Source organism: Perca fluviatilis, chromosome 16 (assembly GCF_010015445.1).
Source record: "Perca fluviatilis chromosome 16, GENO_Pfluv_1.0, whole genome shotgun sequence".
In the NCBI taxonomy this organism is placed as follows: Eukaryota; Metazoa; Chordata; class Actinopteri; order Perciformes; family Percidae; genus Perca; species Perca fluviatilis.
Window position 1 is genome coordinate 22158335 of NC_053127.1, and position 235224 is coordinate 22393558.

At 39.5% G+C, this 235224-nt stretch overlaps 5 protein-coding genes across 14 annotated transcripts; 3 read left to right on the top strand and 2 right to left on the bottom strand.

The window, feature by feature from the left end:
* Nucleotides 1–28384: 28384 nt before the first annotated feature.
* LOC120544203 (GDNF family receptor alpha-4-like) lies at nucleotides 28385–51073 on the bottom strand. 2 transcript variants are annotated; one of them, XM_039777818.1, is made up of 9 exons: nucleotides 50591–51073; nucleotides 39665–39931; nucleotides 39491–39583; nucleotides 39015–39384; nucleotides 36917–37026; nucleotides 35825–35959; nucleotides 33319–33455; nucleotides 31920–31976; nucleotides 28385–30891 (listed from the first exon to the last, which is right to left on the bottom strand). In XM_039777818.1, the coding sequence occupies exons 1-9, from the start codon at nucleotides 50643–50645 to the stop codon at nucleotides 30691–30693; spliced, it is 1425 nt and encodes a 474-aa protein (XP_039633752.1). In that variant the 5' UTR covers nucleotides 50646–51073; the 3' UTR covers nucleotides 28385–30690. The 2 variants fall into 2 exon arrangements, with proteins under 2 accessions (XP_039633752.1, XP_039633753.1); XM_039777819.1 differs by lacking the exon at nucleotides 31920–31976 and having other exon boundaries at nucleotides 50591–51072.
* Nucleotides 51074–54522: 3449 nt separating this feature from the next.
* On the top strand, nucleotides 54523–56954 carry si:dkey-251i10.1 (uncharacterized protein LOC100038774 homolog). Its single transcript, XM_039777822.1, has 4 exons — nucleotides 54523–54736; nucleotides 55576–56062; nucleotides 56169–56309; nucleotides 56520–56954. The coding sequence occupies exons 1-4, from the start codon at nucleotides 54626–54628 to the stop codon at nucleotides 56675–56677; spliced, it is 897 nt and encodes a 298-aa protein (XP_039633756.1). The 5' UTR covers nucleotides 54523–54625; the 3' UTR covers nucleotides 56678–56954.
* Nucleotides 56955–59725: 2771 nt separating this feature from the next.
* zbtb20 (zinc finger and BTB domain containing 20) lies at nucleotides 59726–92044 on the bottom strand. Of its 2 annotated transcripts, XM_039777821.1 has the most exons (5): nucleotides 91817–92044; nucleotides 76119–76263; nucleotides 73252–74781; nucleotides 71034–71488; nucleotides 59726–66549 (listed from the first exon to the last, which is right to left on the bottom strand). In XM_039777821.1, the coding sequence occupies exons 3-5, from the start codon at nucleotides 74759–74761 to the stop codon at nucleotides 66532–66534; spliced, it is 1983 nt and encodes a 660-aa protein (XP_039633755.1). In that variant the 5' UTR covers nucleotides 74762–74781; nucleotides 76119–76263; nucleotides 91817–92044; the 3' UTR covers nucleotides 59726–66531. The 2 variants fall into 2 exon arrangements, with proteins under 2 accessions (XP_039633755.1, XP_039633754.1); XM_039777820.1 differs by having other exon boundaries at nucleotides 59726–71488.
* A 14631-nt stretch (nucleotides 92045–106675) lies between these two features.
* On the top strand, nucleotides 106676–174991 carry LOC120544364 (disks large homolog 4). 8 transcript variants are annotated; one of them, XM_039778042.1, is made up of 22 exons: nucleotides 106676–106776; nucleotides 139339–139500; nucleotides 148274–148330; nucleotides 157594–157647; nucleotides 158484–158534; nucleotides 158696–158820; nucleotides 161003–161172; nucleotides 161320–161456; nucleotides 162346–162490; nucleotides 163002–163137; nucleotides 163305–163461; nucleotides 163575–163677; nucleotides 164392–164506; nucleotides 168219–168410; nucleotides 168548–168590; nucleotides 168683–168713; nucleotides 169200–169247; nucleotides 169360–169461; nucleotides 169652–169824; nucleotides 170171–170283; nucleotides 170378–170469; nucleotides 171367–174991. In XM_039778042.1, exons 1-22 carry the CDS (start codon nucleotides 106747–106749, stop codon nucleotides 171471–171473), a joined length of 2343 nt encoding a protein of 780 aa, XP_039633976.1. In that variant the 5' UTR covers nucleotides 106676–106746; the 3' UTR covers nucleotides 171474–174991. The 8 variants fall into 8 exon arrangements, with proteins under 8 accessions (XP_039633976.1, XP_039633970.1, XP_039633971.1 ...); XM_039778036.1 differs by lacking the exon at nucleotides 106676–106776 and adding an exon at nucleotides 118175–118488; XM_039778037.1 differs by lacking the exon at nucleotides 106676–106776 and adding an exon at nucleotides 118176–118488 and having other exon boundaries at nucleotides 168219–168395.
* A 7870-nt stretch (nucleotides 174992–182861) lies between these two features.
* ephb4a (eph receptor B4a) lies at nucleotides 182862–222869 on the top strand. Its single transcript, XM_039777803.1, has 17 exons — nucleotides 182862–183832; nucleotides 204900–204970; nucleotides 207299–207580; nucleotides 208935–209325; nucleotides 212175–212327; nucleotides 214069–214404; nucleotides 214499–214623; nucleotides 215343–215508; nucleotides 215814–215913; nucleotides 217211–217275; nucleotides 217435–217548; nucleotides 217922–218169; nucleotides 218281–218496; nucleotides 219973–220122; nucleotides 220532–220725; nucleotides 221188–221346; nucleotides 221651–222869. Exons 1-17 carry the CDS (start codon nucleotides 183754–183756, stop codon nucleotides 221757–221759), a joined length of 2958 nt encoding a protein of 985 aa, XP_039633737.1. The 5' UTR covers nucleotides 182862–183753; the 3' UTR covers nucleotides 221760–222869.
* The last annotated feature ends 12355 nt before the right edge of the window (nucleotides 222870–235224 follow it).

A 235224-nucleotide genomic window follows, 5' to 3' on the forward strand; every position in this document is an offset into this window, starting at 1 on the left:
TCATCAGCAATAAATAGGGTCCCTGCACTGCAGGAGTTATGGTGCACGGATGAATTTAGACATATAATAAGCCAATAAAACTGTAATTATCAACAGATGTAATTCAGGTCAGAAATGGCAGCACAGGGTGGGGATGGGCTAGATGGATTGCCGCACCCAAGGCTATGTAAATACATTATTTAATATTTTAAGATTCATGGCTTTTTACACGAACTCTAACATCAATTTTCTTTCCTCAATAAAAACCAGAAGATATATCACAAAATTATAACAGGACTACATGTTCTCTCCACCAAATGGTGCAATGCTCTCAGGTAATTAATAAAAAGGATCAAGAATGTATATTTCTATTACACCTTTTTCCTGCTCGTCTACTACTGTAAGTGAGCTCATTTATCATGGGATGGTCCTAAAAGTTAATAGACAAAATGTTTAATCAGTAATAGAAAACAAAGTGTTTCTTGGCCACTTCTGGAACAGAGCTGGATTATGATGACGGCATCCAAGATCAATGTAAATGTAACGCACCAACCAACGTCATAACAGGTTATTTGGAACTCCTAAACATCTTTGACAAAGTGCATACACAGTTTTCAGACCGTCCTTTTTCTAGATGCCATGAACTGTAGAAATCAACCCTGAGGTTGCTACTATGACCTCTTAACCTCACTGACCTCCCAGCTGGCCAGTCAGTACAAACTCACACTGTGGAGTCAAATATTGTTTAAACTCACAAAACTCTATTTTAAATGCTGGTGGAGATCCCAAAATTGTGTATGAAATGATGCACGAGACATGTAGAACATTTCTATTTGAAGTAACTGTGCAGCCACAAAAACACGTGGTTTGAATTTTTCATTCGGTGTAAACATCATAGAGCTTCAATGAAGAGCTGGAACAAGCTGCTACAAAATATATATGCCATTGACCATGAATTAATAATAACTTTTGACCAGTTGGATACAGCAGAAACAAGTTGTGAACATAACACTGATATATCATCACTTTTTAAGGTTACGGAGCAACATTATCAATTCTTTAGAGTGTCTGGCCACCTGATGATTGTAAGACCACTAATCACTCTCTTTCAGCTCCATTTTTGGTCTCTACCAACTCCTGAGGGAAATATCTGGCTCTTTAGCTGCTAAATGATCCACTATGTTCCCCAGATAGTTGCTAACTGTGTCTGTCTACTGTTAGTGTTCAGTGGGCTTTTAGATTTCTGTTTTCTGTCGGGTGGGGGTTTCTGCAAACGACGTTATGAAAGCGGTGGGATTGAACCAAAACAGCAAAAGAAGCAACTAGACAGCTAAACAATGAGCTGAAACTTGCTATAAGGCTCAGTTAAGCCAAGGGGAGCTGCAGATTTGGGGATTTAACTGTTCAGGTATAAAATAAACTCTGGCAAAGTATTTAAAACCTGAAGAACTAATCTGTACCAGAGCTTGAAATGACCCCTCCAGAACAAACAATTTTTCATGATGACAGGTGAACAGAAATACCCTTTAAATTTAAAGGTGAGGTTATTTGCGTCATGGTTATGCACTGCTAGTGCCACATCTCCGTATACTGTTTTGTTCACCTCACTGGAAACTCACACAGAGTCCATTCTCCCTCCCTGAACAGTTCATTTCCATTGTTGCAACCAATGTTTACATCCTGCTGGAAGCCACTGTTTTCTTTTGTGAGCTGGCTCAGCTCCTCTCCTCAATGGAAAGTTCCCACGCTAAGGGCTGTTATCATGTTTGGTAACATTAACCACACCAATCTGCCTTTTGAGCTCCCTAACAACAAGACATTCCGCATGGGGACAAAACAAAACACTCGAGCAGAGTTTCATGTCAAACACTGATGCTTACCGCCTGCTCCCACAGGCTCTGCTGGTTGTCTGATGTCATTCTGCTCCTCTCAGGGAGTGTTTAAGTGTGCAAACTGGGTTATGTTCCCTGCAGCTTGGGACACTTTTGATGAACTTGCTGACATGAAGACATCACACAGTACATCGCTGTGTGTGAAGATATGTGCACCACTGCAACCGCTGACAGGGAACTGCTCTTTTTTGAGATCAAGGTCCAGAAGAAGCAGCATGTTGGAGACCTCATCAACGAGAGCCGAAAAATCACTGCATTCCCATTATTGCCACTGTTTTATCCCTCCGATTCAGACGAAACACTTTTAAACACGCTTTTAAAAGCAGAGAAAGCTATATTAATTTGGAAACCAAAAAAACAACATTCCTTCCTCTGTCTCTTTTTCTGTCTACTCTTTGTTTCTCGCTCTCAAATACACACAGTGGCCTTGAAACAAAATTAATTAAAAACTGAGCAGAATAATTAAAAACTAATGTTAATAAGGACAAAAGAATCACTTTGATGACTTGACAGCTGATTAAAAAAAAGGCTCACTACTTTGTGTTTTTTATTTTCTGAAAGAGTTTGATCTCTTGCATATCAAGTTAAATTTTAATTTAGAGTGACATTATTTTTATATATACTAGGCAAATCTAAGTCTGGCTACGTTCCTCATAATTATGAGGTTTTACATATTTGAAAGGGTATCGGCTGAGATACTTTACCTTGAGACAGGGGAAGTATCTCTTCTCCTGTTATCTATTTTCTGTGGTTTCTGTGTGCTTTTGTTAATCACGCACAATTGACAGCATGTGACTAAGCTTTTGTTTTAAACTCTGATTTAATTATTTTTATTAATGACTTACAGACTATGATGGTGTGCAGAGAGAGAAGTGAAAAATGAATGGTAATAAAATTGCAGCTGTCGTTCAAAATGAGTGGCCCAAAGAAAATATTAAAAGCACAGAAAAAACATAATTTGCAAATGATTCTGTTACGTATATATATGTATATATATCTATATATATCTATATATATGGATATATATAGCTTCAGAGTCTGATGAATTTCCTTCATACCATCACAATGTCCAGAACCGATTAAACATTGACTCACTAGAAGAACATAAAGAGCTTCTTCCCATTTTCCCCCAATGGAAAACAAAGAACTAATTGATATAAAACTTCTGTGTGACAAAATGTCCAAATCCCTGGATGAGTCACTTAGCCCCATATATTGCTTACAGTAAGTGTGAGTGCATATTGTGTCCTGACTTTTACATTGGAACATGATAAGCCATTGAAAATGTGCCTTTTTGGAACAGGGGATTGCTTGGCCTTTGGTATTGCTGCTTGTAGAATTCTTCAAAATCAAATTGTACCCCAAAATTACTTACAGAAGGACCCCAAACCACTTCATATGCAACTCCACTGTATAGCCTACTACTGACTTACAGTGTAGGCTACTTCTACATCAGAGGAAGACATTGTACTACTATATTTACCTGACAGAGAACGCTGCAGATTCAGAATGTAATCACAAAATATCACAACGAAAATGTGGAGTAACGTAAATTAGCGTCATGGACTCATGGCAGTGTGCTACCCATCCGGGCCGTTATGAGAGCTACTCAGCACATATATGCGTTCATCAACAACCAGAACCGGGAGAGAGAGAGAGAGAAAAAAAAAAAAAAAAAAAAAAAAAAAAAAAACGAAAAAAAAAAAAAAAAAAGAGTAGTTGTCTCGTGTTGTCTGATCGTTAACGAATTTAACATTTCAGCAGAGGTGCTCATTTCCATACAGGGTAAGTGGCTTGACGGTTAACAGTGAAGTATGGATTTGATTTGCGGGGGTATTTTGGCGACAGTAATGTTATTAGTGTTGTAAGTTAGCAGTAGACTTAATTAACCTGACCCAGGGTGAGTCTGATGAAAACTGATGTGTCTCCCCGGTTCAGATCTGAGATTTTCTCGCATTGCACAGCGCTGTGATGGAATAATCTCCGAGATTATGTTGTGTTCTGCCAGCTCACAGCAATTTAATACAATAGCAGGAAAAGAGTCCGACTCGCTGTTGTAAAGCGTTCTGCATGTGGCGTCTGCGTGTGATGTGCAGGTTACCTTCCCCCCAAACACAGACACACATATACAGATACGTCTCGCTTTTTTAGATAGATAGCCTGCCTATAAGTGGCATCACGCTCTGTCTGCCAGAGTTGCCAAACTTGTTGTCTGTAGCTGGTTGTGCTTTGCATGTGTGGGATTCTGAAACGTCCTTAAATTTGGGAATTGTCATTTGTTTATTCAAAGTCAAAGACAGTCTAAAGTAGTGTTTGCAAATTTGTGTGGGTCTGAGGTGTATGTCACATTTTAGCTGCCAAAGCTCTGCTGCTCTCTGTCTCTGGTCCTCAGCATGATAGGGGGAGTGGCCAGCAGCTACAGCGGCAAAAGCCAATGTATGCTTCTTTTACCTATATATTTAATGACATCTTTTGCATTTCTAATCCAAACAACGTCAAACTTGCTACTCGTGCTCGTAGCAAGACACCTGTCAAGTTTGAAATCCCCGGATTAAGACATTCCTGCAATTTATAGATAGATGATGTATTCTTGAATAACATCTAAGGCTTTACATGCGCACACACACACACACACACACACACACACACACACACACACACACACACACACACACACACACACACACACACACACACACACACACACACACACACACACACACAGAGGGATAGAAGACAATCAATTAATTTTTAATGTGTCAACACTGAGAAGTGAGTGTGCATTTTATAGTGTTGTGACAATTCATGTTTTGGTTTAACAATCTAGCAAAAAAGAAAACACATGAATATGCACAGCAGTGCCTCAGATTACAAATGCACACACACACACACACACACACACACACACACAAACACTTGCTAACAGGGTCAAAATATTGCAACATACATGATGCAACAGTGATGTGATTACAGCGTCTTTCTGATGATATATATATACAACACCCTTCATTTATCTTTAAATCATTGAACCATACTCACTGTAACTGCCTCACAAAACTTTTAACATGTAATGTAATTATGATTTAATTACGTTTTTCAGCTTTAGGATGACTTGAAGTGTGATATTGCTAATAATTCAAGCAGATTCTTATTATATTCTCTTGTACTCAAAGACAAATAATACTCAGACAGGTCTCTGATGGCTTTACAAGAGGACGTGTTTGGTCCGTTCATGCTTCAGTGATGCTGAATCTTTAGAAGCCTGTCGAGAGAGGCAGAGGCCTCTATGGTCAATTACTGTAATGTGGCACCACTCTGAATGTCAAAAAATTTAAATCTAAAATGTAATATCCCAGTTTCTATTTCAGTCTTGTCTGCAGCCAAAGGTACTCTAAAGGACAACTCTTGAGTCAGCTCTTGATTAAATAGATCTATGGATCAATTTTTCATCCTGAAAACCCTTTTTTAAATGACTCACGGAAATTACTGCAGAGTTTGCCAAAGGTCTCCTCTCTCCTGTGTCTTCCCTTACTCTGACTCTGCCTCTTTTGCTTTCCCTTTGCTTGCATCACTCACATCTGCTTTTGTGAAGTGAATTAGTAAAAGACTGCACTAATAAAAGATCGGCGAGCCAGAGCTGACTGATTGAATTAATAAGCAACATAATCATAGCTGATCTGTAAAGTTATCTACAAGCCCAAGCAATAGAGCACTGAGTGTAGCACACTTGAGAGCGTCTGCCTGGCTGTCACATCTTCACATCACATCTGCTGTCAATCCCATCTTCTCCTAATTGCTTGAGATGGAGGGTTGCAACTTGTCCTAAACACCTGACAGTTCCAATGCTTCCTACTCTCCCATCAAATAAAATTGCCTTTCTTCCACTACATGATACCCCAATGATCACTCCCTGGATCATGTCCCACTCCAACATCCCCTATTACTGTAAAAGAAAATACACAGGAAAAAGAAACAACATAACAACATGCTATTTTTCTTATTGTGCTTCTTACTGAGAAACAAATAATTGTTGTCCAACGTTCAAATACACTGTCCATTAAAAACAAAAGATCTCTGACAAAGAATCGCCAAAATCCACAGCCGACACGTCTCTACCACTGTCTTTCGCCTACACAGAAATACCGTTAAACACCAACATGGCCGTCATGCCAGTGGACACACACTCCTCATGGCAATTAACAATTCTACACACTCATTAATGCTCGCACCCTTAGCTGTACCTCAGGCTGTGGCCGTGTTATTAATTTCCATGTACTGCAGAGGTATCTGTATTTATTTATCCATAAAATTCCTGTAAATAATTGGTGTTTGTGGTGGAGCGCAGCAGTGTGAAAGAGTTACTGATACCCAGTCTATTAACTTGTTGACACTTTGGGGTCGGCCTGACTCTGGGCTAATGTGGAGTGTGACCGAGCAGAACCATCTTCATTATCCCGGCGTAATGTTTCATCGCTTCAGGCTTGTGCACTGATGGCCACCCGCCCACTTCTCTGCTTCAACCTCCCTTCTTCTATTGCGTGGTGTCTCTATCTTCTGTAAATGGAATGGCTGCTCACCATCCAGCATTTTTTCTAAACATTTTTTTCCACTGATTTCTAGTTTATTTCACCCTCCGTCCATCCATCTCCTTCTTCTACTTCTATCTTTCTCTGCAGTGTCAGAGCTTTATTGCATCATCTTTCTTTGGTGTGCTTGCACTCATATTTCCTCCTCTCATTTTGCTTTGCCTTGAGATGTTGCCATCTGTCTGTACTTGCTGGCCTGACTGCTCTTGTATTATTTGTACATCCTCACAATTTCGTTGGGCCAAATTACAGTTGCTCTCTGTAATTTTCTTTTTTCTCAGACTTCTTTCCTCTCTGTAGCACATTGAGATTTTTCAACAAGCCCAGGTTTTTAAGTTTAGTTTAGTTTATTAGTTTATTTGTCAGGGACCATGCACAGTTCAAGCCCTGTACCAGAGTTAGCTGGTAACAGAATTTACAGAATTTATCAGACCCGGGCCATCATTGTGTCTCTTGATACCTGAAAGAATTTTTGATTGACTGCTGCTTGAAATATTATATTTTTAATTACAACTATGTGAGAAAAGCAGTGTTGTAAAATTCAAAATTGCATGCTATGCTTTTAAGTAGTAATGAAATGTCAGTAAGTCACACAGTATGGAAGCATGAGAAAAAAGAAATTACCTTATCTTTCATAAGATTAATTGACACAGATGTGAGGAAGAGATAGAAGAAGAAGAAGAAGAAGAAGAAGAAGAAGAAGAAGAAGAAGAAGAAGAAGAAGAAGAAGAAATCAACCAGGTGCAAACTATTGATTTAAATCCAAAACATGACCTTTGTAACAAATCCTCCCAAATTCTCTCCCCCACGTCCTCACTCCCTACTCCACACAATGTGTAACAAGGCATAAAAGCTGCATCCTGAACTTGGAGAACTCAATTGTGAAAGAAAAATGAAATGGATGTTTAAAACTTCCTTTCTGGAAGCTATGTAAGTATTAACATAACATTATCTGTTGGAAAAAAGTGAACAGGGAAAGCGTTGTTATTGTATAAATTCATCCATTCATTAATGGTAGTATGTAAGTATGTTTTTGGTGTATAGAAATTACAAATCTAAACGTTTTTTGTTGTTCGTTGTTCGACATGACGTCACAGCCAAACTGGACAGGCTCTGGTCATACCAAACATCCTACTATGTCGTTTTGCAGACGTTTACAGGTTTAAAGACCCTGACAATCTATCTCTCATAGCATTAATGACTAAAGCAAAGCAACAGTCAAAGTTAAAGTTTGAGAAAGTTGGCCAAAATGGGTCTTCAGGGTCTTTAAAATCACTATGGTGTTCAGTCCTCTGCTGCCTTGAAGTATGAAGTATGGTCTAAAAACAGCTGGAGAGTTTGCATCAACACATCCCCCCACTGGGCTGCACATTCCCTGAGCTCCCAGCCAGTGAGTGTGACCTGATGAAGACCATCCTCGTCTTCTCTGCTGAAATTGGACGTCCAGTCTCCCTTGAGGTCAATCATGTTGACCCTGCTGAAGAAGTTCAGCTGGATGACACAGAGTGTCCGAGTGACCTCTGTCTGAGGTGTCCTCTTGTAATGATGACAAAAAGAAAAAAACTGACCAAAATGTAACAATTAAGACAGACTGAGCAAAATGTAAAAGCATTGATGGTCAAAGGTCACAAAGAGATAAATGAATTGTATTCCTCCAAAACTACTGGCATGATAAATGCAGAGCTTTTTTAAATTTATTTTCATTGGTGTCTTGATTAATGTGTGTTTAAACCACTCTGAAATATTAGTTCTTCCAGCCTTCAAAATTTGTGTATTATTGTGCTAGCAAATATGTTATGTGTATGTGTGTTGTGTGTACATCAATTGATAACTAACAAGCCTGAATGTGCAAAAATAGAGGTAATTTTGGGAATATTGTGTATCAATAAACTAAAAGTTTAAAAGTGATGGTGCAGGTGTGAACGGATTCCTGGTAGATGAACTGCTGTTATTGCTGCTGTTTTGACATAATTTTATTTTTATTTCCCGAAGTGGTCACAGTATAATTGTTCCAACCCTCAGTCAAAATAAATCTCCACATCTTAATGAGTTCCTCTTAGTGTGAAATAGACTGAAAACAACATCCCCCGGACTAGACCACGGCACCTACGGAGACTCCTGATGTTATCTAATCATTCTCTGTCACAATCCATGTGTTAAGGCTGTTTAAAAGCGAGGATGTTCTCTGTTCTGTCAAAGCTTGTTTACAGGTATACGTACAAGCCACCCCTATGTTACCCTGGCAATAATCACTTGCTCTTGGTTCTGCATCATGATCCTCAATGTTGTGATTGGCTGAAATGCCACAAAGGTCTAATGCATTTCTTTGACATGATTGCACTGTTGATGTGTTTGCTACTAGAGCTGTCATGGACATGTTAGCAATGAAGCCACAATGAGAGTAATGTCTGCATTATTTCAGAATGATTTATGCTCAACCAAAACATTTCTGTTGTTTTTGTCTGTGGCAAGACATCCTTAATGTTAAGATTGTGGTGCCCATTTGACCTTTACATACACGGCGTCTCATCAGAGAAGATGACGCTCGTATGCTTTAACTTTCCACCTTGAACCTCTGTAGTATTTGAACCTTTTTAATTTCAGGTTTATGACTGGTCTATGTGCTATGAATCCTTTTGCACAGGCCCCGTAGCAAATCAAAACCTCTTTTTTTGCTTAGCTGTCATGCACACAAATTCCCAACAGCACATCCTTATTAGCCCCGAGTCTAAAGCACACCAAAGTCAACTGACAGGCCCTCCAGACCCTGCAAGAGAAATTCTTAAGAAGTGTTTCATTCTGTCTGTCAGACACATGTGGATCTGAGCTGATGACTTTGCATTTTATGTCTGAGTCTTTCTCCTCCCACCTCGGAGTCTGTGTTCAGGGTGTAATAATTTCAGTGGAGGTGGGAGTCAGCTGCGTGTATACTGTAGCAGCTGCAATAATTTTGACCCAAGCAAGGACAAACTTGATCTGAACTGAAGATCAAACACAACATTTTCCCAGAGTGACTTTCATAACATCTCATCATCAGTACGTGTCCTAAACTTGTCCCCAGAAACTAGAACCGGATTTCAGTTTTTTAAGGCAAGTGATAAGCCACTAAGGTGCATGGATTTGTTTTTTGTATACCTCAGGGTGTAGTGAACTGATGTTGCTGTCAATGGATAAACTTTTAAAGAATGAAATAGCTCTTTTAAAGGCTGAAACCTCAAGCTGTGAGATGTAACTGAAATTATGAACTACAGCAAATATCTGCAGAGTTGTTGTGGGAAATTTTGTAGAAGTTTGCTGTTCATTTTTAAATATTAAATTTGAGCATAGGCCCCTTGAGATGTCCCATCATGTTATAAATGGGGGAAGACACCTGAAAGGTCAGCTGGAGTGCTGTGGGAAAAGATACAAAACGATACTAATTGAATGCATAAAATAGACATGTTGATAATTGGTAATGTTGATATCAGTGCCTTCTCTCTGTTTTCAACTGACTTGGTATTGTCACCCATCACAGTTGATATTTATGTGATCACTTATATACACTGGCATTCTAGTATTCTAGACATATTTTGTCATTTGTTTCTATTATTGTTTTGCTAAACTGTAGACTTTTAGAGATTTGAAAGTGAGACTTGACTTCGACTTGAAGACTCAGAGACTTGTCTTACTTGTCTGAGACTTGAAGGCAAAAACATATGAGACAGCACAGTAATATAATGTCTCAATAATATAGTGCTTTGGAATGCTGAAATGCAGCATTCCAAAACCTGTCTTGAGACTTGACATAGACTTGTTCCAGACTCTTGTGGATACATTAATATGTTCTTAAACTTATGTGAATCTTCTTATCAAAGAAAATATGAAGCTCTCTGTAGGTCTTCCTCCCGCTGCGAGCGCTTGCAGATGAGCTTGCACTGGCTCTGTGGCTGTGACAGAGCCGACGGATTATTCAATAGTGTAATGAATGAGGTGTCAGAAACATTCAGCTCCGCTGTTGGGCAGAATGATTTCTCTCTGTCTACCTCTTCCTAGCTATATACGTTGCTCTTATTGATTATGATGAGGCTTTCTCCTCTCTAGTTATTACAATATTGATCTCAGACAGATGCAAAAGAACAGAGCGAATAGAGGAGTGAGAAACTAAGAGCAGAGGCAGTGAGAAGAATCAATGGGTTGGGACCACAAATGAGCACACTAAGCTGAGTTTGGTATTGCTGTAAGAGAGGTAGACAGTTTAAGTATACTTTTTAAAAGGTCTTTATTATGGGAGGTGACGCACCAGGAGGGATACTGCAAGTGTAATTTGAAGAGAAGAAGAAATGTTTTTCCGTTTGCATCCTCTGAATCCTTTTCACAAGACTAGCTTTTTCCAGTCCAGTTCTAAAATGTTTCTGGTGCTGTCTTTGATTTTTTGATTTCATGTTTAGAAGTTATGCTCTGTGTTAAAGTTTAACTGAATTTTTAAATTCTACTCACTTTTTGTCTAAGGAAGTATAAACTGTAATAACAATGCTGCTATTGTGCATATTTTCTCATTTTTCAAAAGAAGAACAACCTTTTTTGGACATATTTGTGGAAATTGCATCTAAGCTTCAGCCCTCTGAGTTAAATATTTTCATGGCAGCAGGTGACTGACATTTGAGTTGCTATAGAAGATGTGAACTGCTGTGGTGCACTACAAGCATGTCACAGACCTGTAGAGCCTACGAATGTTTAAGCGACTTTTCCAACCTTTCTCCACAAGCACACATAGCAGTGGTTATTAGTAATTTAAGACATCAGTTCCTTTACAGCATTCAATGCTATTCATTTTGCTTTCCACTCGGAAAGTGGAAGCCAGTCAGCTTAGCTAATGTTAGCACTGATTCCCATTAGACATACTTTTTGTTGATGTTCTTTCGACACCTGCTGAGTTATTGGCACACTGTAAACCCAGATTTAGTTGTAATTAAAGATTTTAGTGGTCACTACTTATTCTTTCATGTTTTGTAAAAAAACAAATCACCCAATGGCCTCTGGGCAGTGAGGAAATGTTGGGATATATTTTCACAGGTTGGAAATCAGTGACTCTGTCTCCTGTGAGAAACTCTCCATGCTTCACAGTATATTGGACAATTTCAATGTTTCATGTTGATTGATGTCCTTACTGTTATTTTGGAATACATGTATTGAATACATTATTCTTAAAATCATGCTGACACAAAGAAAAAAACTATATTTATATATAAATTATTTCTCTATTATTGATAAGTAGCCTATTTTTTATATTTGAAATGTTTCTTTGCATGTTTAACTGTATATGCTGATTTTAGACATGTCTCCAGAAAAAATTTGTTATGTTTGCTAATGATTATTAGTAATGACTACTAATGTATACTTGATTTGTCTACTGCATCAACTTACCGCTCTGTGTTAACACAACTTGACCTGTTACGTTTCACCTTGTGTAAAAACTTAAGCGGTTTAAGGCAACGGGTTTCCACACAAATTTCTAGTCACGTCAACTAATTTGGGATAACAGTGCAGCTTCCACAAGGTGTTGTGTTCATCTCCCATTACACAAAAGAGAACTTTGTCCATAGATCTGTCTGTACATTACAGTATTTTGAAAAACACGGCTGAGTTTTAGTACTATCATATTTGCACAATAGTTGTTCTCAAGTAAGACTTCACTCTGACCAAACCTCACTTTAGTCTTGTGTTTAATTTAACTAGACTTTACGTCTGTACTTTACTGAGGTCGTCCTGGCTGTCTCCCTTCACTTTGTCTCTAAACACAAACTCTATAGTCAGAAAGTCTGGGGAGGATTGCATCCCCTCAGTTCATTTATGTGTCTGTTTGCTTCCTCCTTAGAGCTAAGTAAAGCAGAAAGACAGTCTCCCTCCAAACTCAGCCTCCCCTGGTGTGCGACCTCAATTACAGAGGCAAAGAGATTACGGGTCAGAATTAATACCACTCTTAATCTGTACACTCTCCTCTCCAACTCCCTCTATCTGCTCTCACCCACCGTCATAGTGTCTTGATTCAATGTCAGTTTCATTTAATGAACAGAAGATAGGTTGACCACTTGTCTCTTTCTATCACACGTGCACAGACACCCACTTTCTTCACCTCTTCATTTTCATGACACATCACTGATGGTTGTCTGTCCTTCAGTCTCTCAAACACTGTCTGCAGATGTTGTTGTCTGTCCACATTTAAAAACATTATCCTGCAACTTTTAGTGAGTCAACTGAACTGAACTGATCAAACTTTTGCTGTGACTTGCTTGTTATTTGTACCCATAAAAGGTATCCCTGTGCTACAACTATAATAAATACCATCAGTAACCCCACACACTGCCACCAATACATTCTTTACACACTCTTAGATGCATATCAAATAGTTTAATATTCTAACATAACTGTTACCACTGCCATTACATTTGATTTCTTGTCTTGTCTTAATCAACAGTTTTATTTTCATATAAGTTATTACTTCTGCCAAGATTTGTTTTGTCATCTCGAGTGTTAGTCTTAGACTTAGACTTGGACTTAGACTTCTCTTTATTGATCCCTTTAGGATGACTCACGCAAGGAAATTAGATTTCCAGCAGCAGATTTTAGCATCTTACAAAAACACTCTTTAAATAGAAAAAGATAGAAAAAATACAGTATAACAATAACAATAAACTTTTAGCTAAATATTTTTACAAAAATAAACAAACAGTAAAACAACAATGAACTACAGATAAATAAAGATAGATATATAGATATATAGGACTGTGTATGGTATTGTGTTATTATACAGTTAATAAATAAATTACATTTAGCATAAATTAGCAGTTAAGAGCAGTTAGAGTGTCCAGGTATGTATGTGAGTAGATTATTAATAATTTATTGCAGTGTTCTGTTCTCTGTTCTGTCCTCTTTACCCTATTTCCTCCTCCCCCCGAGTGAGGAGTTGTACAGTATGATGGCATGAGGGACAAAGGAGTTCTTGAGTCTGTTGGTCCTACACTTGGGAAGGAGCAGCCTTCCACTGAACAGGCTCCTCTGGTTGCTGATGACAGTGTGCAGGGGGTGGCTGGCATTGTCAGTAATGTCCAGCAGTTTGTCCAGTGTCCTCCTCTCTGCCACCGTCACCAGTGAGTCCAGCTTCATGCCGACCACAGAGCCGGCCCGCCTGATCTGTTTATCCAGTCTGGAGGTGTCCTTCTTGGATATGCTGCCCCCCCAGCACACCACAGTGTAGAAGAGGACGCTGGTAACCACAGATTGGTAAAACATCAACAGCAGTTTGCTGCAGATGTTGAAAGACACAGTCTTGTCAGCTGTCATCCAAGGGAATAAGCTATTGACTGCCATTCGTCAACCATCATGTGCAAATTTGCTTATGAATGACATCATCACATTTATGCACATACAAAATAAGAATTTACAATAAAAGAGACGAAATCACTTAACTTGATGCCAGGTTGATAAAGATGGGGACACGTTTTATTAAAGTTCATTAAAGAAAGTTTCTTTGTTTTTGCTATTGCATTGCCTTGTCATGTCGTTTCCTGATTTAGCACCACACATTCTTTGCTTTATGTGTAGGTAAACCCCCCGAAATTCTGTGCAAGGTTCCTCTGACTACTTGAACTACTTTACCTACACTCAGCCACATGCAAAATCAACTTTTTGTGTTTCTAGTCAGTACATGGGTCAACTTCAAAACTGATACACAGACAACTTAAAAGTCTACAAATATGGCTTGTACAGCAAATTACAATATTAAAAATGAGTAAATATATTAATATTAGTAAATACAAATGCCTAACACAGACATATTAACATTGCCTGGGGTTGTTTCAGAGTGTTGCTGCAGCAAGACTGTGAACGTGTTCATGCAAGTTGGAGGAAATTAATGTTAGTTTTGTCTTTTAAATTATTACTGTAGGAGCTCAATAAAGTGGAAATTCAATGGTGCAGGGGTTGAGAGACATTAGTTCACTGATAATTCAAATGATAATTTCCTGGTATTAAAGCTGAGGTCCTTGTACACCGTTCTCTTGTCATCAACATGAAAGTGTCTCTTGTTATACTTCAGGCTATTCCATATAGATGGCTGGATGTTATGGATAGTGCAGCAAAACGTCTGTTGGAGTGCGTTTGTGCATTTGTGTTAGTGTCTGTGTTTATGATCAGGAGGGTGGAGGGTTGAGAGGGAGGAGAGTAAGAGAGAAGAAGGGGAAAAAAACCCACATCTCTTCAAGAAAGGAGGATTTACAGCTTTAAAGCCCACGGCGATATCTTTACCTCTGAGAGATCCCATCTCTCCTTCTCCCTCACTCCATTCTTATATCCCTTCATCCCCCCATAATTCTCCACATTCCCAAACATTTCGCTGTGTTCTCTCCAGCCTATCTCTCTCAGCAGAGACGACCAGAGATGAATCCATTAAGTTGCATAATTTACCCGCAAAGCAAAAGCCTCGGCCATTGTGCATGTTTCAATGAAGAGGAAGTGCTTTTGTGTAAACCTCACCCTACCAGTCTGTAGGCTTTTAAGGTCTGACCACTGTGTACCCAAAGGGCTAAAGAATCAGCTGACCTGAGATGACTTTTAATGCTATCAAGTAAAAAAAACACACATGAAAATGCATTTAAGCTCCAACATGTATCTTTCTGGTAAGATTTTCTAATGGGTGTCTTGGTAAGTGTCTTTGGTTAAAGATTTGCAGTATAATATTGTGGATCTGTGGGTTCATGTGCAAATATATTTGGAAGACATAGGGCTGTCATGTGTGCTGTGACATCATCAGAGACACACCCTGGGTGGCATTTATAATGTCATAACAGTCATATTTTGTGTGCATGTGAAGGTTATGTAGCAGTGTGTTTGTGCGTATGTCCATTTATATGTGTGCATGTTTCAGTTGTATGAATATGAGCACTTTACATTTGAGGTGAAATACAACCAAGAGAGAGTCGACTATTTTAAAAGCGACTAAGAGTTTACAGCCATGCTAATGACACTGTAAGGCTGTAATCAGGTGCAGCAGTGCTTTAAGCTAAATGCTCATATCAGCTGCTGACAAACTCAACAACAACAATGCTAACATGTTTAGCAGGTAAAGTGTTCACCATGTTCACCATCTTGTTAGTGTGTTAGTATGCTAATATTTCCTAAAAGTAAGTACAGCTGAGGCTGATGGGAATGTCATTAGTTATGTATTTGGTCATAAACCAAATTTCTGAACAAATTAAAATGTTGTGATCCCACCAAAAAGACATGACAAGTCAAGAGAGAAAATCAACAACAAAAGCATAGAAATACAGATAAGCTAAAGTTATTAACAGGAAGACTAAAATACAGCTGAAAATTCAAGAGATCAACAAAGTCCATGGGGCCATGAATACATACAAAATGTCATGGCAATACATCCAATAGTTGTTGAGACATTTCAGACTGTACCAAGGTGGTGGACCAACAGACAATCAGATTTACAGACAGATTTTGCCATGGTGAGAGCCACTGCACTAGCTAAACACAATCAAAGGAGACACTGACAAGGTTTATTTAAGTAGGTCATAAAGTTATATTAACCCTTAATATTAATATTAATGGTGCTTGGGTCTGTGGGACCAGTTTTCAATGTTTGCTAAAAGAACAATTATGCTATTTATTATTTCTTCTAACTCAAACTCACTGGCCTTGGCTCATTTTCTGTGAAGAACATAAAAAATAACTTATTTTCAATGACTACAACCCCCCCCCCTTCACGTAACTATTACATATGAGGTGTTCGGGTCTACAGGACCCGAGTGTAATTTTTGTAATATCATAATTGTAGGTGCTATGAAACTTAACTGTGTCCTCCACCTAACTGGGCCTGCTGTGTGTGTGTGTGTGTGTGTGTGTGTGTGTGTGTGTGTGTGTGTGTGTGTGTGTGTGTGTGTGTGTGTGTGTGTGTGTCTATGTGTCTTTGCGTCTCTGTGTGTCTGTGCATCTGTATGTGTGCGTGTCTGAGTGTAGGTGTCTGTGTGCGGGAATGATGTCTTTCTGCACCTGCTATTCCCACACAAAGTTTTTACATTTTACATTAGTTTTACATTTCAAGCACTTTCACCTGTTCTGATTAAGTTCTAAGAAATAAGCACCAATAATGATCAAAAATCTTGTTTCTGTTGTTTTACCTTTTTTATAATTGAATTTCCTTGTTTTCTCACAAAAAACGTAAATGATCATATGATCATAAATGTGATCACACAGGGGTAAATGGCAAATACGAACCATAAATGATGTATATATCATTGATCATTGAGCTAAAGTATTTTTACACAAATTATTATGGCTGTATTGATTTAAAAGCCTAATAAAGTGGTGTGTCCACCAGACCCGGGAATATTGGCTGTGTAACAAAAATATGAACAACATACAAGGATTAAATATAATCGTTTCAATAAATTTTTTGGACAGTCGTTACAGCGGCTTTGCAGAGTTTTATTTTATTAATGTATCCAAAAGCAGTGTGGTCACACATCAGAAATGAAAATATATAATGTACTCATTTTGGAGTTTCTTAGCCAACAGGTGTTTACAAGGCAGTGAAAATAAATTCAAGATCAAAACATGTTCATATACATATTCAGAGCAGGTTTTCAAGTATCTAATGAAAGTGGCTAATTGATTTTATAACTTGCAGAGATGGCAACAGTGCAGAATACAAACATTTGAGTGTAATATTCTGTTGGCCTAAAAGATTACTGGCTGAAGCTCCTTATTCATCGTTAGTAGTTCAGCTTCTGATTTGAACTGTTTATGACATTGTGGCTTCAAGCAATATTCAGTTGTGACTAACATTGACATAACTTTGGTATTGAAAGGGAATATGAAAGTGGAATAGTTTGCAATGCCAATCAAAGTTGTAAATTAGTGAACCTATTATATACCACCCAACACTTTTTGTTAATTGTGAGGACATTAAATTGACTTTTATTCATTCCATGAAGGTGTACCCTAACCTGAACCAGAACTGCTACTTGCCTTCTTGCCAAAAAATAAGAATTACATTCCTATAATGTTGTCGGACTCATGACGGATAGTTGTTTTTTTTAAGTATAAAAATCAATGCAGATATATATTGTTTTATTCCATGCATTCTTCTTTCTTGTCAATACTTGTCTACATTTCCCACAATGCACCTTGACCACCGTCAGTTCGGTTGTAGATTTGGGCGTTTTGTGTAGCAGTTAATGTAGCCTCAAGCTGCTAACCTCAAGCAGATCTGAAGAGCGGGCTAAAGAGGTCTGGCAAGCTCACTTCTTTCTAACTCAACACCCCAACATTTATTTCATTTCAAACTTGTCTTCAGCTCAATTGGCAACCTCTGGGTCTGAAAAGTGAAGCCAATGAGGAAGGCCCGTTACCTGGCCAACAGGGGGAGATTTCACTGGTTGCAAGAACAAGTCAATGAGAAAATGATCCTACTTCTCACTTGATTAATTACTAATAATAATATCATAATGAGTTTATGGTTCAGCCCAAACAGAAGCTGACTAAAGTGACATCACTTGAGGCAGTTTATGAGACTTTATACAACATTTTCACATTTGCAGTAGTATTCCCAAAGACCTGTGACTTTGATGTGTAAAATTGTTGCACTTCTACCTTAACCATCATGTCCTCAGATGGGAGTTGAGTCCTCACAATGTGACAGGGTGAAGAAGCTTTTGTCCCCATAATGAAATTAATACATGAAACACACACACACACTGCTTCAAATCAGCCCCCTCTGCTTTTGATTTATTAAGGCCTGTCATATAAAGTTGTTCATAGATTGTAGAATGTTGAAAACCCGACATGTATGCTGAATATTTTTGTGTCTAAACACGCTGAGTTTCATTGGATGAAATTGTAAACAAGGCTTCTATTCTGGTCACATTCTGTATGCTGCAAACAAATTGAGTTTTCTGATTCAGGAGCAAATCATGTTTTTTTAATTTTATTTGTGGCTCAACAGAGTGGTTGCTGCCACTTTTATGCCAGCACTTCATTATGGCTATGTTTTATATTCCTAGGCCACCTCTCTGGCTTCAGCACTGTGCATCCTGGAGCATGAAGGTTTAACAGTGCAAAGCTCTCACTCATCACCTTTTATGCTTACGCTGACAGGCCTGCCCTGTCCACTGGCAGACTTATTCATTGGCAGTGTTTTATCATTAAGGCCTTTCTTGTTCTCGAGACATACATCAAACACTTCATCTTCATTTTCCTCCTGCTCCTACCTCACACTTTCTATCTCCCCTCTCTTCAAGCGAACACATTATGCCTGTACATTGTTGTGGAGTATGCAGTTTGGCGGAAGATGAGATATAATGATATACAGTCGCTAGGAACTAAATACAAATGCAATCATGGCAAAGAATAACCATTACTGTTTAAATATTACATAAAAATTGTCATTCTTTTTTCTTTTTCTTTTTTTTTATCAGCACACATGCAAAATCAAGCTCGAGAGACTCATCAATATATTTTGAAGCACATTATTGCTTCTCCTAATAAGGTTGTGATAGTTATTCAGTGGACGCAGGGCTTCACCCCCCCACCGCCTTCTCTCTCCGGAGTATCACTGCTGCCAGCCTCTCTGGGCCTCTTCTCTCCATCTGTTGCCTCGTGTCTCTCACTATGTTCTCTCTCACGGAAACATTTCCTCCAACACCCCATCAACCAACACTCCCTCCAAAATCCCTCTCCTTCCTGCGAATGTGCTAGCTTGGCATTCATTTCACCTTGTCCTTTTTCCTCCCTCTTGTTAGTTCCTTAAAGGTCTGTGTGCAATTGCTTCTCACTTTTGCAAAAAAAAAGTGTCTGCAGTTTTCCCACAATCTCCCATGCGCCAATTTTTTTCAGTCTTTGTGTTTGATAGAGTATGTGGGAATTGCTTCCTCTCATCATTGTGTTCCTCCTTTAGGTGGCTTTACTTATTCAACTAGCAGCTGTGTTTTGGTAGAGACTCATCTCCCCCTCGCTGTCTTTCTCTCCCCCTCTGTGTTATATCCTGGGCTTCCTATACTCTTTCTATCATATCTGCATCCAAACATTTCCATGTAGTTACGTGAAATGGTAAATATTACTGTAAAGCTTGGATTACTTTTCTTCTGGTCTTCAACGATCTTATTTGCACTAGTTTTACAATGTGCTAAATGGAAATGAGCGATTATTGAGAGTACAAGCTCTTACTTACAACATGTTATGCTTCCCTTTACTGAAAGAGTGGTGCAATGAGGATACATCCCATAATAAAGCAAATGGTTACAAAATGTAGCTGTTTGACCTTTTACACATGTCTCAAAACAGGCTCAGTGCAGCCAAACACTATGAACAAGCCTCACTGAGATAACACACACTGTCACTCAGAACACACTGAGAGTAAAAACACTAGCATCAAACACCAATATAGAAAACTTTTCATCTTTACAGTTTGAACAATTTGAGTGACTTCACACTACTCAATAGTTTCTTAAAAGAAAAGATATAGATTTTATAATATACTAATTTTACATAAGGTAAACAAGAAGGAATGAAAAGCAGCAGTTTGCTTCAATATAGTATGTAGTCTCTAGTCTTTTATGGAATTACTGGGAAAAAAAACTAAAGGTACATAACAGTAACAAAGAATAGTGTGACTACTGTAATCCTGCCTCTCTCCAGCATCATGTGGCAAATTTTCTTCATCACATTGGATGTCTGCATCATCTCTAAATACAAATTAATGTAGTGTTTCCATTGCTTTCACCTCCATGATTTTCTGAAAAACAGTAAGAACGCAGTTTTACTATTGTAAAGATATAGTGTTTTTCACTTTTTTTATAGCTGTGTACATAACCTCAGACATCTTACCTGGACATATTGGTATCTTTGCTTTTACCTGTTTCTCTCAAACGGTACAGTGTATAATTGTTTCATTCTTATTTGTTGTTTGTATACAAAAAAAGGCTTTCTGAGCTTTCTCTGTATAAATACCGTACATGTTCACTAACTAGTCTAAAACAAGACACCTGCTTAGGCTTTCAGCTAAAATTGCAATCAGCAGTGTTTGATAGGCACCAGACTGAAATCCATTTTGTTTTGAATGTGTGGTTAACAGTTTTGACAGCAGTGTGTTAGCATTTGAACAAAGTGCTGTAAATCTACAGTGTTGTGCACGTTGTGGTTAAAGTCATGGGATAAGTGTGTAGAGTTTAGAAAACTGTGTTCAAGCAATGAGAAACGAACTAGAGTTTGGTCCACATGAACTCCTGCTGTTCAGACTGTAGTTCGAGTTTTGCACGTGACTCCAGTTGTGCCCACTGTCGTTTAGCAATCAAAAAAAAACTGTAAATGTGGTTTCCAGCATAATTCATTATCTATGATCAGTCCCAAAAAATGGATTTCAGGCACTCTTTCAATTGCAACATCACACTTTTGAAAACTTTAGAAGTTTCAATTTTTTTTTCCTTTGTGTTGTTAGTTCAAGATATCTTCTTCAACATGAAATGCTACTGTATTACTGTAATTGCAAACTGTTTATGCAACTCTAGTGCAGCAAGAGCTCTACGTTTACATAAAATATGCAATAATATTGTTACTGTATTTATTTGTTGTAAAGCCTTTAGTTTTAAAGTAGCTGAATGGTTGATCAATTGGAAAGCATTTTATACTTCACACACAAAATAAACAACAAAGGCGAATAAAGGGGCCCTGTGTGAATGAACTGGTTATTCAGGTTTGTGTGTGTGTGTTGTGTGTGTGTGTGTGTGTGTGTGTGTGTGTGTGTCAGGGGGTTGGAGGCCACTTCTCTTAATTATAGTGGGCCTGACAAGGACACAACTGAATAATGACGCATCATCCCTCATCAAAATCAGAGTAGTTGTGTCTGAAATGTCACCTAAGATATCAGGTTTGATAGATGTGTTGTGGACATATTTGGTCCACACATAGTCCGTTTCTCATTAAAAGGAATGCTCCACTGTTTTTACACCATTATCTCTGTGTTTGTAATAGTCGAGGTAATGATAATGGTAAGTATGTCAAATGTTCCTGTACTGCGGTGGTGACCAATGCAGAGCAGGTCTATAGTTCATACATACCTGTACATGCTGAAAAAGTGGGCGTACAATTCTAAAAGGACCTGTATTATCTTCTATTTATGTCAACCTGTGCACCTACAGTGTAAAGACAAAAACTACCACTCAGCTTAAATGTGGACAGAAAAAAATTTAAAGTATCAAGAAAGATCCAATACTTCTACAGCCAAATATGTAAGTGTGATAGTGTGGTCTCTTGTGATAAAGAGGAGCAAACTCAGCACAGGGGAAACTAATTGTAAATTTTAAAACAATTATTATAATCAAATGTAAGTTTTACTGCAGGCTCACTCAGTATATATATATTAAGTTTCTAACCTAGGAGGCCTAAATAGATTTTCTTCATTGCAGAAGCCCAGAAAGAGTTTAGGGAGATCATAAAGTGCAACCTTAAATGCTAAACAGCAGATTCAGAACTTAAAGCCTTCCTTGTGTGGCTTTGTATTGGCAAGGGAGATAAACCTATCCAAACTAATTGAAAAGTTTAAGTGTACGAAGGTAAAACCTAAAATTAATCTGACAGCATTAAAGTCTAAGGATTTAATAGCCAGAGCTGCAGGACTGTTTCAGCAGGATGCAAATGAAACCGGAGAGACACAGCCAATGGGCACAGTCAGAGCCCAGACATGATGGGATATTGTAGGGCAGGTGCAACATGGGCCACAGGGCCATCAGGGAAAAGAAATGCTTTTGGAACAAATAGAGGAGGAGGCAGCGAGGCTTGTCAAATGAAACTCTTAGGCAAAGCAGGGTCAGAGGCTAAACTGTGAGGACATGAAGAAATTCAGCTGGATGGAGCGGTGGAGAATGATGCGTCTGGATAAAACCAAACCTGTTCTCAGGTCAGTCTTTCTGTATACCTATTACAATATCTTCCAATGTCTCATGAAAGCACTCAAAACACTTCATTTAATTCATGTGTTCATGATCAGCTACCATCTTCAAATCTGCTCATAGTAATTGTAATAGCCCCTCATCCTCTTCTTCTTTCCTATAGAGAGATATCAAAACACCCCTGGATCCTTTGCTAAAGCCTTCCACACAAAGCCGCCAACTTCATGCTGACATCACTGAAAACTATCCAGTACAGCACAGATTCAATGACCCATGTCATTGCAGCTATAGCCTATATGGTCAATAAAATCAGATTGGCCCTCAGGTTATAAATGTACTATTATCACAAAGTCCGATTTATGACATGGTCACATAATCATTCCATGGTAGATGAACACAATGTTCACATAAATTTGTGTCGACAAAACAAGATCTGCATTCCAGAGTTCTCAGGAAAACTCATTTCACAAATCGTGTTGACTTTAGCAGCCGTGTATTGCAGCCTGGCAGACTTATAGTTGCAACATTGTCATACTGGATATTTGGCACTATAGGGCAGTGTTTATATTCATAGCAACTATAGTGAGGGTTACACCTGCCCATGTGGAACAAACTGTGTAAATTGTTACTTTTTCAAACATTTAGGCCATCAGCAGTCTGCGGTGCATTAAATGAAGCATTGTAATTGTAAGCATTTGCATATGTTTGTGTTGTGTTGTGTGCATAGAAAGATGAGGTCTACAGTATGGCATCTTTGCAAACAGTGGCAATTGGAGAGGCAGCGTTTGATAAATAAATATCAGAGTCCAAGAGTCAGAGACATAAATGACATCTCTATAATCAACACTTGCAGTTAGGATGCTAATTAAGCATATATTTAAAATGCATCAAATAAACTGCAAACTGCTAAGACACACCTGGATATAATGTTGTTTTCCCAATGTCATTTTTTAGAAAACAACAACAAAAGCCAAATTGTAAAAACCAAAAACGTTTTATTGGGAGTTGTGTGCTGGACTATAAAAAGTTGACTACTACTTTTTGTCGAAATTGTTGTTTTTACACTTTGTTTTTTTTGTGTGGATTAAATTTGATCTTTAAAGATACTGCTAAGCAGACGTTACCTTTGTAAAAGCCAGGCTAGCTGTTTTGCAGTTTTCAGTCTTTGTGCTAAGCTAAGCTAATCATAACCACCATGTTGAACTGTTCCTTTAATGTATTAGGTTTATGTGATGTTACCTGCACAGGTCAATACAATGGATCTTTTTTTTTTTTTTTTTTTTTATCTATCTACACAAAAACATAGCAATCAGTAAAATATCTGTAGAAGTGCAGAGATGGTCATTGGCTGGGAACATGAACGAAATGTCATGTTCCTTTTTGTGAGTGAATTGTGGGGAGGGGTAAATGCTGGGAGATTATTAAGAAGTCCAAAAATGTCCATCTAAGACATAAGAAAACATGCCAACATATTATAAAAAGGAACAGCAATATACATCTTCAACCTGTCTGATTTAGAAATCTAAATAGCAAAAGTTAGCCATGAACAAGTTAAAGTGGGAGGTAAGAGACATGTCTTGATAGGTGGATTACAAGCGCAATGACATTTGAGCTCCAAAACACAAACACACACATGTTGAGATTCTAGTGATTCCATTCTTTCTCGCAATGCTTACTGTTACCCACACTGATTATCATTTCATCCCTGACCTCAACCCTTTAACCCTTAACCTAATCATTCTTGTCACGTAAAACCAAGTCTGAGCCCTAAAATAATGATTTGGATGGAGTAAATTCCCGCTGGACCAACAACGTAATGTGCACCACACAGACGGAGCCTCATGCAATATTCAAAAGGGAAACATTGAGACTGACATACTTTTGTTCCCTCTGTTGCACCAGACTTTATTTTTGTGCCAGTGCCAAACAACAAACAATATTTAATTGAGCTCATCAGCCTGATATCATCACACAACAAAAGCCTTAGATTGATGATTTGGACATTACATGGCTGCCATATCAGGCCTGTTCCACCGCTGCCTCTGAGGCTTCCTTCCTTCCTTCACTGGTGTAATAAGATAAAGTGCTCTGTAACAACTCAGTCAGTGAGAATTGGGAGAGGCGTGGATAATGAAAAGAAAAGACGAGATGAACACATTTTGTTGACAGAGATGAGGACGACCTAATGGAAAATACAGCTGAAACATTATACTGGTAGAACACTAACTACGGACACTTTCTTGTTGTTACATATAAGGTGAAAGTAGATCTGGCCCTGCAGTAAGTAGCAAATAAATCCCTTTTCAAAACACAAAATTGTAACAATACAAGGTTGTTTTGCTTCAATTCCAATTTTATTTTTCATTTTACTGCAGTGTTTAAAATGCTTTATTTAATGTAATTTCTAAACAATAGAGAAGCAGAACCATGGCAGTACAAATCCTTGTCATATGTCATATTTCTATGGAGGTTCATATTCCCACTCAATTTGACTCACAGTAAATACTTCAAATTACTTTGAAAGTATAAGGTAACACATGAATTATCATGAATTCACACATGACTTCATGAATCAAAAAGCATGAATTCATTCATGTAATGAACTCTCAGTTATGCACTAGGATTAATAGTATCTCATGCATGACTTAGTGTAAGAACAATAAGTTAATTAATGCATCGATTAAGGTGTTTCAATCATCATGATTTTTTTATTAATTGATGATGTCTTCTTCATTGGTAAATCTGTAGTTAAAGTGACAGGCTAACATACTGAATTGTAGTGTTGTACTTGTAATCATGATTAACCAAACATTACTTCTTCATTACTTCATCATGTTTGTGGCCCTTCAAATAAACTGCTGACCTGGTCCATCTTTACCTTTGACAAATAAGATATGATTTTATAAGGCACCATCAAAACAGAGGCCGCAAAACACAACAAAAGTCAGCTGTTGCCCTCAGGCCACTATCACAACATGCACCTCAATGTAAAAGCAATGCAGTACCCCTGTGGCAAAGATCCCTCTGAAGACTAAAAGTCTGATGTTGAGTTGCAGCACATTATGGTAACAGAAAATGGCCTCAATTCCCTGAAGAAGACAAAGTCCTGTCGAAACATTGGTGGTCTTTCCTCACAACAGAAAATGTCCAACATGCTCTATCACAATTCAAAACATTAAAAAATACTAGCACTGTTCACATCAAAAACTGAGCTGAAATGAGGTTCTTTTAACAATAAATCCAGCGCTGATTAGTTTACCCTTTCTGGTTCGAGGTGTACTAATCAGTGAAATCATCCACTGTTGTGTTTTTTGATAATGAAAGCCCACAGACACTTGACCAGGTGAGGGCACATTGTCCCTGCTTTACTATTATAACTCATTTTAATTTTCCACATTCATGTTTGAAATCTTCTGTTCAGTGTTAGTTGAAAAAGATTTTCTCATTCCAATTAATGAACAAAAATTGTAGGCCTACTCTTAGGTCAGTCTCTATTTGGTGAATGAAAAACAATCTCATTAGTCTGCATTGTCTAAGAATGAGTCCATTTATTTACAATACTGGTACCAGGAAACAGACCCCACACAACAGTGGTGGCATGGAGTTTGCTTCAAGAAACAATCGTTCCATTTTCAATTATACCCAAGAAACAAGGTCACGGATGTGTGCGCCTCTTCTTAGTTATCCAGTCCAAACAACACAATGCCTGACTCAACCCTGCCCCTAGAAACTGAGACGTACAACGTCTTATAACCTTTGTGATTGGAAAGGTCCAGCCTCCTGGGTGCAAACTGTAGCAGGAGGATAACATGGTGTAGGCAACACCGATTGTTTTCGTTTTTCTCGCTACTGACAGCACCCCAAATTTACAAACAACAGAGCTACGTGTTGAAATCGACCAGAATTCTCCTTTAAGACTTGTGCTTTTGTTAATTTTTTATATGAATCTTGTTTATGTTTACTCAGTGACACATGCCTGTGTATCTGTGTGGTGACAAGTTCTTGGGAAAACACAAGAACAGCACACAACGTTAGAAACTAGAGAGAAACTAATTGGGTGATCTGATTAGACTGTGGAGTTTCTTGCTGCACAAATTATAATATTAATAAGAAAACCTAATTTATCTTTGTGGTTTAAGATTCTGAGTTCATGCCTGAGTTCATATTAATACATAACATGTAATATATGGAGCCAAGTACTGTATGTTGACATAGGATTATCTTCAAATGAGTGCACTGATTTAATTAATTATTAGTCACATTACCATAACTGCTTATCTTTTATGAGGACGGTGCTGGGATATTAGGCAGCACAAGAGCCTCCTGGGGCGGCACAGTGGCTCAGTTGTGATTACTGTCTCGTCACGGAAAGAAGGTCCTGAGTTTGAACCCAAACAGAGCTTTACTGTGAGTGCAGTCGCTGTTCTCTCCTGTGTTTGCTCCTGTTTTCCTCACACATCAAAATGAAAATGGTCAGCCAGTCGTAGGCTACTGCTGGTGTTGCCCTTAAAGGATCATATCAGTGTGTTTGTAAGTTTTTGCCAAACATTTTTTGTGTACTCAATTTCAAAAGGATGCAATATGGTTTCTAGACTTTTTTTTAATGTTTTTTTTGTTTTATTATACAGCTTTTGGTTTCCATTCATTTCACTGAAGTTTAAAATTTAATTTGCACGTTTGTGAATCCGCATTAATTACAATAATTTAACTTTAACAAACTGCAGCCAGAAATAATGACTGTCACAGCAGGGATGGAAACATGTGTCACTGTAAACAAAGCTCAAAATGCTCAGATATGTCAACTCAGCACAGAGTCAAAAAAAAGTCTAAAATTAGACTGAAGGGCGCCTACTAATTGGCTTCATGGTTTTATGGAGAGAAGCTAACTGTCTGTCCCACACCTGAATGCATTATCTGTTGGAAAAATGCAGCAAAGTTGCTCAATAAGTTCCAAATACATCTTAAAACAAAGCAAATTAATACCTTAAGCTATGAAGGGGTGCTGTGGTTTAAGAAAGTTGGGAACCACTGCCATAAAGCTACACTGTTAGCATGAATATCAATCAGCTCTGAAAACGTGTGCAATAACACATAACAGTGTGCATCAAGTCAATAGGCCTTTTTTCACAGAAGACATTTTGACATGTCACTGTAAAATCAAAGGTGTAAATAATAAACTTCATTTTCATTTTCCCTGGTGTTCATTTTCACACAGAGAAGTAAATGGAAAACAAAGATTCCTGGAATTATAGAACAAGCTCTTCCTGACAGCAGCTATAGCACCATTGTTTGCAAAATGTTATATTGGAATTTTAAGTTACGGTTAGTAGTAAACTAGCTAAAACATGCAAACCACGGATGTGGTTCTTTTAAGCTTTGGCCTCAGAACTTCGTCCCACTGCTACTGGATAAATAAAATGCAGAAGATAATTTTCCTCAGGGGGATTAATAAAGCATAACTTTACTTTGTAGACAGTTCGCTGAATTGCGACATTAAAAACAAAGGCCCAGTGCTCTCATGCTGTATTTTTTTTTATAATTAAAGTGCAGGCTGAAGCCAGTTTCAAATAGCCTCTTTTTTTTCCTCTCAAAATCGTTCCACTGTAGCTTGTTCCTGCCACACTGCTGTCATGTTGGATGTAGAAGCCCAAAGACCCTGTAATCACCTACATCAATCAGAAGTAAAATATAAACATGAGAGTCCTGGCTCTGTCCAAAGGGGCTGTGAGCCAAGGAAAACCACTGACTTCACTTATTTACAGCTTTTTGACCATTCAGTTTTTAATGAAAGCAAATGAAACTCCAAATAGTATCGAAGCTGTATATTTCGGCATGTATTTAAAAATTCGACAACGGTGTTCAATTCCCCAATTTGCACTAAATTGGACATTTAACTTGTCTGCAACACTTCCAATCCAATCAGGAGTTATCAGCCTTTTCTTGTACCACTTAAAAAGAAAGAAAAAAAAATCAGTCACATCAGTCATTCAAAGGCACATTTTTTCTGTCAGACGTGGAAATTTCCAATGTGACTTTTATTAAATCGGCACACTGTTCCGCTATGTCACAAAATTACAGTTATAACACATTACAGTCAGAATTATTTGGCATGTTTGATATGTCTTTAAAAGAAAGTTAGCATGTAAAACATAGCACTCTCAAATGAATTTTCAAGATACAATCTAAAACGCTCTAATTTCAGAAATATTCACATATCTTCTAAAAGACTTATGATTTATGGATGAATAAGCTTCTTTTTTTAAACTCGTTAAATCATCAAAAAAATCTATCTATATTTAATGCAAATGTTTACTTTACATAGTTTACAAATATAAACAAACCTACCGAAAGTGAAAATACATGTAAACTCACATTCAGTCATTAAGGCCAGAGCACACTGGATGCAATTATTGACACTGGATGCTGTTCATTTGATGCTTTATGAATAAGCAGCATCACAGACACTGCACTGTGACGGGTTATGTTTATTTAGCATGTTTATCTATCAACACGTTTGGTTCATATATGTGGATAACAGCTGGTTGTCCAGCCAGACTTGTCCAAATATGTAATTTTTTTGTACCCGCTAAGCTTGCAGTCACACTTCAGTGCTTTGTTAACTGGCCTTTTCCTCATCAACTTCTTAGATTCCTGTAGCCAAACTCTAAAAAACCCCAGCATGATGTCATTTCGCCCCAAGGTGAGTAACAACCACTGCAGGTCTACTAACCTTACAGTCCTTTTTTTACTTCTAAAAATCAAACCCAAGTTTGAAGTAGTCATGGACCTGCATTTGCAAAAGCATGGCTTATAGGCTTCCAGTGCGTGTTCTGCCTTTATGTCTGTTCATTAAAAGTCTTTATGTCAATTAATCATCATGTAAACAAGTCCAGTAGTGGGGGCAAAAGGTGGTGGCATCATACTGCCTCCTCAAGTGATATTCAAACACCCAAAAATGATTTTTTGATCATGATTTTTTTTATATGTCTTTGGAAATTTTCCATTTTATATATAACAATGATTTGATGGTATTTTGTTATTAGAGACAACATAAGACAATATAAGATATTTTCCTTGCAGAACTCAGACAGGTTGTTTCTTGCAAATTCATCCTCAAATTAGACAAGTTTATCCCTCTACATGAACTTCACTATACTTCTCTTTACCTACCCCCCTGCAGCTGTGTAATTTCATAAGAAAATGAGCCATAAGAGAAAAAAATCATTAACATCAGCAAAAGCTATTTCAGGCAGAGAGAATGGCTCAATGTGCTGCTCAATGATCGGAGCAGCCAGCAGGCTTTACAGCATCCTGTGTCCATCCCTTTCTTCGCATCTCACTCTCATAACATATACAGCAAATGATGGGCATGGAGGACTAAAAACACACCTCCTGAGGATAAGAAAAAAGTGAGAGGGTATGACAGCAGTAAATTGGTTATTTCCTCCCGTGAGCCTTACTCTAGACTTTCTCTGCATGCTGAGCAATTTGAATTGTGCTGTAATTGCTCATGTTGCTTTTCTCATTCCTACAATAGAATTTGATCTCATTACTTTTGCCTATGGTTGAATTCTCAGTCACTCACCCTGGTAGGAATAATACCAAGTGGGGTGTTAACAAAAGAAGCAGAGCAGAGCGACTGTTGCACTCAGATTTTTGGCGCACAAAGTAAGAAGAAGGCAAAAGATCTCTCATTCATAATGTATGTGACAACACATTTGGTTTGTGTCTTATCACTTTTTTAAGCAATTGTTAAAAGTTTTTCCTTCTTCAATGGTACAAAGCAGTTTAAGTGTGGTGCAGTTTCTTATTAGCTTGTTGTAAAGTGGATTATCTTACTCAACCATATGAAGCAGGGAGAGGAAAAGCCAAAGGGGCCAACAGAGAAACGGATGTGACATGAGTCATGAAATAGAAATCAAAAGCCGTGCTCCAGCCTGGTTGCAGTGGAGTAGACTGGTTATGGTGTGTATAGTGGATGTGGCCTTGGGCAATGTGCTTCTTGTTAAAAGAGGGGATGTACTTTGAGTTTGAAGCACGCTCAAGATAGAGTATTTGCCCAGACAGCATTTTCTAAATTCACCCATGCACTCATATAGCTGCTCACGTTGTTCCCTGCATTTCATAGGAGAGGACTAGAGCAAAGACATGGCAAATACTGCGGGACTACTGATATCATTTAACTCTTGAGGAGGCAGTGATAGGAGAAAAATAATTATAAAATAAAGTCTTAAGTTTTAAAAATGAAAAAAAGAAGGAAATTGGGCATTTATTCCAAAGAATGCGAAGAATGAGATGGAAGCTTCAGTATCTCCAACACTCCCAGTCCAGGATGAGCGTAGGCAGCAGCAGTAATGTTAACACGGGTACTGCTCGGCTAGCTGCTCCGCGTTTACTTCCTCGAGCCCCCGATTCAATGTTAGAGTCCTTCTCAGAATACGGTGGGATGATGTTGAATTCCTCGCTTTTTTCCTCCGCCTGCTCCTCTTCCTCGCTGTCCTCCATCTGTAAAAGCAGGGGAAAGAGTGATTCCTCCAATTAACAGAAGTGGTGGAGCATGGAGGGAAGAGAAAGTTCACATATGCAGAATTTAAAACTGCAAAAGAAAATATCCTAAAGCTGCAGCCAAAACAACCAGGAAGCTATTATGTTAAGAGTTTGAACAATACCGTGGTTCAACTGACAAAAGAAAGCTATATGTTACAGTTTTACATTTTCACATTGTGTCAGAAAAGGGCTGATTCAAGTAACTAAATCAGTAACTTCTCTGTGTCGGCAAATTGAAGTATATGTTCAAAAGAGATCACTGGGCTGTCTAAATCACAGACTTAATCTAAAGATATAAGACACCCATAACACACCCAAAGTTAATCTGTGTTGTATTTTATTCACATGTTTGCATCATTTAAAAGTGAATTAATAGACCCAACTAGACAAACAAACAGGCCTCCTGGTGTGTGAATGTAAGAGATGGTAATATTAATGCTAGTGCAGCAAGATGATATGTACTTACATGTATTATATAGGCTACTATCTTACAGTAAGCCTGATTTGGAGGCATCAATACAAATCCTCATGGGTAAGAAAACAGTAACCATGTATTGGCAGAAATCTAGATCTACATCAACACTTAAAGCTATTTGATGATAAATTGGCTAATCTGTCCACCAAAATAAGTGTCTGAGGTTTGCTGCTGACAGAACATAGTATGAAGACATTTCCAGTGTGCATCAAACAGGAGTAGCCCTTTGCCATCTGATTTGGTGTAGTCCAAATATACAAATTGTGGTTTGAAAAATGCAAAATTTTTTCAAATGTAAAAATCATGAACATGAGAACCAAACTACACACTTGTAGCAAGCTAACCTCCCTCCAAAACATGACATTATACCCAAAATATGACATTGTGCCCATAGTATAATAATATAAATGCAAAAATAACCTCTAGTTAAAGACATTGAAATCACATTTAAGGACCCTTTCAATATAAATTGCTTTACATTTTTGTATTACAATTCTATTGTTTAAGTTACCCTCAAAGTCTTTATTGTGTGAGTCTGCCGTCCAGAAAAAGACTTCCACCAACTCAACTTGGAAAAAGACAACACATGTTCATCATCATCATCAACTCATAAAACAACAAGGTCAACCCCAGTCACTTGTTCACACAGCCAGTAGCGGTCAGCCAGCACTAAACATGCTAGCAGGTTAGCTCACTCAGAGGTACATGTAGGCTAAATCCATCATTAACTAAAATCTTGTTTTTCAGCTTGCTGCAGTGATGTAGAAGTGTACTCCAGGGTGCGTCACTTGTGACATCACTGTTGGGTGTGGTAACAGCCTAGGTACAACAGAGCGCACTTGTGATCATACATAACCACAACTATCAGTGAAGCTGGATGTGGTCAGAGGTGCAACACAATTTAAACTGTAGGGAGGACGGTGACACATTGGTTTCTACTAAGTCTGACAATAAGTTACTCTTCAAGTTTAAAATTCAGCTGTTTTGTCTAAAATTACTTAAAATAGCAAATTTCTATGTCAACATTAAATAAAATATTTTACAAAATTTAAATTTATATAGTGTTTCCTTCTTTCCCTGGCATCTCACTGTTGAAGGGTTTAACAGTCCACATATTCTTCCCACTAACTGCTTCTAGACAGCCCTCAATACAGCGAAGCCTCCACTTGAACACAGACAGAGAGGATTGTGTGAGGGTGTACAAGCTGAAAACAGACAGACCTTCATTCTGATTTTTGTTTTTTTCCCAAACTTTATTCAACTGGCACTGCCATCACAACTAGAGGAGAGCACTTGTTGTTCCTCCTTTCTGTTACTGCTTTAGCATAGTAAACCATTTTTCAGAATCTATTTAAAAATGTGTTCGTTGGCAATTGAGTTTGAGGTTTTTCTCAAATCAAATGTTAAGCTTATTAAGGTCATGGAAAACTGTTTTATTACAGGAGACATTCACTTTGTTGCTGGCATTAGAATGCATCATCACAATTTCAGTGCTACATCTAAATTAGGAAACCCAAATGCATCATCTTTACATAAACTGTATATCTGTATGTGTAATATGCAGTCCACCAGCGGCAGGGTTCCAGTGCTGTAAGGCATTGTGGGACAGGATAGGAGGAATAAGGAGGATTACATTTGTGAGAAAATGGGGAGTATGGAGCAGATGAGTGTGCATACATGAATATTAACAGCAAGGGTTGAGACTAATACTGCAAAGACCTATGGCTAATCCTCAGCCACAGTGAGAGGTAGAGGTAAAGGAGGGAGCTGCTGGGCCCAACTCACTGCTACAGTCCCTGGTGATACTTTGGTGTTACCACCTGATATATAGTCGACTATTTTAATTCAGCTTGTAGCAAGTGTTGAACACTAGCATATGGTAAGACAGTGAAGAAGTAGAGAGTGCTTACACTGTTGAATTCAGGGAGAGTGTTAACACTGACGTGGACCCTCTCCTGGAAGACGTGCGGGGAGGGCTGAGAAGCTGGCATGGGAGTGTTTTCCACAGGAGGAGGTGCGGAGATTCCCATGGAGCTGATGGCATTGCCTGAAACACAATCAGCAGGGGCCTTCTTCATTAGCTTCACATCTTTATTCATCCTTGTAGCATCACCAAAATATTATCAGTGACATTTAAAAGCATAGTTAAAGCCACCAACCCTGTAAATACTGTGCACGATCGGGCAAAATACATTTGAATTTGTTGATTAAACCACATTATAGTGGCATAGCTCTTGGGAGGGCATTATTGGTAGGTCGGTCCACCGATTCCTATTGGCTCCCCCCACACATAAATGTATACAACATGTAATCATCACTCTTCTAGACTTTCCAAATGTTACTGGTGCAAATGGATCAAATTCTGATAATAAAATGAGTAATTTAGGTGGGTTTGTGATGATCAGAAAAAAATCATTCACCACATTACAGCCACTTTTTTGCAGATGGTTGTGTATGGGAAATTTCAATTAAAACAACCTGACTGTCCTCTGACCCTTAGGGCCCTATTTTAACGATCTGAAACGCAAGTATCAAACGTGAAACGCAAGTAGCTTTGTGGGCGGATCTCGGGCGCTGTTGCTATTATACCGGCGGGATAAATGAGTCTTGCGCCCAACGCAAATCTAAAATGGGTTGGTCTGAAGTAGCTAGTTGTGGTTTGGGCGTAACGTGAAAATAACCAATCAGAGCGTCATCTCACATTCCCTTTAAGAGCAGGCGCGCTTGTTCCATGGCGGATTGCTATTATGACGGCGGATTTGCCTAGCGCACGCCTTCGGGAGCTGTCTGGGATGCGGCAAAGTAATAAATGCCCGTCTTGGCCGGGTGGCGATGTTGCTGCGGCCTCTCGGGCGTATCACCTCAAGTCTGGAGAGGATTGCTGCAGCCATGCAGCGTGGGCCTCCAAACGCACCACCTGCTCCTGTTGTGCCTCTTCCTCCTCCCCCACTCCATCTCCGTCCACCCGCTCCACCAGGAGCGCATCGAGTGTCCAATCCCACTGTAGTTCAACATCACATCTCTCTCTCACACAAGTCCTCTAATATTTCCTCATACATTCCTCAACACATCCATGATTCATGGAAATGTTGTGTAAAACATAACAAGCCACAAAGAATGCTGCAACTTTTTGAGGACTGTACTGTAAAGTGCCTCTTGATCTATCCAAACACCTGAAGTGCATTTTCAGTAATATTTTTCTTTTTCACGCTACATAATGGCCAAGCATGCGCCCCTAAAATAGCATCTGAATAACGCGCCACTGACTTTAGACCAGGTTTTTCCTGGTCAGTGGCGTAATTGTTTTCTAAAACTGCAAAATAGCATCAGGGAACTTTTGCGCCGGAACACGCCTCCTCTTTTCGCTGAACTGCCCCCGGGAGCGCAAATACATTCCCTAATTTACCGACGTGCGTCTGTGGAGGGAAAAGTCCGCTGTGCGTCAGGTTCAAAATAGGAAAAATACATGCGTCGGTGTACAAAGGCAATTGCGCTGAGTGCAAGATAGGGCCCTTAGTCTTTTAGTGTTACACAGTGCATATCAATTGTTGTACAGTTGCACAGTAAAAGTGTTACTTTTATACTCAAACCGTGCTTCTTGAGGAGGATATTTTGAATCTCTTTCCAGGCCTGCTGGTTTGGAAACAATTCAACAAGAAGCCCCTTTATGTTTATCACATTTGAAGAAAGGATTCATTGACTCCACAGAACTTGGAAATGGCATTCACATTTGGCAGCCAACCAGACACAAGGGAGAATCTCTCACCATTTACTAATTTATAAGAAAACATTACAGTTCAATGGTTCGGCCTTTCAATCATCAATTACGAACCACCTCATCTGAATTCTGCATTAATGCACATTATAAAATGCTCTAGTGTGAGCAGCATCTCAAGATCAATTTAGTTTATACTCAGATTTGACAGCTAAAAGGTAACGTTTCCTCTGTCATTATCTTGACACAGAAATAACTGATAGTTATTGTATATGAGTTAAGTTTGGAAACATTTGTCACTCAAATAACACATGGTCCCATGCAGCTTCTATCCTGGAAGCTGCACATATTTTATGCAGGAAACTCTGAGCTTTAACTCATTAATTATTATCACTTAAGTCTTTGTGACTCACCATGGACATATATAGTATATTGCACTGCATGCCTTAACCTAATGACATTTCACTCACGCAGACATATATTGTTGCTGAACAAGTGCAGGATGCGCTGACAGCCCTGCCATTCGTTCACTCAAATAACACATGGTCCCATGCAGCTTCTATCCTGGAAGCTGCACATATTTTATGCAGGAAACTCTGAGCTTTAACTCATTAATTATTATCACTTAAGTCTTTGTGACTCACCATGGACATATATAGTATATTGCACTGCATGCCTTAACCTAATGACATTTCACTCACGCAGACATATATTGTTGCTGAACAAGTGCAGGATGCGCTGACAGCCCTGCCATTCGTTCCCACTGCCGTCACATGTGCACCACTGGGACACTTCTGTGCTGCTGTTGCTCACATAGTTGGGAGTCATGATGGTGCCTTGGTATAGAAAGAGGACATACAGTTATAGAGGTCTACATATATATATATATATATATATATATATATATATATATATATATATATATATATATATATATATATATATATATATATATATATAACATTACAGGTGCAACTTTAAAAACTTTTTACGAAATATTTTCCTGAGGCAAAATAATTTAATTTCCAGCACACACCTCCATGGAAGGTAAGATGCAGTTTAACAACAAAATTGGTGCCCTGAGGACCCGGTGTCACCAGTTTTCCAGCTCTAGGTATTGATAATTGCAGGTACACAAAATTACTTTTTGAAAAATACTGTGTGGGAAACAGAAGGAAATAATATTGCCTGGATCATTTTTGTAGAGCTGCTAGAAATGCAATTTTTAAATCAAGTTTTTGAAAGTGATGCAGCAGCTTTTTGCAGTTTACCATTTATGAACCTCTGTAGAGAAAAATAATAATTATATGCAACACAACTCTAAATGTGATGGCAATTTTTGTTTAAATAAACACTTTTAGGCAACACTTCTGTAGCTTTTTTGCAATCTTCTGCAGATGGACTCACAGCAACACACGTACATCAAGCATGCTCAAATGATTGAGGATAGCTGTGAGAGTCTGTTATTTATCTAACTTTAGGGTCAAGCATTATCATATCACAGTCAGAGACACGTGATATGAAGTCTGATTAGTACAGAGAACGGAGATGCTTTTAACGTTACACATTTGGCATCATACGTGAGTCACTCTGAGTCCAGGGGTTACATAAATAATAAGAAATGGTCAATACATCAATGTGTCTATTACAGTCAAATATCACTGAGACACCTAGTGATTTTTTTCCAATAACAAGTTCTTTGAGCAGCTCTCTGTCTTATTTTATCTGAACAATTCCCTCTTTTTCTTTCAGCCTCTTCTAGCTATCTATCTATTTCTTTTCCTCCTTCTCACCTATAAGTCCAGCGTAGGCCTTCAGGCACATGGCTCTGCTGTCTCTCATACAGCCAGAGGCAGACAGAGGGGAGGGCTGGCAGTTGTGTTGGAAATCAGCGAACCGAGATCTGAAAAGCGCGCACACACACACACACACACACACACACACACACACACACACACAAAGAGAAACTGTTTTTATCCGTCAGCACAGAGAAACAGAGTATGCATTTTAAAGTAATTTGAAAATTTAATTTTGGGATTCAGGGTCGATTGCACTGCATTGTACACCTATAGTCACACATTGTTTGCAACCATTGGTATTCAGGGTGAGGATAATGTCCACAGTCCTGACAGTGACAGCTAATCTCAGAGGTTTACAATCTATAGATTTTACAACTAGATGAAGTTCAGTATTAAACATGCACACAGTCCAAGACATTTTGTCATTTGTAGCAGATCTATAATACTGTATACCTTGAGCTAAAACTGAAGATGCTGTATGAATGTGATGAGTGTTTCTCTGCATTTTCCATGCTTTCCGCAAGAAACACGTCAGCTGCTGTTAATGCTCCTCTCTCTTCTTGTTATAAAGCTGTCACTAATACTACAGAGGGGGATTTTACATGACCTTCTCAGTATTTTTTCTCTTATCATTAATAACCTCTGTAACATTTACACAGACTAGACTGGTATTAATGAAAGAAAGTCCCATAAAGTAATGACTAAAATTAGCCTCACCAAAGCAGTTATAATTATACTGATGGGCAGGGGCGTAGACATACAATTCTGGGCAACTAAACGCAAACCGCCCCCCAATCGATATTTCATGTCTGAAAACCAAATATTTTTTTAGATCTTTTGGGCCCCAATAAATGTCACCTGCTTATTTTCCACTCCCACCAGTGAGGAAAGGATAAATAAATTCAAAATAAAAATGTATTGCATTATTTTTTTAGACTGATATTCTTGAGCTGAGAACCAAGTAAATGCCAGAATTGATGTAAGTCATAGACTAATACATGACTTCTTGACCGAGTCTGTTTTGAGGACATCTTGGATTGTATCATCGTCAGAAGGCCATCCCAATGCCATCCCGCTTGTTAGCAAAATGACCAAAATGCATGCCTCTTGTTAAACTGCCATCCCCTCTTCCCATCCCCTAGTAGCAAAGAGAGTGAGAGAGAGTGTAGGGGCAGAGGGGTTGTTTAGAGAAGTCTGACTGGCTAATTTGTCCTTTATCTGACTGAAGTCTGTAAAATTTAGAATCTATGGCCCTGAACATGGCTCTGAAATATTAGTAGCCTAAAAAAAAAAAAAAAATACATGGCGCTGTCCGTGGTGCTGAAGTAGCAGACAAATTTGTAATTGCAACTTTTTCTCTGAGTCACGTCCTTCTGTCAGTTTCACCTTGGATCTATAATATTCTCTAAACTATCTATAATATTCTCTAAACTATATAGCTAGGGGGTATTAAAAAATACAGAACCAAAAAAGTCGTTCATGGAGAGGTCCGTCCCCCTTGTTAATTAACAAATCGTCTACTGATCTTCGTGTTTACATGGCCACTTTCCACAGGCAAAAATAAGCGGTGTTCTGAGGCCTGGAGGCCTAACAAACCTTCCTCATAAAACATTTGCAAAGGTTATTTTCTAATGCTAAAGCTAATTTATTTATATAACTTTGGTGGTACCAGTTTCTTATATGTGGGAATTTTCTTGTCTTATTTTACAGTAACTGAATATCTTTGGAGTTAGGACAGATAAAAACTATTCTCAAACGTCACTTTGGCCGTCATTTTATGATCTTGTTTAGAACAATTAATTAAGAAAATAATCAAATGGTTAATCAATACAAAGAATGTAAATAATAGTTGCATCCCTACGTGGGATACAAATAAAATGGGGGCCCACTCATCAAAACACTCCCTAATAGTGCAACTATGCCATTTTTGCAGACAATGTACTAGAGTCATTCTTTGTGGTACATTTTCTGCTCCTTTATACTTTGGTGCATTGTGGAATCTGCATTTCTTCTCTTCTGTGTGGTTCCATGCTGAAACCCTTAATAAGGGCACTTAATGTACTGCATTATTACACCAAAACAACCATCTTACCTACACAGCTCGTCTTTGGAGCAGTAGTTTTGAAGGCTGAGGCAGTTGGGCTTGCCCAATCTTTCCTCCCCTTTCCCATTCTCCTCATAGGAACATGACGGGACAATGGTTTTCCTCCGGCGCTCCCCACACAGAGTGTCAGAGCACGGACAGAAGAGCAGAGCGAAGCTGTACTCCTCTGGCACGCGCTCCAGGAAACGCCGCAGGGCTTTGTGGCATTTCTGTCGGTTACAGCTGTTGTCAGAGACTGCTGCACGCTTGGTGCAGGCTACAACATATTCTGACCGCAGGGAGCCACATTTCTCATACAGGCCACAGTCCTGCGCTGCCTTGAGACACTGGTTTTGGCCGTCCACAGAAAGAGAGGAAGCTGGAGGTCATCAGGAAGAAAACAGTAAAGTATATCAGGAAATAAAAATCATTACAAACAGCGATTTGGGTGCCAAACCTTTAATTATTTATGAAAAGAGCAGTACCTGCCATGATGGAGGCCATACGTGACATCTCAATGTTTCTCACCAGATTTAACTCCAGTTCTTTATATGGAGACACTTCATACTCATCATATGCTGAAACAACAGTGAAGTGTATTATCACACGGATTATGGAGCTGAGAATTCAAACACACAGATACTAATGCTTAAACCCACCTGCAAATCTCACAGTCCAATAGACCCTGAGGCAGTGTTCCTCTCTGCGAGAGCCACGCTGACACTTGCAAACTTGAAGGGGGCGGTAATGCTGCAAGGCGTTTTGGGCCTCCAGGCACTCCAAGCGGGCATCTGGGCCGAGGGGCGACACAGCCTCCTCAGCCGCACAGTACTCCAGCAGTCTATAGAGCACCATGCAGGACTGCTCCTGGATGCAGCCCTGCTCCGCCACCAGACAGTCTAAGGATGCAGATACTGGCACAGTACCTGGAGGAGAGGTTGATATTGTCAGTGGTCGCCAACATTACCACCAATATGTGCAATGTTGTATTGTGAAAAGCAGATCAGTTTATGGTCCCATTTATCCAGTTGTCCTTAAGCTAAATAGGCAGTTATTAAGACAACAGAGTGAGGTGAGTGCACTCCATAGACCCTGCACTGCACAATAGGTTACTTTAATATCTAACAAGGAGGATTACATTGAAAGCACACAAGTATAATATAGTAGCAACACAAGTGTTCCACAAAGAAACACAGGAGTCTCTTGGATAATTTAATTTAACGCTATTGAGTTATGTTATGGTTATAATTATTTCATAATTGTTTCTTCATCTTCTCGATGGGACACCTAGTTGACGCCTAATGTTTTATGCATACAGTCTTACAGTAAACTGTTGCCTTTTTATTAAAACTCCATATATTTTTAGCACAGTGTCTCAATGTTTGTTCTGATGCAAGCTATGTGTCCATCCAAGCTTTTGGAAATGCTCCAGCTGCCAGTCACCTCACATTGTGGTACTTTGAGTTAGCCTCTTCTTTCTTATCTCACGCCACAATGCTCCTAAATCAGTGAGCTCAACATTTAGAGACATTTTATGACTCTATGGTGCCTTCCTGTCAAGTTTCAAATCTGCCCACCTTATCCTGCTCCCTGAACTGCAATGTCCTAATACTAGGGCTCTGCATCATTTAAAGAATTAGGATACCAGTACCAATACCAATACCCTGAAGGTGATACCGATACCAACAGTATCAGTAGTACATCATTTGATACCTTTTTTTCTACTTCATTTGACATCATGGAAAAGTAGTAAACATACATTCATCAATCTAAAAACCTGCGATATGCTGTTGAAAATCAGTGTCAGAGACAGGTCCACATGGATGTATTGTACAAAAGCAATGCTGTTATTATTGTAAAAGGACACATGAACAGCTGGGGGCCAAACCTTTTGCAGCAGGGTGCTGCTTCACTTGAAACACACTTTTCACCGATGTCAGAAACTGTCTACACATGTAATGCTAAAGACAAAACCAATTCATTCAGCACAGTGCTTCCAATTTTGCTTTCAGACAGAGACTACATCTGGAAATAACATTTAGTCAGGGACTCAACTCAAATGTCCACTATGAGGATGTTTCCCTCCTGAAGTTCCCTCAGACAAATATATATATATGTATTTAAAAGAATTCATCTCATTGTATTATACAAGTGTTGTTGAGTAAAAATGCATTTCATATCACAAAACATATTTACTCTAAAACAAATACATTATTCAGTAGAATAACAGCCATGTTGGCACACAGTGATTAAGCATTAAGAGTGTGTTGATTGGCAGTGTTCTGTACAGAATGACTGAATGGGAAAAACTACAAATCATTTCATAATACTGATTGTTGCACCATGAGACACACAATGCAGAAAGGCCAGAGGCAGCCTGAGAGAGACAAGAGAAAATAAAGAAAGCCCTCTTCATAAAAATGCATTCTGATGAAGCATTTCAGGAAATTAATTTTCTCAAATGTGACACGTAATTGTCCCCGCAAATTACACTTTATACACAGCGATTCTAGAAAAGGAAAAATAGCTTGGGTAGGCAATATGCATAAATAGCTTTATCTTGCTAATTTTCTATATCCTGTCACTTTTTAACTGCACAAAAGGAATTGACTAAGACATTTAAGAATATGTTGTGAAACTAGAAATGAATGGAGGAATGTTTGAACTTTCCTGTTAACAAATATCTGTACCTATTTTAACCTCATATGGACTTATGCTTTGGTACATTAACATATACATCACACACACACACACACACACACACACACACACACACACACACACACACACACACACACACACACACACACACACACACACACACACACAGCATTGTGTTAGATCGGTGACACACTTCAATTAAGCGCCTGCTGACTGGCAGTGGTTGCAATCCAATTCTGCTGCTGCATGTTTTGCAATCTCAGGCTCCACATGAGGTCCATGTCTCACTTTGGCATGAGACATATCATAAACAGAGGCTCTGCTTCATCGCCACTGCAGGAAACCTGCCAAGGCTACTGCAGTGACTCCACGGGAAGAGGTGGGGAAGAAAACCCTACACACAGGGCAATGAGTCATACTCACAGTCACAGATCTCCAAGGTATGTAAAAGTGACGATTACCTGCCTATCTATGTTCAATGATACCTTGATAAATATACTCAAGTATTAAATTCTGCTATGTTTAGCTGCAATTTAAACAAGCTTCACGTAATCTCCTTTGGGCAGTGCATAGCTTATTCATTATTCCTTCTTAGTGTTTGCTCCCTCTGGCTTACCATTGATAAAGAGAGACTATCAGCAATTTTAAGAGTTTCTAAGAGCACACACACACACACACACACACACACACACACACACACACACACACACACACACACACACACACACACACACACACACACACAGATAACAAAAACCTTTATGAAGTACAGAAAAGCTCTGTTAATTTTTCAGGTCATAATTATTTTAATAACTTATGACAAAGAAGCAGTGTGCTCACATAATGCCGTTGGAGAAGGAAATTACTAAAGGAAAAGTCTGGGTTAAGGGAATTGTTGGTCCGAGCATGGAGTGTGTGTGTTTTAAAGAAAAAAGAAAAGGAGAGAAAATCTAGATGAATTACTGTGATATGTGAGCCATAATACACCCTATTGATTTCTCACTGGGGTGATTAATAGAATTTGTGAGGCAAAGCTGATGAAGGTTAATGCCATAAATGACAAAACCACAGACCACGCACACCGACATTCACGAGGAGTGAACTGGTTTGGCAAAATTTCTCTTCCGTCCTTTCAAACGAGTGGGATGGGTAGCAGAGCATCCAGATTGTTTAGCAGTAATTTGACTTGAGAGGAGACCATGGCAGGAGAGTGTGACTCCGATGTGAAATGTGTTCACAGGGATCGTGACAGAAGGGACATCTTGGCAGGAATTCGTGGGCTCGAGGAAGAAACGGTAACAAGGCGACAAGATAGAGCGAGACTGGAGAAACACTTGTTACTACTTGCACTCATTTATCTGACCTGCAGTCAAACCAGTAGGATTCCTAAAGTAGACTGCATATAAATTACTGTGTTTCCATGCACAATAATGTTACACAGAAAGGTGGTCTAAAGTGGAATGTGCTTTAGTTTTACTTGTTCCAGCCTCCCTTTAGTCCAACAAAACAAGCAGTTTCAAGATAGTATTTGGAAATTGTGATGGCCATTTGACATTTTACAGCCCTAAATTCAACTGTGTTTTTATACCTGGAATTACAATTGTTGAACTTAATTGAACCCTATTGGGTTCATAAGTAGCAGATTATTTTAAGCATGTGACTCCATGAACATGAGATACAGCGTTTGCATACCAGCATATTTGAGCTTTAATAGATATAATTATATCCTGGTTGGTGTACAGTAAATGTATGTAAATATTTGAATAGCCCCAATATACTGTGCAGTTAATGGAGTCATAATGTGAAAGTTAATTGACCTTGCGAGACCACACTGGAAAGCATTGGACCATATAAATGGGAGTGAGTAAGATGCAGGACAATAGAGCACGTTTGTGAGTCAAAACAATGGTTTTCCTGCCAAAATGTCTATTTTAATTTGGATTTAAGCTACTACATTCTAAATACATATATTTATTATAAATTGGACAGAGCACATGGCAAATGAAAGGGGGGTCTTTGTAGACATTTGCAACAGCAAGTAGTAGCTAGATTAGGTCCAAGTCTAAACATATTAAATAAATAAATAATAAAGACAAAAATTAAAAAGCCTTCATTTTACACAGTAAGGTTTGATTAAAAACTCAGCACCATCTTGTCCCATTAGCTTTTTTCAAGGATCTTTGCACTGTGTCAATCCGGTGACATTCGTGCGCAGAAGCAAGAGTGATGCATTTTACGTCACCGCTGAGAAAGGACAACAGCAATTACAGGCACTGCCCTGGGCAACCTCAGTCGAGCAGTACTTTGAAAATAAAAAAAACAGGATAAATTCTGTTTCATTTATAAAAACAAACTTATTCCTCTTCTTTACGTGCTGTTTCAGGATAGATGACATTTTCTTCAGAAGTGTTCAGCATTGTAGCAAATTTTCACGTGAACAAAAAAACCTACACAGCAGCGATTTATTGTAATTAAAAAAAAACTTCCAAATACCTCAGCTGTCAAACAATATGCCAAAATAGAGACCCAATGAGTAGGAATTTGCTAAAAAACTATGTATAGACTCATACAAAAATAATCCTTCTCAATCATCACTCATAACCCACTAGAAGAGTGTGGCAGTGTCTGTATCTGCCTGTATTTTGTCTTTTCACTTTGCTGTATGCAGGACATTTCTGGGTGTTTCTCTGCCCTTTGCTCTGCCCCTACCTCTTCGTCCCCGGGGATCTGTTTTGCCCAGGCTGAATTGCTGTCAATTCTCCTATCCAGAGACAAATACTATGCCCATTAGCTAGCTAGACTGAAAATCGCTTAACTCGCTGTCTAGTGTCATTGAGCCGGGGGGGAGGGGGCGGGGCAACTTTTAATGTTGTGTTTACAAACCGCAACGGACCAATCCTACTCACTCTGCCTTTACTCATTGCAATTGACCAAATTAACGTGCTCTCCCTTGTCATAAAAACTTGTATTTCACTTAAATGTTTCCAATTTTTCTGGGTGTAATGACCCCTGAGCCCATATTTTTCTCACATATATTTTTACTGAACTTCTTCCCTTGTTAATCTCAATTTTTGCAACTTTCCTTCCTCCTCAATCCCTACATGATGCTGCACCTAGTGTCTCCCACGTCTTTCTTCACATCAGGACTTCACCCTTGCCAGGAATATCATGTCACGCCTAAGTAAAGAGCATACATACTGTACAGTCTCACTCAAACCAGCACAGTAGAAATGCATCTTCTGTACAAAGTCCACTTCAAAGAACAACTTCATTTCAAAACCATGTCTTCACAAAAAGCTGCAATTTCATTTAATCGCACAACACCAGCTGTTTCCAAAAAGTTGTAGATGTACCAAAATAACAAACCCTAATCCCCAAATTGCCCCAAACTGCTTTGCATGTACAGGCAAATTACACCTTTGTTAAATCCTCAATTTGTGTAAGCTAACAAGATGGAATCTTTGTGTGACTGGAGTGTTGAAAACTGCACATCAGTTTCACTTGCTTTAATCGTTTTTTATGCACACACCCCGCAGAGACAACTCCAGCGCTGGAGTTACTTGCAGTGCTATGCAGCCTACAACAAGATACACACTTGCAGTGAGAAATAAGCTACTCAAGGTGTGACACAGTAGAGATAGAAACAGTTTTACCAAAAGGGAATAATTCTGATCAAATAACACGCAGGTTGTAAGCAGAGCAGGTTGTGATGAATGAGAGCTGCAAAAAAAAAAGATTATAAAAGGGCTTGATTATGCCTGTCAGGCATCAGTGTAGGTGTTTCCAACATGTAGCATGTGGTCCGAGCATCCAAAAGTGACAACTCATCTAGTGCGTACAAGAATCATCATTTCGTGTTCTGGAGCAACTGTTGCCCAGTGTATCCAGGGCATGGATGAGACCTCGCTTAATGAGCTGCGCTGCTGGATTGTGCAGCCACATCACGCAGGCAACATCTCTCCTCTGTACTCCAGGTAAAATACATACTTGCATCAGGTGCCGCATCAGCCAGTCAGGGTGTGTGGAGCTGTGTGAATATTTCAGGCTTCTGCCTCCTGCTACATGGTGCCGCTTACATTATGATGTGCCAAATATTTCTTGGCCAGCGACACACATATTGATTTCATCGGGTTGTAGGTTTTTGCAGGTGCCATCATGCGTGTGCATAAGTGATAATCAAATTGCAGAGCACACACCAACAAATTAAGTATTACAGGTAATCCAACACATCCTCATACCTAAACGATATTATAAGTTGAAAGACTACCAAAACAACACATACGGCTGTTCTATTTATTTACGCACAGTGGCGCTTTAATCATGTGACCATAAGCATGTGACCGTTCTATTTAAGGTAACATGTGCAATTTTAAACATGTTGAAAATGTTGTGAAATGGACTGTTTTTATATAGCGCTTTTCTAGTCTTAACGACTACTCAAAGCGCTTTAACATAGTACAGGAACCATTCACCATTCACACACATTCATACACTGTGGCCGAGGCTGCCGTACAAGGTGCCACCTGCTCATCAGCTAAACATTCACACACATTTACACTCTGATGGCGCAACATCGGGGGCAACTTGGGGTTCAGTGTCTTGCCCAAGGACACTTCGGTATGGAACCGCAGGCCCAGGGATCGAACCACCAACCTTCCGATTGGCAGGCGACCTCTCTACCACTTAAACACAGCCGCCCCATTCCGAAATGGAACTAGTTAAGTTTAGGCAACACAAATACTTTGGATTAGTAAAATATCAGGGATTGGCTTAAAATGAGTCGCGTAAAACTACTAAAAGAAGTATGTAACATGACATCACAGACGTCATAGCATCACAGACTAAGATTCGCAAAACTTTAGTTAATTTCAAAATGACAGTTGACTTTTGGTTGGTTGGAGATGAACTCTGGTCTCCTGAGTGAAAGTCCTGTGTTTTTTTGACACAACCACAACCCCAACCATCCTCCTTTGGCATTCTTATACTGTACTTTGTAATTAGTACAGCTGCGAGAGGTAGCAGCCTAACAAGAAACATAGTTATGGGTCGTTATAAGCTGCTTGCATTATTGACCCATACGGTCGTTTTCTGGGTTAGGGCCGGCTGGGTAATGACACATAAATTGTACAAATTAACATTCATGAATGTGACAGTGAATTGAATAAAAATCAGGTGTCATTCAGAAACCTATATTTGTATCTGTTAAAGTTATTCTTAATTTTGATTTAACTGATTTTCTTTAAAGCTTTAGTACGTAACTTTTTGATATTAATAAACGTCCGTTACATTCAAGCCATTGCCAAATAAGTTGCTACACTGCTCCACAAAACTTTCTCTGCATTTTTTTTTTCCAGCTACGTCCTGCTGCATCCTGCTACGTCCTGCTATGCTCTGCTGTGCCATGTTACATCCTGTAACTCCCTGCAGTGCCCTGCTATGCCATGAATTACTACGACTACTATTTCTGGTCACTGTTCCAATGACAATTTTCTGTAACCTATTGTAACATACAATAAAGTATTATCTTATCTTATCTTTATTGTGACTATTATTGCCACTGTTCATCACACCCCCAACCGGCACCGTCCGACACCGCCTACCAAGAGCCTGGGTCTGTCCATGGTTTCTCCCTAAAAGGAGGTTTTTCTCACCACCCGAGGTTTCTCCCTAAAAGAAAGTTTTTCCTCGCCACTAAATGCACTAAATGCTTGCTCTTGCGGGGAATTACTGGAATTGTTGGGTCTTTGTAAATTATCGAGTGTGACCTACACTATCTGTAAAGTCTCTTGAGATAACTCTTGTTATGATTTGATACTATAAATAAAATTGAATTGAGTATCGCTATGTTCAGAAGATTGTGTCGTCCGGTGACTTTTCCGTGCAGAAACTCAAGTGACGATAATTACCTCTTCTGAAGAGTCCATCATGTGCGCGATCACGTAAAGCTTGTATCATGTGGACGCGCCGACAGTGTTGTTGTCATTACTTAGAATTCCTCATGGGGGCAACAGAAACTACGCACTATGACTTTAGAGTAAAAAAAATGCATATTCAGAAAGTGTATTTTATGTTTGTATTTAAGTAATGTCCAATGGGCATGTTGCCAATTTAATCTTCATGTGCAGTCATCCTAAACAAAACTGAATTACAGGCACAGAGTGCATAAAGACAATGCCTCAGCAGAAAGAGAGAAAAAAAGACCACGGCACAGTAAGAAAGATTAAGAAGCCAAGGACTGGATAAACCTGTGTGTATGAGGGAGCTCAACCCCCAACACAGTGTGTACATCAAATAGTCAAACCCTGAACAGAAACAGCTCGAGCATGTGGATATTAGTCCACCTCAGACCTGTGTAACTTAACACAGCCGGAAAATGAGCTCAAATAAATGTATGACAACTGTGTTACGGCTCAATCACGTCCACTAAATGAAGAACCAAAATAGAAGCACTCAATCACCAGTTGCAGTCCGTACTGGGATTTACAATAATCCACAGAGGCCTTGCAGCAAAGGGTCAATGTCGAGTTAAATGTCATTCAACAATAGCTGGCTTTCCATTGATTTATCTGATGAAGTTACTGCACGGCAACATTCAAAGTGATCTCATGCATTATTTGTGAGATGTCTAGCCATTCCACTGCTATTCATTTTGGAAAAGACACGGATGAATGCAATAATGCATGCAAACAATAAACATAACCGGTAGAGAACAAATGATATGTCATTTGAGTATTAGGTCAAATCAGTGACACATAACAGGGGATACAACAGTTTATAAATTATAAAATGTGTTTTCAACACACACAATTTAGTTGCAAAGTATGATGTCATGAAGCAGATATGGGGCTGTTTTTGTTCATAGGGGAGTGAACAAATCAGGTTTGCACCTGTTCTCTTCTTTCATTTTGGATGTTTCAATCTTGTAAAGACACATTTATGATAGCATTGGTTAGCGTCAATGGTGACTGACAATTTGGGGAGGCTGTTTTCTACCTCTAAAGTTCCCACTGCCATTGTTTAGGTCACAGGGTTGCACAAGGCCAGATACAGTATATTACAAGGCAAAAATAACATGTATGTATGAAATGTAATACAGTTCAGAGGCACTATTTATACAATATTTATACAATACCTATAGACCTAGACAGGGGAAGTCCATTAGACTGACCAAAACTGCCAGCTCTTCAACACGTTTATCCAAAAAGTCAAGGGGGTTCTGCACTGATTTCACCTTTCTTTAATGATGTCAATTAACAAAATTTTAATCCAATAATTTATGTTGCAATCAGGTATAATGGTAGAATTCAACATCAAGACAGTGTGTCTAATTTGTATCTGTAATGACTCATCTCGATTAAGTAGCGTTTGAAAATAACTGCTTCTCTTGGTGTGATTCCAACTAAGTGCCTGGCAGGTGGGTTTGACACACTGGATGATAAACTGGGTGCCTTTGAGGTGTGACATTCACAAGAAAGCATTCATCATTTTATGATACTAATCTCTAATGGCGAGCCTCACCTTACATTATCTGAATTTTCCTGGATGCAGTGAAGCCTGCACCAATAATCCTAACAATTACTGTATTTGCATTGTATTTCTGCAGTGAAGAGTACAGGGGGGAGCTATGTTTCATATTTCATACAGTCTTTGTTAACAATGGCTCAGGATGACCTGTAGACAACCACATTCAATTAAAGAAAATGATTTTCTGATCCTGCTTGACCACTGAAGAACACTTATGATCAAAAATGACACAAATCAATATCAATAACCACAAATCAACAAGCTTTGTGTTCATGGGGGATTTCTTCTCCAGCCACAGTCAAATGATTGACTTTAATAATTATAACTCATTTTGTAGAAGCCTGTGTGTGTGTGTGTGTGTGTGTGTGTGTGTGTGTGTGTGTGTGTGTGTGTGTGTGTGTGCGTGTGGGTGTGTGTGTGTGTGTGTGTGTGTGTGTGTGTGTGTGTGTGTGTGTGTGTGTGTGTGTGTGTGATCACAACAGATTTGATCACCAGCGAAGACAAAGACTTGTAAGTCAATGGCACTACTGGTCCATTATGTTGCTGCCATGAAGTTATGCATTTTTGCTTTCACATGTAACCCTTCATCCTATTAATGTCTAATGCACAACTTATGTAAAATGTTAAATATTTACAGATGTGGTAGCCCAAATGCTTTCAGAACATCATTTAGTTTAACAATTCATGTGTGATATTTCCATGATCTGAGACAGTATAATCAATATTTGGGAAGATGAACAGCTTTTTTTTGGAACGAGTCCAAGGCAGAAATAACAGACCTGACAGCCTACCATGATGTCATCCAGATGTAAAAATCTAAGGCTGCTACTGAATGGGACACTGATTTTTATGGACTTCTTTTGAGGGTCATCTCGAAAGTTTAATTCAAACCTGGAATATTAAATCTGTCTTGTGCTTAATAATCTCTTTTTTGCTTTTTAAATAATGAGCCAGTTGTCCTCTATCAGATCACACCTACATGAGCTAAACTATGTGCAAATATTAACAAAATTTGTAAAAAATTTACAAAAAGTTATTGCTTTATGATTGAGTTATTATCAGAGTCTGCGGAGTCAAAATAACACCGGAACATCATCATCGGCAATATAAACTAAAATACAGTGTCCTCGTGTGGATTCTGGGATGGAGGCTTCGATGCAATCTGTAATTGTTGCTATATTCATCAGAAATTTGCATTGGGAAAAAAAACTGGAATACATGCGAGCGTTATTGTTCAAGTTCTGGTTACTGGAAGACAAGACATCCTGCAAAAAGGAATATACACTTTGCCCTACTCTATCAGATTAAACAGATTACAGTAAATTCAAAGGTGGCTGATATATTCTACATCTAAAACAGAGAAAGCAGCTGTTAGAAATTATAAATAGGCTACTGCTTACCATGAGAGAAGACACTGAGCAGAAGTCCAATGAGCATCATCCTGTCCGGGGACATTGGAGAGGTAGGGACAGGGGAAACTCGCACCCGGCTCGCTGCAGCTCAGTTACCCGTCTCCTGACACATCCAGCCTGCTCCTCCTCTGCTGCTGCTGCTGCTGCTGCTGCTGCTGCGCCCGCACAAACTGAGGCAGATCAGATGGGCAACTGAACAAAGTTGGCTAAACTGAACCGTGCACGAAACTGGAGCGATTCAAGTTCTCGCGATTTGTGTTGTCCCATTTATTTTTTTCCGATCCCAGTTATTTTACTCTCTAGTGGACGCACATTTCAAAAAACATTCATCCAAAAAGTTTCTCTGCATCCGATCAGCAGTTAGTTCCAGTCAGACTACAGTCTCCAAGCGCGAGTTGTGTCATTCGGACTTGCGTCGCAGCTCCACAGTTGTCCAGCCAGAGTTGAGACCAGTGCGCTTAGACTTTAGACTGCATGGCGCATTTCTGTTAAAGGCGCAATGTGATTGGCTCCTGGAAATACTGAATATGCTCATGGGGTGTTAAAATGTTTCCTGTGGGAGAACAGCTGGACTGTTTCAGCTATTAGTCCATGCATCAACATGATGGACAACACACGGCGTAGACTATAGACTGCATTAAAAAGTCAATACTTTTAGGATGGTATAGTCTATTTGTAGCATAGCAACATCATTACCATTCACTAATCCACTTAATTAACCAAACTGTTTTGTTTTATTGTGTTCTAATGGTTTTCAAGGCTGATCAAATATCTTTGGATGGACAGTAATGTCTTTGACCTTCACACTGAACTACAATAATGCGTTTTGTAACACCAAGCGGCATTTTGAGCTGAAGAAGCAGAGCAAGTCCTCTGTTTCCATTTGGACCTTTTGGACCATGTTTCTGGTTATAACTATTGCTTTGTATTTTTCCCTCACATGTGCCTATATTTGTCTGTTGAGGTGAGTTTAAATGTTACATTAAATATGTTCCCTCCTCTGCATTGAGACCAATCTGCAGCTTCACAGCCTTTTCCATTCATATCAGTTTACAGCAGGCTGGGACTGTGAAATCTTTACTTGTCTCACTGCAGCAGCTGACCTGTGGGGAAAGGGTTAGTTCAGAGGGGATGACATGCAGTGAGGAATATTAAAAGCTGTCATACTCACCTGTAACACTGAGGTATCCTTTCTTTTTCGTTTTTTTATCCAAACAAATTGTACAGTTTATGTCCATATATATGTAGCCTACAGATCCTAGGGTAAAGGCTTCCATTCTATATATTGCTCCCTCTTATAGGATGTAAACACAAAACTAAATTTGGGAGTTTGATCACACAGCAGCTGCCATGTTTGCTTTTGTCTTCTGAAGGTTTTGGTTAAGAAACATATCTGATTTCAGATTGGATCTACTTTTTATAAAAGTCACTCAACACTGAATTTTCACTTCAAGGTAATTTATAGATGTTTTGTTTGAAAAAAAATAATTACCCAATTTACAAAAAAAATACTACACTCAAATTATGATTACATAAAACCTAACTCTGCCTCTCACTAAAAGAAAACAAGCAATTTTGTGCAAAAAGAGCATGCCATTGACCTGTTGTCCTCACTGTAATTAAAAGGCAGCAGAGGGATTAGCGGATTAATTTACACCTCCTGTTCAACTGGATGCTCAATTGGCAGTAAGAAATACAAGTGGATAGTGACTGCCATTAAAATGCACATCTAACTAAATGAGAACAACAAAGCAATGAGCTTAATCAACCTTGTCAAAAGTTATCAACCGTAACCATGGCAGCACAAGAAGACCTTTCACTGCATTCAGACTAAACAAACTGCTAACTAAAACAAAATATTGCAGAATGAGTGAGTGAATGATATTTTACAACTTGTTTCCCAGTGTGTTTTCAGTTAAATCAGGTTTCATTCACTGTTATCTTGGCCTTCTCTCACTTTAGCTTCATGGTCTGTGGCAGGCATCACAGCAGCTCCTCCATGTGGTCAACCAATTGCATTAGGTAAGACATACAGGTTCCTGTAAGTTATACAGACTCCAATGATGTAAGTATTGGCTTATTACTGTGAGATATAAAGGTGTTTACTGTACAGTCAGTCGGTGTTTTAATCAGAACAGTCGTATCTGAGTTTTGTATGGTCAATAATAAGCTTTAAATGAGGCCCGGAATTGTTTTCTGAAACTGCAAAATAGCAACAGGGAACTTTTGCGCCGGAACACGCCTCCTCTTTTCGCTGAACCGCCCCCGGGAGCGCAAATACATTCCCTAATTTACCGACGTGCGTCTGTGGAGGGAAAAGTCCGCTGTGCGGCAGGTTCAAAATAGGAAAAATACATGCGTCGGTGTACAAAGGCAATTGCGCTGAGTGCAAGATAGGTCCCCTTGAGTGCAACAGGAAGTCAGCAATGTGTCAAGCTTCATCTGTCTTTCACATACTTTTTTTAGATAGATAGATAGATAGATAGATGTCAGAAATACCATTCTCTTTTAAAAAGTCACAATTTGGCACTTAAAAACATTCTATCAACACATTTTTTAAATTAAATTCAGTTGATGTTACAACATGTTTTAAGATTTCTTTGTAAGCTTATTTGTAACGTTTGTCCCATTTCATGCAGTCTCTTGCCTCCCTCTAGTGGACAACTATGATCATGCCAAAACTGGATGAATTATACTTTTATGTGTGCAGCACTTCGCCATATGAATTACAGTAACACAAATTAGCAAGCCAAAATAGTTTACCTGTCAATACTTAATAGGCTAGGTTCAGTAGTGGAATAAGTATATAGATTTCTTTTTTTTTTTTATTGGCAATTCTACAATGTAAAAAAACAAAACAACTTATAACAAATAAACGTATTGCATTGCAAGTATAAAGTGCAAAAGTATTAGAATGAAAATATAGACCATTTCACAGCTGTAAACATAAACATTCTAAAAAGTTTTCTGTTGCAGTGTATGTGAATGACATCATATGACAGGAAGTTACCAAAGGTCCAGGCTAATACCCTTCTTGTATACTGTCTATGCTAATGCCTAGCAATGGAATTCCATTGAAAAGGTCGATAGCCTACTTGAAAGTAAGTAGGCTATTCATTGTGCTGAATGGCCCATTTCAGAATCATATACTGTAGGCCTACATGTAGCCTACATGATATCACTAATTATAATTAGTGTTCATCACTTTAATGTTGCAGCTAAAGATGGGACTAATTGTATTTGCTTTATACACTGCTGTGTATCTTAACGTATAATAATATATCATAATTTATTAGTTGAGTTATATTTTGCATTATTAATCTGAATCAAAGCAGCCTACCTAGTAGCTTGGCTAAAGTTGTCCAATATGTAGTGGAGTGAAAAGTACATAATACAGAATAGGCTACTTGAGCAGGCCTAAATGAAGTAAGCTACACCTCACTGTAAAGCAACCATATTGTATTATTACATTTTTCTAACAGTCGTCACATTCACTGAAGGTTGTTTTAATATTAGGTAATATGTTGTTAGTAATCATGGTATATTATGTCTCAGTTAAGTCCTTGACAGCTCTGTAAGAACCTCTGTGACTTTGCTCCAGCATTCAGAGCACTTAAATGTCAGGGCCAAGCCGCTGTCTTCACTTGTCTAGGGCGTGACAGTAAGTAGGAAGCCAAATAAGAACAAGTCCACGCAGTAACTAATATGGGTTTCTGTCTAAATTTAGTTACTTCACGTGTATTTTGTAGTATTAGGATTTACTCGCCAAGGGCACAGAAATGTACGCAAAGTGACGACATCACTATATATGCAGTTCTATTGGCGGAGAGCCGCGTGACTTGAGGGATTGGCCAATATCCTCAAATCACACTTCTCGTATTGTATCGCGATCAATTGTGTTACATAAATCCGCAACGCTTCTTCGCAATCGGCCATTTCGTCTGTGCAGGCCATCAGTCGTAGAGGGCAGTGGGTTATATCGATTGTACTGTTATCTGAAAGGCACACCAAGAACATCGCACCATGAATGAGACAGCTATTTCTTTTGCCAAGGACTTCTTGGCCGGTGGCATCTCCGCTGCTATCTCCAAAACAGCCGTCGCCCCAATCGAGAGAGTGAAGCTTCTCCTTCAGGTAAAAACTGTCTTCCGGAAGGCTCACTAACGTTAGCCGGCTAGCATGTGTGATCTTGCTAACCGCAAAGTTAACCACTTACCTCCGCCGTTTGTATTCTTGTGTTCACAGGCTCAGAGTTGTACATTGCACAGTAGCATGTGATAATATAGAATAAATGAAAGTCTTGATGGTAGTAAGTTAAAGGATTTAAGGTCATCGTGGGGTGGGAATGACCTACACGAGCCTAGCTAGTTGCTAACGTTAGCGCCTCACATTAACCTTAGCCGGCGTAACGTTAAGCTAACAAAGGACAAACGATTGTAGTGATATTGGGACATTGTGTACAAATACACTGCAACACCTCAGATTTATTTGAAACTCCACTATTTCATAAGGAATTAAATCAAGACAACATGCCGGTTGTATTTGAGCTTTGATTGACAATGAAATCTTTCTGGTGGCTAATGTATCCTAATGATGAGCGAGATGGCTGCACTGAGGCCCGTCGGCAGTCATTCACCGTTGGGTCAACAAGCTTTAACGTTACCTCCTTTTCTGTTAAACCTGCACTGCGACATTGTTTCTTAACCTTACCATACTGACCCACGATGTCTTTCTTTATTATGTTAATGTTGAAAGAGGTTTCTTTCACAAAAAAAAATCCCTGTAACGTAAATCATTTGATTGCTAGTCCCATACTGCTGTTGCAATGGGACTTACGTACAGGCTTTGCAGCAACTTTTACAGGTTTAACATGCAACAAGGTCACAACAAGGAGACCTTGTGATTGACAATGTTTAACAGTGAATTAGCTTCCCTATTTTAAACTGCTCTTTCTTTCTATTTCATTATTCCAGGTCCAGCATGCCAGTAAGCAGATCACCGCGGATAAGCAGTACAAGGGTATCATGGACTGTGTTGTCCGTATCCCCAAGGAGCAGGGGTTCCTTTCCTTCTGGAGAGGTAACCTTGCCAATGTCATCAGATATTTCCCCACCCAGGCCCTCAACTTCGCCTTCAAGGACAAGTACAAGAAGGTCTTCCTTGATGGTGTTGACAAGCGCACCCAGTTCTGGAGGTACTTCGCCGGTAACCTGGCCTCTGGTGGCGCCGCCGGAGCCACCTCTCTCTGCTTCGTGTACCCCCTTGACTTCGCCCGTACTCGCCTGGCTGCTGATGTGGGAAAGGCTGGAGCCGGTAGAGAGTTCAATGGTCTGGGAGACTGCCTGGCTAAGATCTTTAAGTCTGATGGCTTGAAAGGTCTGTACCAGGGCTTCAATGTGTCCGTGCAGGGAATCATCATCTACAGGGCTGCATACTTCGGCATCTATGACACAGCAAAGGGTACGTCGATTTTACATTAACATACACTTGCAGACCACCCTCCTCAGTGGTTCATCTTTTAGATCTGACTTTTTTTCTTTTTCTTTCTTCCTTCCTGTGTTAACAGGTATGCTTCCAGACCCAAAGAACACCCATATATTGGTGAGCTGGATGATTGCACAGACTGTGACAGCTGTTGCTGGCCTGACCTCATACCCCTTCGACACTGTCCGTAGACGTATGATGATGCAGTCTGGTCGCAAAGGAGGTGAGTTTATTGTATTAATGGAAACCTTTGCAGTCGTATTCGCATATTCCGCTGTAACAACATAAATGTTGTGTATAGTTGCTTGAATACATGGTTATGGACTAAAGGCACCTTGGAAATGGAACTGAAATATTTTTGTATGATTGTCTGTATAACTAGTTTACTTCTACCCGCATTATTTAACATCTGCTCTTTTCTTACCTTCCTCAGCTGACATCATGTACAGCGGGACCATTGACTGCTGGCGTAAGATTGCACGCGATGAGGGTGGCAAGGCTTTCTTCAAGGGAGCCTGGTCCAATGTGCTCAGAGGCATGGGTGGCGCCTTTGTGCTGGTGTTGTATGATGAGCTGAAGAAAGTCATGTAATTTGTCATATTGTCACATCACTGTCCAATTTGGCTAAATGTAATAACTCTCCATTTCTATGGACTCTGCATTCTGCCTTATTTATGGGAACAAAATAGTGTCTCACCCCTAGCTGTGGGTGAAGGCTGTACATTGTGCATCTTTATGATTTTAAACGTTCCACACCCTCTTTACCAATGTCATTCCTGTTAAAGAAATCTGATACCTCCTCCTGTCATTCACTAGGTTTGTATGGTCCCAACTTGAAGAATAAATTTATTCTGGGGAACAATCTAAACCATTGATGTCAACTGTCTTCACTGTACACTGCATCACTGGATAACGCAATGCACGAAGTGGATTACACCCAACTGCTATATTTACTTGCGCTTATCCCTTCCTGAGCCTTCCTGGTTAACCATGGTCACTGCTGGGATTGTAGAGTAGAACACCTGAGCCTTGGCTCCTTTTTTGAAAGGGGCTTGACAGGCTCCTGATAGTAAGCAGCAGACGGTGCATGCTTAATTTAGCTTATGCTTGTCTTGCAGTGATAAAAGTTACTGACCTATTGAGAATTTGGGTGTTTCTACAATACCTTTTCACATCTACATTTAAATGAGTGCATTGTTAGTTACTAATCACAAACAGCAGGGAAATATAGACGAGCTCTTGGGAGAGAATCATTAAATTATTTTAATGAAATGTAGGAATATTATAAAAATGCGACATGTTGCATTCACACGTCAGAACGTGAATATTTTCAAAATTATCTTGTTTTAATGGAAGAAGTGGGCTTGAAAGATTGAAATGTACCAGGCAGTGCAGAATGACTACAATGCGTCTATGTGCTGTGCCCTCCTTTTTTTTTACTAGTCGTATCTGCAGCCAGTGATTGTACGATCCTAACAAAATGAAAGACTTGTACCTAGTACTTTATTTTTAAAATGGGAACACCGCAGGTGCATATCTGTCTACAGGCCTTGTACACAAATTTGTAGTGCAGAGAAGGAAAATGACATTTATTTCTTACAATGTCAAATGAAGGAGAAGACTGTCAGCAAAACAATTTAGATGTGATACCACACATGCGGAAGTTGCAAGGTATGCGCCATGGTTTCAATCTTCTACTTGGCCTGAGAAATTAAAGACTGACAGCAGGGGGCGCCTGTGGCAAACTAGTGTGACCCTTCCGCCTTCCCGTATCCTCTGCGCATGCTCGTGTTGCCCAAGAAGGAGTGTCCTATGGGAGTGTCTACAGCTGATGCATGTCATCAGGATAGTGTGACGGAAATATTTAATACGGCGAGAGCGCGTGCCAAGTTTATGAAGGTAAACTCAGTACCATCACCTGTGCAGTATAATGCTATACTGTATACTGCTGTCTTTAAGAATGATAGTTTAGAGATGTTGATACATTATAGGGTGTTGGTGTATTGCATTAGTCTGTATTTTTAGTTATGTGCTGTTTGTCCCCCATCATGTACAAAATAGCACAACCTTACAAAATAGGCCTAATATATCATCACAATATAAAGAGAATAGTCATGTGCATTAATAAATAAGCAAACGCTAGTCTTCTTATTCAAATGTCTTTATTTGTGTCTCAAACTTAGTTGATTTGTGTGTCACAGATATTACTCAAAGAGCACATGTTTTTAACCAGTATGGCCACAATTAATGACCAGACACAAAGACAGTGAAGTTCACAAATACAAAATGTAGCTAGGCTACTATATTTTAAAATCATTGTTAATTAGATTGCCACTGTATTTGTCATTTATGTTGACAGTGTGATTTTAGCCCCAATATTTAAACTTGAAAGCTAAGAAAAATGAAATGAATTATCAGGGGATAAAAAGCCATCTTTTTCCTCAGACAAGCACATTCTGAATTCATAAATATTTATAATTTATTCCACCAAATAAATCTTTCAAACCTATTTTTTAATACAACCTGATTCCCGAATACAATACATCTGTATGTGTGTCCCGTCCCCCTTTTTGTTCTCTGATGATTTTACTAGATTACAACCGAAGTATTAGAAGCCATAACTGTGTAACATTAACACAAACAATTTAATATTTAAAATGGACGATGCAAAGTAGGCTACTCAGTCTGACCGTACGACTGAAGGATATTCATTTATTCTCAATCGTATGCCACTATTACCTTTAATAGTTTATCAGAAAATTCAGTTAGACTTCACTGCATAATGAATTTTAGTTTAGTTTTTGTTTTCATTCTCATTTTATCTCTTTGTCATGGTGGTGATTATTTTTATATTTTTTGTAGGAGTAACAGTAGACCTACAGCTAAACACTCAGTGGTTGGTTAATCTTGCTGCACACACTCCCAATCAGTAAAGTAAAGAGTATCAGTAAAAACTAACATTGCATTGTGGTAGATAAGACACAGTCTACATGCAGTAGGCTAATCAGAGTGTAAACATAATTTATGGGGCTATACGTACACCTTTATTGTGTGTGCAGCAGCTCAGAGGTTAACACAGAAACCTCACAGCAGGACAAACCCAGGCTTTGGTTCCTGGAATATATTTTCTGTGCAGAGTTTACACGTTGGCTGCATCAGTTTCCTCCCACGATCCAAACACTTGTGATTCAAGTGGACTGCACTCTTGAATTGCCTGTAGGTGTGAAGTGAAGTGTGACTGGAATTGTTCAGTAATCATTGTTAGATTTGTAATGGACTGGCAGCTTGTCCAGGGTGTTTCCTGCCTTCTGCCCAGTGCATTCTGGGATACAATCCAGCACGTTGTTGTCACTTCCAACTGTATTTGGAATCAACACACCACAAGGCTAATATTATCTATGTGTGGGCTTAATTTTAGCCAATACAGCTTCAAGAATAACATCTATCTATCTATCTATCTATCTATCTAATCTGTTTTTATGGATTCAGTTTTTAGCTTTTAGTTTTGGGCAGTGCAGTTGTGTGAAATCCTTTTACCTTTTTAAAGACAAAAGGTTACTTTTTGTATCAATTTCTGGGCAGTATATTCGTGACGAAACCATCAGGAGAAAGAACAGAAAAATAAAACAGCAACAAGACTTTCTGTGAAGTACAGGAAAGTACTAGTTTTTATTCCTTCATAATCAAACTTCACAAACAGCTTGAACTTGTACAATACCTCAGAGAGTGAAAATTACAAAAAAAGTGCTGGTAACATTTACAAAAATCATCCTTACTTAGCAACAATCAGTTTATTCTTCCACACTTTTTTTAGTCTTTTGTATTAAGGCTTAATACTTCTGTATAAAGTATATGCAAGATAAGTCTTCACAGTTTTTCGAAAAAAGTCACAATATTATGTAACATAATGAAGCTTTTACGGCTATTTTCTTTATAATAACAAATACACATCACTGGTAAATATATGTGAAATACAGGGCTTATTGTAAAATGGCAAGTAATGATACTGTTTGCTGAGATAAATTGATTCCACACACTGTTATAGGAAAGTTTTGACATACCATTGCTATAACTGAAGGAGGAGGAAAAGAAAATGATAAGCATAAACACTTGGGAGATCGCCTCCAAACTTTGGCACATCCCATGAAACAAGTTCACAAAATATGAGATTTATTTTTGAAATCATACATATGGAAGAATAGCTAAACTGGCATAAAGTGAAAACATGCTGTGTAGTAAGGTGCTAAATCAGAGATATTACAGTGCCAGCCTTTTTTTCCCCACATGGACTGACATGAATAAGGTGCATTTGTAAGACTCAAAGCATGTAGGCCTTTCTTAGATGTCGACAAAATATGTAATAAATACAAGTTTTCAAAAACAACCTAAATTAATTTGACCAATAGTCTTGAGGCGACCCCATATACTCATGCATTCCCATGGATTCAGAGAAATGAATATCTCTACTGCAGTTGTGTAACTCTCTAACTGTGGCATGTGAAAGTAAAAGCTGTATTGTATTCATGGTATGTTTTTTTTTTTCCATTTTTTTTTTTAAACCTTTTTATTTTTTTTAACTTTTGAAACTGTGACAAACTTGATGAGTAAGGAGATGGAAATGAAAACTGAATGCGAAACTAAGCCAAGATATATTCACAAGATCCTCTAAGCTGCACTGGTTTACAGGTCAACAGATGAGAGCTCTAGCCCTAGTCTTACCAATTTCACCCTCATGCATACTGTACGGTTAAAGTGACGCAACAAGCTTGCTTAAATAGTCTACATCACAAAAGCAATTTGGTTTTAGTGCAAACACAATTGGCTGGCTTCAGCTTCTCAATAATAACAAGCTCACCAAGGTTACAAGAAGGCACATACTTATGCTTCCTCTAACACGCAACATATTTAGACAAACCGCAACATCTTTCAACAACACCACAAAGCGGTGAAAACAGGAAAGCTACTACATCCAGATAAAATGGTGAAGTTTTGCTGTTTGTGAATTATTAAAAAATTTACACTTATCCATCAACAAAATAATGACGTTAAGGTCAATAATTACTGCTGTTGTGAATGACCTCGTTGAAAAAGGATGAAGTATGATACATTTTGGTGGACACAGATTCTCTACATACGTAGCCAATGATGCTGTGTTTACTCTAATGAGTATTATTATTTCACTTTAAAGCATTGTTTTTCGTAAAATCCCAGAAAAAAGCTCTCAAAGTGACCAAATATGCAGAGAGTGTTTTTTAAGTGAAAGGTGTGCACGACATTGGACAGTTGGGTTTAACTTTTGGTATTTGTGTTTATCTTCAAATGTGTTATTGGCTGTGTGATGAAGACAATCGACATTTGACTCATGGGACATGATTCCTTCCTCATACATCCCGTCTCTCACTTTCAGAGCTGCTTGATTTGTCCAAAACAATTACAGGAGGAAACAACAGCTTTAATGCCCCTCAAATCTCGACACTAATACTCGGGGTACTGCTGGGTAAAAAAACCTGCTTGGAACAACATTATGTAGATGTGCATTTAAAAAAAGCGACCGATTTCTGTACCTTTGAATACAAAAACAAATCAAAACTTACTTGTCAAATATCACCATTTACTCAGCATGGGTGAAACAAATATGGTTCAGAAATGTGTTGAGTGAATTATATTGCTTTTGATAGAAGAAGACCAAAATAAGTCTAGTGCAAATCTCTTTTCTGGTTTGAGAAGTGGTGGTCGGGTTAATGAGACTCAACTGTCATATCTGCTCTACCATAACAAGAGCAAACCAAGTGATTCTGATGACTGGATAGCTGTCAAGTGGTATCCCTTTATGACTTTTCTGAATGTTTAAGAGAGCACTCTATCTTTTTCAGAAAATAAAAAATAAAAATCTGTCACCAGTGGATGCCGTGCAGCAATTTGGAAGGAAAACCCTAATAAATATTTCCTCTCATATATAACCCATCACTTAATGAATGCAATTAACCAGCACAAAGGAAATGTTATAACTTCTTACATCTAAATGACTCCTATTTTGAACGGGAGGATGTTAGTCACCCTCCCCTGTACAGCTGGGAGGATGTGCTTGTCTGTCAGCTCGCATCTGTGCTAACGGGTGTTGTCTGTGCAGTTATGTCTGTCAAATACATCTCTCAACTTGGAAATGTTGGAAAACTCACTCCAGTCCAGTGTTTGACAAATCATATTATAAAAATGTCCTTGCACATACATTAAAAAACAAACAAACTTTATCCCCTCTTTCAAAACAGCAGTCAATACATTTCAAACAAGCTTGTTTCATAACAATAATAATAAAATACAAACCAACTTGGAGCATAAATTATCAAAAACAAACTGAAAACACATTACTGCAGCATATATTTCAGGGTTGCTTAGTTGTGATGTTAACTACCTTTACTACAACAGCTCCACTTCTGCCAAGTTCATGACTACTGTATATAGGAGAAGTATATTTTTAGGGAAATAATAAAACATCAAGCTAATGTAGGCAAAAGAAAGCCTAACAAAATATACACATATTTATAAGCACATCTCATAGTTCAACTCAAGTGCATGTTTACAAAAAGCATCTACATACAAGATATGGCAGCAAAAAGCCTGAAAGCCAGATGGAAAGAACCTAAGCTGCTTTTATTAGGGCACATGTCATTTCTGATTTGTAATGCCAATATTTGAGAAATTCTGTCTTCGCCCAGGTACAAAACATCGCCAAAATTACAGTAATTAAATTTCCTATTTTTAACACACAGGATGGAAAATATACAGCAGATTCACCTTGAATTAGACCTTACAGTAATAAAATATCGTCAAATTTAGCCAAATGATTTACATTCCGCTCACAGATGATGTGTTGTTATTACAAAAATATATGTAATCACTTTCATAAATATTTGGACCATGTTGTGATATTTAAATTTGTGTTACAGTTTGGTTTTTAATTTATTTTCATCATGTAGTGATGGCTGGCTATGGTGCTCTTTTTCAGTGAACATGAAAGACTTTGACTTGAATTGCTGAGACTGACGGTATTATTCTGTTTCTTTTTTTTGGCTTAATAAACAACCTATAAATATGTGCAAACTTAACATCTTGGTCCATCTCAAGTATAAATGGCTAAATGTGCTCAAAGTCACAATGTCAGATTAGTATTTTAGGGACAGCCTTGAAATATTAGACGGTGCCAATATTTGAAGAAAACCGCTATCACAAAACTATTTCGATATAATCCAATGTGAAGGTGAACAGGTCTACACTGATTTGCTAAATGTGTGTATAGAAGACAATGATTATTATGTTTCGACAGAGGAACGATGTAAAATTTACAATCTTATACATGCGATAGTTTACATCACAGCTAGTGTGGCAGATTCATTTTTATGTTTTGTTGCATTTCTTATAAAAAAAAAAATCTCTATTTTGGTCTACAATAGGCAAATGAACACAACCACAAAACTATAAACAACTGATCAAGTGACAAAAACATAGATGCATTTTCACAAGCACCCAGCAATGAGAAGAAAAACAAAGAAAAAACAAAACAACTGTAGCAATCTAACCCAATTATATAGGAACCCCACACACATAGAAAATAAATGTTAATTTCTCCATAAAACTTAAATTATCTGAACCCTTCTTTGGTTTATAAAAACAAACATTGTCTAGTACAGGTTTTTATTTTTTCATTTGACTTCTAATGATTAGCATGGCCCCGCTTTACAAATGACCACTACCAGCCTCCTTTAGGTACAATACATTACAGTGCTAAAAGTTTGAATCTAAGTCTGCATGTCCATTATGGCAGACTATGTGCTGGCTGAGACAGTGACCAACATCTTATTTTTTTATTTTTTTTATTTTATATCTCTGCACTGTAAAAGGGAGACCTACATAGAGAAACAGAGTGATAACATAGTGCACGTTTTCTATAGAACCGGCCCACACAAGCATTTCCTGTGCTCAAAATTTGAATTAACAGCAAGATGGGTTTAAAAAAAAAAAAAAAGATCTATTTGTGGGAAATATACATTTTACTAAACTTTGATGTAATGGGCACTGCTTGTTACTACATGACCAAATATCCAACACATCTGTAAAACCATTTAGTGCTGGAAATCCTCCTTAATGTTAAAAAATGACTGCCAGACTAGGAGTTGGAATGTTCTGGACTTGAACAGGAATGCATGTTTTCAGTTAACACACTTTAAAACAAATTGTCTCGTCGAGCTGGACTAAGCCAAAAAGAAAAAAGGAGCGAGTGAGACACAAAGAGGCTCAATGTTTAGTCTTTAGTGGCTAAATCATGCCTAAGTCTCCTCATCATTGCGATAAAAGAAAGATACAGAAAGCCTGTTATCGAGGGACACTCAAAATATAGCTTGTGCTCCATCAAACAACAAGGTATTCCCCTACAGGAAAAAGGCTGTGTAGACAGGACTGCATGCTTCATTTGGACTGATGGATGGTAGTTACCTGATGATGATTTTTATTAAAAACTTCAGGGTAGTGTAATAACTGCATTTTCGGAGAAAGCGTCATAGTGAATATAATGTAGATGTTGTTATAGCTTAGTTGAGCTGTGTCATACTTTAAGATCTGAACAGCTGCTTCACTGTATGTGTGTGACTAAAAAAAAGAAAATCAAAACAGAATCTGGATGTTTTGACACTAAAATCAGAGTTTCTGTGCGTCATAGTGCGACGGTTGGATGACAGGGACTAGCTAGATCACATTGCCTATATTATTAATGTTTGATTTTAAAATGAAATGTCTATGAAACTAAGCCTTGAAAATGTGTATTTGTCAATCATAGCTGTTTTCTCCTATTTTACTTGAAAACTATGTATTATGGAGGATTTAAAGATTCAAAATAAAGGCAATCTCTTGCTTTTGGTGTGATGCATGTTTTGTTGTAATATAATATGTTTATGTTGTAGATTTTGCAGAAAGTTCTAATTCTAAGAAAAAATGATTATTTTTTAGTTTTGTCTGCTTGGATCTCACATCTATTTAACAATAGCAGTTTAATTTTAAAAAAGTGTCTTTTTCTCTCCTAAATTTGGCACAGTAACTAGGCTGGAGAAGGTTACAGAGAAAACTGTGGTAATTAGTCCACAGGGGACATAATAATAAGCCATCCCAAAACCTTTTATCTTGCAGCCACTCAGTCCTGAAATTTGATTTATGGTTTCTATTCGACTACATTTTCTTTTAGGGATGTTTTCATGTTGCTAAACCAACCACTTAAAGACATTCAAATGCTGTGTGTGTGTTGCCAAAACTTCCAATTTGTAATCTCATTTAGCCTCCAAGTACTGTGGTTATAAATATCTAAATGACCAGTTTCTTTTTTTCCACGTTGCTTGTTGCTTGCCCTTTACAATTTCAAGCTGCATGTAAACAACACGGCTGTCAGATAAAACTTTATCGATCGTTGAGGGGAAATTGGGCATTGGCTTGCATGTGGAAGAGCCTGACATCAAGGTCAAAGGACACAAAGTGTACGTGTCAGTTCTTACAGACTGCAAACCATTGTGTCGTTGTGTCTAGGAGGTAACTACTGCCATGCTTATAGATGTTATTATAGTCTGAACAATGGTAATTTTTTACCAACACAATTAAAAAAATCCAAATATTCTTGATTCAGATTCTGTGTGGCTCCCTCTGCTGTTCACAAAGTGCCACTGCCTTTTCCCCCACACAAACATACAGTACAGTATATGGATTGCTTGCAAATGGCAAAAAATTGCATTTGTAAAATGCCAAACAGCAATGAGAGAGAGCAACATGAAAGAAAAGAAGAAAAAAGATCATTTAATTTTAAGATTACATAAATATGTTTCAGGTATCATCTGAACCTGCTCAACCTATTTGTATATTTCATTTAAAAGCATGGATATTTGATTGCATTTTATATCTTTGAATCCTCCAAACTGTATAAACGTAAGGTAAAAAATAAAACTTGCAGATGTAGCTTTTACTGTATATGAATAGAACATTTAATGTATTTTAAAGGGTTCTCTTATAGGGTGTACTCACAACCACCAGGTCTTAGCAGTAATAGTATAAATAGTATTTTTTTAATAGACCATTGTGTATATACTGTATCTGTGCAATGTAGGAGAGAAAAACTATGAATATTCTGTATAGTTGCTGTATGTACTGAGGCACTTGATAGGCATATTCCCTATATCCCACAAGGTACTGTATACTCTAGCTGCAATTATGTCTTTATTAAACTATCTGAAAATGTATGCTTCATCTGTGTGATGTGAGATGGTGATACGTAAATATATATATTTGTAAGAAGTTATCTATTTCACTCTGTACTGTAGAAGGCCCAAAAAAGAAAAATGCAGTTAAGTAATATCTGAATGTTTCCATGTGTTTTCTGTATTCTACTCTTAACTTTGTGACTTTGTTCAAGCTTAAATAAAAAAATCGGACTTAAAAATGTGTGGAGACAAACAGGAAGACAGACGCATGCTTATCAGAATAAAATGAACCTGTTCCTTACTCAACATGACCCTCACCATTACTATCTTCCATTTCCTTGTTTTCATCTCAATGCAAAGCATATACGCATATATAGTACACTGTGAAATATGACTCAATAACTGACTATCCTTAATCCAGTTGCGTGAAGCTATGTATGTATAAACAACAACACTATGATCACCATAAAATAAGCAGGAGGAAGTGTGAAATAAAGAAGTATAACGATGAATTAAACATACTGCAAGAAGGACAACAATGTACTGTAGACCCTGTGTCTCTACACTAGATAAACAAAACATGAACAGTAATATATTTGAAACACAATACAAACAGCTGCAGGCTCAAGGCTATTATCTACTTTTCAAAATGTTTTGTTCTGGAAAATATGCAAACACTTTGCAAACATAAAGTTTAGACTTTTTTTAACTAACAACTAGAAGCACGATTGAGATAAGGACTTATTTTCTGGATAATGTTGCAACTTTTCAACCATTTTTAACCAACATTTTTGCAACACTGAGAAAAGAGAATTAATCACCACCACGAGTAGCTGAAGCAGTATAAGGAATATATAACTATGGACAGTGAAGAGCCTGTGATGCTAATGCAACAGGGGAGGAGCGTTATGACACACTGGAGAGAAGGTCCTTCCCCTTCCAAGCCTGGTCTGCTATCAATCAAACACCTTATGATACAACAAGTCAACTGACGATTGGACGAGTTATTAGCCCTCATCCGGATAACGTTGAGATTGGCTACTTTTGTTATTCCAAAAAAAAAAAAATAGAGAAACAATTGATAGTGTAATTCTGAAATCAAATATTTCAAAAACCAACATCGAGCTACTTAACCTACTATTTAGACCAATGATACCACAAAGCTGGTTGTACTCATCTAGCTACAGTCAATAGTGCATTTGATATATGTGTTTACACAAAATATGTAAAAAATTTAGGTGCCATGAAGGAATGCTAGATTACTGAATACATACATTACACTGAAACAATTCAATTCATGTCTCTGCCTTTGCTTTCTAAGAAGTGATGATGTTAGTTTGGCAGTGTTTAACTTGGTACTGAACAGACAACAAACACCAACATCATGGGCTGTGTGCCATACGTGTGGCAGTACTGTTGGAAAGAGATCTCGGCAGTTGCTTACATATTCTATTTAGTGCATTGTCTGTTAAGGCATGAGATTACCCTCCACTTGCTGTGTAGAGACAAATATAGCACTAGCATGCAGCAATATTGCCATCCTGGCGACAACAGCTACAAACAGGAACCATTCAATTTAGGCTTATATGCACACCATAGGAGACAGGCCCAATCAAATGTTAAGTAATGTGCTACTTTTACTGAGGACTAACCTCACGCTTTTTCACTGTATTTCTTATGTGTGGTCAATATTCTTTTTTGGTGAGGAGAAATGAATACAGAATCTATTCAGGTCTCACATGATCATCACTTGCCTCCACAGGGTTCAGAAATCTAGAAGCAATTTTATGAAATTTCAAAATTATGGATATAACTTCTCCAAACGGGTACGATGAAGTACATCAGAGCTTGACCTAGGCTTTTGTCAAATCTTAAAACAAAGGTTACAGGTGCCATATTAGCCCAAAAGGTTTGGAGAGCTGCTTCTCATAGTACCTGTGCTGCATATTGCAAAGGAAGCCCTACAGTTCAGATATTCCACTTATTAACAGTTTGATTAGGCTATATACCACACAGACACTCACAGACATACAAACACTAAGGAAGGGACACGACTGTGTACAACTGACGGACAGATATCAAAGAAGCTGCATTCCATTACCTCCCACACCTTTAAACCCACAGAAAGTAGTTCTAGGACACACATATCATTTATGTTACACACACACACATTATAAATGTATTATTATTAATAATATAATAATCGTTATTATTATTACCTCTGCCAACGGAGTTGGACGGGAGTTGTGTTTATTATTACTGTTTCACTGTTAATGTTGTTTGGCTTGGATGTTCTCAGAGAATTTTTTTTGTCTGTTTCTAAAGAAATGCAATTGATTTACTGTTATAGGGAACTAACTCCATTAAAGAATGATTTCAAAAAGGTTAAAACATAGATGAGCACACGTAATGGTACATATTTAAATAAAAATAAATGCTTGCATTAACACGGCACAAGGATATACTGTAGGTAACTGCAAGCGATAACAAAAGCCAAGAACCGCTGAATTACTTAATGAATAAATTGAAACAAAGGTATTCTATTACATGTGAACTCTACAACCAAATGTTAGATTTAAACAAAAAAAGATCCTCTTTTCTAAAACTATAATATCTCTGTTAACAGTAGTGCACTTATTGGTTTAAGCAGTGCAACATATATGCAAGAAAATAATGCAGTCCACTTATCAAGATTTAAAAAAATGTTTTTTTTTTTCCTTTGAAATTGAATAAAAGAAAATTATAGAAGTTCATTTAAGGAAAATGATTAAATATTAAGCACAGGCATTTTAAGAAAATGTGCAAAGTAGCACTTTTTTTTTAACTACAGCAGGTCTTTTTAAGACCACTGTATGCAGTTAGTCATTCTTTTAACAACACAACTACTAGAGTGTTTGCTCACATAAATGAGCAAATCCTTCAGATTTGCAGTTGCAGGCAGTTGCATTTGTGTGTGTGTGTGTGTGTGTCCTATTTTGATTAAAAAGCAATACAAAACAATTCAAATATCAGAAATGAGCCTTACGTGATGTGATGCATGGTTGACAACTTGCACACACTAGTTTCCAAATCTATTCTGTACATGCTGTGTCTAGGTTTTTAGAAAAATCAGGAATGTATACTATTGTCTAGAGAGTCCATCTGCAACTTGTGGTATATCACGAAACAGTGTGAATTTAATGGAGCTACTTGTTTTCCTTTGAGACTGTATTTCCTTTCAAAACGTTGCATGTCATTTGAGCCTTCAGGGAGAGCATTTAGAGTAATGCATTTTGCTCCCACTTGCTAAAATAGCTTTGCAATAGTAATGACCAGGTTATACAGTGGTTCTAGGATCAGGATGGCATTTAGTTCCGATTGATTTAAATTAAATCCCTCCCTCTTTAACACTGTTCCAATCAACAACAAGCCTAAACCCCCCTAATATTATAATTCGAATTACAACCATGTTGGCTACTCAATAACAATAGTTAAAGTGACAACTTTGATCTACATCCCATAACAGTCAGGTGCAAGTTGAGGAGCAGCAATTATGAAGGAGAGAGTTTAGTCGCATATGCCAGCCTGCCATAACTGTGAATGTGAAAGGCTAAAAAAAAACATCAGCAAAAGAATCTTTCTTTTTTTCTCATGTTTTGAAATGGAAGAGGTCTACTAGCCTTAACAGTCTTTAGGGATATTAGTGGCAGTGTATGCAAATGAGTTAAACTCCAAACTTCAGAAAAAAAGAAACATATTTTTGCTCAAATACTGTCTCATCAACACACCCTAGTTTAGTAAATGTAATCTTAACCATCAAAATGCATGGACAACAATTACAAAACATGAAATATTTGTCCCTGTCACCACCGACAAGAAGTTACACTTCAGTTAAATGATTGAAATTGGTACCTTGACAACAGCTGCATTATAATCCCTTAATACCATAGCAATAAAATAAAACCCAGTGTCAAATTAACTACTCTCCTTTTTTATTTTACATAAGAAGGCAATCTTGTGACCATCAGTATTTTAGAGGGAATATGTAGCCCAACCCCAGATGATTTTTTTTAGTTTTTGTTGTTGTAAATTATACCACAGTAAGCTTGGACATCTATAATTTCCAAACTGGTCAGTATGGGTTCACAACTGCCATGATTTATGTTTCATGGCAATGTACACACACACACACACACACACACACACACACACACACACACACACACACACACACACACACACACACACACACACACACACACACACACACAGGGACAAACAGACACATGCAAATAAACAAACGCTCAAACATATATGCACATGTATATTCATTCGGACATATCTACACTAAAGGTGTGTTTGTGTGTATATGATTCTTTCGCAGGCCTTTCGGTAGTGTTCAACACATAAATCAGTATTTTAGGAAAGCATACATTTAGAGGCCTGTAGTTAGGATCCATCCAGTAGATCAATATCAAACTACTAAGCCTTAAGGCCACCATCTTTTTTTTCTTTTAGAATAACAGAAAAAAAAAAAAATTCTTTTGGGAAACTTAATGTGCCAGTGTCTATACTCATTACTCTTCATACCTCAAAATAAGAAAAGGAAAATCTAGTGCCATTTTATTTGTCATTCTTTTTGAAAGAAGTTTATCTATTAGTACTTATCCATCGGAGACATGCATTCGCATGTGGTCATTGAAGTGCTCCATTTGGTCGAACTTGGCAGGGCAGACGGAGCACACGTAGGTGGTCCCTTCTTGGCAGCTCGCTTCTGCAGCTACACCCACTCCTGTTCCAACCCCAACCCCTACTCCAGCACCTCCACTCACTGGCATGGCGAGGGCCACCACTCCAGCTCCAGGCTCAGGGACAGCCATAGGCATGGGAATGGAGACTGGGCCCGGGGTACCTGCGCTCCCCGACAGCCCTGTGCCTGTGCTGTGCAGGGCCATGTGCCTCTCCAGCAGGGTCTTGTGTGAGAACTTCTTCTTGCAGATGTAGCACTCATAGGACTTCTCTCCACGGTGCAGCCGCATGTGGACATTGAGAGAGCTCTTCTGGGTGAAACGCTTGTTGCAGATGCTGCACTGGTAGGCCCGCACCCCTGTGTGTGTCACCATGTGTTTGATTAAGTAATCCTTCAGGGAGAACGAGCGCCAGCAGATGCTGCACTGATGAGGCTTCTCACCTGGATGTACATGCAAGACAAAAGCATTTAGGGGAAAAAATAAGAGACACATTTTTAGGATTAGGTTTTCAAATAATGAATAACAACATTTGAAGCCTGAAGCCACAGTGTCACTTTTCCAGTACAGGAACATACCTCAGGCTGGAATTATTTAAACCTATTAGTATTGTTATAATGCTGGTTCTATGTGCTGTATGCTGCAAGTTTAAGAGAAAGTACTTCCTATAGTGTAGCTCTGATGCAGTTATGGCAACATATATGCATTGATATTGATAGTTTATGAAAAGTAAAAGTGCTTTACAGACACAGAAAGGTAGAGCTACGAGGAATAATTTGAAAAACACAATAATGTTAATTCCCATACAATCACAAACCAAATAATTTATGCATCTATTTGGTATTTTTGTCAGTTTGTTAAGACAGAAGCTAATTTTACATGATTGTGTCTGCTGACATTATTGGCTGTAAAATATTAACATATTAATAATTACGTAAAACTAACAGGTAGATAAAGAGACTGACAACAGTGCGAATTGCAGTCGAAGTGCAATTTAATGAAGTCCTGTCTATTTACTGTTTGCTGCTGCACTGAGTGAATTAATGTGTAGCTACCTGTTTTGATTTAATGAGGCCAATAATTTATTCTTTTACTTTATCACTTTTGTTTCTTCTTTTTCGCAACCTGCTCAGATCAGTGACAGATCGGAAGCATGGAGCGAGCACACATATAACAGGTATATTTACTGTCTTTGCTATTTTTATATTATATTTGTAATACAATGAGTCATACATTTGAAAGCTGTCTCTTAAGTCTCCTTTTTTGATTTCCGCCACATTACCTCTGCTGTACATGTGTATCATGTATTGGTGTGTCCATCGTCTATTATTGATATTTACGATTGTATTGTTAGCAATTCCATTTATTGTTGTTGTTCGGCGTTTGTAATATATTACTTGTCCTATTGTCTTGATTATTATTTATTTACTGACATATAACTACAATTCTTGCTTATTTTATAATTAAAGTTGCTGCTATATATGATATAAGTTGCTGGTACAACAATACAATATTATGCTAAATCATACTGACATCCTGTTCGTTTTTGAATAATTTTTTTTAGCAAAGGTAATCAGTCATTGATTGTCATGAGACATTAAGATTTTGTCTCATGGGATTGATCGATCAGCTACTTTCCTTCTCAATATGTCATCAATCTAATTGTGTGAGTAAAACTGGGACATTTGGTTTGAAGTAGCAGTCACAGGTGGTTCTGGACACGCAATGGATTCTAATGAATATGAATGGCTATTTGAGTAGGCAATTTTTATGAGATCATCTAATTATATGATATCTAATTCTTTCTGTGATGATGATTTCTACAGTTTATGATTGATAAGCCTTCCAGTGCTAGAGGAAAGCAGTGCACAGTGTAATGATGTACTGCATGAGCAGTCTTTTGGCACTGTAAGTCAGATACAAATGATAACAAATGATACTAGTCAACTGTGACCTAATGACTTTTTTTTGAGGCTGTGTTTTATACTTTTCAAGTATAAAAACACAGCTAACATACTGATGCTATACACTATATGTTTTATGGACTAATATTCACTGTTTTACAGTAAGTATTCATTTTGTCACTTTCTCAGTGTGAACAAACCTCAAACTCCTGCCTACATTTACTATATAGAAATTACAACGATTTAACAAAGCTTACTAGCATTAAAGACATATTTACTACAAATAAGAAAATTTGACTTACCAGTATGGACAAACATGTGTTTGACGTAGTTCTGTTTAGCAGTAAAGGTTTTACTGCAGAGAGTGCATTCGTAGGGCTTCTTTTCCCCCGGACCAATTCCTCCTACAACCTGCTGCTGCTGAGCTGGCGCTTGCTGTACCGACATGGGGTTCGGGAATGATGGCATAGCAGGGGGCGGCACAGCCACAAATTGTGGTTGCTGCTGGCCAGGAAGGTAAAGGAAATTCTTGTTGTCTCTAACCGGCTGTGTAGGAAAGAGTGTGGGCAGGAAGGTGCTTCCAGCAGTGCCCATCACTTGGGAATTGCTGGTCACGGTGAGCGGCATCCTCAGATTGCTGGTGTGTGATTCTACCTGGCGCATGTAGTGCGTGGCACTTGGCAGGGCCTGGGACATGACTGAGTTTGGCAGGGGCTGCATCATGCTACTGTCACTAGTGCTGTGGGATGTGTCCCCGTCGTCTGTGTCTTGCACTTGCTCTGGGGACGAGTCATTGACCTCTATATGCACTGGACCTCCTTCACCGGGATGACCGTCCCCGCCCCCGTCTCGGCTAAAGCTCGTCAGGTACGGATGCTGCTCCATAGCATCTGGCTCAGTACTGATGGAGGAGCTCACCCCTGAGTCAAAACTTTCAACCTTGGATTCACTCTCCACACCCTCAGTATGGTCAGTGTCATCTTGGCAGTCCAAATTATCGTAGCAGCTGTACTCATCTTCGGCCTCCTGCTTTATGTGCATCCCTCCTGTTTGTATGCGTACCGGTCGGGGTTGCTTGCGGCAGTGGGTGGACTCTGCTGTGGAGATGAAGCGGTCGACCTGCTGAGATCTCTCCTGGATGCGGTTCATCCAGGGCGGATCTTGAGATTGCTGGTCCTTCTGAGTGCTGAGAGTCGGATCGCAATTTATCGACATAGGGTTAATGTACAGGGGACGCTCGCGGGTGCCGTTCTGCAGAGTGAGGCCAGGGTATGAGTACAGTGATGTGTATGCACGGTCCATGCTTTGTGATGTTGCTTGCATATAACCTGACTCTGCGTCGCTGCTGGGCCCAGAGGTGCCAGACTCTGGCGTGCCACGGGGCGTTTCCTGACCAGAGTCTCCTGGTATAACAGGGAACCCCCCCGGCCCAGCCAGGCCCACATTCTGGGACACGATGCGGGTACACTCATCAATGACGGTCTTGATCTGTAGGATGCTGGCAGCAGTTAGGATCTGCAGGGCCTCTGACTGAGATACCCGCAGAATCCCACTGTACATAAAGTCAATCAGCTTTTGGATGGATTGCACTGAGACCACAGAAGGGATCTCAATGTCGCTGTAGCCCAAGAGCAGCTTGTCCTGAAAGAAGGGGCTTCCAGCAGCCAGCACGCACCGGTGAGCTCGCAGCATACTTCCATGGATCCGAACAGTCACGTCACAGAAGTGCCCACGGTTGCGTTGCTCATTGAGGGTCTCAAGTACAGAATTGCTGAAGTTGTGGAGATTGATGTTATGAATGCGCTCGGTCATCCCCTTGCAACTGATGTCACCTGCAAGCAGGAAGCAACACACCTGACTTAAAAAAAACTCTTGACACACACAATCACAACATTATTCAACTGGATTAAATACACCCATATACCTAAAATATTTTGTTTTACAAAAACAAACTTTTTTTTCTCAACAATATATTTACATTGTTGGTTTACAGTATTAGTGATATATTAGGAGTAATACAACTGTGTAATTGAATAATTAAATATACACTATGTAATAGTATATTTACGGGCAAATGCATCACAAAAAAAAGCTCTCTTGCATGCAAGGAGATTTTTGGCTGTATGTCAGAAAACACAACCGTGTCACTGTACTACAATCAATTAAATATATGATAAGTAATATTGATTCTTGTTATAAAAGGATATAAGATTTAAAACGATAATAAAGATATGGTAATTCTAATATTTGTTTTTCTCAGTCCAGTCTCATAAATTTAGGATGAGAATCAAATCATTTCAAAATTTGTCTCTTGAATGGTGGTTTCAAAATTCCACATTGAAGAGGTGAAGGACAATTAAAATGGTTCCCATCTAATTATTACAAGTTTCTCTCTCTATGTGTATTCCTGAAATTCCTCCAGCCACCGTTAGGTGGTGCACTGGGCTTAGATGACAACAGGCCTCTTTTGTTAGCCATGTGTTCACTGTGATGGCGCTTCCTAACTATCCTAGGAATACACTAGATGTGACCTGGGTGATCAGTGTGTAAGATAACCCAAGATGATTTTCTCCCCAGTTAGATGTGAAAAGAATTGAAAATCTAAATCTAAATTAGAGAAGTAGTAAGTGTAAGAATTATGCAAATTGTGGGTTTCCATAATTTTTGTAGAATTAATTTATTTAGCATATAAAAATGTGTGAGTATAACTTAATTAAAGTGGTTGACCTTATTTAAATAATTATTAAACACAGCCCTTTTCTTCAACCCAAGATAAATGTCCTCATTTAAACTTGGAAACTGTACAAATCCATGTAAAAAATGTTATAGGTAATTCATTTACACTGTGTTTGTCAAGGAATATATTTATGAAAACATATTGGTGATGGAATGTCAGAATCAAAACATAACTTAACTACTGTATATAATGAATAAAAACCTGAACATGTGGAGAAATGGTTTATATTTTGGAATGCAGTTATACACTGAATAGAAATAAACTGAACAGTGGTACTAACAATAAAACCATATTTGATAGTAACAGACTAAAATTGAGCTAAAAGGTACAGCAGAAGCAGTGCAATAGTGTTAGCATAAAGTATTAATGCTCTTTTCCAGCTAAGTTACACGTAAAGGGAAAAAATTAAAACTGAAGCAGTCCAGTACTCACAGTTAGATGACGTTTATTTCCGAAGATGCTTGTGTGGCTGGTGATGAAGTGCAGGTCAAGCTTCAGTTTGCTGGTGGAGATGGCTGATCAGAGGCCAGGTGCTAGGCAAGGCTGTCAGTCCTCTCTGTCCAAATCATGTGTTGCTCTGCCACAGTGTTTGGAGGGGGAGAGAAAAGACAAAGACAAATCTTAATGCCACATACTGCCTCGTCGATATTGCCACTCCCTTAATGAACCGGGAGCCACAGTAACACAAATGTCTTCCACCGACACACTGCAACAGATGTGTGAAGAGTTTTTAAAACAAGACGAATGGACGTTCCTGTGTGCACATGACCACCAATTACAAATCAAAGGTTAAAAATAATATTGGTATTAGAGCCAGTTCTTCTCTCAGCAGTTATCTGAGCCGCAGAGCAACAAAACCACACCCTTACAAAGAAAAAGATCTAAATTCATTTATTTTTTACCCAGGTTAAATATTTCAGAAAAGGTCTCAGTCACAGATAGATGTGTGTGTGTGTGTGTGTGTGTGTGTGTGTGTACACTTTTTCATTTTAAAATCCAAAAAATTAAACAAAACAATGTCCAATACAGACATAGAGCAGATGTTAGAAGTTGTAATGATAGAAAACAAGTCACACATTAGGTAAAAAGACAAGGCATTCATTGAAAAACACAAGACAGGCATTCAACAACATTAAGCATGTGATAAGCAAACCGACCACATTAAAGCCACATATAATGGTATCATTTAAGGTCATACAGGCTGAAATAAAAATGCATTGAACCAGTGGAAAATGCCTTTACAATGTATCTCTTATGTGTCCCATACTGGTCGAAGTACCTTCAAATATCTCAACCAACAAAGCTTTAATCCGGAAATTACTCCACGTGTTGGGATGTGAATATTTATCATTCCATTACTGGAGTTTGGATCGGGATTGCAAGTGTAATCTGACACTCTTAAATATTTTTTTGTAAAAGGAGTAAAAAACGTTTCATAGCTTTCACACTGGCTACAACACAAACATCAAGAGCTCTCTGTGAAATGGCAGTAACATGTTATGGAGATTTTCTGGCCTCTCCAGTGATGTAGGACTGTAGGACTCAATATACAAACACAGAAGCACAGAGAACATAGAGATGGTTAAAGTGATATATTGCAAAAGTTTATGTAATTAATTGCAGTGAGTTACAGAGAAAAAGTATCAAGGTCTCATCAGTAACTCCCACAGAGAAGTTTTTGCACATTGATTTTATACTGTCACAGAACAAAAGAAATCCTTTCTGATTGGAATACAGCCAAAAACAAATCTCCCCTTATCCTATGGGAAATAGTCTCTCTACAATACTCTATTATCATTGGACAAAAGTCCTCAAGCAACACTCCTCTGTGTCCCATAAGAAAAAAGTATTTTCCACCACTGGTGACCTTGACATATACATTAGTTTACACATACATGGTGTTTCTGTGAGTATTTTTGAACACGATGCATACATAAAAATGTTCAAATTATTAACAAAAGTCAAAGAATCATAATTCCTTTAACAAACAACACTGTGTTGCTAAATTAACAGAATGAGGCTTGGAATTGACCACACCTGCACGTTAATGCTGACACTCATTATTCTTTTACAAATCCCAAGTACTTTCAAAGAACACACCTCCCGCTTTGAGACACTGAGGTGAAATCTACAGATGAAAATTATGTGATTTTAAGCAAGTGACCTCTGTGTTTTTTTCACAGAGGTGTCAAGGTAACTGATATATTAGATCTCCAAAATGGTCAATTAAGATGATTATTTTTTCTATAGTTTAGTACGGAGAAGCAGAATATCCGGGAGAAAACCAAAGTTGAGGGGATAAAGTGTAAAAACTAAAATAGCTATGTGCACAGCTGACAGTGAGACATGTTCTTTTTTTCTTGAAATGTCCTTGTCAACTAACAAATCTGATGATTAGATATAGACAAGTAATAGCGTGTTTAGCAGCAGAGGGTGATCACTCGATACTAAGACGAATCATTCTTTGGCACTAAAACACACACACACACACACACACACACACACAAACACACACACACACACACACACACAGTTAGTTCTTCCGTCTTAGTCAGGACAGAAAATATATTTTACAGTGAAATCCTTAACCCCTAAATCTAAAATTAAACTACTAACTTTAGCTGTGAACTTAACTCTAACTGTATCCTTTGGCCCTTTTATCATAGACCTGACCTCAATAAAAGTCAGAACCCCAAACATGAGCCTTTTTCTAATACCTAACATACAAACTAGATCTAAACAAAATCATAAACCCAACTGCAGGTGTAACCCTTGCACTAAAAAATTGGCTCATATATCACGTTTAAGCCTACTCTTTACAGTATTGCACACAAACATGAGCCAAAATGCTAGAATCCATAGCAGTGGCAAATAATTGACCTTTTTTTTTTTTCAGCAGCGGATAGCTTGAGATGTAACTGGTGTATTCTGGTGCCATGGGCCTTTTTTGTGTGCCTACTGTTAGACAATGCAAATACATATATGTTCACTATCTGGCTTCCCTCACCCATCCAGACATGTAAATCCACCTGCCTAAGGGGTAAAGTGAGGTGAATGCTGGCAACAAAGGAGCAGGCCAAGGGAAGCAGGCTTCAGTTGCCCAGACTGCCACTCACAACAGTGATTCCATTTTAGCCGTGACACAGTGGGTGAGCAGCAGCCAGCGCCTACCTGCAGTGAATTCTAATCAGCCCAGGGGTCTGTCTCCCTCCCTCCCCTCCCTCCCTCCTGTACCCTGCCTTGGACTAAAGGGGCTGATGATCCTTCAAAATTAATTAGATCCTTGTAGGAGGCAGCCATTTTCTTTCACTTCCTAACGCTCCACCAAAAAAAAAATTTTTTGAATTCAACAAAATTTGGGGTGTGTCTTTTCCCTCCTCATATTGATCCCTTTCTCTGTGTGCCTGCCTCTACCTGTTTCCTGTTTCATCACGTTGAAACTCACTCGTCGTCTTTTCTTCCGTCTGTCTCTCCGTCTGTGCCCCCTCCTCTTCCTCCCTCCCTCCCTCCTTACGAACCTTCCCCAACACCCTCCGCCCCTGCCTCTCCATGCTCCCAGCTCTGTGTCTGCCTCTGTGGAGTTTGCTGTCAATAAATCCCCAGAGGTCAGTTTGTCTGCTGGAAATCAGACACAATGCTTCAGACCGCCAATGCAATGCATGCTCTGCTGCTGCCGCCACAACAAAGACTGAGGAGGGGTGGAGGGTGGGGAAGAGGGGGGCAAAAAAAAAAAAAAAAAAAAAAAAAAAAAAAAGAAGACAGGGAAACGAGGGGTGCAACTTCACCAGCCAGACTCCAGGTTAATCAGCTGCCTGTATAAGGTGACAAGCTCATGAAATACGCTGCATCGAATTGGACATTAGTTAATCAAAGGGGTGGTGGTGGTGGTGGGGGGGAAGGAGGGGGGGTAAAATGGTGAGGATGGGGGATGGGATTTGAGAACAGACATAAGAGGCATGCTTATGAAAGGAGCAGTATCAGCCATGTGAATAATATACATCCTGAATATGCAAATACTGCTTACAACACACACTACAAGCATATATTCAAGGCTCTTGATACATTTAAATCAGGAGACAAAAGGGCCAGGGGCATTGTGAAAAGCTCATGTCCATGCATGTGCATACAGCACTTCCATGAATCTGATGCAGATCAAGAGTGTTTTTGTGTTACACCTGATTAATAGTAATTTATGAGTTTGTTTGAAATCTCTGCTGCTTAACCATCGCTGTCCAACATTGTAATTATTAATTTCAATCATCCATTTAGCCCAAGTGCATTAGCATATACACTACTAGAAATCATGCTTTAATAGTGTGGTCCGGATACGTGATCTAATGTAATTTAGTACACAATGTAAATGTGTGGCGAGTACGCTGGGACATTTTAAGCAATAATCAAGTGATGAAGTGTTAATCTGACAAGTGATAATTTCAAGGTGTGTTCAATAAAGACACCGCACGTTAATTTCACTCCTCTGACAAAACAATTTACAGCGGCAACTCACTGTAATCAGTCAACATCTCAGACTTTTCTGAAAAATAAATTAAATTAAACCTCAGCTAATTGTGTCTTGGTTCCCTTTGATCGGCACAATTAAAAAATATTCTTTTAGGTGACTGAATATTCATCTCGGCCCTTGGACACATTGGATTCAATCTGACTCATTTAGCTCGCTTTGTCTCATATAACATTCAAATGTTTCGTCTATAACGTGTGAAGCAATTAAGAGGTAAGGTAATTCATGCACCTAAATCACACACACTTCAGGAGACACAGCAGAAAACACCTCACAGTCTCAAAATGTAATTGATTTGCCTTTATAGCAGTCACTGAAAACCATCAACAAGCACGTAGGCTGTTGACAAGTTGAGCCAAGATTTTGAAACATTTTTTTTGTTCCTTCCTTCTCCCTTAACTGAAATTGTATGGTGCAACATAACATCACCACCAATGTCTAAATGTCTGATGATGATTATGAATTACATATAAACCCGGTTGTCCTAACAATTTCGACATGAATGTCTTCCTGTACTTTGAACTGGCTCTTCACCTACAACACAGACCAGTGACTCTTCCTTCACAACTTCAGTTTTGATTTCAAGCTCACCGCCAGGGACAGTTTAAAAATATGCATTAATTCTCTGGTTTTTTTCCTGTTGCAAATGCTCTCTTACTTGGTCAAAGCATTGTGAACTAATTACAGAGTGCCAGTGTAATGTTATGGCCACTGCTCAATCGAGATTGCTTGAATAACTTTATTATGTTCATTCACTTCTGTGCATCATACACTAACTGGAACTGTTGGGAACTCTTTATAGTCCCCATACATATTATCTAACTGTTCATGTTTAGTTCCACTGCCACTAAAATGTCTCAAATAGCACAGCAGATCAATGTGATAACACATTCAGTCCAACTGAAAGCCAATGAAATGTGACAGGATGTGCGGCTTTCAAATAAATTCCTCAAGCAAACAAATAACACACACTACAATACCATTACACAAGTAAAGAACAGTTTAAATATATTTTTGACAGGACAGCTTGTTCAACTTCGTCATTTTCTGTCAAAAACACACCCACCACCACCCGTTATCCATAGCAGATCCTTTGTCTATTTACAGATGGGAGGATAATCTACTTCTAATCTACTTTTTTCAGGCACACAAACGTTCAAATTAGTGCTATCAGTAAATGTTCCACAATGTATTTTATGAAGTTTCCAAAAAGAGCATAGAGGACAAAAAAAGATAAACAGCCAATGTTGGCTTATGGCCATTCAAATTATAAAGACAGTATCTCACTTTGGTGCTTAAAGGGACACTCTCAAGATAACTTTTTTTCTGTTATAATACGTGCTATCATGTATGTATGCTCTTTGTGAAAGCAAATTCCCCTAGGGGCAATAAATGTTTCATTTATAACTGGCAATTGGCTGGGGTTTTGTTAATGAGCATTTGACCAAGAAGAACCATCTGACTACTCATATGATAGTCTCCAAAACACCTCTAACCCCAGAAGCAGATAATGCTAAATTCAAGAGTTATCATTTAGGCACAAGTGTCCACAGCAACTGCCTCTCTACAGCTACTACACATGTCGAGGACATTTTGCCTCTCCAAAAAAGCACCTCGCGGGCCATTGAGAGATCTTCATGAACCTACAAAGATGCTTATACAGGACTTTTCTATCCATTACTTGTGTATCATGATGAAGGGCAGTTAGGGAATTCTGTTTGGCAAGAGATATCAACTCATATGTTTGTGTTCATATGTGTCTATTTATGCCTGGATGGTAAATACTGTAAGCAAGCAAAACCTCAACAAGCAAACTGTGTAGAATAGAGGGGCTGAAGCACCTTTATATCGCCGAGAGAAACAAAGTGTCTCCTGACTTTATGTCCTTGGGAGATAAAGCATGACAAAGATGCTTTGTGCTGAATTATGAGAGGATTGTGTGAGACCTCTGCTAACAAGCATATACTGTGGAGTGCAGCACAGCCTGGGGATACATTTAGGTTAAGTACATACAATGTTTTTCACTAAAAAGACAAAACAGAATTAACACACTCACTATTTAAAAGAAGTTCAGGAAACAGAAAAATAAATGGTGTTCACACAAGCCTGGGTTTCATAAACAAAACTTATAGGATTGTAGTATATATATATATATATATATATATATATATATATATATATATTATATGTGTGTGTGTGTGTGTGTGTGTGCTAAGTGAATTATGAAAAGGTTATTACGACATTATAGCAGTATATAGGTGATGATAATTTGATAATAGGAGTCAATGCATGAGGTGAGTGAACCTGTAATTGAATAAGATTGTCAGTGAAGAAAAATCTGAAGAAACCACCAACTACTTCATTATTTCCTCATTTGTGAATGTGATTGTGATCAGCCTCAGAACTTCTGTACCATGTTTTTCACCAGCAGTGGCACGAGGGTGCACGAGCCAGTGCCGAGGTGGTCCCGCACAAAGCTGAATGCACGAGGGTGCTTTAAGCAGTTCAGCACAACCCTGCACTTTCTGTTAGCTGGTCTGTGCTTCAACGGTCAGCGAGCTAGCCTCTCTCCCAGAATCTAGCAAGCTCAATACTTTTAAAAGGGTTCACCAGCCTAACAAAATGATGTGCTACAAAACTGATAACATGCTGCTTGTTAACTATGCAGAAGTAAATTAAACTTTGCAAAATGTTTTATGATGTAACATACTTCTTCAGCCTGTAGCTACAGCAACAACAATCCACATGCCATCAGGCTGAGATAATAGTGAGTCATTATTCAGGTAAACTAACGATACCTTCAGCATACTGTTTCTTCAACTACAGATTTTGCTCATTACGTGAACATATAAAATCCAGATGACTCAATAACGATATTCTGTGTTTAATTTGAGCCTTATGGATGTTAGCACTTTTTAGTGTATTTATAGTTTGGCAAGCTTAGTGTCGTAAATACAGATTATATATGTCTTGTCAGCTCATTTGACATATGACCCATCTAAAAGTGTAAATGCTGACACACTGAAACACAGTCGACCAAATGAGTGCCCTATACACACTTTAACCAAGGGCTAGGACCTCTGGTCCAGTGGGCTGCAGGCTGGCTGAGCAATACAAGTTAGATAAACTGACTCAAACATACAGCAGCGGAGTTTGAAATTAACAAAGGCTGGCACAAAGGTAAGGTTTTTTTGTTAGTCCAACGGAGGGGAGAGAAACTATCCATAAAATACTGTTTTGCAAGACAACCCTGTTAACCAAGCCAACCAAGAAATGAGAGAAAGGTAGAAAACTGAAGATTTCACCCCTTTTAGTGTCGTATCAGTGACATTCTAGTAAAGACAAAGTTAAAAAGAAGAAATGTGAGCTGATTGAAATGTTTCCAATAAACAATGTAGCACACTGAACGGCTTCATGAAAAAAGGGTTTCAATAAGAACATAAGGTCAGTAATATATAGAGAGTATCAGCTAACGTAGGGCATTTATAACAGGTAGAGTCATTTTGCAAAGCTACTTACTATATCCAAAGAATACTGTAAGACACACACTGTTACTCAGTAACTACATATTTGGAGAAAACTATACATGTCCTACCTCAACAACAGCCCTAAAATCTGATGACAAGAAGTGAACACATAAAGTTACAATAATGTTTGTAAAATCCAACTTATGACACTTCTTATGAGTTTCATATGAGCCACATTTATCATCAATGAATTAGATGTGTGTAACACTTGCATCAGAAACAAACAAAAAAAAACAGTAAAATGGTGTGTCGAAGTTTGAGCAATATTTTCCTTATTTAAGGCTGTGCTTTGTGATGGTTATGTAAAATTCTGTAGTAAATTAGTTTTGCAGACAGGTTTTCTTGTGTGACAACCTACTTTTATTTCCCACTGATGGGAAAAAAAACAATGGTGCAGTGTGGTTTTACCAGTTCTATAGCATGCTATAAGTTGTTAACCCCACACATTAACATTGATCATATCATACCTTTCTCTGTTGCAAAGACATATACAGTGTTTTGAAAGTGATGCCTCTTGGGCTGAGTATTCGTCTACTACTTGGTCTTTTCAGCCATTTTTACACTTCCCACAATCCATTATGATTTAATGTTGGTGTAATTGAGGTTGTCGTCTCTGATCTGTTATACGTAGAGAAAGCAGGGTCACTACACAGTCAACTCACAGCACAAAGCAGAGAGATCCCATGACCACCCATCAGCTCCGTTTATGATAATCATCGGGCCTTTTGGCCTCGCTAATGCACATGAATTGCTGGTCAGTGTGGTCTGTTTGAATGTAGCAGAATTATTATCTTAGATTGTAACAATCTATAGCCCCTAACCCCTAGAGTGTAACCTAAGCTCAGCAGCTGTTTCTGGTAGCATTACTACCAAAACCATGCCACAGGCTGTGCTACTTCTAAGTAATTTATGGAGGAAGGTTGAGATTTTTCATTTCGTTTTACGTTAATTAAATCTAAAAGTACACCTTCAATGACTAACTCCTGTTACTTTTGTGAGTGTGTTAGCCCCTGACATGCCCAGGGTGTTGCCCTGCCTTCCTCTCAATGCATGTTGGGATATGGGAAATGACCCTGAACACAACAAAAAATGAAATATTTAGTGAATGAATGAACGTCGAGATACAAGCAAACAGCAGAGCCTACTGCAGTCAAAGGCCAAAGACATTTTTCCTAAATTGCATTCATGTTGGTTGATCTATTCATAGAAATAATTAATAGAAAAATAAGCTTAATGTTAGTTTGCATAGCAACTGCCACAAAGAATGTTATTCAAAGTGCCAAGACTGCCACAACTGACAACTATTACATTGGTGCACTAACCACTTAACATCTCCTAAAGCCTGACACATGGACTGCATCTGTGCTGAAAATGTAATACAGGTGTTATGAACTAGAGCTGATGTTACCAGGATAATCTGAATAACTTTTAATGGCAATGTCAGTATTGTTAAACAAGCAACTTTGATACAACTAAAAGATTTTGCGTTGTTGAACAGGTTACACATGATCTTCCTTCGTCACGTGGACCAACTGTAGTAAATCACCGGCAACAGTCTGAGAACAAAAAACATTCTTTTTTCTACAATGAGCTTTTGGTCAAATTAATAATGATTACCAGCTTGATGAAGGGAGTCTATTTTGAAATCTGTCTTAATTAAGGTCATTTTCAGAGCAATAAACAATGTAGACAGTATCAGAGCAGATATTCCTTTTATTTTCATGATAAAAATGAATATTTAAAAGGAATATTCTTGGTTAAAGAATTTACTTCAAAAGAAAGAATGTCTGTCTAACAGTGATTTCTTGTAGCTGTACAGAACAAATAATAATAACTTAGTCAATAAAAAATTAAATACAATTTTAGATTATGTCGAAATACTTCCAGCAATGTTCATTTTGTGATAAAACCCCAACACAAATACTATTGTGTAAATAATTCCCCCTAAGTTTACCCACTGCACAGTGCATACCGATGTACCTTGAGTGAGACTGTGCACAATCTTAACATTTTGGCTGCTGTGAGTGCTGTTTACTGGCACAAGGCTTAAAAAGCCTTCCTGAAGCCAAGATAGAAGCAGAGAAAACACAGCACTCGTTCTATGTAAAATAGGTTAAAAAGTTACTGAAGACTCAGTTACTTTTTTATTTTCTTAAACCGTCTTACTGTAAGATACTTCCCCCTTCAACTAGGCAGTGATCTCACCATGACTTGTAGAAAACCATATGGGTAGCAGGGTGAACTGAGGACACACATGCACCTTGGCAAACATACAACTTCAATATTAGAATCCAGGATACATTTTTCACATCAGTTGAATGCCTGGGCCTATGTGTGTGTGTGTGTGTGTGTGTGTGTGTGTGTGTGTGTGTGTGTGTGTGTGTGTGTGTGTGTGTGTGTGTGTGTGTGTGTGTGTGTGTGTGTGTTTGTGTGTGTGAGTTTAAAGAGAGGGAATACAAATTAAGTTTAAATGCCTGTCATGCCAAAAAAAGCGGTATATAGGATTCAAAAATGCATTATTACAAGACATTGCGTACATCTAAAAAAAACAACTTCTGGTTCAAGTTGTTACATGATATTTGGATGATACAGCACAGTTCCTAAAACAGATGACTTTTAATGAAAAGCTTTAAAACCAGCACTGCAAATATAAAGAAACATGAATCAATAGTCTGTTAGCAATTTCAGCAAAGGTATTGGAAACACATGGCCACACCGACAACTGGATTGTGTTTGTACCTCATGTAATTTACAGTACAACATTTTATAATAATTATACTGTACAAGAGTCTATTAATTCTGGTGCTGTACCACATTTATGTGAGAACAATAACGTAAGACACAGCAGGCTTATCCTGGGCCAAGTGTGTGTTGAACTGTTCCATGTGGGATGTTCATTTTTATATATATATATATATATATATATATATTGTAAATATTAAACAGTCACTCTTAAACAGTGTTGCATTTGCTATCTTTGCTATCTAAGCTATCATAGAACAAAGGACTGTGTTTCTTAAGACTTTATAAAGTTTTAGAACCGAACAAAAGCTTCCTGACAACAGCATTCATAAATACTTATTCAGTCTCAATGTGTGCTTTCATTACACATTCCTGTGATACTTGCAGGGAGGGGAGATTCCAAAACAAAAGTCCTTTGAAAACTGAAAAACATGCCTTAAAGTGTTTGGTTTGTCAGTTTTCTGCATGTTGTGAAAGTCATCAGGTTTTGAGTAAAATTCCATTATATAAAAGTAATTTCCGTGACCAGTCTTTTATATTCTTTCTGCCAATTTACCTAATTTACTTAAGGGGAGTATTTGAAAAAATCCTGCTCAATGGATTGACAAATTCAGCAAGTTTACAAAAATGTGACATACAGCTGTCATGAAAGTCTTCTTTAAGGATTACGGAAGTATAATATATAGCTGACCGGTTGCCAAATCAGAACATTTAGTTTATTCCAAAATGTTTTTATCCTGGCAAAAATGATCACCATTTTATTTTTTCATTTTTGTGTTAGAGCTGGGAGGAAATCACCATAACTCATCTGAACAGCATTTCTGTGTTGCATAATGCAGCTGAAGGGGAAATTCTGTCCGTAATTACAAAGGCAACTTGTACGGATTCTCAATAGGTTTTGCAATTGTGTTGGTATTTCCAAGAATGAAAATTATAATATAATGTGAAGAGAAGCATGTTATGTGTGAAAAAAAGGTGCTTTATGGGTAGAAGGATCCAAGCCAGTTCGCCAGGAGGCAGCTAGCCTGCCAATAATTTCTCGTTTGCAAAAATCCATGCATGCTAACAATCCACCAAGGTAGAGCTAGCTAGTAGTCACTAATTAGATTATATTTTACTATGTTCAAGAGATACGAGGGAAATTAATAGGCATAACATGTTTAATACAAAATAACAGTTCTCTGAAGCTTTAGAGGTATCTCAGTTTTTGTTAAGGTTGCCATGGTAACTGGGGACTCAAATTATGAAACACTACAGTTGCTGTAAAACAGCAGTCTTTGCAATAAACATCAGGTGAGAAACTTCATGCGTTCTTCCTAAAAAAACAAAAACAAATCTTTAAGTATTAAGTCTACTAAAGGCTTAAAGGTTATTCTGTAGTTAAGTATAAGACTTAACATTTCCTTAAAGATGTGCACCTGAAAACAGTCTCAGTTGGCAATCACATCAAAGATTAGTTTTGCTCCATGGGGGAATATTCTTCTAACGAGAATTATACAGGAACAAAAAGGAGGGAAAAGGATAAACACTGTCTGAGACAAAAAGGCCAAGCTGTTAAGAAGCACTGTGACATTCTGGATGCAACCCACAAAGTGGCTCGTTATATCGATGGATCTCTACTGCATTCCCAAAATGGCTGCCAAATATGTTCAACTGGGGTAGACAAAGTGCCAGGATGGACTCAAGTGCATATTTCTTTTTTACGTCTTTTGGTATACTATGAAATACTAAATACCCTACTTAGAAGTATGAATTACAATTTTAATTTGACTTCATCTGTAAAAATCCACCGGTGCTGCATGCAAGAATGTATTTATTTATTTTATTTATTATTTTATTATTATATGCCAGTGTATGCTTACATTTGCAACCAAATTTACACAATTTGTATGATACATAAAATATTATAATAGATTTTAAAATACAATTTACTTAACAATATACATGCCAAATGAACAGTGGATTAAGGTGAATTCCACTCATGATCAATATTACATGCTCTCTCCCACCTCTCCCGTCCTTTCCACTACATACTGTCCAATAAACCACCAAAGCGTAAACATCTTTTCAAGAGAATTGCATTGAAACAACATAATGAACTTATCTTTTTAAATTTAAGTATGTGGGTTATGGGCCACCAGGATTAAAAGCCTGGTGAAGGAATAACCAGAAATGTGGCGTTGCGGAGGCTTCAGAGAGATGTCTCTATGTTGCCTATTTGGGCAACAGTGCCTTTGCTGCGCTTAAAAATATTTGGACTACTGTCCTGCCATCTGTGTGCATGAACAGCACAAAATGATTGATTTTTTTGTTATGTCTTTTCCAAAGAAGCACTCATTACATTAGTACAGCATGGTTTACTTACATATTTTCACTTAAGTAAATCCAAATAATCAGGTGGGAGAAATGTGCAAAAAAAAAAAACACATTTTAAAATTGAATACTGCGGACACATTATGCAATTTTGTTGGTCAATAGTAAATGGCTAAATGTGAAGAGAGGGTGACAAGCTAAAGAGGACGAGTGAAAGATGGTGAAGCCAAAAGAAAATTGGGATTGATTGCTGAGTGTGGATTTACTGAACACCCCATCCCGCCCCCCCCCCTTGCCTTTAACTGGGGAGGTCTACAGTTTATATGCTGGGTCTCCTTCATATAATAATGAATTTTTTGGTCTGCAGACATGCTCTTAAATATTCATTAGTCATGGGTGGGTTTTAGCCGTGACACAGAAAGCTGGCGAATGGCAATGGCTCTAACACAGTGAATATTAATGTACATGTGGAATATATACATATAAATACTCATTAGTGACATAACTGAGATAAAACTAGGCACCTGATACTCTGGACAACAAACACTCTCAAGGCACACAATGGCTGTCTCTCTCTCAGCAGCTACTGTACACCTATGTGCTGATAAAACGAGAGTTTTTAACATCAAGTCCTGGTGAGAGCTCACTCACACATAAGACAAGTACCCTCCAATTCATCAAACAATAAAATGTCCAAAAATACACATATTAAGTTTATTTGGAGTTTCTTTTCAGATGAAGGGTATTCCATCCAGTGTACGTTCATGTGACAATACAATTTCTACTTTAGTCACCCACATGCAGCCTGTCAATCAATGTGCTCCAATTAATAGGACAGATTTATAATCATGCCCAGCTGAAATCTCACATCAAAGTGAAATGTTTGATTCCTGCTATGCACTGGGCTGCACGCTCAGCTCTGTGTTCTCCAAATGTGTCCATTCAGAAAACAAACGATCCAGTGCAGCCATCAATTACATAACCAAGCCTATAGGATTGCAGCCCATTTACGTTGTGGAAACATATTCTGAATGAAGGCGGGGAGAGGAAGTAATCACAACAAAAGTGAGAAGGGATATGAACGCACAATTATGTGGTAAAAACATACACTCACGCACACAGGTGTGCTCTCTCTCTCACAACACCACACACACACACACACACACACACACACACACACACACACACACACACACACACACACACACACACACACATAACCAGAGCTGGAGCCGCGCTGCGCTCTCATGCAGCCTCCCCTGTGTCAAACCCGGGACCGGCCATCTCGTTTGGATACTTGCGTCCTCTCACGTAAAGAGCTACAGTGACCACAACAGAACCAACCTGACATTATTAATGTGTTCATGCAAAGCTCTATACCTGCGCACAACTTCTGGGCTATAGGCAAGCCTGTGCCGATTAATCAGACACAGAACGTGCTGTAGGTTATCAGAAACCATCAGTGGCGCTTATAAAAGAAACAAGAACATGCTCTATTACTCTCTTTCTCTGACAAAGCCAAGCGCTTTGGGACAACATCTGTTTGCCACACACACGCACGCTCTCTGTCCCTTTCGCAGTCACACACACAGACGCGCACGGATAGAATGATGCCCAAAAGAACAGGACTGACTCTGATTGACTGACAATGTTGCTCCGGCTCAACTCCCCATGGCCCTTTCTGTGAATTTTGGGCAGTCGTTGCTCCATTTATTTTTTATTGCGCCAACCCAACATATAACCTATATATTATATATAGCCTTTTTAACTTTATTCAAGAGGCGAAGTGTCTCGATACTGCTATCTAATAAGCAAGAGCAAAGGAATCACGAGTTGCCCATTAATATTTTGCAACAAAATGTCTCAAAAGGCACGCAGGAAGCGTCTCTTGCAACTTTAATTACACCAGAGCATGGCCCCATATCTAGGCCACCCTTTGCCAAAACATCCTCACGTCGCAAACATTTCACAAACTGTAGGCTATAAGAATAAAAGCGGTTTGCGACAATTCAAGAGATCATTCATTTTGGAGAAACATGAGACCAAAAATCCAGACCATAGTCCCACTGGATCTAGTTGTGATTTATCTCAGAAACTGAACCTGCAGTATTGTTTTACCTTCAGACACAATATTAGCCAGCATTCCCTCCGCATATCTTAATGTAACCTCATCTCATAAATGCCACGCCGTATCGATATTAATTCATAAAAAATGTAGGCTAGACATCTGTCTGAGTATAAGCGCTGTATGAGTCGCTGCTATAATGATGTAGCCTATTTTAGACATCGAAACCTTTCCGGCAAGTTCAACAAACTGAAATGTATTTTAGAAATAGATTTCAAGTGAGAGTATGGTACAGTGGTTCATTGAAATAAAGAAATGCATTTCCTCCGATTGAAATAGCCTGACTGACCTAAAAGCCAAATGCGCACGTCGGCTGCTACAGTTGTTCCGGGCTCACAGTTTGTAAAATGTGAACAAGCAGTCTGCGAGCAACGCTGAGGCTTTCGCTGATTGAGAGAAACAGACCTGTGAACACAGTTTGCCCAGAGTGTTGTTCTCAAGTGTCCCCTGCCCGACTCACGGGCAAATCCGAAAGTAAAGGGCTAAAGGTTATGGGGCATGTTGAGAATAATGACAGATGAGGAAACTTGCGTCATGCCAGGGCAGCGCGTTTTTGTAGTCGAATATAAATGGACAACAAAACCCCAAGCAGCCAAAACTGAGCCCCGTAACATGAGGCACTCGTTTCATTTCATTACGTACGCTGCCGTCACATTTATTGAATGCCTGAGATCCTCTAAAGAATGAAGTTTCCGATATGTAGAGCTTAAATATTTGGTTGGTAAAGCCAGCCACAACTACATGGAAGTCCGTGGTAGGCTATTTCATGCACATCACCCTAAAGTCAACGAGCATGTTTTTATATCTCTTGTCTAAGAAATTCCTCTAATTTCTCCCCTGTAATAATAGCGTTATACATATTGTAAAGACCCATCCCTTTTCCTACTTTTTAAAAATGTCTTACCTGCACTTCGAAGCTCGTTCAAAAAGTGGCGACAGCGTTTCCACGACTCCCCCTGTTTTCCCCCGACGAAGCGCGTATAGTTTTTTTTTTAATTATGTTCCTTTACTTTGTTTCATTTCTCACTTCCATCTTCTTTTCATCTCATCAATAAACACACGCTGCAGCCTACCTTCATAGAGCAGCTCAGTTCAAGTGTGCCCTCCCATTTTTTAACTATACATCGAGTACTTTGAGGGGTGGTGGGGGAGGAAGAGGAGGGGTGGGGGGGGCAGGCAGGCAGGCACGCCTTTTCACTTAAAGCTGCCATTGGTAGAACTGTGCACTGTCTTGGGTTGGATCAGAAACCCGTCAACATTATTGTGCCCCAATCGCAGGGAGCACAGTGGGACGGTGAAGCCGGCTCCATTATGGCTCTCTGCAAGTGGTGGGAGTTATAGTAATAGTAGTTGTAGTAGTAGTGTTCCTCCTACTCGAGGTGTTTAAGTGTTCTCCTCCTGCCCGAGCAGCAACACAGCGTTTTCATAAATGAAAGTCATGGTGCGTAACAAAACCGGTGAAGAATGAGGTTTAAAACAGGTTCGCAATGATGTTGCACCCCAGCGAGAGAGTCCACTTTACCCATAAACCACACTATTTGTATTTCATTTATGTCTTTGTTTTATTGTGTGGGCTCCAACACTTGCAGTTCAAAATATCAGCGTTCACAATTGTGAATGAGTTCAAATCTATACCCAGTCTGGATCAAAAGGACAAGGGAATTGTCAGTTATGTGTCCATCATGCGTCTGAACTTTGCATTGGTCGCCGCCTCTGCCAGTACAGTGAGCCAGCTGCGCCGCGGCCTCTCATTGGACAGCTGCGCCGTCAATCGTTTCCGCCACCAACAAGCTAGATTGTCTTCTGTGTCTTCTACTTTCTACGCATTTCTATTTTCTCATTTATTTATTTTTTAACGTCCCTAGCTGACCTCGAGTTTGCGAGCAGGAAAAAAATTCGTGTCGGTTCAGCCGGCCAATCAGATTTACTAGAGCGATTGCTTTTTTTCTGTTATTGTTGTTGTTGATTTTTTTTTTGTCATTATCCAACGCCTTGAGATATTCTGGTTGGCATAGAATAAAGCAGTAATGGGTCATGTGGGATCCCCCCGCACCCACCGCCTTAATGCCCCCTCCCTGTCTAGACAGTGACAGGTGTGCGTGTGTGCGCAAACGCTTGTCTGTAGTTCAGATCAGAATAATGAACCACGCTGAGGGTAATGTCTAATAGATACTTTCAATATATTATTCATGTGTGTGATTCTAGTATAGCCTACAGGGTGGAGGCTGTTCAGTGTTAGCAGCTCTGCATCTTGAAAGACAAGCATTTACTGACAAAGAGGTCAGCTAAGGTTAGGCTCGACCATTCTGATAAAGCGTCTGAACTGCTGCGCGTAATAAGGCCTGTGAAAAGCTCTCTTTCAGTTCAGAAAAAAACTGCACTCTTGAACTTTGCTTTCATAGCCCTCCAGCTGTACACCGGAGACAGAGGTTTCACTTGAGACAATCGCCATCTCTCAAGCTGGGTAGGCTCCATACGGATATTGTTGTGTGAGCACCGTGGTGAGCACCCAGGGCACTCAATTGACTGTGCGCGCCATCTGCAGGACTGGGAAGTGGATTAATACCGCGGGTTCAGCGGAGGACACCCTTCCGTCACTGCTTTGACCTACATTAACCAGGAACACTGTAGGAACACTACCACCGGCCTTAATGCGCTGCTTTGCAATCCGACAATGAGGCACTTTTCAAAAATGCTTTTAATGATAATTTACAGTCAGTAATGTTTTTTTAGGATCATAAACTGAACGTGTCGAAACGGCAGATCCGTGTGGTGCACGCGTTCCCGGAACAGTGTTGTAGATATTCCGCTTGATTAACATGGCTCAACCGGCAGCACGTGCAGAGAGGATTCAACGCAGAGAACATTTTGTTTTAGTGGCGGCATAAGTGCTTTGCATGTTTGGCTGGACTTGGTCTTTATGGCAGCGTATCGTTGCCACCATGACAAAAAATGTAATCTAAAATATGCCATTAATATTTATGTTTATTTACATGGAAGAAATACAAAAACAGGATATTCTCTAAATAGTAATAGTTATTTTGCAAGGCTTGTTACTATATGTGCTTTATTTAAAAAAAAAAATAGTGCAATAAAAATAAACAACATACAGATGATATTACAATTATACACCCTTTTTCCTCAAATGTACTATATTAATAAATACAATAATAATGTGGAAAAAATGCAACAACAACACAAAAAATAGGTTATAAAAATAAAATATACTTGATATGATTGATATTAATTCATCTACACTTTTAAGCTTCTCAGGTATATCGTAGAGCCTCTATGACAAGATTAAAAAATAAAATAAAAAATAATTGGGGGGGAAAAAAAATCACCTTTGGTTGGCAAGGCTTTCCCTGAGGATTAGGAACGGCATGGAACTGTGAGACAATTTCTGATTTTCAAAATAATAAAACAGAGTTCAAATAAAAAAATATATATAGACAGTGTATTTGCAGTGTTTACAAAAAACAATAAGCTAAGGACGTACTCAAGTGTAGGATCAGAACCTATACTGGCTAGAAACACCGGCAAAGGCCCAACGGATAATCAATTTCCTCCCTATAAACCTAGATAGCAGTCATCCCATTTGAAATCCCTAAATGCTTTTCCTCATCAACAGTTCAGTCAAGAAAACCAAATTATATGATGCTTTAAATGTTGCCAGATCTGTAAAGTTATAATTTCTGAAAAATCCATTTGCAGCTTTTACTGTGTCTTTTGGTTTGAGTAAAATTCCAAACCTTGATACAGGAACCTAAACAAGCATGTTGACTGTCAAATTTGACCACTGTTACACCTGACACAGACTGAGCTTCTATTGGTCTTTATTCATTCAGTTATTTATTAGTTATTATTCATTTCCCCACTGGTAGAATTTCTTTCAATCTATTTGTTGTGATTGTGATGAAAACCGAATTCTTTCCACAGCTAAAATTTTCTCTGTGGTAAAATAGGAACAGACTGTAATTTCACATTGGCAGGTCAGGTCATGTCTCACTCAGCTTTAAATGTAACCAACACAGTGCAGCAATATGACTTCTCATTATAGACGTTTATTTATTTATATGTTCATCCTTTCATTCATTCATTCATTCATTTTGCTTCTATGCTGTCTCCAGCCTTTTCAGATACAATGTGTGGCTTAGATTTTCTCTCATTCACAAATGGTCTGTGGTGGTCCGGAGGTGTTGGTATTTCATAGTAGTATGTAGTTAGATGATGATGATGTCGGTGTCAACATTAGTTCCTTCTAAAAAAATCTATTAACACTCACAAAAGAAGGTTTTTTTTCTCAGATGGAAGTTTGTAAGCTAGTTAGGGTTAAAAACTAGACAATTTATTACTCTCAATTTGAAATTAAATCATTATAGCTTCTGTATTAGCTAAAATATTAGTGTACAAGTCCACTCAGGTCTTGTCCTTGTGTATGTTGTACTTTTTTAATATTTCAATAAGTGAATGGCCCATGGGCTATTCATTTTACAGACAGTCTAGACAACTCATTATTGGATGGCAACTGACAACGTGCAAACTGGATTAGCGGCGAGTGGAATTAGTTTGCATTCAATTTGCAGTGCAATTAAAATGTTATTTCTGTCCAAAATGTACCTTTCTAAGCTGCTTTGTTTTAAACCTATCTAGTAGAAACCTGTTAATATGTGTGAAGGAACAGGGCTTTTCTCCGGATTGCTCCATTTATTCCTTCTTATTGTTACATAAATAATTTAATGTCCTCAAGGTGTTGCACACTGAACAGTTTGCAAGCTTTTAAGAGTTGCTCTCCAGAAAACAGTTTAGGTCCAGGTTAAGCTTCTGTTAGCTAGAGATATTAGCAGGCATTAACAGAAGTGTTGTAGAATAATAGCACACAATTAAAATGACCCCAAATGTGTGTATGCAGTCCACTAGGTCACTGAGGTGAAGATCTAAGAATACATGTGTGGCAGTGTGGTATGGGTGCTGATCCTCTTCAGCGTCATGCATACTTTACCTAAACAGGCCTCCTGCTGGTTAAACCGGTCAGTCTTCATGCCACACTCCACTACCACTTTCCCACAATGTTTCCACGGAACATCATTGTTCTGTGTTATCTGGAGGACAAATTAACATAGATTTGTTTTCCTTTTAACTGTACAAAGCTACTTAAAAAAAAAAAAAAACAGAGTCACAACCCATGTGTGAATTCCAGTGTACCATCCACGCATGAATCAGCTGAGACACACCTTGATACTCAGTGCTTACTCAAAATGATTCACAAGGGCAAACCGTTGTGTGTACATTATATTGTTTATTGTTCCTTGTTATTGTGGCTATCCACTACAGGGTGTCTTCATTCACAATATGTAATTGCATACATGGTGTACAGGAGCGTAAGTTAAATTTGACACGTTGAGGTGGTGTGGGAGCCAGCCAGCAACAGTGCCATCTTTCTACTTTCTGTCGATCCACATTTCACATATTTTCATCTATAAAGAAACAACAGCAAACACATCTTTGTCCTGTCCCTTGTAACGTTTTATGTTTGTGAGAGATAAAATGAACGGCCATTAAAATTAAAACTGCTAACATTTTGCAACATTTTGTAATGCACAGTAAGTTTGCAATGCAGAGAGCTACTTGCCTCTTATCTTCAAAACTGGCTGCAGGCAGATAGTTGACAAGTACAGACAACATTGCTTTGTAAGACTCGTCTTTTTTTTGGTTATTTGGTCTTTGGTCTTAATTTGTCAATTATTGGGCCTAAAATAACTTTTTTGTGGGTGTGCAGTATGTCAGTGACAACATTAGTATTACATGTTTCATTGAAACTCACAAGAAATGATCACAGATGTGACAGAAAATAGGTCTCTTCACATACTGATGAATGTGTTTTTGTTCCTTTTGGGTTGGGACTCCTCTCTGTTTCTACCAAGCTGTTATTCGACTCCGCAGGAAACTGTAAAACTGTACTTATTTTATCCAGGTTACATGTGTGAGGTGAGGCAACTACTGTAGCTCTTCCGCTTTACAGAATAGCACCAACTGTTCTGTGACTCATGCACCATCTGAGGTTAAGGATTTAAGAAAAAGAAAAAAACAAAGAGCAAGAAGAATCTGTAATATCAGGTGCTCATGTGTATCTTATCTTATCTCTTTTGTCGGGTTTAACTCATCGCTAGTTTGATTTACCTTCACACTGGAGTGCTGCTTGTACTTTAACCTGACAGAACAAGTAAAGTGAGGAATCATTTGTGTACTAACAACACACACACACACACACACACACACACACACACCCACACCAGGAAGGTGCTGTATGATAAGATTGGCATGTTTGGATAGAAATTACTAGTAAGCGATAACTAATACAGCACAGGGTTTCAGTGAACAAAATATCATAGTTTTCCAAAACAAGCAATCTTACTCATAAAACAACTTATATATACATATGTCTGTGGTTACACTTAAAGCAAATATTATCAACATATTTCAAATTGTGTGTTATTTACATATATTTGATTCATATGTACTCAATACTGTAAATGGATTGCAGTGACCTCTTGAGAGTGAACCTACGATAGTCTCAAACAACGACAACGAGAGTTCAACCAAACCGCTGTCTTGTTCTTGTCCCTTTTAGAAAGACAATCGAGGTAACATAAATGAGTTATCGCAATGCTGTCTTTTCGGGGAACACGGGCCAAGTGGTATAAATGATTAATAGGCTTCTTCACTATCCTTTCAGCTCACAAGGGCCCCTGTCTATGTCAACCTTGCTGGGATATAAGAATAATGTTCCACCAGTCTCCAAAAATTCTTCCTTAACAGACTTTGTTCATCTGACCACAAGCACCCAGATACTGCATCAGAATAGTGATAAGATGGTGAATAATTCAACCTTCCTATTATGCTGAAAATGACTTCTGTCCGCTGATTAGAATTCAGCTTTTATCCAAAAGTCTATGTAAAATACATTTTGTTGTCTTAAACTGGAGGCCCTTTCCCTTTACTCTTATTTACATGAAACTAAATTACCTCATGTTGGTGCTTTAAAAGAGGTTAATCATTGTGTTTATTTTGAATTATTTCATACATGTTAACATTATCTCATGTAAATTTTAATGTTAACCAGTTGTTCCTGTGAATTGAAAAAAGCCTGAAGTGCAAAAGTCACAAATGGATACAGTGCATGCACAGGATTTCACCCTTTCCATCAATATGTAAAACATGTCAGTAAGTGTAACGCCATGGTCAGGGGGGCTGACTATGCCCCCTAAGAGCTTTCATGGATGACCTGATGATGATAAGTGTCCCAGTGCAGGGCTGCACTTGGCTCCTCCAAAGGCCTTGGGAAGCTCATCAGCTGGACATGGCTGTTTTCAAGTGAGTAAATTCCAGGTGTTGGCCGGAAAAAGTGTCTGAGCCATTTCGCCTCTCCCTAGGAGGCATGGACATTCATCCTTCAATGACTGTTCTGTCAGAAACTCGGCCAAGACCTTGAATGACCGTACAGGTGACTGGTTGGCAATCGAAGCCGTGGCAGGTGGCAGGTGGCAGTGGGCATGAGAAGGAATGTCAGAGCAATTCAAAGTCTGGACTTTGACATCTTCCCATTTGCTGTCAATGGCTGGTGGCTTTGAGAGGAAGACTGCTTTCTATCCCTGCACATGGCCAGTCCGACCCCAAAACAATTTCCCCAGTGTGGGATTAATAAAGTCTATCTTATCTTATCTTATCTTAATTGTTTTAAATGGGCAGAAGTAGAAGGTTAAAATCCCTGTTAGTATCTTGAAATTACTCCATGGCCTCATTCATTGAGTACAATGGAGATGCCTCCTGGATGATGGAGTGTCTTTTAACTTGGTATTGATACATAAACTAGCCTCAGTGTCACTTATAGGCTCCAGTGTTGAAGGTATAATATAATTTATTTCCTTCAAGGCAGTAAATGTATTGTTTAACTTAGTTGTCCAACTTGTAACAGTTCACGCCCTGATTACTGTCAGTTATTTTAAGAGTTGAATACCTGACATGGCATCTATAGACTGTGGCTCGTAACACTGTGATGCCATGCAGGCGTTGAACAAGCGAGCCAACAGATGCTCTGCAGTTCAAAAAGACAATACTGACTAAACTAAACAGGTCTTCTCGGCAGTATGTGTTCAGTTTCACTCTCCTTTCTTTCTTACAGAATATCTTTCAATTGTTTTCAACTTGTTTTGAGTTCCAGACACTGCAGCCACAAGCCTTGCTTTAATAGGCACAACCCTGTTCACTGCTGGCAGCACCCATCTGGCATACATCAGCAGGAAATGGTGTACACACCCCAAAACATCCCAAACATTGCTAAAAAGACAACTCCAAGTAAAGGTTTATTTATTCAGGGAAGGGGGAATCTGTTCTTACTGTATGGTTAAATTGACCTTTTTCACAGCAGACATTTTTACTTGTCATAGTCGGGAAAGTACAGGTGTTACTAATAACATTACCAATGAATCTGTTCTATTCAAGTGTTCCGGTAAGACATGACAGTGTGACAGTGATCCTGCGTGCACAATACAAGGACCCTGAAACTGAAGCAGCTAAATGGCATTCAGCCATCATTTATTATTTACACCTCTGGTTTTCCTTCTGCAACATGTCAAATTTACCTTGATGTGACGCCACAATCCCACTTACAGTAATGTCTGTCCATACATGTAGTGTTGTCTTGTCAACTTGTGCAATAGTTAAAGTTTGACATTAAAAATAATGTGACATGAATTCATTAGTTTTACCATAAAATGCAGGCCGATTTCTTGTAGTACAGACTTTTACCAGGAGATGGCGTTCAACTCCATATAATAAGACAACAGAATTTCTTTTCAAATCAACCACAGCACAATGATACATAGTGTCGCTTTGCCAGTATCAAGGTTGAAAAGTTTAACAATGAAGAATGTGTTTTATAACTACAAACATCATATTAGTGCATAATAAACTAAGTAACAAACTTTACTTGAAGAAAGCAGTTCAGAAGGATGTAAACACTAATGTATTCATTTCACTCCAAAATGCAGCATAAGACTGAACACTTTAATCAATTAGATTTATCTGTTTGAATATTAGAATAGTTGTTTCTTAGATGGTGAAACATATTTTTGGATAGAAATAGAAGAAAAAAAGTGTGTATGATACATGAATGCAATGTAGTGAAACAATGGGAATGATTATTGTTAAGTTTTACAATTTAGCATTTTCTAATGTATTAAATACACACTAACCTAAAGCAAGTGTTAAGATTTACAACTCCCAAGTGGGGAGAGTAACATTTTATCTTTGGCTGAGAAAATGAGAAAGGCACACTGCCACGTGGCATGCGGTTGGCTAAGTGAACATTGTTAGCCCACTGTTTGCAGCCTTGAAGGAGGAGCAGCTGCCTTCCAGTCAAAACTCAGGGAGTTAAAGGCCTTCTCTTCCTTACCCATTTAAGACCAGCTTCTATCTATCTGAATCATAAATGCCACATGTATTTCATCACTCATCTATCCCACCTACAGTTGCAAAATTTCAGGAATATTCAAGATGGAAACTTTCCGTGGGTATTTATGGGAATTTATGTTGAATTCATGGGAAATAACAGGAAAAAATGGAAATATAGGGGTTGTCTGCTAAGGCTGTATTGACCATGTCCTATGCAGATATAAACAAAACTTTTACCATATCATAAGCACACATTATCAATGAATTTGCCAAATAAAACCACTAATTTGTCAAATACATAATGTGAAATGTGCCACGTGGTGAGTTACCTAGCAAAGAACGTACAATAACTAATGGGGAAAGGTATTTTGAATTGAAATTTCAGCCTTAACCTTCGGGCTTAAAGTGAACAAATAATTAACAAAAGAATGTGGAAAAAAATAAAAATGGAAAAATGAATGAAAACTCCTTAATTAGCATCCCAACTAGCACAAGGTGCTTATAAGTTATAAACTGTGTAATTTGTTTTAGGCTACTCTCTGCTGGTTAACTGAAATATCATGAAAATACATAATATATATTCACTACATAATATACATTCACTCTAGTAATATAATCAAAACTTAGATGAACGCATACTGTCCTTTGGCTCAGACAGTGCAGTAGTGTTGGCTGTAGTGAGGGCTGCACATGTGATGGGAGAATGCACTGTGCATGCAGAGGGTTTTAATTTTACTGAATTCACTGAATGCAGTGCATGGTTAAGATTCAATTAAATGGGCATACTTTTAACCAAAACATGCCATAAGACGTAGTATTGCTTTTTGATGTGTATTTCCCCTAAATAAATTCACTATTAAAAGGTACGATTTCTAATCCCACCTATGTGGGAGTAATTAAAGCTTTCCAGCACCCTGCCTTTCCACTCCAAATTACATTTGCACAAGGTTAGATAATCCCATTCAGATTTCTATTCCAAAATGTATTTTTCAGGGGGAAAAAACATCTCAACTCCTACCACCAGTTCTGTTACTCAGATTTACATGCCAGGAGGATGAATGTGAGCTATATCATTACATGCTGCAGTGGACAAGCGAATACATTAGCAGACTTGGAATTCCCCAGCTGCTTATTAATTAGCCAACTGTGGGTTGGTGGGAATAATCAGCATGGATAGGTTAGTGCAAGGCAGCAAGCTATAGGCTAGTGTTAGTCAGGGAGGTACCTTGTTCACTGTGTCTGGTGTTAGGTTTATCAGTGTGCCAAATGCCATTTCACCAGGCAGTCAGCATGCACTGACAAGTGGAAGTGAGGTGCCAAATCATACAGTCAGTGAGGCAGTTCAAGTGTGCTGTCTGTTTACTGAGTGGTCTACAGTATCTGGCTGCAAATGGTGAATGTATAATTGTTTTTGTCTTTTTTCTGTTTGTATTTGATGGATTTGACACCTAGATGTAATCAGCAAAGAACTTGATACTTAAAATGATCCTCGGAGTGATGTTCAGCATGTATTAGTCATGGTACTGGCATTTGTGTAACACCCACGACACTTTTACAGTGTTCTACTCTGTCGCAGCCTGGTTTACTTTCACCGTCCACTGATGTACAGTGTACAGGGAGGGTATGAGTTGCATTTTCTCTCTGTGTGGGGTACCAAAGCACAGTCTTCAGACATCAGAACAGCATTTTGGACAGCCAGACAACTTCTCAGTTTATCCATAGGCATTATGGAATATTTTCAATTGTATAACATGTTTTCAGATTTAAAGCAGTGGACCCACAGCTGAGGAAATGCAACATTGAGAAGATGAGGCTCAGGCTGCCACTCATGCCAACCTGGCAGCATAAGCAGTGCTAGGCTAGCCATAATGATGAAGACTTATTCTTTAGTCAGAGTCTAACCAATTCAACAAGATGACAATGAAGTCACGATCCCTGCTCAACACGTGAATGGATAATTGGGTTCACACACACGTCACCATCTCTTTGTGAGACGTACATGTGTCCTGAACAATTTTAAGCAATGTTAATAGCTCTCTTTTTCTTTACCTAAAAGCAGTGGCAGTGTGAGACAGGTTCTATGAGCTGAGAGCAATACTTTCTCTGTCAGTGTGAGTAGCAAAGAGGCAGTTATACAGTGCCCTCTATAATGCCCGTATAGTATGCCCGTCACTAGTGGGGACACACTACATTCAACATTTTCTCCCAAAATTAGTAAACAGTTTTGATTATTTCACATAATAACAGCATAACATTTCTAAACTCTTGATAAATTCTTACTCCAAAATGGTTTGAAACCACATTTTCAGGGATTTTAACCAAAGCTCCAAAGCTGGGGTGTGATTCATCCTCCACACATTATTTTGCCTTTTCAAAATGTCAAAAACAGCAGAAAGAAACGAGGGTACTTTATGTTTTAAAAGACCTGTAAGTAAAGGGTATGGGTAGCATAATCAGATAAAAATACACAGCATATGCTTCCCGTGAGTGCATGATTATATACCTAGGCTGCCATTCTTACATCCTGTTGAAGTTTAGCAGGTGTACAGCTCCACTGCAATGAAAATCTACCAAAGCCCAAAGCCTGCATACAGCATGCAAACGCAATCTGGTGAGATATTTACCTTAATGTCGCTGAGAAACGAATGATACATACGACAGCTAAATCAGTGAACTGCCCTGGGACACACAAATACTTCCTGGGGGGCTCACACATTGCACTCAATGACGTCTATGCTGCAAAACTGAGAGAAGGCAGGGCCGGCTAGCAGCCGCCAAAATCTCCCTCACAATGATTCCCCTAAACAACACCAACAAAGTGACACTTCTCCGAGCGAGCGTGCAGACACCTGTGTGTGTCTCCTGGAACTTGACAACTCCGAAACTGTCTCTGTTTTTATGGCAGTTGAATATTTTTGGACCAGGGAAAGGGAGATTCTGCTAGGTAGATGCCAACAAGACCAGTATTAGTTTTATTATATGAATAAAAAAACAATGAATTGTACATGTCTGCATAACTTAACTGAAACTTACATTTTGAATAACATCTTTGAGTATTCTTGATTAAAATATTTGATTTTTGGAGTCAACGCTTCTTTCAGTATGTATTATTTCATGACTAATTGAAAAGTTATCAAAGCAAATGCCATAAAAATATAAAGTAATTTGAATGAGGCAGTTCTGATGAAAATTGGCCCCTGGTAAAGATAAATCTGGCCACTTTCAGTCAGCGGCCCCGTGATCTGAATGTTCTGCTTGGGTTTAGCCTGTTTAGATGACCAGCATTTGTCCTTGGCCTACTTTTTGGTCAGAGGCATACCATAGAGCCAAAAGACTATAGTGTTTAAGCACAGCAGCACAGGAGGATGGAGGCAACATATTTATGGGTGAGTGCTCTTCAGATCTTAGCAAGAATGATCATAATGGAGATTTGTGAATGTACATCAATGGAAATGCTCTCAGTGTTCAAGCTTGTACACGGGGAGAGTTTTTTTCTCTTTGCTACTTCTAGCATGATATATTTTTAACAGCATGTGTAAGTGTGTGCCTGTGTGTGGGTGTTGTAGGGGCGATGTAACGTTTGTGTTTTTTAGATACTTTTATCCTGTAACTAATTTTTCTGACAGTGAAAGCTCATAGTGTGCACCAGAAGAATCATAACTTTGAGAACGTGAGAATACTCAAGCTTTGGCAAAGTAAAATGTGAGCGCAGAGCTCCTTGCTCACATGGGAGCAGAATTATATAATCTTGTATACAGGTCAGCCATATTAGGATACTCTTCTGAGAGAAAACGTGCTACGTACAGTATATGGCCTATGAATCGATCCCTTAAATGCATAAAAACTCATATTCACCACTTATACACTGACATGTATACATAAACAGCTGTCACATGTGCAGACACACACACATATACACACACACACACACACACACACACACACACACACACACACACATGTACATTAATTACTAATGCATTCACATAAATATGATTTGCTCCCAGTTTACCACTAAAATATTTACACAGGCATAAAAATGTTCAAACCTTCATACAGTATATCATGGACACTTTTGCTCACAAGCATTTTTACATTTTGCTTTGTTTGTGTAAGTGAGGGATATTTCAGTTAATACGTCACAATAAGTCAGCTATGAAGGCTGAGGGGACATCAAGTGTTGCTGTAAAATTGAACAACTAAATGAAAAAAGAAACCTTACATCATCACAGAAGTACAACAGAGCACAGGAGCCTGTGACTATACACAATAATACTGCAGAGTGAAGCACAGATTACAGTGGAGGATAGGTTCACAATTTTTCATATTAACCCGCAATACTATTTAGAGTATATATTTTTTACCAAACAAGAACAGTGGATTTTGTCCTCTATCACTGCCATTGAAAGCATTGCCAGGAACCACCAGGATTAGTAAGCACTCCAGACAAAAGTGCAATTTCTAAAACAGTTTCTATAGTTTTATAGCTTACTTCTTAAATGTTGTCTTTTCATTGCCACTGAATACTATGTGAATAAAAAAAAAGTGGCACATCATGTTTAACATGACTGTCAGTTGTTTATTATATTGCTTATCTATTTGAAAGTACAAAATATTTACATTTTAAACACTAACTTCCTGAGAGATAAATATCATCTGATCCTAATTCCCTGCTATCACATTATTTTCGCTCTCTATTCATAATTGAAAACAGACAAAAGTTGTCTCTTAAAAGATCAGTCTTCTGAGAAAAAAAACCTTGGTTGAAGTCCATTAGTCTTGAAATGTATAATAAATAGAGTTGTCAGAAGGTATAAAGGGCTAGTTGGAGTTATTAAATGTTATATGATGACAGTGAAATATTGCTTAAACTACCTCCGCTGGATATTTCATTAAACTGCTGTCACACTAGCTTCTACCAAGTTAAGTTTGTAGTTAACCAGTTCAATGTAAGTTAAAAGATTCCAGAGAAACAAAAAAAACTAATCTGAGTGTAGATTTACAGGTATGTATTTGAGTGCAAGTGGAGTAATAAGGGAAGCCCACCCAGCATTTAATGACAGAGCTTGACACTTGACTGTGAGTGTATTTATAACCGCGGCCATCTGTAGGATGTGGCCATCTGTGGATGTAAGTGCCTGTTTGTTGTATTGCACTGTACATTTCGATCAAAGCCTGTACTCTTCACCCCGGGGAATAAATGTGTGTTCATCATTTAGAATTGCTTTATTGCTGCACCATTGCTCTGGCATTGTGGGGAGCTGGGAAGTGGGGATGAGGTGGGGTGAGGGGTAGATTTGTACAATTATAGAACTGATGATGCAAAGACACTGAAGCACACATTCCCCCCCTTACACAATCCTGAGTGGTACGGTCCACAGTCTTAAAGGTAGAGTGTTGAGATTAGTGCAAACATTTTTACACCATTTTATATAAAATAAAATGTAACTATAAATAAACACAAGAGTTAACAGGATGATAAAGCGTACTAGAGACCACATAATAATTAATTCTATTTTTTTTCTGGGAGATATGTAGTAGTTCAAATAATTACTTAATAATTAAATATGACTGTCCTTCATGGTCATGCCCTATATTACTCATTGCATCAAACACACACCTAAACACAAATGTACACATTCAGACGTTGATGCACAGGTGTGTAAATCCAATGCAGACTTCCTCACTCAGTCCTCGACACTCCAACGGTGACCATATGACAACAAGCCTCCATATTGCCATGGCAACAACTGCACCATTGCTAAGACAACAGCTGCAGAGTGCTACAACAAGCAGAATTTTTTTTCAATCTCATTATATCTTCCAGTTAATGCTTTTTTTGTGTGTGATTTGGTCTTCTTTAAGTCACTCTCGCAGTGCTTCGTGTTTTCTTTTTCTTTCTCTCCTTCCTGTCCCTTCCTCTCTTCCTCTCCATCCACTCCTTCCTTCTTCTCTTCTCCTTCCTTTCTTTCTCTTGCTTTCCATCTTCATCCATCCTTTCATCTTTCTTTTCTCTTTTCTTTCAGTTTCTCTAACCGCCTAGAAAAAAAAAGCAGATATACTCTCACCTTCCCTTTTCTCCTCTCATACTAAATTCTGAGACCACCCTCTCTTCTCTCTCTTTCTTTGCTCACTCTCTCTATTTCCCTCTGGCCCTCCCCCTCCCTTTTCATGTTTCCCCCTCCCTCCATCCTCTCTTTCCCTCGCTGGTTCAGTTAGTCAAAGAACAGATTCACGGAAGGATAGAAAAGGGGGGAAAGGCAGGACGAGAGTGAGAGCGCAGGAGTGGGGCAGGCTGGGGAGAGGGGTGTGGGGTCTCAGCCCTCTGTCGTGGGGGGTTGGGGGGGTTGAGATACACCCCAATATTTTGTTCTTAGTACCATGGACTGCCTCTGCATTGTGACTACAAAGGTAAGCCTATCTGTTGTTCCTTACATTAGCTCAATGTATGTGTGTGAGAAAGAGTGAGAGATCCACAACTGCATGTGATTTCATCTTTCTGTCATCTCTTAATTATAAAAGTATTCTTCTTCTGTTAGACATAAAAAAAAGATTCTTTTTTGAGATTTGTATATGTAAGAAAAACGTCAGCTGGCTACCTGAGTGTTGTATGGACAGAATACTCTTTGATATTTCCCTCTTTGGATGGCCCTCTCTCCCACTCTCTCTGCATCTCCTATTCTGTGTCATGCTTTTTGAGTGTACAAACAGGCTGACCTGCGTGGATGTAGTAAAAGCGGGAGAGAACCGGCGCTTGGGTTGCTTGTGCGGGGCTTTCTGTCATGCTGGAGCTGCAGAATATGTTAGGGAGAGACCATGGGAGGGCATCCTGCATGCTAATCTGCTCAGATTTTCAGCTGCTTTATCTCAATCTCAACCGTAGGCACAAGTTAGAGCTACCCGCTGTGCATATGCACACATCTGCTTCACACAAACAGGATATGAGCGATATATTATATCATACACATGTGCTCAGCGTCAGGACGCCGCTCCATGGAGGCATTCCTGTTCATGAAATTGGCTAACAAAATTAAAACTGAAAGAGCTTTAATGTAGTCTGACTCAACACACACTCTGGGGTCAGACCCTGTGTGTTCAGATGGCTGCAATCTGCTTTAGACCTTCCCTGGTGGACATACAGGTTCAAAAACAGGTGAACATAAACTGTAGCAGCTGCACCTGAATGCAGTTTCTGGCAGGAAGTGATGACAAAAAGTGGGAAACAGAAATACACACACAGCAACTCTTACTGCTGTGTGAAGGGAGGGGTAGGGGGGGTCATTTTAACTTGGACTAAGTGCGTGTAGAGCAGAAGTGAGTGCAGCTGGCCCTTTCAGATGTATTACATGAATGTGTGCTTAACTGTGGCACATTGCATTCATTTGCTTATCAACCTCTCAGTTTCCCTGGCAACAGATACTATTGGTCAGTCAAACATAGATAGGTAGGTGCAGTTAGATGAGACTTTGAATGTTACACTGTGTAGGCTTACATTTAAGAACACTAACTACATATCTGTTGATTTGATATAAAAAATAACAGCAAAAACTTGATTTTACATCTTCCTCTAACGAGCCAACTTCCAAGCTGATAAGCGCCTGTTGGTGCTAAAAACCTATTTTTGTTCCCTAACACGATGCAGTGTGACAAATGCTTTGTGAGAAAAGAAAGAAACTGAAAATGTCGAGGTATCTCTCCGTAAGCCTGGAACATCAGTCCCTCATGCATCTTATTCGCCTTGAGTGTGACTCACCTGAGTTATCTAGGAGGGAAAAAAACACTGTAAGTGAAAGACCACAGTTGGTAACAGTGGATATTTAACCAAACTGGTTCCAGAATCCTGCATTGCTCTCAAAGTGAAAAAAGACTGTAAAGCTGGCAAAGAAAACCCAACAATTGCCAAGTGATTGCGAGACAGATGGTCAGTTTATAAAAGGGAAAGTTAGTCGACAAAAGTTCATAAAGGAATGTAAGTAGGTCTTTGATCAACGAAAGTGATGTTTGGTTGCATTGCCATTACAGTTGCAACATGAAACTTTAAAAACACAAACCAGAATCCGCTACACCTTCGGTATCAACTAGATATTCACAAGAGAATTGGAGATTCACTCGTCTTACCAGTGTGCAAATTTAACCTGATCATGGATCAGATTTGCCAAAAACTTGGTGTATTTCTTTGAATGTGTAATTAAACATTAATGGAGGCTGGCTGCATTGCAGGTGAGGAGTGTGGCTTGCCATCATGTAGCAGATGATGGGTGAGCAGCTCCCTGGGTGAGCTGTTCCCTGACACCCACATAGAATGGGTTATGTGAACAGTGTTGCCTCCCTGTGCAGGCCTGTGAAACAAAGTTTTGCTGTGTGGGTGAAGCCACAGTAAGCCAGTGAGTGACAATATATATACTATCTGGTAACGCTGTGTAGCCTACAGCACACCAAGTTAAAGCACCACTGTGCTCAATGCTGTTTTATGTTTGAAGAATAGCAGCTTGAACAAATTTCCAGTGATATAGTAATAAATGGACCTCTTTTGATAGTAACAGAGGCAGAGTAAGTGCAATTATGTGAGGAAAAAAAGAGCACTTAATACAGGCCCCTACTAAAGAAGATTTCAGTATTTTTTAATAGGATTTTTTGTCCTTGAGGAAATTAAGGTAAAATTAGACAAGTATTTGTTTTCCTTTTATAATGCTGCTATTTTTACATCTTTGTGTCTGCCACTGACAAGTTCCAATCTTTGGCTTGGATAAAATGAGAAGTAAGATTGCCTTCGATCTCCCAAAGCCTCATAGACATGTTACATGGGACATAATCATTTGTCTGTATGTTGTAATGATATCAATCCTTTGAAAATCAGCTTTAAGGAAGAAACTACTCTGAAAACACTCCAAGGAATCCTGATTAGGTCGTTTTATGTCATCATGGCTGATGTAGAATAGAAGCTACTCCAGTGCAACCTTATTATCTCATACATTTATTTAAAAAAACAACAAATACTCAATGTTTCAATTCCTACCAGGCAAGAGATTCATATGTTATGTCTCCTGAATGTTGAATTGGATTTATATAATGTTCTGTTCCTTCCTACACGAAAATCACAGAAGAATATAAATAATAAATAGCAACATTTGATGGCAATGCATCATACAGAAGTGTCATTATTACATAACATTAGGAACTGGAATATTAGGGCATATCAGCTTGAGGAGATGTCACAGGATTTATATTTTGGTTGCAAGCCTGACAATACCTTTGACTCTCTCTCCCTGTGTGGCACTGAGTCAGAGAAGGACAGTTTGATGTTTGAGAGGCGAGAACAAAGATGGTGTACACAGTAAAGGGGATTTAAGCTCTAAAAGTAACTTCTCTTAAAGCTATCACAACATCTGATAGAAAATGATTGTGATAAAGAATCAATTATGTATCTCCAGTGTGGAAAGGAGGACATACAGTAGATGTGTCTGCTAACTCTTAGTGCCTTCCCCTCTGCTTTTCATGTCCTAAACTCTTTTGATTATCACTCCTCTCCCTGTTATCACCCTCGTTCCACTTCTCTGCTCTCACATTTCCAATTCCACATTTTTTTGTCCTCTGTGCCTCCTTCACCTCTGTAATCCCTCACTCACTCCTCTCTTCCAGTCTCCTCTTTCCTTTATCTCATTTTACCTCCTTTCCCCCTCCTGCTTACTCTCCTCTTTCCTGATCTACTCTCTAGCTTACCTCCTGCCCTCCTCTTTAGCACTTTCCAGGCTTCCCTAGTTAGTGCTGCTTCAAATAAATTATACATTTGACAAGATGCAGTCAAAGTCAGCAGCTTTGTGTGCATATTATTGGCATCGCGCTCCAACATGGACATCTTCTTCCCTGAACGGGTTTGAGCACTTACATTTGTAATTATTTTGTGCTGTCAGCTGTTCTTATGGTTCAATATATTTATGAATATTTATATCTCGTGAATGTGTATGTGCATACATGGATGAGAAGCTTATGGCTGCTGTTGCATCTTGCTCTAGTCCTAAGAGTCTCCGAAATGGAGTTAAGCTAAACCCTTCGCTCACAAATGAAACAGCGCCTCCTCAGCATTCATTTAGCTCGTCCACAATTCTGCTAATTTTAACAAGTGTCCATTCACCGCAGCGTGGGGTGTGTGTCTGTATGAGAGTGTGACATGCAGTACAGTGTGCTGTGGGTTAGGATTAGTGATCCAGTGGAGAGCTCATATGATCTCCGCTCAAGGGCACGAGCTTCCATGAAGCCTTTGAATGCAGCCACAGAGACACTGATCCTGCCAAGTTGCTCCCAGGGCACAGTGAGTGAAACAGGGATGGCCCCGGTGCAAGTCTGATGCCACAACTGCACAGTGCTGAGGTTCTCTATTGTCTGATAAAAAAACACACAGCAGAATCGAGGGGATAGCGGAGATGTAATTCTATACAGATTGATTCATTTCTTGGTCATCATCACTGCTCAAATGACAGCTTGCTTTTGGGCTCATGAAGAAATATAGCAAACGTCTGTGGTCTTTAAAAGGGATGCTTTGTCGATATTCAACCAATTTTGTATAATAATAATGTTGGTAGTATGTGTAAAATAACTGAATGTTAACCTTCCCTCCATCTTACCAGTACCCAGATCTCCCTACTCACAGGCCAGCAGAAAAAATGCTTCTGCTGGCTCTGGAGCTGTTGCTTGAACTACAGATTGTACTTCCGCATACCGACACAAAGAGTATAGAAGCAGATGGAGAGAGACAGCCGCCCCTCTATCTCTCTCTCTCAAACTCAGATTAAACAGTAAAACTAGACAGTGCTGATCAAATATAAACCAAGATTCTGTTACTGCATCACCTATTTCTTGACTCAAATGTTTTCAGAAACATATTTTAGCTTACCGTTGAACTGTAATACAAGATCGGCCACAATATTGATTCTGTGAGGTGCTTGCATTACGTCACCCACAGGCGGAAGCATTTATTGGTCCGGTGCAGCGCAGTGCATTCTGGTAGTTGTAGTTTTTTTTCAAAGATTATTTTTGGGTTTTTATTGCCTTTATTTTATAGGAAAGATTAAGTCAGGAAAGTGGGAGAGAGAGGAGGATGACTTGCAGCAAAGGGCTGTGGGTTGGAACCGAACATGGTCCACTGAGACAAGGACTGAGCCTCTGTACATGGGGCGCAGGCTCAACCAGGCGAGCTAACCAGGTGCCCCAGTTGTAGGTTTTCTACCTTTTGAGTGAAAAGCAATACCACAGCCCCTTTTCTCTGTTTCCTCTGGCCATGTAGCACCAATTTAAAAAAAATGTGCGTCATTCAACTGCATAGACAGCCCAGTTTTATGAAAAGACCCTCTTTCCAGCGATAAAATACTTCTTAAAGTACATATTGCACCACTCACCCACATATTCAACCGCTTTCCTGAAAGAAAGCCACACACCTACATGATCAGATAGAACTCACACAACAGCAGAGCATCCTGCTCCAGTACAAGTGGACTGTGACTTGTAACTTCAGCCTTGGCATGAGTTAAGAAATTGGTTCAATTGCATGTCTCAGAAAACTTGTTAGGTTTCCTTTAGTCTCTCTTTGCTAGACCTATCTTCACAGCACTGTGGAGTAAGGTATGGCTACATGACACATACATTCTAGGATAGGAGAAAAAAAGCTTTGGGTTTTTTGCATTTCTTCAAACCAATCACAATCTTCCAAGCTCCGGATGCAGCGATGGTGGCTCTGCAAATGGCCTCAGAAAGGAACTTGTTTTGATGGAACATTTACACCCCGCAAAAGAAAACGCCACATACAATATTAAATGAAGGTAAATGTTCACACAATACAGTAACATGAGCTATTTAACGTAGCTGGATACATCGTTAAACATAATTTGCTCTTACCAGTGTATCGCCGTGCGTACTTCGTCCATAGCAATCCTCTCATGTCGGTCCCAAGGATAATAGATGATAATAGATAATAGATAAACATATTCTTTGTAAATTTTTACAATCATTTCCCGAAATAACGAAGCAGGCCTGCCTTGTTGCACAATCCAAATTTTCTTCAAAACTTGCCGTTTTCAGCCTGTAGCTTGCTAGCTTGAAGTTTGTTGTTGTTTCCCAAAACGGTAACACACAGAGAGCGGAAGGTGAGGGACATGTGGCGTGTCAGGCAATTATCCTGGAAATGTACTTCCGTTGGTCCATACTAGGTTTAATTAAACAGGAGGTAGAGGCTTGCTGTATGATGCTAATTCGTACTGCATGTGCTAAATTTAAGCAGCTGCAACTGTGAATGGTGTTGTTGCAGAAATTAAACATGGGATAAATGGCATCTTTTATTTAAAGTGGTCTTGATTCAGAACATCAAATTACTGCAGGGTAGCTTCAATCACCTTGTTTCCCCTTATTCAGCTTGCAGAGTTGATTTCAAATTTAAGCTCATCACTCTCTTTCTATGATAAATTGTTGCCAATGCAATGCTAACCTCTAGTCTCTCAACTAATTTATAATTCCCACAACCCCCGTCAGGGGCCTCAGCCCGAAAGGAGGCTGTTAAGAGCTTCTCTTTGTCAAATGCACACAACACAATCTGTGCTGTCTTTTGCTTCCCTCGCCTCTTCGGTCTCATCTAGTGAGAGGATGAGCAATGCTTAATCATTTCTTTTGAATCTCACCTTGAATGTCTAGATACTATTAATGGGTATTTCAGTTTGCCTCAATTTGGCAAGGATCATTCTGTATCTGTATTGCTTTTTAGTGTTTTTAAGGATCTTTCTATCTATGAAATGAAAAGGCACATTTATTTCATTGTGCATCCTTTAACATCCTTATCTTTGGTGCCACTGATTGATCATTATTTTTTTGATTTAACATTTAACATAAGGGAATGTAATAATGATACATGTACATTTTAAACAGCAAATATAATATAGCCTCTCTAGTAAAAAATAAATAAAAAAAAATAAAAAAATTAAATATTTCTAATAAACAGCCCACTTGCTGTCCACCAGCAGACCCTGCTTAGAGTCTTACTGACCTGCTGCTTAATTTCAATGTTTTGGCTGTCAGCATCGCTATCTGTCCTAGAATTGTCCATATGACAGGTGACAGATTAGATCCATCATGGGCTGTTTGGGCTGGAGACTTTGTCGTCTCACATTGACTGAGAAGGCTTAACGGCAAAACATGAGTCTGCTATGGTGGACCAGGAGGACTGTGGTACTCTGCTCTAACACTGTATGCAAGAACAACTTGTTGTGGTAATTCTGTAAATAAGCCTGAGAAATAAATAACTAAAGCAATAGTGATGATGATGTATGGGGATGTGCAGAAAAGAGGAAGGCAGAAGAAACAAGAATAAAAGGGTGGTAGTGCTGATATCATCGATATTATTAGCTCTTGCATTAGCCTTGCAAATTGCATCAGGTTTTCTTACAGTGCTTTGATCATATTTGTTCAATACAGCACACAATGACACCTTGTGGCACGTTGTTAAACTACAGCACAGGAGTCCATGACAATCTGGCTCAGGGATGCTGTCAAATGTGAGCTGCTTGTGTCCACTCAAGTTGCTCATATGCAACATCAGCCTGAGCCTTAGAGTACATACAGAGTGCATTCACTGAGGTCGAGGCCTTGCGTTTTTCCTCATAATTAATATGAAATTGCTGGACCCTCTATCAGTTATTCATGAGTAGCCTCTTGTCACCTTCGTAAATGTGTTCTCATCTGAAATTCAGGTCATGGATTCAGAGGTTTCGAACCTCTTGTTTGGCAAAGAGCAGAAGACTGCCCAGAGAAGCAGCCATATTTGAATTATATGCTTTCTAACTCTAATGATACACCTTGCCGCCTCCATGTGTGGCTTTAGCACCGACAGAAAAAAAACTGTGAACATTTGAATGAAAAACACGACATGAGCTAATGACACCGCGAGAGTTCAAACACACGATGCGCTCACACTGGACACAGTAATGTACAAGTGCACATATTTTTGTGTGATTTGTTTGTCTCTGGCTTTTTGTATCTTCATGTTCCTCTTATAGGTGATGTCAGTTGCCTAGTAACCAAGCAATCAGGGCCTGATTGTTGCCATGACAACATGGCAGGGGTATCATCATGGAGAGAATAGAGATGAAAGGAGGAAGGCAGGGAGAGAGGAGAGGAAAAAGAGAGATAGAGGGAGAGAGAGAGCGCTGCCATTGTAGGGTGTTGATAATGTGAAGCCCACAGTGTGCAGGTAGGAGGATGACCTCTGTGTAGGCGGCAGCAGAGAATGCTCATGAATGCAGAGAATAGAAAATTAATGTTTGGTCTTATGCGGCTGGATCCGCGGGTTACATAGCGTTTGACACTGTTCTAACCACTGTTCATTCCAGATGGAAATGTCACGATGTGCTCCAGTTGTCTTTAGTCACAGACAGTGAAGCTGATGCAGAAGCCACAGCTCAGTGTGTCGCTGAGGTCCAGAGGGCTTTAGGCCTAACCTCCGCAGGTGTCATAACCCATCCATCACCCGACAGCAGTCCACTGTAAAACAGCCCAATGGGGTCATGGTGCATTTACTCTGTTTATTGCCTTGCTCAACTTTGCTTCAACCCTTAATACAGCCATGTAGCAGAGAGAAACGGGGCCTGAGAGGGCAAGAGCAGGAGCTACACACAAATACACCCATTGGGATGCCAATGAAGCTTCTGTTTCACTCAGAGTGGAAGCAGAATTATACTTTGTATTTAGTGTCAAAATACTGACAACATTTATTAAATTAGTGGTGTGAACAAATTACATGAGTGATGAAATGACAAGTGTCTCTCGGCTAACTAGCCCACTAAACGAATAGTAAAAGTGAAAACGACATATTCTCAGGTGGCACTATTTTCAAAATTCCTGATTTGTACATTTCATAAAATACTTGAGAGTCGACTACTGCTGTTATATTCATTGATGTTAGTTTTTGACATTTTTGACATCAAATTTTACATGGGAAAACCGACTTTCGCAGTCCAGTCAGGAACAATTAGTTTCGCTGTAGGAGCACATGCCACAGGAGTGATAAAACTCAATTCCTTTGGCAAGAGTTACCATAAAACATCTAAATGCCTCATTCTCAAACCATTGCTCTGACTTTAGACAGGGACTTATGTGACTTAGTGATGAGGATACAGAAATGCAATTTATTACCATAGATTTGTAAGAATGATTTACTTCCTACAGGATTGCTAATAAACATTGATCATAGTAGTTCCTGAATGACAATTAGATGTTTGGTGTAAGAAATCTAGACACACAACAATTTTTGAGGTGAAATCGATTGATGGACTCAATATGGAAGTCCATGAACAGATACATGTATGTACATTATAACAATGAGTAGACATGAATAATAAAATTGTGTATCCTTAAATAGCGTTTAGAAGAAACACATTATTCTGACATGTGATTACTTATTGTAACACCTGCTGCTTTAATCTGCACATTGATAGAAAGTACAGTAGGCACAATGACATGAAATATGAACTTTAAAAAGACTAATTTATGATAACCTTAAGAGAATGTTTGATCGATATACTGCACAGTACAGAGACAGCACAATGCTTTCATCAGGGCATAAACAGTGTTAAAGGGTAGCCTGGTTCTACCAGACTCTCATACATTTAATTTGTACAGAGAGTCTGGCCACTCTCATTGAAGTGTTAACTTCCTGTAACTTGTAACTTGTACCTTGTACTCTGTTGAAGTTTAAAACTATTGGATATGCCCAGAGCCACTCTAGATTTGCCATAATTAATTGCTAACGTTTGGTTATGACGTTGGCTTAGCATCGCTAGCGTTCGCCTTAGCTAACTCCTTCACCACTAACGAAGCGAGCTGGAAAATCTAACTTTTCCCGAACCCCGTGGGGAGGAGGGCCACAACATCATGGCCATCAACAAAACTCAGCAAAGATTGTTCTTGCTCGGGCTTTAACTTCTGGATATTCGGCAGTGTTGCCACAACAGACCGAATGGCTTCGCTCACATCTTTCTCCGCCGCCATTACGGAACTACAACCCAAACTAGCGCACAACCTCAATATCATTATTTTCAGCCACTCCCTCTGTTCGCTGAGTGGACTGGTAAAGATTTGGCCGGAGAAAACCCAAGAATATTCCGCAAACCCAGACGGTGTACTGAAGGAAAATGAAAATTTAGCGGAAGTACGTAGGAGGGTGGAGCCAGGCTAGTTAAAGGGTTATGCTGAGACAAAATCACTTTCACTTGAAAAAACATCTATGACATTAGTCTGGTAGCCAGCAGTGTTTAATAACTCTAAACAATTGACACACATACACACAAGGTAACAACCAGGGTTGGGACTTTAAAAATGCCCTCCGATACAATAATGAAATACCTGTCAATAAATGTAATCAGTAACCCAATCCAAGTATCACAATATTAAAGTAACTTGATTACTTTGCGTTACTTTTGGATGACCTCAATACCAAATATGCAAATAAAGACAAGTGAAAGGAAATATCAATAAGATGACTTGTATTTAATATTAATACACACTTGTGTATCCTGAGTAAAACAACAGAACAATTTAACCTTTTAAAAGCAAATGGAAAACCAAGATGTTTAGCACCAAAATGTGTCTTCTGCTCACTGTATTTTTAAAGAAAAAAATTCTTTTCAATGAGCAAATTCAGGCAGTAGCCTATTGACCCTTAATGAATGTGCACAACACGACCACATTGGTTTCATTAGAGACCAGAGTAGTGTTGTGTGAGACTTGAGAAGTGTTCAAATGTGTGCACATGTGCATCGTAGTGTTGAGTTCTTTATCTTAAAATAATATCCTGCTAGTAATTTTCATTTTTACTAAATGTTGCAGTAATCTGATTTTTTTATTTTTTTTATGTAACTTAACAAAAAAAAGTGACCTACCTAATTATGTAATGCCGTTCCATCCTGTTCCTCCCTCTGTTACTTCAAGCCTGCAGTAATAACTCTTACAAGGCTATTTGCAGGGCCAGATCTGCCAGTAATTCAAGACCAAACTTAAAATCAAATCTAGGGCTACAGCAAATGATTATGATTACATTATTACATAGAGTACCTACCAAATGTTTAATCAATACAATATTACAAAATAGTGATAAAATTCTCTGCACAGGTTCACAGAGCCCATAACACTGTCAAATTACCAGTTTTGTCCGACCAAGGTATTCAATTTAGAATACAAAACTGCAACAAGAAGCAAAGCATTGCATCTGTGAAGCTGGAACCAGTGAATGTTAATGTTAATCGATTAGCAAAATCTCTGTTGACTAATCATACAATTAATGGTTTTACTGTTTGATATGCGCAGAAGTTTTCAGAAACTTGAATCAACATTAAGGAACTTTCTTCATAACCATGGCTGATAATTTATATTCAGTCTTTAAGTGTGAGCAGTAGAATTTGTATGTAAAGACAGACATAATGGCAATTATGTTAATTTGCACCTCAGAATTGAACATATAAGCTACGGTTAAAACACTAGCCACAAAGGGATAAATATGTAATTATATAATGGTTGCATAACACACAAGATATCTGTGTCAAAATTGTCCTCATTTTAAATCAACATAATAACATTCAGCCTTTTACATACTTACATGTATGTTTCGTAACGTATATGTGTGTGTGGCAGTGTGTCACAGAAGGTGCAAAGAGCAGCGTGGATGGAGGTGTACTGTCATGTTTACTTCATAAAAAGAGAAGAAAAATAATATAGAAGATTTACTCTCTGTCTCTACGTCTCATCTCTCCCTCCCTCACTCACCAGCAGTGACAAACATATTTTATGAGTCACGGTTGGAGCGGGCTGCCAGTCTTCTCTATCAGACCCTTGCCTTTAACATCAAGATATATCCAACACCAACAACTCTGGCTTCCAGGAAAACTCTCTCTCCTCATCTGCTACGACACCCCCCCTTCCCCTTCCCTCTCTCCCCCTCCCTCTTTTTTATTTCCCCTTACCCTTCCCCAGCCTCCCATCTCTCTCTCTCTTTCTCCCCATCCCTCTCCTCCTCTACTGCGGGTGTCTGGGAGGCTGTTTTTCTCGCTCATGAAGGGCCGCACTAAGCTCCCTTCCCTCTGCCCGTGTGTGGTAGGTAAATTCACCTCTCCGTTTGTGTCGTTCTTCTCCTTCCATCGCTCTGTTGCTGCCTCTGTTTTGCATGTTAGCTGGAAAGTCTGCTAGTCGTTCTGGCAGGCTTTGGGGAGGTCTGCATCTACATCATCACATATCGCATCAAACATGCTCGCAGTCTCCTCCACTGTCAAAAATGTATCAGAAATATGTTTATGAGGAATGTCTTGCTCTCCTGTACGTGTGCTCTGGGTTGGTTTATTTATGCACTTTGGGTAGTACGTATGAACATGGCCTGGAATATGTGGGTGTGTATGTGTCAGTGATCATGTTTAGACACGCAGTATGAGTAAAACTCTAGCAGACTTGTTGATTAAAGCAGTATATAGATTCACGTAGGCAATGTTTTATTCTCCGTTTGGATAGGTTTTGTCTATGCATATTTGAATATAATTCATATTTGTGTGCACCTCTATCCTTGTAAGGACACAAGGACACAAGTCCAGTGCTAAGATGAGGACAATCCTTGATTGTCAAAAAATGTACGTCACTTTGAAAGAGGTCATGTCATTTTTAGGGTTAAGGGCTTAGGATAAACATCAGGGTTACAGACAGAGATTAGGGTTAGAGGTTAGAGAATGGGTTTTTGTCACATGTCCAGGGTATACAAGTATGTGTGTGTGCGTCATTGTACTGGTTATTATCTATGTTAAAGTTGTTATTGCAAATTTGAACACAAATATAAGCTTTCAGTTTCAGCACTTTGAATCACAGTACATTGTGCAACATATTTATACTGTAAGTGGCTCTGATGATGCAGAATCATTATTTTTTATTGACTTCCTGATTGGAGTATACAATGCAATCAATAATTTATAGGACATAGACACATTTTTGTTGTTTTGCCTCTGTACACCAGCATGTTGGATTTTAAAATGACTCAAGTTAAAGTCCCGACTCTCTGCTTTAATTTAAAGGTTTTTGCATTCACATCAGATGAAGCATGTAGTAAGTGTTCCAAAATTGTAATGGACTCTATGTAAAAAGATCTGGAGTTGATTCTAGCCGTGACATTTGCTTTAGCATCTGTTGTTGTCTCTCAACGTAAAGACCAAAGATTTGTCAGTGCCAGATGTCTAAAACTCCACAGGGAACCTTTTAGAAGCAAATATGCACTTTTGACTTCAGCAACTGTGAACAACCTGCTGGCTAAGGGAAGACCAGTGTAGTGGATGACAGAGGAACAACTGGAAGTTTAAAGAAAAAACCCTTTACAGCTGTTACAACAGATCAAGAAGACACTCCAGAACGTGTCATGTGTCAGAGACAACCATCAAGACAAGACTACACCTGTTTAACCTCAGCAGGTTCTCCAGAGTTCTTGATCAAAGTGTTATGGACAGATGAGACAAATATTGAGCTGTGCCAGAGTGATGGAAAGATCAAAGTGTGAAAAAAACAGGAACAGCTCAAAACTCAAGGCATGCCACCTCATTTATCAAACATAGTGGATGTGATGTCATGGTCTGAGTGCCATTGGAGCCATCTCACTAGATAATTTCCCTGTTTACAGCAGCAGAAGGATGAATTTGGAAGTATACAGAAACAGTGCTCAGGTCCAAACAAATGCATGAGAACTCATTGAACAGTGCTTTATCAGCATGGAAATTATCAGCCAAAGCAACAAAGGAGATTTTGTAGGGCCAAACAGAGTCAGTCACCAGACCACAAGTTTAATCGATGTGTATAATTTGCCAATGAACATACTGAAGGCAAAAAAAAAAAGTGAAGTGAAGATGACTGCAATTCAGGACGCTTGATGGTGTTTTAAGTCCCCTCGTCTCCTTCCAGGCAGCGCTGCAACCGTTGACTTCAAGGCACCTAACCCTAACCTTAAACCTAACCCTAACCCTAACCATTGCCTAATCCTAGGCAGCGCTGCCTGGAAGGAGACGTTGGGTGCTTAAAACACCGATAAACATCCAGGACTGTCAGAGCATCACCAAGGAAGATACCAAGTGTCTTATGTGGTCTGTGGGTCACAAACATTAACAAGTCATTGACTGAATTTCAACTATATGAGTTTAGTTAAATTTGTCAGATTACATTTGGTCCCCTTCCATTCCCCATTTCCTACACAGTTCATCTGATGTGGATGTAAACCCCCTGATTTCGTAAGTGAGAGTCAGCAGTTTAACCCTTATATTGATTTCAAGGCAACATGATGTTCTTGCTAGACTAGTCAGAATCATGATGTCACAACAGTATACTAGAAAAATAGCAAAATCCTATCAAGTCATCACCCATAGGGTCATGGAACATAATGTAGTGTAAAGGTGTGTTGTTGAACACAAATTTCAAAATCCGATCATTTTAGTTACCAGTTTAAAAAGAAGCAATGCCTTTTATTGTGTGGTTCTCATTCTCTTTCCTACAATTATGGTAACAGCCCATATTCAACCAAACATTGCCTTACTAGTTAGCACACTAGGTAATTATGTTAAGCTCTTAATTACTATGTGCTCTTAAGTTACTGCTAGTTGGGGCAACTGAGTAAATACAGTTTTCTTCTTCCCTTTGTCTCCGCTGTTTCCTCCAGTTTTAAAACCTCCAATGTCACACACACAAGTACTCAATTTTGCAAACAGAATTTGATGTAAACAGCCGATGTAAACTAATGGTAACATGACTCTCTTTCAAATTAGATTGGTGGGCAACTGGAACATAGATATTACCAGTCAGCACTACAGTACCTGTTGGCACCTGGTGGCTCTGTTTTTATCATCTTGGCTAGCAGTGCTGTGGCTGACCAGACTGATACCCTGCTGTGCTTGCTACACGCTGAGCCAAATGAGTGGTGGTCTGAGCTTTTTTTGTTGCATTTCATCAGAGGTGGCTCCAAAAAAATATACTTCTACTCTTTTAAAAGGGTGAGGCAATTTCTAAATTTGAGAAGCCACACGCAGCGAGGTGCAGACCAGTTTGAGCTTCAATGGAAGTTCATCGTAATTAAAACTCGTCACACAACTCTTCTCCAGCACATAGTGCTTTATTCACCAAATGTGTTTGGCTATCTTGCCTTCAGTTACACTTTAAAGTTATTTGTGAGTCAACACCAGAGCACAGGAGCAGAAAAATGTAATGCAATAATACTGGAGAGAAACAACATTCTCAAAAGTCAATGAAGTCACTTCTATCATACTGACCATTGATCTATAGGGTGAAGTGTTGTAAATGGACCTGGCACTTTATGCTACCTGGTTAATAAGGATGGAAGAACCATCATGATTGTATATTAAAGCATACAATTGGGAGCTAGCACCCATTGGCAAATGATATGTAATGATTAGCAATGTACTTCCCACTAAGTGACCTGAGTCCTGGCTGTGGTCATGCTAGAAATCTTATACAATCCCACAATGCAAATTTCTAGTCTAATTATAGAGTGAGCTGTAGTGACGCCCCAAGCCAAACAAACTTAAACTGGTGAGAGAAGTTGCTACTAAAAAACTTTGGAAGGCTTTCAACACTAAAAAGTGGAAAAAGTGCTCCTTTAAAAAGACAATATGGCTAAAAGAAAAACATCCGTTGTGTGTATCTTGACTGGTGGCAGGTGTGTCGTACCAGTAATGAGATTTGGCAAGGTAAAGTAGCACATGGTTTCTTACAACCAGACATAACACATTAGCCAGAATCTACAAAATATATATATATATATATATATATATATATATATATATATATATATATATATATATATATATATATATATATATATGTGTGTGTGTGTGTGTGTGTGTGTGTACATTATATTATGGCATATACAGCGGAGCCAGACATTGTGGTAGCATGTTCCGATGTTAGAAACAATGGAGAGGCACATGGTGCCTGTTTTCCTGAGAGAACGCTTTGGAGCTTGTGGGTGGTTCTGGTTTACAATAGACAGATTTTGGTACAGGTTGGAGATGGAGCTGGCAGTCCACAGTGATCGCTCTTCAACATTTTTTCACATCATACATGTATACGTCTCAGATGGGGGACAGCTGGCTAAGGATCGTCTCAGTACTGTGGACAGCACACTGCTGTTGTCTTTAGTGTGGGAGGAGGCACAGCCGAACCAGACTGTGATAGAGGAAATGAGGTGATGGCTATATAGAATTAGACCAGTAGTTGCTGTGAGACATTCTTCGCTTGTCACAGGAAGAAGATCATCTGTTTGGCTTTCATGATTATGGTGTAGATGTTCTCATCCCAGTTCGAGGGTGGTGCAGATAATTATCCGCAAGAGCTCAATTTAACCATTTAATAACTGTCTCTAAGCATGTCTGCAGCTACCAAAAGGAGAAAAACAAGTGCGTTCCCTGGCTAATCGATTTTTTGGGGGGCTTTTGAAGTGTGTTGAAGGTGTAACATGCACACCATACTCCATGCATAAAGGATTTCTCCAGGTCATCACTGTTGGTGATGACGCCATTCTGGCATGTTACATTTACACAGCTGGGTGGTTTTGCAAGAGACAGAAGCAGGAATATCAGATGTGAAACATTACAGTTTGCCTGTAGAGCAACCTTGGAGTGCTGCTGACGGGGGGGGGGGGGGGGGGAAAGGGAAGGGGGGGGCAGAGGGGGGGGGGTTTTTTTTGTTTTTTTTTTAATATAAAAAAAAAAAAAAAAAAACCGTTTAAAACGTTTGGGGGGTGTGGAAAATTTAAAAGCATTAAGTCCAACTTTCCCTGACATTTTGAAGAGTGGATTCATTTGTTGAGATGCATTCTAGCTAACTGACAGAGCTCTCTAATTTACATTTTGCCAATTATTTACCTGACCATGTCCTGTTTGAAATGACAGTATATTCTAGTAAGAGCAGGTGAAATCAGATATTCAAGCCGACAGAAATCAGATATAGCGAAAATCTGTTCTGTGTAGGTGTGAATACTGTAATACTCACCCTGGGTGTTTTCCTTGTCAGTAGAGCTGAGGCAGTCTCCAAGCCTCAGGAGATTCCCAGTTGTGCTTGCACTTTAATAAGACTATTTCAGTGCCAAAGCTGCTGAGTGCTGGAAGATACAGAAGAACAAACTAGAAATAAGGAAGACCATTTTGAGGAAAGCTTGAATGTGCTGGCACTCAAAACAGACTAGAGATGCAAAGATTAATTAATTAATCGATTAGTTGTCAACTATTAAATTAATCGCCACCTATTTTGATAATTGATTTATCGGTTTGAGCAATTATTTTATGAACAAAAGTAAAATTCTCTGATTCCAGCTTCTTTGTCTTAACTTCACTGTCAGAATTTAGATTGATCTGTAGTTCATTCTTAAGAGACATTGGAGGATGTGGAAAAATATGGGCTTTGTAATCAATGAAAAATGCACCACAAAGGTTGTAACAAACCATTAAGGTTAAGGCTATTCTGACAAAACTATGTTGTAATTAACAATCTTTATATTTTATAAGAATATGTATCTAGCATGTGGGCACCATGGATTAATATATGCATATTTGGAAATAAAAGTAGTCCAAGCTTAATTGTAATTGTGAAGTTTTGTATGTATTTCTGGAAGGGTCTGATAAGAAAAATAAACACTATATAATATTAAATTGTTAATGTTGTATTTGCCCTTCTTTTTAGCGGAGCAGCTGCTATTGATTCCACAGACATCTAAAGAATTAACTGAGCTAATCTAAAATCATTGACAGACAGAGACATAAAAAGGGATCAATGCATTTCTCTCACTCTGGATCATATAGTTTAGATTGAATACAGTCAGGCTTTGATTTCTTTCTTTATCTTTTATGTAAAAGGTAGGCCTAAATCACTAATTGCATATCTTTTTCTCAACCACTTATAATGAGATTTTAAAATGGCTACCAAGGCTTGCAGAAAAGATAAGCAAATGTTAAGTATGGCACATCTGGCTCAACCTACAGTGTATTAGGCTTAGCACCATTTTCTGGCATTCACAGGCTCAGTGAGCTGCTATAACAGCCAGCCAGTGGTGAATAAATGCCAGCACGAGCAGCTTGCTTTTTGAGTCACAGTGCTTCTTTACATTCTCTGTGAATTTGAGAAAACACTAGCATGTGTCATGGCATGTGATGCATGTACGTAGTAGCAAGAGACACCTGCCTTTATAACCCATGACAGAAGCAGTTATTTTATTTATACGGTGACCAGAATGCTGCTGGAAAGTGGACTATTTGTTAGGGATCTGCCGTCCCCTGCAGATGTTGTCATGGAAACACTCCGGCTGTTTTGGGGTTCTCTCTCTCTCTCTCTCTCTCTCTCTCTCTCTCTCTTACTTCTCTCACACACACACACACACACACACACACACACACACACACACACACACACACACACAATGCAGCATTAGGATGTCAATGCTATACTCAACACTAGAACACCACAGTTCAGGTTTCCATGTGACTCCCACGCTTACATAACGCTGTAGTGGAAGGGGGAAGCCATTTACAGTATATAATCACCACAAACATAATGCTGTATGTATGATGATTATAGGTAGCGTTAGTCATATCCATATTTATGTATGCTTGCCTGAAAATGCTGCTTGAATCAAAAGAAACCTACTTACATGTATAAAGACAAGCCAGTTGTAGGGTTGCAACTAACAATTATTTTTATTGTCTTGTTTTGTCCACAACTGAATATCAAAGATCTTCAGTTTATTGTCATATAGGAGTAAAGAAATTAGAAAATATTCACATTTAAGAAGCTGGAATCAGAGAATTACTTTTTTTCTTTCTTTTTAAAAAAAACTTTTTTATACTTTGAATGACAAACCAATTAATCGATTATTTAAACAGTTGGTGATTCATTTATTAGTTGACAACAAATCAATAGTCTTTGTAGCTCTAATCTGTTGTAAACAGTTCAATGTAAAAGGTTGGTCCTTTATACAGTACAGAGCGTTATTTTGTTAAATTGTATTTCTGTAAAACCACTGAGAGGCAGCTAACTTGACTAGACTTCCCTCCTGCTGTTCTTATACATGTCAGAGCTCAGTGGAAGGAGAAATCAAAAGGTTTCTGTGCATTTTCTCTGTCAACAATTATTTTAAGTCAAAGCAGAACCACAGCAAAGAAATTATTTTGAGTGATCACAGCTGATAAACCAGTTACATACAGTAATTACTGTAGCAAAAAAAGAGGGGGAAAGTGTAACGTTTCCATTAATTCTTACATGAAACGCCTTATCATATATTGATTAATTAAAAAGGTTCACAGGTTTACACAAACCTTTCTTTCTTTATTTATTGATGTCCTCCAATTTAGACCCTCTAATTTAAGGTTTTCTTTCTTCTGTTTGTATAGGCTGCTTGCAATGTGTCTGGATTGTTGATTAGATGATAAGATATTGCTCCTATTTTAGATCAAGCTTCAGGAACTTGTATAAAAAGCTCAGTCAGTTACTTTGAGAGTGGAGTTTGGTATGAAGGGAAGACACAGAGAAACTGCGTGGATGGAATGTGTGGAACAACCCTGTGATTTTGAAGAGGTGGCCTACTGCAAATCTGTTACTCATTGCAGCAATGAGTAACAGATTCTGTTGAATCTTTGTCAGTGTATAGTCAATTCAAGAGTCCCTTATTAAAATACATTCACTGCTGCAATCAAGGACAGTTTTCTTTTTAGAAAGCAATATCCATGAAACTTTTGTGGGCTTGAAAAGTCTTCTCAGTTTTCTGATCACAGACCAGAGTCAAAGTATAAAAGTACACCAACTGTAAGGAAAAACTATGTCATACATCTAGAGTACTAAAAGAAGAATGTGAACAAGGCATTTGCCCACACGAAAACACACACAATATCTACCACTATTTCTATTATGTGATCAAGATTGAGGGCTATCTAGCTCGTAGATGTTCATACCATTGTTCTGGAAATCACATTGTTGTACAGGGTGCTTTCTTAAACATTTGTGTATTAACTGTATTGATCTGCTGATTTATAGACTGTGTGCTCTGTTCTTTAAGATAACTGTAAAGCATATCTTTTCCTGAGAAAGTGACAATAGTCTACTTCACATTGTCTTCAATTTATGACCTCCCTCTGTCAGTCTGTGAAAATGCTGCTGATGGATGAATGCAGATTTCCCAGGATATCCCCAACTCTCTGGGGGGTGTTAAGGTTTAAAAAAAAAAAAAACTAGCTGCAGCACACTTGTGTATTTGGAACGGACTGTGTGTTCGATTTAACGCTGACGTCACCCGGGAGCGTTGAGCCCTGCGCCGCAGTCGGTCCTGAGATGAATGCACAATATTTAAATCTAGCCTACCTAGTTCTCTCACTCCACCCTGTGGGCTCACCATGTCAGCACAATCACACACAGGAGTGGAGGAACAAAACACAAATGAAAACTAAATGAGACATTGATCTTATGAAGGATTTTAAGCCTGTCAAGACATAATGATTGTTGGTATAAAAGAAAATCAGGAAATTAGCTGCTATTGATGTTGCTAGTTATCTTAGGTGTCTTCCTTTCAAAATACTAGTTTATAACTCTATTTATTGCTTTTTAAAATATTGGATAATAAGTATATGAGGTTTTCAATTAACTTTATATAAAGTGAGATTCATAATTTATCTTAACACTTTTAATAATTTTGAACAGCCAACCAAGAGCCATATCAGCTCTATGAGGGGAAAAGCAAACTTTCAGAGAAACACATTACACAACTCCTATATCATAACTGGCCCTGCTTTTACCTGAATTGCCTGTATAGAACTGTCAGGGTCACATTAATGCTGCACATTGACATGGGACGATTGAACAAATCAAAAATAGTAATAATCATAAATACTGACACAACAACAGTATCAGTGGGATGTTATTTCACTATACTGCATTCCTGTCTGTGAGTGTGTTTGTGTACATGCATATCACACATTTGTTTGTTGTATGACACTTGGTTTTAGCTCAATCGGCAAGCAGATACATTTTACAGCCATCGGGTGCTGTCCACCGATTCGAAACATTTCAGCACCTTGGACAGCTCCTCCAGCACTTTTCTATAGATCCAATAGGGGGCGCAATAATCACACTGTAACACGTGGTGGTGAAGCAGGCTGTTTGATGTGGCCATTTAATATTTCCCAGCTTCCACTGCCTTGAGATGTGTGTGTGTGTGTGTGTGTGTGTGTGTGTGTGTGTGTGTGTGTGTGTGTGTGTGTGTGTGTGTGTGTGTGTGTGTGTGTGTGTGTGTGTGTGTGTGTGTGTGTTCAATATTTTGATATTACTACCAATATTATTTTGCATGTGGCCGCTGGGCAAAATAGCTAAACCGTTGCACTCTATCCAAGCCTCTTTACTGCTTTCCCTTCCATGATTCCAGCTGCGTGTTGACTACAAACTTTAAGGTGTCAATCAAATAGAGACACACAGAGAGAGAGAGAGAGAGAGAGAGAGAGAGAGAAGAGAGAGAGAGAGAGAGAGACTATACAAGTGAGTGTTTGTTAAAGCCAAAAAGAGAAAAAAAACCTATGGACAACATATAGCGACAGACCGACGCTTTAAACGTGTCAAACATGCACGATTATGAAGCTGCATAAAAACATTGGACCCGAGTACCGCTACGGTCACATTTCAACCGGGGAGCCTGTGTGTTAGCCGGGGCATCAGCGACCCCCCCTCTCAGCTTCCGCGTCTCTGCTCTGACTGTATCGTGGCTCCAAGTGAGTGGCGGCGGACCGACGAGCTGTGGTCTGTGCTGTCTGTCTGGTGTGAGGCTTTGGACTGATGTCTCTGCCTGTCAGGAATTTAAAGTGTCTCTCGCCGGTCATGTGCCAGTGTAAGGTCATCTGCAGCAACCGGACCCTCTCTCTCATGTTCGGGTGTAAGGTAAGCCTGGGGTCCAAGCAGCCGATGGTTGCAGCAGCGACCAGCATCGAAATTTTAGTTTGTGTAACAAAAAAAGGCCTTTGTGAGAAATTGCGTATCTGGGTTTGTTCCAGTTGTAGCTAATTTGAACCGTGCTTTTTCTCATTACACGGAGTAATTAGTACAGTTATCACACTCACCTATGGCTTCCTCTCTTGTACATATGCTTTCAGGTACCAGCTTATTCACACCATATTACCTTTACACCACGGCGTGCTCGCCTTTTTTTCATGCTCACATATGGCCGATTTCCATTTTACACAGTAGACAGGAGACAGACAGGAGAAAGCATCTTTGGCAGGCATGGTTGTGTGTTTTTTTTTTTACAATACATTTTTACTGATATTTAATGAATGAAACATCAATCGCTATCAGATGTCAACTCCTTATCTGCAAGGCAGGTCACTAACCAAATGGCTCTCTGTGCTGATTGGTTCACATTTAGCTTTGCAAAGCAAACTGCATGGTATGCTTTTGACCTTGGGAAATGCACTTTATTGCTCAGGGCCACTTAAATATCATCCAGCATCAGATAAACTGTACACTGCAAGAGAGAGGCTTGAAATCAGGTAACATGAACAGTACCCCTGCTGTTTTCTATAGCCCATTGGTAAATCAGAGCCAGGCTGCTTATTATCAGCAAATAAATATTATATTATTATGTTTAGCTGTGTGTTTGCAGTATGGTTTTGTCTTAATGTTGAGTGGGGGAGGCTGTCGTTTTCTGTGCAAAGAGAGAGCATGGTCACTCATTCATTCACTGATTGTCCATCACATCCCTGATGCCCCTCCCTCACAGCTTCAGGTATTTCCAGTATGGCAGCCAGCTCAGAGTTTCCCACCACATGGCACTCTAGTCTGTTGGCTTTTTGAAGCCAAATTCTGACTACACTGGTGCGCTCTGTCGCGGCTTTGTCTCTACGCTTGCCAAAGTGATGTGTACATGTGTACAGAGCTCCAGATAATTTGTTTGTTGATTCAGCTATGACATTTTGGTTTATGTTCTGTCTTGTTGCTAGAATCTGATACACTTTGAGTAGTCACATATAATCATTTCATTAATCTTGATTGTTTTTATATTTAGTCTAGTAGACCAGAACAATTTCTACATTTGTGAGACACCGCTGGGGAAATTAATGTGGGTGTTTGCTTTCTGGGTTCCTGTTAGTGAGGTCCTGCTGTGCTCAGTGTTGAGCATTACTAGCACAGATTATCCCATGTGTCCCTACCGCCTCACTCCCTCCTGGCTCATATCTTCCTCTATATTTTCATCTGAGACTCCATGCCTCCCCCCTGGAAGACATATTTAAATTATTATCCCACTGACTCAAGTTACCTCCACAGTCTTCATGACCAACCAGTGAAATGTAACTTCACAGCAAACATCTACAGTAGTCTGTAATAAAAGCAGATTTCAAAATGGGATTAGCTACTCAATTAAAATGGATTGTGCTTGCTTTGCAGTATGTAATGCTTGTTTTAACAGATCCGGTTTATAATAATGGGGTTCAGCTCATCTAAAACACATGCTACAAGCATTTGATCTTTTTTTAATTGAAAACTTTATTCTTTAGCTCTTGCCATTTTTGCGCCCTTCTATGATAAACATGCTAATCATCCCAAGCTTTAAGATTATCCTCTACTTTGTTCTTTTATTAGCAAGTCAACACAGATAATGTATCTATTGTCATGGTATCACTTCAACATGCCCAAACTACTCAGTCCATACTTCCAGCAGGTTCAGTAGCCCCCAAACAGCTTGCATCCAGTCTGTTGCAGTCGTGTGGTGGGTTGTTATCGGTGGGACTTTATTTAGCCAGATCTTTTGGGATACACTACATTGCAGGGATATATCAAGTCCATATTTTTCTATACATTTCCAGCTTTACCTCTTTGTTTTTATTTCCAACATTGCCCACTATGGTCACTATGTTTGCTTAACATCTATGTAACAATAGCTATCACATGAATGATCATTTCCCAAGGTGATGTTCACAGGTTATTTGTTTGCATAAACTTTGTTCTTACACAAAGCCCAGCACGGAGCCTGCAGTCATTTTTAATTCAGGATTTTAATTCAAATGGTCTTCATGTGGTTGGAAGCATTCAGCAGTGCTTTAAAGTGCCCATATTATGCTCATTTCCGGTTCATAATTGTATTTTGAGGTTGTACCAGAATAGGTTTACATGGTTTAATTTTCAAAAAACACCACATTTTTGTTGTACTGCACATTGCTGTACACACATTGCTTGTGTGTTCAGGTCTCTGTTTTAGCTACAGAGTGAGGCATCACACTTCTATCCCATCTTTGTTGGGAGGCGCACATGGCAGTACCTAGGTAAGGATCACATCAGCTAGTTGTTTGTTTCTACAACTTCAGTTAGTAAGGCAGGATTAGCCGGGAGACTTCTTCTAAACGATGGTGCACTTCCAACTTTGCGTGGAATACGTTTGTTGTAGCAGTGTTTTGCCATTGAGAACGAGCTAGCATGCTAGCGATAGCATGCTACGGTTAGCCACCTCGTCTCAGCTACTGACGTAGAAAGCCATGCAGATTTTGAACAGCTCACCTGGAGACTGAAGGCAGAAGACATTCAGAAACCCGTATCTCACTCAAAAAAGCATGGATGTTTTTTTTCCAAGTTTGTATGCTTATTGATGGCCACATTTAATCAAGACAGTCATGTCTTTAAGATACTGTACAATTCCATGCAGTGCTTATATCGAAGGCCACACAATGTGAACTAGCCCAAAGACAGAGTTTAAATGGAAACTGAGTATTAATGTGATGAAAGATTCACAATAAAGGGATCAGTGTGCCTTCATCTCAATATTGAGATCAATGATCACCTCACCCTGACAATCGATTCTCAGACGTATTTACTGGAAAATGGACAGGAATACCTGCTGTCACTCATTACCAGTCGACCAATCATATGATGAAAAGTAATGATGTGGAAAATATCAGCAGGTGATATCAAAGCAGAGTGCCGTCTATGCTGCTGTGTGTAAGGGTTTTACATTTCACATCCTTCCTGTAACTGTTTTTAATGCTTTGCAAACACACATTTCCTCCTATGGATTTGACGTGTTTCATCCTGCAGTTTGTGTCATCTTCCTTTATAAAGCGAGGTGAGCCTCAGCTCTGACAGTAAGCTCAGGGAGATGCGGAAACAACAATGTGCGGCAGCAGATATTTGCTAATGCTCTGTTCAGGTCTAAGATTGAAGCATTCAGGGTTGCCTCTACATTGCTAACTTGCTCTTCCCAACTATTCTGCTACAACATATTGCAGCTGGTGTATGCAATGGATGTGCAGGTTGTAGGAATAAGTAGCACACTCGCGGTATAAGAACAAGTACTGTACAGAAATGGTCCTTAATGTGATCTATCTATAAACACCATGCAAAAAGTAATCAAAGCAGCAACCTGACAAGTAGTCAGGTCAGAAGTTTCTCATAAAGGTAAACTGTGTCTTACTAATAGGATGAATGTATGGGCTCTCTGCAAGAGACTCAACAGCTTAATTGAAAGAACTAAAATATTTAAAGGTCCCATGGCTTGAAAATTTCACTTTATGAGGTTTTTTAACATTAATATGCATTCCCCCGGCCTGTCTATGGTCCCCCAGTGGCTAGAAATGGTGATAGGTGTAAACCGAGCCCTGGGTATCCTGCTCTGCCTTTGAGAAAATGAAAGCTCAGATGGGCCGATCTGGAATCTTGCTCCTTATGAGGTCATAAGAGGTTTGCCCGCCAAGAGAATTTGGCCCACCCATGAGAGAGAGAGAGAGACATCATGGCTTTCAAATGAGCAAAGTGGCAGTTGGTCAAGGCCACACCCCCACTCTCCACCTTGCCCCCCATCTCTCCTCCTCAATGGCTACAGACACAGAAATGGCACATACTAAGGAAAGCTCATTGTGGGACTGGCTCTAGTTATAGTGGCTGTAATTCTGCACCAAGGCTGAATTTCGGGAAAGAGACTTCAGATACAGTATTAGGGGACCACTAAGGTGTATATAAAAGCCTTTAACCTTTAAACTCGCCACTGATCCTTTACACATGTCAAAACACCAGAATTCAATCTGCATATTATTGCAAGATGGGTTGCCTAGTTACATGGTTTACCACTAAAGACCTTGAGGTGAGCACTTCAACGCTGGAAAAATGATGGTGGACTACTTGAATAACCAATAGAGGCCCTTTTTACAGCCAATGTTCATCACAGACACTTTTTATTTATCTAGATTGTCAGACAATAACATTATATTTAAAAACCCACCTCAGTAGGCACCTTGTGGAGATATGCATCATCAACGTTTGAAGCAAAATTCAGCCTCAGCGTAGCACAAAGACAGAATGAAACTACTCTGAGTCCATGGCATCAACCTTTATTCAATTCAAAACATAAAGGTGTGTTCAGACTCACAACTTGAGGCAAATTTTAGATGCGGGGTGACTGCATGTAAAGTCAACAGAAAGATGCGAGTGGGCGAGTCGAAGAAAATAAACACAAACAAAAATTGCGGTTATCCCAGGCTTTATGGATCTGCTTCATAATCGTACAGAGACGAGAGGAAAAAGGAGAGACTGGAGGTAAATAATGAAAGAAACAGAAAGTTCTGAGATTTTGACACGAGGAGTGGGCTATACTATGTATTTAGGCAAATGTCTCACTAATGCTTGAGATAAACATCTGATTTTTTCTTTTTATTGCATTGATAGCCAATTGTTTCGAGGAGCAGTTTGCTAGCAGTACAGAGACTACTTAGTGCTCCTCATCAAAAAGCTGTTTCAGACTTGTTTTTGCAAGCAACGCTCATGATCACAGGATAAAAGAAAATACCCACTGCTGCCATTATTGCACATGTTTGTTTCTAGTGAAACCATTAACCAGTCTTACAGTGCCGTGTGTTAACATAGCCTCCACTTGCATGTTTATGTGCAAGGGGGAGGGCTGAGGGAGGGTTAACACTACAGTCCCCCACTACAAGTGCAACATACATAAAAATGTATGTACTCAGCATAAAAACTGTGCATGCTTCTGTGGGCAGAGGGGGAGATTTAAATGATCAAAATTACTAAGCTTTGTGTGGGACCTGTGAGGAGAATTTAGGGGAATAGGTTTCACCTGACCTGTAAACTGCAAAATAATATAGCATTTGAATTAATTCTTTTCAGCTGATTAAGTGTAGCTGCCTGTTAGACTGGACAATTATTGTGTTAACAGTTTATGGCACTGCTGTTACTGCTGAAACTGGCTACTGTTTTGGGTCGGGTTTACAAGCTTCAAGTCAAGGTACAATATTGTTGCTGGATTAGGGAAAGGTATTCGCCACGGTTTCATTTAGTTTGATGTAAAAACCGAGCCTGGTTAAGTCGGTCTGCAAATTCGTCATATTAATATCGTTCATTTATCTACAAAAAAACATGACGTTCCTGTGAAAACAGGCTCCAGACAGACAAGATGGAAACCTCCCCCCCTGCTCTACCTCCAGCAGAAGCACTGCAGCCAAGCACCCACTATGGCACCATTTACTGTATATGTGTGTGACTCTAATTTGATTATTAAATTTGAAGATGATGCATCTGTGTGGGTCCTATGAATGATGAATCATCCCGCAGAAAGGAGATGCAGACTCTTATTAATTGAGCATAAATTAACAAGCTAATATTTAAGACTGAAATGTAAGGAAGACTAAATGTTGAGTCTCTAAAACAGTGCTATCAATGTATCCAGGCAGTATATATATTTTTTATAACTTTTCCTGTTTTACTGTAGTAACATAAGCCTTCTGGTGGTGAAGAAAGCCCAACAGCACTTAAGGGATTTTATTTTTATTTTTAGAGAAAGTCTTAAGTTAGTTCGGGACAGTAATGAGCTTCAAAACAAGTATCTTTTACATGTTTTGATGTTGGACAATTTGAATTGTGCTGCTGGGCATGGGCACCTTCGTTATCTCCAAGTGGGACAATTTACTGATTCGAGGTGATGCTCAATATGAAACAATATGAAACACCTTCACTCTGCAGCCTAGGAGCCCCACTGCAGTCAATAGCAAAAAATGTTTTACTTGTGCTGTTGTTTTTTGGGGACTTGATTTATAATAATACATTAATAAATACATTATAAATCATAAATAAGTCCACTCTCCTTAGCTTTAGTGTCACTTGGCATGCACTCTACAAACTACACTCTTAGAAAGCCATCTTTCTGTGGTTAACATGTTCAGGTAGAAGCTTTGTATTTGCTGTCAACGGTCAGCTTTACAACTAGATTGGATTGACTACATCCAGCAACAGACTTACATCTGGGTGAAGTGGGTGAATCTAGAGCATCTCCATTAAAATCCTTCCTAGTGCAGATATTGCCCCATGGTAAATGTAAAATCTGTTTTTGTTGCAGCATACATAGCTACAGGACACTAACACTTGTAAAGGTGTTGTGCTGAGACACCTTGGAGATAGTCTGACGCAAGCATCTTAAAATTGGCAGAAGATGAGTGAATTTTCTGTCTTCTGAGGCTTACATGTACTGTACATGAAAAAAAGGTGTTGGCTGGCAACAGCAAAAGTGATAATGCAAATGAGATGAAAGCTGTGTTGGGTTTGGCACTTGAGAGTGCAAATCAACTGAGAAGGCAACAATGACTGGATTTGAAGAGAACGTTCAGATGACCATCACAGACAAACATTGTTCTCTCACCAGCACTCTGTCGAAGTGACAATGAGCGATGATGTTAAGGAGCTAAGGAGCGAATTTGTCATATTATTTTGTACATAACACCATATCTGATTTACAAAAAAAGTCTACAAGTATTCAGCTTGTGTGGCTGTTTTATAGGTGCCAGAGTGTTGGTGTGAGGGTTTGCTCTACTAACATCCAGCAGGTGTTCTGGCCTACATGTAATATGTGTAGGGAGGTAAATTAATCTCTATATGTACTGATGAATGAACTAAAGCTAGAGCCTGGGTCGCTGTTAAAACAGGTGGCACACTTATGTCTCAATGAGTTTTGTGTAGTTATGTCTACTGATTGCAGCATAGTAATAACTGTTGGGCATGTTATAAAGAAGTTTGAAGTACAAACTGTGTGAGGTAAAATCCAAAGGTATAACATTGGCTGCATAGTTGCAGAGAGACAAAAAGCAGCAGAAGGTAAAAATATTATATGTGAGACACAGGTCGATCGATATATTAATATTTGTGAAAAACTGCAATTGTGTTTTTTTTTAGACAAACTCAAAAAAGCTGTTTATTTTCAGACAATCTATCATTAGAAGTGGCCTGAAAAGGAGAAATGTGGCTAGTCTGTCTCTGTGTTAAATTTAAACACATAATTTAAACATCTCTTTATATAACTGATTCAAATGTGGTTTAATTCAAGCACATTTACCTGTCCAGATTTACTTCATAGAGAAGTATTGTACAACTAGATTCCAGCAAATGGTTCATTCTGACAGGCTGTGAAGCTTCACAGAGACTTAGCACCCAGCAAAAAATCCCTCTGAGTTCATCACAGTAGCAAATGTTAGAATTAATCCAAATACAGAAAATGGATTAATCATCATTAAAGAAAATGCAAATAGATGAACTTGCAAAAGCTTATATTCTGTGAAGATGCAGTGGGGAGTTGCCTCCTTTAATTTACACCTGAAGAGCATCTTATGATTCCTGTAACACCTTACACATCAAATGTTTGCAGTTTCTTGGAAATGATATGCCTGAGAGGTGAGGTTAGCTTTCATCACATTACCAAATGCACAGTAATTTAAAAGCTCAAGCTTGGTCCTTGAATTACAAACTGAGATGATGGCAGATGGAATTTGACATTTGCACTACATTAAGTTAACTCAAAAAGAACAGCTTATTCAGCCACTCAGTGTGCAGTTCTTACAGTATTATAGTGCAGAAGGGCCGAGAAATGCAAACTGCAAACTGTGGAGATGGTCCTTATATAGACCTTGTTGCAGTGGTATTTTAGAGAGCCATTTGTACAGTTGAAGCAGATTTCAATTGCTGCAAGCTGTTATAAACCCCCTGCTTGTGAGAAAGAAAACTTAGGAAAACAAATTCTCCAATTATGTTTATTAAAATAGATACTATTAAAATAGATATTATGTCCTATCTTATGTTTGTTGTATATGTATTAATCCAGCTCAGTGTTATTATGACATGGGAGTGCATACTATGTATAATAAGAAAATAATTTCTACTATTTTCTTTGCCTTTCTATCTCTATATACTGCCAACGTATCTTCATAAACCAGATAGGCACCTATTGTTTTATTGCCTTAGTTAATATATTCACCAGTATGTTGGATAAGACACAGCTCTCATTACACAGTCAAGGAAATAATCTTTCAATTGACATTAAGACATTAATACTTGTAATGCCTTTAATAGCAATAATATAGTACTTTATTGGACCAAATTGAAAGTATATGATAAAAGTCAAGATGTTTATTTCTACAACTTCAAATCATACAAACAGTAATACTGTAGTGTGTATTGCAGGCACAGATGCACATTCATTGTCTCGAACTAAACAACATAGAACAATAATAAACAGTATAAAAAAGGCACTTATTAACAAAAGGTTTTTGTGGACCATGGACCAAGATGATGACACAATATCACCAATAGAATGAAGTGCATAGCTCTTACAGAAATAGTGGGGATTCCAGATGTTGTCAATTCATCCTTTCTAGAGTTTGTTTTATATGAGTTCTGATATGACTAGCTCACTTTTTACCTGTGGTGCAATATTTCCTTGCAACAAAGCAATTTAAGTGCGAGATTCAAATGTGGGTATCTCAAATTGAAGAAATGCCACCCTTTCAAAGGCCTTTAGCTATAACAATCAGACAATATTTCATGGTGAGTGAATTGCTGTGAAACTGTGTAGCTTATGCTGCAGGTATGGATCTGTGTAAGAATGTATGGACCGGAAAAATACTAACTGCTGCTTCACTTATCAGAAAGGTTAAGGTGTCGTCATATCAAGAAAAGGTTCGCTGTCTTTGTTCTGAGGACTCGGAGCCTCCTGTTTTCATTTTAGCCATGTAATTAGGGAGTGACTGATATCTGAAACACCAGGCAACGAGTAATTAACTAGCTGGAAAACTGTAACGAAACTTGATAATACAGTACTGTACCCAGGTGTTTAGTGTCCCTTTGTTGTTGACTGGCCAGAATTTGCCTCTCAGTGATGGATGTTTAGAAAAATGCTCCTTACATGAATCCATAGTATTTGCATTTGTCATAATTCAGCTTCTCATACCAAAGAGAGGATATTTCCGACAGTATTCATTTACTTTAACAAATTGTCTGTATTTTAGAAAGTTATGTTGTTGTGTCCTATTGTGCTACACTGGGGCAACAATCATCACAATTCAGTGATCGGAAATGCACCTAAACCCCTCTCCAGAAGGACACTTTGTAACATATAAGCATTGACTGCCACATCCCCCACCAGTGGGACAGAAGGCAACATGGCAGCATGAGTGGTCATGCAGGAAAGGGGGAGGCATGGGAGACCAAAGTGCTCAGGGCTGCTGTGATTAATGTACCTAATTTACAAATCAGTCCGAGTTTTAATTTTTAAGTTTATTTATAATTTTTTGTTAATGTTTTCCTTTTATTTCATACAAATCTTTCTTTGTAGAGTTTACTGATATAGACATGATTAAGATTAGTTGATCAACCAGCAGTTGTTCATATAGGTAGTTGGTGTTATACAGTTACATAATATTTAATGTGTTTACATTAATGTAGCAATGCCCGCCTGTGCAGTGCTTATTAAAGAAAAATCTGTCATTTTCTGCTCATCAACCTGCGATTGTGGAACGGTGCTTTTAACAACTATTCATTTTCTCTATGGTCCACCCCCATGCTGCTGTTTTCTGCTTCCCTTTATGGACAGTCTCACTTTTTTTCATTTTTACCCATCCCCCCTCACTTTCTCCTTTATCTTCATCTCTATTTCACTCCCTCTCTTTCTTGCTGTCTCAGTGCAATGTGATCCAGGACCGGTGCTGGCAGCCCCAACTGTGGCACTGCAATCTCTGCTCTGCTCTGGTTGCTAGGCAGCCTGTCTGAGACAGGGCTCGGTGATGCACCTCCCTCTCCGTCTGCCTCAAAAAAAAAAAAAAAAAAAAGAGAACGTGGCAGAGCTGGCCATCAGGCCATCAGCCAAAATTCAGATGATCCCTCCAAATTTCTCTGTTTTCAGAATGTGCTGCTTCACATCTGCAGTGCAGCAGAGCATATTGTGAGCCTTGGGGGGCTTCAGGAGGGTACGGATTTATAGCAAAAACACAAGTGCTAACCCACAGGACAGGGTGGCAGATCTCCACTGTGATGCTCCCCACCTTCTGATGTGTTTGTGATGGAAAATGCTGTGTGCAGATTTTGTGTCATCACGCCAAGAATGAAACCTACCATGTGTGGTTAACACAGTGGGCTGCTGGCAGGCTGCCCAGGTGTGGGTTATCGGTAGGGGAGTAAGGCTACTAGAAAGAAGCTGCATATTCTGCTACTGAAGAGTCACTATGAGTCATGGATCTGGTTGCTCCATGTGTGTTGTGGAGGACGATCGCTCTGCTCAACGCACAATGGCAATATTTTAAGGCCTCTGTGATGTCTTCACTTTGCACTTGTAGGCGTCACACATGTTATGTGATATACAAGATTTGCAGATTGCCCACATTTAGCTAAAAATGCCACTGTGATGGAAATACAGCTCTGTGAAGGGAGTTTGACATTTACACCATTATGTTTAAAAGAGGACATGAATGAAAGTTTACAATAAGGCTGACAGGGGATTGTGTTTGTGATTTAAATATTATCAACTCTAATTGTTTTTTAATAAAATACACTCAGCCAAGCCAATTGCTGCTAATTACACATGAGACCTGTTAAGACTGACGGCCCCATGTGTGTCTGTATGTGTCTCTGTAGAAGTACAGGTACCAGGATGAGGAGACGCCCCCCTTGGAGCACAGTCCAGCACATCTGGCTCCAGGGAAAAGTGCCGAGATGCTTCATATGAGTGACAAGAACCTCGCTGCCATGGAGGCCATACATGGCTACACACCACACACACATATCTCTCCTGTCAAGGTAGGACTCACAAACACACACAAACACACACACACACACACACACACACACACACACACACACACACACACACACACACACACACACACACACACACACACACTCATTCATGTATGATGTTTATCATTATGTAACACTATTACAACAGCACAATCAGTCAGTACTTGGAATAGGGCTATTACTGTGTTAAATTATATGCATGTTTGCTATTAATACAAATGCTAGGTCTGAAATCCCATGTTCACTCACCAGACAGATGTATAGTCATGGTCAGTTGTGGTTTCCCGTATTCTCCTTTGCTTCATTCAAAGACATAACATGCGCTTGTTAAATTTATATCAGTTCCAGTTAGCTCACAGGCAAGTGGTTCATTGCAACACAGTATCTTTTATTACTTTGCACTTAAAATGATGTGTTGTCTATTTTGAAATTCTAATTCTGCAACATAAATACTTTGATGGGAATATAATGTAGTTATGAGGAAACCCGGCCTCCATGCAACTTTAAGTGTCAGATCAACTTTACACCTGTTTGAACATGTATACTGGGCAATTTGATATCAGTGCTTAACAGGATGAAAATTTAAGTGCATGTGGACACAAGATGCATTCAGTAATCGGATCACCTGAACCATTTTAGATTTACACAGTCAAATAAAATTCATTTGTATAGAAAAAATGATAAAAAACAAAATAGCCTGACTGGCACAAGTAGTCACAGTTACAGAACCCCTGAAAGAAGACCTTGACACTGGAAAGCTACTGTACACTTACATTTTGAAGTGGAAAGAGTAATCCAGAACTTTGTAAATGTTAGCTACTATCGAAACAGCTCCCAGTACAGACAGTTGGCTATCTTTTTTTACAGTATTTATTTAAGACACAGGTCTTACAACTGCAAAATCCAATTCAGAGAAACAAACCTCTATGAGAGCTCTATTACAATGAAGGAGACATGTATACAGACAACATAAGAACTACTGGTCGCACTGTCAAAAGATACAGCTGACATCAGTGGGAATCTGAGCAGAGTCATGTTGCCTGGAGTACATTAACAAATACATACTGTCGCTACAAATGCAAGCAGGTGTAAGCTGTAATGTGCACTTAATAACGATCCATCTCATATGCCCACACATGTTATTTAACAGCCTCACTGGCTATTAAGACTTAAGAGCTCCTTCCTTTATTTGCTCTGAGGGGGAAAGTGTTTCTTTATTGCCTACATGGGAGTACACTGAAGTCCCTGAGGAGCAGATATGTACATTAAAATGCTCTCTTTTAATGAGCAGAGAGGAGAGGCTGAGTTATGGTGCGTTACCACTGCTATTTAAAACATACACAGCCTGTTCAGTAGTAGTAGTAGTTTATTTGAACATGTAAAAAAATAAAATATATATATATATATATACACACATACATACATACATATATAAAATTAAAATGACATGACATGTACTTCTCAGCACAATCTACCAAAATTATTATAAGAGATTTCAAATTAAGAAATTCCCATGTTCAAAAAGGAGTAGGAAGAAGTTCATAAACAAACTTTTCTAGTCCTACCCCCTTTCTCTATTTTTATCCTTTATTTAAATACAAAACAATTCAACACAATTCTTCTTTACATACACATACACTGTATATCTACCTACCTACAACTCACATATACCCATGCATACACAGGCACAGATGCATACATACATGCATACACACACATTTACACTTGTTTTTTTCTCCTCTCTTTCTTTTCCATCTATCTTCTTCCTTTCCGTCTATCTATAGTAAATCAAATAATAACACATCCATACTAGACTTAGTATATAGGTCCAGGAACCTAACAGTCAGTATACAATACTGAGTCCTTTTCGTATCCATTTAATATATTCATTTCAAATAGTCTCTTGAAATTGCTCATTGTTGTACATGATTTCATCTCTTCACTGCAGCTGTTACATACATTAACTCCTTTGGTTGTTAGTCTTAAGGCTCTCTTCTGAAGAATAAAAATAGGTTCAGTGTTCGTTTTATAAGTGTTTCCACACACTTCCAAAAAGTAAGTAATATATGGCAGTATGAAGGAACAATACAATGTATGCAATATGCGTTGATTTAATAGGTAATTGGTTTTATACAGTATAGCAATTGATTTGGATATTTTAGCCTTAATATAGTGTATATGTGGCTTCCAACATAATTTTTCATTGATTATTACTCCCAGAAATTTAAGTTCTTTTACTTTTTCTCTTTCAATGTCATTTATCATAAGTTTTTTGTGTAAAGTTATTGCACGATTACCAAAAATTATAAATTTTGTTTTATTTAAGTTCAGTGTTAGTTTATTTGCATCAAACCAACTTTTCATCTTTTTTAATTCATTTTCCACTGTATCCAAGAGTTGTTCCAAATTTTTCCCAGAACAGATTAAATTAGTGTCATCAGCAAATAAAATAGTTTTCAATTTTTTTGACACCTCCCATAAATTATTTATATACAAGCTAAACAGCAATGGTCCCAACACTGACCCCAGCATGAGCTGTGGGGTCATGGAGGTGCTCAGTTTAGGAACACTGTCAAATTGAAAAGTTTTGGCAATATGGAGAGTCGGTTCCCATAGTCATATAGGACACTAGAAACAATTCATTATATGGCACAGTGCACACACAATTATTAAATAATGAGCATAAAATCAGCATATCAAATGAGTAACACAGGTTAATAAAATCCAGTAGAAGATGTAAGGAAATACCCTGTGTCAGTAATTAGCAAAAGTTGTTTTATGTTTTATTATCTGATTCTGTGTCCCTTCATTTACTGCTCACTGGTCATTTGCATTTAAAAAGGACCTGAACAAACAGCAACTTGAACAGAACAGAATGAACTGCTGACTACTGGGTTTTCATTTAATGGGGATTGTTCAATGAACAATAAGCAATGAAACAAGACAGAGATAAACAAGCACCAGTCATAATCTTGTTGCAGTAGTTTTGTTTGTCAGTCCCAGTATGTCTCTGACTCTTAGCTGCTTTGTCGAGTCAAAGTGTGAATCCAGCAGCCACTGTAGCTGGTGGTTGACAACTGAAAGGTGTTACATGTCAGTCTCTGTTTAGTCTCGCATTGCCAGACCTAGCTCCACAGCGCTGTGGAGTAAGGTCTAGCTACATCACACATATATTCTAGGATAGGAGGAAAAATGCTCTGGGTTGGCAATGCGAGACTAATCACTGCCAAACGGTCTCGAAATGTTCCAGTTAAATAGTAAACATATTCTTTGTAAATTTTTATGATCATTCACTGAAAGAACCAGGCATGTACTTCAGTTGATTCAGACTATTCTGTGTTAAACCAGATTTTAGGGGTGATGTACTGTAACTGAAAAAAACGATATTGTGCTGATGACGTTGGCTTACTGAACATCTGATGTGGTGTGCACATTTAAAGGGTCCAATGTGTAGAATTTCTCCCATTGCGATCATATATCGCAATCAACTCTCTCGCACCACACTGTTAAAAATACGTATTACAGCTACGGTAGTCTTCACGCTTCAAAAGCCGGTGTCTTGCTCTTTTCAATAGCCTTTTTCTTTTTCTGGGCGAAGAAGAAGACTCCTGTTCCTGAAATTTGGATTTTGAATACGTGTGGTCCTCCACGTGTCCTTCTTCAAACTTGCCGGGGCTGGGAAGCTACGATACCCATTAACAGCATTAGCCGCACCTGTGAGTTTATCATGTGACAGTGAAAACGCGAAAGGTGAAGCAGTATGTCCTGTATGTCCCTTACTGGCTAAAGTATTTCAAGTAGTGCTGTCAAACGATTAAAATATTTAATCGCGATTAATCACATTAATGCCATAGTTAACTCACGATTAATCGCAATTAATCACACATTTTTATCTATTCTAAATGTCCTTTGATTTCTGAGGCAAGAGTGGCTGGTCGTCATAGCGGCTATGGTTTCCCCCGACTCATTTCCTGGTTCTCGTTCTCCATAACCAACGTAAAATCAAGGAGAGGGTTAACTTTTCCTGCTACAGGTTTCCCACCGTGGTCAGAAAGAACAGAGGAGACACTTTGTTTCTCTCACTGACTGTAGAGTCACTACTCGCTCCGAAGCTAATCGGCGTGACGAGCCTACTAGCTATGCGGCTCGCAAGCCCAAACAAGTGTGTGCGGCGCAGCGTGCGTCTGTTCTGTTTCCGGTCTGTGAAATTACGAATCCCACTATGGCCACGCCAAGACCCACACTTCAATCACTATTATTGGCCAGGCGTCCAAGGTAACGTAACCCTATTTGTTTAGGTCCTATCCCCTGACAAATCCGCTATCCTAACCACTCGAGGTGAAATGCCTAACTCCAACCAATCGAGCTGCTTCGTAGGGCGGCTCTTGGCGTGGCCATAGTGGGATTCGTAATTTTGCTTCCGGTCTAGCTAGATCCGAAAGAATGTTAATCCTTCTTTAACTGTCTATGCGTTAATCGCGCGATAAAAAAATAGTTGCCGTTAAAATATGGAGTGTCTACCCCAGTTCATGCGAATGCAAATGTAAAATTTCAAGCCAAAAGGAATACTTGGAATTGATGGTGGTGGTAAATATTCATGAAAAAGGACAAGTTTGTGAACGGGCAACACAGATTTTGATAATGAACAACTAAACACGTTACACACTGGACCTTTAAACACAGGATCCAGTGGTGCCATTCCAACCTTTTATTGCAATGCAGTGAAATGGTTTACACTGCTTAGGGTTGGTGGATGGTGGATGATTTTGTCTAAACAAAAGCATATTTAAAGAAAATGTCACAGATCTTAATATAAAATATAAAACAATCAATAATAATAATAAATTATGTTGAACTCATCTTGACTTACATCATGAACATGGGCACTAGTTTGTTTTGAGTCACTGTCAATGCCACATAAACTGTCCTGCTGCCATACTTACTCTGCCAAAAATGGTTATTAATCTACACTTAAAAAATTCTGAAAATAGTCACCAACAAATACACAATTTACTCTTTTTTGAGTAATATTTGCTAATAACTGCGACTTTTTTGAAAAAGGAAACCGTATTTGTGACCTGTTTCAAAAGAAAAGTAAAGAGAAACTTGAGGCGGAGTATTGAGGCGGAATTTGGAAAATGGTTTCATTCACACAGGATATGATTTAGATTGACCTTCATTATAGGTAATGAAAGTGTGGGCAGTCTGCATTTCCGCATCAAAATCTGTTAGTAGGAGAAAAAACACTTTAGTCAAGGACCATCAAAAGTAGAAGATTTTTCAATATGCACAGTATGCAAGTTCCCCCACAGGATGTTGATGTCACGTCTTTGCACAGCTAAATAATTTTACTGGCTGTCCAACACGTCTGTGTTGTCCTCAAGAGTCTTGACCATGACTATCTTGACTTCAAGTGCATTTCATTAAAATCAGGGGACAAAGTGCATTTTGCTGGATGGGTGCTTCAGTACAAGCCATCTGTGATGAAGGAAGGAGCAGAATCATCACTACAAGGCAGCCAAGCTGAAGAAGCTGCAATGTAACTTTTTGACTGCTCATCATCAGTCAGTGTTGTTTGTATAACATGACTTTGTTATTAATGGATTTTTTTTCTAGCATGCTTCTCTTGGGCCTAGGAGCTTTTTTCAAGTCTTGATGTTGTTTTAACCAACTATCAGCAAAGGGTTACATTCAAAATAAATACAAAATATAATTACATAATCACCATATTTAGAACTAAAACCAATGCATTGTGTGGGTTTCACGCATCATGTAAAATGCACTATAAGGTACTTGATGTAAGATTCCTGACACCATGCGCTTGGAAATAAATAAATCCTTTCAACTAATTATTTTAATCAATAGAATTTGTTCCAAAAATATTCACATTCTATTTGATTGACACACTAGTCAAGTGTGAATGCACTTTGAAGGCTATAACACTTTGACATAATCTTCTATATTTTATCTTCTATCAAACAACCCTGTTTTGATTCCAGCTCGATTCCCTTGTTTCATGTCATATTATCTGTCTGGCAAGCATACTATGTAACTAGCCTGAGTGCTAGAATCTAAAGCACTAGATTCCTTCACAAATAGATTAATGTGACACAGAGAAACACCAAATACAAACTGAGCTTGAACAGCTTTGACAGTGACAGATCTAAGATCTATGAGAATCTAGTATGTTTGGCTCCTCGCTACCTTGTTGTCTTTAGACCACAAAAGCACTTCTGTCTGGAAGAATGTGGTTTAAAACTAGGCCATAAAAACGTCTTATTCATATTGTCCCTCCAGCTCGAGTTAATACTTTTGTGTATAAATACACTAGTTTTATAAGCCTAAAACATAAAGTCCCCTCTCTCCTAACAGACACTTTGGAGATCTCCCCCATTTGCAAAAGTAAAATTCTGGTGCTCTGCTCAGTATGTCAGCAGATAATACTGAATCTAAAATATAGATATGCGATACAAAACTGTCTTACCTGTATATGTGAAGTGGTGGGGGAAAATAACTGAAATTAAAATTATTGCAATAATATTTTATTTTAAGACACCTACAATGCAGTAAAATACCATATTGAGAATATTCTTTCCTATCACATGAAAGGCAGCATGATGATGTTGTTCACAATGTTTTGGGAACCAGGATTGGCCCTATTTCTATTTCTGGAATACTGCCATTATTTATGAAGTCTTGTGTTTCTCTTCAGGGAAGACTTCAGACTGTGAAGAACAAGGTTAACTTAGTTAAAAGTGAATTGTTTGCATCATTTTATGTCAGTGGTCTGCATCCTTGAGTGAAAGCATAAAAATATATAAAAGTAACTCAATCCCAGGCTAATGTGTGGCTGTGGACAAACACTGTTGGAGCCATTTTGTTTTTTACTCACTCAGCTTCATGCCAGTGATTATGAGCATATTGTGAATTCTGCTGTATTCATGAGGGACCTGCAAGAATTAACATTTATACCTGATGAGTTATAATAAAATAAGTGTAACTGAATATTAAATCTGAGGATAACATGATGAAGACGAGGGTTGTTTTTTCCTATTTGTTGTTTATGGTGATGATTTTGATGATGAGAGTAAGGCTAATGATGTGATGAGGATGATGATGACAGAAGTGGCTGGTTTATCTCAGCACTTTGTGTTACCACTTGCACTAGTATTGCTTGCTGACAGTATCATGATGACCTCATTGGGGCTTGACATTTTGGTTTTGTGATCCTGTTCATTACTGTGTGATATGATGAGTATTTTCAGTGGATAACCTGGCCTGCATCACTCCCATATTGTCTTTTGATATCTCTTATTAGTTGTATGCTTTGCCTTCCTTTTTCCACACCACACAACCCCCCTCCGGCACCCCTCTCCCTGCTTGTGTTTGGTTCCTCCTGGCAGCAGAAAGCTCAAGGAAGTTGGCACAAGGTTGCCTGTTTGAACCTATTCACCAAGCAAAGTCTTCATGGGGCAGTGTGATTAAGTACATTTCAATCAGGAGAGAATTAATTTAAACAGTGTGAAACAAGTTTAATGGAAATGGTGCATAATAGGTTGATATGTTAGAGTCTTTGGCGATTAGACTCCATCGCAATGTTAATTGACTATAAAAAATATAGGAAATAGCCCCCCAGTGGAGGCTGGACACTGGTGGAGGTGATGAAGGGATAAAAGAAATGTGAAGCGTAGAAGTACGGTGGCCCTCAAGTGCCAACTGTATAGAAGTCTTCCTGAAAGAATTTAGGCTGAGCTTCATTACTGCTATAGTTAAATACTCTCTGTTGCTGAAAAACTAAATTCTGCCAATGTGCCATTGAGCAAGGCACTAAAGTCCAAAATGTCTCCAGTGGAGCCATTAATAGAAAGCCATGTCTATATTAGGAAAGAGATGTGCACATATAGTATTTGTAAGTATGGGGATCAGCATGAATTTACCTCCCAGGTAGTCCTACTTGGATCAGCAAATACAGCTGTCCCAACATTCATACTTTAATGACGTGCTTTGCTGCAATGTAAAACTTTTCCAGTGGGAAAATGACGTGAAAAAAATGGACTGCTGCTGTTTGTAAAATTCATAGGGTGCATTGTTTACAGTACCAGCTTCAGCTGTGCAGGGTAAAATTATTCTGCTTTAACAAGCGTAATGATCCACTGTTCTTTAATGGTTAACTGATTCTGAATAAGCTGTTTTTTATTAGTCCATCAATACGTTATCAATGACTGGTGGGGAGAAAGAGGTGCTACATCATCGAGCATGTTATGTTGTGTATTTTCTGTTCTATTTTTGGTCTTTTTTTTTAAATGTGTAGTTTACTGTCAGTGCATAATATCATCAGATTAATAGATAAAGGCAAGTGCCTCATTTGCATAATTATTGTGGAACCCTTTTAGTGGTCTGAATATATTTAAATACCTGTACAAAATCTATAAAAGAATGATATCTGTTGTAAACATGCATGTATACACAGTTTTTCTGTTTTCCCTGAGAGTGTCCCCTTTTATACAGATTTTATGCAAAACTGTACTATATGCTTTCTATATAGCACACTGCTGGAAGTTCCCAGTGTTTTGTATGTGACATACATATCATATTCAAAGCATCTAGTATAAGCTTAATAGAGATTTTATTAATAATACACTTCTGGTTTTTTTTACCTCTGCTGTGAACCCAGAAAAAAACACAAAACAAAACAAAGCGGTACCCACTTTTTCCCCCCTGTACCCATCTGCATGCCCTGCACAATTACCCTCTCCCTTATGTTGTTTTGCAGCCTGTGTTGATGTCTACGGGACACACTCCAATGTACACCTCTGCTGTTTCCACACTGGTAAGAGCACTGCGACCCAAGCCGCTTCGTCATTCTGAAAGTTACCGGTATCATCATCAGTCATCATCATCAGTCTGATTTGTGTCCTCCTTTCCTGTCTTTGCTAGATTTGGTGACATTCAAACTTTGGCTGTCTGATTGCAGACAGACAGCTGCTCCATTCAACGCCATTTTATCGGTACTGCCAGAGTATGAGGTCATTTGTTTTCTGATGATATCAGTGTGTTCATACTCATTGTCATTCAAATCTCCTCTGTCTGACAGATTTGTTCTGCTTATACTCAATTACTATTTTTGGGCCTGTGAAATCAAATGACTGGGACTGAAAAGTTTTCAAATGTTGTGCTTCAATCAAATTATATTGTTTCCTGGTTTATTCACATTGCTACTACTATTGTGAACAATCAAAAAATGTGCATTGTGCATCCTGTTTCATTGTAAAGAAGTCATGGTTTTACCAGCATATTTCTCTAGAATCAGTTTCTCAGGTTGGATTTTGAAAACACACAAAACCTACGGTGGCTGACAGGGGCAAACACAAACACTTAAACACACACAAATAGACAAAACACAAGCAAATTAAGGAAACATCTTCATTAATTTGACACATGCGCAGCATTTAGCAAATGCGCTGCAAATACACACAACACAACCAATTACACAAACACGCTGCAAATACAGAAACGAGGCAAAAAGAAAAGCACACAATCCCCGAAAACAAATGCAACAAAAAAAAAACGCTGCATCCAGACTATACAACAGAAGTTCTCCAGGCCTCTAGGGGGAGCGCTAAGTGGAACAGCTTGATTTTCGACCCCAAGAGAGAGAGAGAGAGAAAAAAAAAAAAAAAAAAAAAGCAAAAAAAAAAGGCGGGGCACGTTCAATCTCAGAATAGTGTTCACCGTTGCGAAACGGTGTGCAACTGCTTTGAGATCATAGACTGTAACTATTAACTCTATGTTGGATATATGTTTTCTCTCATTTGGTGGGTGTGTGTCTAGTTTATTGGCTCAGGTCACAGGTGATACTCAATCAGCAGAGTCTGTAAACTCGTGGAAATAAAAAGGCAGAGTGCTCTCTCCCCATGGGGTTGAAAATCAAGCTGTTCCACTTAGCGCTCCCCCTAGAGGCCTGAAGAACTTCTGTTGTGCAAACTGGATGCAGCGGTTTTTTTGGTGCGTTTGTTTTCGGGGATTGTGTGCTTTTCTTTTTGCATCATTTCTGTATTTGCAGCGCGTTTCTGTATTTGGTCGTGTTGTGTGTATTTGCAGCACATTTGCTAAATGCTGCGCATGTGTTGTCAAATTAATGAAGAAGTTTTCTTAATTTGCTTGTGTTTTGTCTATTTGCATGTGTTTCATAAAGTTGCAGTTTGTTTGCCCCTGTCAGCCACCGTAAAAACCTATTCTGAAATATGTAAATCAATAGAAAAGTACCCATGATGCTATGAGAAATGAGTAGAAATGAAACTAATCCTAATGTGCATCTGTGACAGCTTCAGTGGTATGTGGAAGATGTCATATAGTATGAGGGTCAGATAGATAGATACAGTAGATGTAATCTGTTTGCAGGTCAGACTGAAACCTGTAGGTGTCAGTGTTAGACTGTACAGATTGACTTTCATAACCTTGAAAAGATGGCTATGCTGCTTTCTCAATAAAACAGTTTTATGATCAGACAGGTTGCATTAGCCTCCTGCACCATGAATTTCCTAAACGATTTTGTCTGTCATGCAAGACAGCAAAATATTATACAATGGCAGAGGAATTCATACTAAAGTGCCATTAGTTATTCCCTACTACCAAATTATCCTTTATAAATATAGCCTACGTGTAATGGAAAACCTAAACGCAAAAGCTAGTTAGAAGTGTACTTGATTAGAATTATTTGTTAAAGGGAAAAGTCAGGATCCTTGGAAGGGGCGGACTATAAAATATGGCACAAGTAGTTTCTCTTGTAACAATACATAATTTCTTTGTATCCCTTCCCTCACACATATTCAGACGTATTTCATTCTGCATATGCATTACATTTTTTACACTGGTTAGGTAGAGTATATGTTCTGTCTCTGAGATGCATTGCAGTAATAGCTATGTGTGTGCATGTCTTTGCAATCGGTGTAGTGCCTGTGTGCTTCTCATTGATGTGTAGGTGGTGTCGTCAGTCTGTCTCTTTATTGCTTTAATGGTGTGGGGTTTGCCAGTACCACTCCAGGCCCCACTGATTTATGGTTAGGATCGTCTCTGGAAGCACTGCAATGGTTTGGCAAAGTAAAATGAGGTCTTTGGGTTATGTACATGATTTAGCGAAGAGGTGCTTTAGCTTCAAATTACATCTATTTTTTTTTTTTACTTAGGGCATAATGTAATTAGAAATTATATTTTTTTTTCACACTGCCCAGAACTTTGATATCGATCTGTGCTCATATTAATGGATCGTCCTACTTCTTCTACTTTATATGACTCTATAAGTCTGCTGTTCTATGTCCCCCTTTTATTAAGATGACATACATTTTTGTGAGGGGTGTTTTGTTTTTCATGCTGCTGTGATTACGTTGAAAGTTCATGTTCTATCAGCAAACAAAAGATCTGAATAAATGCTTTTATATACCACATTGTACACATTATATATTGCTATACAAGGAGGGAATTCCATTATTTGCTCTCTTATCCTAAAACAATATTAAAGGGACAGTTAACCAAAAAATCAAATATACACATTTCATCTCACCTGCAGTTCTATTTATCAATCTATATTGTTTTGGTATGAGTTGCCCAGTGTTAGATATCGGTCATAGTGATGTCTGCCTTCTCTCCAATATATTGTAACATGATGGCACTCGGCTTATGGTGCTCAAAGTGCCAAAAAAATACATTTGAAAAACTCAACAGCAATGTTTCTTTTCACAAATTATGACTCAGTTACTCAAGATAATCCACAGACTTGGATGTGAGCAGTTTCATGTAGAAACTATTTTCTTTCTACCTAAGTAAACCTAACAACCATATCACCACACAGAGGGAAGCGTACTTGTGGAAGTCTTTCTCGTAGTCCGACATTGCTAGCTTGTGGAGATTAGTTTATAGCTAACTGATACTGCTAGCTAACACCACAGCTCAGCTGAGGAGGATGCCATTATGTTTCCATCTCGAGCTGTCACAAGCACGAGCCTCTCGTCCATGAGTACGTTTCCCTCTGCCCCTCATGATTTCTGGAAAGAAACATTGCTGTTGAGTTTTTCAAATGTATTTTTTCAAATGTATTTTTATCGATGGCACCACAAGCCAAGTGCCATCGATTTCTGTTATATTCGAGAGAAGGCAGACCTTTCTACGGCCAATATCTCCAACACTGGGCAACTCACACATCAAAACCATCTAGACTGATAAATAGTACTACAGGTAAGTGGAAAAATTTGATTTGGGGGTGAACTGTTCCTTTAAGAAAAGGGTCATTTCAAAAAGCGAAGGCTAAGCTAATGAGCATCCAGTCTTAAACCTTTAGTGTTGCAGCAAGGGTATTTCCCTGCCTTGCCAGTGAATCCCAGACATTTAGTATTCAAGAGGCCGTCAAACTTCCCATGGAGACATAAAAGCAGGCTCCCCTGAGTGTGTGTGTGTGTGTGTGTGTGTGTGTGTGTGTGTGTGTGTGTGTGTGTGTGTGTGTGTGTGTGTGTGTGTGTGTGTGTGTGTGACTCTGAAGAAGCAGGAAAAAATACTACAAGTAGCCTAGCTGAAAACATTACACAACACATTTTCCATTTACCTTCACCTGATGAACCGGGAGTAAGAACCAGCAGGCATTAATTGCTTATTGAAGACCCCCATCGCCCTGTTTATGTTACACTCTGGCTCTTCTAATGAAAAAGGATGCATATCACTTTCTCTCCTCTATAACCACAGAGCTGTTTCTATAAACAATACCTTTCACACAAATCCTCTTTAGACAAAACAGTCAACCCCTCCCAGATGAGTTTGACACTTTAGCAAAAAAAGGCAACAATTGTATTGTAAGGATTCAATTACTGTTTTATGTAGAGTTTCCCAAAGAGCTCTCCATTATACCCTCCCCTTTCTGCTCTGCACTCTTGTCTTGTTGGTATCTGGTTTCTATCTTCATTTTCTTCATCCTCCTTACTTTCCTTTAATAAAAGTTTAAATATCCCCCTGCAGCTTCGGTGTAATTACAGTGCAGCAGCAGCTCAGGTCCTTTGGGAAGGAGAGTGGAGAGAGACAGAGGGAAGAAAAATATGCATGCACAAAGAGAAGGAGAGAGCTGCTCATGCTGAATGGCGGAGTAAGACAGATAGAGTGGGCCTTGCAATTGGAAGGGTGAGAAAATTAGATAGGTAGACAGAGGTATTTTTTTTAACAAAATGAGAACGTCAGTTGACAGCTTGTCCTTCAGCATGTCCTTACATAAGTCTGTTCAGTGTGCATGTCTTTGTGTGTGTGTGTGTGTGTGTGTGTGTGTGTGCGTGTGTGCGTGTGGGTGCGCATATATATATTACAAGCCTGTCGATCCATCTGTCTTTCGAAAAAAGAGAGCTCAAGCGAGCTGTGACAAAAATATGTGGATTTAAATGGGAATTTTACTCTTCTTTTTGTAAGTAAGTGTGTGCTTTTGTAAGGCTACATCCAGCATTTAATAATTAATTTGAGGAATGAAAATATGGCAAGCATGCAAGTAATTTCCTTTTCAAAACATCCTGTCCTATTTGTTACTCTCCTTTAAGTGTTTTGCTGTCCATGGTGCTGAATATATTTGCAGCAAAAAAAGGCTTTAAGGCTTGAGGGTCTTAGATTAACTTTGCCTCAAAATGTTGGATTTTGATGAGATGAGGAACATGTTTCTGTTCAAATCAAAGCAAAATTGCAGTAATATGCATTCATCAAACAAATTGCTGGAAAAACATTTGCAAAGATTTCCGATCCTTACTAAAACTGAAAACACAAAAAAAAAACATACCAGGAAAACAACAGGGGACGAACTAAAATGAGCTGATGTCAAGCTACGTTTTTCCATCCTCACTGCCATCACTGCAGTTTAGGTTTCACTATTCAGACTGACTGACTGTAGAACTGAGGCTTACAGGTCTCCAGCCCCCTCTCAGTTTCAAGTGCTCCCGAGTCAGGCCAGTTGGAGCTGCTTGTCCTTCTAAGTTCAGACAAAGTATATTTTCTCCCCCTCTCACATCACCAGCTTCAACATTATACAGAGAGACAGCTAAGTAATTGCCATCAAACTTTCCTGCTCGCTCCTCTTTCCCTGAGCAGTGGAGATGGGAGGGGTACAGTACAGTAGCAGCAGAAAATATGAACTGCATTCTCGCTGAGCACAGACCAGTAGCAGGGAGGCACCGCTATCGCAGTCCACTGCCACGGATGACGAAGACTGGAAGGATCTATTTGTAAATGCTCATTTTTACTCTGGATGGGTGATTTTTGAAGACAGGACAGTTTTGTCTTAGAAAATAACAGTCTTATCAGCGATGAGTAATTTTTATAACTCAAGCCTTGGGTTAGAGGATGTTATTGGGCTTCTTCAAATGAAGTCTTCAGCACAGCGATTCAGCAAGAGGAAGACACTAATTGGCCTGTGCTTTTTCTGTGATTTTGGATTTAAAATTGCATAAAGGTGTATCCTTCATCCACATCTTTGGTATTATGTTTTATTTAGATTGAGTGGAAAGCAAAGCTGAAACTGCACATGTTAAGGTAAAAGATATTTTTTTAATTGAGGCAATCTGGAAGCTCTGGTTTCTGCTCAACTGTTATGGCAGGGCCTAGACCTAATGGCACGCTTTGCAATAATGCTTTTGTGGTATTGTTAAAAGCAGACACTTCTAGAGAGCACTCAAACTCTCCTAGCCACACACTTGGTGGGTGTGGATGTCATTTTGGGAGGTGAGCAGGGTTTGCTCCCAGTATCAGACACGATTTACATTTCGGCACTGAAGCAGAATGTTCATGTCCGTGTGGTACGCCAAAAAGATGGGCTGCCGGTTCCTCAACAATGTACGGAAAGCCAAGAAACAGCGACATCATAAGATGGTAGGCATGTTTTTAACATGTTTACTCTTTTTTACTATGCCTGTACCTCGATATATTTGGGACATCTGAATGAAAATGCCATTTTGCTTAGTGGCTCAGTAAGAGGTGGTGCTTGAATAGTATGTTTGATTATGTTATTATTATGGTAACAAGGCTTTGTTTTGTTTATCTGCACAGATAGAAAACTCAAGGCTATGGCTGCACTTAAGGCCCATGATAGATATTTTAATCACATTGAGCCTGAGTAATCAAATCTGATAATACTAATCAAATCCCACTCAGGCTGTGAGTGTGTGTGTGCGTGTGTGTGTGTGTGTGTGTGTGTGTGTGTGTGTGTGTGTGTGTGTGTGTGTGTGTGTGTGTGTGTGTGTCTGAGTCCTTCTCTAATGGTGTGAAAGTGCAGTTTCTTTTGTTCAATATTTCAACAAAGGGCTGCATGTCGCCACCAACTTCACAACCCCATAACCAACACACATACAACTATGCTGCCACCTTTTCCTGCACTTCACAGATATGCGTGGGACTTAATAAGAAGCCAATAAGTGAGCCATGGGAATAATGTGATGTCCAAATTAACCTCTGTCATACACTGCACTAAAACCCACACCAACATTTCACACAAGTTCTGTCCTCTCATCTCCATTTCTTTAACAGTTTTGCACAAACCTAAGGTAAGGGTCAGTCTGGAGTATTTGGCACTGTTATCCATCTGTACCTCTTTCTCTCTTAAACAGAAGAGCTGCAACTTAGACGCACACTACAATCCTGCATTAAAGCTACGCATAATGCTTACCTGCTTTATTGCTTTTTATATATTTTTTATTTTATATTGCTTTCAAAAAAGTCATTGTCTTTATCAAACACATGCCTTGACATTGCGTATTTCAACGGAGGTCATTATCTTGCTTATTGAGCGGATGTTTTACGTGTTAAAGGCTTTGCTGCTGCTGCAAGGTGTGCAGGACATGCAGTGTTAAAGCCACTCTAATGCAACCTCTGGTTTGTATCCAGTGCCAGCTCACACGTGACATCATCCTATTTGATGATATTGAAGTATTCTTTGCACACTTAATCTCAACGGGGAAAGGCAAATACAGCAGCTGGTGTTTTAAATATCCTTAAGCTTAACTAAACAGGTGAATGTCGTTATTATACCTCATTCTACTATAAATGTCCATCGGTATAAAAGCTACTAGACACTAGGGTCGCGAGCCCTTAGACAAACGTATAGAGCAGTATAGATTGATCAGATCACCTGAAAGTCTTGTGATTCACATAATCAGGAGGGAACGTACAGTATGTAGCTACATCTTTAACAGAGGCTAAAGCTTGTGGTTTCCAGTGCAAAATTGCCAGTACAAAGTCTATTTATTCAACCCTAATGGGGAAAATATTGATTTAAACACACTGCTTCACTCTTTTGCTGCTCTGTTTCTTGCCTCAGCACAGCACATGTAGAAAATTGATAGATATTCTTTTATTTAGGAAATGATTAAATCACACATCACACTGTAAAATCTGGGAATCAGTGTAACAAGAAAAAATCTAAATAAATCAGTTATATTTGTCTTTGAACATGCATATTCCAGCACTTTGCTTGCTGCATATAAATCCATCAAGAGGTAAAGGTCTGAGTTTGGATGGATGGTGGTGCTGCCTGTACAGACATAGCAGAGGACGGGTTAGCTGAATAGGTGGTGCTAAAATATAGGTGGGAAGAGCAGCCAAACACTGTAAATCCTAACAACCGCGACGTGGGACGACTTGACAGAGCAGAGAGAGGGAGAGAGGGCTCTCTCAAAATCCCCGCAGGGAAACTGCCTGCACTGGGCTTAGATTTCTGCTGGCTATACTCATTATTTCTGTCTCTAGATAAGGATGAATTTGACGTAATGTTCAGCAGCACGGCCCGTTGGACACAGCTACATGGTGAAGCTCTGCACAGGCGCTGTTATAATCAAACAGTGTGCAGTTAAAGCCGAGCTCTGGCGTTTTGTGGACGGCTAAGGGAGAGTTTTATGTCTTTACCTCATGTGGATGAGAATTCTTTCTTTTTAATGGCAACAATATTTAATTGAATTGAATTTTATTTATAGTGTCAAATCATAACAGCAGTTATCTCAGGATACTTTACAGATAGAGTAGGTCTAGACCACACTCTATAATTTAAGGCCCAACAACCCCAGTACGTTATCAGATGTTAGAGCAGGACAATAATATGGTGGGGTTTATATTATTTAGCATACCCTCATTGATATAAAATAATTGGACAAAATAATGGAAATCTTTGTCAGTATAATGCAATACAATTCAACAAAATTGTTTTCTTAAAAGCGGTGAAACTGCGTTTAGTGTGGTTGTGTGTGTGTGTGTGTGTGTGTGTGTGTGTGTGTGTGTGTGTGTGTGTGTGTGTCAGAGCTGTCAGAGCTGTGAAGGTCAGCAGGCTGATTTTATGCTGCTGTTAGCTGTTCTGTAAGCACTTCAGATGCGCAGCGTCTCTCCCATGCTAATCAGCGTGGTACAGAACAATGACAGAAATAAACACAGGAGTGTTCTCCAACAGTGTACTTTAAATAACGGTGTATCTACATCTTCCAACATCAGATACCTTAATGATGAGAGTGAATCATTGAAAGAACCATGAAAGAATGAGAACATGTTATGAAGAGATTAAAGGAGAGGGAAAAGAATAGTGTGTTAAGGTTATCTGTCACACTTTAGATAAGCTGACAGAGAACAGTCCCAGCAGGTAAACCCAAACCACATCAATGCAAAAAAAATCTTGCCCTCTCATTGACTTTATGTCTTAAGAGGTTTGCTTTGAAACGACTGGTAGGTGAGAGGCAGATGTCCATACCCACAGTAATTAACTAGATAGCCATTTACAGTATCAGTAACACAAGCTATAATTCAACCTAGACAATCCAAGAGTTTGGAAAAACCATGGGGTCGAGCATGAATTATTTTGTGTCCATCATGGCTTGATAGTAACAAATGGCTCTTGAGCAGTGCTCTGTATCCTTTTTAGAGTGACAACCATAGCAGAATGAGAATGGTGTTATTATCACAGCTAAGAGCTAAAATTGCCATCAGTCTTGGCTGTGATTGTATGTTTGAGGGATATTTACTGAGTGCTCATCCAGGAGCTGCCTCATCTTTGAGTTTTTAGCCATTCTTTCTTATTAATGTGTCTTCTCTCTCTGCCTCCAGGGAAATACTCCTCCAGTGGTGGTTAACACTGACACACTCGATGGCTCCCCATATGTAAGGATTATGCTTAATCTTCCCTTTATTGTATTGTTATGTTATGCTCAACTTAACTGCCTTCATATTCAGTCCATATTATCTGTAATGCCATTCCTTTCCCAGCATCCAGGTAGGTCTTTGTCCATTTTAATCTGAATGATAAAAGTACAAACTCATTTTACCCCTTTTTAATAAAATTTAGGTTTCTCTGTTTGATATACATTAGACAATTAGATTTTTGAAGTTTTTTAATGATGTCTTTTCTAAAACGAAAGCAGTGTCATGAGTTGTAAGGGATTACAGAATGAGGCTTCTCAGAGAAAAGCCTCCCACCACAGACCAGTATTTCTGCACCACTACAGTACTAAGAAAAGTTGTTTTTTAGGTCAGACACCAAAACAGTGAAGTCTGAAGTTCTTTAAATTCCCTCTTCCTCTGGGACTCGTTTAATTGCAGAGGTAATGCTGATATGTGGCTGAGTTGTTCAGCCAGAAGGCAAAATTAGACTAAAAGAATAGTGTTGCTATTTTCAACCAGGTACCAAACAGGTCCAAACATACAGTACGTCAAAAAGGAGCAGAATGATTCTGGATCAAATTTAGTGGAGATGCTTTAATTATATTTTGGTGCTGATGATGCTGTGTTGAGTAACTGATGGGAAATCCCCCAAGCAGGACTTCTGAGTCAGTTTAAGAATAGCAACATATATTGATCAAGCCCATAAGGCAAATTCTGAATCAACATAATAAATAATTTGTACAAATAGTTAAACATGTATAATTGTTTAAATAATTGTAAAATTCCTTAAAATCTAACTTTCTGTAAATCACACTATAAACATTCCTTTCTGACAGGTGAATGGGACAGAAGGGGAAATCGAATATGAGGAGATCACACTGGAGAGAGTGAGTCTGAGAAAATGATCTTTTAAACTAAAGTTTTAGACACAAAAAGTAGATGCAAAAAAAGCATAATTTCAACTATGACTGTCTTCAATCTCTAAAGCCACAGTCAAATGCCCCTGATGTGAATAATAATGTGTTTTTGTTTGTATTTGCTACTGCAGGGTAACTCAGGCCTGGGCTTCAGCATAGCAGGTGGAACAGACAACCCTCACGTGGGCGACGACCCCAGCATCTTCATCACCAAAATCATACCTGGAGGAGCCGCGGCTCAGGATGGGCGGCTGAGGTAAAAGCACACACATCAAAGCTACAATAAACACAAAGGCAGCATTCATGTATTCATGTTCCCACACTCCACAAATATAAAATCCAACAATCAAAAAAGCCCAAGGGCCCATTAGGTCGACTCGGGTTTCAGATGAAAGAAATGCTGCTCTACTGCCCCCATTTACCCTGCCTTTTCCCTCCATCTTCCTGCACATTTTCTTTTGAATTTGCTGATTCAGACAGCCAGTCACTTTTCTTCCTAGCAAACACGCTTAGAGACATAGAAACCACCAAAGTAGAACCTCACCTCTTCGTTTTAAGCATCAAAGTTACATCAGAGAAGGCCTGCCTGTTTAATTCACGATCTGAATGCATCGACCCAACTAAATATACTCTACTAATTTTAAATTTTTTATTTGTCTTGTACAAATATACAACATGCATAAATGTTAAAAGAGATCCTATTTTAATCACAATATATGGAATGGTAAAGAAATAGCAATAAACATAAATAAATAAGCCCTGTGTGAGGCATCCTTCTCACCCATCTCTTTACAGTTGACCTATAAACGTCCATTTGGAAGGACTTCAGAGTGTAAAGCAGGCCTGGAGAGATATTACATTACTTATATTTGCCTGAATGCAATGTTTTTTTTTTCTTGGCCTTTACAGTCTGCTGTGAGCAACGTATCTCAAATATCTTAAGGAAAATACTTTATGCCTTTCTACTCCTAGTATCTAAAAAAATGGGATACCTTGAAAACCTTACAAAACCTGCAATTTGTGGGTGTGAACTTCATGTTGCATCAGATGGTTTGAAGTGGCTGACTCAGTGGCTCCTATTATTTGCAATGATACAAAAATACAGAGACAACAGGGCAGTGGTGAGCTTGACATTATTCATTTTGAAAAATCTTTGAAGATCAGTATAAAACATTCGGTGAGGTTTATGAAAGTGTGGTTTAATGGTGCTGATTTGTAACATTTAGTATGTAAATTAATTGTTCTTTATGGCTTAATAAAAGGTTGCATGTAAAGCCCTATGAGCACAGAGCTACAAAGAACATTATAAGATACTCTATGGTGGAGTTGCACTAGAATTACCAGCATTAAAAATGTGTTACTGCACGATAACAATTTGCTCTTCTCTACATGCAAAAAGTATAAAATATTGCCTCACAAACAACATGCAGCTCAGACTTTGTCAGTGTAAAATTCTTTGTATGAAGATGTCAGCAGCCATTGGTTCCCTTTGGAGTTGGCTTAGTGATGTATCTCACTTCAATCAGAAGAGACTTCATTGAAAGTGAGGCTTAAGAGGAATTCAATTAATTTATTTGACATAGTGTGCACAACAGGAAAAGTTGAAGAAATATGTGAGAAGCCTTTGGCAATTAGACCCCACAGTGGTGTCATCATCATTTTAAGGTGGTAGTCATGCCATGAGCTGTACAGGAATATCCCTCTGATGGAGTCTAGACACTGGTGGTGGTGGTTTTGGTGAAGGGGTGAATGGATGGCTGGGAGAGAGATGATTGGCATGTGGAGCAGGACTTCTGATGAGCTCAGTGGATGTGAGCGTGTGTAAATAAATACAGAAAGCATGAAGGTAGTCTTCCTCATTGAACTTCCGCTAAGCTTCATTTGTTAAACCTCTTGCAGCCCTCAAGAATTATTTCAGCCTTACAAAATGTTACACCCTAAAATGTTCATGGCCGTAAAAATCAATTTTAAACACATGAATGGAAGAGTTATAAGTAGAGTTTTTAGGCCCTTAGAGGAAGAATGTGTGCCTTTGAAAATAACCATTTTATCAAAATCTTCCTGCTTGAAAATCAGCTTGTCTCCTGCACACAAGCTGTCACTCGCATTTCACATATCAACTCCTATCATCATATAATTTTCAGGAACGGTTAACGCAAGGAGAACTATACTAAAGCGAAACCCTGTGCTAGATCAACAGCAGAAGGGTTTCCACACACGTTAATATCGGATACTGAGAGTTGGGGGGGAAAGGCCAGATGTCTGTGGTGAAACTGGATCCCCAACACAGCTTTAGTTGGAGACTGACTGCTCTTGACCTCTTCTGGTGAAGGATTACACTCAATTTCTTCACCAAAACAAATTCTGTATTTTCCCTCTCCCTTCCACCGTCTTCCTCTCTCTCCCTCTTTCTCTCTCTTACGCTCTCTATTTCTAAGTGTGAACGACTGCATCCTTTTTGTGAATGATGTTGATGTGAGGGAGGTGACACACAGCCAAGCTGTGGAGGCCCTTAAGGAGGCAGGTGCTATCGTCCGCCTCTATGTTCTCCGCAGAAAACCAGCAGCAGAGAAAGTCACTGAAATCAAACTCATCAAAGGGCCTAAAGGTATGTGGAAGTGTAGAGTGGTGTACAGCATCAATGCTTTTGTGTGGGTTTAAGGAGCCTTTATACCCAGCTAAACTGTGCCCTCTGGATTTAGCAAATCTGCTCCTTTGCTCACTCTCTGCCTCTGTCATCGCTCCCTTTTCTCAGGATTAGGTTTCAGCATTGCTGGAGGGGTGGGAAACCAGCACATACCAGGAGATAACAGTATCTATGTCACCAAGATCATTGAAGGCGGAGCGGCTCATAAAGATTGCCGTCTGCAGATCGGGGACAAGATCTTAGCGGTTGGTTATTTAAATGGAATAACTGCTAGCATGGAGAGATATACTGTATATACATGTCACTGATAGCCTCAGACTCTCACCTTTTAAGCACACAGACACACATTCACACACATGCGCACTCACACATTTGTATACAAGCAGCATTGATGTATTAAGAGCCAAGATGAATTACAGCTTTGATTTTCATGGCCTGAAATTACTTTCATTACTATGTTAATAGGCTAGCTGTGTAGGATGGGATACATTTTTAACTGGAATGTTGCCACAATGAGTCTCAAGCAGTATTGCTGCCATCTGTTGGAGAACAGAGAGACTCTAGCGTAGCAACTGATGGCAAGCTCAGCACCAGCAACTTCAAAATGGTGCTTGGTTTCTACTAAATGGTGTCTGAGCAAATCTTTTACCTCGAAATGGGATAGGCAACATGCTTTTGCTTATTATGATCTGTTCAAAAAATGCATTTCCATGAATGTCATTGTTAAGTCATATGTTAAAATGCTATTTTTGTAACCTTAACACAAACAGCTAAAGGTGGACATTTGCATATTATCTTTAAGGGCTCCAAATCTAGAGGGGATCCCTAGCTTTATTTCTGGCTTAGCTCATCTTTACCCATCTAGTCTGATTGATGGTTAGCACATTTTTATATGGTTTCTAGAGTAAGGAATTTCTGATACATGTAGTAGTTAATTTTACCTTGTGTATGATTTAAATTGAGGTATGTGCTGTAACAAATCAGTGTAATCGTATTGTTCTAGCATTAAAAATTACAAAAGAAATTTTACTATCACCACTAAAATTATTGAAATTAAAAAGAGAAATGAAATTTAGATAAACGTTTTGCTGCTAAATGTCCATCTAAATTTGATCTCTTGTCGTAAACAATCAGGTGAACAACGTGTGTCTTGAGGATGTGATGCATGAGGATGCGGTGGGGGCTCTAAAGAACACAGCCGAGGTGGTGTACCTCAGGGTGGCCAAGCCCAACAACCTGTACCTGACCAACTCCTACAACCCTCCCGACCTCACCAGCAGTAAGCCCCTCTCTGTGTGAAAATCTACACTTCACTGTTGTGAAGTATGGCTAGCGAAAAGAATGTTGTCACCAAATGTCCTGCCTTCGAGTTAATGCATTTCCAAGGATTTGCACCCACAAAAATGAGAGATTTTTTTCAGACTTGAAACAGCAGTCAAACATAGAGTTGAGGGAATAACTTGTTCTTTCTAAATCACGAGAGATGACTGTGGGAGTTCTGTGAAAATTCAAAGCTGAGGTGTACAGGTGCAGGGTTGACTTGACTTGAAGAAAGTATGTCCTTGTAAAGAAAGAATATGAGATGATTACAGAGAATTCATACTAAAGAAAAAATCACATTCCACAAGTACATTTCAGTTTTTTCCTAGCTTTATATTAGTTTGATGCTCACATTGATTTAATATTCATTTGGCTTAGGTGCTGCCCAAAACGGCTTGGGTGTTGCACCTAAAAATTATATGGAAAAGCCATATATTATACCTCTTTTGGTTTTGTGTGTATTTTTCCAGCATATTCCCATATGGACACTGAACTCAGCCACCCCAACTATCTTGGGTCAGATTACCCACAAGCCCTCACTCCCACCTCACCTAGTCGGTTTTCTCCCGTTCTGCATGGCATGATGGGAGATGATGACATCCCCAGGTGAGCAATGCTCCTTCAGCTAAACATGTACTGTATACTGATTTATTAGTAATAGTAGGATTGGCAGTATTAGTGTTAGTAGTACTGTTTATATTGAGCTTGCATTGTGCAAAGTCTTATTGATAACATGACTGTCTACTTTCCTCTCTCCTCCATCTCTCTTCCAGGGAGCCTCGCAGAGTTTTGATCCACCGAGGCTCCACTGGTCTGGGATTCAACATTGTTGGAGGAGAGGACGGAGAGGGAATCTTTATCTCTTTCATCCTGGCAGGGGGGCCAGCTGACCTCAGCGGAGAGCTGCACAAGGGCGATCAGATCCTCAGTGTAAAGACACCTTTATCTTCTTCATGTTGTCACATCAACATTAATGCATTTTACAGTTGCACTAAGTGATTTTTCAGCTGTGGATGTAAACAGTCATACTGTGTGTACATTAGGTGAACGGCGTGGACCTGCGTATGGCCACACACGAACAGGCAGCTGCAGCATTGAAGAACGCTGGCCAGACAGTGACCATCATCGCTCAGTACAGACCCGATGGTAAAGCCACAGACATCTCATTTCTAATATTATACAATTTCAATTGCAAATAGTCATGTAAGGTGTCTTACAAAAACGTCTTAAATTAAAATGATTAATACTCATTTGGTATTAGATCAGTACTCTAAGTTGAAGTATCAGAATTGGTCTTGGGAAAGAAAACATTGAATTGATGCATCCCTAATCTCGCATTGCCAGACCTTCCCCCACAGCGCTGCAAAGGAGGGTCTGGCTAGTCCACATAGCATTCAAGGAAAACATGCTCTGGTTTATTGCCATTTCTTTAAACTAATCACAATCGTCATGGGCGGCACTAAGCGCCGTACTGAGCCACGATGCCGCTGCAAAATAGCCTCAGGAAGGAACTTGTTTTGGTGGAACGTGTACGTTCAAAGGTTGTTTTAGTCACGCAACAGAGAACTCAGATTGGACAGATAGTCTAGCTAGCTGTCTTGATTTACCCTGCAGAAATCTGAGGAGAATTTAACCATAGTCCTCATAAATCGAACCAGAGTTTAAAATTCCAACACAAAGAAAGCGGAAGTTAACAGATACATCCGGCCAAAAAGAAGGACATCCGGCAGCAATGGAGCAATCCTGGAAGTGGAACGTCGTGGATATAGACTAGTGTATCCCTATCACTTACAAGCAAACAGTTGATGTGTATGAGTGTAGGCCAAGGGGTCTTTATGTGTTTGTACTTCTTTGTTTCAGAGTACAGCCGTTTTGAGGCTAAGATCCATGACTTGAGGGAACAGCTGATGAACAGCAGTATGGGATCTGGGACCACGACGCTAAGGAGCAACCCAAAGAGAGGCTTCTACATCAGGTCTTACACAGACCCACGCAAATGCCTCTAAATTTGCATATCAGTAGCCAACATTATACTATGCATGTTTAGCCAAAACTAATGTCAGTGATATGCTTTGAAGTAACCAGCAATCTAGCATTAGCTAGCTTACAATCAACACAGCTGTTTTAGGACCAGAGGACTTTATATGTGACATGACAGGATTGCTCAGTCTACACTTACAAACAAGTATTTTCTTGAGCAAAGCCAGTCATCCACTAAAGGGCTGTTTTGGTGCCAACTGTTGTTATTACATTTATGAAGTAACTACTTTCTAGAGCTGTTGAATTTTGAAAGTGAGAATATGAGTCATTGTAATGTCACTTGAGGGACTTTGATTATTAGAAAGAAATGATTAACTGTAGACACAAGTTAAAGAGGCTCCAAAGTTGTAAGGGTAAGCCAGAACAGAGAGTTAAAGTGACAATATGTAAGGCAGGCACTATGCACAAAAAAATCCCAACATACCATACAATACAAGACAGAGGAAAATGTATAGTATGTGGTTACTGTGATACTGAGGCCGACTGTGTGAGTTGAATAGGAGTCCAACTCATTAAAAAATCTAATAATGTTCATTCCTACTTAAAGTGATGGTTCGGAGTAATTCACCCTAGGGTCCTTTGCACCATGACCTCGAGCACCCCCCCCAGAAGCTTTTTTCACCTGGGTCGAACATTGGGAGAGTTAGCTAGAGTAGCGTTATCAGCTGAATAGCTTAGTGCAGGGGCTAATTGGACCCACGTTTGTATCTTGTAAGTTACCCCACTAATAATGCCCGAAATGATACCAAACGTCTACAAGTAGTACAAATAGGTTATGTACTCATAAAACGATGGATTGGAAAGTTTGTAAGTACACCAGAAGTTTATGAACACTTGCCTGCTCTCTTCAGCTCTCTGTTGTTGCTGCTGCTGCTACCTGCAGTTAGACGAGTGCTTAGGGCCGTCAACAAATTACTACACGAAAAGAGATACAACAAAAATATGTATTAATTTAATGATTAAATAAGGTAATGTCTCCAAACTTACCTCAATTATTACTTGTCTCCTGCTAGTTATACTACAGCACTTACTTTAAAAAAAAAGTTAAATTAAAAAATATTTTTGTTGCATCTCTTTTCGGTGTTGTAATTTGTATGACCGGCCCTAAGCACTCGCTTTCGCAGCAACAACAACAGCAGAGAGCAGAAGCAAGCAGGCAAGTGTTATTTACATAAACTTCTGGTGTACTTACAAACTTTCCAATCCATCATTTTATGAGAGCATAACCTATTTGTACTACTTATAGACGTTGTGGTATAATTTGGGGCATTATTAGTATGTAGCTGCTAAGCTAACTTCAGCTGATAACGCTACTGCTAATCCAATGTTCGACTTTCCGGTGAAATGTGTTTAACTCGGTATGGTACTAAAGGATTACTCAATTATCATGAGAACATTTTTACACATGTTGATAATTTTTTATGTTTTGTTTTTTAAATAAGGTCAAGATGTATGTCAGTATATGCTAGCTAATGGCTTTTAATATAAGGATTGTAAAATATAGAGAAAAGTAATGGAACATTTATTTATCAATCACAGGCTGTAGCTAGAAACTGACCCCATCAACCCCTTTGACAGAGCTGTCTTAACAAACTCAAGTTGGAGCAAGCCCTGCTCAAACCCCAGGACAGGCCTGGATTAACAAAATGTCCACACAAAAGGTGTACATTAAAGGGTACAAACTGCAAAGGAATAAATAACATACATTTACATAATATGGAAAGCATATCACAGCCTAGGTTACCAAGTTTAACAAAGACTAAAGAAATCATGTACCACAGTAAGACTCACTGTGGCTTTACACGTGTCTTGCAGATTCAAGACAATAAATAAATATAAATGTCATTGCATTACTGTTTACTACAATACACTAAAAAGTTCATGTTTACTGTAGCCTACATAATAATTTATAGTAATCTGCAACCCATTTAGATTTTCTGTGTAGGCCTACAGTAAATAAAATGCTGTAGTTTACGACTTTAGGCTACCCCATTGACTTGCTGTACTAGTTAAGAACTCCTGTGCTCTGCTTTAGTTTACAAACAAAGACAAGACATCATTATGTGCCAAATTATACTTTATATAAGCCAATGTGATGATGAAATGCCAAATTGCTGCAGAGGAAGCTACAGTGATCATCCCATGTGTGTGTGCAAAGTTGTGTAAATACAGTGAGATACAAACTCCATGAGCAGCTCAGCACTGTTTCAGCACCCTGAACAGCGCCACCGCCACTCCACTCATAGCTGTCAAGAGTAATGTTAATCACACCAATCAATCAAACCAACCAACGACAGAAAACAAGATATGACAATGTTTATGAAAACAATGTTATAAAAAGAAATTATGTTCTAATCATCACAATCTATGCAACCAGTTTAAACCTAAAACTCTGCCACAAAAACCATATCACACTGACTGCACAGGGTTAGCACAGAGTAAAAGGAACATGGTTCTTACCTTCAGAAGAACTTCTTAACGTTACTTGATTTCCTGTGCAAACAGTTAATTAAGTCCTCACCAGGTCCAGGTGTGACTCAATCAACCAGCAGTGACAGGACAATGAAAATAGTCTGCTCTGGGTCACGATATTACACGCTCTGTATCAATCCGTTGATACTGACAGCAACAGTGCCTCCCTATAGGTTAGCTCAGACTTTTAGTTTCCCTGCAAAACTGGAGATGATGCCGTGTTCGTCCTGCTTCTTCATCTAGCTATGGCCAGGCTTCCGTCTTCTTTTTATTCTGTCAATCAGAATTACAGAGAAAACACTGGATCTATTGTTGATGACAACATCTGGATTAAAATACTGTATCCGCCCTGGCTGACATCAACATTACTGCTGTCTTCGTTTCTGATGGCAGTGACTACGAGGCTAAGCTTAAATGATTTGCCGTTAACACAAAAACATTCGCTAACGTTAGACTTTGGGTGAATGTATTTGAAGCTGGTGTTCGGGGATCAAAAGGCTGTCTATGCTCCAGTGTGTTCACGGACAAACTTGGCTGAAACTTCGCCTAGCCGTGATACTGTGTGTAGGACTTTGCATTTCTTGGTCCTGAATGGCTGAATGACAGAAACACTGATTACAGCATTCCCTGTTAAACAAATACCTGCTTATCAGATGAAGGCTGGACATTTAAACAACTAGCTAGAGGGAAAGGGGACTACTCAGCAACAGTTCGGCAGAATTCACGGCAGTGTCAGGGGTGTGTAAAATTACAAGAATACGATTTATGCCACTTTTAAAACAAGAAAATCCAAGATAGCGCAGAATTTCTTCCTTGCTCAACGACTGCAGTCGTGCACAGAAGCAGCGTTAAGTGCTGCCACTGCTGGCCGGGAATAATATGGCAATTATTATCTAGACTAATGTACTATATGTACTGTCTGATTTATGACAATGTGCACAAACATTAGTAGTTATAACTGTTCCGTGATCTGTTCGATGGACATCCATAATGTTCCATTTGGGGACTTAACAAAATAACATCTTGTATTTGGATATTTCTCTCTACAACCAAATGTAATTATGAAGCTACTTTAAAAATGTAAGAAGACTGTTCATAATATTGGTGTTCAAGTGGTTAGAATTTAAAAGAGTTTTTTTTATTAAGTTAGTGATTTGAATTCTTCCATCACTCAGGGCTCTTTTTGACTATGACAAGACTGCGGACTGTGGCTTCCTCAGTCAGGCACTGGGCTTCAGGTTTGGGGATGTGCTGCATGTGTTGGACTGTGGAGATGAGGAATGGTGGCAGGCCCGTAAGGTCAGCCCCCAGAACGAGGCTGAAGAGGTCGGCTTCATCCCTAGCAAGAACAGGTCAGACTTTTCACTGTGAGTGAGTTGGGGAGGTCCGACTTATCTTTCAATGTGCTTCAACAAAATTACTAAACATTCTGGTTCAACGTTTCTAACATAATTCTTCTGTCTCCAAAATTAAATGTTTTTGTTCTCCCTCCTTGTTTCTACAGGGTGGAAAGAAAAGAGTGGTCTCGTGTTAACACCAAAGAGAGGGTAAGTTCATTCACCAGCTGTTTGAGTGAGTTGTACCTGTTCTTTCAAACTGCCTCCCAGTGTGTAAATCTCTGCTCTGGTTTCTGTTGCAGGACCATGGTCGAGACAGCTTGGGCACTCAAGGTAATTAGTATGAAGCATAAATATACTGTGCATTGACACTGCAAGCATGTTAGCTGACTACAGTTAACACTGTAGCAATGGGCAGCAACACAGGAACACGATTTGCTGACACATACACAAACAATATCTCCCTGTTTTATTTACATACCTATTATATACTTAAATGTAAATAGTGATCAGTCACACTGTAATATCCATAACAAGATTTATAGCTCAATTGAAGGTGCAAGTAGCATTGACTTTATACACACTGCCAAATATAAACACAAGCAGTCTTTACTCACATTTTCTTCCTGACTGTAGTCCAATGCACACCTCATCTCCAAAAGTCACGTGTTTATGGTTCTTGTCAATAACGACATCTGATGTATTAGCTGCAACATTTGAGAATACATCATATTCACTACACGCAGATGCAGAATCATGAACCTGAATGTCATTTTTAATGGTAAAAAGAAATGTGTCTGAATGCTTTTCTGTCACCAGGGAGAGATAAAACCTCACAAAGTTATGAGACTGTCACCCAAGTGGAAGGTAAGGTCATATAGAAGTCCATTATTTAAGGCTTTTATATTACATTTCATTTTTGTTTCTTTTTCCCTTTTCTGAATGCTCCTACACACTTTCTTCTCTCTTTCTCTTCAAGTTCATTATGCGAGGCCCATCATCATTCTGGGTCCTGTGAAAGACAGGATAAATGATGACCTGTTGTCTGAGTTCCCTGATAAGTTTGGATCTTGTGTCCCACGTAAGTAATTATGCTGTCAGTCATGGAGACTGATCTGTTCACTGGTTTTTTATTTGCATGTCACTGCTGCCACCTGCAGCCATTTTAGGGTGATGTCTGCATAATACATCCCTCCCCATCAAGTAATTGCTTTAATTTTGAGATTCAAAGCATATTTGCAGCTTTTATTGTATTGTTCTTCCCCTAACAGACACCACACGGCCCAAGAGGGAGTATGAAGTGGATGGGCGGGACTATCATTTTGTGTCGTCACGGGAACAGATGGAGAAGGACATCCAGAGCCATCGGTTCATCGAGGCGGGCCAGTACAACAGTCACCTGTATGGCACCAGTGTCCAGAGTGTCCGTGAGGTGGCTGAGCAGGTACGCAGCAACACGTTGTACCAGGAAATAAGAATGAATGGCAATAATAAAACTCCTTAAGAAAAATTCTAATCCTTTTTTAGCCATTGGCTTTATTACTTCTACCAATTATTTGTACTAGAATTATAAGAACAGGCACAAGAATATTATTTAAAAATTATGAATTTATCAGTGATGTATATGTTTTATAAAAGCAATACTTCCTCAGAGAAAAGTCTAAGTGATAAGCCACAACCTTTCATGACTTGTTGCCCAATTAACTGGCAAATTAAAAGTTGTTGCTAAAATAACTGTATTTATGAATCCTTATTATTACATTTCTTTCCCTGCACATGTGCACAAGCAGCAGGGGAAACACTGCATCCTGGATGTCTCTGCCAATGCTGTGCGCAGACTACAAGCAGCTCAGCTTCATCCCATCGCCATCTTTGTCCGGCCCAAGTCACTGGAGAATGTCCTGTATGTACTTTCAAAACATTTTGAAAATGTATGCTTAACAAGCATTAAATGAAAATATGTGTTATAATGAAGATATTGTGTGTGATGTTTACAGAGAGATCAACACTCGCCTGACAGAGGAGCAGGCCAGGAAAGGAATGGACCGAGCCCTCAAACTAGAACAAGACTTCCTAGAGTGTTTCTCGGGTAAGATCGGAGAGTTTGTGTCTATGTGACATGAACACACAGAAATGATGTGTACACACAGAGCATGGAATTTCTAGCAAATATCACGAACTCTCTACCTACAAGTGGATTCTGGTTTGGATTATGGCAGCACCAGATGGTAAAAGTGAGCTAATTCCGCTGTACACTCATCTATTTGATGTGGAGTTGTGATCATAAAAATCCTTATGATTACAAGATTTTTTCAACAACAGGTTGTCTGTATTTTGGGTTTATTGCTGGCGCTCAGCTCCACACTTTTGAGGGTGATAATAGGTGCATTTCACTTTATAACTTTTTAGTCTTTTTTTATTGTTTAATACCAACAAATGATAAAAAAAAAGCCTCCTCCACAAAGATGGATTTCACTTTACATGTTCCTGGCCAAGTGAGTTAAATGAACGCATTCTGGGAGTACTCTGAGCATTTTAACATTTAAGTCACACATTTAGGGCAAATCACAGCGGTCGACAGAATATGATGTTAGGTTTCCTCACAAAGCTAATGCGGTGTACAATTTATAATAAATCACGAACAGCTGTTGTAAGCCACTGAAAAAATATGTGTGAGACTGAATAAACATGTGGGAGTCTTTGTAGAAATACATACATAATGGTTGTTTGACATTGTGATTTTACACAATATTTACAATGTACGCAGATTATAAAATTGTATTCTTAATTGATTATTCTTCTCATTGTCTCCTCTCAAACACATCTGATAAACATCCTTCCTTTCTTTTGTCCCTCTCTGTCTTTCCACCCTAATGACTCCATTTTTTGTGCGTCCTACTGTCTCTCTTTTGTCTTTGCTTGCCATTTTTTCCCCACCCCTCATTGTTTTCTCTCCTTACCTCACACATCCTGTGTCCTGCTGCAGCTGTCGTGGAAGGGGACAGCTTTGAAGAGGTCTATCACAAAGTAAAGACAGTGATCGAGGAGCAATCAGGGCCTTACATCTGGATCCCCACTCGGGAGAGGCTGTGATGCAGCACCCTATCCAAACCACCCCTTTCTCACAACCACCAACCAACACCACCCTCCACCCTCACGGCCAAGCCAGCCTCGCCTGCCTGTCTGCCCTCCAGCAAAGTCAGTGCTTAGGCAATCACTGAGAATGATACAGAGAGACAAATGCATACTAAGACAAACACAGAGACAGAGACAAACACAGGAATTGACACAGCGAGGCAAAGAAAGATACCAAAAGAGAGACTCTGAGACAGATGTGAACACAGCGATGTGTAATTAGACTGAAAGAGATGGAGAGAAAAGACGTAATCAGTATTCCACTTTAATGAGGCAGGACTGAGCATTGAGGCCCTGTTCACACTCAGCATTAAAATGCATCTTGGCCACTAGTGGACAGCTCTAAATACAGCTGTGACTGCACCCCAAACTGGGAACACAAATGTCCTAAACGCAGTTGATTAAGCACTGCCAAACAACTTAGTGTGTAATGTGTGTTTTCTCTGTTTCGATGCAGTTGCAGTTTCCCAACAGATAAAAGCAAATGTGAAGCGAAAATCCAATCACAAGTGATTACTTGAGAGAGTTCAGATGCATTCTGATGCCAGGTGTGAACCGCAGTCCATCTGGATCTCAACACAGTCTGGATATATTTGGACATTAGATCTGAACAGGGCTTGAAAGAGAGTAGAGGGTGACCCAGCAGGGACGGACCCCGAGGTAGTATTAAGACCACCTCACCCACCCCACCCCTCTCAAGTCTCATGCTCCCATTGAACACCTCCACGCGCCTATGTCTGAGATGGAGGTGCCCAAAAAGACGCTGGCCCCTCTTTTTATATAACCTCCTGGCTTTCTCTCCTCCTCCTCCTGTCAGCTCTGCCTTGTTTCAGGACAGGAAAGGGGGACGACTGAGAACAGGGCGCCCGGATCCTGCTGAGTCCCTCTTGATGAGGAGTCTTTTCTCGGCAAAGAGTCCCTTTTCGTCTGAATCTCCTCTTGGTTCTGAGTGTGAACTCTGAATAACACCTCAGTGACTAAGACTGACATTTGCTCAATCACCCATGTTTAATATTGCGAGGCATTATTTAAAGGAAGTTCAAATAATTATAATGATAAAAACACATATGCTGAATTTGTGCATGCATCCTCAAAGACAATGGAGACAGGAGACAAAAACAATGGAAAAATCTGACTTTAAAAAAAAGATAAAAAAGAAAGTAAGTAGGGTGTGTTCTCCTTTTCCACCTCCTTATTGTGGAGGAGTTTTTTAGCATGTCTCATGGAGGAAGAAGAGAAGAGATACACAGTCATGAGAGATGGTCTTGAGAGGCCAAACCTGAGCGCCGTAGATGCTCTGACATAGTTTAGCCTCTGCTCTCTTACCCACGCACACACTCACGCACCCATACGCTCTCAAACCCATCCACCAACACACACACGTAGAGTTGTAACCTCAGCTGTAACCTAGCACACTCCTCTACAGGGCGACTGGCTGTTCTGACCTGCTAGTCAGAATCCAGGATGAATGTTATCTCTCTAGGCACAAACAGCAGAGCTGTTAGCTTCATCGCACTACAGCCGACTCACCGATCACTCTTCCAGAAGAATCCCTCAGCCACAGACGTACACACTGTTTCCAGTGGCCGCAGTAAAAGCCATGGCGTGTGTGTGTCTGTGTGTGTTTGACTTTGTCTTCGTTTGTGTGTGCGTGCGTGCGTGCGTGTGTGTGCATGTGTGAGTGTGTCTGTGTGTGTGTTTGACTTTGTCTTTGTGCGTGCGTGCGTGCGTGCGTGCGTGCGTGTGTGCGTGTGCACGTGGGTCTCTGTGTGTGCGCATATGTGCACATTCATGTGTGGAAACTCCTCTGTCTGGGAGGAATAGGTCTTCTTTTATTCTCTCTTTTCCACTTTTTCTCTGCTTCTTTCTCCCTCTTGTGTCCACACAAATTAAAGCTAAGTCATGTTTAACAAATAAATGGCCTATATATATAAATATAAATATGAATATAAATATATATATATATATCTTTTTTATAACAATTTCTAAAGGGACTAAGTCTGTAAAAATCAACATCTCCAAACAATATTCCATTGATTCCTTTCGGTAATATTGCAGTTTGGTTGTTGAATTTACACACATTCCCATTTTATTGTTGTAAAACACAGCAAAAAGCTACACAGAAATAGCTGAACCGTTCAATTTAAAGCAGACCTCAAACTAGAGCTTTGAACTGACATATTTGACATGTTCTTGTGTACGTTGAAAACGATTTGAAACATGTACAATGCAGCTGTATGTGTGTCTGTATGACTGTGTGTGTGTGTGCATACCTGTGTTTGCTGCTTGTGTGTGCGGCTGACAAGAAAGTATGTGTTGTGTATAAAATATAAATTACACTATATGATAATATATATCCTTTATAACATCCACTGGTGGGTATAATGTATAATAAATTAATGGGTGGTGTGCGTATGTGTGTGTGCCAGAGTGAGAGAGTGAGACACCCACATTAAGATGTAGTGCAATACTGCTATGATGTTATGCAATGAAGATGGTTTTACGTGTGTGTCTAAGATTAAAACAGTATTTATAAAGTTTGCACTGACGGCATTATATGCTACAGGTATCAGCGAGAAGGTGGACTCCAAGTTTTATGAGCATGTGTTTGTATTTACTTATAATTTGTTCTGAATTATAAGAGTGAAGGTGGAAGTGTTGATGGAAGTGACCATTCATATTTATTGTTTGTTTATTTTTGCTCACTTGCTTCTCCCAGCTCAAGGTGGAACAGCTGAAGCTTGTGAATGACAAGTACCAAGTTTTTGTTTACAGTATGATTTATTATTTATTAAGGACTGTCACAGGTTCCATCTCAAGTCTGTATATTTTTGTATTTTTTTCCACATTGAGAGAGCTTTTGGGTCTCGGCCAGAAATGCTGTATATACAATAGAGATGTTGGAGTGCTGTGTGGCTTTAGGTTTAGTCGTGCACACTGCTGAATTGATGCAAGTACAGGATCCATCAGAGCCACAGCCCAGTTAAACTGCTCCAACATAGAAACAACATCTGCACACTCCGGGTGGGCAAAACACACACACACTCACACACACACACACACACACACACACACACACACACACACACACACACACACACACACACACACACACACACCGCACATAAAGATATCAGCACATTCATTTACATTTACACATTGAGAGAATCACAGAAACAACAACATGACAACATATCCATGAATGGAATAATATGTTTTCAATTTCTTTATTTGAGGGTTCAATGTATTTCTTAATATCTCTCTCAGCCATCCGTATCATAGTGTGATATTCCTTATAAAATATATGAATTTTTACAGAAAAGACTGATTAAAACGTTACAACAAAGTCAACTGATGCAGAAAAATATATTTAACAATGACAATATCAAGCAAAATAAAATGTTCCAGTTCAGTGAAGCGCTTGTTGTAAATTAGCTATAAAATAATAAAATTAATTTAAAAATGCTTTCTGAAAATGGACTCAGCAGCCTTGTTTTTTATTTGTGTTGATGATTTGATGCCTCACGGTTCCACAGGTGAAGGCTGCACGAAAGCAACATGTACAACCAGGGGAGGGCACTCATTCTCCATTTTCAGCTGCTTATACAAGCTCCTCAGCTGCATTTCCACATACATGCTGTGGCTCCTATTTGCCAGGCGCTCCGCCCGCACCCCTGTCTCTCATCAGGGGAACTATTTTCTCTTTAGAAAAGCACACAATGAGGATCCTTTTGTTTGATTAGATATGTGTGTGTGTGTGTGTGTGTGTGTGTGTGTGTGTGTGTGTGTGTGTGTGTGTGTGTGTGTGTGTGTGTGTGTGTGTGTGTGTGTGTGTGTGTGTGTGCGAACAGGTAGACAATCACACTGTGTGTGTGGGTGCTATGTATATATCATGTGTGTGGGTGCAGCATATATCCCTTGCCCCAGGCTTGAGGCATATTTCTGGCATCTGATCAGTTAGGCACAATCTGTGATTCTAATGTTAAGAAAATTGAAAAAAAAAACTCATACTAGTCCAACTAACAAAACATGAAACATAATATAATAAAATAATTTGACCTGTTGTTGCCCACACACCTAAGTTGTAAGTTGTTTATCGATGCTGTATGGTTATGGTTTACTCATATCGGTACTGTGCATTAACAAAGGGTCAAACAGCCCTAAATTATGAGTTGTGGTTGTTTAAAGATCCATTTGGGGAATGTGGTCACAAACAAGAGGCCCTCTTGATAAATGAACCACAGGCTGACACACAGCTTATCTCTGTTTAAGAAAAATCCAAACTGTTAAATGATGAATAAAATGATGCACAAAATGTCTGGTGAAGTCAGGTAGAAAAAGTCTGGGTTTGAATATGAAGAGCCTGAATAAACTCAGACAATGTGGCATAAGATTATTATCCCACCCTTACACCTGTTTAAGTGGGAAACGTGAAATGTGTAAGGAGTTTAAATGACTGAGGTAAAATCCTCATCCATTTTCTTAACCACTTTTAGGGTTGATGGAGGCTGAGGTATTTATGAAATTCAACACATCAATCACCTGGTTGTGACACCTGAAAGTGATATAAAGGATTTGACAGAGAGAGGGGAGAACATTCATCAAAGGTCATAAACAGGATTTAAACCTGCAAGCTGGTATGTATCTAAGGCCTTACAGCCATCAGGTTACTCCCATCCACACGTTTTGTCATCCTCCTATCAGCCATTAACAGGTCTCTATACTACATACAGGGCATGTAATGCAGCGACCCACAAGCTGGTGGGAGAATGCACAGTTGGATCCGAGAGCAAGACAGATGCCTCACAGATGGATTATTATAAAATTTGCCAAAGCAATGTGGTTAGAACTTGAAATGTCCTCTTAATTAAGTAACTGACTCACTGGATAAACTCTCTTTGTAAAGTGATTCATGTTTTAGGAAATCTTCAAACCGTATATGTCACAGATGTGCGCACAATTCATTGCCAGTATCCTGCTTTACTGGCAGGGCAGACAGTCATTTTAAACTAAGGAGGAATGAGAAATGATTTCAAAGCTTCCAAATGGAATAATTAAATCAAGCAAGTTATTAGAATCATATTTCAGTCCAAACACGATGAAACAAGAAAGCTGGCGGAGTGAAATTAGCGGGATAATTGTCAAAGTGTTCGATCTCACGAATCTTAGTGGGAACAAGGTGATAGTCATTATGTGTTGCAACTTGGTCCCATTACTGTATCATTGGCAATTATTCACAGCCTGTTTCACAATAGGCTGGTAATGGAGTAATACCTCTTTGTGCCTGCTGCTATGGGGTCTAGAGCTGCAGTGACAGGCCTGGATTTGGATTAAATAACGGATGACGTCTGTGTCTTGTGAGTGTTGGAAAGAAAAATTATCTCAAAGCAGTCATCTCAAAACTGCTCATATGCTTCTGCACTAAAGCAGTAAAGCATTTCAGTACAACACAAGTTATCGCACAACTCCAAGCCAATATTATCAGCTTGAAGGCACACAGGTGTTTCACTCATCAGTCATCCCTGAACCTTAACTTGTAGTCCTGACTTGTAGTAGACACCCCCAGACTTCAAGATTATCCCAATAAGTGCTGAGGTCTCATGGAAATATGTATATATGAGTGGTGGTACACAGCAAAGCTTTCAGTAAATAGGACCACATATATATTAATTCATCCCATTTACAACATTTTTCTATACCTTCATGATTTCCGATGGGTGTGCCTGTATCCTTCTTCTCAGATTCAATCATTTGGCCAAAATAATCCTCTTAGATCCAGGATGATTATATAGCAGCCATGTTTCTTTAAAGGAGTGTCAAAAACTGCAATAGGAACTGTTAGTCACAGACATTTCAATCTGTCTACCAAACACTTTGGCTGCACACACAGGAGGTTGTCACCACCATTTGTAACCTTGATTTCAACATGACAGCTACAGCCAGCAGCAGAGGATCAAACACAGATCCTTTCCATGTTCATATTTTATTATTCATTTTAGCCTGCCTTCTTCTCCTCCTTCTACTCACCGAATCTTTGTCGCCTTCTTTTATTTTTTTGCTCCTCCACCCATGAGGTCCCAGCTGGCACCCATCAAACTGTTTGTGTAGGACAACTTGAGTTCAACACTTTGTTTATATCTTGTGCTCCAGATGATGTCACTTTGGCTGCTTCAGTGCTCGTTATCCATGTATATCACATCGACTGCATAAAGATCAGATGATTCATCCTCAGATTAGTGTGCACAGGGTGTGGTGCAAGGGTTCACTGTTAAGATGCTGCTTTATGCTGTTTGAAAAGAGCTGGATAATACTGACTTCAGTGTTTTTGTACCAGAGCTCTCAGACTAATGTTGGATTAAGCCTTATGGGTTCTTTTGCCTTTTTGTGACTCTGAAAGCTTCATTATGATAATCTGTCCAAAAAGAAAAAACACCACACTGTAGCTATACCTGCCACAGAAGATATTTCTATACTGAAATTATGGGAATTTTGAGATGTTTACTTCTGTTGAAAAATGTCTACTCTATGCCCATTCCGCTAATTAAAACATGGCATGTTGGCTTCAAAGGAATGTTAACTTCTGCATTTAATATTCAGCAACTTTGAAATTAATGGAAAATGACAAGTGACGAAGATTTTGGTTTTGCACAGCACCAACAAGGAAAATGACAGCCATTTTTAAAATATACAGCCTTCTGGTTTCCTTTTATAAGCTGCATCTGCAAGGGCAGAGCTTAGCCCAGGAAGACTTATAATGTCACCTGGGCCAAATGCACACTTTCACTTTGTAGTAGCAATGATGACATAGGATCCCAATATTAGGATGATGGCATATAGGAATAAGCTGGCGTTAGAAATTGAAAATGCTTTGGCCAATACACCCATGTGCCCACTGAAATAATATACCAAATACATATTTACGAAAGAGTAAATAAATATATATATATATATATATATATATATATATATATATATATATATATAAAAAGCGCTTGTACATTGTACAGGCACCATTCACACACATTCATACACTGTGGGTGAGGCTGCCATACAAGATGCCAACTGCTCAGATAATCATTCACACACATTTACACACCTATGGCACAGCATTGGGAGCAATTCAGGGTTCAGTGTCTTGCTCAAGGACACTTCGGCATGGGACTGCAGGGCCAGGGATCAAACCATTGACCGTATGATTGGTAGATGGCCGCTCTACCACCTGAACCACAGTCACCCTACTGGAGGCAGTGCTTCTGTTTTCTCTGTGTAGTGACAGAACAAAATAAAAAAGGAAAATGTCCATCTAGTGATTCTTTTGTGAGTCAAGAAAGGAGCTCCTGCATTCTTCTGCAAGTAGTGTACTTTCAAATACGTTTTAGCTATTTAGGTCATTGCATGCATTTGCCCATTATAAAGTTGGTGCATGTCCCTACCCAAAAGGATGCACATGGACAAACTGTAAATGCAACCAGGGCTGTATAGCTCAGACAGAGTGGGATGAGCCACTGATGTAGGGTCATTGATGGTTCAATCCATGGATCATCCTGTCCACATGTCAAATGGCTTTGAGCAAAATGAATCCAAAAAATGCTAACAATATGTGTATACTAAGAGTCCACATCCATGTCATTGTCTCTGTGTGTCAGTCAGGGGATCACTGAAGTCAGCAGGATAGAAGATCTAGGCGCCATGAATGTCTGTTTAAATGTTGGTGTCAGTTCATCTAGTAGATGATGAGATATCTCAGTGGATAAGTGAAAACTTTGACCTGCTGATGCCACTAAATGAAAAGTCAGGGTATCACCAAAGTCAATTCAGTTAAACTGTGATGACAGTCAGGTATCTTATAAGTTAACACAGCCTCTGCCAAAAGAAGCATTGCGTGGACACACAGCTGACGAATAGCCTTGTTTTATCAGGTCACTCTGATTCCAAAGCTCTTTTCTCTTACACTCAAGACGTTCAACAAATCATAGACTTTGTGTGAAGAAGAAAAATGTAACCTCCCAGGGACATTTCTCCGTCTCGTTTTTTTTTTTTTAAATTATTTCCTGTTGAAGCTCCCACTGCAGCTTGCCAGTGCTGGAAGTGAGAGCCTGATTAAAGCTTATACAGATTTCCATGCACTGCATACAGTAAAAGTGACAGCTTTGGTTAGTTGAATACCCCTAAGCATCGCCTTCATGTTTGCTGTTTTGAGTTTCTATCCACTTAAATAAGACACTACCATATCACTGTAACAAAGGAACAGAAGGGAAAAGAAAAGGCAGTTGTTGCAACAAGCATTCTTACGGAGTCAGGATTACCTTTCTTATTGACTTAACTCATTATAATTTGTGGCCATACAATATTTGCAGTGCAGTTCGTCACACAAATACAACAGGAAAATCAAAGCAGCACAGGTTATCTTATAAACAAAACAAAAATCAAGGACAAATCACGCTGTGATGTTCATGTCATATGAACTTACTTATCTTTCAAAATAAAAAAACTTCCAAATACTTAGACAAACAGGTAATGATGTTGGGCTATAATATATATTCTTAATAATAACAATCAGACTTATTCTCTTGTGCCACATAGATCTCATGATAGTCTGTTGTTTTCAGATTCGTTCTTTTGGGAGATACAGCGTTGCACCATATGTGGCGATTTCAAAAGGATGGATAAATGAAATGTGTTACACTCAAAATTTCTGCTTTACAGACGTTAGAAAAAAAGGTGACAACACAAGTTGAACCCAGAGACCAAGAAAGACTGGTCTTGCCTTACCAAAATTAAACATTGGTCTGGCCTTGTTAGTGAGCTTGAAATGCTAATGTCTTATTTACATTTTGTCATTTAGACTTAAAATTTGCATTTTCTCTTATTTATGCCGCTGTCTCTCCCAGATCGTCTTCAAAAAGTGATTCCATTCAGTTCCCCTTGAGGAAAACACCCATTAATTAAATAAGAAAATAGGCAGTGCTGTGACACTGATGTAATGAATGGGTAATGTTATGGCTCTTATTAAAATATGCTGTGTTCAGATGGTTAGCTGCAGAAATGCATGCACATTTAAGACCATGCACAAATGCATGAGAGCTTTTTTTTTTTTTTTTAATGCTAGCAGAGCTTATTATGCTAAATCTATATTTATTCAATAAACTGCAAGAAAACCCATTCAGTCTTATCTGCCAAAGGCATTAATGCAGCAGGGTTGCACCATGAGTCAGGTAATGTAGCCTACTAAGTTGGTATATCTGTATTTGGCAGATTTGACCCCAACTGCAGACCACACAGCCTACTGTATCAAATCCCCAGGGCCAGAAGTGATCAGCCCTGCAGAGTCCTTGAAGGACTGGCTGTATCCTCAATACTGTTGCTACTCTGTGGCTCCAACTTGCCCAAAATGGGGAGTCATTACATATTATACCAAACATATTTCAGATTTTGGTCAGCATAAAGAATTAGTACAAAATCGGATTGCTTTCCCTACCAACTGGACTCAGATCGCGCCTAGTTCTGGATATTGGACCCAATCTGAGTGACTGGGCTGATTGTATCACCACCTATACCTGCAGGTTTCATCTAGAGCAGGGGTCTTCAACGTTTTTTAAGCCAAGGACCCCTTAATTGAAAGAGAGACAGATCAGGGACCCTCTACTACATGCATTGTATAAAATGAAGTTACATATTAATCTGGTCCTACAATAACTTTTAGGGCAGCTTAAAGCATTTATAGATACCTTTTGTTGCATAGAATACTAAGTTATTCAAATTTTATAAATCATGTTTTAATGTTAACCCTTAAATGTGAAACAAATGTGAAACAGTCAATCCTTTGGGATGAACTGTATCTGTGGATGGCTACCTTAGTGACTACATTACTTACTGGCCAGTAAGCCTACCATCAGTGGATTTATATTTGCTAATAATATGTTGGAATCATGTTAGACTTTTTAATTTTTGAAAACACTTGGAGTGACTCTGAGGACTCCCTGGGGGTCCCGGACCCCTGTTGAAGATCCCTGATCTAGAGGACAGTTTACAGCATGCCAGTACTTGTAGATAGGACGGATTTAATTGTTGTTTTGGAGTCAAGACACACAGAAATAGTCTAAATAACACCGGAAGTCGTGTGAATTTGTTGTCAAAATAAAAGCATTAAGCTTTCCTTTGCCCATTGTGTTTTAACCTGAACCATGCTCCATGTGGAAAGAAATAAGAGAGATCCATTTGGATTAGACACCATCTGTATTGGAGACAGTAAAGTGGAATTGTTCCAAATGTTTACTGTTGGTGCCAAAGCCGGAGAGTACCTACATTTAGAACCACCTTGCTGATGTTGTAGAAAAAAGGTTACAGGATAAGTTACTTTTTACAGTGATTTTTCAGTGCATGCTTTAAGAATTGAAATCAGATGTGCCCCTTGGGAAGCCACCTTCAACTTATATGACCAACGGATTGATCTGGATGACTGGAACAAGTACATGGGCTGAAAAAGGTATCGTCAACACAGCTCTTATTGTTCCAAGCAATGTTTTAGCATCAGAATTATTTGTTTAGTGTCTATGTAAGGTGTATTTATTTATGATTATTGTAGTTTTACAGCATGGATGATGTATATACCTCCAATGACTTTTCTTGCTCTTTGATGTATAAATACGGTATAAAGTGTTTTAGTTTATCAGGCTACTTCCCTTAATTATACCTATTTTTGTGCTTCTGTTTGCGGCTGTGAAACTTTGATTTTGCTGCTGTGGGGTCAATGATCAGGTATACCTTTGCAAATCTTGTGTATAGTAGGGTTGAATGATTTTATTGCAACTGCAATATGATTTGCGATATTAGAGGGAATGATAATCTTTACAGCATCATTCTAATTTTCATTGAAAAACATATTTAAGTGATTATGGTGTGATTTTTGCGGGGATGTGTACAAAACAATGATGTTAGGCTCTCTTAAGTCTGTAGAACATGATGTTTGGGCAAGGACCTATCTATAGCATCACGCTATTTAATTTAGAAAATAATAATTTTGACACATTTCGCCTTTAACAATTTAAAAACTTTAACATTGCGCCTCCTGCGATTTGAAAAGGCAGTAAGCCATTTTGCAATTTTGATACAATTTCCATTCATTTTCAGGCCTAGTGTATAGCCTACAAAAGGGTCACTTTGAGAAAATAAAACAAAACTAAATCGTTTCTTTAACCCTAATAGTGAATATTCCTTCTTTTTTTTCCAAATGTTTGTCATATGGGTTTTATTGTGAAGGCGCCCTCCGGAAATCCTGTATCTTATCGAGTGCACTCTGCACTTGACTCTGCTGCTATGGAAACGTAGTGGGCGGAGCTTGCTGCTGGTGCCATTCGACTCCGGCTTTGATGCGGTGATGAAGTCCTCAGTGACCAACGTACAGTGTCAGCCCTACGAGCTACTTTAGCGCACAACTTTTAGTAGCCGCTGTTGGTCCAGTCTGCTGACTTATCCAGAGAACATTTACCCCAGTTTCAGTCTAATTTTCGCCTGTTAATCCAGGCCAGGCTAGACGTGTCGCGCAGTATCCCCACCACCTTTCGTGGATTTTTTTTCTCCCCCCGCAGCCCTAGCTAATAGTCTGGTGCTTTAAGAGGAAAAAAAGGAAAAACACACTTTCGCGGATTGTTTTGCCGAACATGACGAGAAGATGTGGAAGTAGGTATGAACCGACTGATAAGGAGGAGTATCTCTGCAACTAACACATATGCAGTGAGGTGCCCTGGTTGCGGATTCAGGCTGCTCGATCATCAGGCTGAGGGGGAGAATTTGGGAGAAGTCGCATGGAGCACAAAGCCGAGGATACAACAAGTTTGGACCATGCACCCCTTGTGCTGACAGAGGACTGAGGTGGAAGAGGAGTTGAAACGCTGAAGCATGTTTCTGACTGTTGTTCTTCTGCCCATACTTTCACCACAACACAAAGTTGGACAATTCATAGAAGTTTCGAGTCCGTGCTAACACTTGCTATTTAAGGTGCTGCGGCCGACCAGTTAAACGTGCTTTTAGATTCACAATTCGTCTGAATCCGCACTTAGCAAAAGTGTATTTTTTTTTTTTACTGCAGTGTTGTGTGAGGCTCTCCGAACTGAAGTCCACTTTAAATGCGGACTGGTTTGCGGTCAGTCAGTGCACAGCCGAGCTGCCAGTGCCACTTGATTTTTAATTTACGGCAAAACAGAAGTCGGTTCATTTTTTACCATTTAGTGACAGAACTATGGAGCTGACATACAGGATCATTGTTCTGCTGGGGTGCATCTTCCTGGACTGGGCTCTTCTGGCTTCTGCAGAGGAAGGTGAGTCCGGAGTTTTCCTTTCAAATGCTGCCTGGACTTGTTTTTCTGTGGTTGAATGGCTGAGTGAGATATCCAATTTGTATTACATCCTGTTCCTTGCCAAAAAGGGAGTGCAATAAAACCACAAGAAATTTGAAGAGCATGCTATGCAAAGATACGCAAGAACTTAACCTAAATATCATGGACATAATCTTAGAAATATCATGGCAGGATGTGGCTGCAACCTCACTGATTAAAAGTAGCCTACTGCATGTTACAGACATAACATTAATCCCAGTAGTAGTGCCACCATGGAAATGTGCATTCAATTATGATTTGATTTCCCTTTTCTTCTGGCAGTGGGCTATTTATCTTATTTTGAAAAGAGTGTCTTCCACAGTGTTGCCAAAGAAATTACAAAACATATTGGTTTCCTCTCCTGATATTGTCTGGAAGTCCATTTCTAAGATCTAGTCACTATTAGTTATCGCTTTAATGTCACCCTAGTTATCACTTTTACCCTCAGGACCCTTAACCAGCTCACCCTAAAATCAATAATATAAGGACATTCAGTGCATTGAGGCATACACGGCTGATGTGGTTTTCTGTGGGTTGATGTAGATGTAGAGATTTATGTGACACATTTTAGCATTTACATTCAGCTTGGAGCAAAAAACATCAAACACTTAGTATCAAATATATAATCTGGAGCATGATTTATATTAGTTTCTGGCAGCAGTCTTGGCATCAACAGGCAATTTGTTCTGGATCAGCTTTGTGAACCCTGGAGGGACAAATAGGACTGAAATTAGCTATCATAATGAAGAAAATAATGCTTTCAAGTTGTCTGGTTTTACAGGCGTGTATAGATCGGCATCATCAGCATAACAACAGGGCCAGTGTCTGGATAATTGGCTTAAAATGCATGGGTGGAAGACTGAGCCTCAGTGAGCCACATTGACAAATCAGAATCAACTAGAAGGCCTGGGTGTTCATTTATTTTTATCTCCTGGCATGTCTCTGTCTTTTTGTGACAATAATGGGGAAGTTTCAGTGCTGTGAAGTCAATTGAAAACTGATTTGAGTTTGTTAAGAATGCTGTAGAGACAACTTTCCAGGGTTCAAATTAACTTTTTCATCCACCAGCCAAATGGCTAGTGAATGTTAACATTTTATCAGCCACTCAATAGATCATTTTTTTGGCTGGTGAATGAAGCAAATCTACCAGCCACTTGCGTATTTTAACATCATTTGGCTGGTAAATGGTGCAAATTTTGTTTCTGTAAAAACTTTGATTAAAAAAAAAAAAAAAGGTATTTGGAAATATTGGGCCTATGTTTTACTGTGGATCAAAGGATCACAACTGGGTTTCTGTAAGACCTGTTGATCTGCAGGGTTTTTAAAAGTACCTTACTGTTGTGTAGGCTGCATGCTGTTGTGTTTTTGTGAAGAGTGAAGACTACTCTTTATTCTCCATCATGCTGTTGCTGGTAGGTACTGTTTTAGGTTTACACACAGCTGCTCAGGATGCCATTGTGGCTTAACAAGCATGTTTTCTAGTCTCATTTTTCCTCACTAGTTAACATCACAATGTGAAGAAGAATGGACACCAGTGTTTGGTGGAAGACTTAGGTGTGCGTATTTGGCAAGGGGTTTAGGCGTCATTCCTCAAGAAAATGTTACGTTGTTATTTTTTTTAAAAGAAGCAATTTTCCCATACATTTTGTGTGGTTTTGCATCAACTTGTAGTTGTGTTCACTGTTGTATCTTTTTGGTCATTTTTGTTTTCTTTTCTGCGTGTGTTTTGAGTCTCTGTGGTAGTTTTGCCTTTCTTTTGCTATCACTTTGGACCGTTATTATTACAATATCTGTGTCTAAAAAACATTGGAAAAGCTAGAGCAGATAACAAATAAATAACACTCTAAAAGCTTAATGACTAAACTTAAAGCTAAAGAAGTCCACTGGGGGACCAACTACAATCATCAGATCAGAGAAAAGTATTTTCAGCTTAGGTGCCACCCAAAATGGCTCGGGTGCTGCACCTAAACCTCATAATGGCGGGGAAAACCTTGGACACACATACGTGCATTAACTTAATACAAAACGTTGACACAACAGCCATTTCTCTGGCTAGTTCCCAATTTGTACTGCTAAATAAGGTAGGTGTTTTGTGACAAAAAAAATTAATTTGCCATGAAAACAATGGTCTCTTTAACAGTGAAACCTTTCCCCAAGTTTGTTCATTCCAATCCATAGTTGCTGTAAACAGGAACATCATGAACATGCATGGCTTCACATACTCTGTGGCAGGAACATGAATCTGTCAACTGCTTCTGGTTTGAGTCTGGGCGTCACGTATCCGCTGGTACAACATGCCTTTTCTTGGAGGGGTGGACTTACACTATAACTTCTACTATCTAGACTCTACTAATACAGTACGTGAGATCACCCCGGGTCTTCTGAAGGATGTTTTGAAGCTTAGATTTGCAGCTCAAACACACACCCATCAAAAGAAGGTGTTACTGCTACTGAGAGTCTGAATTCTTGCAGGAAAAAACATTGTTGACTTTGTATATCAAGAGAGAAGGTTGGGATTTCCCCAGACATTTAACATTTACTCCGTTTTCTGGGAGCCAAGGCGCAGCCGATTAGAGGAGGTGTAGCTTGTACTTCAGCCGGGGCCCTACCTCTGACTCAACTCTGACTTTCTCTTCCTCGGTCTTTTTCTCCGAGACAAAAGAGATGCTTTTAATCTCCGATCTGTGTGGATAGTAATGCTCAGCAGGCTGTTGGTAGCAGAATTATCAAACAATCCCTTTTTAGAAAATCAAGAATAGTCTCAGTCAACTTGGCTTCGTTCCCCCCCCCCTTGCCGATGTTTACAAGATGCTGGTTCCAAACAGGTGCAGCACAGGCTCGATATGGAGGACAGACATATCGGGAGCTGATGGGTCGTAGCGCCTTGCCGACTAACTCCAGAACATCTGTGTCCTGCCAAGTGTGAGCAAGATGTCTGGTTTCCGTATCTTGGGTAATGGCCTGCTCCTCTGCCAGCACGCTCTGGATCATCCTCCCCCTTGTTCTCCACCTAGTAGGGAATTCTGTAATGAACTGATGGGAGGGAAGATGAAGATCACAGCTGCCAAATCTCTCCTCCTTTTCCAACTAAAGGATAAATGACTCACTTACACCACTTGCTCGTTCAGCACATGGATCTCTCGTCCTTCTGTCTCCATGAAGATTAAAAAGCAGCCCTCTTGATCCGATAATTACTTTGGCTGGGAATTCATAACAAGCTTTTGGGTGGAAATTGAAATGAAGATGCACACAAATTGTCACACACACACACACACACAGAGAAAAACCAAACACTTTTTTTCTGCCTCGAGTTGGAAATAAAAAATGTATCACGTACAGAATACTATAACTTAAACTGAAAAGGCACAAGCTTTTTATCCAGTATTAATAATTCTCACTAATGTAGACCTGCTGCAATTTTAAAAACATTTGACACTATAAATGTAAGCTATAAATGTTATTTATCCTCCCACACACAAGCTCAACCTGTAAAGTACCCATTTTGTTTTTCTCCCTGCCCCTCGTTATTCCTTGCACATACAGTTTCTCTCTCTTACCAGTGGCAAGATGCAGCCAGTGACAAAAGCACTGCAGTCTTTTTGCACCTGCTCAGGTCCAGAGCTGCAACGATATTACCATCATTTTCAGAAGCGATGCAAACTTGTCGGCACTCATCTAAACTCGGAGGACAAATTTTCAACCCGGTGGACGACATATTCTGTTATGTCCTGTTTAATTTCCATGGCTTGAACCACTTTTGAGAACTTTTGCTACTGAATTACTACTGTACTACTGTAATGCAAATAGTAGGAGTTGTCCTAATCAAGAGAAACAGTTTGTAGTGGCGCCAATTCTCAAGTCAATTTGCCATTCATTATTTCAGAAGAAGAGCTGTTTCCATTGCACTTCGTTGCATTTTATTTTTTTTATTTCCTGTGTTTCCACTCAGGTTTTTTTGAACGTGGAATACTAAAATGTGCACAGAAACGAGTAGATGGAAATACACCATAAGAGTCTTGTTACATGGGTACATGAAACCTGTCGATCGGTTGTAGTTGAGAAACAGCTGAGATTCTGAAGTTGATGTTGTCTTTAGCAAAATTGATTATTTTTGGCTGGGAGGCTTGCACTTAGTGCCTATAGTTTTTACAGCATTGTAAATCTAGCTTTCTATATCCTGGCAATCATCTGCTTCTGCAAAATGCTATGTTACTGCAGCCGTTACCTCCCTCCATTTACAAATCATCGTTTCACATGGTTTGCAACAACAGAGTGCAGCTGCCAGTGTGATTTGTTAAGCAGAAGACAGACTTGTTGTTAGGCTGAAAAACATCAACAGCACTTTTTAAGACCATTTTATGGTTGTGTGTCGAATCGACGGCGTACAGACGACCCTACGTAGCCTGACGCGCACCTCTCGAAAAATGTAACTAAACGTCGCAGCGACGCTCGGCCATGGCTTGGTAGCTTTGCATTTCCCCCAACTCATTTCCTGGTTCTCCTTCTCCATAAACATGAAATCAAGGAGATGGTTAACTTTTCCTGCAACAGATTTCCCACCGTAGTCAGAAAACACAGGGGAGACACTTTGTTTCTCTCACTATGAATCTAGAGTTCGTACTCGCTCCAAAGCTAATTGCTAATAACAAGCTAACACACACACACACACACATGCCGGCTCGACACACACACCAGCGCTCAAGTATAAACCTCAGGCCACTTACGTAGGCTACGGCAAAAGCTCTGCGTGGAGCCTGCGCAGAACTGTAAAACTGGCTTTAGCCTCTGCTGATGGAAAGAGGGGTGACGTGTCCTCCTGTCTCTTGTAAATTTTACACACTGCAGTGTGTTTTTTTTCCATATATCACACTCTGCCAAACCAAATCAAACTTATACAAAAGAGTTTTCATTAACATCTTTTGTTCTGCACTTGAAATGGCACACCTGCTGCCTCCATCCTGAACAATGAGCTCACACAGCTACAAGTAGATGTGCCATGGGCCAAGTGGGAGTAATGTGATAACGGAGTAATACATTCCCATTTCCCATTAGAGTTACATGATTTAAAGCATTGTAAATTAAAAACAATATCTTCATACATATTTGATGAGGGAAAAAAAAAAAAATCATAAAAGCGGATATATCGCCATGCTCTAATGTGAGTGGGTTGACAAAGACGCACACACTTCCCCACAAGCACAGGCTCGCTGAAAATGTTGGGCAGTGATCTTGATTGGTAGTGGTTGGGTGGAAGAAGCGAGGGAAGCCAGTTAGGGCTGGGTATTGCTTATAAAATGCCAGTACCATAAAAGTGATACTGATACCAACAGAGTACTTCGTTTGCTACCTTTTTTTCCCTACTTCATTCGATACCCATCATGTGAATCGAAGCATTCAGTTGCGTAAAATGCTACCACCACTCCTACCCATCCTAATGATTTTTACACAAATGCATTTAAAAAATGTTTAAATGCATTCAACTTCACCACAGACTGTATGGGTTGTAGCTGCTGCAGTAGTGAGCCAATCACAGGTCTCATTAAATCGAAGAATGCTGGCGGTGATTGGCTGCAAGCAAGACCATATAAATCTTATTTTTTCCCCAGACTTGACTAGAGAAGGTTCAATACTGCTTAGTACTGTTGGTCGACACCTTAAAGGTATCGAAAACCGATACAGCCCTAAAGCCACTGCACATCTGTATCTTGCCTTAAGGCGCTGACACACTAACCCGATAATCGGCCGTTGGACAGTCTGGCGAGGTCAGTGACTCGAGTCTGTTCCGTGTGTCCCGTGCCGTCGTCCGTCTGAGGGGCTGTCGGCCTTCATTTTGGCCGACCTGACATGTTCAGTCGGACTCACCCGGAAATGGCAAGCGGAATGAGCATGACTAGAGTCTCTCAAAATCTGACAAAAATCTTTTAAACTGACCTTTGTTAATCTGAAATGAAGACAGATTCAGCAACTGCATGGCCTATGTCTCGCATAAAATGTTTTCAGAAACATGTTTCAGTGAACTATTTTAGTACAATATGAGATTGTATTCTGAACGAGCCGCCATGACAGTCTGGCTTTGAATTTCAGGACAAAACAAACTCATGTTACGCGTTCGTCCAATCAGCTGCCGGTTTTCATTTTTTGGGCAACAATACAGATTAGCGCCACCTGCTGTTATGGAGACGTATTACGTCTCGTCTCTTCGGTGTGTTCTGAGGCACTTTTTGGACCAACTCGGGGAGACTGATCAGTCCAGGCTTTTCTGCTGATGGTTGTACTCACCAGTTGCTTATAATCAGTTAGTCATACAACATAGCAGGCTTCTTTTAAAGGGAATTCAAACAATCAAGGCATATTTATGTAATCTGCTGATAAAGCGCTTTTAGGTGGAGGGAAAGATTGACATCATCCCTCTAAAAGCTTAAATATTCTCGCATTTTCTACACAATGTCTCTTCTGTTTATTACCTCCTATCTCCTCGTTGACATACCTAGCATGATGAATGGCATAATGCTTCTCAATCTAAACTAAAACTCACTAAGTGTCTTAAATGCAGAAAGGATGTTTTTATCTTGGAGGCCTTACTTGAGCCTCAATCCCTTCTTTCACAGACATGTAGCCTTTTCTTTTGCTACCCTTTCCACGTCCTCTGTCTCCTTGATGTTTGACTGGTGCTGTACTGTTTTCTCTTGCTGACTGTCTCCCCTGCCGTGGAAGTGTGGATCGTTTCCCAGAAATCCTTTTAAACGGAACCGATTTTTATAAGAAAGGGATTTGCATTTAAAGCAACCTCCCCCCTCTCTGAAAGCCTGTAGCCCATCACCCTCACTACCTCAATCCGATGATTAGCTTCCTCAAGAGTTAAACAGGCATCCGAGTGCCACAAGTACTCTCAGTCCACGTCTTTCTGTCGCTGTGAAGGATGCATATGGCAGCCGAGAATTGCAGGTGGATGATAGTTTAGCTCGGTGAGAGGATACACCCCCAGCCCATACATCCATGTCAGGCATTCACTTTGGAGAGCCAGTCTGTCCTCCACCCACACGCTACTCTCTGAGAGTGGGACACAATGGGGACAGGCTGCAGCAGAGAGGGAATGAGGCCACAGCCTATCAGCCATAAGCACCAAGGAGAATGGGACTTTTAGAGGGATGGGGGTTCTCTTTGAAGTGAGTCAAGGAGAGATGGGGAGACCGGCGCAAGTCGACGAAATGGAAAGAGTGCAAAGAGGGCTAGGAGGGTGCAAGTAATGTGCACGTCTGCACACTGCATAATGAGCAAAGTATGTATATTGCCTATTTGCATTCTGTAATCATACACACCTGGGGCCAGAGATGTGCGATATATGCGATGGGATGAAAATGTGATTATAACAAAGGGATTAAAAAGGCCTTTAATTAGGGGGGGAACAAATGAGGAGGTATTTATCTCAGGTCCATCTTTCTCATTTATCTTACGCATTAATCACAGCTGTTAGAGGCACACTGAGCATTGTGTAGCGAAAAATCCTTTGTGAAGCATTTCTGCGTGCTATGGTTGTCACGTGCCTTGTGGTGTTTTGTCGTCACATTTAAAAGAATGGAATGAAATCTTGAAGGGGGTAAAAAGCAACATGAGGCCGGCGAGACATGTGGCTGGATGTGCAAGAATTGATTTTAAAAAAAGCAACCTTGATGTGAAAATGTCTCAGCTTGAAGCATGCGCCATCAGTAGGCTTGATTCGATTTGAGTCTGGTATATTTTCCTCCCTGCGTCATAGGTTGACCTACATCTTGTGTTTGATATGGTCGCTTTAAGTTAAAATGCAATTAATTTGGTTCGACATCAACCTAGAGACCCATGTGAACATTTTGTGTCCACCTTTATGCACGCACACAGCTTCAGTATGTCTCCCAGGGCCTGCTTTCATATACCGCACTGAACCAACGGCATAACAGAGACATTCCTGTACGCTAGCTGCCCTCCTACAGCCTGCACACAGCTAAGAGCTTCAAGAGGGAGTCATGCTACAAATAGGAGTGGGTCAGTTCAGTTAAAGAAGCATTAAACACCTTTTTGGCACCTTGGTATCATATATTTTTAAGGAGTGCTGCACACAAAATGTTCTCTCCCTCATGTTTTTACACATCACTGTGCTTTTAAGTGATTGCCTTATTTACTCTACTCTATCCAACCACTTGAAGAAGAGACTTTGTATTATTAAAAATCTGTCAGTTTTTCAGAGATTGGACTAAAGTGTGGTTTTGTAATTTAGTTGGTGAATTACTCTATTCACCCCTTGCTGAAAACATAACGTGGCTGGCCAATAACGGAAAATTATGCTCTTTGTACTCAACTAAATGGCTTCACATCTAAAGAGATGATTCTATCTTTATTTTAGATATATCGGTCACGCCACACAAACACCCAGTCGCAGGCTTGGAAGAGCAACGCATAGGCTGATGAAGAGAATTAGCTCGCAGTGTGTCTGTTGATGTTTGAATATAAAAAAGTGTGATGTGTCAGAATACAACAGAAAATTTTCACAGAGTCTGTTTTCTTGTATCTCTACTTAGATGTGTCAATCCTTAGATGGTTTATTTAGCTGGAGTCTGCACTGTTGGCTTCAAGCTGTCCACCTCCCACTGCAGATTAGTCACTGAAAGCTGTGTGTGTGTGTGTGTGTGTGTGTGTGTGTGTGTGTGTGTGTGTGTGTGTGTGTGTGTGTGTGTGTGTGTGTGCGTGTGTGTGTGCGTGCGCGCATTTTCTTCTCCAAGATTTTGTTTCTCCAAAAAAATGAATTGTAGATTCTGCTTTAGTAAAGGCTTTGATAGCAATTCTGTTATAAGTACAGCAGTAGACATTTTTGGGGCTCATCACAGCAGTAGATAGAGCTATGTGGGTTCTTTATCATGCCAAATAGGATTGGTAACCTATCATATATCATTTTATAAAAGTTCACATTTCCATGGTTGTTTTGATCACAATCTCTAAGGACGATTAATCGGTAGGGATGCACCGAATATTCGGCCACCGAAAATGGCCCAAAAGGGCATTTTCGGTTTTCGGCCGAAATACTTTTATCACCGAAACAATACGGCCGAAAATGTTGTGATGACGCAAACAGAAACCGCGACCTGCACGTGTGTCAGTACCCGATCCGTTCCACCTGCAAAGCGTCTCCTAAGCAAAGAGGTTGAGACGGACCACGGAGTGAAAACAATAAAGAAAGTACGCTCTTAGAGTCTGTCAGCACACGTTTCAGTGAGATCTATTCGGATCCTCTGCACTTCATCGCGACTGTACTTGATCCGCGTTATAAAGACCATTACTTGGATGCGGAAATAAAGCAGGGCGCACGAGAAATGATCCAGGCCGCGATGGATGCGGAGAACCCGCGTGGAGACGGAGACGAGCAGCGCCGAACGGAGCGCCCAGCGCAGGAAGAGATCAGCGCGCAGAAAAAAAGACTTGTCTCTCTGCACCAGATGAGGGGCATGCACCCTCGTTGTCTGATATGTTAAGTGAAATCCTGCAAGAAAGTGCCTCAAATAATAATAATAACAATAGGTAAGCTATTCTGTTCTTAGGCTACTATATACTGTATGTGACTATCAGATATTTTTTTTATTAAACTTTAATATTAATTTATACAATTGCAATGCCTTGATTTTAAAGTTAGTACACAGTCGTAGCCATAAATGCAATGGTACTAATAATTGGCTTAATTTCTTTCGGTGTTTCGGTTTCGGTTTTCGGTCTTGGTTTCCTCTTGTTTCGGTTTTCGGTTTCGGCCAAGAATTTTCATTTCGGTGCATCACTATTAATCGGAAAGTAATCAAAACCGATATTCAGAACCTCTAGCCGACGTAATTTGCCCATGTCGGTTATTTGTTTTTTTTAATCCTGTTAATACTTTTCCCAATGTGTGTATTCATGTACGTTCCCCTTAAAAACATACTACCACGTGTAGTATGCAGACAAAACAAAATAATCGTTCATTAATCGTAATCGAGGTAAAATGTTTAATTAATCGCCCTACTAACAATGGAAGTTAATTTTGCTGCTGCAACTCTGTAGGATATTAGATGGTTCTTCTATCATCAACACCCGTTCCAACGTCTTTTCTGTTCATGATTAAATGACACAAGACATACATTTGCTAATAATTAATCTATACCAGTAGTTCTCTGACAAACTATCTGCTCCAATTGTTGGCAGAGTCTCCTGCTGCTTAGGAAGACCATCCCAGATTTCAGCACTGCATGTCTCTAAAGTGTCCGCCCTGCAGGGGTGCCAGTCTATGACTGACCCTGACCTCAGGTCTCCCCCTGGACAGGAGAAGACAAGACAATGAATATCCTCTTGAAGGATAAAGAACGTGTTTGAAAACAAGCACATATCCTGCACTTTCTCATGGTGCTTCTTCTGCTGCGATGACACAGCTCAGCTCTCTGACTTGACAGACGATCAGCTGCCTTCAAGCCTTCTATGAAGGAGAAACTTGAGGCTAGTTTGTTTATAGAGGCCAGTTCTGACCACAGTGTGATGATGTATGATAGCTCCCAGGGAGGTGTCTGTATAAAGTTGTCAGACCTGAATTTGTTCCATAAGGGTCTTGGTGCTGTGGTATAAAAAACAAAAACATATTGGCAGCTTTCTGTCTTAGTTATGTTCTTTTTCTAGGATGATAGATTGTCTTTAAATGTGATCACTCGATGATAACCATTTCCCAATCTAAACCTCTTTTTTTTTTTTTTAAGTAGATGAGTTTGGCTTTGAGTTTCTGTTTAGCTCATTTCCTCTTCTACTCTGCAATTGTACAGACGATAATCTTTGACGACATCTAACAAAGTAAAACCTTTTGCCAAAAGCATGCCGATAAAGACCGTCATCACAGAAATTGTCCTTTAATAGACTAAAGTGCTAAAATGTGCTGTACAGGTCACATCTGTTTTACAAAGGCACTTGCCTTTCAATCTTGTAGAGTCAAGGTCCCTGTAAAGAAAGAAATACACGTTTTTCAAGCTCAGAGGAAGTTTCAGCACAGGTTTTTAAGATTAAACGATGGGACACGCTTACTAAAACAAGGCATTCCTCATCTCTCCATGTTTGCACATGCTGCATATGTTTTTAATTAAATAAAAGTGAGTAATGTAATGTACATTCCCTTAATACTGTCAGACTATACTGGCTATACTAATCAATACATGTGACCCCAATTTCAAGTAAATGGCCTCTTATCGACAGTAGCAGGTAGGATTAAGTGTAGGAAATTAAACTAGATACAGAAATACAATAGAATGTTGAATATTGGTGGGGAATGCTTTGTCTATTTATTTACATCTTAGGCATTTAGTTAATATAGTCTAGTTCAGAAGCCTGTGGATTATTATAATTGAGTGTATTAACATGCACATGAATAACCCGGGTTATTAGGTTTACTCTGGTTATGATCATATTTGGGATATTGTGTTTACATGAGCACAGAGAAATCTGGTTATTCATATTCCCTTTATACATGAAAAATACTAGTAGCAAAACTGCTTAATTAGGTCATGTAAACTCACTCACTGTCATCTTTAGAAAGAGAATTTAAGGTAAAGAAATTATGGATGAAGAGAGAAGACAAAATGTGTGAGTGGAAAGTTTGTTTTAGGAGGGACAAAATGTCATGGATACATCTGCAACGATTAGTCCATTCATAGATTTGAGAGAAAATTAATCGGAAACCATTTTAACTAATCGTTTTAGTATTTTTAAAAGCACAAATGCCAAACATCTCCTGGTTCCACACTCTCAAATGTGAGGATTTGATGGTTTTCTTTGTCATACTGTACATGATAGTAAATGGGATATCTTTGGGTTTTGGGTTAGTCGTCTGGCAAAAAAAAAAAAGAAGGCCCAAGTCATGGAGTTTCATAATGAAATTAGTGTCTCCAGGTTACAGTGGAAATGAAGAATCTGCTTGTCTACCCCCAAAAGCAAGAGATCACACACTACTAGTTTGTCTTCGTTCTAATTTTGGCATCATCTCAAGTGTTGTCTCTTTTTACTTCATAGTATTCTTTATTTAAAGACAGCATGGCTTGTGTGGAAAAGCAGAGGTCTTAAAAGGTGCAGCATACCCTCCTAAAATATACTGAGTTGATAAAAAGTCTTTTTTAACTTTTCCTTTTAATTCATTCCTCCTCATAGGATTCTGTATCAGGAAGCCACCAGGGAGTTGGCATAGCCTGCAACGATGTTCTCTAGAAGCCTTTCAGTTTTTCACAGAATCTAGTTATTTTTGAAAAGGGATTGAGAAAGTGGTGCCCTTAATTGGAAGTAGCGGGAGGTGAATTCACTCAGTGGCAGATCAATATTCCGAAATAGCTGAAATGTGCTGTAAAGCAAGGCAATTTAGTCAATCACACGGTATGAGGGATAGTGCAGCGAATTATGTGTTTCGAGCTCAGAGTTTTTAAATGTGCCTACTTAGAACTGAATTCTGAATAATAAAGGATTTAACCCTTGTGTTGTCTTCTCGTCAACTTTGAAAAAAATACTTATTTTTTCAACGTGTTTGTTTTTGCTTTTTCCAACGTTTTAAATTGTTAAATTTTTCCTCTACACATTTTCAGCGCTTATTTCTACGTCCCATATTTTCTGATATAAAACAAAAATTGAAAACGGGTCAGTTTGACCCAAAGTCAACACAAGGGCAGAAAAAAAGAAAGTAAGGTTTTTTCCCTTTCTTGCTGTTGTTGAAATAAATTTAACTTCTTGCCAATATTAGTCAGTTAATTTTGGGCAGATGTCAAACAGTAATCACATTCCATAACTACACCCTAATTTATTGTCAAATATGTCACCTCTCTGTAGATCATTTTTTATCTGGTGTAGTCTCTTTGGGAGTATGTTTGGCCTCACAGCTATGTGGATTTTGTTTGTCTGAGGGAGAAAGGCTGTTCAGCAGTTGACACCATGGGTCAAAACTCATTACTCGTAGGCTGTTATATAAAAAGGCACAGAACCAAGTCAATGTCTCACGTCCTCTTAACTTTAACCTTAACCTCTCATTTTATGTGAGGGTCAAAACTATTAATACCACTGTGATTAAAGTAAATATTGGCCTTGAACTTGTGTGACTTACACTTTACCAGATTTTTACATTATATTACATTACATGTCATTTAACTGACACTTTTTATCCAAAGCGACTTACAATTGCTATATATCAGAGGTTGCACACCTCTGGAGCAACTAGGGGTTAAGGCTGAATCTCATTTCTCCGTCTTACCCCTAGCCCTTGTCCCTCAAAACCGAGTGGTAATGAAATGAGACACCACTTGGTTACGTCATCATACATACTTAGGTCTGTTTGCAATAAATATTTTTATACACACTGCATGGTGTGTTGTATATCTATTTCAGTTATCACTGTTTTGAATGTCATTGATGTTCAGAAACACTTTCTTTAACAAAAAGCTGTCTTTATTGCCCAATAAAGTAAACATAACCGGCAAAAACATTATATAAAATATATTATATTACAGAACCATTATCAACTATTAGAACCGTAACTTACATGTCACACATAAAAAAAGGCACTCAAATGTATAAAACTAAAAAAAGACCCACAAGACCACAAACAAACAAAAAAACTACAGCTCTTCTGAAATTCCAGACCCCAGTCTAATGCCTGTTGGCCAGTAACCTTTCCCTCCAACCAAATTTCTTTCATTAGTGTCCTGTATCATAACCAACAACATGAACAGGAATGAAATGATTACAATAATACAGTACCAATACAATAATGAATGGCTACAACATGAATGCAGAAACTTCTGATCGTTTTCAGCCCGAAAGTGGATCAGCTGCCGGGTTTCCTCAGGCGTCCCTTTGTGTGATACAGGACGGTAAATGTAAAGCACGTATCGATGTCTCCAAAGCAAGTAGTGTTATGCACTGATATCAAACGAAATTCGCTGCTAATGGAGTTTAGTTAAAACTGTAGACATGCATGGAGTCCATTCAAGGCAGAGAAATGCGGGACTGTTGTGCAAATCAGCAGTGTAACGTTAGCGTAGCAAACTGTTGATTTTTAAAAACGTTTCAATTAAGAACATGGTTGCAAATATGTACGTACAGGAATGTATAGAGCACAAAACAAGACTGTCGTAATTTTTAAATAAATTCTTTAAGCCGAAAATACTTACATTTATGGGTCTCTCTGGTCGATCTGGTCAGTGTATTCTGGGTACCCCTTGCTTTCAAGTAAGCTTGCGACTTTGCTTGGTTTTAAGGGGTATCTAGACCTTCCCCTTAGCCCTACCCCTCGATCAAAACGAGAATTGGGATAGCCCTTAGGCCTACGTGAACGCGCAAAACTAAGGGGAAAGGGTAAGGGGATGGGGTAAGACAGAGAAATGGGATTCAGCCTAAGTGTCTTGCTCAGGGACACATTGGTTGATGTCGAACCCACACCCATCACCACCACTATTTAATGAAAAGGGAATGGCAATGAATCATATATGTACTTTTGGGTATCTGTATTATTTTGTTTTTGTGTTCCAATGCCAGAGAAAAGCTTTTTGTAAAATACTTTCCTCTGTTATAATACACAGATCTAAACTGTTTAACACTGATCTACAAAGGAAAAGGTGATTTTCCCGGGGATCAGAGCATATGTTCAGCTGAAAAACAGCTAGCATTTAAAAAGAGTTTCAGTGTTGTAGTGAATTTGTTAGTTGTTAGCTAAAGGACTCTGAGATAACTGGAAATGATTAATGTGATGGCTCTGCCCAGTGAATCTGTGATGACCTGTAGTCAATACTCAGTGCTTTGGGTCAGTCAGAGTCATTCACAGTAGTGTGGCATCTTTGGTTTCTGTCCAGTATCAAGCTCCCTGCCTAGCTAGGTCACATCCTGTCCTGGGACAGAGACCAACCACAACACATATTGATATGCGTCCCTACAGACAAGTAAGCAAAAAAGTGTCAAACATTAACACCCTTTCTTCATCTCCCTACTCCACGACACACACTTAAGGTTGCTGAGCTCATCGACACGTGCCACAGAAGGCTTTTGTTATGCAGCAGACGAGGGGTCAATGCGTCCTGCTTGGTTGCTGTGCATGTGAGTGATGTGCTTGTTGGCGGCCGTCCCTCCACCAGACCAGGAGACAGGAAGGGGATGGGAACTAAAGGAAGCTGAGGTCTAATCTCAGTAGACACAACTCTGTCAAAGACACACAAACAGGGCTCACACACATTCAGTGCAAAAGTTGTTATGTTCACGTGCATACACTTACCTACACTCACAGAAACAAAGCTGGCTGGAAAGCTCGTGAAGAGAAATCATTTCCCATTTTTTTCCATTTGGATTCTTCATGTGCACTATGGTAGATAACCTGAGTGCCAAATACATCTTAAATTAGCATTTTTAAAGATTAACCAACGATATTCTTTGTAACATGCTCAAAAATACCTGGAGAACAATCGTTCCTATCACATAATGAATGGGATAATTTTCTGCAAAGGAATTATTTAAAGACTCCCAACAAACAAAATACGCTTCACTGACTTTTCTAGTAGCAGCTTTAATCCATCAAACATCTATCAGACAACCTTATTCATTTTACCTATAGTTAGCCATGTATGAATATTGGCATCTCTTGGAAACATCTGCTAATGTTACTATAAAGAGAAAATGAAGGATTCAATAAAGGAATGGTTCAACATTTTGGGAAATGTGCTTATTTGGCTTCTTGCCAAGTTAGAGAATACCACTCTTATGTCCACATTAAGCTACTTCCAGCAGCCGGTTAGCTTAGCTTAGCACAAAGACGGGAACAGACCCAAGCTAGCAGTTTCCAGTCTTTGCGATAAGCTAACGGTACAGACATGAGAGTGGTATCGATATTCTCATCCAACTCTTGGCAAGGAAGCGAATAAGCATATTCCCCAACATGTTGAACTACTCGTTTTAATTTAAATGCGAAACATGTAGGCTAGGTATTAAATTGCCCGAGGCACCAGATCATCCCATACACATGTCTGATTTTAGGGTATTGGCTTTGGAAATTTTAGAACATGTGCTAGCAGTTACCCTCAAATCACACAAGGTTCTAAGTTATACCTGGAGGACAGTAACTCCCCTATCAACAAATGGCATGGAGCATGGAAGGGAGCAGCTTTAAGTCCCAAACCACCAAACGAATGTTATGCAAGCAGATGAGATTCCTTTGCTTAGCAATTCATGATCTATTTCATTTTCATGTCTTGTATTTATTGAACTACTTCATGAAAAAGTAAAAAGATTTTGTGTTAAAATAAAGCTGCACAAGTGGTTCATGTCAATAGTTGCATTGGGAAGATGTGATGCAAAAGGAAAGTATTGAGCGCAAATACATTATAATGACACCAACTTGTTATCAGCATGTCATGGCTTCATGTTAGCTGACCAAGCACTTGGGGAAAAAATGACATTGAGAGGTAGCTCTAATATTGGCAAACACACTAATAAGCCCATCTAGTTTTTTTTTTGTCATCTGTAAATCCTTCTAACATCTCTTCCCCTTCTCACATTCCTCTTTTTCATTATCCCTGTTCTTCCCCTCTGTCTCCATTTCTCTATGTGTATGAGGGTAATTGGCACTCTGTTTCTTTAATTAAAATGAGGTCTAATTGTAGCTGAACCAGGGCAAATGTTCATAGGCCTATAATTTCCCTATCACACTCCAGAGCCACAGAGAAAGTGTAAAATAGGGAGGGAAAGGGCACGCGGGAAAGAAATGAACACAAATGTGAAGAATTGTGAGCAGGATTTAGATGAAATGGCTACTGCTCTCGAATTTGAGGTTGGTTGTCTAAAGCCTGAAGATGTCTGTATAATGAGGGTGTAATAGTCGCCATGTAGTCCCCCTTTGTGAAAAACACAGGGTCAGGTTTTAAATTTGATACAAAAAAAAGCACTGCCTAACCCTTACCTGTGTTTTTCTAAAATTAATTGATAAAAAACTATACCAAGACAAATTCTGATATCTCAACACACCTACTTCAGACCTGCCTCTGTGTCGTTACCTGGGGAAAAAATGTCTTATGATGTTAACATTTTTTCCATAATTGTAATTCCAAGGCATAGTTCAAGTCTTCTTGCCAGCGCCAGTATCAGTTTAGACTTCTCTGCTGTCTGCTAATGTGGACGATTGTACTGTAATTACTGTACAATTGTTTGTTTTGGGTGTTAAATGTGGCCGGATGAAGAATTTTCATTGTTCCTAAATTTTTCTAGCACTCGGGGCAGTTTTCCGGCGGTGGGTGGCCGCCGCTGTTATAAGAATGTAGGGGAAACGCCAGCTTCCTCTAGCAGGGCTTAAGTCTGAGCCTACTTCAGAGAAAGGCAAGGCCGTGCATGCACATAATAGAAACACTCACCATCTCATCGAAACACTCACGCTCACACATCCTGTCTCATAAACCTTAATGACAGAGCAGTGATAAACAGTGATTATCATGCTGGGGGGGAGGAGTGGTGTTTCTTTTCCACTACTTAAAAAAAAATCTGAATATGAAACGGAGGCAGGTGTGGAGACGGTGAAGCCTGAGTATTATGAAGGTGTTTATTTTATTTATTTTTTTATTATGCCGGAGTAAACTCGAGCTAGACTAAATGCGGAGAAAGCACCAGCCTGAACTTTGTCATCCAATTATCACCTCTCCCCTTTCTCTCTGCAGACTTCCCTTTTTTACTCTTTATCGCCTCGTATTGTTGCTATAAAGCGGACAGGCTTCTGTGCTTTTGTAGTAGAAGAGGGAGAGAGGCATGTATGTTTGTGTTTCTTTACGAGGAGGTTGCACAGAGAGAGTGTGAAATGAGTAGATTGTAAAAGACAAATGGGTAATAAGTAATTGATTCGAGTCACATTTACCTCTCAGTGTGATATCATGACGGACCTGCTGCATATGTGCCAACCCTGATAATTAGTGATGTCAAGTCATTGCTTTCATGTGCTGTGTATGTGACCGGCCACTCAGATGATGGGAACGAGAAAATGGAACTGAGGTGGAATGCTGTAAGAAAGATTTAAATAATTTGGCTGTACGGCAGTGGGAGTGGGTTCGAGAAGGGGATAAATACTGCGTGTGTTGTTCACTGAGGAAATGTATTAAATTAGCAGGAGCTACGATGTGAGCAGCGGTGGGCGTGATCGAGTGATCATTGAAATCATTCTGAAAAAAAATAACTGATACTAGATGTTTTTCAATTGTTCTTTTACAGTTTATTGTTTTGTATTAAAATGTAAATGGGTTGCAGTTTAACAGGTTTTTCAATCTAAAGGATGCATTGGGGCAGTGGAAGATATATATATATATATATATATATATATATATATATATATATATTATATATATATATAGTCAAGGCAATCTACATGTATTGCCTATATATGTATTACTTTGTATTTTTATAGACATTGGGACTTCTGACCAACTATATATACTGTATTATTCTGTCAATGTATCTTATATTAATAAGATATTATAATATTTCCGAGTAGTGGGATGTAGAATAATTCATTAAAAAAGTTTTTTATGGGAAAATAAAAAAGTTCTCACCTTCATCATGCACGATTTACCATAAATAACTGTATATAATTAGAATATCTTTGTATCCCTTTATATTCAGTTTTAAGTGTGGAAGGACTAAAGAGAGAGTTTAAACAGTCCATCCTGAATGGGCCGAGCTTTCCTGCAGTATCTGATCTTAAACCGACAGTTTACCGTTCAGTAGTGTTAAACAATAGCGGCAGCTGTAACATTTGTCTCAGTAGGAAGTGCCAGTCAGACTCTGTTTTATCTCTGAGTTTTTGTTGCGCCTTCATGTGTATTTCATTGAGATGTGGGTTGCTAAGTGGTAAATTTGATTGCCTCTCACTTTACACAGGATCACAGAGATTAGTAACTGTAGGCGTTGCAGTTATTTTTGAAAAATACTCCCAAGTGTTGGGGCTGAAATATATATTCATAGAGCATGAGGAGTCCCTGACAGCCTTCATTTCTTTAATGTTCTACGTAAAGTTTTTTCCAAACATCCTTTTATCCTGTACACAGTATTCCACAGGAAACTGACTGTAATCATTAACCGTTATTGAACAGACAAAGAAAATAACTTGGACACTGGTGTTAGGATTCCACTATAAGGACAAATTCTTATAATTCGGTGGCATCATTTCTCACATTGACACTTGTAGTCAAACTATCGGAGGTATTATATTGGATGTAGATATATATATTTTTTTTATTTACTAGGGCTGAAACAAATGATTCTTTTCATTATTAATGTATTGATTATTCTTTTGATAAAAATCACAATTTTCCAGTGCTAACCATGTCTTTCTTTCTATTTGAGGTGTTTTAGACTACATTCTGTTAAATGCACATTTTGAAGAAGATAACTGAAGATACTAAACAATTTTGTCTCTAAATATGTAAACCCAAAGTAATTATTAAACAAATCGAAAAATGATTATTAAAGAACAACAGGGCCATCTACGGTAATCTCTGTGTTTCGGGCTACAAAGCAACATGTTGAAGTAAGAGGTGGAAAAAACATCTTAAATAGTGGAGAAATGCAACACTTTGGCCTCATCCAGGATTCAGAGGGAAATATTTTTCAGATCTTTTTTTTCTGAATGTAAGAATTATCTTACTAAAATTGTAATTTTATGGAGCTGCCTTGGTAGCCAAGTGGTTACACACATGACGATGACATATAACTGCAACGTTGCTGGTTCAGTTCCAGCCAGGGACCTTTGTTGCATGTCGTATCCCCCTCTGTCCCCCTGTTGCCGTTCTATAAAAATAAAAAAAAGAAGTGAATTATGGTTGCAGTTTAGGCATAATTTTATTATTAATGTGAAGCAGTATTACTAAAATCATTAACGTGATGGAAATAATTATAGTTAAATAAAGATGTTGAAATCAAAATTGGGGGGAAATAAAACCATGAAGGAAAACTGAGAAAAGTTGTTTTTTTGCATGCCAGGTCGTGTGTGTGTGTGTGTGTGTGTGTGTGAGAGAGAGAGTGTGTGTTTGCAGCGTTATGGTATGCCAGACTACTGTTGAGCCTTATATTGGGAGCCTGATTCAACAAAACATCTCAATAACCCCAATGATAAACTCTCACTAAAACCCCCATTTCCTCCAGCATCCATTTTCATGCGAGTGCTCAACCTGATCATGGCACACAGGAGAGCTGCATTAAATCCTGTTTATTGGTAAAACCAAACAGCCTCACCCTTGAGATGAGCTTCTGTGGGGAACACGTAGGGCTCTAAAAACCAGTCTGTGACAGAAAGCTCATCCCATCAGTATAAATACTAGTCACAATTCAGCAGAGACAATCTGCCAAGACAGCTGGGGGGAGAAAGATGTCCTCACATGAAAAGAAGTCCCTTCACCCTAACCTAACTTGCAAAGTTGCATGCAGTTCAGGTCCCGGATTTTATTGTGATACTGAATCATAGCAGAACTGCTCAGATTGTTTGTGAGCTGGCAGCCTGCCCCTCAAAAGATTACAAAAATCAATTCTATTGTAATCACAGATCGTGACTGGAACGACTTAAATCTTTATATTTGTGTGTCTGTGAGTGTGTTTCTATGCAAGTCTAGTCTGTTCTCTTGTTCCTACTACTTGTCCCTACTCTCTCTGGACAAAAGCGGATTCTTTTCTGCAGGTTTAGTGTGACCACAGGCATGGTGTGTTGCAGGTAACACAAGGGACGTGGGGGGAATAAAAACAAACATGAGATGAAAGACAATTTTAAGGTAGTGGGAATTTTTCTGTAGATGTAATTGACTGGTGAAACTCCATCTTCGAGCGTAATCCCAGTGTAAGCCATAGCTGATACTTGGCAGACAGCTTGGGACTTGAAATATGTTCACTCTTTGATTTTAAAGTCACTTGTGTGTTTCTCTGAATGTAAATGAGTCTTGTACGTGTCATTTTTATATTTCCTGCTTTTATATTTTACATCTTTTTTTCACAGAGGTCCTGATGAACACTAAAACGGAGACTTCTGATCTCAAATGGACCATCTTCTCACATGCCAAACCCGAGGTATGTAACCCCAGCTTCACCATGTTATCTGTATTACTAACACAACTCTTGTGGCGACTGGGGTTTTTTGGCTTCCAGCTGCTCCTTTGTTACTTTGGCTATAAAAGAGCTCCTTATATGGCAGGTAACTGACAGAATAAAAGAAACGCCAGAGTGAATTTGGGATTCAAAGTACATTGAAAGCAGATGCTTTGATATATCCCATCAACCTTGGAGTTGAAGTTACTGGCTGCCCATAATTTTGAATACTGCTGCCAAAAAATGACATATTTGTAATTTGATCAACTAAGGAGTGGTCGCTAGGGTATTTTTTGCCAACAGCGTCAGTAACCAAAACTGCTCAACTTGCTGATTTCTCAGAAGGAAAACGGTTACAGTAATGCTGGCAAGGAGATATCTGGAACCAGACAGAAATACTCAACAAATGTGTCTGCGCTTTTGATTAAAATGCAAAGCAAAACAGGCCGACAGTCTCTAAATAGTTGGCAGAGCCATTATCATTTCAAGCCATTGATCAAAAGCTTTAGATAGTAATGACAGGCAGCAGTGGGGAGATGCCGTGAGCTCACTTCATCAAATTTACAGATATAAAACGGTTAAGATATGGTTATTTATTTTTAGCATTCAAGGATTATAATACCATCATAGTAGATATTTGTGGGAACTTCCAAACATGTCAGATATAAATTCTGGCTTCTCAATTTCAGAAATACTTTTTTAACTAGAAGAAGAATAATGCCTTTATGAAATTCACACAAATTTTCACTCTGTTAGTACAGTTGCGCACACACACACACACACACACACACACACACACACACACACACACACACACACCCATGCTATACACACTAATGGAGAAATGTCAGAGTAAGGGGGCTGCTCCTTGGAGGAGCGCCCCGAGCAGTTGGGGGTTTGGTGCCTTGCTCAAGAGCACCTTGGCAGTGCCCAGGAGGTGAACTGGCATCTCTCCAGCTACCAGTCCACACTCCGTACTTTGGTCCGTACGGGGACTTGAACTTGCGACCCTCCAGTTCCTAACCCAACTCCCTACGGACTGAGTTACTGCTCCCCCAATTAAAAAAAAAAAAAAAACTATTTATAAGGACACCAAATAAAGCTAATATTCATGTTAAACCTCTAGTGTAAAACTATTTTAATAAAACCATAAGTATAATTTTGTAGTTTAACAGTGATGTGTATCAGACTTCTGTTACAGACCCAAATCTTGTGTAAACAGCGATAACGCACAATCAACCCTGTTCATGCATTAACACAGGTTGAATGCTGGTTTAAAGCTGTATGTGTCTAAATAAAACATACACATAAGTTTGTGTGTGTAAAAGTCGTGTCATTTACCTCGCTCAGACCTACAGTATGCTTTGTACTCAAAGGAATGTCAAACACATGGCCTATATTACTAAATCAGGCTCGCAGTAGGTATACGTCTGTATATTTGTACATCTCTCTGATTTTCTTTCAAACACTCATTTCTATCAAGTTCTTTCAATAATTTCTGTCAAATCCAGATGAGCCCTGTGCATCTCCATCACAGAAAACATTTTGTTCACAGAATAATGTACTGCCAAAGTCCTAAGTATTTATTTTTTTGGGATTGAAAGGGAAATTCTGCACTCCGAGAGATTCAAACCTGGATCTCAGTGGTCTGCTGCATTGTAATTCATTCACAGCAGTATTCTGCCTCACTCAACACATCATCTGCAAATGGATTTTTAAAGATTTACATATTTACATAACTGAATTTCTGAGCCTCAAGTTGAGCAAATCTGCTAAATTCTGCCCTGAGTATGTTAATTTCATGCTTGTTTTCTGCTCTTGGGAACGGAGTGATGGTGAACATGTTTGCTGTTGACTCAGAAGTCCGACATTAAAGCCTTTTTTGTTGCATTTGGCTCCCCAACAAATGTAGATTTCTGAGGAGGGTTTTCGCTTCATATGTATTTGTGATATCCCCCTTGTATTTCAGTCTAAAAGTGTGTTTGAAGGGTAAGATCCGTGTCTGTCCCGGATGCTGTGTGCAGCAGTGTGCTCTGTTTGACAAGTGAGATTTGTATTCCCACTAGCTGAGCTGCAGCTCAGCAGGAGGAATGATTTACCAACCCAGTTTCAAATTTGGGCTGGATCTAATTCCACAGCAGGCCAGTTCTGTCCCACGAGCCTCTGACAGGTGAAGTATGGCAGAGGGCTTTTAATGTGACCAGTTTTATAAAGACCCGAGTGAAAGTCTTTACAGGAGAAGTTTTCTGGGTCAGGTGTCATTTCAACTGGCAACCTTTGACAACCCTTTGTTCTCCTCTTTGCTCTCAGTGGGAGGAAGTAAGCGGTTTAGATGAGGAAAACAACAGTGTGAGGACCTATCAGATCTGTCAGACTGACAGCTCATCCAGCCATTGGCTGCGCAGCGGCTTCATCCAGCGACGTGGAGCGTCTCAGGTTTACGTGGAACTGCGATTCACCATGATGGAGTGTTCATCCAGGAGCACCCACCACCGCAGCTGTAAGGAGACCTTTAACCTGTACTACTACCAGGCAGACTCCAACGAGGCCACGTCCTCTTACCCGCCCTGGATGGAGAACCCATACACCAAGGTACTTCCACGCCCACCCTCTGACGGTATATGTCAATATGTCACAAATGCTCATTGTTATGGGATATCATGTTGTTTTTATTAAATTACACTTTTTTCTCTCTGTGGTTGTTAAGTACTATTTTGTATGGACTTTCAACATATTGAACATCTGCATTAAAGGGTTACTTCACCTATTTTTACATGAAGATCAGTTTCCTTATCATTGAGCCTGTGAGAACCACTGCGTAATTTGGAGGAACTTTTAGAAACTTTTTTTTACATCTGAGAACAGTTAATTATAGGGCTGTAACTAATGATTATTTTTAATGATTAATGCAATTTCTTTTCTCGATTAAACAATAAAGACTTTAGTATGCTCTGGAAAAATGCTCAATACATATTCTACCTTTTAAGTATGCTTAAGTTAAAAAATTTTTTTTTTAAAAACAACACATTCAGAAAAAAGAACAGCACTGTATAAGTTCTTGACAATATTAGTTACTCTCCAAAACTAGAAGAAGACCACATTTCATTATTTTTTATTTTATTTAAGAAGAGACAAAGCAAAGGATTAAAGGACTTAACTGGTTGTTTTGCATTTTTAGTCGATGTATGTATATCTGTATTGTACTGTAAATAATACATTTCACAAGCATACCAACGTTTTCAGATTGACTTCTAATATGCAGTTGGCCAGTTCATTTCTTTACAGTCATCAGCCTGCAGAGACTGAAACATTGCTTTAGTTATGTATTTATTACAGTCGACATTTAATCACTTTTATTTGTTTTCTCCAAGTTATGTTTTCGTCTCATGGGAGCAAGTCTTATTTTGAAAACTCTCTTCATCTGTGCATTTAATCTGTTTCCCAACCTGCGTGTTTACTTTATGTTTATTTTCTGGCTTTCATTTTCCAAATGCATAGTTTATAAGTGAAGGTCTTTTTGGCATCTCATTTTCAAACCTCAGATGTTGTGGCGTCCTTGAACACATCACCAAAGAGAGGTTTCAAAATAGTGCATGTTGTTAGACTTTATTACCATTTAATAATGTAACTTTGACATAAAAATAAAAGTGATGAATTGTTTACTGTGATGAATAACCTTTCATCCAAGCAAGTTCCAGGTCCCTGCAAGTTGAGTTTCAAAGCGTACTGTAACAAATGAGAAACAATGGCTGCCAGGAAATAAATCTAAAATCACAGTGGTATGCTTTGGAAAATGTTCAATAATGTAAAGCATATGTGATGTGTATTTAATGGGCTAAAATGGCTAAAACATGCGAAACCACCAGTCTGGTCGTTTTTACGGCTGTATCCTGTGTGTTGGAATCAGGCCATTACACAAGATCTTTTCTCTTTCTTCCTGTCCTAGGTGGACACAGTGGCTGCAGACTTTCTTCTGAGGAAGGGTGGGGAGCGGAAATTCAATGTGAAGACCTTAAGACTCGGCCCTCTATCTAAGAGAGGCTTCTACTTGGCTTTTCAGGCTCAGGGTGCCTGCATGGCCCTGCTGTCAGTCAGGGTGTTCTTCAAAAAGTGCCCCCCCCTGGTCAGTGCTCTTTCCTCTTTCCCCGAGACTGTTCCCCGTACTCTGGTGCAAGAGGCGCAGGGTGTGTGTGTGGAGCACGCGGCCCAGCAAGGGCCCCGACCTCGGCCACCTAAGCTCTTCTGCGGGGAAGATGGCCAGTGGGTGGGCCAGCCAACAACCTCCTGCGCCTGCCTACCAGGATTTGAGTCTGCCGAAGGACACACTAGATGCACAGGTAAGGAGGAGGCAAGGTTAGGCCACATATACAAGCATGTATATAAACTACACTCGCATATGCAGCAGGGCAGGCACACTAAACAAGAAAACAATGGTGAGCTGAGCGTGGGGGGGGGAGAAACGTTGGAGCAGAGAAATGAGAGGCGTAGGAAGTTAACGAGGCAGGGGAACGGCTGTAACTCGGAGTGGACAGAGAGAGGTCGGGTGGCTCAGCACTTACCTCAGAGAGGAAGAGCAGGGTCAAAGGTGTACTGCTGCGACAACTCATGGTTCAGCTAAGTTAGAAGGAGCACAGGGGGACAGGAGAAGTGAGGGGAGTGAGAGCGGGGGGAGGGCGCTCGGGGTAAAGATCATATCACTTTGAGAACATCAAAGCAAAGCAGACAAAAAAACAGAAGGAAAGAAGCAGGAGGATTCTCTCTGGAGCTGTGCAGCAGCTCTGTCTAATGAGTCCAATTAACAAGCCTTGTGCATGAACCTCCCCCACCCCCACCTCCACACGTGCGCACACACACACACACACACACACACACACATATACACACACACACACTCACTCTCACACATACTGCATCACATCAACACATATAAATGTTGAGCACTAAAAAACAACAGAAACACAAGAAGAAATGCTACATTTTCTCAAGAAAATGTGCGGTTGCACCAGTGCATGTTTAAAGGATTTTGGTTTGATCTCTGTGGGAGGGTATAATGATTTTTTTAATAACAAAAAAATAATTTCTGACATTTTGCTTCTGGTGAAGTGGGGTTGGCATTTCCCAGCGTTCTGTCACTGAAGAGTGCCGTGAGGAAGAAACAATCATCAGACCATAAAGGGAAATTGCCTTTTATAGCAAGATTGAACAGTTCATTTGCTTCATAGGCCGGTCACTTCAGAAAATGCAATTGACGTTTAAAATGAAATTACTTTAGCTGTAATGCCATTATCTCCCATAGACGATACATACTTTTTCTGGGTCAAACACAGCCCTTTGACGTAAAACTTATGAATGTTGTTGAGTTGATTAAGTATTATAGAGGATCTTGATTAGAATATTTAAACACGTCTTTGAAGTAAAGCTTGAGCAGACTATAAATACTGCTACATGGGAGGGGTGTATTTCCCCATGTGCCAGTATACTGAAGCTGTACCCATGTTATATAATACAAAAGGGTACAAGATGACGACCTGTATATTCCCAAATAGATTTGAAGTTACCTCAAAATGTTAGCAGCTGTCAACAAACTCAAGAAATATAAATTTTTTTTAGATTAATTTTTTATATTTTTTAACATACAAGAAATATTAATATTAATCTTCATATTTGAAACAAAAGTAAAAAGTATTTTGATATCAGTATTTATTCCAGATAGTGTTTAGTAATAATCACTCGAATTAGCATGGACTGTGCTAAACATTCTGAAGTCCTTAAAAACACTGTTAAGTAAACACTAGTAACAGGCTGTTGCTGTAAATCAGAAAGTGTTATTTGTGTTTATCATGTGATAAATAAATAAGACCCTAAAAGCACCCAGGTTAGTTTCATAATCCTGTCTTGTGATGGTCACTTGCATTTGACCTATAAAGTATATATTTGAACAACCTTCAACAGGTGAGACATGCATCAGCACTCAGAACACAGTGCTGGAGCTGCATTTCAACCGCCACACTGAGCACATATTGCAAACACTGCCGGTTTTGGTGACTGTATGTGCCATTGCAAGGTGACCGGTCATTACGAATTCACCTGTGGGAGAAGTGTCAGTATGTTGAATCTGGTGTGTATCATTTGTGAAGCTGAGAGGAGAAAGGGTTCAGACTAGGGCTTATATATATATATATATATATATATATATATATATATATATATATATATATATATATATATATTTTTTTTTTATTTGATTGATAGATTAGTCAAGAAAATGTTATCTAGTGATACATTTGTGGTAAGAGAAAGGCCAAACCCAGAGAACGTTTGGCATCTTTGAATCAATTGATCAACTAATGCTTTCAGCACTAGTTCTGACTCATTTCACTGGTCCTTTACACTCTAAATACCATAATAATAGTTTTTTGGTTGTAGTGACGAGATTACAGAGAGAGTACAATATTTGGATCAATAAGCAAAGGCAGTTCTTTGTAAGGACAGCCACTTGTTTAGTCTTGTTATTCAGATATGGTCAGGTAGGGCTGCTCGATTATGGGAAAAATCATAATTACGATTATTTTGGTCAATATTGAAATCCCTATTATTTAACACGTTTACTCATCGACTTTTGGAAAGATGTTGCAATTATTGAACTTAAAAAACAGTGAAACGGTTAAACAAATCAACAGTGAAAACACCTTGAACTGTGATATTCCCCTTAATACCTTTACAGTTTGAACTTAGTTTTTCATTCAGAACACAAACCAAAACAAGTTTACTTGCAAAAACGTGATGTGCAAAATAATAGTTTTTTTCCTCGATTACATTGTTTTTGTGATCGTTAGGAGCCGAAATCGTAATCACAAGTCAAATTTGATTAACAGCCCTATGTTCAGATAAAGGCAATGATAAGCATCAGGTGAATGTCAGACATGTTTATACACTAAATAGACTATTACCATCAGCTTCATCACTGTGATTGTCCTCAGTTTATGGCCCTCATTAAGTGGTTCTGTCTGTCATTCTACAACCATCTGGCACCTAAGTACCCTGAAATAAAACAGCACCCCGGTCTGTCTGGGACACAGTGAATGTGAAGATTTGGTGCAATGTTGTGTAGTATTCACAGGTCATGTCCAGAATCAAATCTCATGATAATTTCCCTTCATTTGTTCTCACCTACTGTCCTCCCCAGGCTGTCCTGTGGGTCAGTTCAAGTCGACCTCAGAGGGACAGTGCACAGGCTGTCCAGGATTCAGCCACGCCGCCATGGGAGGGGCGACGGTGTGTGCGTGTCGCTCCGGATACTTGCGTGCAGAGTCTGAATCTCCCAACATGCCGTGCACTAGTAAGTATGCAGAAATACGTACTTATGCACGATACCACATGCAAATGCGGAGGTGCTAAGAAACACAAGCATCCACTTGTTTGTTTTCACTCTCTACTTTCCCCTGCTCTTCTTCACTTTGTTTTTTCCGTCTCTGGTGCTATTTCTTTTTTCCCCTGGTGTCATTTAGCCAAAGTTCTCTAATCTTCTTTGTGTCCTTTGTCCCAATGCTGGGTATTGAGATGCATGTCTTTTGTGGCAGGTTGTTGGGGGTAGGGCTTCCACTCCAAAGTGGAGTAGGCATTGATGGTCTCAAGTGACACATCCAAGCGGATTCAGGAATTTCAATTCAGCCGCATGTTGGATGTGTGAATGGGAGGGACTTTTTAATGAGGTGCACTCTTTAGGAATGGCCATGAAGAGGATGTGAAACAAAGTGAAACACGGGCAGGATTTTAAAAGGTTCCTGCTCTCTGCAGGTGTGATATCAGTGCCAACTAGACTTCACATCCAATTTTATTATTACTGATAACTTTAATTACAAAGACTTTATCTTAATTATGAATCACTTAATTAGGCCATTCCTATTATAATTTTATTGTACTGGTTTGTCTGTGCAATTCTGCATATCATTTATATTTTCAATTTGTATGCAAAATTGCAAACCAGCCGTGCCATCTGTAAACCATGCGGACATTTCCCCCAGAAAATAAGTGTTTTACATTACTGTGACAGCCTTGGTGATTTTATTAAAGTGGATTTTGATTGTTAAGTCATAAAATGTATCACCTAAAAAAAAAAATCCCCACTCCCAAATGCTGAATTCAGAATTCATTGGCACCCAGATTGTCTATGGTGCTGTGACCACTTTGGTTTCCACTATTAGCACTTAAGTTAGCTGCAGGCTCAGTGACAAAGCCTCCTTGGCAGGAACAGAAACTCATTCACAGTGGCTGAGTGGTATTGCTGTTTAGTTATGCTTGGCTTGAGGCAATAGCTATCTTCTTACAATTTTCAGACGGTGATCATTATCATCCAGTTTTAGACAAACGTAATTGCACCAGTTAAATTCCGCCACACATATGCTCCTGCTGTGAAGCAAAGCCACTGCAGGAGCATTGTTCTGCTTCGTGACTACATGTGCAGACTGAATAAAATGTCTTCAGCACATACGGAAAAACGTAAACAAATGGTCTGTGTGGGTCGTGGAAAGGTAAAGCAGCAGTAAAATGACACAGAAGAGATTATAACTTGATTTGATGGAGACATTTATGATTGCATCAGGGCTAAGCAATGCCTATATATTAAAATGTGATGACATTTTTGACCGAATAATGTGACCATATTTTGTGGATGACTACTGGTGCTTTCTGAGGGTATTTAGAAAAGACCAGCTTCAGAATAGGAAGAGAGAACATTTAAAGTAATAGTTTGCCATTTTCAGATTTGCATATTTGATTTCTTCAGAATTCTTTAGAGATCAATACCACTGTCCACAGTCTGTATGGTAAATATGAAGCTACAGCCAGCAGACACTTAGCTTAGCATACATACTGGGAACAGGGAAAGGTCAAAAACAACAAAATAAATCTACCTACTGATGAACATGTTATGTCTCATTTTTTCAATCCGTACAGAAACTATTTTTGTAATGTGTCGGACTAGTACCAGAGCTTGAGGGACAATTATTCTGCTGATTTCCAGTATTTCCAGTATCAGGAATGCCAAATCAGTTTAATAAAAAATGTTTTTGACACTGTAGGACCTCCCTCGGCTCCGCGCAGCATCGTCACCCAGATCAACGACACCACGCTCAGTCTGGAGTGGAACGAGCCCTTGGACAACGGCGGCAGAACAGACCTGAGCTACTCCGTCACATGCTCTGTGTGCAGGTCACCGAAGGGGCCGTGCCTCTCCTGCGGAGACAGCGTCAGCTACCGGCCCGCGCAGCACGGCCTGCTGGGTCGTAGGGTGGAGGTGTGGGGCCTGCTGCCTCACACCACATACACGTTCACAATCCAGACGCTCAACGGGGTGTCTCAGGTCAGCGGAAAGGACCCTGGCAGTGAAAGCGTCAACATCACCACAAGCCATGACGGTAAGAGAGGTAGAGGGGAAGAGGGGAAGAGGTAGAAAGGTTGAAATTGTCTGAATTTCATGTGTTATTTATAATCCTTCTGCCATCCGTGCAGTGCCATCTCTGGTTTCTGTGATTCAGAAGAGTGACTCCACAGAGAGCAGTCTGACTCTGCACTGGCCAGTCCCGGCTCAGCCACACTACACCATCCTGCAGTATCAGCTACGCTACTGTGAGAAGGTGAGAGCCCCCTGACAACATCTCTCAACTGTCTGGCTTAAAGTTCACATACTATTCAGGTTTCATGATTTTATTTTGTTGTATACTATGGCTCAGGATTAGAAATTTCGCAAGGAAATGTAAACTGTAAACAGTGGCTAAGGTCAAATGAACTGAAACCCAAATTGCCTGTATATTGTCTAGCCAAACAATGCCTCAGATATTTGACAGTCTAAATTATATATTGCAGTATGTCAGCTTAAGACATAAGGCTTTGTTTTAGTGTTGCATGTGACAGCTGTTGAGGCAGTATGCAGTACACATGGGTGTGTTTTTGACATTTCTATGTTTAGGTTTGTGCTTTTGCTTTGACCAAAACACACAGGGAATGACCTGACTCAGAACCACCATCATACAGCTGAGACACAAGACACTTCTGTGTGAACAATATAAATCTAAAAAACATATGTAACCCTACAAAACATATTAGTTAGCATGCTTCTGATTTAAGATTGTGTAATGGTGTTTTAATGCTCTGTAATTGGATTGAGTCAATTTGACTAAACTTCATGTTCAACACCATCAACGTCAAATTGAATTCCTGTAGATGACCCTTTAGTGGCTTTCTAGCAGTCTTTCTGGGTTTTTTTCCACAGTGATCTGTGATTTTTTTTTTTTTTCTCACTTATTCCTGTTTTGCACTCACTTCCAGTCCAGCTAACTCTGTTTTCATACGGTAGGAGCGACGTAGTGAAGATCAGTGTCACTACACAGAGAGTAACAGAAACCAGGCCGTGCTGACGGACCTCCGCAGGGCCACTCAGTACGAGGTGCAGGTTCGGGCGCGCACCATGGCCGGTTATGGCAGCTTCAGTCGTGCAGCCGTGTTCCGCACGCTGCCTGATGGTAAGTTTGCACTTGAAGAAGGAGTTTCACACACATTGCTCTTCTTTTTTTTTTTCACAGATTTTTTTTCATTTCCACCGGGAAGGTTTTTCAGATTCTTTTCACTCCCTGCACAATTTCTTGTTGAATGAATGTCTTGCCTGCGTCCTTGTATTGAGTTGGTGTCCTTGTATTGAGCCTCTTTAATATTTAAAATTCCTGTCACGTTCTTTTTTTCCTTCTCATACTTTTCTGTACTACCAATGTAAACCTCCTGTCATGATGACATTACTCTAACTCTCTTGTCTTTCCGTCTCCTCTCTCAGGTCATGACTCCGCCGCTCAGTTCTTAGTACCTGGAATCCTTATCGCTGTTGGGATGCTGCTGCTTGTCACTTTCGTCTTAGTGGCCGCCTACTGCATACGGTGAGAACAGGGGAAAGGGAAAGAGGCAGAGAAAAAGACAGATTTGGAAGGGAAAGAAGCTGACAGAATAACAGGAAACGGTAAAATGGGGGGAAATCAAAAACCAATAACAACGTGACCCCAATTTTACAGTTTTGCACCACTTTGTTCTTTTGTTTATAGAAATCATATCTTATCAACAGTGAATTTGCACTCTGTTACCCATACCTCTTTTTTCTGTGTGAGGCAGTTCATACACAAAGCAATGCCCATGTAGTCTTTTGCTTACACAGCTAAAAGTTATCCTGCTCATTAGGACATTTTCCTTAGGCTTCATTGTTTGAGTAAATAGTGTTGGATGCTGTGTGTGTGTGTGTGTGTGTGTGTGTGTGTGTGTGTGTGTGTGTGTGTGTGTGTGTGTGTGTGTGTGTGTGTGTGTGTGTGTGTGTGTGTGTGTGTGTGTGTGTGTGTGTGTGTGTGTGTGTGTGTGTGTGTGTGTGTGTGTGTGTGAGATGACGATAGAGGTAGAGGGCAGGAGACAGGATGCAGGCGTCCCAACCCTGTTTCCACAGGACAGGAGAACAATAGCTGTGACCTTGTGACACACACACACAAACCAGTGGCTGAGACCCAGATCTGCCACTAACCGAGGGTGGTGCATTATTGCTATTTTAGGCGTATGAGGTGGGAGCTGGAGAGAAATAGAGGAAGGCAGGGATCCAGTAGCTACAGGGTTGTTAAAGTCTTGCAGGGATGAGTTTGCGCCAACAGAATTATAATGGAGCTGCTTGTGTCGAAGAGCAGAACCATAGGGGTTGGCTCAGGTACTCACCGTTACCACAAGCCATCGGGTGTTGTGCGTTTGAGATCACTGAAGATTGTCCAAGGCCAGCAAAAGCCTTTCCTCAACCAAGCAGATGAAGGTGTTTTTGAAACCGAGAGCTGTATCTCTGTTGGCTGGAGGGTATTGGTCTATAGCTGTACTGACCTTTGACCTCTCCAAGATAGCTGAATATTCAAGGGGATCAATAAATTATCACATTTTGCTATGCTTGCTTGCACCATAGATTTTTTTGAAACATTAAATAAAAATAATCATACAATTTATGAATTCTTTTTTTGACCATTAGTCACATAGGCATCTTATTACTGTCATTGCATGAACAGTCAGTTTGTAAGACCAGTGATTTGCATAACATTGGGCTGATAAAGCATTAGGAATGCTTGCCAAAAAATAAAGTCTGACATCTATTCTGCAGATAGCTGCACTGCCAATCCTAATCTTTTTTTATTCATCCCGATCTCTTGCTACCTGCAGCAGACACAGCCGAGTGAAGGATCCAGAGCTGAGCGACAAAAACAGCCAGTACCTTGTTGGCCAAGGTAACAAATCACGGACGTGCACACTCAACCTCAGCTGTGATTTACAACTCGTTCACGTCAAGAAAATCATTTTTAATGTGACCCGGCTTATTGCTGCTCATAGCACTCAAACATTTCTTCTTTTCCTTTCCCACGACTCTGTTTGTCTTTCTCTCGCAGGGGTCAAGGTCTATATCGACCCCTTCACCTATGAGGACCCTAATGAGGCCGTGCGAGAATTTGCCAAGGAAATTGATGTTTCCTTTGTCAAGATCGAGGAGGTTATCGGTGCTGGTAAGCCCCACCCGTATGCTTTCTGCATTATTCACAAATGTGTAAACTTTGTACTGGTCAGCTCTTTTTTGTTTGTTTTTTAGCCTTACAGATTGTCCTCTCTCAAAATAACAATATTAGGGATATATATAATTAAGTAAGTTAAATTGATTCTGTGACATTTAAAACCATTGTCTGTATTCTTCTTTATCAGACAAAATTCAATATTGCAGCGTGAATAAAGCAATTAACCCAGCCCTTATTCAAACAAAAGGGCTACACTAGCTGCGGGCAAGCTTTAGGTTTGCCGAAGACAATTGTCATCCTCCTAATGTGGTAAACACCCGTTAAAGAAAACAGCCCTAATGTGTGCTTATGTGTCTGTGTGCTGCAGGAGAGTTCGGGGAGGTGTGTCGAGGGCGGCTGAAGATCCCAGGGAAAAAAGAAAACTACGTAGCAATTAAGACGCTAAAAGGAGGCTACACTGACAAGCAGAGACGGGACTTCCTTTCTGAAGCGTCCATCATGGGTCAGTTCCAGCACCCCAACATCATCCACCTGGAGGGGATCATCACAGCCAGCTGTCCAGTCATGATCCTCACAGAGTTTATGGAGAACGGAGCTCTGGACTCTTTTCTACGGGTGAGTGTGAAACAGAGAACACACACTGAGAGACACAGGCACTTCACTCGCACACTGAAACACACCGCCACTTCAATCGTTCTCCGTCTGAACTGTTTCTCTCCTCCGTAGCTGAACGACAGCCAGTTCACTCCCATCCAGCTGGTGGGTATGCTGCGCGGCATCGCCTCCGGCATGAAGTACCTGGCAGAGATGAGCTACGTCCACCGAGACCTGGCTGCTCGCAACATCCTGATCAACAGCAACCTTGTGTGCAAGGTGTCCGACTTCGGCTTGTCACGCTTCCTGCAGGAGAACTCCTCTGATCCGACCTACACCAGCTCTTTGGTAAGATAACCGTCCTCCTTCAGATGATGCCTAAAAAACACTTTCATTAAATTTGTCTGCAGTATATCTGCCTGTCAGATGGCATTTATACATTTCTGTATCAAATCATATTCACAATATTAAAGTGCTCAGATCATGCTTTTTGGGTTTTTTTCCCTTTCCTTTATTGTGTTATAGTATATCTTTTTTGTGCACGTTAATACAGTCCTTCCAGAAAAATGCTGAGTTTTTTTGTGATTGTTGCGGGCAAAAATCCTTGATTATGCGGCATGTTTTCTTAAAAAATGCGAAGGAATATGTGGGATATTTATGCAATTTTATGCGATGAAACTGCGGGAACTTGCAAAAACTGCGGATTGATGAAAAAAAGAAAAAAAGGTGATTCCCCCAACACCCTGCTTTTCAATGATGTTCATGTCACGTAATTACATCACTTCATAACATTCCCATGGCAACAGGGGAAAATGGCTTCTCTTGTGTGAAGTAAACGCAACATTTTTCAACTTTCTGCTGAGATACATGTAACTTTTTTTGCAACGAAATTGCGGGGATTATGAAATCATGCAAGCCCTGCATATTTTGCGTGGAAATCGGCAATTTATGCGGCGAAAGTGCGGCGTATTTGAAAAAATTTTGACTTTGGCTGATTATGCATTGAATTATGTGATCGCGTAATCACGTTTTTCTGGAGGGACTGGTTATAGGTTTACAAAGTGAAAAAGCCCAAAGTCCACCACAAAGGGAGTTACCGTCTCCCACAGAAAACACTGTTCACAAACTGCTCCAAACTGCTCTGTTGTAGCCCAGCCTTTACTTCCGTGACAAACACGTGTCACTTTGCTTCACCTTGTAACACACGTTATAATGCCGGCCTAGCTGCTAGTGTGGCACGTCCTCAAAGCAAGCTAGTTAGAGTGGAGGCCCGAAGAGTTCAGATCGTTGTATCGCCATGTCCAGGAGATCCGCCCTACTCTGCTTCTGACTGGCTAGTAGTCCTTACCTAGGTACTGCGCATGTGCGACGCCTAACAAAGATGGAATAGAAGTGTGATGCCTCACTCTGTAGCTAAAACGGAGAGCTCAACACACATATGGTAAAAAGAGGAGCTGCAACAATGTGTAGTACGACAAAAATATTTATGTTTTTTTGAAAATTGAACCATGTAAACTTATTCTGGTACAACCTGTAAATACAATTATGAACCTTTTAAATGAGCACAATATGAGGTCTTTAATTCATAAAAATCGCTTTCTTTCTGCAGTCCTCCAAAAGTCAATCAGTTCGAGGCTTCAGCAGGTGAATGTGTGATTGGGATACTGATTTGACAAATTACTTAAGGCTTTATTTTTGTCTTTTTCAATATGGTTTTAAAGTTCATTATTTTGTCTCTATTATTTTACAACCTTTTAATTTTCCTTGTCAGTGAACATGTTGTTTTGAAGTTTTGCCATGCTGACTGTTTTCTTTTCTGTGCAGGGTGGTAAGATCCCAATCCGCTGGACAGCGCCGGAGGCGATCGCCTTCAGAAAGTTTACCTCAGCCTCAGATGTGTGGAGCTATGGCATTGTCATGTGGGAGGTCATGTCTTTTGGAGAGAGACCGTACTGGGACATGAGCAACCAGGATGTACGTTTTTTATTTTTAAAGAGGACTTTTTTTTTCTTTTCTTTTTTGCTTTTATTGCCTTTATTGATAGGACAGGTTAAGTAAGGAAAGTAGGAGAGAGAGGGGGTCGGAACCAAACCAACAGCCGCTGCAACAAGGACTGAGCCTCTGTACATAAGTTTAAGCAAACAGCCATGTTGGGCCATACCTGACAATGGTTTTGAAGGTTTTGTTAGGCACAGCACGAAGCCGAGCTTTTACAAAACAGAATTTAACATTTGAATTCTAAAAAAAAAAAGAATGGTTATAGATAATCAATGAAGTGCTTGAATCGTATTTTAACCATGAGATTGCCCAGCAACACTGTCGTACAGGGCACATTGAAGTCAAAGCATTGGTTTGAAAAGTTGATCATTTTTCTTCCTTTCAGGTAATCAATGCCATAGAGCAGGACTACCGGCTGCCACCGCCCCCTGACTGCCCCACCCATCTGCACCAGCTGATGCTGGACTGCTGGCAGAAGGACCGCTCGGCGCGCCCTCGTTTCGCGGACATTGTCAGTGCTCTGGACAAGCTGATCCGCAACCCTGCATCGCTGAAAATAGTGGCTCAAGAAGGCGCAGGGTAAGTGTGGATGTGTTTGGGTGATTGACAGAAAACCTGCCTGATGAGGTCACAATGGCAGCAAATATACAGCTTGAGAATGAACAGACAAAAGGAAGCATGTCAGTCACTTCTTGATGTCCCTTTCTTTCGTGTCCATTTAGAGTTCTAACAGTCACAGGGCAGACATTAGCCTCCTACTGCCCAATCTTATGTACCACCTTAATGTCCTGCTGTGACCTGTCAGCCACTTGCTGGGCCCATTTCCCTTCCTCCACATTCTGCCTGTCAGCTGGTCACATACAGCAGAGGACACTCCACCCCTGACAAATCCCATTGTTTGTCCCTGTCAGTCACTCAGCCTCAGATTATACCTTTGCTTGTCGACTGGAATGTTGCTGCAGGATATATATAAGCTCTTCACTGCTGTTTTGAAGACAGTGTGTGTAAGTTCTTCTATTGTTTCTCTACTCTGTCCCACAGGCCGTCTTACCCCCTGCTGGACCAGCGTGCACCTTTAGCCCTCTCACCGTGTGCTTCAGTCGGAGAATGGCTGAGGGCAATCAAGATGGAGCGCTACGAAGACAGCTTCCTGCAGGCCGGCTTCAACTCAGTGGACCAGCTGGCCCAGATCACCACACAGTCAGTTCCTATCTCCAGTTTTCTTATCTAAACTGATAATTATCTCTGGAGGAACATTTTCACTTTTCAATGCACTCTTCAAGGTCGGGAAGCTAGCCGCATAGCTTTTAGTAGTGACCATTGCAAACAGGCTAAATTACTTCTTTAAAAAGTTACATTTACATTTTCCTGAAGTGCAATTTTAAGCCCAGAGAGAGAAAAAATGTGATGACTGAAATATTATTTTAATGTCCATCAAATCTATATCTTTAATTTTGTTCCTGTTCTTCCTGTCTAATTAGTGATTGTTCTTGTCTGTGTTCAGGGATCTACTGCACATGGGAGTGACTTTGGCCGGGCACCAGAGGAAAATCCTTTCCAGCATCCAGACAATGACTTTTCGGAGCAAGAGCACTGCAACTGTGAGCTTCTAGCTCACCTGTCTCCTAACCTGGACGTGCAGCCATGTACTGGAGTACTGTGGATCCTCTCCTGTGACCCACTTTGAACACGGACTCCAAGGGAGCTTGGCAGAATTAACTATGACCAGAATCTTTTTGACTAAACATGACATTCCCATCCGGATGAGAAAGTCGTTTAGAGACGGGCGAGTCCCTTTCGTTCAAAGGGACCAGGAGATGAAGTTGACTAATTTTTACAGTTTGTGGTGTTTTTTTGTGGACCTGAAGTCAGGACCCAATACATGTGCTAAACCAAGAGGAGAGACCGATCAGAGTTTACAAAGTTTCTGTAGTATCATGTCATTTTGGAAACAGACAGTCGACTGTTTTGTTGTCGAGTAAAAAGTCACTTCACCAAAGGAGACAAAAAGAAATGCCAGTGCCAATCCAAGGATTTCAGTTTTCATATCCGTGTGTAATTATGAATGAGAACTGCTTTCACCCTGGGTGTCTTGCATCAAATCCATCTGGATTACATTACTACGTAGACATTTTTCACATCAAGACCGAACATTTTAACAGTTGGATTTCACTTCTTTGTTTCCATTTGATTTCAACATTACCTCCTCTTCTCTCAGGTGTGATGTGTAATGCAAACTTTGGAGAGCACTGTACTCCTAGTCCTAATCAGACTTCTCTCATCTTCTTCGGTCTCTCCCCTAATCGGCTCCACGGAGCGTGAGGGGAAGAGAGACATATCAGCACTTTTGTCATTTCAGAGTGAATTGTAGTCTTCAGTAACTCCATGTGTTTCTCTCGGAGTGTGGTTGGTTATTTCTACTGCCTGTGTTTCTGCTGGCAGCTCAGTTTTATTATACTTAGACTGAACAAGGACCAAGTGGACTCAGAGACCAGAGATCACTGTACAGTCGGTTTTCTTTGTTGTACCGAGGAAGCTATCTGGCCTCCAACTTGTTTTTCTTGATATAACGGATGCATTTTTAATTCTCTTATTCTGTATTCTCCATCTTCCAGTGCCATTCAGTTGTCTTTGTGGACTTAAATGCCAATTTTATGAAGCAGAAATCTCATGAGTGATTCTTCTTGTCTCATTAAAATGTACCTCAAAGGGTTACTTTGACATTTTGAAGTTCAGTGTATTGTTTTCCTTCATGCTGGTCGTGTAGACGGGAACATTGTTTCTGCTTTTGCCTCAGAGCTACACAAAATTACCCTCTTGAGATTCTTAACATTTAGCATTGAAAAAATATACAGCTACCAGATAAGCTAACATGCTAGCTAGCAGTCAGCAGTATCCATTGGTTTCAGGGTGGAATGTTAACACTGTTGAGCTGCTGCTTGATTAGCACAGCAGCTCATTCACATTTTAAGTTCAGTGTATTTTTTTCGTTCATCAGATGCTGGTTGTGTGGCTTTTGGCACAAAGCTACAAAAACATTGTTTAACAGTTAAAGAAAACAATACATAGCTACCAGCTAACATGCTAGCTTGTAGCTAGTTGTATCCATTGGTTTCAAGGTGAAATGCTAATAATATTGTTGAGCTGCTGTTTGATTAGCTGAGTAGCGGCCCATAATAACATTATTACAAGTGCTTGTTGAAGAAGAATAACAGACCGGAGTTCAAAATGTCACAGTATTACTCAAAGACTTTGCATCTCTCGAAGGATAACACCAGTGGTTTTGACATTTAGGTCGTGCACAATTTGATTTAGAAAAAAGTTTAAACAGCCACTAAAACATACCCCATCAACGATGTTGAATACCAAATGCTTTTTCTAAATGTTTTTAACCTTGCCATAGGTGTTGTTTTTTTCAGTTGGCATTTTGGTTTTCCTTTTTAACATGGCATTTCTATCATAATGTGATACTTATCTGTGGTTTTTAAAAGGTGCAAAGTGCAATTTACACACATTCAAATTCCAGTCTGGTTGATTCACACCAAACATTAGGTGGTGATAATGGCCACACAATGTTTGTGTTGTCACTTAAAAAAAGTGTGGTCCAAACGTTTATACCATAAAATGTATCCATTCTCTTATCTAACGTAAATTCATGTTAGGCCTTCATTAAAAACACTGGTATTGTCATGCAAGAGTCTGAGAGATTCCTTTGAGGATTATGGGAAATGTGGTCTTCACATTGAAGATCTCAATAAATTTAACTTTGAAATAATGAATAGATAAAGTATGTTTTGATTACTGTCCTGTGTCTAGGCTAATCTGTATTCAGTATTCATAATAATAAAGCTACACACCAGTGTTTACCATCAATGACATTGATAATTTTTCTGCTTATTAACATGTAGAATGGCCTCTGTAGATAATTATCGTCATTCTCACTTTAAGTGGAGCATGACAACTGCCCATACACATGTGGACGTCATTGTTTAGACGTCAAAGGAAGTTCCTGTCCGACCTGAAAGTGAAAACCCATATAATTTACCTGCCAATTTCTGTCTGATGACAGGCTGATCTGTCCCAGTGACCCCGATGACTTCTGTCCCAAATTCACAGCAAAGCAGCTCCACCCTTGCCAAAACGCGCTGTTTCTGGATTTGCTTGAACCTTTTATTGTCTTATTGAGTTTTACTTCAGTGCGCACAGATGTGTGGTAAATAAATTGTTCTTGGTTCTCTTGTTTTTATCTTTGGTTTGATATGGCCTCATCTGAACTGTCTACTATCATAGCAGCAGAAATGTGCAAATAAAATGTCTAATGGGGGTATATTTTTCTGTCTTCTTTGTGGCTCATGTTGCAAACGTGCCTCTCATCTATCCCGTCGACCTGTTTTTAAAAATGACAGAGAAACAGGAGACTGCGAGAAAGAGACTTGAGTCTTGCTTCCCCTATATTTTCCAGCTTTGCCTTTCCTCTTGCCTTCTGTTTCTCCAGAGAGCCTTTACCCCTTGAGGGATAGAGGCTTGTCCTCTCCTATGTTTCCCTTCCTGGTCCTCAGCCCCTTTAATCATGAAGAGATGTTCTTTTCTTCTCCCGTGCCTCGGGCTGAGAGCAGCTTAGAGCGCAGAATAAGCTTTAACTCTTTCTTTTTTTTCTTCTCTTCCCTCCTATCTCCAGAGCTACCATAAACAGGCGAAGCTGCCATGGCTTCGAGAAGTGTTTAGGTTCATTGATTAATGTACTTTGATTATCTCTGTGTTCCTGACTCATTCCTCTTGTTCTAGTGCTCTCGTGTGGCCCACAAAGTACAGACCTGCACAAGTGGAGCTTCCATGTAGTGGAGATAAATAAGGATGAGTAACGTTTCTTGTAAGCACGTTTTTTCTTTCTTTTTTTTAAACCCCACAGTGTGTTTTGGTGTGTCGGAGTGATTCAATGTTTGAACGAGAGAGACAGGCATTCAGCTCTGGTTTCTACTTCTGTCAGTGCTTTGAATGACCCTTGACCCCACCGTATAGTAGAAATCTAGCCTCAGCTTTGTCTGTGTATCTGAATGGCCATTCATCAGGTCTGCTGTTGAGCAGAGAGCCAACCAGGCCGCCCTGGTTTTAGGATTTGGTGGGTTGTCATTCCCCTCGCATTCCTGTGTGCATTCAAGTGTGGAGTGTGTGTGCGTGTGGGTGGGTGGATGGTAGCAGTGGGTGGGGGTTAACCAGTGGGACAGGTACATTTTTGTTTGCAAGCAAGGGGGGAGAGACGGAATGAGAGACTATCTGAAATGGTTTCACCATATCTTTGGCTGTGAATAGAAATTCAAAGTGTGATCCTGCATCAAATGTGTATTGTTAAAGGCGCACCCCAGCGATTTAGTGTTGCACTTCCATAAAGTTGGGGGACTCACAAGAGACAAAAAAGAAAGGGGGAAAAAAAACAATAGTGTAATTCTAAACAGCTGATGTCGAAATATCCAGAATTTTAGCTTCTAGTATGGTTTAAGCTCCAAAAACACTGTATCCTATAATTCCAATAAAGCAACTCAACAGCATGTTCCATTAGATCCTCCCTGCCCCTCTAATGACCACTTCTCTCAAACCCTCCAGTTTGTAATGCAGGCTTCTTGTTCAAAGCATCAAAAGTCTCAAGCCTTATCCGAGATAACAGATTGATAAATAACCCTGATGACATCATCAAGGTCAGCGCCTGAAACCCTGTGCCCCACACGTTTCTGACGTTGGGATTTGAGGGGGATGTGTGACAATTTATGTAACTTTCATCCATTGGCCAGGTGAGGTGAGAAAGAGACTCGGGTTTGAACTTCTCTCTCAAGCTTTTCATTCGTTGCAGAACTGTTTCTTTTTGTGAGCGCAAACGAGTGCAACCCTATCAATGCTTTCCAGGAAAGACTGTCTGAAAGTGTACACCATCAAGCCGTATATATGGATGATTAAAGTATCTTGCTCCTCTCAATGACGTGACCATTTGGAACAGCTAGGAACACTTTTGCTTTCAGACGTGGGCAGACGACACGTTGTACAAACTAGTTATTTTCGAGCATATACCGAGATGAAGTAAAATTGGTGGAATGCTAGCCTGGCATCGCCAGACTAATTCGCAAATGTGTGAGCCTGGTGTGTTGCGCTGAACGCAGTATGCCAGTTATATTCTGTAACTATGTTAGGTTAGCTGATGCTCCTCTGTCAGTCATCGTCTAAATCCCGCCCCATGTCACACAAACGGTTGTGATTGGTCAGTCCAGAATCTGGCTAGCTGGAATTCTGTGAGGGGGGCCAGACATATCTGCCAGAGCAAATGAAACATGAGCTTGGAATGCCCCTTTAACATGTAAAAGTAGCTCTGTTTTTGGAAACTACTGACTTACTTAATCTTAATCTTCTTTTTGGATCTGCAGCAATGCTTTGAACAGCAGAAGATTGAAGATGGAAAGTTAGATTTGAAATTGTTATTCCTCTCCCTCCACTTCAGGTGCCTGATTTTCTTCCCGAGATGACTTGGAGACAATTTGATCGAAATAAACCAATATTTCTGGGCAAATCCAACGAGCAGCCAGCTAAGATTATTTTTCCTGTGTACGCAGCATGATTGTGGAGAGGCACATTGCGCGGCTGAGCGCTTCCACTCTGTTTCGTATTAAATCTGATCACTGGGAAAGTTGTCCCTTCCCGCTGTTGTACAGCATTTCTGTTGACTTTGCTGGAGCTTCTGCCAGGCCATAGCTGTAAATAAGAATTTGTTCTTCGCTGACCCACCTGGTCAAATAAAGTTGTACGAATTTAATTATACTTTCATGCTGCAGTACAATTTAATGTGGAATTAGTCTTGTACTTTTCTTCGTACACTTAATCCACTTAATCAATGTAAACCTTTAGATTACAGGCCCCTGCTGTCCCCTCAGTGCTATTATTGTTATTATTTGTTGTAGCAGAGTATTCAAATATTGTTATATTATCTCCTTCCATGCTGTCACCTCCAGAATGAATTTATTTTGGTGTAAACTCAATTTATTTGAGTTTTGTGCAATTTCCGCAGTTATAGATCCATGTCTGCTCCTTTGTGCATCTGTTTGCTCATAAAAATGGATTATTCATAAAGCCAAATAGTTTTACCAATACATATTATGACTCCAAAACGACCATAACATATACAGCTGGTATGCGCTTCTTCTTCTCCAGACTTCAAAAGAACAGACGGAGGTGTTAGTGGGATGAAGAATGCAAATATGAACACCTTTAGGACGAGGGACTGGCCCCTCCAAAGGTGTGTGCAGGTTCCTGCTCTGTCTCAGCTTTCAGTACACACACAGCAGCCATCCATCTCCCCTGTGGCGCCCTTTTGTTTTCCACTCCACTAAGATGTGCTTGTTGCCTTCTGTGAGGAAATGAAAGGAGTGTGACCTCCTCTGCTTTTTATCCTCTCTGTGTGAATCCCCCGGCATTCTGAAACTCAATCCACATGCGTCAAGGACCACAAGGGGGAAAAGTAGGGAAAAACTATCAAATTGCTCTAAAAGTCAGAAGTAGTGAAGTGTTGTGTGACAAAAATGAGTGTGTGTGTGTGTGTGTGTGTGTGTGTGTGAGAGAGAGTGTAAAGTGAGATTCAGAAATGGCAAGCATCTCATGTTAAAGATGTTTGTGATCAGTTTGATTGACGTCCTTTTTTAACTCTGCTTATTGAACTCAGATTGATGACTTTACTCTTCGGTGTTGTGCTTAGCCCCTCACACAGGCCTCACCTTCATGCCCTAACTCAACCTAACTCCTCCACACCGCTGAACCCCATAAGTATAAATCTTTACCATCTGCTGAAAAATGCATAGGCTATCCACCAAAAGTCACCCCCTCACACACTGAGAAACACGGCCTTTACTTACCACCAGACATTTTTGAGGTTTAATCAGAAAAAGTTTATAGAACTTTAAGGATTTCTGAGAAAATAACCAGTTTAAAACATCTAAGGGTTGTTTTTTGTGCTTGCAGTAAAGCCCTCAGCTTTGTCTGTTCATTCGGTTTTTCATGATTACAGTGAAATCTGGTATTTCTATTTGTATTGTGGTCATAGCTGTTTACCTTAACTGGATGTTTCCCCTTCTTTTTCGACATTTAAATTATATAGTTTGGCAACCAATAGCCTAAATAAGCTATTCTCATAGATGAGCAGTAAACACTGGATATTCAAATAAATGTGCACTGAAGAACGGATTTTGCTCTTAAATGCAAAGTCCAAACCTAATTTAGTCCCTTTTTTTTGGGAGGGGTGGCTGCGTGAATGCAGCTCCTTACACAGCAGGCCTACGGATTAAAGCACCCCCTCCTGTTCCCCTGGGGCCCCCCCCTAACCTGTTCCAGCCTGCTTCGGATAAATGACAGTCCATCACAACTGTTGATTATACTGTAAAAACATGACCACTCACGTTCATCACTGACCCCATGAACAAACTGTGTTTTCTGGGCTAGCATTGTGACAGTCTGCAGGGCAGTCAGGACTGTGTGTGTGTGTGTGTGTGTGTGTGTGTGTGTGTGTGTGTGTGTGTGTGTGTGTGTGTGTGTGTGTGTGTGTGTGTGTGTGTGTGTGAGAGAGAGAGAGAGTCACCTTTTTTCACCATGTGCAGAGCCCACTTAGAAATCTGAGGAAGGAGCACATGGTTATGATTTAATCAGCATCTGGATGCAATACAAGCAGGTTTACAAAGTATGAAGTGTGTGAGTGAATGTGTATTGAATGTAATCAGATTACACAAATGAAGTAACTGTAATCAACGCTGTGCATACTCTCTAATTGTACACAGTGACAAGCAACGACAATGACCACCACGCCTTTTCAAATACATAACATACCCAGGATAAAAGAATTTAACCCCCCCCCCCCAAAGAAAAAGAAGGCATTGGCATTATTTATTGTGCTATGAGCTCCCTCTAGTGTGCAGAAACTATACTCTGCTCTATTAAATATAATAGCTACTGAGAGAAAATAATAATTCATTTTACTCACGTGTAGGTTGCCTAATCCATACATTCAGGCTGGTCAGTGTAAGGGAAAATAGGAAGTTAATGGAAGCTTGAAATATGAAATACATCCAGACTTTCTGTATCAGACATGGATGCATGTGAGCTACTGCTTGTGCAGAGACGGGTTGCTCTGTGTATGCAGTGTCTCAGCATATTTTGATCCCTGACATCGGTCCAACTTCACAATTATAAGAGCATGCTGTCTGGATCAATAAGGTCGTGTTAAGCATTCAGCAGGGCGTGTTAATGCCTGATCATTTTTACTCTGCCACAGTCTGTTCACACAGCGTGCTCTCCGAAATAAAACACGGTGTGCAGCCTGCGCCATTCCCTCCACATGTCTGGATCAGACGAGGACACAGAGCTGAGAGAGCAGCGTGTGTGAAATGAGTTCAGAATTGGCAACTGTATTGTCCACACGTCATGTCAAATAGGCTACATATTCGCTCAGCGTGCATCTCCAATGTGTTTGTAAATTTGTGTTTGTTTGTTTTTTATTATTGAGTTTTAAAGGTGGGTACCGCTCATCAGCATTTTACCTGTTGGTGACAATGTCTGTCTCCTCGACACATCACAGGGAGGAGTCGTCTACTGCTTGAAAATGAATTGAACTTTAGCTTTTCATGATTCCTGCACGGTAACTTGATCAGACATCAGTAGACTATGATTCAGCCGCGCTGCTTTGTCGCCTCATAGCGGTGATGGGATGATGTGGCACCCCGAAGAAAGAAAAAGGAGAGTCATGTTTCGCTTGGCCGACCAACCACAGGTGGAGGTGTGAGAGGAGCCTCAACACACGCACGCACGCGCACGCACGCGCGCGCGCACACACACACACACACACACACACACACACACACACACACTACTGTCAAACACCCTGCTGTATATTTATACTTGGTCTACATTTTTAAAAGCACGTTAAGCCATTTGATGGTTGGCTTTGTTCACAAACACAAAGACACTTTCCCTGCTAAAATGAAGCCCTTCTCCTGTCTGTCTGAAAGTCAATATGGAAAATATTGTGTGCTTGTGTAAATATATTCCATGCCTTTATATTGTTTTTAAAAGTTTGCTCCTTGGGGATGAGGTTGAATGTATAATCATCTTACTCTGACCAATCATTCTCCTTACTCCCTTTCATACCTACTGTACATAATGTAAATGGTTATGTATATTTTCATAATTTCATAACAACCCCATCAATAGGTAGATGGAATTACAAACAAACCAAATCCATGCCTCATAGGTGGTGAAGCACTACAGTATCATAAAACTTTATGAAGACTTTCGGCATATGATATTGTTTGTGAGGAAAAAAGAGGTGAATTCTTAGGGACTGTATGGAAATTATTAGGGAGAAGGGGCGTTCTTAAAAAGGGGAGGAACAGGTTGTTTTCATTTTGCTGAAGCAAGGGTATTCTACATTTTTTGGGAGTGTGGAAAAGGGTCTTTAGTAGGGATGTACCAAACCCAGATTTTGGGGGTTCGGCCGAATATCGAATCCACTGGTTAAGATTCTGCCGAAACCGAACCGAATCCTACTCCCATCCTCAGTCCATTAACACAGTAAACACATTAATGAAGTAAACAATGTTCACAGCCTCTAAAATAGTTAAATGTGTAACCAAGGGTTTCTTATATCGTCTAGACTCAGGTTTGGCTTTAAAATAAAGACGGGCTTCCAATGCCGGAACCAAGACGGCACTGCACCCCAACACAGTCAACCATCAAAAATACAACACTTTATTCACTTCCGTTTTTCCCGTCACAATAAAAGCTCTATGTTTACTGTAACTTCCTCTTAACCTTCAACTGAGAGGTTAAACAATAAAATACCTTACAAATGTAACAACTAAGGGCCGTTACAGAGTCAACGCATCGGTACGCATACGCGTCCGCAAGGCTACGCATCGCTACGCTTCGGCCGCCATTATGCGTCGATGCGTAGCCAAATGTGTCGTCCCAGTTTTTGATACGCGACGCGCCGATGCGCACAATACTATGCGTTGTCGGTGGGGGCGACACTGCACGTATTGTACATTAAAAATATTGAATCAACATATCTGTGCAATTTCGTCAAACATAGGACTACTGAGTCACATTTTTCGGTATGTATTAACGTTGTGTATAGTCTATGCTGTGTGCCCTCCTCAAGAGGCGAGAGAGAGACCCAAATGTATCTATATATTTTTAAAACCTGCTAAACCATTTATAAGCGACCTTTTATCAATGTATTGGTCAGTGCTACCCAATCGTAGCATACTGTACTGGTGGGGAAACAAGCATCTGATAAAAAGAAATCAGCCAGCCAGCTGCTCCCTGACCATAGGTATATATCTATGCTCCCTGACAAGAGCCACTCTCCGGGAGGGTCTGGCTCTACCGACCGAACACCGTGGAGCACTCTGCTACCCCCTGTTGCGTGGGCGGTGTATTGCATTTCACGCATCGCCCGTGACGCTTGGGTCTACTTGCGTCCGCTGTTTAGACTATGAAAGGGAGCGCGTCGCTCGCGTTGCTTGTTCGCGTTGCTCGCGTTGACTCTGTAACAGCCCTTAATGTTGAATTCACACGCTCTTTTCACATCGTAGGAAAGCACATCGCTATCGTCAGATGAGTGACAATTTAGTTTGGCACATTTTCGCTAACCAGTGTATGATGAAGACATGTTGGGTGGGTGAAATTAGAAGGCTAACGTTAGCTAACGAGCAGCAGTCGCTCCGCTGTAGGCAGACTCCGAGAGAACGGCTGACAGCCCGGTTAACACAAGTTTTTAGCTGTGACTGTCCTTCCTTTGCCGTACCTGGGGTTGCGTTCTCTTAATACATCCATGGGGTTGCTGCATTTTGGCTGCTGTCGGTGGATTCCTTTATGCGCGGCTCATATTCTTTCGGATGTTTTATGCGCAGGTTTTTTGGCGGCGGTGATGTAGTGTGTAGTGTGTGATCCTTGCCGCCACAGGACAGGTCTGCATTGCGGGTTGGGCGTGTGGCTCGGCTTGGATCGCTGTCTTTTGGCTGGGGTAGAGTGGGCTGGGGGTGCTGCCGGGCGGCCCACCTTTTCTGCTCGCGAGTTCCATTTTCACTTTGTCACAGCCTAGTGCATTGAACGGTCCACCTACATTTTATCGACCAGCGTAGCGCGCGCAGTCCAAGCGTTCGGTTTGATGGAAAAAGATTCTAAAGTTTGGCTGAAACCGAACCCCGTCAAAATGCCCAATGTTCGGCCGTATCCGAACCCGAACCCTGGGTTCGGTGCATCCCTAGTCTTTAGTGATATCATTTTGTCTCTCCAGAGAGCCCGTCGTTTGTCAGCATCTTCACACAAACGCCCAGGAAAGTAAAATGTGTCAATTTGTTTTGTTGTGAAAATGCTTATTCCAATCACATATTAAGGTTTCAATTGGAAGTACACTATACATTTTGTGCACTTTTGGTCATTGATGGCAAAATAAATAAAAGGGCCTTAAAGTAGCTAAGAGGAACGTTTCTTAATTTGTGTAATTTTCCATCTGATGATAAATGACCTGTAACAGCAAACGAGACTAACAGTGAAAAGAACACTATTTTACATAGTTTTTATGAATGCCTTTGCCCAGGTCTGAATTTTCCGCAAAGTCACAAAATGATTTACGGCAGTTAGATGGTGATACAGAGCACACATTCTGAAGGGTCACAGATTTTGGTGTAACACCGGAAAAGCCTTTGTTTGAGTATCCAGCCAGGTAAAAGGTAATAGGAGATGTCTTTATATAGGTAGGTCTAATTGTATTTTTATTTTTTATTTTAGAAGTCACCTGCTGTAGTTATGGCTGATAATGGGGCAGGGCTGTCACAGAAAAGAAGAAAATTAAACAAAGAACAACTAAAAGCTAAATGGGAAAGTGACAGACGACGGGCAATAACCCGAGTCAAACTCGGTCGGGCTTTCAACAGATGGAGACAATTACGGGATTGTAAATGATTCAAAACCGACCTCGAATTGGCCCTCTTTCTTCTAGACAGGTATGCAATATGTCTATTTCAGTCATAAAATAACTTTACAATGCCAGACATGGTTGTATGTCAGTAGCCTACATTAAATTACGTCCCCCTTTTATTTAGCGCCAAGTAATTATTTCTTTTCAGTCTGTGTTTGTGTGAGCCTACTATTTTCTTTTTGTCCCCTTGTACTTGTGTAAAGCATCCTTGGTTTCCATGAAAGGCGCTATATAAATCTAAGTTATTATTATTATTATTATTATTATTACATTGGTTACTACAACAAACTCTTACTAATGCTTTGGCTCGTGACACAGTTACAGTAACATCCAATTTAGCTCACGATCCAAATTAGGCTAAGTTGCAACACTTAAAGTGCAACGATGCATTGGTAATGTATTATCTTATTGTAAATTAATGTTTTTCTTACTGAGCAAAACATACATTGAAACTATATGACCTCATTAATACAGTGGGTAATACATGCTTTCCTTCCGTGGACATTACGCATTTATTGCTGCATTGGGCACATTATAGTTGCCTTTTGTTATTTTTGTTTTCATTGACTATCCCTAGATAACGGTAGATTTGTGTATCTAGTATAGTATTTATCCACGATATTCACATAAAAAGGTTTAAACGTGGATATACAGTTTTGCAGCTATGTAAAAGAACCAGTGACACATGCTAGAAAAGATCTTTACCACAGCAGGTGTGGTAAAAACACTACCACTTTTGTCCAAGGGGGCCCCAGAATCCACAAACTGAAACTGAAACAAACTGAAGCATTGAAGCCATTTTAAAGGTGCAGTAGGTAAGACTTATAAAACTAACTTTCTGTCATATTTGCTGAAACTGACCCTATGTTCAAGTAGAACTACATGAAGCAGGTAATAAAAAAAACCCCGGCTCCTCTGGCACAACCTACAGCCTGTTAGATTTGCAAAAATCCACAGCTCCCTGTTCAGATGCACCAATCAGATTCAGGGGGTTGTCTAATGTCAGTCACTGCTCATGCACACTCATTCATTCTTCCTTGTGGGGGGAGGGGCTTAGGAGACCGTTTTGGGCTTTAGCGGAAAGGGGGGAGGGACTGAGAAGTTGTTGATGTTCAAATCTTTTGGCTAACTCCTGGATCTTTGCAATCCTACCTACAGCACCTTTAAGTGCCTTAACCTAACCAATACCTTAACCATGGCATTGTCACATCATAAAACTGGTTGTTTTCATCAGTGACTTGTAACAGGTTTGGAAGGTACAGACAAATGATGTCGTCGTACTGATGCTGTGGGGCATCACATCAGAAAATGTTTCTTGTGTCGTTCTCGAGGGAATGGACAAACAATGTGCTTTGTCCTTTCATTTGGAGGACTTGTAAAATCATTTTCATACAGTCCCTTAGTGTGGTTTTGTGATTTGCCACCAAGATTTACAGACTGTCTCTGCCCCCACCTCTCCCATAGTTACAGTAAAATTAATCTGACACCCATCGGTGCATCAGTTTAAAGGTGTTAGTGGGTGAGTAACACTGAACCTGGGCAAGGATCCTGAACAATGGTGACATGATCTCAAGTTGGGTTTTTCTGCCTCCATCTGAAGTAAATCCACTTCTCTCACAAACAATTGAGCTTACCATCCTCTCATCATCACTGTACAGTATGTACAAAGGAACAAAAATAACACCACTCCATATAGTTTTGTACAGTTACTATATTGTCAGACTGACTAAATCTATCTTTGCACAGTTATGCAACAGTTTACTAAAAAAAACTGTTCTAACCCAGATATATGACAGTTATACAATGTGGAAACCAAGATTGCTCACACAAATGCAAACATATATTTTTTCTCTCTGGTACTTCTCCTAAAATAATCTCACTACTGAGAATTGGTGCACCTTCTGTGACCCAGACACACTCAGGGTTGTAATTTATACTGAAGATCAAGGCTGACCTCCAGCAGCTGCCTGTGTGACTGTGGTCAATCGAAAGAGCGGTTATAGCAGCTTAATCCCAGATGATCTCTGCTTTTAAAAGCCACTGCAGCAAAGACAGCGAGGACTGCAGTTTAG

Bases quoted from the DNA above. Each gene is read 5' to 3' on its own strand.
- LOC120544203 (XM_039777818.1), bottom strand. From the start codon at position 50,645: ATGTCCCCGGACAGGATGATGCTCATTGGACTTCTGCTCAGTGTCTTC. The intron at 37,027-39,014 runs GTAAGATGGTTG...CGCGCTTTTCAG, and splicing joins TCCAAAGACGAGCTGTGTAG to ATCTCGGTTCGCTGATTTCC. The intron at 33,456-35,824 runs GTGAGTGAAATG...ATTGTGTTTCAG, and splicing joins CAGCAACAATATATGTCTGC to GCAATGCCATCAGCTCCATG.
- si:dkey-251i10.1 (XM_039777822.1), top strand. From the start codon at position 54,626: ATGAATGAGACAGCTATTTCTTTTGCCAAGGACTTCTTGGCCGGTGGC. The intron at 56,063-56,168 runs GTACGTCGATTT...CTGTGTTAACAG, and splicing joins CATCTATGACACAGCAAAGG to GTATGCTTCCAGACCCAAAG. The intron at 56,310-56,519 runs GTGAGTTTATTG...TACCTTCCTCAG, and splicing joins GCAGTCTGGTCGCAAAGGAG to CTGACATCATGTACAGCGGG.
- zbtb20 (XM_039777820.1), bottom strand. From the start codon at position 74,761: ATGACCGAGCGCATTCATAACATCAATCTCCACAACTTCAGCAATTCT. The intron at 71,489-73,251 runs GTAAGTCAAATT...ATGTACATCCAG, and splicing joins ACACATGTTTGTCCATACTG to GTGAGAAGCCTCATCAGTGC.
- LOC120544364 (XM_039778036.1), top strand. From the start codon at position 118,183: ATGAGTCACGGTTGGAGCGGGCTGCCAGTCTTCTCTATCAGACCCTTG. The intron at 163,462-163,574 runs GTAAAGACACCT...TGTGTACATTAG, and splicing joins AGGGCGATCAGATCCTCAGT to GTGAACGGCGTGGACCTGCG. The intron at 170,470-171,366 runs GTAAGATCGGAG...GTCCTGCTGCAG, and splicing joins CTTCCTAGAGTGTTTCTCGG to CTGTCGTGGAAGGGGACAGC.
- ephb4a (XM_039777803.1), top strand. From the start codon at position 183,754: ATGGAGCTGACATACAGGATCATTGTTCTGCTGGGGTGCATCTTCCTG. The intron at 215,509-215,813 runs GTAAGTTTGCAC...CTCCTCTCTCAG, and splicing joins GTTCCGCACGCTGCCTGATG to GTCATGACTCCGCCGCTCAG. The intron at 218,170-218,280 runs GTGAGTGTGAAA...TCTCCTCCGTAG, and splicing joins CTCTGGACTCTTTTCTACGG to CTGAACGACAGCCAGTTCAC.